Source organism: Podarcis vaucheri (assembly GCF_965113315.1).
Source record: "Podarcis vaucheri genome assembly, chromosome: 1".
Classification (NCBI taxonomy): Eukaryota; Metazoa; Chordata; class Lepidosauria; order Squamata; family Lacertidae; genus Podarcis; species Podarcis vaucheri.
This window is the reverse complement of record NC_138759.1, coordinates 87760468-87991766: the sequence shown is the minus strand read 5'-3', so window position 1 is coordinate 87991766 and position 231299 is coordinate 87760468. Positions and strand designations below refer to the sequence as shown.

At 46.4% G+C, this 231299-nt stretch overlaps 12 protein-coding genes and 1 long non-coding RNA gene across 31 annotated transcripts; 8 read left to right on the top strand and 5 right to left on the bottom strand.

The window, feature by feature from the left end:
• Window positions 1–4664: 4664 nt before the first annotated feature.
• Window positions 4665–36214, bottom strand: TTLL4 (tubulin tyrosine ligase like 4). Of its 4 annotated transcripts, XM_082201561.1 has the most exons (20): window positions 36084–36187; window positions 29938–30032; window positions 26811–28278; window positions 25430–25551; window positions 23106–23169; window positions 22624–22748; window positions 20685–20795; window positions 19363–19439; window positions 18706–18900; window positions 17327–17409; window positions 16775–16903; window positions 15916–16038; window positions 15484–15582; window positions 14539–14673; window positions 13962–14099; window positions 13106–13208; window positions 11913–12123; window positions 9297–9367; window positions 8625–8707; window positions 4665–6957 (listed from the first exon to the last, which is right to left on the bottom strand). In XM_082201561.1, the coding sequence occupies exons 3-20, from the start codon at window positions 28202–28204 to the stop codon at window positions 6804–6806; spliced, it is 3417 nt and encodes a 1138-aa protein (XP_082057687.1). In that variant the 5' UTR covers window positions 28205–28278; window positions 29938–30032; window positions 36084–36187; the 3' UTR covers window positions 4665–6803. The 4 variants fall into 4 exon arrangements, with proteins under 4 accessions (XP_082057687.1, XP_082057685.1, XP_082057688.1 ...); XM_082201559.1 differs by lacking the exon at window positions 29938–30032 and having other exon boundaries at window positions 36084–36214; XM_082201562.1 differs by lacking the exons at window positions 29938–30032; window positions 36084–36187 and adding an exon at window positions 32151–32259.
• Window positions 30222–33795, top strand: LOC309520394. The gene is made up of 2 exons (XR_014214249.1): window positions 30222–30369; window positions 33681–33795. It is a non-coding gene; the product is annotated as an uncharacterized lncRNA (long non-coding RNA).
• ZFAND2B (zinc finger AN1-type containing 2B) lies at window positions 36215–48881 on the top strand. Of its 5 annotated transcripts, none has more exons than XM_082201991.1 (10): window positions 36215–36336; window positions 36914–37015; window positions 40851–40945; window positions 42238–42369; window positions 43365–43516; window positions 43822–43926; window positions 44131–44206; window positions 45971–46047; window positions 46645–46729; window positions 47566–48881. In XM_082201991.1, the coding sequence occupies exons 2-10, from the start codon at window positions 36961–36963 to the stop codon at window positions 47602–47604; spliced, it is 816 nt and encodes a 271-aa protein (XP_082058117.1). In that variant the 5' UTR covers window positions 36215–36336; window positions 36914–36960; the 3' UTR covers window positions 47605–48881. The 5 variants fall into 5 exon arrangements, with proteins under 5 accessions (XP_082058117.1, XP_082058116.1, XP_082058114.1 ...); XM_082201990.1 differs by having other exon boundaries at window positions 36286–36401; window positions 36910–37015; XM_082201988.1 differs by lacking the exon at window positions 36215–36336 and adding an exon at window positions 36485–36608 and having other exon boundaries at window positions 36907–37015.
• A 2582-nt stretch (window positions 48882–51463) lies between these two features.
• Window positions 51464–67772, top strand: LOC309520011 (uncharacterized protein; the record flags this gene model as incomplete). Its single annotated transcript, XM_082201359.1, has 8 exons — window positions 51464–51485; window positions 55142–55708; window positions 59548–59754; window positions 60715–60885; window positions 61875–62006; window positions 63420–63592; window positions 65514–65780; window positions 67000–67772. 8 exons carry the CDS (start codon window positions 51464–51466, stop codon window positions 67195–67197), a joined length of 1737 nt encoding a protein of 578 aa, XP_082057485.1. The 3' UTR covers window positions 67198–67772.
• A 727-nt stretch (window positions 67773–68499) lies between these two features.
• On the bottom strand, window positions 68500–97407 carry ABCB6 (ATP binding cassette subfamily B member 6 (LAN blood group)). Of its 2 annotated transcripts, none has more exons than XM_082215791.1 (20): window positions 97272–97407; window positions 93882–94413; window positions 92007–92144; window positions 89579–89768; window positions 84320–84412; window positions 83470–83662; window positions 83190–83311; window positions 81992–82101; window positions 81663–81728; window positions 81265–81390; window positions 79082–79158; window positions 76370–76433; window positions 75774–75859; window positions 75537–75594; window positions 75259–75363; window positions 72608–72782; window positions 71435–71547; window positions 70028–70122; window positions 69700–69768; window positions 68500–69404 (listed from the first exon to the last, which is right to left on the bottom strand). In XM_082215791.1, the coding sequence occupies exons 2-20, from the start codon at window positions 94395–94397 to the stop codon at window positions 69116–69118; spliced, it is 2685 nt and encodes an 894-aa protein (XP_082071917.1). In that variant the 5' UTR covers window positions 94398–94413; window positions 97272–97407; the 3' UTR covers window positions 68500–69115. The 2 variants fall into 2 exon arrangements, with proteins under 2 accessions (XP_082071917.1, XP_082071918.1); XM_082215792.1 differs by lacking the exon at window positions 97272–97407 and adding an exon at window positions 96564–97141.
• Window positions 97408–99381: 1974 nt separating this feature from the next.
• Window positions 99382–118450, bottom strand: ATG9A (autophagy related 9A). The gene is made up of 16 exons (XM_082215814.1): window positions 118341–118450; window positions 117424–117530; window positions 113337–113479; window positions 112820–112863; window positions 112311–112375; window positions 111834–111995; window positions 111132–111273; window positions 108870–109618; window positions 107588–107741; window positions 107130–107309; window positions 106667–106912; window positions 105448–105662; window positions 104792–104909; window positions 104091–104316; window positions 103046–103188; window positions 99382–102115 (listed from the first exon to the last, which is right to left on the bottom strand). Exons 3-16 carry the CDS (start codon window positions 113467–113469, stop codon window positions 102110–102112), a joined length of 2583 nt encoding a protein of 860 aa, XP_082071940.1. The 5' UTR covers window positions 113470–113479; window positions 117424–117530; window positions 118341–118450; the 3' UTR covers window positions 99382–102109.
• A 144-nt stretch (window positions 118451–118594) lies between these two features.
• ANKZF1 (ankyrin repeat and zinc finger peptidyl tRNA hydrolase 1) lies at window positions 118595–133579 on the top strand. Of its 3 annotated transcripts, none has more exons than XM_082215829.1 (16): window positions 118595–118704; window positions 120654–120771; window positions 121451–121548; window positions 123463–123565; window positions 124163–124347; window positions 125098–125213; window positions 126164–126311; window positions 126922–127144; window positions 127446–127544; window positions 127953–128105; window positions 129334–129432; window positions 129665–129917; window positions 130570–130681; window positions 131369–131536; window positions 132519–132589; window positions 132677–133579. In XM_082215829.1, exons 2-16 carry the CDS (start codon window positions 120657–120659, stop codon window positions 132795–132797), a joined length of 2064 nt encoding a protein of 687 aa, XP_082071955.1. In that variant the 5' UTR covers window positions 118595–118704; window positions 120654–120656; the 3' UTR covers window positions 132798–133579. The 3 variants fall into 3 exon arrangements, with proteins under 3 accessions (XP_082071955.1, XP_082071954.1, XP_082071953.1); XM_082215828.1 differs by having other exon boundaries at window positions 127944–128105; window positions 129337–129432; XM_082215827.1 differs by having other exon boundaries at window positions 127944–128105.
• GLB1L (galactosidase beta 1 like) lies at window positions 133577–148929 on the bottom strand. 4 transcript variants are annotated; one of them, XM_082215844.1, is made up of 17 exons: window positions 148911–148929; window positions 144222–144371; window positions 143150–143322; window positions 142039–142189; window positions 141572–141632; window positions 140975–141069; window positions 139296–139476; window positions 139145–139203; window positions 138441–138562; window positions 138009–138049; window positions 137780–137898; window positions 136927–137001; window positions 136348–136437; window positions 136121–136234; window positions 135793–135924; window positions 135005–135211; window positions 133577–134104 (listed from the first exon to the last, which is right to left on the bottom strand). In XM_082215844.1, the coding sequence occupies exons 2-17, from the start codon at window positions 144273–144275 to the stop codon at window positions 133886–133888; spliced, it is 1893 nt and encodes a 630-aa protein (XP_082071970.1). In that variant the 5' UTR covers window positions 144276–144371; window positions 148911–148929; the 3' UTR covers window positions 133577–133885. The 4 variants fall into 4 exon arrangements, with proteins under 4 accessions (XP_082071970.1, XP_082071969.1, XP_082071967.1 ...); XM_082215843.1 differs by lacking the exon at window positions 148911–148929 and adding an exon at window positions 148028–148738; XM_082215841.1 differs by lacking the exon at window positions 148911–148929 and adding an exon at window positions 147096–147992.
• Window positions 148889–156654, top strand: STK16 (serine/threonine kinase 16). Of its 4 annotated transcripts, none has more exons than XM_082215883.1 (8): window positions 148889–149023; window positions 151102–151214; window positions 152218–152437; window positions 153670–153803; window positions 154078–154198; window positions 155594–155689; window positions 155857–155978; window positions 156055–156654. In XM_082215883.1, exons 2-8 carry the CDS (start codon window positions 151129–151131, stop codon window positions 156191–156193), a joined length of 918 nt encoding a protein of 305 aa, XP_082072009.1. In that variant the 5' UTR covers window positions 148889–149023; window positions 151102–151128; the 3' UTR covers window positions 156194–156654. The 4 variants fall into 4 exon arrangements, with proteins under 4 accessions (XP_082072009.1, XP_082072010.1, XP_082072012.1 ...); XM_082215884.1 differs by having other exon boundaries at window positions 148985–149080; XM_082215886.1 differs by lacking the exon at window positions 148889–149023 and adding an exon at window positions 149359–149639.
• A 2164-nt stretch (window positions 156655–158818) lies between these two features.
• On the bottom strand, window positions 158819–167100 carry LOC309532521 (tubulin alpha-4A chain). The gene is made up of 4 exons (XM_082222898.1): window positions 166954–167100; window positions 161438–161660; window positions 160500–160648; window positions 158819–159856 (listed from the first exon to the last, which is right to left on the bottom strand). Exons 1-4 carry the CDS (start codon window positions 166954–166956, stop codon window positions 158885–158887), a joined length of 1347 nt encoding a protein of 448 aa, XP_082079024.1. The 5' UTR covers window positions 166957–167100; the 3' UTR covers window positions 158819–158884.
• Window positions 167101–183793: 16693 nt separating this feature from the next.
• Window positions 183794–189173, top strand: LOC309535825 (tubulin alpha-1D chain). 2 transcript variants are annotated; one of them, XM_082229260.1, is made up of 4 exons: window positions 183794–183928; window positions 185511–185733; window positions 186490–186638; window positions 188092–189173. In XM_082229260.1, the coding sequence occupies exons 1-4, from the start codon at window positions 183926–183928 to the stop codon at window positions 189073–189075; spliced, it is 1359 nt and encodes a 452-aa protein (XP_082085386.1). In that variant the 5' UTR covers window positions 183794–183925; the 3' UTR covers window positions 189076–189173. The 2 variants fall into 2 exon arrangements, with proteins under 2 accessions (XP_082085386.1, XP_082085385.1); XM_082229259.1 differs by lacking the exon at window positions 183794–183928 and having other exon boundaries at window positions 185472–185733.
• Window positions 189174–191057: 1884 nt separating this feature from the next.
• On the top strand, window positions 191058–217571 carry LOC309517355 (uncharacterized protein). The gene is made up of 16 exons (XM_082196500.1): window positions 191058–191195; window positions 193019–193280; window positions 194237–194346; window positions 195162–195212; window positions 196650–196793; window positions 197702–197773; window positions 199720–199813; window positions 200631–200701; window positions 202918–204275; window positions 208175–208320; window positions 210028–210137; window positions 211893–211946; window positions 213317–213427; window positions 214011–214113; window positions 215695–215765; window positions 216843–217571. Exons 2-16 carry the CDS (start codon window positions 193207–193209, stop codon window positions 217109–217111), a joined length of 2838 nt encoding a protein of 945 aa, XP_082052626.1. The 5' UTR covers window positions 191058–191195; window positions 193019–193206; the 3' UTR covers window positions 217112–217571.
• A 2377-nt stretch (window positions 217572–219948) lies between these two features.
• LOC309532468 (uncharacterized protein) lies at window positions 219949–230149 on the top strand. Of its 2 annotated transcripts, XM_082222752.1 has the most exons (5): window positions 219949–220078; window positions 222412–222574; window positions 223613–223722; window positions 225215–225265; window positions 228432–230149. In XM_082222752.1, the coding sequence occupies exons 2-5, from the start codon at window positions 222450–222452 to the stop codon at window positions 230069–230071; spliced, it is 1926 nt and encodes a 641-aa protein (XP_082078878.1). In that variant the 5' UTR covers window positions 219949–220078; window positions 222412–222449; the 3' UTR covers window positions 230072–230149. The 2 variants fall into 2 exon arrangements, with proteins under 2 accessions (XP_082078878.1, XP_082078879.1); XM_082222753.1 differs by lacking the exon at window positions 225215–225265.
• The last annotated feature ends 1150 nt before the right edge of the window (window positions 230150–231299 follow it).

The following is a 231299-nucleotide window of genomic DNA, read 5'->3' as shown; positions in this document are numbered from 1 at the left end:
TTTTAAAAACAAACAGTAAAATAAGGAGAACTTGGTCTTGGCCAGTGCCAGTTCCCCCTTCTGGCAATACCTGAAGCAGGTTGTTCTTCCCTGTTGCTTGTGGCTAGCTATGACCAGGCACCCCTTTTATCTTTACATGCAGTTCTGGTCCTGCCTCAGAGCCTTGATCTTGATGCAAGTGCTTGCTGTCTTCACCTCCCCATCTACACATACTAAACATAACCCAGTTGGGATTGGCCTCTCCTCCCCACTGTGGAGAATTCCTGGAGAATGAGTCAGGCTCCTAAAAAGAGAATGGTTGCTGTCCCCTCCCCTCTCAGTTTATCTCCACTACTTGTAGCCTGAACTCAGCGACACAGGCCTTATTGGCTCTTGGCAAGAAAGGAAATGGTTACAGGTGCCCACTGCCAGCAGAATGCCAGCTGTGGCAGTGTCTCTGGTTGGTCAAAACTCCCAACACTTCAGGGGATAGATAACCCGTTCCTATCAAGATGATTTTCTCAACCTAGCAGGGGGAACGTTTGCTCCAAAAGTGAATATATAAACATAAAAGCTAAAAACCTTACCCTTCGCAGAGCAAGCAAAGTAGTGTGGAGGTGCCTGCTTTTCCTTTGCAGCTGAATAGCAGCTGTGTGTGCTCTAGCAAAAAATTAAAACTAACAGTAGGGTAATACCTTTACTGTGACTAAGAAAAGATGCAACAAAATGCAATACCCAGGTTAAAAGGGGTAAATTTGCGCTTTGTGGAAAAATAACACCAGGCAGGGTGTTGAGCAGCCTTTTCCTCATTATAAAATGTAACTTAAAAAAAAAGCATTGGGGAGATCTGATCATAGATCAGCACACACACCCAAAATACAGGCTTGGCGGCAGCAGGAGATTTGCACGCTGGAGAAGACCTTGTTGGCTGCCAAAACAGATTTCACATTTCACCAAGGACCCTTTGGATGCTGAAGACAACTGTGGCTGTTCCCCCTTGAAGCACACATCCACTGTAGTCCTTGGGAAAGTTTGTATATCGGTTAGTGGCCATCGAACAGCAAAAATTACTTACAGACCTTTAGTTTATACTCACTTACCTGAGAGTGGCCGGTCTTGAAGAATACTCAATTTTGAGTTGACATGTATTGCTAGAGATGTTCTAGGCCTCTAAACCAACTTGCTTGCCTCAAGGTGCCCACCTCAAAAGCAATTACTCCTATTTCAAGATATAAAGGAGCTGGAGGACTTGATTAATGCTGCTCTACTCTTTGAAACCAGAGCAATTTCTCCTTGTTTTATAGGGTGGCGGCAAAACAGAAAGCAAACCATAAGAGTATAGCTATGATATTTAAGACTGGAATGCATATGCTGCTTCTACACAAACTCTGCCTAAGAGGTATGGTGACCATAGGAAGATAGTTATGGATTGCCGCACTTCAACAATATCCTGAATAATGGTGGCTTTGCTAAAGTGCTCATATGAAATCAAGGTTTATTGAAAGCCAGGGCAATTTTGAAACTTAGCTGGACATATTAAGCAGCAAGAAACTCTGGAGAGCTGTCAGATTTCTCAAACCTCACATTCTTCTTCCAAAATCTCACATATTTATCCAGATATGCCAGTTAACTATCTCTTGGATTTAAAAACCTTCAACACTGAAGCAGCTTTTGGAGCTCTGCCTTCAACCAGTGGACACATCCATCAATGTACCTGTGTTTTATGAACTACTGCCCCTTGTATATATTTCCAGGAGATGCACTGCTGGCTACATACCTGGCTAAAGTGGCTGGTTGGCTTGTTTAAACTTATCTACGTATTTGCATAGCAATACTGCTGAGTCTGTAACTTTTAAAGTAGCTGTTTTTAAAGCAAGTGTGGCCACAAATCCCAGAGATTAGGAATCTAATTGACAGGATAGTTTTGTGTGAATTATAGATTCTGTTTGGATATCTCTGAAAGACTGTAAGGTGGTTGTTTTTTTGCTAGGCAATAAAAGATTAATTAGATTTGCCCACATGACATTATGGCAGCTTAAGCAAATCAGATATATTACAACTGCATATCTGCCTGGAATAGCACACATATGCTATTCCTACCTCCTATGCTGAGCAAAAAAACCCAACCAATTTTCTTTGCTTGCAGAGCAGAAAAGCTATGATTTATGACAGACCCAGTTTTCACACCATGCTAAGTCAAACTATGGAGTAGTCCTCCTCCAGAGAAGCTACTGCAGCCAAGCTGCTGTGAGTTAAGCCACAGTTTGGCTTAGTATTACTTCTGAGTCTGGGCTTGTCGTTCCTCTCACTCCAGACAAACCATGAGTGGTAAGCCACAGAACAAACATTGCCAAGAACTCATGGTCTGTTTGGAGCAATATAAACCACAAGCTGTGGTTTGGATGCATCACTAAGCCAAACTGTAGGTTAGCTCAAATCAGCGCAGCGGCACCAGGACCAGAGGAGCAGGAAAAAGGCCACAATCTTCTCTCCAGGAACATGCCCATTTGCTCATTTGTGTTAAGCCATAGCAAAATGGGCCAGATTCTAGGAAGTTTATCTAGCAGTGTATTTGCTCCACACTTCCTTCCCACTTTTTTTTAATCTCAGTCAGTTTATTAGATTCACTATAATTGGGCCTTGTATAAGAAATTTAGGTGAAGTGAGGCAATCACTCTACAGAGGTTGATGTTTGTTCTCCTCTTCCTCTCTCAATAATTTGGTGTTGACAGCAGAAACTCACATGACTTTCCAGGGTCTAAATACCAACCTGGAGAAAATTTGCTTGTACAGTATTTCTTAGATAAGCAAACATGCTTAGTGGCAGCTTAGAGGAGCAGGGCTCACCTAGACTCCAAAATCCCTAAAGCACTCAAAATTACCTTTACTGCCACCCAAGTTATATCACAACAGTCATGACCACATACTTGCACTTGAATCCTTTATTTTGTTTTTTAAAAAAAAATCTTTAATTTAGCAGGGTGAGTTAAATTGGACTCATGGCATCCTTTTGAAAATGTATATCCTCCTCTGGATCTTTCCGATGCACACTTCAGAAGACCCAAACAACCACTAGTGCCCTCCGTGCAGCAATAAATTAACCACTGACATTTCACTCTGAGAAGAATAAATCCATCTGAAGAAGATAGTTGTGTTAAGCAAGTTGAGACAGCAGCTACTCAAGCTTCAAATCCCGAAATATGGAAGGTGCTGGGATGGCTTCTTTATCCCAGAGCAATCTTCTTCCATTCCTGAAACACTTATGCAGAATTCTATGCCCTTCTGCATAGGGTGGCTCCTCACAAGTCATAGCACATCTTTTTGTTCCTCTCGGTATCAAGCTCTATAGCACACTGCTTGGAGGATCCACCTTAGCAAGATAAAACCAACCAATGAGGCTTCTATTTACTGCAGTAGTTTGCTTTAGGAGGGAAAGAAAACCACCAGGACAAGGAAATAAATTCATTACAAAGCACTACATAGGAAGTTACCTTATACTGAGTCAGACCATTGGTCCATCTACCTCAGCACCGTTTATGGTGACTTGGCAGAGGTTCTCCAAGGTTTCAGCCATGAGTCTTTTCCACCTTTTTGGGGAACCTGGGATTTTGTGCATGCAAAGCATATGCATATGCTCCACCACTGAGCTGAAGGGTGATATTTGGCCAGAAATGCAATGCCTTTTCCCTAGATCTCTTGAGTTCCACCAATTTACATTGAGCGATCCATGACATTTTGTGCAGAGTAGTACCCACCTAAGGTTCAAATACTGATGGGGCATGGGGGAAGGAGAGAACCAGCAATGCCTGTTAATACCAGGAAAGAGAGATAGCTGTGTAGACCACATTGGAGGAGTGCTGAACACCTGTTTGCTCGTAATTACTCAAGTCAGGAAGGGTGTGTGGTGGTGGCAAGAGTATAAGGCGACTCAGGGAGACGGCCAGCTGGGAGAATTCTTTAGGACACTCGAAGAGGCCTCTCCACTTTCACACTTCTACACAGCTAGCTCTTTTAGGTCATTCAATACAATCCTAGGAGTCAGGCTAGTTCACAGAAGATTGTCGCTATGAGATTTGAGAGGGACACATTAGGCACCAACCTCCTACAGAGCCCAAAGAAGGGACATGACACTCAGTTTTCAGTAGGGGACAGTTAAATAAAACCTGTTGCAGGGCTAGGACACATAGGTTGGTTCCTAAAAGAGGATTCAAAATGCAAGCCTTCATTTTTGTGTACCAGGCTAACAGGGAGAGAGGTTTTAACCCAGTTAAAACTGAACATATATTGAGGATGTTTGCAGTAGGAAGCCAACTCTCCCTCTACCCTTGTTTCAGCACCTGCCCGGCTTGGCTTGCAAAAAGGGCATAAGAAATTAAAACAAAAATTAAACACTCAAATCTCCTAAAGGATTAGACTGTCTTCTGTTGGCTTTTTGGAGAAAAGGCTGTCTCGCAATAGAGATTAGTGCAACACACCCTTCCCCTCTGTTTACATAGTTTTGCAGGGAAGGTTGATAACTGTCAACTGATGAAGCTAGTAGCCAGGAACATATAGAGTATGAACTTGGAAGAAGCAAGCCGTCTCCACTTCTATCTTCCCAACCTCAGCGACAGCCAAGCTGGCTAAGAGAAGAGCCAAGCTGGAGAGAAGTTATGATGAATCTGAAGGGGATGGAAATAACAAGCCAAGGGGAAAAGAAGCTTTAATTCAGGGGATCGTGCCATAAAGGTCTCACCAAGATAGATACCTGTGTTAATACAGCCAGTGAAGTAAGACAGAAACGCAAGGTAAGTCGCTGTCTGCAAGGCAGACTCTGAAATGATTTCTAGCAACTCATTCCCTGGCATGATGCAAGGAGAGCTGCTGCTTCTACTGCTAAGGCCCCAGGAGAAAGCACAGCTACATCCAGTGTGCCTGGCTTGGATTCCAACTCTATGTTTCCCAGCTTTTCTGCTCTTAAGAGCTTAGTCACTGAGGTTACTTAGGATAAGCATATGACAGATGTAATAAGAAAGAGGTGCCCTGTTGCTTTGGTGTTATGTGCTCCGGGGAATCTCACACCCCTCTGCAATGACTTGAACCCTTTAACAATAAATGCACACTGCATCTATATTCTAGATTACAGCTGCTGTATCCAGTTGTATCCAGGAGATTTCCAGGACTGTGCGATTCATAAATACTGCCCTGACCAATGGAGAAGCAATCTATTTGGAGAGATGCACTGTAGGAATGATGCCTTCCTTTTTCTGGCCATTTATATCACAAGTAGCCACCTAAGCACATCTCACCACCATAGTGAGAAATACTTACAGGCATTTGGAATATCATTACTGCTACATGGAAAAAATAGAAGACTGCACAGAGTGATGCATGCCTCATGCTGTCCATAGCATCTGACTGTGTGTGTGTGTGTGTGTGTGTAAAATGAGACAAAAGGACTCCTATCCTTCATTAAACAGAAATATTTCTTGCAGCCAAAGTTGCTGAGTTCACCCTCAAGGCTCAGAATTTAGCAGCTTCCCGCACGTGGTGTCTGAGTACAGGCAGGAAATGCTCTTAGTGTGTAGGTATCAGGAGTCAAGTAGAGCAAGAGATGCATCTATCAGTGCCCGGGGAACAGGACAGCAAATGGCCCTTGCTGGCTGTAAGTGCAAATTTACCAACACATTCCGGACATACGCACACAACTGAAAAGTGTACCCAAAGCTGGGATCCAGTACCAGATTCAGATTAGGAGTAAAGTATAACAAGTGGAGAAAAGGCAGAATTCTCCAGCAGCAGGGAGAAGGCACTGACTGATGAGATATAACACTGACTGAGGCTGCAGTACTTAAAGCAAGAATTATACAGCCAAGCACCACTTGGGCTAAATTATAGTCTTCTTTAGGGGTAAAGAACTGGAGAGTGTTCTAGGGTGTATATGAATGCTAGGAGGATTAACACAGATAACCACCTGACCCTAAACCAGAGAGGAACAAGAAGCAGCCACCTTAGCACACCTTTTTCTGAGTCCCAGCACAAAGCTAGAACCCACCACCAGTGCTTAAGCTACACAGTTGTGCTTTGGACCAGCACACTGAAAAATCTGCTTCTCCAGAATAAAAAGTAAGTAGAAAATACCTTCCATAACTAAAGTCCATCAGGAAATCTGTACCCAGGAACTAAGTAAACATGGGTGTGTACCTAGAGAATAAGAATATTCAAGGACTCCCCACCACCTCCCTCACTGTTTAAGCCTCTTTCTCTTATGGCCATGCACCAGAGAGTTTATGAAAAAATCTGCCTGATTTACTGGTGTTAAAGCCATTCTAAAGTTTGTTTTCCCAACTGTTCAGCTAATTAGGAATTTGTGTCATGTTGTGAATACATGGGTTATTATGTCAATTGCAAACACGCAATTGCCTCATGGTAGCAGCTCATTTCACAAATGGTCATTGAGGTTGTCAGTGTCTGGCGAAACCTAGCATGTCAGCACTTAACAGCAAGAGGCACTTAAGGATCAAGTGGTGACGATCATGGCAAAGTCAATAAACTATAAGGAACTCACACTAAAAGTTAAATAGGTTTTCCAAGCTTCTGTGTTTAGCAACTTCCTTTGTCATAAAAAAAACTATAAACAGAGCATTTGTCCCTTTTAACCAAGTTAAACATCTCCTCTTCAACTCAATTCCCTTTCCAAAAAAAATAGTTCTACGTGGGCGTGCCGGACGAAAGGTCCTCCCATCCTTCCATGCTGGCTCTCCTAGCTTCCGTTGAGGTAGGTCATGTACGCCCCCTCCTGAGACCATAAGGAAGGGGAAGTTGGCCACTCACTCAGTCCCCTGTCACTTCACTAGGCTTGAGTTGCTGAGGGTCCGAGGGATTGTGGGTTTCTTGAGACTTCCAGCTGTGTATTTAATCTGAGGTAAGCTTTGAGTGCAAGGGTTTGGCTCAGAGCTTCGGACTGGCTCCTCCCCATCTCGCTGGACAAGGATTTTGCTGTTGGGAAGAAGACAGAACTTGAGAGAGAGGCAGATCTGTCTTGCAGCACAGAATGGAGCACAGACAGAGAGAACCACTTTCATAGCATATCATTTTCACCCGTCTGAAGGAAACAGCAGTCTACGTCTACTACTACTACTACTACTACTACTACTACTACTACTACTGTGTCATCCCTGTATTTGATGGGAAAGAAGGATTTAGGGCTTATGGCTCACCACTGCCCAGGCCTGATTACCACAATGTGCTGTACCTTGGCCTGCTTTGAAAACAGTCTAGAAACTTCAGCTGCTCCAAAACAGGGCAGCAACATTGTTAACAGGGAGTGGCTGAAAAATTCTATCATGCCTGTGCTTTGCTATCTACAGTGGCTTCTAATCTATTCCAGGGGACAATTCAAAGTTCAAGTATTAACTTTTCAGGCCCTAAAACAGAGGTGGAGAATCTGTGACCCTCCAGATGTTCTGGGACTAGAACTCCAATCATCTCTGACCATGGGCCATGCTGGCTGGAATGAGACAAAGGCCAACAACAACTGGAAGGCTGCAGGTTCTCTATTGCTGCCCTAAATAACCTGGGGCTAGGTTATCCGAAGGACTATCTCCTCCCATATATATCCAGCCCAACCTGAAAATCATCTTTAAAAGTCCACCCCTGCCAAGTGAGGTTAGGTGAGGCAGGTGCCAACTTTTCAGTGGCCATAGGTCAAGGCCTTTTATTCAGCTAGTCTTTCCTACTTAAAAACACGGTCAAAACATGTGGTTGTTGTTTTTTAGACATTGGGTACTACTGGTTCCTCTGCTGCTGGTTTTATTTTGAAGTTTTAGCTTTGTTTGTGATTTTGTGTTCATGTTGTTTTTACATTTTACATGTGTGTGTTTTTTAAAGTACACTGCCCAGAATACTTAGTGTTACAGGTTAGTATAAAAATGCTACAAATAATTATTTATGTCATATATTTACCGAAGTAAAAATAAGAAAGGCTAAGACAACGGCCTGGTTTGAACTTAACATGAAATCCTAGCTTGTAGCTACATGATTGAAGCTGCCTGACCATACATGGGCTCAGGGCTACTCAGGGAAAATTAAGATTGGCACTGTATCCAGCCTCCATGATTTTTTTTAAAGCAGGAGTTGCAAGTCAGAATGGCAGAAAAGTCTCACAGCCACTGCAGAGTGCCTCAGTGGGCACCACACTGAAAAAGCCCAGTTGAAACTAACTATAGTTTGCCCTTACTGGATATAATGATTAACCACAGTTAGTTTAAACCCAGAAGCAGATGCTTCTAATTTAATCCTCTGGCACATCCTAACAGGGGCAGAAAGTAGCACATAAGCAGTTAAGACCACGTTTGTTAAAAGGGTAATATATCAGGAGAGGGAAGTAAGAAATGTAAAGGTGGCATATAAATAACAAAGAAGAGTTTCCTTTCTCTCCATCTATTCATGAGAAGGTTAACAGCCAAAAATGCATTAAAATGCATTAACCATGGCTACAATCCTACACACAACCACCTGGGAATAAGTCCCATTGAACGCAGTGGGGATTACTTCAGAGAAGACTTGCAAAGAATTGCACTATAAAGGAATGAATGAAAAATCATGGACAAACCCCAACTGGAAATGTATTGAGATATAACAGTGGCTGGTTCTCGCAATCTCACCTGGTTCTGCCTAATTCCATCTTGCTCAAGCCATTCACAGGGAGTTCATTCTTCATATAGAGGTGGGATCTTGGAATTGACCACTGAAGTTGAGAGAGTGCAGAGTTAGACAACTAGTGAGGGGGCTACTAAATGTTCCTTTCTTATCTCCCAGCATACCTCAAACTTAGTGAAGCAAAGAGAAGGTGCTGCAGGCCAGTAAGACAGCCACAAATATAGAGCCACTTAATTAGTAACAAGGTTTCGCCCTATTGGACACACTTTCCCCCTCCAAAAATGAAGGGGAAATGTGTGTGCGTCCTATGGGGCGAATGCAGGCTTTCGCTGAAGCCTGGAGAGCGAGAGGGGTCGGTGCACACCGACCCCTCTCGCTCTCCAGGCTTCAGGAAGCTATCCGCAAGCCTTGCAAGCCCGGCAGGAGTTCCCGCGGGCTCGCAAGGCTTGCGGGCAGCAGCCTGCAACCCGAAGCACGGGGCGCCCTCCGGAGGGCGCCCCGTGCTTCGCGCAGGTGTGCTTCGCGCAGATTCATTCCCCCCCCCCAAAAAAAGGAGGTCCGTCCAATGGGCCAGTGCGCCCTATAGGGCAAAAAATACGGTAGTTCTGATTGGCACCCTCATGAAAAAGCAGAACAAATTGAAGGTATGAGGAAAGGCAAAGAGGGCCCACCCTTACCATCACTGTGGATTCTGTCACCACTCCATTATGAAAGCCTTTGTGACACCAGTTTCTGAGCAGATCCACCCCTGCAGAAAGGAACACCACAGAACGAATGCTAGTTCACATGTGAAATTTTGAGGGCTATTACTAAGCAATTGCCCTGGTTGTAAGAAGGCAGTGGGTACAAGTAATGTAGGGCCTTGATACTGAGCAACCCAAACACACACGTGCGCACGCACACACACGCACACACACACAGGTTTAAAAATCAAGCTGCAATGGTATGATGCTCATTTGAAAAGTTTGTTGAGAGTGCTGGAACTGATTAGAGACTTTGGAGAAGTGGCAGGCTTTAAATTGAATACCATTAAAACAAAATTGTTGGTGAAAAATGAATCAAATGTGGCAAAGGAGGAGTTAGAAAAAACATTGGGCCTAAAGAAATGCAATAAAGTGAAATATTTAGGTATTTGGATTACCCCTAAAAATATAAATATGTTTCAGGATAACTGTATGAAAATTTGGCTCGAGATCCAAAGAAATAGGGAGATATGGAGCAGGTTGAAACTGTCATTTCTGGGCAGGACCTCCATTATAAAGATGAACGTGCTCCCAAAATTAATATTTCTATTTCAAATGATTCCTATACTGGGTGGAGCGGGCTGCCTCAAAAATTGGCAAAAAGGTATTTCCAAATTTTTATGGTCAGGCAAAAGACCTAGAATCAAACATTTAATTCTAATTGACATAAAAGACCTGAAACCTACCTGACCTGAAACTGTATTATGAGGTGGCCTGCCTCACCTGGTTAAAGGAGTGGTGTACACTGCAGGACCCAGACCTCTTAGACTTGGAGGGATATGATAATCGATGGGGATAGCATGCAGACTTAGCGTATGGGAAAGCAAAAGTTCACAGGAACTTTTCAAACCATATTTTTAGGAAATTCCTATTGATGGTCTGGGAGAAGTATAAAAACCTGCTCGAACCAAAGTTTCCCTGATGGATCTCGCCAATAGAGGCGAAGGCGGTTAAGAGAAAAAATACCCAGGGACCCTGGCCAATGTATAAAGTACTTCTAAAGGAGGAGAATAACCAATTGAAATTAAAAACCTTCGGGGAAATAAGAGAGTGCATTGTTGATTGGTTTCAATATCACCAATTATTTGAGACATTCAAAATTGATAGACAAAAGGGTTTCTCCACTGAGACTTCCAGATTTGAATCAGATTTGGTGAACTCCAGAATTAAAACACTTTCTAAAGTATACTGACTCCTCCTTGACTGGGAAGTCAAGGAGGAGGAGGTGACAGCGGCTATGATTAAGTGGTCACAAGATTTTGGGTACTCAATATCAATGAAGAAGTGGAAAATAAATTGGAATTTTACAGCTTGTTACTCTCTGAGTGAGAATATTTTTAAATGCAGCATCGGTGGTATTTAACCCCCTGGAAATTGTCCAAGATGTTCAAAAATGTCCCCAATAATTGCTGGAGGTGTAAAGAAAAACCAGGTATTTTATTCCATATGTGGTGGCAGTGTAAAGAAATCAAGGTGTTTTGGGAGGATATCCACATAGAATTGGAAAAAATGTTAAAAATATATATTAATAGTAAACGGGAAGCTTTCCTTTGGGAATCACAGACTCAGATATTCCTAACAAGGCTTAAGAGATCTTCTTATATGCTACGGTCGCAGCAAGGTTTCTCAATGAGGCAAATTGGAAAAGCAATAAAGTCCCGTCAAGATTAGAATGGATTCAAAAAATGGCTGAATACGCGGAATTAGATAGCATGTCAGAAAAGATTAAAAAAAACCAAAACAGGTATTTATCTCAAAATGGGAAGTTTTTAAAATATACTTGAAAAATAATAGTAGTTTAAGGTCATACGCAGCGTTTGAATAATTTCAGTAGCAGTGGTAAAATGTGGTAAAACCAATGAATGGATTAAGGGATATTGAAATTCAACAAAACTAGTTATGCATTGGCAGCGAACAATTAATACAGAATCTGTAATACTGAATAGACGGGAAGTCTGGCGTATAGAAGAAGACCACTTTTATTTTATGTATTTTATGTTTTGAAGGTTATTAGTTGATGCATTTATTCTCTTTTTTCCTTTGGTGGTGATGGAATTTATTTTCTTTTTCTGTATGGTGTGTTAATGTGAACGGTAACAATAAAATTTTAAAAAGGGGAAAAAATGAAGATGGTGAACTTCTTCCTGGTCTATTCTATGGAATTATCTGGATACACTTAAGAGAAGCAGGTAACACTGATGAACAGGAAGGCTCTGGGTGAGGGTGCGGGCTTAAAGATAGCCAATAGAAACCAGTGAAAGGACAAAGGGGTGGGCAAGAATAAAGAGAGACTTCTGGCCTAAAGCCAAAGATGTGGCTGCAAGGTGTGGGGAGTGGGGAAAATGACACAAATGTCCCAGCAAGAAACAACACTCAAACCACACTGGCAGCCTGTAAGGATGACAGATAATAATGCTTTGGGAAAGAGCACAGACAGCTCTGGGTTGGAAAGCAAGGTATGCATTCTACTTATAAAGGGCTGGTCCAAACAATTAACTGCTTATCCTAAGAAGGGAACTTGCAGGAAGGAGGTGATGGGAATTGCTTTACCTTTGACCTTATTCACGAAATATTTCAGCTCCCACTGGGAAGTAAGGATGTTGTAGTATCGCGGCTGCTCAAAGAAACGTAGGTAGTGCATGGAGAAGCGCGAGGGGAAAACTCGCTCAAACTGTCCACGTCGAGCGAATTCATCCTCTGTCTCTACCAGGACACGTACATCATCTGGTGTTAGAACATCTAGGATGGTGGAATAGAACTCCTGCAGCCAAGATGGACAGGGAAACACCTTGGTTTTCCAGGAGGTAACTGCACAAGTCTACATGCATGCCACTTTCGGTCCTCTAAAACCACTATGATTGCCACTCTAGGATGGTGGCCACGCAACACATATTCCCCTCCCACAGTGACAGCAGTGGAAAGACAGAAGAGAGATATCCAAATAGGAATTTGTTGGGGGGTGGGTGAAGAAGAAAAGGCAGGGTTCTTGGTTATGGTTCCCAAATGCTTCTTGTACCCCTTGAACAAACTAAACCAAAAAGCATGTGTGTAAGTAAGAAATGGGAAATCTTACTGCTTCAAGGCACACCCATTATAACAATGGCAACCAGTGGCTATGGCCTATTGGATCTTAGATATAGTTTGTAACATTTTCTTAAGCTATGCTGTGTGTTTGATGGGCTTAAGGTTTAACTGTGAATACAGTTGAAATACAGGTCTTTATAACTTCCACACTTAGCCAAATCATATCCTATATGTCAAAATACAACCTCCTTCAAATACCAGTCCTTCTGTGAATAAACAAGCACCTCCTCCTTGTGTGTGGATGCATCTTACCTGCATCTGACACATTTACTGTCAGAAAAAGTGCTTGGTTGAACTCTTAGGCACTCCCCAAGCCAAGCGACTGTAATGATCATCTGCTAGTACGAGTCAATATTTCAGTGAAGCTACCTCTATGCTTTGCAACTCCCTGTCTAGTAATATTAGGCAGGCACCCTCACTATACTGTTTTACACCCCTGCTAAAAACTTTTTTTTATTTCCGCAAGCCTAGCGAGAAACATAATTTAGTTGTGTATACTTGTTTGATGATTTTATATTGTTTTATGCACACTACTTATGGTTTCATTTAATTAAACAGTTAATGACATGATTCAAAGAAGAGCGGAGAACTCCAGCCCAAACATGCATGAGATCTCAGAACGAGGGCAGAGTGTTTGGGGAAGGCATGTTCTCGCCTACCTGATCAGGCACTTTTGAGGTCAGATAAAAAGCTCTTTTCGTTTTCTCAGAAGTGAACAGCTCCAGAGATGACTTACTCTTCTCCTTTGCGACACTATTCAAGCTGGGCACAGCAATAATTAAAGTTAGTACAGAGAGAGTTAGTCAGTGCCCTCCATTCAGCCACCTATAGCCAGAACCATAAGCAATTGGCAAGCTATACTCTGTTAAGCCAAAAGAAAGCAAAAAAGCCTCAAATGATCCATGGAAACATAGATCAAGGATGGGGAACCTTAGGCATGGGGGCAGTGTGTGCAACCCTCCAGCCCCTCCATCTGGGCCCCAGGACTCTTCCCAGGCCATGCTCCCTTCCCCAGGCCCCACCCCTCACCAGCCGGCTTCAGGCTTTCCCTAACCTGGTGCCCCCCAGGTGCTTGCTGCCACCCCTGACAGCTACTGTGGCTGAGCTGAGCTGAGGAGCAACACACAATTCCAGCCACTGAAGCCTAGTATTCCTGGCAGTATGTCTGAGATCACCACCATTGCTCAGCTTCCAAGGTTGAACGAGGTATTGCCCGGGTATTTTCAAGCCCATTTTGCAATTACATGGACCAGAAACTTGCTTTAAAAATAACAAAAGCAGAGATTCTTTGGATGCTTAATTCAGTTTCTGTACGAATAGCGTGACTGAATAAAATGCATAGTCCTACATACAGGCTACAGCTATGCTTCTGTGCTATAGCCACACATACTATTGCCACAACAACTTTTCGTCTCAGTCTTCCCAACTCAGGCCTCCTCGCTCCCCTACTGAACAAGAACAATGCAAAAGATGGAATGCCCAGTAAAACTTCTCTTTCTGAGTTTGATCTCTAACCTAGTTGTGGAGCTGCTGGCACTTCCAGAGGGTGAAGCCACATCATCTGTGCTTGGCAACAGAAAACCAGCCAAATTAAGGGCATCTCTGACCATTTGACCCTTGATGCTCACATCCAGAGGAGAGTTTGAATGAAGGCTGCAGAGAGAACAAAACCTTGATTGGACAAGCCCATCTTCATGTCTTTGGCCCTAGCTTTTGGCATTTTAGATAGCTGTTAAGTTTGATTTCCAAAAGAGAGAAAGGAGGAACTCGATCTCCAAGGCAAGACAATCTCTCTCTCTTTTAGTATCCCCTCCCCCACCACACCCACATGCATACACAAAACACAGACATACCTACCAATCAGAGACACACTGTGTGATCCAGTTCAATGTAAGTGTTGCCTCCCTCACATTAAGAGATGGAAGCCATCAGCACATGAAGTAAGGCATTGGCAAAACAGACTGCATGCATCTGTGCATATAGGCCTAGCATGCAACTGTGGGACAAACTGGAGGTAAAGGGTGCTCTTGAAATTGTAGTGAAATGCACCAAGTCAGAACGCAAGCTGAAAGGTGCGCCATGCACAACTTACCTGGGGGAAATATTGACTTCCAGAATCCATGGCTTAAGGTTCTCATCCAGCATGATATCAAACCCGAACAGCTCATGGCAGCAGTAAGGGCGTCTCACATACATCTTCACGAGATTGATTATGTAGGGCTCTGATCTAGAAAATGAAACATGTGCTAGGTTGTTCCTGAGCAGCAAAACTAGCATCTTATGCATCATCTTATGCCTCTTATACGGGACGCAGGTGGCGCTGTGGGTAAAAGCCTCAGCGCCTAGGGCTTGCCGATCGAAAGGTCGGCGGTTTGAATCCCTGCGGCGGGGTGCGCTCCCGTCGTTCGGTCCCAGCGCCTGCCAACCTAGCAGTTCGAAAGCACCCCCAGGTGCAAGTAGATAAATAGGGACCGCTTACAAGCGGGAAGGTAAACGGCGTTTCCGTGTGCGGCTCTGGTTCGCCAGAGCAGCAATGTCACGCTGGCCATGTGACCCGGAAGTGTCTTCGGACAGCGCTGGCCCCCGGCCTCTTGAGTGAGATGGGCGCACAACCCTAGAGTCTGACAAGACTGGCCCGTAAGGGCAGGGGTACCTTTATGCCTCTTATGCATCACTCTAGCCAGGCATATGGTACAAGCATGCCACAAAAACAGGGCTTCAGCAATACCTTCCCCACATAGCTCAGATGAGAGCCTGATGAAGACAGCACATGACCCTTCCTTGCTTCAGGTTATTAAGATCCAAACAAGATACTTTTGGGGCCAAGGAACAATCAACAACCCTCGAGAAACAACACAATAGGAGAATCTGATTCCAGAAGCACAAATCAGCAAGAAAGAAGCAAAGATAAACACTTGCTCCAAACATCTGCAAACATCGGTACTCATCCCTAGCTAATGGATAAGATGACCTGTCAAAAAGAGGTCCTCCTGAAAGCAAAGGGCTGGGGGGAACATAACTAGATCCTGAGACTTACGCAATGATGGTTTTCACAACAATGTCTTTTATCTTCTCCCAGATGGCTTCACTGTCAACTCCTTTCTGGGCCAAATAACTCCAAAGTGCCTTCAGTGCCCTGTGGAGACAGAACAGAGCATACAAGTGCATTAGGGTTGCCCCAGATAGTGTTATTAACACCTCTCTCCCCCCATCTCTGAAGGAAAAAGGCAACATGAACCCAGAACCAACCATGTTTTTAACGTAATTTTATATAAACCAATTATGAGACCTTTCTTTTTTGATTAAGTGGTCTATACATTCTGTTTAATAAATGAAAATAAAGTCTCTTTCCTATGGAAACAGTAGGGCCACATCTGGGCTACTCAGGACTAGAGAGGTAAGACAACATAAGCCAGTCAAGAACATAACACATACAAAAGGATTCTCTTTCCTGCTCATCAATACCCACCACTTGTGACCCTGACATGCAGTTTCATCTGTATTAGCCTTGTATTCAATATTCTTCTTGTTGATACTGTAATTAGTCAAGTGCATGTACTTGTTGTTGAGGCTCTTCACAGAGGGGGAATATCTGAGGTGAAGGAAGAACAAAAGTTTACATTAAGTAAGGAGACATCACTCATCAAAATGAAATGGCAAGAAGAGGGAGGAATGCTAGCAGTGTGGGAGCTAAAAGAAAGAGGCGCACACACCAATCTTTAAGTATCTCCTCTAAGCTCCAGTCTAGTATGTGTGCACATGTGTGTGAGAGAGAATGAGAATGAATGTGTGTGCTCCACAGAGATATGACTGGTTTAACAATTCAAATTGTTAATCATCAAGAGTTGCTCTGACTTGAGTTATTTGACAACTTTGTCAGTTAACTAAACATCCAGATGCTTAGGAATTTGAAGTAATTATAATCTGTCTTGTTATTTTAACTTTTGCATGTTTTAAAGTACAGCTGTAATTTTTTTCTTGATATTCTTGTTTTATCTTTTTTAAACCATTTTGAGGTTTTTTTAACAATCAAGCAGTGTGTAAGTTTTATGAAATAAATAAAATAAAATAAAATAAATAATTTAATAATTGGCTATTTTAAAAGCACACAGACTCAGCTACACAGTGCAAGCAAATAATTGGTTCTCAATAGTCACTGCTTAAACCAAAAGGATGTGCACAGGCTGCTATACAAATGACACCTGCAACCAATAGTCTACTGTTTTCAGAAAACATATTTAATCTGCTATTCATGAATCTCAGCTGGTCTTCTGACAAGCAGTCAACCCAACCCTCTTTCTGAGGTTACCAATTCATAGGAAACCTACTTGCAGCTGGCAAAACGAACAAGTCCATCTTTGAACAAGTAAACCCGAAGTGGATCATAGCATGTGACGTAAACATAAATCCTCAAGTCGAACTTGCTTCCACCAATGAGGTAGGGTTTATGTAAGTACCTGTAACAGAAAGACAGGTGAGCATACAGGAACCACATCATAGAGTAGCCCAGAGATTTAGTCTCAAGAATTTCAGGATATTGTCACTAGTGGAGAGGCTTGATGGAGATGGTTTCTGTCCCTAAGGGGTTTGAGAGACTGCTGATGAAATGCCAGCTTTCTCAACAAATGCTACTCCTTGCCACAGCAAAAGGTCTACTTTAGCCATATTTCTGAACCCATGTCAATATCATAGCAATTCCACAATTGCTCTTTAGCTGGAAGCAGAAGCAAAAGAAACAAACTCCACAGAACAATGTAAAGTTTTACAACGGCAGAAAGCATAATCAGAAACAAGCTGGTTCTTTGATACCTTAAGATATTAAAGCCAATCTTTCGTTTGCAGGGTGGAGGAAGACTGGCAGGGCAGGGGGACTTGCTTACCTTTGCACCAGCAGTGGCCTGCGCTTGGGCAGCTGGCTCCACTTATGGATGACCTGAATGCCGATGCCTCTAGCTGATGCTGGCTAAAGTGAGTGAAAGACAGAGAGCGATGTTCACATTGCATCCATTTGCTGCTATCCTACAATTCAAAGCTGGAACATCCGATTATAGTCTGGGAAGGTGGGGTACATGAAAGGAATTTGTTTTAATACTATCGGTCTTAAGACAAACCTCCAAAGAAGCAGCATCACAAAAATCTCAATGTAATTTTAAAGTTCAGCAGTATGTTAAAATCTATTACTGTGGCAGCTTTTTCAAAGATTGAACATGTCAGCAAAGACTTTTTAAGTCAATAAAAGCTTTGTACATTCACAAGTTGGTGTATAGCAGCTTTGAGTTCCTTGCTGTCACTGACTGATAAGCTAATTCCCTAGAGGTTTCAAAAACGCGCCTGGCTGTAGTCATGCAGTACAGTACAGACTGTGGAACCTGTCGAGTCAGAGAATATCTAGGGTTTTGAAAATACTTTAGTCCTCATGAAAGGGGGGGACGCCTCTCTCTCTATTTAGGAAATGTTTGAGGCTCCTAGGAACAGAAGGAAGCACCCCCTGCCTGTTTCCCAGTCTTCTCTCCTCATTTACATGTTTAAGGGTGCCTCTTTTCACCTAAAACATGCAACGCACAAACACCTCAGATTCAATGACATAGGGAAATGCAAATGTGAAGCACTTTTATTCACAACCTTTACAAGATTGCAAAGAATAAAAACCCAGAATATTTTAAAACAATGCACCAGGGAAGATTACACCTGTCCTTCCCAATATCAAGGAAATGAATGAAGAAGAAGATGACAGGTGGGTTTTCAAACTGGTGCAGGTCCTACTTGCAGCAAGAGGGAGACCGACAGCCAAAGGCACTATGGGGCTAAAGCTAGGATATAGTCAAGAGGGAACCAGAATACACAAGTAGAAACTGTCCATCTATAAGAAGAGAATATGCATTGTTGCTATAGTGGAAGGTGTGTGTGGGGGGTGTAGTTTACATTACCATTAATTATTGTTAACTGCACTTCAGTACCATCTAATTACTTAAGTTCTCTAAGTGGTTTACAGACATTAAAACCATGAAACAGAATACCTAAAATCTGAAGCAGAATAAAAACCACACAATACAAAAACAGAACAGAGCTTATCCCAAAGGCAGTCTGTCCCAACACAAGTCCTTAAGCCTAATGAAATGCATCAAGAAAAATCAGATTCATCCAAGAAAACCTGAAACTGGCAAGGCAAGGGAAAGCATGGCTATGCCATGGCAGAAGGCACACAAAGGACACACCCCTATCTCTATACAGTTCGAACCATATCTGTGCCCTCCCTCACCGGCTTCACAATCCATTTCTGTCGGCTCCCACAATCTTCCCAGGCCTTTCTGAGCAGCTTGATATCCTGAGGAAGGATGAAGGACTGGGGCAGAAAGTTGAACTCCTTCTTCCCAAAGCGCAACTGCATTTTGGACACATTTCTCCACAGACGGTCCTTCCGACCAATTTGGAATGAGCCAGGAAAATGATTCAACTGCAGGAGGGAAAGGAAGAGACAAGAAAGGAGTAATGAGGTTTCCTGCTGTATAAAGGCTGGTAAAAAGGCAAGATAAAGGTTCAACAGGGGGGTACCTTCTCCTCCAAATTCAGGGATAGCTGCAAGAACCTAGATTGTAACCCCCCACCCCAAAAGCCCCTGGGCTGGTACTCCCAACAGGTAGTTCCCATGAAGGAAGCATGCCAGCACTGAAGTTTCTACCATATAGTGTCTTGCAAACCTAGGCTGCCTCCTTCAGAGGCACAGCCACCAAGAGAACATGAAGGAACTAAAGGAAAGAGAACATTGCAGCAGAAAACCGGAAAGTATCAGCTACATGCAGCACTCAGATGGAGAAAATGGCAGAAAAGGCCAGAGTGAAATGCATCTCATGCCCTTTCCCCACACTGTATTATATTCTTTAATATGTCCTTTTGTAGTCATGACCATATCTCATACCTTCTGATGTTCTCTGATAACTCTGAACCCCGGAGATTTCATGTGATGGCCCCAGCAGCCCAGCCAGTCATTGTTTCCTGTGGGCAATAGGGCAGTTCACAGACTATTCTCTGAACGTCACATTGATATATATACATATATATATATGCAGGTTTTGGTGTCTTCGGGTGTCTTCCCGTGTAAGAGTCGGGGTGTCTGTGCGACGTTTCGACGAGGTCTCACTCGTCATCTTCAGGCTGGTGCTTTCGGCTTCTTGTTACTGTAACAAGAAGTAACAAGAAGCCGAAAGCACCAGCCTGAAGATGACGAGTGAGACCTCGTCGAAACGTCGCACAGACACCCCGACTCTTACACGGGAAGACACCCGAAGACACCAAAACCTGCATTCCTGTACCCGTGAAAATCTACGAAAGCATATATATATATATATATATATATATATATATATATATATATATATATATATATTCTGTTTATGCAACAGTCTCAGGCATATAAGAATTTCAGTTTGGAAAATATGAATTGGAAATAATTTTCCTGCCTTATCCATGTTTCCCCTTCCACATGAACCAAGAGTGGCCTCATATGAGCAGCCACAATAAACCCTATTGAGAACTGTACACAACTCTAAAAAGACTGTAGCATCAGCATCACAGGGTATACTGCCATATCAAAGCCTATTTAATTACAGGTGAGCAGGCAGGAGATGTCAAATTAAAGCCCCCACAATCCCTATCTATCTAAGTCTCCTCTTATTGGAAGGGTAGGGGGTGAAGGCTTGCTGCATTTATCAAACAACCTACTGGAAAGAGCAGCTACAGCTCTACATTACCAGACACAGATCATCAGATGTATAAGCAAACTCTACGAGAATTGCTAGGACATGGAGTTTTATTCCATGTCTTGAACATTCTTCCCCAGTTTGTAAGTACAGACCATGCTGCAGCTCTTGCTGTTCTGCAGTAAACATTAGCACTTTGTGGTCAGTATCCATCTGGACAAGAGCTGCCCAACAGCATACATATAGGCAGAAGTGCCATGAAGCTTGCCCAAGACTTAAGAGGGAAGCAGCGGAAGAGCCACAATTAGATCTGCAGCTTCATGATTTGCAGCATCTTTCAGAGTCCTCCATGCAAGGGAGGTGCATTAGAGTAATCAATTCTATGGGAGCTTTTGTTACTCTGCTACTGAAGATCTGCGTCTGAAAGTGGGACAGTTCATTTCCAAACATTAACACTATTCCAAGATAAAGCTGCGAGTCTGGGTGTATTTAAGGCAGGAGGCAACATGCACCCACAGACCATTCCTACAATACAACTCACTCTTGCTGATTTTGAAGTGGGACCTGGAGATCGTTGCCTTTACAATGTTGGGAGTCACTGTGCTCATCTTCCATCGTAGCATCTTCCTCTGTTCCCAAGGGAGCTTCTCCACTAGGAAAGAAAGAAATTCTAAGGTTAGAAGGGAAACCCAACCACGGGAGCATCTCCTTTGGCTGAGGACATCAATTTATCATGAAGTGATAGAAGGGTAATATTTTTATTCAATGAATTTCAACAGAATCAGATCACCAAGTGAAAGAAAACCCTTGGCAAAAGCTCTGTCACTTGTCCATAGAACAGTGGTTCCCAAAGCACAACACACCTGAAGGAATGTGCAAAGTTTCTGGGAGGAACAGGATTTTGAGGCAGGTGGGACTTCCCTCCTCTCATCAGTGAATAAATGGAGAGGTTGAAAGCCCTCTAACAGAGGATCCTAATTTATTTTGGGGACAGGGGTGCAGCTGTTCCCCTACTTGCCGAATCATGCCAGTCTGATCTGGGAAGAGCTGCTGCCTGGAGCTCCATGCTATGCAATGAGACAGGTGGCTAGTCCTGAATTGGGGAGGGGGAAGGCAGAAGTTTAAAAGGCAGATAGCGAAACTAAGCTCAAGAAGTTTGAGAAATTATGCTAACAATAGCAAGAAGCATGCTAAGTCGGTCTATGTGCACATCCAAACAGGTTAAGACCAGCTTTAATTCTTCAAAGACCAAAGATTGTTGTGATGCTGTGATAATGCCTGCTCTCCACTATGAAAGCACCCAGGCCAGAGCAAAATACAACAAATGGGACCATCTCTGATGCAAGTGAATCTGGATGTCCACTCACCCCATCATAGGGCAGGGCAGGAAAGATACATACTCCACCTATGGTGGGATTAAGATTGAGGGACAAAGTCATAGAATCATAGAATCATAGAATCATAGAGTTGTAAGAGACCACAAGGGCCATCGAGTCCAACCCCCTGCCAAGCAGGAAACACCATCAGAGCACTCCTGACATATGGTTGTCAAGCCTCTGCTTAAAGACCTCCAAAGTAGGAGACTCCACCACACTCCTTGGCAGCAAATTCCACTATCGAACAGCTCTTACTGTCAGGAAGTTCTTCCTAATGTTTAGGTGGAATCTTCTTTCTTGTAGTTTGGATCCATTGCTCCGTGTCCGCTTCTCTGGAGCAGCAGAAAACAACCTTTCTCCCTCCTCTATGTGACATCCTTTTATATATTTGAACATGGCTATCATAGCACCCCTTAACCTCCTCTTCTCCAGGCTAAACATGCCCAGCTCCCTTAGCCGTTCCTCATAAGGCATCGTTTCCAGGCCTTTGACCATTTTGGTTGCCCTCCTCTGGACACGTTCCAGTTTGTCAGTGTCCTTCTTGAATTGTGGTGCCCAGAACTGGACACAGTACTCCAGGTGAGGTCTGACCAGAGCAGAATACAGTGGCACTATTACTTCCCTTGATCTAGATGTTATACTCCTATTGATGCAGCCCAGAATTGCATTGGCTTTTTTAGATGCCGCGTCACACTGTTGGCTCATGTCAAGTTTGTGGTCAACCAAGACTCCTAGATCCTTTTCACATGTACTGCTCTCAAGCCAGGTGTCCCCCATCTTGTATTTGTGAATGCCCATCAAATATTACTGTACCTTCCAGCATCTCAACTGCTATTTCAGCCATTTCAGTGCTGAACCTCTTTGCTGGTGATCTCAAAATCCTACAGCTCCACAGATATAAATCTAGATTTAAGGTTTTCTCTTCACATCACCTGGAGACCTTAGTAACTCCATTGGAAAGGCATCATTACACCAAACACTTAAATGACATGACCACATGCATCCCACCATCACCTCCCCACCCTAGAATCCACTCCACCACTATAGTACACTAGGGTTTTCTGGCATTGCCTGTTTTGTGCAATGAATTCAGATCCACCTTACCTCTCTCATCCCGGGTACCAAAATATATTGTGGGAGGCACATTGGGGAACAGGCTGCATGTAAGAGCTGGCTTGAGAATTCGTTCTTGGCCCTCTAGTGTAGGCACCAGTCCCTCAACGCAATTCCTAGGAAAAGAATACCAGGCACAGTTGGAGAAGTGAGCAGCACAACACTTTCTCTGGGACATCCGTTTCCATCATATGCCATTCAGTTTAATTCCTGAGGCTCTTGACCAACACATTGACTGAGAAAGTGAGGTTTGCTTTGGCTGAGAAGCACCAACCCAGAATGAAAACTAAGCTGCCTTTCAGCCCGACTGCTTAGCATCTCTGTTTCTCTTTGCAGATGGGCACAGCCAGCAAGTGCAAGCCAAGTGATTTCACCAAGGCAAACAGATCAGGGTCTCCAGGTGGCCATCCCATGGGATTATGCAAGAACAAAAGGATCCAATGCATTACAGACAGAACATTCCTAAAACGAACCTGGATATAATAGCTACAGAACCATTGGGGGATAATCCAGATGAAGAGGAGCCATCTGATTCACCTAAAGAAAAAAGGCAAAAATAGTTTAATGAGTGAAAAATCTTGGCTACACTCCATGAACATCCTGAAGAAATTCAACCTCTTTTAGACATTCTCTCAGATAGCTGAACTTAATCCACAAGCAACTGTTACGCGACTGGAAGAACAAACCACCTCTCTTGTTTACGTAATTTCAGAGTTTTCCCAGCAGCAAAGGAGCCGCTCACTGGTAAGTGCCCCCGTGCAGCTACATTTAAAGGGCACCATAGTTTCTGCACAATGACCTCAAATCAGACCCCCGATCTTGACAATGAGAGAATATCCATTATTTGCCAGCTCTTCCACACAGCCATCAATTTCCTTATTTGTACACTGTAATAAAGGACCCCATGGTAAGGTTAGAAGAGGATAGAATATCATTCCCTATGTCACTCCCCATAAGTTAAAGTTTGCCTTCTATTTACAAAAGGATATCATAAGAGTGTTGAACCACAGTGCAATATACTAAAGCAATAAAATGGCTGAACTAAAACGCAGCTGAAAATGTCAGGCTGCTACATCACAATGTTAGCAAGAACCACAGTACAGTGGTGCCTTGCAAGACGAAATTAATTCGTTCCGCAAGTTTTTTCTTCTTGCGAGTTTTTCGTCTTGCGAAGCACGGTTTCCCATAGGAATGCATTGAAAATCAATCAATGTGTTCCTATGGAGACCGTCCGGGGACAGAGGGGAAGCGCCGCGCGCCTTCCCCTCTGTCCCCGGACCTGTTTAAAGCAAGGGGCGGCGGGGAGAAGATTGCTTCTCCCCGTTGCCTGCCCCGCAATCTCCGGGGACAGAGGGGAAGGCGCGCGCGCCTTCCCCTCTGTCCCCGGACCTGTTTTAAAGCAAGGGAAGGGGCAGCGGGGAGAATCGCTTCTCCCCGTTGCCGCCCCTTGGTTCAAAAGGGGTCTGGGGAGAGAGGGGAAGGCGCGCTGTCTTCCCCGCTGTCCCCGGAGATTGTGGGGCTGAAGATTGTGGGGCTGCTTCAAAAGAGGTCCGGGGACAGCGGGGAAGACGCGCTGCGCTTCCCCGCTATCCCCGGAGCTTGCGGGGCAAGCTTCGTTTTGCGAAGCAAGCCCATAGGGGAATGCGTCTTGCGAAGCGGCTAAGAAAACAAAAAACTCCTTCGTCTAGCGAGTTTTTCGTCTTCCGAGGCGTTTGTCTTGCGGGGCACCACTGTAATCACCCTAAGTGCAGCTTTCTTCCAAACTCTCATGCAAGAAGATTAGGGGTGGGGGACAGAATGGGTCAATACTCAGGGTGAGTAGCATTGTCCCAAACCGTAGCAAGACAGCAACAATTATAATAAATCCACACACAAGTATTTACTGGGTTTGATCAGAACATTCCTAGCAGGAATATTGAAGATGAAGTCCTGTAGTTAAGATCTGCTAGCTGAGGGGCAATGGGATTTGACAAAAGCTGTATCATGCCTGCAGAATTCAAGATATGCCACCACCATGACAGATTTGTTGCTGGAACAGCTAAACTGGGGCACAGCTGTAAGCATCACACATATCTGTAGGTTGGGCTCTCCCTTCTCACATTGAGTAGTAGTAGTAGTAGTAGTAGTAGTAGTAACAACAACTTATTGTTTTATTTATACACCCCCCCTTCTGGCTGGGTTGCATAGGATACAGAAGCCCTTCCAGCCGCAGTGAATTAGTGTTGCTCTGCCTCAGTACTGAATGCTATTACTGCTGTTTATGATCTAGAAATATTGTCAGGCCTTGTACATTCAATGGTAAAATTATCTCACTCTGAACTGTTTCAAGACAGTAGATTTAAAAAGTTTGTCTCTGGGTAACCAGAAAATAATTAACTGAATGCTTAATAGAATACACCAGTAAAATGTAAATGGAGATCAGACTGTTGTTCTGCCTACAATAGCAGTTAACTAAATATCACTCAAAACAAGTTTTACAAGTATAGAAAGTGCATAGGCTGAAAGTGCCCACAAGGCAAATTATAGTATTCAAGCTAGCAATTTTATTTGTTGCAATACAGTTCTTTCTCTCTTGATATTATAGAGTGATTTGCAATATATCCATGCCCTAATAGTAAGCATGGATAACTATAGTAGGAATCGTTTTAGCTTTTTACTAGATTCAAGCTATGCTTTGAAATGACAGTAATTAGTATATTTGTATTAACAGAATAATCAGTGTATGAAAACCCTTTTTTATGTGTGGTGAGTAGTCTTGTTTGTACTTTGAAGAGAGGAAATAAATGTGACTGCTGACCTTCCCCATCCTCCTCTTCTCCCTCCTCATCCTGACTGCAGGCATCTTCCAAGCCATCCGGGAGCTCTTCCTCTACATCTTCCACCTCCGCTTGGTCCAGCAGGGGGAGGTTGACTGCAGCTCTACAACACAAAGGGTTACAGCCCTAAAGTGAAGCTCTGTAACTCCTCTCAGTTAGCAAAGCAAAAAGATCTCTACACCCAACAACAGACCAAGAAATCACAGACAAGGCAAGATATCCCAAATAACTATTATAAACATTAACCCATGTTAGTGATAGAAGTGGTGCGGAGAGAAAGGGAGGAATAGTTCAAGTGGCAAATTTTGGACTTGACTTGTGGCACACTTGTCAAAACAATGGGCTACCAGTGGTAAAGCAGAATTGTCATCTGATCTGAGAGACGTTTGCGTATCAAACACCGATTGATGACCAAGCTTAAATATGCTTACATCATAGGAACACTTTGCTACTAAGTTCTTTAGCGTATTCTACTATATCAAACACAGTCCTTATCATAAGAAAAGGGTGATTAACCTCCAGATGCTGTTGGACTCCAACACCCATCAGCCCCAGTCAGCTAGGCCTGGGCGACATATCAATATATCGCCCAGGGCCAGTATGAGGAGCAGACCGCAAAGTCGGCTTCACTCAGCGGTATATCGCTGGTGAAACTGCCATTGCTCCTGAGTCCCTCTGCTAGTAACACTCGCTGGAGGAAGTCAAGACTCTTGACTCCTTCCAGCAGGCACTGCCAGCAGAGGGACTCAGGAGCAGCAGCGGTTTCACCAGTGATATACCCACTCTGCCCTCATATTGTGCAGAGGGAGAAACAAGCTTCATTGGCAAGGCTTCAATACAACTTTTTCCTCCCTCTGCATCTTTGAACTGCTCAGCTGAGGCATGTGTGGTTGCCGCTCTGCTCAGCCGAGCAGTTAAAGGATCCCCCAGCCCGTTGCTGGCTCCCACACAAGCGGGGGGGGGGGGCAGTGCTGGGGATTGGGAGCCTTCCCGAACCCCAACTGAGCCATGCAAACAAGCTGTGTTGTCCTAGCCCGCTAGGCACTAGGGTGAAACCGCCTCAGTTCCCACAGTGAGAGATGCGGCAGTTTCACCTGGTGCCTCACTGGCTGAGGCCAATGAAGCTTGTTTTTTCAACAATGCGGTATATCACCAGATTGCGATGTTTGGCTGATGATATACCGCACTGTTGAAAAACTGATATTGCCCAGCTCGACAGACAGCATGGCCAATGATTCAGGGATTATGGGAAGTGTAATCCAGCAACACTTGGAGGGCTACAGGTTGGCAATTATTGCCACAAAGAGTACTGAAAGGGAAACACTAACCCACCCCAACAGACATATTTGCCAGAGTACTTACTCGGTCTCTTTCACAGTAACAGGGTTCCCCCATTTTGTATCCGTGCCTAACTGAAGAGAGGAAATTTTGGTCTCTACCTCAGAGACTGTAGTCCGTGGGGACAGCTCTGTTTTTACCACTTGTTCTCCAGCGTTTACAGAGGTGTGATTGACAGTCTGACTCAAGGCGCAGTGGTTGGAAGGTTCAGGATTTGAGGCTAAGAAACGAACATCGATGCGTTTAGTGCAGACATCGGCAGCTTCTGTGACCATAAGGCTCTGGTGGCGGCTACCAGGCTCCAGATTTGGGGAGGTGGCAGCTGGTACGTCCTTTGGGGTGATCTGTGCTACTATGTGTGGCTTCCATCGATTGAAAAGACTGGAGTGGAAGTTTGCATTCATAAGGCAAGAGCTGTCAATGCGGTGACCAAATTCGTTGTAGGTGCTAACCTTCCGGATCCCATTTGCAGTCAGCTTCCGCATAGCTTCCGTCAACCGCACATCTTGCTCTTTCAGGTTCTGAGACCTGTTCTCACCATCTTCGAGTCGCCAGGAGGGCCGTTCCACTTTGAGAACCACGCCATTGTGAATGGCCGAGCGAGGAGATTTGGCACTGGGTTGCTCAAGGGTTATGCCACTGTTTTTCCCAAGCTTTCTTTCAAGGTTCGCAGGAGCGCCATCTCCATTTCCACCAGAGTGGGTCCAAGAGAAGCCAATAGGTCTTGGCAAGCCTTTTAGCTTCTTATTTTCTGGTGGCAGCGGTTGGTGGTACTGCTGCTGCAAAGGCACTTTTGCACTAGTTGGCCGAAGGAAAGAGTTATTGTTTAGCACTGGCCTGTATGAATTGGAGTTTTGCTTCCCTGAGCTTAGGGGGAACCCCTTTGACACTGGATTGGAACAGTCAGCAGCAGTATTCGGCATAAAGAATGGGTCTATGGCGGAGGATGTCATGGTATTGTTGAGAACAGAGCGATAGGCAGGGAGTGGAGCACAAAGAGGTTTCTTCTCCAAAGAAGTTGGCTGCAAACAGATGGACTCAAGCCTCCGATAAGGCTTGTGTCTGAAGTAAGAACGTCGGTAGAGCAAGGTGCTTCCGAGGAAGTTTGGGAGAGCGTGGGGCAAAGGTGGAGGTGAAGTCAGGAACGCTGTATCACTACATAATGACTCTGGGTACAAGAGGCGGGGACGCTGGGAAGAAATCCCTGAGTGGACCGATTGGAGGTCCTGAAAATTGGTCACATGTTTCTGTTCCAGCTGCCAAATGGGCTTCACCTGCTGCTTAGCAAGGTACCAGGCCTTACTCTCGTGAAGCTTTGCTGTGAGTGGCGGCACCGTCAGCCCTGGTGCAATGCCCACCTGGAACTGGTTTCCCCTCTTGAGGCCAAGGCTATAGGCTTCTGGCCCTACAGAGGCCATGTAGAGCCATCCCACACTCTCAGTGAGTACAGCTGGTGAACCGGAGTCAGAGCGGCATCTTCACCATGGCCAGCCTGAAAGAAACACACATGTGAACTTTACGAGGCCCCAAGGAAGCACTCCAGTCAATTTCTGTTGTCATTGGTAAGATGATTAATGAAAGACAGTGCCATTAAGGCTGAGAAAAAGACCAGATTACAGCATACAAAGGACCTGTATTATTATTTTTCAGAAGACATCTGAAGGCAGCCCTGTATAGGGGAATTTTTAATGTTTGATGTTTTACTTTATGTGTGTGTTGCTGGAAGCCACCCAGAGTGGCTGGGGCAACCCAGTCAGATGGACGGCATATTATATTATGTTGTTGTTGTTGTTGTTGTTGTTGTTAAACTACCAGGAAGGCTTGTGCTACAGGGAAGAACAGCCAGAAAAGGGCTTTTTCTCCTGCACAAGGGGATGGCAGGGGAATGAGGTTAACAACATAAACACTTGTTTATAATGCAAATAAGCTAGCAATAATTGCTCAGTATTCCTGCTTTCACCTTTGTGTTTCTTATTCTCATGCAGGATTCTTCCATCCACCAGTTCTTTTACATCTTATACCACAGAAAGCCTAGAACCAAGAACAGAACTAGACATAACAGCAGAACTTTGTTTATTATACCTAGCTCCAGCACTATAGGTTCTTCACTTGGTTACCCAGCCAGGCAACAAATCCTTCTGGAGCTGTTGCGGAAGAGCTTGGGAATGGAAGTCCCAAGGTTCAGAGTTTGGTTCCCAAAAAGGATAATGAGCAAATAATTCAGTCATTTTTCTAAGCAATTTTGCCAGAATACAGAGCAAGCAGTTGGAACAAGAGCACACGCATAGTTTGAAAAATAGGCATGTCTACAAAATCAAGCTACATTTTGCAGAGGATGACATGGGGTGCTGATAAGCAGCAAGGTGACATTTTGATAGCCAAAGGGGTATTGAACCAGTGATAAACTTCATGCTAGAAAGCATTCCTGAAAATATTCAGAACTAGTGTTAGGGATGTTTGCTAACCTATGTTCTGAGGTTAAATGGATTACTTTGCCCTTGCCCTTTTCATTACATGGTATATATATTATAATATTGGGAATCAGCTTTCCTACCCAAAGAAAATCTGACATTTAAATTGCTAGGTTCCTACTGGAGGCTGGCTGTTTCTTCACAGCACATGCCTGCTGACTCATCAAGGCAGTGCCGAAAGAATTCAGTCTAGGTTTCAATCAAACAGTCCCTTGTACAAAGAGCCAAGAGAGGCAGCAGGGGCACAAGCAAAGCACAGTCCAATCCTGGCTCTAAAATAACATTCACCCATTTTATCCAGCAACCTGACTAGCAGGGGATTAGCAATGAGGCTTCCCTCAAACATGCTGAATATGCCCCTTTCACCTTTTGTGCTAGGATGCTTATCAGGCAATCTTGTTAAACAGATGCTAGTGGATTTGAAGGCAGGGAGAGGAAGAAAAATGTCACAGCATACATATGAAAGAAACTAAAATGCCTACAACACCTATTGAGCCAGAAAGGTGTATTCACACCCATTTCCTGGTAAAATGGCTGGTATTTAATGCATTAGACGACAAAATAAGTGGATCTAATATACCCTCAAACAGAAGGGGACTTGCTCAGCTATAAAGACATGCCACCCTAGAGTAGACTGTTCATGTGATAAGCCCTTTAGGTTATTTGGGGACAGTGCTGACCTTGTACAACCAGTAGCAGCTCACAGAATTGGCAGTAGTGTGGAACTCCAGGGTACTAGGATGCAGGCGTGGTGTTGCATGGTCCTCTAGACAGCCTGAAAAGGATTTATACCAGACATCTGGTCTCTAACTTGATTAAAAAACATTCTTTTGGCTGGACATACTTTGGGCTCTTAGCAGTTGACTTCTCTCACAAAAATATTGTTGTCCCTGAAGTTTCACTTCACCGTTATTATGTTCTGTTCCTAACACCAGTACAGAGCCAACGGACAGCACTGACCTTTGTTCTGACAACAAGCTTCTATGCTATCTCAAAGCAAACTGCCTCTCTGCCAAAAGAACTGTCAACATCCATAACATTCTAGAACAGGACTTTGTCTACCATTCAGGCTACATGCTGAAGTGTGACGCACAACTCCTGCCCTCTTTCAGGTGAGCTGTCACATCAAAAGCACCACCCTGCAGGGCCATCCTAGAACCTCCCCCCCCCTTCCTATCCTAAAATCATAAAGTTTATCAAAGGTTAGTGTACTTGAGAACCAAGAGGTGGGAAGTGATACTGTTATTCATTGCAAAAGGACCTTATGTCCAATACACATCCATCCTCCCTCCCATGCATTGCTGAAACAGCTCTGATGGTGTGTTCCACTTCAGAAGGCAGCACTTGATACACTGCATGTACTGTATTGGATTACAAAATTGACACCCAACAACAATCTCCAATCTGTAGTGACATCTAAGCCCTACACACAGATTAGGGGAAAAACAAAGACTACACTGAGTTACTAGCACTTGGCAAGATAGAATTTCATTTTGTAAACGTGTTGCTTGATATCCACCAGATACTGTTCCTCAGGCAAGTTCTGAAGGCTGATTAATCCTCAAGGTAGAGAGACCAAAAACAGAAAAAGCAGAGAAATGAGATTATACAATTTCAAACACAGAAAATTATTCAGGGCCCATCTATCCCCTCTCCAGAACCATTCCTATATAGATCTTCCATAGGAGGCTCATCCAACCTAGTTAAAAATTCAATCAAAATAGATCCATGGACACTCCCTATGGTGAAGGGAAATGGTCCACTTCAAGTGATAATTTTTGATGCGAAATTAAAAGGCAAGCAACTGTCTTAAGAGCAGGATACCTGAAATATCGTCTTACCTCTCTTATGTACCCAAATGATCACTGTACTCTGCAAGGGAGGGCCTCCTGCAAATACCATCTTATCAGGAGGTCTTTAGTGCAGTGACACTTATCCTTAGGAATTCCCTCCCCTTGAATATCTGACAGGAGCTGTCTCTGTTGTCTTTTGGATGCCCACTCAAGACCTTCCTCTTTCAACCAGCCTTTTGAATTGAGATATTTTGCTGTCTGAATCCATACTGGAATTATTTTTATTGTTTTATCACTTGTTGTTTGGCATCCTAAGCTCCTTTGGGAAGAAGAGTGGAATATTAACTAACTAACTAACTAATTAATTTAAACCACCTTGAAAAAGGGCATCAAGACAAAAAAGCACACCCTAAAAAAAATATACAGAACAAGCTTTTATACATACTATACATGTTCAACAGGGCTTGCTCCTAGGTAAGTGTGTTGTTTCAAACTTTGAATCAAACGCCATACCACCTCCTCCTTCCTCTCTCATCACCTAATCAGTTTGCTATCTGCATAAATAATTTTGGAACATCAAAAGCATAGAATCCTATCAAGATATCTGAGCATCTCCCTGTCTTCAATATTATTATGGGTCAGGAGCAATATACAGTGGTGCCTCGCAAGACGAAATTAATCCGTTCCGCGAGTCTCATCTTGCAGTTTTTTCGTCTTGCGAAGCACGGCTATTAGCGGCTATTAACGGCTTAGCGGCTATTAACGGCTTAGCGGCTTTAAGAAAAAAGAAACAAACTTGCAAGAACTCGCAAGACGTTTCGTCTTGCGAAGCAAGCCCATAGGGAAATTCGACTCAAAAAACGGAAAACTCTTTCGTCTTGCGAGGCATTCGTCTTGAGAGGTACCACTGTACCAGGATGCTCTCAACAGCACTTTCTTCCACACATCTCATAACTGGGCTTTTAAGAGAGATTAGCTATAGTGCTGATGCAAATATGACCCACTGCCAAACAACATCTACAGTATGCCGCAGAACGATTATGTGAAATAGTATGCCATGCATACCATGGCAACCCCGGAAAGTTTCACTTGTTACTTACAAACAGGATTTGAACAACAGCTGCTGAATTTGGCACAGAACCACCTTTCTTCTTTTCTTGAAAGCACAGTTCTTGCCTCAGTCTTGCACATGGGTGGCACACCACTCCCTTGATCATAATAGAGGTACTCGAATCAAGCGAATCAAGTCCAGCTTGATTTATGAGAGAAATAAAACTTCAATTCCCATTTATTATTCACAGCAAAGAGCTCTCCAAGGAGTACTCTCACCATAGTAGTTCTCAGAACTGCCTACTGGTCCGAAAGCTCTTCTAAGAAGAGTTGCACAATTAGCAGCTGCTGGCTCTTCAAAATCTAAATATGATTAGTAATAGAGCTACCAGCATTCCCCCCCCCCCCGCCTCCGGTGTTCAAAAACAGCATAAGGATGCATTAATTCCTTCTATTGCTTCCATCCAATGAACTACCACTACAAATGCTACTCCAAAGGTTCTCTCTTCTGTTATGACTGTACTAAAGATTTGTAGGAGTGTTGTGCTTTTCACTCTAGTTTAAAAGCAATGGCAAAAGCTCACCATCAGGCCACCAGAACATTAAAAGCCTGTAATGGGATTTTGCTTGGAATTGCTTGTTTGAGTCCTGACCAATGAAATGGAGGAGAGCAGGAGGAAATATATTTGAGAATGTCATTTATGAGTGGGTTATGCTACTAATAGGAAGATGGGAGAAACTGTTAAGGTGGAAACGCTAGATGCAGAAGCAGTGAATATGAGCGAGTTTTCCTAAAACATAGCAAGAAAACCAGGGATTTCCATTTGTTGCAATGGCTTCCAATAACAAGCTAATAAAATATATGGAAAGCTGCTTCACAGTAATATTGAAAAGTATATATCTGAAATTATTAACATGTCCCAACTTGCCTAGTCATCTATAATTTAATAAGACTGCACAATGTAACTGTACAAGGCAGGGTACTGGGTAACAGACAAATGAATTTTGAAGATGGATTGCATTTTCCATCACCCCGGCTGATAGTAAAAGAACACTCACCTGTCTGGGCATTTTTATACCAAATACAAACCTATATCTGTATGTCATTAAGAACAAGTAGCTATCTGGTCCTGAGTTGCCTTGCCACCTTTCCCATTTCATCTCCCTATGATCATATCGCCCCTGTAACTCTCTCCTGAGTTGCTTGTCTTTTCCAGCATCAGCCCCACACTAGTAGTGCATACAGTACTTCCAACTATTTACCCTGTCAAATGCTACTTAAAACACCATTAAGGTTTCTTGCCCAAATCCCTGGGAGGATACTGAAGTCTCTAAAGCAGATCATGAATTCACTTGTAGTTAAGTTCTTATGTTGCTTTGAAACACTTTGCATACATTATCTTAATGAAATGTCTCACAGTCATCTTGTAAAATAGGACAGTATTATTTTCCCGATATTGCAGATATGGGGAGACCAAGAAATCACAGCTTGCCTAAGGCCACTTGGTTATTTCATCACAGAAGTTGCCTTAGCCCCTCTCTTTACCTTAGAGTACTCTAACTCATGCTCTTTCTTCTAGCCATGAAATTCGTAACACCCAAACGCAACTTCCACCTTTCAGTGTGTCAAGACGCTTCCCCCTTTTTGAGTCTTTCCTCAGGATCCACCTCTGCAATAAAGTATTTCAACAAGTATCTCCTAGTCCCCTCTTGGTCATCTTTACTATTTGTACACGTCCCTACCAAAGTGTCCTTCATGGAATGTAGACTGTAAAATCTTGAACAGGGACTATCCTTTGCCTATTCTGCTTAGCACTAAGTACACTGCTGGTGTAATGTAAATGCTAAATGTTAAAAAATAGTAACAGTGGTAGCACTACACTTATTGCACAAGAGAAGTATGCAAACTAAATCCCAAAGCAGACAAGTCAGGCAGACCGATCAATGAACCAGAAATAGGCACACATATTTTCTTAACCAGAAGCATTGCTAAACTCAGGAATACTGAATACCGAATGCTGGGAACAATAAAAGAGGGCCTTTGCCTTCATGTCATGCTGCCGGATTTCTCAGAGGTAAATGGTTAGACTCTGTGGGAAAGAGGACGCTGAACTAGATGGACCATGTTGGCTTGATCCAGCAAGCTGTTTAACAGTGGAATGGTTTCCCTTGGGAGGTGGTGGACTCTCCTTCCTTGGAGGTTTTTAAGCATAGGTTGGGTGGCTATCTGTCATGGATGCTTTAGCTGAGATTCCTGCATTGCAGGCATGACCCCTCACGGTTCCTTCTAACTCTACAATTCTATGATTCTGTTATTCATGCTAAAAGAAAAGGTGATTAAAATACTATGGCTTGTATTCAACAGTAGTGCCTTTCCATTTGTGAAAGAGTTTTTGATCCAGCCTCTGCTAATGGAAAGGTGGAACAGCACAGAAGGTGATGCGGGGGGATACTAGGGGAAATCAATGAAAATAGTCTCTATCTTCCATTAGCAGAGGCCTCTGCTGACTCACATATCCTTCTGAGAATGGAAAGACTCACTTCTGTTCATAGAGGGGCACCATTAGATATATCCCCATAGGTTTTGGAAGTTGGCACTGACTACTGTACAGAAAAAAATTAGGTTTAGTACTTAAAACTGAAATAAAATGTGTAAGAAACAAACATGCTAGATGAGGTGGAGAAGCATTGTTATAGCTTTGGGAAATGACTTTCACACAACCCACCTGGAAAAATCCTTGTACAAAAACAGCAAACAGAGCAAAGCTTGCAAGAAACTGAATCCTGAACACATCACAGACAATGACTGGGACAGTCCAAGACAGCAGAAAATGCAGAGGAAGGGAACCTTGGTTTTTAGAAATACATTTTACTAAATGACGCACTAGGAATATATGACAAAATAAATCAATATGTTAGTCAATGTAATAAAATGGAATGTCTTCAAGTTGTACTACCCACAACTGTTAAGAGTTACCTGACTAGGAAGCAAAGGTGCATATTATTTCAGCTGCTTTGCACAGATGACATAATTCAGGAAAGAAAGTGCAGCACATGTCCGGAATCACCTCCTTTTCAAACTCTGAGATTGGGCCATTAATATACTTAACTACATCTGTTTCAAAACCCTAAATGTTGCAGCTAGCATAAGCAAATGGAATCAAGGTCACACCATCAGCAATTATCTAAAGGGTGTGTGTGTGTGTGTGAGATGTAATGACCTAACAGACCAAGGGATGACTATGACAAAACCGGTCGTGCTTTGAGAGAATACCGCTTTATTAACATACAAGCGGTAGCATAAAAATAAACAACTGATTATATCAAACTAGCAGTCAAAAAACTGACAAGATGGAGACACTGGTAAAATGCTTGCCAACATGTAACACGTTAACTGGCCCACCCACGAATAGAACTGGTTCACCAGCAGAGCGAGTCTACCATTGGGCTGTGAACTCCTAACACGGGTCTGATGTTTCGAGATAAAACCTGCACAAGAATGGAAGACCAGTCATTGAACGCTTCACCACGAACCCCCCCCCCAGGCCAGGCGTTCACATGACCACGTTTTTTCTGTCTTGAGCCTGATGAAGGGCTGCGCCCAGATCTGCCCCCATGAATTTCTCTCAACCCCCCATTCCGTAAACCTAAAAGTAGTAAGAAAGAAATATAACTTTCCCCAACCCGCCATCGGGGATGTGGGGAGGAAGACTGGCGGTCCCCACGTGTCGACATTGCCTGGGGCCAAAAAGAAAAGGCGCTAGAGGGCGCGAGCCTTTCGAGGGAGCTCAGTCGCCGGAGCGCGTGTCGTCTCGCGCCTCGTGTGAGCGCCTGAGAACAAGAGCCCGGCACGTAACTCTCGCTCTAGGGCAGGACCGGGGACGCCTGGGCGCGGAGTCCAACACCCTCGTGAAGGGAAACGGGGAGGGACAGGCGAGCGGTAACCCGGCGCTGGTGGCCACGGGGCCCCATTCCCCACTTACCGGCTCCGGGGCGGGCGGTGGCTTGGCCCCCTCTAGCCCAACCCGAACCTCCCGCCGTCACCATAGAGACACTTCCGGCCAAGGCGGGACCAGAATGCCGCGTGCGGCGGCTTCAAGCGCACCCCGCCCCACTCCCCTCACTCAAGCGTATGAGGCACGCTGACGGAACTGCCCGGCATAAGGAAAAAGCGGGAACTACGCAACGCATGACTTCAGCTACCATCATACACCGCGCCATTCCACTTCTAGGCGAGTAGAAGGCGGCTCCGGCTCCAGGAAGCGCATCCAGCGTTCTACTACATTTCCCAACATTCCACGGTGCTAAGGCAAACCTTCCCGGGGGCGGGGGGCGGGGCGAGGCTAGTGACAAGGAATGTCTGATTGAATTTCTCGAATGTCCACAGCATGGCCATATGGGCCTTGCAAAATGACGTCACCGAACCTAGGAGCGGAAGTGGGTGGGGTGGGAAGAGCCAAGGTTTCCTTGTTTGCAGCAGAGAAGGCGGAGTCTACCTGCTGTTTTTGGTACTGATCTGCCCCCCTCCCTGCTTTCTCCTGTTTTCTTCATGGGTTATTTTTCCTCCTTCCTGCTGTGTGGCTTATCTTTAGCCGACAATGCTGCTCTTCCTTCTCTTTCCACACCGTTTGGGTGCTATGCCCCGCGCCCCTTTGTTAGCTGCTGAAGCACCCATGGGTGCTGCAGCTCCTCCTCCTCTTTCTTCTCACTCTGCCCCCGTGGGTGCTGCGGCATCTCCTCCCTCCTTTGGTGACAACTCCCTCCTGTGCTCTGATCCCGCAGTTTCTAACCCTGTTTTTTCCCCAGCAGGTAGGATTGTTGCCCCTCATCCCTCGCTGACTCCAGCCCCGTTGCAGCGCCATGGAGTTTCCAGATTTAGGTGCCCACTGCTCAGAACCGTCTTGCAAGCGCCTTGGTGAGAATATGTCTTTAGCTGCATGCCTCACATGGACTCCCTTCCTGGTTTCTATCTCCTTGGGGAACTAAACTGAGGTCAAGGGACTGGGATTGGGAAGGATTATAGTTTGGCAGAAGTTCTCATGTTCAGTCCCTCGACTCTGGGCTGGGAAAGGCTCCTGTCAGATCATGGAGAGTCTTTGCAAGTTTGTGCAAACAGTTCCGAGCTAAGTGGACAAAAGTAAAAACGGGTGGGGCGGGGCGAGGAGGGACGAAATACTGTGCCAAGGTAGGCAGTAAACAACAGCCACTAAAACAGGATGAGAAGCAAAACTCTGTTTGCAGTTGTGACACAAATACAGACTAGTCATCAGAATTCTTCCATTCTACCCCCCAATACAAAGAGCAGCGTGGTGTTTCATAACAGGTTGTACTACTGAGTGTGGGAGCCTGGATTTTCTGCGTCTGCTTACGAGTGTGTGTTCTGGGACTGAATATCAAAATTCTTGTTTTTGAGTCAGATTTGCCCTTCAGCCAAGGGATGTATTTTGAAGCTAAGCACACTACGCAAAAAAATTCCACTGAAATGAACCTTGAGCATGTTGTGGAGCTGTAGTTCATGAAAGTGTTAGCAGGCAGATTTGTGCTGATTTTTTTCAAGGGCTTCTGTTTTCTCAACAGCTCATATCTTGTTTTGGTAAGTACTGATGACTTCTAGGAACTAGCTAGACAATTTCTGAAATAGTTTCTGTCATCATGCACAAGTTATGCTGGTAGTTTGTTGCAGCTTGGATAGCATGTTGTGATGGCTCCAGCATATTCTTTTACATGTGGGGCACAGCATGTTAAAAGGGCTTGCCTCCATTTAGGTGGTGTGTTAGTGTTGGTAAAAAGCTAACAGGTGAGTAGGTGCATCTCTATGGAGACGCACCCTTGGTATTTTCCAGATTATAAATGATCTTGGTGTCCCAGGTTGCTTCAGTGCTTAAGGTAATGGCATAAATTTCATTCCCAGAAGAAATCGAGCAAGTGCTAATGATCATAGCACACTGCACAGTCTTTGTTTTTGTTTTCATTAGCTCCACCTTTAAGGGAAAGGCCATAGCTCAGTGATAGAGCAACTGCTTTATTATTGATCAAGGTGGCAGAGAGAGTGATGGCAGAGCAGAACTGGAGTTCCTAGAGGATGCAGACGATCAGGATCCATCTCAGGTTGGAATCAGGCACAGGTTGGAATAAGCCTTGGTTACTTGGATAGATGATCCGTATTGAGAGCAGGACAAGTGGAATGCGCCTGTGCTTCTGCCTCCCAGTCTGTGGCTTTTGAAGCCATTGATCAGTGTCCTCCTGGAACAGCATGGTGGGATGAGTGTTGGGGGCACTTTTTACATTGGCTCCATTCCTGCGTACAGGGCTATGTCCAGTGGATAGCACTGAGAGATTGCATCTTTGTCCCATGGTCCTTTTGTTATGCTGTGCCACAGGGCATGATTCTGCAGCTGTTTGGAGCAATTCTGTTTTTCCGTAACATCTGAGTCCCAAGAGGCTGTGTTTGGTCTGGAACATTGTCTAGATGCAGTTGTGGAATGGATGAAGGCAAATAAACTGAGCTTAAACCCTGGGAAGCTGGAGGTACTGTGGATAGATGGTTCCTGTGTCTGAGAGATAAGCCATTTGCCAGTTACTCTCCCTCTGAAACAACAGGTTTGTGGGTGCTCCTGGATCCATCTTTGTCACGTGAGTTTCAGATTGCCTCAGTGGCTAGGAGTACATTTTACCAACTATGGCAGGTGCATCAACAATAGCCATTCTTGGATAGGGATGGCCTGGCTGTGGTAATTCATGCACTGGTAACCTCAGTTCTTGATTACTACCTGTGGAGCTACCCTTGTGCTTGGTTCAGAAGCTCCAGCTGCTGCAAATTGCTATGGGCGGGCTGTTGATGGAGGCAGGAACATAACCCTGGTGCTTAAAAAATGTGTAGTAGCTGGCTACATGTTACTGGGTCAGGTGCACAGTTCTTGTATTAATTTGCAAGACCCTTAGCTACTTGGGTCTAGGATATCTTAAGGATTAGGTGGTCCCCTACATCCCTGTCTGATCACTGAAATCTTTCAGGGAGTCTCTGTTGGTTGTCTTCCATGGTTCAGATGCATGTCTCGTAACTACTAGAAGCTGTGCATTCCTTATAGTGAATCCAAGCTTATGGAACTCCCTCCCAGCTGAGCTTTGATAGACACTCTTCTTGCTGAACTTCAGGCATATGACAAACTTGCTTTTTAAAAAATTATTTTTTATTATTTTTCCAAATTATTACAAATCAAACCAAATTACTTTAATACAATTTCTTAAAATCTGGTTTCCTGCTCCTGTTACAAACATATGTTTGCAACTTTCTCATCCCAGCAGATACTTTAAGGTAGTGTTTGGGTTTATGTTAAGTTTTATTATCCATTTTTATTGTTTTGTTTCTTGTATGGTTTATTAGTAATGCTAATGATTAAGCGGTATATAAATTATTTAAATAAATATCCAGAAAGTTCCAGGTTTGATTCCTGGCATCTTCTGATATGGCTGCAAAAGATTACTTCTAACTGAACTCTTGGGAGAGTCGCTGCCCTTCAGTGAGCTAGGTTGACTCAGTATAAAGGCAGCTTCCTTTGCTACCTGTCTCATATGAACACATCCCTTATGCCAAGAATGGAAAAATTATGGTCCTTCATATGTCGCTACTTACACCACCGCTAACCATTGGCTACACTGATTGGGGATGGGATGGTAGTTGGAGACAAACAACATCTGGAGAGTTGCAGGTTTCCTCACTTCTACCTTACCCAGCCACGCTCTCTCATACAAGAAGACCAATCTATCTAGCTTCGGGGAATCCCAGATACAGTGGTACCTCGGGTTAAGAACTTTGCTTCAGGATGAGAACAGAAATTGTGCAGCGGCGCAGCAGCAGCAGGAGGCCCCATTAGCTAAAGTGGTGCTTCAGATTAAGAACAGTTTCAGGTTAAGAACAGACCTCCAGAACGAATTAAGTTCTTAATCCGAGGTCCCACTGTATCAACATTAACACTGGTGCTTTTTAGCTAGAAAATACTAGTTGTGTTTGCATGCTTCAGACAGAAAGGATTGTAGCCCATCATGCTGATGCAAGAAACTGCTATGGTCAGGGATTGGGATCCTTCTGGGGGTGCTACCTAGGATGAAATGTAAACTGCCCTCTTATGCAGATGGGCTTTGAAACAGGTCCCATTGTTTGTGCCAATTAAGATTAGACATGGGGTTCACACACCCCAGTGTTTGTTGAAGTAGAAGCCCTCCTACTGTGTAGAACTTGGTGTGTGTGTGTGTGTGTGTGTGTGTGTGAATGTTTGGGAACATTTTGCTTAGTTGTCCACAATCTTTTATTGCACGCCAGGTTTTTCTCTACCAACTCAGCCACCTGCCATGCAATCTGGCTCTGGCTCAGTTTCTCGATAAGACAAAAATAAATGCACTTTCTTCCTGTCCTATTTGTAGAAGCTTTTTCCTAGTTCTCTTTATTTGAAGAGTCCTGGGGAGAATTGGATATTAGCTTGTTACTTGAGCCCATCAGTCAGGGGCTGCTGAAGGGGGTAGTCTGGATCTTATTTTCCTAGTTGCATACCTATTTGAGTCTGTGTTAGTCATCAGTTACTATGGCATCGTCATTGTGCTCAGATCTTTTCTTACCTTTCCCATATGCTCTTGGGAGATTGCATATCCAGTATTTTCTTGGCTTAAAATAAAGGATACCTAGCAAGTCCCGTGTAGAGCTGCAGAGAAGACAGCTGCAACTCTTCATTGTATTGTCCTTTCCTGCCCCTCAGATTTCCTCCCCCTGAAATGTGATGCTTGTGAACAGCTGTTTTGCACTGACCATGTTGCCTACGCCCATCACAACTGCACTTCGGCTTACAAGAAGGTAAGTGAAACTTGGAGGGGACAGTGTGGTCACTCGCGGCATTCTGACACATCAGGTGTAGATGCCCTCTCCACGTTCATGAAACACACTGACCTTGTTTACACCAAAGGGTGAAATTTGTCCTGCTGTGGAGGAAGCTGTTTCTTTTTCAAAATCTGAGCATTTTCTGGAAGTGCTTCTTATTGGGACTGACTGTTAGTTTGTTGTTTCTTCAGTTATTTGTTCAAAGGCTCCCTGTGCAGCAAACACATCATTAAACGATTATAATTAGAAACATTATGAAGCTGTTTAGAAACAATCAACATTCTCCCAGCCAATGATTTCAGGGTTGCCAGGAATAGTAGCTTTCAGGATCAGATAGCTGAGTAAACAGGACAATTTAAAAATTCCTTCTGAAGGTTAGTAATGATAGAAACAAATACACCTCACCAGGGAGGGCATTCCACAAGTGGAGACCCACCACTGAGCAGGCCCTGTCATGGGTCAATGCCAACTAGTGGCTGTAATGGGATGTTACATTTTAATGGGACAATGTTCACTCTCTTTAATAGTGAACTTAGGTGGTGAGTGCCAACAGAAATTGAGCCAAAACAGGGCCACTGATGGACAAAATAGATTATCTGGGGAACTCTGAAGATTTCAGAAGTGTGTGTGTGATGCGGGTGGCGCTGTGGTCTAAACCACTGAACCTCTTGGGCTTGCCGATCAGAAGGTCGGCGGTTCAAATCCCCACGATGGGGTGAGCTCCCATTGCTCTGTCCCAGGCTCTCCCAACCTAGCAGTTCAAAAGCATGCTAATGCAAGTAGATAAATAGGTACTGCTGCAGCAGAAAGGTAAACAGCATTTCCATGTGCTCTGGCTTCTGTCACGGTGTCCCGTTGCACCAGAAGCAGTTTAGTCATGCTGGCCCCATGATCTGGAAAGCTGTCTGTGGACAAACGCAGGCTCCTTCAGCCTGAAGTGAGATGGGTGCTGCACCCCATAGTCACCTTTGATTGAACTTAACTGTCAATGGATCCTTTACTTTTACCTCAGCTCTATTTATCTCCCAATGGGCTAAAGAATCTCCCCAAACAGCCAGTGAAAACTGCACCTGCTCAGTAGATACAGAATTTTGAATGTCAGTTAGAAAATAAACATGGAGATTGGGGAGTGGGGCGGATGGAGAACAGAATACTCTCCTTGGATTCAGTACACCTTAGGAGATGAGGAGACCCTGCAGCATCTAGTATGCTCTCATACTGAGTGGGCCAGGGGCCATTGTGTAACCTGCTCTCTGTTCTGTTCCCAGGATGTGCAGGTCCCCGTGTGCCCACTCTGCAGCATCCCGATCCCTGTCAAGCGGGGAGAGATGCCTGACATTGTGGTGGGAGCACACATTGACCAGGACTGCAAATCGGACCCAGCTCAGCGCAAGCGCAAGGTAAGAGGCTGCATCCGTCCTCTCTGCTGCCTCTTGTGGGACACGTTGCTTTAAGTCCACCAGAATCAGATAGGTAGACATACAACAGGTGGATGCAACCTTAATTTTGTCTTTTTCTATGCATATAGAAATATAATTTCCTTATAAATTAATATTTGAACATATACACACACAAAATCTGATATGCCCTGTACTCTGGGTTGTGTGTCTCAGCAGACTCTGGGTTCCACAAGCAGGTTTGGGGCCATTATTCAGTGATAGAGTGTGTGTTTTCTTACAAAAAAGTACCTGTAATTTCCAGGTCAGGCTGGGAGAGACCCCTGTCCCAAACCCTGCAGAGTCTTTGCCAGCCAATCAGCTAGATGGACCAATCATCTTGATATAACACAGCTTGCTATGTTCCTATGCAGTGTGGTCCAGATGGTTAGGGGTCCTTTCAGTGGCAGAACTGTGAGCAACCCACAGCTTGGGGTTTCTGTGGGTCTTTCTCTGGAGGGTATCTGAAGGGCTGGGATAACGGACGAGCTGTACATCCAAATTGAGTAGCACTAGTGAGTTTAGTCTGGCTGCAGAGTTCAGACTAGCTACAAGCCAAATTGGGGCCAGACAAGTTAGAAGAGCAAGCTTCAAAACAGGGGTGGAGGAAATGTGTGGTCCTCTAAATATTGATGGACTGCAACTCCCATCAACCCCAGTCAACATGGCCATGGTCAGGAATGATGGGAGTTGTAGTCCAGCAGCATCTGGAGGCCAATTCTTGGGGATTACCGTAATTTGGATGTAACTTCTCATTGGTTAGAGGCTTGCAGTTCAGCATTTCCTTGTCATTTGGGCAGTCCAGGACCTCCATGCACACTGCCCAGGCTTGCGCCCCAGAGAGGTCACTTTGCAACGAGCAAAGGTCTCTTGCATGCATTTAGAAAGCAGCTGCATCCTGGGTGCCTTCCTCCCCCCCCCCCAACTGTCTTGAATCATAACTGTGTCCATCTGCCTAGATCTTTACCAACAAGTGTCAGAGGCCTGGCTGCAAGCAACGGGAGATGATGAAGGTTCTGTGTGACCAGTGTCACGGCAACTTCTGCCTCAAGCACCGACACCCACTGGATCATGACTGCGCTGGCCCTGGGCATTCCCTCTCCAAGGCAGGGTAAAGGCGGGACAGAGGGCTGGCCTGGGCAAAATGGTTGGCATGTGCCAGACACACGTCTGCAGCCATGCAGTAATGCTGGTGGGCATTCTTCAGGAGACAGTGGTTTCCTCCCCATCCTTGGTTGTTCCAGCACATGAGTTGGGGGCCTGTGGCCCTCCAGATGTTGATGGTCAACAGTTCACATTGTCCCTGAAAGGATAGCGCTGGAGTGGATTCTTGCTAGTCTCAAGGGAAGGGGGAAGGGCTTGCTGCAATGGCGAGAGAGGTGCTCCTTTTACCAAGAGTTGCGTTTCCCGTTTCAGGAGTGCCGCGATCGCCAGAGCTCAAAAACCTGCCAAAGCACCTACAAGCACTACACCCACCAATGGAGCCACAAGAGCTGCTGCAGCTCTGCCAACCTCCAGCAGGTACAATAACTGCCCGAGTCTGCGTTGTCCCCTACCCTTTCTTCTAAGCCTACCGTACAGCTTCAGGAAGCATTGCACAGGCAACTCCCAATGGACGCAGGGGTTATGTTCCAAGGCACCCTGGTGGATTATCCCTGGGGATTTTCCCTCTCCATCTTACGTGCCTCACAAGTAGTGACAGTTGACATCTTTTTTTGCACACAGAGCCAGTGAGATGGCAAGAGCACCTCCTCCGCCACAAAGCATATCTCCTCCGGTGGTTGCCCTGCAGAATGGATTGGTAAGTCCCGGCCAACAAGCTGGGCATTTACACCATTAAACACAGGCTGTTGCCTTTTCCATTGCACATACAGTGGTGCCTCGCAAGACGAAAAGAATCCGTTCTGTGATTCTCTTCGTCTAGCGGTTTTTTCGTCTTGCGAAGCAAGCCCATTGACGGATTAGCGGATTAGCGCTATTAGCGGCTTTTAGCGGTTTATCTGCTGATCGGATCAGCTGATAAACAGATTAGCGGTTTAGAAGGGGGGGGAACCAGCAGGAACTCGCAAGACATTGTCGTCTTGCGAAGCAAGCCCATAGGAAATTCGTTTTGCGAAGCACCTCCAAAACGGAAAACTCTTTCAATTAGCGAGTTTTCCGTCTTGCGAGGCATTCGTCTTGCAGGGCACCACTGTATGCCACACTCCAGGTAAATGGCTGCAAAGCGGATATATGTTGTTAGGATCTCATTCCAGAATATACTGGATTATTTACATGAGAGAAAACAAATGGCCTGCAAAACTGCTTGCAGTCTTAAGCAGGAAAAAATGGGAATACAAAGTTGTGTGTTTCCTGGTTTAAGACAGTAATCTGAAAACAGTAGTCTGAAAACAGTTTAAAGACTGCAATCCTAGACCCACTGAGAATAATCCTCATTGAAATTGATGGTGCTTACTTCTGATCTATATACAGCATTGTCAGTTACACAAATGAGTTGTTTTTTTCTGAATATAAACCTAGAAATATTAGAAATCAAATAGGTTTAAAAGGACCCAAATGCAGGGTGGGGTGGAGCTGACAGGCAGAAACAGGGGAAATGCATTTTAAGAAGTTACTGTTTGTAAAGAAACAACAAACTCTGAATATTTGCAGGGGGGAAATGTTCTAGTGTTAAAAAGAAGCCAGAGAGAAAGGGTGGTGGTAGTTGGGACAAGAAATCCTGGGTGTAAGAAGGAGAAGAGGCGTGTATAAGTGTTCAGAATGGAATCCAGTGGGGAACCAAGGACAGATCAGGAGGAGAGGCAAATAAGTAAGAGCTTCAAAAGTGAGAACAAAAATCTTAAGCCGAATTACAAATGAAACCAAGAAGCCAGGAAACAGAGAGAGAAATAATGTATTATCTTGTGGGTGCCTTCACTTGTAAGCCTCATCTCAGCTTACAAGTGGACATATTGCTTCTTGTCCTTTGTTTAAATATGCATCTGTGAGTGGTCGCTGTGGTGGGACAGGGTGGGCTGGGTCCAGATTTGTCCACTGTGGCACTCTGTTAACTGGATGCACCCAAGGCCAGAAGTGGGGGAGGTGATTTTCTGCAGTTCTTCCTTTCCCCCAGGCCTCGAGAAAGTCTGCTCCAGAGGGTTGGAAAGACAGTATTGGTGACTGCAAGGGAAAGGGGAAAGCTAGTAAAAATTCCTGTCCCCCCACCCAAACTCCCTCTAGTGAAAACCTGCACAGTGGGGTAGAAGAGCTGAAAGAAAATTCACACCTTGCAACCAATGTGTCCCTTTGGTTTGATAGTATATGGGTAGATGAGTCTAAAAAGTCTGGGGCACAAATGTTCATGGCCCCCTAGGGGCTGCGGTGGCTCATTCACCAGAAGTAATGTTTTTAGTGTTAACTCTGGAAGTGTATACTGAATTCTGACCAAACTATGCCTCGTGGGTACAATATACATCAGGAGGCTTAGTTTGGTCTTGGCATATGCTTTGCCCTGTACCAATAAGCTACAAGTTGCTGGGGCTGTTAGCCTCCTCCACGGCAGGCTGAATCTGCTTTTGTGTTTCAGAGTGAGGAGGAAGCGCTGCAGCGAGCCTTGGAGATGTCCCTAGCAGAGGCCGTGCCCACCCAACCACAACCCCGCAGGTACAGCACGGTTGCGCCAGCCCTGCAGAGATCAGCTGGCTTCAAGATCTTACTGGCGCCACTGTGCCAGGCTGCCTGCTTGGAATCTGCATATATGGGAGACACTCTGGCAGAGAATGGAGTGGGGGGCGGAAAAGGCTGTGTTAACGTTCATGTAACCAGAGGACTGTTGACATCAGTTCCAGTCCTCCAAGTATAAGGAGAGCCTGCTGGATCAGGCCACTGGCCCATCTAGTCCAGCAGCTGTCTGTGGGAAACTGGCAAGCAGGACCCGAGCTTCATCCCACTCTCCTCCTGTGGTTTCCAGTAAGTGGTATTGAGTAGCATTACTGCCTGCAGCTGTGGGGGCAGAGCATAGACGTCGGTGCTGCTTAGGCCCTCAAAGCATTAAATGCAGATCTAAATGTGGTGAGATCACTATGTGCACACCAACATACTGACCTCTGCTTGGAGGTTTTTATGATTTAAATGGAATGCAAGTTCTTGTTAAAATAAATCGCTCCCCTATCTCGGGATGAATGTGCCAGGAAGTTGCTGGGGGTACAGATTCTTAATTGTGCAGCATGCCTGACTCATCCAGTCCTGTGTCTCAAACAGCGCCCAGGAAGAGGAAGACCTTGCACTGGCTCGGGCCCTGTCGGCCAGCGAGGAGGAATACCGGCGGCAGCAGCAGCAGCAACAGCAACAACAGGTGAGCAAGATGAGGCGATTCCCACAAAGTCGCTTCTGATCCTCCTCCTGCACATAGACTCTGCCAGTCTACCAAGGCTTCCTTGTGAGTAAAAGAGGACAATCTCATCAAGGAAGTCCAAAGCCAAAGCAGCCAACTAGAGCCCAAATCAGATCAGCTGCCTTTAGGGTCTTTTCCTATCAGCTTTTATTGTATATGGAACTCTGGAGGCCGGATGCTCCTAGGTTTGGTAAATGCTTTTAGTTGCAGGGAGGAGTAGGTTAACTAACTACACTGAATCTTCCTGCCCAGCTTGGGGAGAAGCAGGTATCCCAAAAGGTCAGGCAGACTTGTGCACTGCAGATTTTTTCACATAGATTTAAATCTAACCCTTGGCCACCAGTCCTGTTTGCAGGTTGGGATTACAGAACAAAGGCCCTTTCCCTCTCTCCTTGCAATATATTGTCGTCATCCACTTGCTTTTATGCCACTTGCCCTCAAAACGGTGCCCAAAGCAGTTCACAAAATATCAAGTGAACAATTAAGTATAACCATTTAATATCTATATTAGAAATAATATCAATAAGTATAGCCATACAAGTTTGGTTTATTTGTATTGTTTTAGACAACGTGATTTCACAGCTTAAAACAAAACAGGAGTGAGAATAATGCCCTCCACCATCATTTTATATATAACCATAGAATGTAAAGCAGTGTGCTTTGTGCAGGTGGGGTGGTGTAAGGTTCTTCTGGTAGAAAATGGCCAGTCCGGTCTTGTTGGGCAGGGAGGGAAGGATGTGCTGCCCTCTCTGGCTGTTCTTACCCTCAGCATATTTGTGTCCTCCTAGGCTCGAAGCACAAAGCCCTCCAACTGCTGTCTGTCCTGAGCACAATGAGACGCTATCAGCACGTGGATCGTGCCTGGTCACCATGGTTCTTCTGTCCCCACCTGGGTTACCTCCTTCTGCCGCTCCCTCAGGACTACTAACAATGAACCAAAGGCTGAACTCCCTGCCTGGTCCTCATAGTCCCCTCTCTCTCTCTCTCTCTCATTGATACACAGCTGTTGTCACCTTGCACTGTGACCATCAGACACCTTCTGAGGTAGCTGGCAGTATTTCTCCCCCTGGATGGAGCAAGTAGTAGCCCTGGGGTAGGGTTCCCAGTCTTTCCACCAGAACCGTGGCTGGCATAGGTCACAGCAGTGGAAAGGGGGAGTGGAGTGGCCAGCAGCATTGGCATCAGTCGGGTTAAACCTCAAACTGTCAGCTGTGTAGGGGAAGGTCCTACAGCTGTGGGGAGTTTGAAAGAGAGGCCCCCACTCTCTTAGCCTGTGGCAGTCCCAAAGCTGGACAGTAGGTGGTGCTAAACGCTTTGTAAAGAGCTTTCTCCCCACCTTATTCTTGGTGCTGCTGGGCTTCCTCTTGCTACCTATCTGTTTAGGGGAAGCTGTGGGTGAGGAGATGTCTTTCTAAAGCTGCTCTTGCACAGTTTCTCTGTCAAATACTGCTGCTGCGTCAGAAGCAACAGCAGGGACATTCAGATCATGGGAAGCACAATGCAATGCCCAAGTCCTCCAGGAAGAGGCGGGATTCGTGATAGTCACAGCGAGCAAAGGACGAGAGCTCTGGGGCCAGTTCCATGTAATCCCTTTCCCTGCTGAGAAGGCGTGTCAGGATTCTCCCCTTCTCTGTGTTTCCTGACTAAGGCTGTTTTTGCCAGCACCCTTCTCCGAACGTCTGCCAAAGATCAGCCTTGACCGACCGATCGTCCACCGGCTGCCCTGTAATGCTAGGGAAGGGAGATCTCCGCTTCCAGTAGACGGCCAGCTTCTCTTAGACTGCATGTTGGCAAAGCTGGCTGGCCCCAAGCTGCACCCATACCTCAGTGACCACATGGATGTCTTTCTTCTGTCTGATGCATGCTTTGATCAGGCACTGTCTTCTACCAGATGTATAAAAGAAAATGTTTGTTTTTTACAGCCTTGGGCTTCAGCTGTATGCTGTGCAGCAATTATTAAAGTCCCTCCCTCTGCAGGGGCCACTGCATCATCCAGCAGTCTGTGCCTTTGCTATTATCACCTCCAGTGTTGTGGGAGGAAAGATGTGAAGGCAAGGCATTGTGGGAAAGCTGGTGGGAGCCAATAAACTCACAGATAGAACCAGTTTGTCCTTTGCTTTCATGTTCTTTGTTTTTCTGGAGAGCACACAATACGTTCATCCTTTCCAGGTGGTTGTGGGTGGGAAGGAGTTTGGATTTCTCTAAGAAAAAGCTCAGCATTTGGGAGTGGGAATAGCAATTCTAGTATACTGTCTCCCTGTGCTGCTCAGGAGTAGCATGGCAATGCATGTAGACTAGTCCAGGGGGATTAACTTCACGTCAGGCAATTTTTAAGTCATCATTTATGGTAACAACATTTTCTAGTTGTTTGTTTTTTAATCAAGTTTCCATTTTGAAATGCATACACTTCCAGAACAAGCATGCACGTTATCCGGTTGCCAAAAGAAATAAAATAAATTGATTTGCAGTGAAAGAGAGCCTTTATGCAACCTAAAAGCCTAGTTCAAATCCTTTGGTCATGCAAGCCAATATTATATGCTGAAAGACCAGACTTGCTCTCTTTTTCTTCTCTCTATATGCATGCATGGATACTAAGGAAGATGTTTTGCTTAAAGGCTGATGCACGCTGATCTGAAAGTAAAATTTTAGAATTGGGCAAAAGGGCATGGGAAGGATCGGGCTGCTAGGGGCTTCTAAAATTTAATAAGCAAGGGCTCATAGTGGGCAAAATGAGGTTCATTCAGGACTTGGGCAATAGCTCCCAATGCTCTTTCAGTGGTAGAGTTGTATATGTTCATAACTTGAAACTGAACACATTGCATAGCTCAGATAGTTGGATAGCATGCAATTGGAAAATGGATGATTAGGATGGCACCTCTTGGCTCCTCATGCCTTAGATAACCCTGGATCCAGTAGTATTTGTTTTCTACATAGATGTGCACCTGAAGTATCAGGTGGCAGCTGTGTTTGGTTTTCTTTCTTAAATAGCTCTGGGGGTGTGATTTACCTAGTGAAACGCTTCAACAGAAGTTCTCCTCAATGGGACTCCCTTCCTGTGCCTCCAAAAATTGGCACTGGAGGTGGTCAGGAGAACCCCCAGAACAGTGGGGGAGGGGGGATCGTTCCATCTGGCAAGCTGATACACTTGCACAGACAACATTCTTAATAGTGCAATGTTGGATTTGGCCCATTGTGTTTGGTGCAACTTAGTTGTAAGCTTTGAACATTTTAGTTTTTATTATGAACTCAAGTTTTTTGTTTAAAGTTATTTTAGCCAATATATATATATATATATATATGCAGGTTTTGGTGTCTTCGGGTGTCTTCCCGTGTAAGAGTCGGGGTGTCTGTGCGACGTTTCGACGAGGTCTCACTCGTCATCTTCAGGCTGGTGCTTTCGGCTTCTTGTTACTGGAACAGAGCAGAGTCTGGTGTTTGAGTTCCTATAAATACTGTTGAGGGGTGTGGTGTATAGCCTCCAACGTTCTGGGCAGAGAGGAAGTTCCTAGATTAGTGTGCCTTTTCTTCTTTTGTTCCTTAATTACTTGAGGGATATCTTGGGTGATTTCATGAGTGATATTCTGAATATCACTGGGTGGGTCATTAAGTGTAGATTAGTTGCTAAAGCTTTCGTGTCTTGACCTCTTGAGCTTGTGAAGAGTTTTTCTGAGAAGATGGCTGTGCTGCATTTAGTTGTGCTCTGGCTTGGCTTCGTGTATAGGGGCGAGCTATGGTTTTGTGCCTTGTGCCAGCCAGATCTGTGTAGGGATTGCAGGGGGGTGCAGCATCCGGAGGTGCCACTATAGTTTGGCTACTGGATGGAGTCTGTAATATGTCTGTGGAGAGGGTCTGGGTTTGGGTCTGGTGTGGTTGATTGGTGACGGCGTTCTGTGTGCCTCTGGTTCTGGTGTCGGTTTTTGTGGGGAGGGCTAATTTCCAGATGTCTGGCAGGCGGGACGTGTCGTCACGCTTGTTCATGTTGTGAGGGTGTTTCTCTATCTCAATGGCTTCCATGTAGCCAAACTATAGTGGCACCTCCGGATGCTGCACCCCCCTGCAATCCCTACACAGATCTGGCTGGCACAAGGCACAAAACCATAGCTCGCCCCTATACACGAAGCCAAGCCAGAGCACAACTAAATGTAGCACAGCCATCTTCTCAGAAAAACTCTTCACAAGCTCAAGAGGTCAAGACACGAAAGCTTTAGCAACTAATCTACACTTAATGACCCACCCAGTGATATTCAGAATATCACTCATGAAATCACCCAAGATATCCCTCAAGTAATTAAGGAACAAAAGAAGAAAAGGCACACTAATCTAGGAACTTCCTCTCTGCCCAGAACGTTGGAGGCTATACACCACACCCCTCAACAGTATTTATAGGAACTCAAACACCAGACTCTGCTCTGTTCCAGTAACAAGAAGCCGAAAGCACCAGCCTGAAGATGACGAGTGAGACCTCGTCGAAACGTCGCACAGACACCCCGACTCTTACACGGGAAGACACCCGAAGACACCAAAACCTGCATTCCTGTACCCGTGAAAATCTACGAAAGCATATATATATATATATATATAACATTGAATTTAAATAAAGCTTTTCAATATTTTTAATTGCCAGGAATGGGGAATGATTAAACAACAAGCTTTTTGATATTTTACAGCAACTATAACAGCGTAGCAATGTTATCTGAGGATGGAGCAGGTGGGTGCAGGGATCTGGTCCCAGCAGCTGTCATTTGCAGCATAGTTAGGGCATCTGCCTAGAGAACAGAAAATGACCTTGAGCTAAAACAAGCCTTCAGGACGTGGCAGGCACCAAGCTGAATCCAGCCCACCTGCCATCCAAGGCAAACCTTCACAGGACTGAATATTTCCTGCCTTCCTGAGGTGGGAGAAATGGAAGGCTGCAGAACGCTTGGGAGGCTGTGTTTGGCTGGCTGCATCATAAATGGTGCATGATTTGCCTAAAGCGTTGAGAGGTGTCCAATTCATACACTAACGTCAGGTGCATCATCAGTGCTGTATATAAAGGAAGTGCATATTTGCAGTGGGGTGAATTTGTGCACTTGATGCAGCACTTCCTAATGCTGCCAGATTCACTTGCATCACTATTCATACATCGCATTATCTACAAAGCCCCCTCACTGTATGAAGTGGGAGGTGACCCCTATGCATCCAAAAGCCTATCTGACTTCCCTTATAGCTTTACGCCATAGGTAGATAACCTGTAGCCCTCCATGTGTTCTTTTTTTCTGAAGTTTTCCAAAATTTCACACATGTATTTCAGCACATAATAAAACCATTTTTCCCAACTTCCTACCCACTTTTCCACGGTGTTTCTGTTTCTCTCCCTCTGCTGCACTGTCTTCTGTCTCTTGAACCTTAACAAAACTACTATAATCTTTAATCCCTTCTGTTGCCCATGGTTCAAATCCTGCTCACGTGTTCATCCTATAATAATATTTAGCCCTCCATATGTTCTTGACTACAGTTCCCACCATCCCTGACAATTGTCCACCCTGGCTCTGCTTGCTGAGACATCCAGCTCTCAGCACATTACTGCAGTACTTGTGAATGGAACATGCAGGAATTCTGTGACTGAATGCAGGGCCTCTCCTGGACTTACTGGACCGAGTCATAGGATGTTGGTGGCAACAGCAGCAGCAACCACTGTGAAAAATTGCTACTTGGACCAACAGGAAGGACAGAGATCGTCTCAATTGTAGGGACTTTCAAGTTGGTTGCAGAATTGTTCTAATTTCCTAGGCCAACAACTGTCCCAGATTACTTAAATAGAGGCAGGTGATAAGCTTATAAACACACACCGGTTTCTCAACATCACAAGGTGAGAATTAAAGATCAAGGGAAGACAGGGTCAACTCTGATTACTGTAACACTGGACATTTCAAATCCAATGCTTAAGTTAATGAGCAGTAATTTGATTTCTGTTGTACCAGAAACAACGGCCACTAATCTTTATTTTAAATACTGATAAATCAGTTATCAGTGGTAATCTCTTGTTGTGAAAAGAAAGAACTGGGGGGGGGGCACACTTCAACTCACTTTAGAGGCTAAGTGGTTTATTGCATTTGTGGTAGGAAAGTTCATTGCACTTTGCAATAGACCAATTAACTTCAGAGGCATTGCTGCACTTGTTATTTTCTAAACAACAAAAAACCAGAGTTTGATACTTTAAAAAAATCCAGCCCAGTTGCATCCTAATTGCCCTTTGTGCTGTGATGTTCTGTCAAGCTGAAATGCTCTTGGTCTATTGATTTCTGGAGGTGACCTTCAATTTCTGAAAGCGAGGTTCTACTTTTGTTAATGCCCCCCTCAGCAGCCAGCAGTGCTGCAACAAAGTGTTAATGTACTCCTCACAACAGAAATAAACATTTCTCCCCCTCTCTTGCACACTGCTCTTAATTCCATGCTTTACAATGGCTACATTCCTGGATGCCCTACGCGAGAGTTTGATAACTCCAATTTTTTTATTAAAAAATTCACATTTTAAACTCAAATCATAGCACTATCATGACTACAAGTATAAAATAGGTGTCGCTTCTGTTTCTCAGATGGTAAGCACATTCCTGCATGAATAAGTAGCATTTTGTTGAAGAAAGGGATAATGTGTTTTTAAAGAAGAAGAAGAAGAATGAGCCAAGCATCTGTAATCATGTGCACGCCCAGCCTGCAGTCCCTTATCTTTCTGTATGAAGAACAAAAGGATCCTGTCTTTCTTTGGCGATCACTCATAGCTGAGTAAGATTGTCTTCCATAAACACGGTTTTAACCATGAGTCCGTAAGTGACTGTGGAGGCCAATTCTGGATCCACACGTCCTTCCACAGTGGGGACATTGGTTTCCCGGAGGGAGTTGATCAGGTGTGGATTTGCCAAGCTTCTTAGCACGTTTCTCCCTTGCGTTCTGAGTTCGAGAGTATAACCAGCATGAGTCCTGTTGGGCTTCATCGTGCTCCTTTCCGTCCAAGATGCTGATGCCAGACCTATTTGACGCTCCCCCATCTGCCACTCTTGGGATGGTCATTTGTCCTCCCTCCCCTCAAGCTTCAGGGCATTGGACTCTGGCCCCACGGCCGGCCCTATCTGCCACACTGATGTTCTTTGGGACACAGTGGGACTTACTTCCGAGTAAACACGCGTGGGTTTGCACTCTATCAGGGTGCGGAACGGGTCAGAAGGCGTTCAACGTGGGGCCTGCAACCGAGGGGAGGGCTCTATTGCTGCCATCGTAGGGAGTCCAGGTCGGCGCATGACGCTCTTAGGCAGCCGCAGCAGCAGCTCCCAATTAAGCCTGCAGATAACAAAAACACGAGTGCGCACGCGCACTCTGGGGCAGCCGCCTTCTTCCCGCCCCGTCGGGCCACGGGCTGCAATAACAGCGAGAGAGGGACCGAGCAATGTACGGAACAGTTCAGCGTCGGGGGATGAAGTCGGGAGAGCTCTTTCGGCAACCCAAATAATTCGGTTTTCCCCAGCACAGGGCGCGCCTCCGTCCAAGTCATGCTCACCTTCATTCATTCATGAAAGAGGCCGTTGTTGCCTTCATAAACGCAGTGTTCAATATATACCGGCTGTGAACGTGGATTATTTCAATTCAGGTTTAATATGAGGGAAGTTAGTAACACGGATCCCACCCGCGAGGTCTCGCCCCTCCGGGTGTGAGCTGGAGACAGTCTTCGCACGAACGGGCGGTGCACACACGGAGCTTATGCTCAAGAGTTCTGTGCCCCTTGGAACGATGTTTCCATTAATTGGAACGGGAAACAGGAAAGCCACACTAACAGCCCAAGCCTTACCACTTCTACTCAGATATAAACCCTCGAAAATTCAACGGGCCAGGTGGGAATTGTTGCGTAAGATTCTACATCGACTCTCCTTTTTGTGTGGGGAGAGGTCGACCTGGATAACTCTCCTGGGTGTCCATCCATGTCCTACCGATGGTTAATGATGACAAACACACTCTCCATATGTTTGGATGCCCTTTTCTTCATTGTTGCTGTACATTTTTCAGGGCTGGGGCAGTTTAGAAATCTGAAAAATAACTGCTTATGCCTTTGCTCGCGTTGCCTCCTTCCTCTTGACCCGCAGGCTCCCAACTGGGGGGGGGGGTCTAAATCTGTCCTGGTGGATTCTTGTCGTTCTCCGTGTGGACAGCAGACGAGGGCGCAAGGAGAGGAACGAGCCGCCCCGTCGGAGAGAAGCAGCAGGGGCAGCAGGGTGGGGCAATAGGAGCTGCCCAGGAAGCAGCAAAGGGGGACGCGGGGCTGGGAGGGACACAGTCCTTGGCTCCCCCCACCCGCAGCCACCTCCGTCTCTCCTCCTCCTCCTGTCGGGGCAGGGCGGGGACTCGGAGCCCCGCTGGACGGGCAGAGCGCGCGGAGCTGCTGCGGGGCGCACGGCGAGGGCTCCAGCCGCCCCATGGCCCCGCTGCTGTTGGCGCTGGCCGCTGCCTCCCTCGCTTGGCCGTGCGCGGCCGCCCCATCGGGGAACCGCTTCTCCGAGGCGCGGGTGGCGCGCTGGGCGGCGGCGGCGCTTCGGCACGTGGCGGCGGCGCAGTGTCCCGAGCGCGGCGGGCTCTTGCCGCGGCCGCAGTGCCAGCGCCTGGCGCGCCTTTCCCAGGGGCCCGGGCCCGCCGTCTATGTCTCCGAGCCCGCCCGCCCGGGCCACAAGGTGCGGGCGCTGCTGCCCGACGGCTGGGGAGACAGGCCCGGCGCTCCGCCCTTCGTGGCCGGCCGCAACCAGAGCGGCAGCCCGCTGCGCCCCACAGGCGCGCCCTCCGCGCAAGACGCCATCCTCGTGCTGGACCCCACCCCGGGCGCCAACTTCGGCCACCCGCTCCTGCTCTTCTATGTCGACTTCAACGTCAGCCCACGCCGGTGCCGGAGTCGCGACAGCCTCTACGTGGGTGAGTGAATGCCGCATCCTCGGGCCACGCGCGCCCCGTGGGCGACCACTCCCAGCAGAGAACATATTGGCTTGCGCCCATCCCACCCCAGGCTTCCTCTTTCCTCCTGTTCCATGGTGCCAGGACCCAGATCAGATCTGGCATTTGTGCTCAAATCTGCCCCCATTTCAACCCTAAACTACAAGGAGCAATCTACAGAGGAGCCTGATCCTAAGCATATGCAGAACGCATATGCAGAACCGCCCCCAGCATCTGATCCCCAGTAAAGGCGTCCACATCAGATGATCCGGCATAAAATAAGGTGGTTTAAATAAACGTTGTACAGCGGTTAGATATGAGATCTAGTCATATCTGAGGCCCAGTGCCGCTCTGGTTTACAAAACAGGCACTTGCGCCTACCCTTCCCCAAGATTCAGTATCCCAACTGCTGCACCCTGTGACCCGCCTTATCCTCGGGACATTCTTTTCTCACGAAAATTACTGACTGTGTTTATGCACCTTAATCCTCCTCCTGGCGTTCTTCCTCACGCACTGGATCACCTCTTCAGATATTTTGTAGCTTCTTTTTCAGCATCGCTTGGGGCAGAGTGCCCTTTGCCCCAATATCTTAAAAGAAAGGGAAGAGAATGTTGGGGCTGGAGATAAACTGTCCAATAAAGTTTCCACTGAGGATGGGCTAATCTGGAATTAATTAAAAGCAGTTTTTATATTTGATTGATTGGTTGGTTGGTTGGTTGGTTGATTGATTAAAAGCATTTCTAGGCTGCTTAATATTTAAAAACCTCTAAACAGTGTACAGAAATCCACAAAACAGAAAATTAGACAGTGTCCTAAAAACAGATAGAACATTAAAAAACAGCAACCCAGGAAAACAGTTATTATAGGATCAGGGATTCAGGAAAAGCTTGAGCCAAAAGATACGTCTTTTCAAGAAAATCAACTGATGGATGTTACTTCAGGTATGGCAGAGGGAGAGACGTTGCGCAATGTTTGGGGTTGCAAGATGATGTCCTCCCAGATAAGACTGAGGAGTGATTTGGGGTCTCCACCTTGTGACTTGTCTCAGTTGCTCGAGGGATCTAGTTGCCTGCTCTGCAGTAATCCTGGCTCTTCCTCTTTGCCAGACACTGATTTCCATGGTAGGAGCTAAAAGCAGGGTAGAGGGTTTGGTGTGAGATGTGAGGAGCACCTGCTTACTATGGGCTGGTCTTTGGGTTCCCTCTGATCCTATGAGCCAGTGAAATCTGGAAGGAAGGCTGCCTGGCTTCTCCAGCGTCCTCCTTTCACATATGCTCCTGTTCTCATCTCCTCTGCCTTCCACACACATGCTTTTATAACTGCAATTGGCAAGTGCAGTTGGGACTGTCGGGGCCCCAGCAGTGTCTGCTTTCCATCAATGAGTTGTATGTGATGCTGTCCCTAGCTCAGTGTTTGTGTCAGTCCTGTATGCAGTGGCATCCTGAGACCAGCCTGCAGGGGTTACTTGGAGAATTTGGGATAGCCAAGAGAGAGGATCTACTGCTGGAGGGGTATCTCCAGTTCCCTCCTGATCCTGGGATGCGCTGGGGTGGGCTCCATCCCTACAGCCTTACATTCCTACATCAGAGGAAGAGTTTGGTACAGGAAAGTTAGAAGGTGCTGCAGTGCAAAGGGTGACAGGTGGGAGGCTCAGTTGGGTGGAATCTCTCTCGGCATGACTGTCATTGATGGGCTAATACTCAGGGTGTCTTTCAGGGCTTAGTATGAATCAGGGTTTAGCCCTTTGAACACAGGAATCCCCGAATCTGTGATGTAGTGGTTAAGAGCGGTAGTCACGTAATCTGGGAAACCGGGTTCGTGTCTCCGCTCCTCCACATGCAGCTGCTGGGTGACCTTGGGCTAGTCACACTTCTTTGAAGTCTCTCAGCCCCACTCACCTCACAGAGTGTTTGTTGTGGGCGAGGAAGGGAAAGGAGAATTTTAGCCGCTTTGAGACTCCTGAAGGGGAGTGAAAGGCGGGATATCAAATCCAAACTCTTCTTCTTCTTCTATAAGATATGTGACAGGCAGAAATCAGCCAAATACTTGTGCTAGTGCAATAGGATTCCCTCCCCGCTGTGCCATCCCCAAATCTGATCCAGAGGGTTGAGGGGAACACCCAGAACAGATTTAGGGGGTGTGCAAAGGGGAGGAGAGGGATAAAGCATTACATTGTGCAAGAATTCCTTGCTCTTCGGCGCTGAAAATGACAGTTTATCTGAGCCCAGGGAGCGTTTCCTTCACATCAGTCTTTGTTGCCGACGTTGAAAAGTAGGATTGTTGTTCTAATCCTAAACCGTCTCACCTGGGAGTAAACTCCATTGAATTCCATAGGATTTGCTTCTGAGTAGACATAGTAGTTTAGTTAGACATGCTTAGTTAATTAATTGATTTGTTCTATGTAAATGAGGAAATAAAAAAATTCTGAAAGCAGGGAAAGCATCCTTAAAAAGAAATATATTTATGTGCATTACTGTATATTGCAAGTCCCATATTAGAAGAGATTTTCACTCATGCGGCTGAGACAACAGAGGAGAAATGCATCTTCTTTCTTTTAAAAATAATTAACCTTCATTATTTTAAAATGATTAACTTTTTTTTAGTGTGATTAATCATGGAGTCCTTTTTTTAGCCTATCAGAAATGTGTTTTAATCCATCAGCCTTGTGAATTAATTGGCCAAGCACTGCAGCCTAACTGGCAACCAACTCCTTTCTTATCCTCTCCGTTTTTGGAGGGAGTTTTATACCCCATACTTTACACCTCTTGGAGGAAATCCTCTTTTATTCTTCTGGGGGAGACAAGATTCTGACTTGGTTCTGCAGAGTTTACAGTAGAGATGTAGTATGCACAGGTGATTATGGCTTGTTGTTTTAATATTTTTATTGAAGTTTTAGATAATATATACAAACAAGAATGCAAAAAATATTGTGAACCCCCAGCAAAACAGGAGGCAAATGGTCATAAACAGTATATAATAAAACAAAATAAAGAAAAACAAGTTGTATATTTTCTCTGGTCTTTCCACAGGGTTGAGGGTGTTGCACATGAATGCTCTATAAACTGCTCATCGATCACAACTGAAGCAAAGATTCATTCCCATCACCTGTTCCACAGAATCTACTAATTTGTTGGAACCTTTTTGAACTCTGCTTGTCCCATGGAGAAATTTAAGAAAATTAAACCATGCACTAAAATAAAATAATATTAATGTATATATAATAATATATTATTCTGTGTCCAGGGTAGCTTTCTACCAGCTCCATCTGGTATGCCAGCTGAGACCCTGCCTGCCTGTGCACTGTCTCGCCAGAGTGGTACATGCTCTGGTTATCTCCCACTTGGACTACGGCAATGCACTCTGCGCGGGGCTACCTTTGAAGGTGACTGGGAAACTACAACTAATCCAGAATGCGGCTGTCAGATTAGTGACTGGGAGCGGCCACCAGGCCATTTAACACTGGTCCTGAAAGACATCCATTGGCTCCTGGTACATTTCTGAGCACAATTCGAAGTCTTGATGCTGACCTTTAAAGCCCTAAACACCCTTGGTCCAGTATACCTGAAGGAGCGTCTCCGCCCCCATCATTCAACCCAGACACTGAGGTCCGGCTCCGAGGGCCTTCTGGCGGTTCCCTCATTGCAAGAAGCGAAGCTACAGGGAACCATGCAGAGGGCCTTCTCGGTAGTTGCACCTGCCCTGTGGAACGATGTCAAGGAAATAAACAACAATCTGACTTTTAGAAGACACCTGAAGGCAGCCCTGTATAGGGAACTTTCTCAGCAGGTTTTATTCTGGACATGTTTGTTCTTTGCCTGCAGGCGGCTACGAATGCTTGATTCCAGCCCAGAGGAGCCGCTGTGAGAACCAGCTGAAGCGCCGACCGGGCCGTGGCAAGGGAAGGAGCCAGCGGTCTGCGGGACGCATCCGCCGCGAGGAGCCCCCCGTCGGTCTCTGTGAGATCCATTTCTTGCCCATGGTAGTGGTGGCACAGGACCCCAAGCACCTGCAAAGGCTGAACTGCGTGGGTAAGTCCCTGGATTGGATGGGCAGTGGTGTGGAGGGGGACGGGGTTACAGGATCAGGATTGTAAACCACAAAGGAGACTCCCCCACTTTCAGGATTTAGGAAGTCCAAAGCTTGGTAAGTGGGCAGTGGAGGAAAAGGGGATGCAGCAGGTAGATTACAGTCTTGTGCAGTGGTTAGATTGCGTGGTTAGGACCTGGGAGACTGAGGTTCAAATCCCCACTCTGCCTTGAAGCTCATAGGGTGACCTTGGGCCAGTCACTGTCTCTCAGCCTAACCTTCCTGGTTGTGAGGACAAAATGGGAAGGGGGAGAACAATGTGACCACCTTTTTATTTATTTATTTCAACAGTTTATATACCGCTTAACACCTTAGTCCCTAAGCGGTGTACAGTAAGGTTAAAAAGATACACTAATCAGTTAAAACTGTAAAAAAGCAGAAAACTTTCTTAAAGTGCCTGCTGAAACAGAAAAGGTCTTCAATAGGTGTTGGAATCTCAGCTGGAAGGGAGCACCACAGAACTGGAACTTAATTGTCCCAAGTTTGCCCTTGGCCTAGGGCACCTCGACTCACCAATCATTTTCTTATTTCCTGTGTCCAGAGGTGGATCTACTTTGAAACAAATGAAGTTTGAGCTTCAGGGCCCCGAATCCTGGCAGCGCCCCAGAAGTAACTTCCGTCCCCATCGTTTAAAAAAATAATGGTTCTCTTAGACCCCATATGAGTGGATTCATTTTTTGTTGTCTATATTTCAATAATCCCAAGGTCTGAGAGTCCGTAGCTCAGATGCTGTAAAGGTGTGGTGATCTGTTGTGGAACAACCCCTTTGAAGATGATAACAGTGGTTACCCAGACCTCGTTGCGAAGGGGCCCCCATGAGAGTTCAGGTGTCTGTCTGGGTCTGTTGGACCTGAAATTCTTTCCCCTCCTGCCGTCCTGCTACACTTCCTTTTCTTTCCCAGATCTCCGTGGATACAGCCCCTGCCCGGAGCCCCTTCCCCTTGCGAGCTCCAGCTCCACGGCCGCTTACTGCGAACTCAACAAGAACACGCGGCGATGCCACCGGCAGCAGCTTCCGTTGTACAAGTCTTGCCGCATGTACCAGACGTGTGACCACGCAGTGCTGATTGCAGGTGAGAAGTGGTGCCTGGGGGCTGCAAGGAGCTGCTGGTTCTGGGAATCTGAAGCCATCAGCGGTGTGAGGTGATTTTTTTCTTAGGGTAACAGTTAGGGCCAGAGGCACCAGCTTGTGAGGGCGATTGAGGGAGGGGGCGACATTGTGTGAGAGAGAGCATCGAGCCTCCCTCCCTAAGCTGTTACACGGAACAAAAGAATTTACCGTGAAAATCCCTGAAATGAGAAGTAATCGACTATAGAATAACAAAAATCAAAAAATAAACTGGAATTGAACAAGAACTTAACGAGATGCCGGCTACAAAACTCGAGTTCTTGTTTAATTGAGGGATTTTCACGGTAATTTCTTGGTTCCATGACTGTCTTTTTTTTCACTGGTCCCTCCCTAAGCTGGGCAGAAGCTTCCCAGGCCAGGTGGACTTTGGGAAGGTGGTGGAAGGACTCTTGGGCCTGGTCGGAGCATCGCGCCTCCATCCCTAAGCTGGCAGAAGCTTCCTGGGCTTTGGGAAGGAGGCACCAGGCTTTAATACTTCAATATTCTAATTTAGCGGGGACATTTAGGGGACTAGCCTAGTGCCCCAGTCCACTGACCGCACACCACTGCAAGCCAGTGAATTTGGCTTGCAGTGCTTGCACTGCATTTGGCCAGTGGATGGATGAGGGTGAATCTGAGTGGAGGCTCAGCCTTGTGGTGCATCAGCTCATTGGTCCACCTAGCTGAGTATTGGCCACTCTGATTGGCAGTGGCTCTCCAAGGCTTCAGACAGCGGACAGGCCCAACCTTATCTGGAGATGCCGGGGATAGAACCCGGCTCTTTCTGTGTGCAAGTACATGCTCTGCTACTGAGCTACAGCTTTGTTCTACTGGGCATGAGCCCCTTGTCTCCTTGAGGGGCAGTGTTAGTGCTCCTATGCCCCTTGCAACCAGCTTCAGCCTCTCTTCCACCATGTTTCCCCCCCTGGATTGCTTACCGTGCTTCTCTCCCAGGTGGCTGGCAGGAGCAGGTCACCTACCCCCACCATGCGCAGAACCTGCTGCTCTTCTACCAGATGCTTCGACGGAACGGCTTCCGCCAAGAGCACATCAAGGCCTTCTTCGCGAGCGAGGGGCAGGCCTCAGGTACCAGTACAAAAGAGAGCTAGCTGTCGGCTGCAAGGGTGGGACGGGGCTCTTGGTTTCCTTAGGGGGGTGGGTGACTTTTCAGTGCCCATAGGTAGGGCTGGGCGATAATCTGGTTTTCAACATTGTGATAAAGCGCCAGCTAAATATTGTGATAGACTGATATATCATGATGTCTAAAATAAGAAGGGAGGAGGAGATAAGGAGGGGAGAAAGAAGCAGTTGATATACTTTGCCTGGCCCTACAGCTGAGCAAGTCCCCATGCCACTCCTGCTCACGCGAGCTGGAGGGACTTCCTTAAATTTCAGCATCAGCTAGCTTCACAAAACCGTGCTTTTTGCTGGCTGCTTCCAGGCGCAGGTGCGCGCGCGCACACACACACACAGAGAGAGAGAGAGAGAAGAGAGGGAAGAGCATCTGCTCATTCAACTCAGGGAGGTACAGAAGCACTGGGTAGTTTCCTGTTTTTCCCAATATCGTGATTTTTGCATAATGCGCGTGCACACACACACACACACACACACACACACACACACACGTGATTCACGATATATTGCCGGGTCATTGATTTTGAAACATTTATCACAATGTGGCCTAGAAACTGGTTTTGGTTGATATATCAGTGTATCCCCCCAGCCCTACTCAGGGGTGTCGGGACTCCATGAGCTGCTCTTCAGAGGCAAGACTCTGTTCCTGGCACTTCCTTCTCCCTGCCAACAAGGTTCTGCATGGGGGGGGGGGATGTATTGCATTTCAGAGTGTCCCCCTACTTGTCCATCCCACTTGAGAAAATGCTGGGTGTGAATGCATCTAGCCCTGGCGAAATCTCACCTTTGGGTTACATATCCCTGCAAAAATTGCAGGCCTGCACGGCATGGACCAAACCACCTGTGGGGCATTTTGCAGAGTGGGCTAATGAGAGAGCCTAGCAAATATTCCCACGCTGCTCCCAACTCTGGCCCCTTCCCAGATGAGCAGGATGTGGTGGCAGGGAGCAAGTGGTGGTTGGAGGAATGAGGATGCCACAGGGAAGGTGTTCCCAAACTGTGGTCAAGCTTCTTTCAGGTGGTTCGCATTAAATACTCAATTGTATTTTAATGCTTCTTCATTTTTCTTTTCTTGCATTTTATTACATTACAGTTTGAATTGACAGAACACAATAAAATGCAACGTATAAGAAGGACTCGGAATACAGCTTGAAAAATCAGGCAACATCTAGCATGGTGTATTCCAATTGGTACAACAGGCAGAAAAAAATATTAAGTGGTGTGCCAAGACCAGTGGTTTTTGGGTGGTCGGGAGGGGGGGGACTGCTGCTTTGGTGTACAAGACTGGAGTGGGTTGGAGGGAGGAGACAGGCCTTTGGGGCACGGGATTAGCAGATCCCTCTCTCCCTCTTCTTTTCCGGACAGTGACTGTGGAGATGGGCGACGTGCACCCAGCCACCGAGAAGCTGGCCATTCGCTCCCACCTGGCTCTGGTCTGCAGGAGCCTCCACTGCGCCGACTCGCTGGTGCTCTACCTCAACAGCCCAGCAGCCAGTGACGGCACCATGCTGCTGTGGGATGCCAACCGTAATGGCATTGTAAGTGGGGGGTCAGGGCTGGAAGCCAGGGAGAGGCTGTCTAGGAGGAGCAGGGCAGCACTTGCCCATGGAGCTGCCAACATTGGTTGTCCTAGGCACTTGTCTCTGTACTCTCTTTACGAAACATCACAAGCCATTTTTTGATTGAATGATTGATTGATTGAATTTATATGCCACCCGGAGGTCTCAGGGTGAGTCAGAGAAAAGATCACAGTATATAAAATCAAAATAAGTACAATAGCCTAATAACACCTCCCCCAAAAGAGCCACATTTCAAAAGGGTATAGGAGACAAAATGAACCTGCTGCTGTTTTCTTTTTTTGAGGATTTTTTTTTAAATTGCCAAGCCAAGCTGATCTATCATCATTGTTGAGCTATGATGGGAATGGTCCAGTTTTTTTAGCCCTTTGGCCTTAGCTATGATAGGAGGAAGGTTCTATCCCATCCTCTGTCCCCACTATTGATATCAACCCTGTCCTACTGGAATTTTGCATGTGTAGCCAAAACCCCCCAGAGCTTAAAGATGGATGGGGTGTGTATTATCAGAGGATGGTGGGGTGGCATGATGGATCCAGGTATGACATCACTGTAGGAGGAGAGAAGGGTACGTGCCTCTTCCCTCCCTCCCTCCCACCCCCCCCCTCTGGTGCACAACCTCTACATGTGAATTAATGTGTGGGGGCACAAGAAATACAGTACCGCACAAGTTACAAAGTGGTGCTGCTTATTTCACAGCAGGGATATCATCTCTTGGGGCACATCTCTTGCCAATTTATTGGGGGGAGTAACCCACCAGGTAAGTTAGGCAGAGGCAGAGAGAGATCAGAGGGAGAAATACATTGAGGAAATGGTCTAAATTAGTCCCCATGAGCAATGCTATTCAATATATTATTTTGTCAAGGAGTCTGTGGCTCTGCCCAGGAATTGTCTCCAGGTGGATTGAGACAGCCGTACGCTGACCCATAGAAATCCAATAGGAAACCCGTCATGGTGTTCTTCATTGCTCCTCGCTTTTAAAAAGTTAGAATTTTGAATCCGTGACAATAGCCACAGCCACAGGCCACCTACCCAGTGGTCAGCCAAGCACTGATGAATGTTGCTTGTTGGGAAAAGCTATAGGTTGGTGCAGAATGAAGCAAGCAGCAGCAGCAGGTTAACTTACAAGTAAAACCGCTTGGAGGTTTTACAGCAGTCAAGCGGTATATGCATCTTGTTAAATGAATGAATTCTACTTCATCATGATACATCCCGAAAAGGACCTTGGCTATTGATGCTAATGTAACCTGCTTAGCCGAGCAGGGAATGGGGATGCTAACGATATAAAGGAGACTTTCACTCATGCATTTATCACATGGGGGTAAGTCATGATCAATTGCTGGCAGGGAGCAGTGAAGTCGGGGTGCCAAGTCAACCCAACTGGGGCAGGAAAATGTGGGGCGGCTGCCTAAGATGCTTGTGCACACATACAAAACGGCACCATCCCTTCTCAAAGGCCTGCATTTGGCCATTTGCCAAGTTTCCTTTGGGGTTTCCTAGGCTGGAAATGGAAAGTGAGCCACTTTTGGCAGTTGGGTGGTGGTGGAGGAGGAGGTCATCCCACCTGTCCCAGCATGTCCTGGGAAGCCCGACTGGAGGAAGGAGAGATGCTGACAGAAGTGCAGGTGGAGGCTGCAGCCCTCTCCTCTCCTCTGTTCCCTTCAAAGGGCTGTCCAGCTCTTTCATGTGTGCCTGCAGGGAGAAAACAACACCGGCCTTTGCAGTGGGTGCTCGCCCTGTCTTGCTCTTCCCCATTTAATCCGCTCCTTTTAACTCCCAGGCAGTGGAATCCCCTTGATCTCCCAACTGTGGAGCGGGGAGGGGTGTGCGTTTGTGTCTGTGACCAAGAGGCAGGTGCTGATGAGCTGTCCCTTCCCTGCAACAGGCAGATCCTAAGGAGCGGTACCCCATCTCGGAGCTGCTAGCAGACTTGGAGAGCTGCAACGCTCGCCGGGTTCTCCTCTTCCTTGACCAGAGCTATCCGGGGCCACTGACGAAGAAGCTACGGGCATCACGGCGCCATCCCAACGTGGTGCTCATACGTAGCACCACCACTGCCACTGCCACCACTACCGCCAGCGGTGGGTCGGCTTTTGCTGAGTTCTGGGCCGGACTGCAGCCCGACCAGTGCCTCCTCCAGCATTTGTTGCCGGTAAGTGCCGTGGAAGGAAGGTGGGCCGTGAATGTTGGGAGTCCAAGGCGTGGTGTTTGCAGAGCATAGGAACGTAAGGATTCAGGTTAATTGTCCAATGTTGTCTACTCTGGCAGTGGCTCTCAGGTTTCATGTTGCCTGCTGTCAGGTCCTTTTAACTGGGGACACTGGGTTTCGAAACTGGTACCTTCTGCATGCATATGCTCTGCCATCAATTTATGGTCTCTCAAGAGATGTTAGTTCTGGACATAATACCAGGAGGCTCAAAATAGTGACTAGAAAGCCCGTCCTCAAATTGGTTTTTGGCAGGTGGCATTAGCAACAGGTGTCTCTCCAGTTCAAAGTGGCCGCTTCCAGTGGCAGCATCACTAACTGGGTGGCAGCACTTCCTGGGCTCTACTCCCAGTTCCAGGGGAGGGGAGCGGGGAGTAGGGACATTGGTGCTTAGCCAGTTAACATAGATGAAAACTGGCCTGAGCTGTGCAGCAAGTTCAGGGCAGATCACAGCTCCTGGTAAGGCCAAGCCATCTTATGCACCATCTTGCAACCAGTTTGGTTTCTCCTCTGTGTGTAGGGAAAGAGTTGGGAATCAATTGGGCAGCACGGCAGACTGAGAAATAAATGCTTAGGTGTAGAGGCAGCAATGCTGAAAACTAGAACTTGGCAAATGGCCAGAGCCAACCTTTGCTCATGTAACTGACACACAGGCCATCTGTGATGACAATTAGAGAATGACATCTGAAGTTTGTGGAAGGTAGCTTGCACTAAAGGAGTCTTTTGATGTGCAATATGGCACCTTTGGAAAGAAAAACGTGTGTTTTGTTACATCCCAATTAGTTTTACTGCTCAAAAACAGACCATTGCCATTAAAAGGAAAAAAGGTGTGTACATTCAAGGTAGTTTGAACTGATTTTTTTTAATCAAGTGCAATGGATCCAGGCTAAATTGGTTAATTCCAAGTGATGGCACAGGGTTGGATGCAACAAACTAAAGGAAGTCACTGAAACTTACCATTTTTAGAGCATGTGGAAGCCAGCCAGCCAGGCTTAATTCAGTTTGCTTTACTGGCCATCCTTACAGGCCGATTGTATAAGATACTGAGATAATGTACCTGAAACACTGGTGCTTTGGAAGTGCTATATAAGCATTAATGCTGACGACGGACTGAGTTGTGGCCCAGGGCAACCTTAAGTGAAGCAATCTCTCTCGTTCCTTGCAGGTGGGTCCATGGTCTGCAGTCTTTGGCTCGGGCACCCCAGCCCAGCTGCTCAACGTCTCATTAGCAGGGGCGCCCTGCCACTCTGTGCCACCCCTGGGGGAAGAGGAGCGCCAGCGCCGCTACCAAGGCTGCCAGAACCTTCCCACCATGTTGTGGTACCAGAGTAGGCACCAGCAGCTGCAACAGGACGACGACTGAGCCTCAGCGGGGTGCTGCCTTGGGACTTTCCTCAAGCCTGGAGCCCCACTGACCCTTCCCCCACCCCCCATGAGGTTCTTCTTGGCTTCGGAGGACATGGGTGGCGTTAGCGACAGCTAACAGACAGGATTGTTGCTGTGCAAACTGCCGCACAGGACCCTCAAAAGCCGCTTCCGGCAGCCAGAGCTAAAAGAAGCCAGGTACACACACACATATATAAATATATATATAGCCAAGCCTATTCTGGCATCTTCAGATATGGCCAAGCATGCGGACGGAAGCAGTAGGGTGACAATCATTGCTAGACTAGTAAGTCAGAGCACCACAGAAATAGGGGAAGAGCAAGTGGGGAACAGCAGCTGCCCTAATGCAGACACTGTGCTGCACAACCCCCCCCCCCGAAATATGGCAGTTTCCTCCCCCCCCCTCTTTCACTTGGGAGCTAAAGTTGAAGAACTCTTGCATGTAAACCCCTAAAGCACCCTCTGCTGAGAGAGATTGTGGGAATGGGGAATGTGCTGTAAAACAACCAGCCCCTTCAATAAAAGGGCCACTGTTCTTGGCTTCTTCCTTCAGTCGCTGTTTTAACTTGTTGTGGTGCCTTCTTGGAGTTAGAAGCAGTAAGGCAACAAACTCATGTCTGACGCTGCAAAGATAAAGCTGAAACTGATCAGAACTAGGGATTGGCTCCTTTTCCCCTCTGTGTCTGTTACTCTCTCCAGCGCTAGGCCCATGGATAGTTCTGTCTAAAGATCTAGGGGCAGAATTTCCAGAGTCTTGGCCAGGGCCACCATCACTTGCCCACACAACCCAAGACTGCCTGGAGCTGAATAGCTTTACAGTAGGAACCATTTAGGTCCTTCTGAAAGCAGCCTCCATAGAGCCACAAAACAGAAAAGCAGCTACCTGGGCTGGGTAGGCGATAGAGAGGCGTTTCTTATTATTTTTTTGTGCCCTGCTCTTCCTTTCTACCCTGTCTCCGTGACTCCAGGTCCCCTCTTGTTTTTCCATGTCCTTGTAGTCAAGGGATCCAAGTAAACCAGACCCATTTGAGAAGCACTTTCTCTCTGTGCTCTCCGTTGTGCAGAAGTGAGAAGGGTCTCCATCCCATTTGCCTGCCAGCCAAAACTCCTTTGAGATAGGGAACCTGTTGTTGTCAGCATGACTCCAAGCTCCCAGCTTGGCCCAATAAGGATGATGGGAGTTGTAGTCTGCCAACATCTGGAGGGGGGTCATGGGGTTACCCTAATCCTTTTCGAATCCTTCTCCCCCGCAGGCAAAACTAAAAACGGGATCCAGGGATCTGAAAACACGTTTTTGAGTTTATGAAAATTAAAACGGGACACCTCAAAATCAGAACTTACAAAAACACACACACAGCCATTCTGCAGGCTTCTCCCTCTGTGGTTGTATACAAAGTGCTGGCAAATGTTCACGCATGCCCCCCACCTCCACACTCCATTCATCTTTGCAAGGGAAGGCATTTTGCTGGGGAGAACAGTGGGGCAAGGCAGCCCTGGTCCCTGCCTCCCCCCACCCACCACCCCTTTCACAATTCCCCGATAATACACCTGGATCACCAAGCAACAGCTTTCCCAGGAATGCTGGCAGTAGCTTGGAGAATATACTCTGAAGTTGCTCTAGCACTACGTGCAGGTCCTGCTCATGAAGAACTGCATGCTGGGAACCGTACGCAGCCTGAAGTCTTCCTCCAGTTTGGTCTCCATGGCTTCACTGCTAACTTGGTGGATCATCTGTGTGCTTTGGGTGCCTGAGCATTTCCCCCTTTATGCCATACAGAGGAGGTTCAGAAATCTAACAGCAGAGGTGGCAGCTGCTGTCTTTTTGGCTTCGAAGCCACATCCTTGCAGGATTTGCTGTTGTCACTGTCAGCTGCTCAGTAGTTCTCATTGCTTGGCTATGATTCTGTGCTTGCCTCTTCTTCCTCCCCCTCTCCCTCCTCTGTCTCCCCCTCTCCCTCCTCTGTCTCCCCCTCTCCCTCCTCTGTCTCCCCCTCCTGCTCCCTCTCCTCTGTCTTTTCACTGGTTGCAGAGGCAGAGCCTTCCTCGCTTCCTGCTTTGGTCGAAGCACTGGCCTTGCTTTCTGCAGTAGACTCAGCACTGATCTTGCTCTCCACCTCCGTGTCACTTCCTTGTTGCAGCCACATGTCAGAGTAGATGCCACCTTTGTCCACTAGCTGGTCATGCCTGTTAAAGGGGCAGAGAGAGTTAATTTCACAAGGCTCCATGCCAGGTACGCCCCCTTCGTCCCTCAGAAGCATCCACAGACCCACAATTTGCTCGCCTTCGTTGTGGATCCTTTTGAAGATACACAGCCACACTCTGTGGCCATTCTGCTTGTAAAACTCTGACGGCCTTAAAGGGCTTGCGATCTGCATAACTTATACAGATTGCAAAAATAAAAATAAAAAATCCTTGGCTGGATTGCTGGTTATAAATCTTACTTTATAATTTTTAGCACTGGGCATGGCTAAGAGCTTACCTTCCTCGCTCCATCACTCGGCCATCCTTGATAACTAGGATTTGATCGGCCTTGATCACCGTGGAAAGCCTGCAGAGAGAGCACAACCACCAAAGCTGTTATCAAGAGGGCAGAATGCAGTAGTGATCCCTCCCCAGCTCAGGACTCTCAGTATAACACACCCCGTTAGAGCTCCCCAGAGAGGGAAAAGGAGTCTGCCTGGAGAAATCGATGCAAGTGAGGAACTAGTATTTAGGCTCTCCTCTTCTGAAGGCTGCAGCATCCCTCTAGCTGCTATTATGCTGAAGCCCTGAACAGAAAGCTCCTGTGGTAGGATGCTTGCCCATACCTGTGAGCCACGATGATGGTGGTGCGGTTCGCACACACTTTAGCCAGGGATGCCTGGATATTCCTCTCAGTCTTGGTGTCCAGCGCTGATGTGGCCTGAAAGTGATCCCAGAGTGCATTACAACAATAGAATTATACAGTTCTAAAAGTGCTGCAATTATGAAACAGGTTCAAAATGTACCAGAACATCAGTTGCAAACTCAAGGCAAAGCAGTGGGCGGATGAAGGTCGGGGACTCTTGACACTGATTGCCAAGAATGGCAGAGAAGATCCCTTGGGTCAGGTGAAATGGTAAAGAAGGTCTCCAAGTAGCTGAATAGCATCGTGGCAGTAAATGGAAGCTCCCAGATTCAGGAAGGCTGAGTGCTACCAATTCTCCCAACCATTTCCAGGGTTTCAACTCCAAGAAAGGAGAGCATATGCGGAAGGGGGCAAAGGGCAGATGAAGGCTAGCTTTAGGAACAAGGAAACGAGTGTGACCCACAACAAAATGTTGCAGCATGAAATGGATACTTCAGTCCATCCCTCCTCATCCAAACAGTCAGCCAGCATTTATTGCCACTGAGCATGTTTTGAGGTGTTTTGTTTTTGTTCCCTTATGGTTACCCCCCCCCCCGAAAAACCTACTTTCCATCAAACCTCAGTGAGCTTCATAGTTAAATAGAGACTGGCTTCCTCCCTACATTCATGTCCATCGTTCTAATCCAGAATCACGTATTCTAGAGACAAGTGAAATTTTGCAGTGGCTTTTTACTTATATTCACAAATTCAAGCTTGTTGATTGTTACAAGAGTGGAATAATATGGTGGAGCCATTAGCAAGACCTCAGATTTAGCAAAATTTTAGGATCAAATTAGACATGTCATTTGACCTTGAGGGAAACAATGGGGCCTTTCCTCCCACTGCAAACTGAAGGTGCTGTGTTGTGGGTGGGAGAGATTCTAATCAGGAAAGCAGCAGGGGCAAAGGCAAGCTGATACCTCCCCTCCTGTGCACGGGTGGCATAGTTCTGGCTACATAAGGAGAGCCACACGTCCATGAATTTCAGAAATAGATGGAAGAAACTGGACCAGCAACGTTGTACTGGGAAGGCTTCTATCCAAGGCTCCCGTCACTTAATTCCAGTTCCCTTCCTCACCCACACCCCATTTTTCCAATCCCCCAACGGTTAGTCAGCATTCTGTGCCGACTTTGCATGCTCAGTCCTTGATTCAGTTATTTCTGGCATGCTCTCTCCCCCTTCAGATTTTGTTTGCTTATTCCTAAATGCTTTCTGTATTAATGCAAACTTTGGTGGTTCTCCTGAGCATGCCAAGTCCTCCCCGCTCTTTTGTGTGGGTGATAGCGTTTTGGCAACGTGAGGACCAGCAATCGGAAAACCGAGATTGTGCTTATTTGCCTTCTTCACCTCATCAAAGAAGAGGATCTGGGGGTTCTTCAAGATGGTGCGGGCAATAGCGACTCGCTGCTTCTCCCCTCCACTCAGCTTCAGACCTCGCTCGCCAACCTGTGTATCATAACCTGCCGGGTACAAGTGGACAAAGCAAAATCAAATGCTGTGTAATCGAGAGGGACTACCTGTGACTTCTGCTGTTCAGGCACTGGGAGTGCCTTGGTTCTTTTGGCCACTTACAGCATCTTGCTACACCTCCCAGGTCTACTGCCAAGGGAGATTTGATATAGACACTTTTAGCAAACCCAAAGTCTACTGGCCGGGGCGCTTTAAAACAGGAAGGGATGGGACAAACTCTGAATATCTAGTTTCAGAAGCCAATCCTGATTGCTCTCATTGCCCAAAGGTCCTTCTATCAACTGCTCTTACAGGGTTTCTGGGGTGGGAGTCTGGACTGTCATAGACCTTGCTCATGTTTACTGAAGAGCTAAAAAAGCTTTTAGAAAACACTGAATAGGATTCCACTAAGTTGTGTGTGTTGGATGACATCCACTCACTCACACAACAGAATTTCCTCCCCTCTCCTCATGCTGCCTGCCCCCAAAATATGCTCTGGAGAGTTGGGGGAACCCTTGTGATGGGTTCAGTGTGTGTGTGAAGGACCAGGAGTGTATGGGGCTGGGGGAGAAGGAAAAGCCCCATTGTGGGAAGTGAACTCATTCCCTGTGCACGTATCCCACTGAATTCGACCCATTGAGATGAGCGGAGTCTGTAAGGGGGACCCCGAGAGGGAGAGGGTAAGAGCCAGGGGCAGGTCCTTTCGGTTCAGATAAGAACCCAGGAAGCTGCCGAACGAGGAAGCCTTCTAGCTCAGCACTGCCCACACCTGCCTTCCCCAGTCTGGTGCCTCTTGCCCTCCCTGGCCATTGGCCAAGTGAGAGAAGGCACTCACTGGCTGCTGCTCTCCTAGGTCTCAGGTAGGAGCCTCTTTGTCTCAGCCCTGCCTGGAGAGGCCAAGTGATGAAACCCGGGGCCTTTCGCATGCAAGGCATGTGCTCCACCAGTGAGCTGCAGCAGAAGAGGAGGCATCCCGATAGAAGCATCCTGGGTTTCACAGCATCCTGCAGAGTATATTATGAGCTTGATGGCACAGCAAGCATAAGCCAAAGGTGGCAAGCAGCCCCTTACCATCGGGGAAAGTGAGGATGCGCTCATGGATATTAGCCGCGATCGCCGCCTCAATCACCTCCTCATTGGTGGCATCGATGCGTCCATACCGGATGTTGTTGCGAATGGTATCGTTGAAGAGGACAGTGTCCTGAGGCACCACACCAATGTGGGAGCGCAGCGAAGCCTGCTTGGCCTGTGGGGAAAGGGAAATGGGTGGGTTGAAGTGGGGGCAGAGAGAAGGGAAAGGAAGACATTGCCCAGCTAGGAATAGCGTACAAACACACACACACCCTCCCCAAAGCAGTGTGGTGTTATCACAGCCTTATGGAGAGTTTAGCTTGAGGCATCTGCAAGGTGGGTCTTGTCACTATGAACAACCATCATGTCACACCTTGAAGTGGGGGCAATTTCCCAATTAGACAGCAGCCACCATCCAACCCAATGCCTTCTTTTATTGTCCATTTTTGATGAGATGACTTCTGCTCATACACACTGGCTGAAGGAAGAGTAGTGTGTGGGGAGCGCACCGCCCCTGGCAGTGTGATCCCGGTGGGGTGCCATCTTGGCTGCCCCCCCCACCCCCGCTGGGTGCCACACCCCCGCAGGCAGCATGCCACGCCCCTGGGACGTGCACCAGGCCCCTGTGGGCGGCACGCCACATCCCCGGGATGCACGCCAGCCCTGCCCCCGCCTGCTCTCCACACACCCCCCCCGGGTGCCGGAGCATGAAGCTCCGCCACTGCTCATACATGATCTTGTTCTCCATAACACCTGCAAACATTTCAGGGCTTCAGTTCCCATTGGTCCATGCCTGTAGTTTCCTGCTGAAATCATGTAACTTTTCAAACTCTTCATGTTCTGGGTTGTTGTCCTTTGTCCTGCTTTCGTTGCGCCATAGCGCAAGAATTGCCCATCCTGAAGGCAACGGGGGAAGCATTGCAGAACGACGAATAAATGATGTGTGTACAGTCCAGAGTAAATCTACTGCCAATACGCTATAGCAACACGCTGCAGAATACACCCGCAAAAGGAGTCACCAGTCTAGAGGGCCCAGTAACACAAATCCCAGGGTAGAACTTAGAGAAGGTAGATGATGGCAAATGAGAGTCACACAGTCATTTTTTTAATCCAAAGAGCTGAAGGCACTTTGAATGAGCAAAGCACCACTTGTGATGTGGACACCTGCTCTTCTGTTGCTTTTGATAAACATGTTTTGCTATTTTTGGGAAATTAGGTAGAGGTTTGTGGGGGGAGAATGGTTTGATCAGAGGGAGAAAAGAAGTGTGTGCGCACACAACACATGGGAAGGGATGTATCTTTCAAGCTTCCCTTCACACTCTTACACACTTGTTTCCTGTGCCATCTACCCTGCATATCAGCATCCATTGCTTCCTAGTGATATTTTGCTCGAATGACCAGTGAAAATAAGAACCCTGCAGGATAGGTTTTTTTAAAAAATTAAAAACCCTAGTGGGGGAGACTAGGGAAACCACACATTTCAAAAGAGCAGACAGCAAGCAGCTGGAGCAGACATGAAAAGAGCAGCTGCCCTTCAATCCTCTCCCCCCCCCCGCCCCCCAACCTCAGACCCTCATGAAATCCTGGCACCCAGATGGGGCACCTAGGACTCTCCCCAGATATCCTGTAGCAGTCCCCCCAGTGAGCCTGGGTGGCCAGAGGAGAGGTGGAGGCAGTTTGCAGCTGTGCCTTCCCCAGCACAGCTCTTTCATCCGTCCCTAAATGGAATCACACGTCTCTGCTTTGCTGGGGGCAACCAGCAGAAACCAGGAATTAAGCATCTGGGCTGGGGCAGGAAAAGTCCTGAGGAGCAGAAGGAGAAATGTATGTGCCTGAGTGAGTGAGTATATGCAAGTGGAAGGTGGCAGAGCCATTCAAGGGCTACTTTAGCCCTTTAGAACAATGTGGGGGAACCTTTAAGCCTGGGGGCCAAATGGCAATGGCGGGCAGGGCCAGAGATGCAAGTGGGCCGAGCAACACATTTAAATGTTATCTTTCCACAACACTCTAGTTTCTTCACACACTCCCACACTCCCCTCTGTGTCGTCCATTCAGGCAACCAAGAAATATCTTCTCAGCAATCGAAGGACATATTCCAGTCAGGCAAAAACACTCATGGAGGGTGCAAAGTGAAAGACAATGAAGGATATGGCCTGAGGAGAAGAGTTGTTGCCTGGGGAGACTTTTGAGGGCCAAACAGAGAAGTGCACAGGGCCAGATTTGGCCGCCCTGGGACTGAGGTTCCCCTTCCTTGTTTTAAGCAGAAGAACATGATTCCAAGGATGCCAGCTGCTTGTTCCTTTGGGTGACACCTCCTTCCTCCCACTCATCATGCCAAGAGCCTTGTCTCCATTCCGTGCTGGAAGACTCTGGCACCTCACTAATGAAGCCTTCATGAGGATTTCACCATTGCGCTCTTCCATTCACTTCGTCTGTGCAAGCATTGCTACTTGCCAGATGGAACTATTCTCCCCCTCCCCACTGCCCACTGTACTAGGGGTGCTCCTGACCACCCCCCAAAGCTAATTCCAGGGGGCAGGGTGGGGTGGGGTGGAGGAGAGGGAAAGAAGTCTTTGTGCAGGTCTTCCACTGAGGGGGCTGGTTAGGTGAATCCCACCTCTCCTATCGCCACAACATAATTGCCTCGTTACCTTGGAGATATCCTGCCCATCAATTCGGATGCAGCCTCCCCACACATCGTAGAAGCGGAAGAGCAGGCGAATGATGGTGCTCTTTCCTGAGCCAGAGGGACCCACCTGGGCAAAGAGAGGGGGGGCGAGGAAGGGTCAATATGGGTATAGCCAGCAGGAGGAACGAGTAAGCATGGGAAAGCACTGGGGGGCCCCTTCCGTGGGACCTGCCACTGCTCCCATTGTAGCAGAATCAAAAGAGGGAACGCCGTTCATTCTAGGCAGAACTCTCTCCTTACCAGTGCAAGGGTCTGCCCAGGCATCACTGTGAAGGAAACATCACGCAGGACTTCCCTCCTGTGAGGAAAGTGAACAAAAAGCATCTCAAACATTCCGCTGAGGCCCACCACATTTTCCTTCATCCTTTGAGCATCCGCTCCGCCCGTTACCGACCACAATCTTTTTACTGTCTTCTCCACCCTCTGCTTTCCTGACTCACTACCCACCCACCCAGCTCTCTGGACCTTCCCCCTTACCCTTCCACATAGCCAAAATGGACATTTTCAAATTCCACACGTCCTGCCAGAAACCGAAGGTCTGCAGCACCTGGTTCGTCCTTCACCTGTAGGTAAACAAATCTGTGACATCATGCATGGTCTTGGGCCTAACTAGTGTGTGCAGAAGCAAAGGAGCTCCTGGAAGGGGGGGGGGAGTGTAGTGTCAGTGGGTAGAGGGTGTGGTTTGCATGCAGGACGTTATGCCAAAAATCCCCCTCCCCGCAAATATTACAAGCAATCAGAGAAACATACTCCCTGAGAGGACATGGCCATCATAGCAACACTCTGAAGGCATGAGCCCCGTAGAGTAATTGCAAGCTGTGTGAAGAGCAATAGCCTTTTGTTTTCCAAGCACACAGTGGCCTTTGAATTTCAGTGCTTGAGCACAACAGGGATTCAGCATCATTATTCCCATTTCTGTCTTATCACCCAGTCCAGACAGTGAACAATCAGAGAGAAGCCACTTCCAAAAAAAAACAAAAAAACCCTTAAGTTGCTGGAGGGAAGGGAAGAGGTATCTAAGAGAGCATAAGCTAGCAGCTATTCACAGCAGCATAGATGTGGCCTGAACTCACTTCTTGCTCCTCACTGAAGAGGTCAAACATGTTCTCCATGTCAACAAATGAGCTTTGGATCATTCTGAAAAAGAAAGAGACTCCATTGGACCACCCAGGGCCGGGTAGTGTGGGCACTGCTTAAGCTACTAAAAAACACTCGGAGGCACGGGTGCATGGCACAAATGTGAATAATATTTGCATATGCTAATGCATGAGTAGGCAAACTAAGGCCTGGGACCGGATCTGGCCCAATCGCTTTCTAAATCCAGCCCACGAATGTTCTGGAATCAGCATGTTTTTACATGAGTAGAATGTGTGCTTTTATTTAAAATGCATCTCTGGGTTATTTGTGGGGCATAGGAATTCGTTCAATTCCCCCCCCCCAAAAAAAAATATAGTCCGGCCCCCCACAAGGTCTGAGGGACAGTGGACCAGCCCCCTGCTGAAAAAGTTTGCTGACCCCTGTGCTAATGTATATGTATTTAAGCTGCCTCTGAGCAAATTTAAATGACTGGGCATTTCACCAGGACTGCACTTTGTAAGTGCCCCCAGCTGTGGTGCTGTAAGCAAAGTTTTTGAAGATCTCACTTTTGTTTAGTTTATTATTTTATTATGTTAGTTTATTCATATTGTTTTATTCAGTGTTGCTCAGCTCACGTTATTAAATTAGGTTAGGTTAATGCATTGTTTTTATACAATGTTACATATGGATTGAGGTTTTGTACTTACTGATATTTTATCTGTCATCTATCTATCTATCTCTCTATCTATCATCTATCTATCCTAATGCATTTTGAAATGTTAGCCTTATTGTTCATTTGATAATGTTCTGAGCTACTTTGGGTGCAGTTTTGTGTGAAAGCAGCATACAACTAAACTGATAATGGTGAGATCTGGGGTGCATGGGACAAAAGACTTGAGGCTTGGGCCCTTTGGGCACCCCCTGCTAGGTGTCGCTGATGTGGGTGTGGGTCTAGTTCTCTTCTCTGGTAAGGAAAGAGAAGGGACTGGGGAAGCCATGTATTTGCACTCCAAATATGGCAATCAATTAGACCCCAAGCATGAAAGCAAACCCCATCTGTCACACCTCCCCCACCAGCAAATGTTCCCAAACCTTTAACACATGTTCACACTAAATGATATCACACCTCCTTTGTAACCATCTCTCATACTTCAGAGGACGGAGAGGCTAAGGGGCAACCCAAACTCTTTGGAGGTGGGGGAACGTCTCATGACACAGTTACTAAACACAGGCCTCATTTTCAAGTCTTATTTCAACTTCCTAGGACTGTGTTAAGTCTTTATGGTGTTCTATCTTTGTTGCTAGGGCTGTAAAGAGATGATGCAAAAGGGATCACCTTTGCACCAATGAGAGAAACTTTTGAGTTTGGCTCAATATAGTGGTATGAGGGAAATGTGGCTCATTACTGACTTGGCTTTTGAGAAATCAATTTAGTATTGAATTTAATATTCTATTCATTATTTTGCACTTGGCATAGGCAGAGGGCCTTCTTGGTAATGGCGCCCACCCTTTTGTAATGCCTTCCCATCAGATGTTAAGGAGATGAGCAATAACATTTATGAAACATCTGAAGGCAGCTCTGATAGAGAAGGTTTTTATGGTTTAATGTTTTTATATATGGTGGAAGCTGCTCAGAGTGGCTGGAGAAAGCCAGTCACATGATGGTGATGATGATGATTTTAATATATTTAATACATGCTGGATACAGGCCACATTTGCATGTCACAGCAAGACTTTCTGTGCACAAGCAAAATGGCACCATATTTTCTCCTCCTAAACAAACCATAATCCTTGGCTTACTATTATGAACAAACCAGGGACGATTATTTGTTTCATTCCCATGATCTGTAGCCAAAGTTTCTTCTCGGCTTACTGGCAGTAGAGCAAAATGAACTGCAATCTCTTATTTGTTCAAAATGTAAGCCAAGAATCAAGCCCGGAGGAGCAAAGGAGTCCTCTTAGGTGCAATTACAGTGAACCATTTTAATGTAATGTGCAAACAGCCATACCGTATAATTTTCATCTTACATAGCCCTTCTCTTCTGGTATTGAGTTTCTATTCAGAAATATATCTGTCCCACTTAAAAAAGGGAGGGGGGCTCGTTGCTCTCACCATATTCAGAAATCCTCCTTATAGTTTTCAAGCAAAATATTAAGGGGCAATGGACATTTGCTTGTTCTCTGCCTATGTTGCCCTAACTCAAACAGGGCTCTGCCCTGCATTTGATGCATCTGTAAAGAGTTAATACATTCCCTGGGAGTTTTCTGTCTTATGGGATAGCAGGCCTGGTTGATTTAATCTGCTGTTTAAAGTCAAGTCTCAATTCCAGAAACCAGTCTACGTGCTCCTTTTTCCTTCTGGTTAAGGCTTCTCACATCTTGTCTCCATATCTGTTTGCTTCACATTACCTCGTCAGCCTCTGTACAACAATAAATTGACAAGTGGTTTTCTCTATGGATTATGGTTTCCTTCAGACACAGATTTTGTAGCCCTCTATGTGGTGGCACTTTACTGTTAGGCAAACCTCAGTCTGGGAGGTAGCAGCATGGAGACGCTGCACTGAACAGGCTTTCATGTAACACTGTCCAATTTTGCAATCTCTCTGTGTGTGGACAAAGTCCCTCAAATTTCATCAACACACTCCTCTCTGCATTCTCAAAATGCCTAACCAACACTACAGAACAAAATAGCCTATGGAGTAGATTACCTGTAATAGGTGCCAAACCAGTTCAGTGGGGTGTACAGTTGGATGATGTATGTGCCAAAGAGAACATAATCGCCCACCTGGAGGGAACAGAGATGCAAGTCAGAGCCAGAATGATGATGTCTCCCTGTGGCAGAGTGTGGACTTTATCGTCTTGTTTTTAACAGTCCAGCAGCTCTTCAAGTCTTTGTACAAAACTGCATTAGAGATCCCTCACCCCTTACTAGGGAAAGCAAAACAGTAGCTGGACCTCCACCCTCCACAATCTCTCTCCTCCAGTGCCCAATTTTCCCTCTCAGATATAAGGTATGTTTCTGAGAGAATTGCGATAGATTTGCACTACACTTCTCCAGTCCAACAGCCCACCATTAGAGCCCAGTCAGCCGTAACTCTACATGCATCCGAGAGGGAGCTGGTTGTTGGGTGATTCTGGTGAAGCAGAATGATAAAGGCTGATAAAGGTCAAAGACTCGTGCAGCACATAAATTCTTGCTCCCTGACCAACGAAAGCCCCATTAAGCCCCTCTTTGGTTTATAAGCCTACTACAAACTCTGATACACACATTCCTCCCATGGCCCAACGAATCATGAGAGCTAGGAACAAACCGGCTAAGGAAGATAGGATGTTTGTTGTTGTGCTGCCAGGGAGATTGTGTTCAACTCGCTCGTGCAAGGCGGGGCCAGTTACAGATCAGGTTTGAGCTGGCTGTTTGTGGAACCTCTGTGCAATTCAGACCTAAACCTAGTTTTCAGAGCCAACGTGCACCTGACAGAGTACTGCATCTGCAGGACTTCATGAAACCACAAATACAGTGGGCAAACAGGCCAGATTGCAGGCTAAAGCCCAGCACTGTGGCCAAGGCAAAGTCTATTATTCAAATTGATTTCTTTTATACTTAACCAAGCTCTGTTTTCCTGTCATTCATATTCAACTTGCCTTAGATCTAAGAGTGAAAGGGCTCCCTCATCTTATGTGTTAATACTGCATCCCTTCCATTACCTCCTCCCCACTTTAATATACAGTATATACATCCTTGTTCTCTCACCATCATTAGGAGTGCACTCCATGTGGGAATGTGTGTTTTCACATCTGGAGTACAAACCCAAAACATGCTGGTCTCTTTCTTCTGATGTTGGTGGAAACTAGCTCCCATTTGGTGAGGTTCCCCCCCACTCCCCTTTAGATCTCTTAATTGGTGACAAACCTTTTCCAGCCTTGCCTCTTGCTTGTGATTGCTTTTGTTCTCAAAGAGAGGTCTAGCTCTCCAATCTGGTTTCATTTTAAGCTTGTGCACCCTCGGCTGCCCATTTTTCTCAGCATGGGTTGAGCGCTGCGACCCTTCGGTCTCCACACAACTTTGAAATTCAGCAAAGGCTAATTAGCCCTTCACAAAGACTTTTGAGAAACTGCCAAGCTCTTATGTTCCCCCCCCCCCAGCCTTCCCTTCCCACAACTTAACCAGACCACGTCCTGCAACCTCCACTCTTGGGTTCTTAGGTGGCGCAAGCTTGTCCGCCTCCACAGCTCTTCTTGCAGCCTCTCTCCTGCTCACTTGCCTTTGTTGCATTTCACAGAACCGAAAAACAGACTGCAAATATCCCCCCAAAATGTGTTGAGAAACATGTGCCCCTGTGTTTGTTTGTTTCTGTCTGTCTGTCTGTCTCTAGTTCAAGCTGCGTCAGAACACTCCACAAAGAGATTCAGGGCCTCTGCAGAGGCTTCCCTTGCCTCAGGAAGGCCAGCAGACTCTGCCTGGCAGCTGTAACAACGGGGAGAGTGGCTCTCCATTTCTCCAAGCAGAGTGATCCCAATTTGTAGAGGAGGCCCAAGCCACTCCTAGATTTGTGGGGCTGGCTGGCAACAGAATGGAAACTCTTCCTGTAGTGAGGGAAGCCCCATGTAGTCAGCTGCTCCACATGCTGTTGCCTCCACATAGAAAGAGTGACATGTGGCCTGGCTCTTAGTTACAGGTTCCATGTATTATTATTCATAATAGTAATTAGATTTATTACCCACCATACCCCCTAATGTCCCACAGCAGGTTACAATACAAAGCATTACAATTTAAAACCAAATAGAAAGCACACACATACGATAAAAATCACACAAATATACAGAGATGTGTGTACTCAGAGATGCCCACACCATCTATGCCCCTCTGGCACTGCAGTGGGCAAGGACTTACATGGAGCCTCTTCTTGGTCACATAGTAAGCACACAGTAGGGATCCGGCCAGCAGCCCCACCCCGATCACTAGATTCTGGGTCTGGTTCAACAGTGCCAGTGATGCATTGACTTTCCATTCGGAGACCTGCCAGGAGGAGAGAAGAAAGTGGGCCACTGCAGAACCACCCTGCGGCCCACAGAGAGCACCCAGCAGATCCCCGAACCCTCCTACCTCCACAAAGCAGGGCGTTGTTGCACCCAGTTGCCTTCCCCTGTTCCACTGCAAGACAGCCAGCAGTACAAACACATACACCATGTACATGGAGGAGCAGAAATAGGGAAGAGGAGGAGCAGACAGTGTACCCCAAAGATAATGGAAGATGCAAGCTCAGTTGCCACACCCTGGTCCTTCCATACCTGGTACTTGACAATGGCATCATTGAAGCGGGTAGCCTCATAGTTCTCGGCATTGTAATATTTTACCTACAACAAAATCATGACACGGATGAGGCAGTGCCAGGCCAGGCCACCTCCACTTGAAGCTAGAGTCTTCTAGCTTGCCTCCACAAACTAGAGACATTCACCCAACCTGGGGATTCAGCTTCAGATCAGCCGGCAGATGTCCTGCTCTACTCAACTAAAACCTGGAGCCTGAGCTGTTTTAGGCAGTAAACCACCCAGAATGGCTTGTTGCTACTCCTTGTTCTCCCCTCACACTAGGCTCACTAGGGCGGGGGTTTAAATACCGTCTCAAAGTTCAGAAGCGAGTCAACAGCTCGGGAACGGGCTTCATTGTCACGGGTATTCATTTCACGGCGGTACTTTGTTCGCCACTCAGTCATTATAATAGTCAAAGCTATGGAGAAAAAGAGAGGCCTGGAATCACTGAGGCGTACTCAGACAAAAACTATTCCTCAAATACAAGCAAATTTATGATCCATTTCAAGCATTTATTATCACCACAAATGTCAATACAAACTTACAGGATTAGACATTGAGTATTCCCACACAGAATGAACGGAAACCGTTTTTCAGTCACATCCACAGAAACACCTAAGCCATAGCTTCAAAGTAACTTTATCTGTCAATTTAGTTACTTCAGAGATACCCCAAATTAATCATGCCACAATGAGCTTGCCAATGATGAGTTGGCATGATTTTTAGCAGCACCTAGGCTATTTTGCAGCAATAATTCAATAGCCCCTTGAAAATAACCTTGAAAATGACTCAAAAGTAAGGTTAGAACATAAAATCTAAGCCTTACACCAGGTATTTTGTAGATTTTTTTAATGATGGCTAGTAAACTGGAGAGCACTAAGGTGAATCCATCATGCAGGACAAAAATCTGCTTGATTGTAACACAACTTTTAACACCCAAAAGTATATGCTTAACCTTGCAGGAGCAATACTATCAGTACACTAATTTGTATTTGAGATAAAACTTGTGAATTTTATTCAGCTGTATGAACTGCTGCTTTTTATGATAAAGCACCAGAGCAGAAGCCAATCCTCAGAAGCTATTCTCTTGCTTTTGTGCATGCTGCTATTGTCAAAAGATCTTTTTTATTACCTGATCACATTGCTCATAAATGATGATGCAATTCACCTATACTATATCAGTCTTGGGAATATGTTTCTGGGCACAAATGTAACAAATGAAGACCACTTCACTCACACTTACAGTCTCCCCCATCAGATCCCATCTCTCGCTTTCTCACAATCTTACTCACAGCTGCCCAGAACTCCACAACTTTAGCCCACCTCAAGATGCCACCAGTCCAAGCCACTCTCACCTCCCTTATCTTCCTGGCCCGCTCTTCTCCCTACAATCCCAAATACCTGTCAAGTGAAAGGCATGCTAACAGGCTTCTAGAGTAGCTGCAGTGGTGGAAACCTTCTCCCCGGCCACCTTACCTCCTGGGGTCCCCCGCTGCAAGCACTCACCGAGATAAAAGCTCATGCAGAGGAAGATGATAAGGCCGAACCAGGCACTGAAGGTTGTGGTGAAATACACAATCGCAATTATGATGTCGGCTATCGTGGGGAAGATGCTGAAGACAATGTAGCTGCGGGATAGAAAGGGGGGGGGAGTCAGGTCACATGATAGGCAAGGTCACACGGCATGCAAGGGCCACCAACATCGCCAGGAGAAAACATGTGAGTCCAGGCACCCCTGAGCCAGGACTGATGGAGAGCCCCCCACTAGCCAGACCCACAAGCACACCTGAGCAAGTTGTTGATGCTGCTAGTGCCTCTGTCGACACTGCGCAGCACCTCGCCCGTCTTGCGACCCAGGTGCCACCGAAGGGAGAGGCTGTGGAGGTGCCTGAGGAGCTGGACCTGGATTTCGCGGCTGGTGAACTGCTGCACGCGGATCCACAGGAAAGTGCGCATGTTGCTAATGAAGCCAGTGGAGCCTAGAGAGAGAAGAGCGGGGGTTGGCTCCTGTGGTTGTCTTCTGCTTCCAGTTGAAAACCTGCCTCCTACCGCTGTCACCTTAAACAAGAACTGTAACCCAGAAGGATCTGGCAAATGGCTTCTATTACCTTGGAACTACCTTGGAGCCTTCAAGCATCCCTGAGCGCAGGCAAAGTTCACTCTGAATGTCACTGTTCTAGGAGCTGAGGACGGTTGGTTCTCCACTGCCAACTATACCTTCCTGGGAGCAGGCAGGGGACTCCCGGGTATGTAGAAGTATATTTGTTTGCAAATTAAAAGAAAACAAAAAACGGCCCAAGGGTCTATGCTTAGGGGCCTATGGGATTTACTGAACGCTGGGGGCTCATGAGGGTGTCAAGATTGGGACTGGTGGGGGACCTGTAGCCCTTCAGTTGCTGTTGGACCCAGTCAGCATGGCCTGTGACCAGGAACAGTGGGAGTTCTGGTCCAACGTCATCCAAAAGGCCACACGCTCCTCACAACGGATTAACGGAACCACCTGCTTTCTCAGTATGCAGGAAGGCTAAAAATGGAGAGAAAGCACAAACGGATGGCGAAGGTGGACGCAGGTAATCCGAAAGCAGCCTCAACCAAAGCGCACATGTGCGGGTGTGTACGCACAACAACTGACTCACCAGCACCTCCTCCTTGGAGGAACTTGAGAGCCGCATAGATGCAGACGGTTTGAAGAAGGATACGCCAACTAGCCCCTGTCGTCAGATCGTTCACTGGAGGACAGGAAACAACAGTCACTTTGAAGGCCATAACCAAAGGGGTAGCACAGAGCCCAAATGAAGTCCCACAAGCCTCTCTACGTGGCTCTCAGGCACTCTCGGTATCACACACATACTGGATCCGCTTTGCACTCTCCTTGGGTGTTTTTGCCTGGCTGGAATGTGCCCTTAAGCTCTGATAATGCTTTGGCTGCCCAGATGGAGGACAGAAAGGGGCGTGTGTTTGTAGAAGCTAGACTATTGTACAAAGGTACGATCTGCACTGCTCCACCCACCTTTGCCCCTGGCACCACCCACCACTGAGATGTGGCCCTTAGAAGGTTGCCCAGAAGGGAAAGTGGCCCTCGGTCTGGAAAACATTCCCCACCCTTGCCTTAATTCTGTTGGTGACTCTAATTCATACAAAATAGTCTCGAGACAAGTTACAGCACAAAATGTCTAAACATGATCACTATTAAAATTAACTAGCCAGGAAAAGTCCACAAAAATAGCAGAATGAAATGTCTGGGGAAAGATAAAAGTTTTGTCAGGCATTGAAAAGGCATTCATGTGGCCAAGTCTGTTTGGGGAGAGCGTTCCATGAAGGGAGGGAATGAAGGGTTGTGAGGAGAGGAGTCACCACTGAAAAGGCCTTGTCTCTTGTTGACACGCTCCAGACTTCTGCTGGAAGGAACACTCAGAAGAAGAATTCTGAGTCTAGGCTCAGACACTGCTTCCAGCAAGATGCTGCCCACAGAAACTGATCCCCAAAGACATCATTGGGAGCCCTGTGTTATACATGCAGTAAATGCATGGAAGTTCTCATCCTACCTCAAAACTTGGGGGGGGGGGGGCCAGAGAGAAGGCATTATCTGTGGCAGCCCCTAAGTTGTGCGCCTCCCTCCCCACAGAGGTGAGTCTGGTATCTTCATTACACAGCTCTGGGTGAATGCACACCTCTTTACGCCAGCTTTTGTCTCAAGCCATGCACAGTCATACAGTGGGACACTGACCCCAGGCAATAGGTCCCAAATACTGAAATACTGCTATTTTTTCGGGAAAAGCACCATGAAACTTGATCTTTGTGCCCAGGCAACAAAGATCTCAAAGCTGGCCTGGATGGAGAAGGACAGAGCTACCTCAGCAGATCAAGAAAAAAATTCCTACAATTAGCCCCCCTGCGTTCCTGCCTGAGAATGGTGGCTGTATAGATGAGTGCCAAGGAAATGCCTAACACCTACCTGTTGTAGTCTCATCCCCTGAATCTGAACAGGTGGGGTGGGGAAGAGGTATTATTGCAGGCAAAAGCCTGAGCAAAACTGTTTGGATCGGGCTAGGGTGGGTGGGGGATTTCATCATCAGTTTTGGACTGTGATGGACAGGCAGCACACAGCTTGATGAGTGGAAAGTGGCCATCTCCCACTCCTGTATCCTCGTGATTTCAAAGCACCAGCTTTGGGGTTTCCTCACGCCCCCACCCCCCGCAAACCCTACCAGGCATTATAGCCTGAAAGCTTCCCACTTTGGGTCGGATCCTGCTCTCCTGACACAGAGCTCTCCTCTGATAGTCCCCCTCCTTGTTTTGCATACCTCATACTCATCCTGCCCCATCCTTTGCTGGGAAAGACACCACCGGTGGAGTCTCCTGGCTTCCTTTATTCTCTTTCAAGGCACCACACAGCCACAAAGATCCCACCCCTCCCACCCCACTGCTGGGCTGCTGGGAGACCAGGCAGAGGACACAAAGGCTCCTTGTTTGCTCCCCGCCAGCGGCACTTTGCTGGGTAATCCTAACTGGCAGGGTGGGTGACCCCATCTGGGAGTGCCCCTCCTTTGCCTTTCATTCTCTCTACATGGGGGGGGGGAGGATCCCCTTCCCCACAACCCAACTTGCTTTACCCAGCACATGGTGGAGAGTGTTAATCCACCCTGTTCCCAAGCACAGGTAGAAATGATACTCTCACACGTGGAGAGAGGTTGGCATCCTTGCGGGGGGGGGGAGGCAATGAGGACGGGCAACCTGGAACAGAGACCTCGCTGCTGTTATTACATATCACCCACAGGGTGCTTTTCATTTTAAAATAACTCTTTTGCAATATTTTGTTCTACGCAACTACCACGAGGTAGGCTGTTCCCATTCCGCAACACAGCGAACTGAGGACGAACAACAAGGAGGCGGCTAAAGCCTCACAACGGGCCCGTGGCAAAGGTAGGATTTCAACCCAGATCTCCCAGACTGAATCCCAGACTTGGAGGTGTGTCATCTCTCCACCCACTTCTGCTTCATTGCACATCCTTCCATGCCTTGGCAATAATGGCAAGAAGGAAAGCGCAGCAAAGCTACCTGGGGTTCGGTGGCCATATGTAGCAGCCTGACAGAGGCCTGGTTCGCCCATCACAGAGCTAGATGGAGCACTGCTCTGCCCCTGTTCTTAAGTCCATGCTGCAGGTAAGAGCATTTGGGCCCAGGACTGGCAGAAACAGCAGCTCGATGTGCCGAGGTTGCTGGCAGGCTAGGCAATCTGGCTGAGATCTGGAGGGTGCACCCATCTCCCCCAGGTGGGACGGAGAAGAATATATCTGCTCAGCAGCTGCTTAGCATGTAGGGCAGAGAGCTTCCCCCACTCCCGAATCCATTCCCATCGAGCGATTTGGTATGCAGTTTGCAATTCCATGCCTCCCGCCTGCAATGACTCCTTTGTAAAGTCTAAAAGTCAGGGCTGAAAGGCAGGTCCGGAGTCCATCCTCCCCTATTCAGACACCTCTCAATAGCTGCCCTGAGCTGGCACTTGCACCGCCCACCGGGGCATGGGAACCTGGCACACACCAACGGCTTCTGCTAACAAAGGCAGCGCCCCTCCTCCACGGCCTGCCCACCTCTTCCCCCCCCCACCCCAGAAGCTCAATGCAGAGTTAGTCTGGGAGTAAGCAAGATAGGAGGTCACCACAGGGCTCAGGGCAGAAGCCTCAGGGAGATCCAAGAGCGTCACTAAATTCCCCAAGTCTTCCTGTACCAAAGTCTTCTCCCAATCCCCCAAACTAATGCCATATGACTGTGCAGATTCAGTTGGAAATGCAAGTCTCCCTCTACTCTTATTAAACACGTTCCTAAACAGGAAAGTTGCATCCTGCCCCACAAAGTTCAAAATGTAAGTTTGATGAAGAAGGTTGGCCTGGGAGGGAAGGAGGGAAGCCACAGGAGAGCAGGGATGAGATCCTGGAGGTGTGTAGGGAGAGTCAAGCTTGGTAGAGGAAGGGAAACAAGAAGGCTTGGATGAAGAATGGGGCCGAATGGAGGAATGTAAACACAGGGGCGGAAGCAATTCCTGCTCTACCTAGTTTGCAAAAATGAGATGGCAGCATTCTAGAGACTGCGAGCAGGAAGGGGTGCCAGATTTTTTAAACTGGCATATTGGGGAGAGGCAATACAACTCCCTTCGCCTTCTTCTATCATCAGCTATTTTTATATGAGAAACCATTCAGAAGTAAGTCCAGGCAGAAGGCCTTCTTGGTAGTGGCGCCCTCCCTGTGGAATGCCATCCCTTCAGATGTCAAGGAGATAAGGAACTACATAACTTTTAGAAGACATCTGAAGACAACCCTGTATCAAGAAGTTTTTCATATTTGATGTTTTGCTATGTTTTAGATATGCTGTAAGCCACCCAGAGTGCCTGGGGAAACCCAGCCAGATGGGCGGGGTATAAATAATAATAATAATAATAATAATAATAATAATAATAATAATAACAACAACTTCCACCCCTGCAGTCCCAAGTGGTACAGCAAAGAACTCCCCCCCACCCTCAACCTCAGGGCACTGCCTCTTTCTTCTTCACAAGGCTTGAGGTTCCTCTAGGGCCCGAGGGCTGCATTCCTTCCTGGACAACCTTCTGTGGACCACATGCTAGTGCTGGGCGGAGCCAGAGGCAAAAGTGGGCTGGGCAACAAATGTAAATTTTAGCTTTGTACAGCAGCCCGCTCTCTTCACACACACTTCTCTGTCCTCCATCCAGGTAAGCAAGAGGCATTCCCAGAGTTCAAGGACACATTCCAGACAGGCAACAACGCTTTGGGACATGATGCAGGGCCGGTGAGGGGCTTGGCTAGGGGAAAGTTCTGAGGGCCAAGTAGAGAGGTCTGGGGGGCCACACTGGCTGTCCACCCTAGTTCTAAGGGGCAAGAGCAATCGGGAGCAACGTGGTCGGTCAGTGCAACGGGGACTCAACAGCCCTGTTTACTTCTTATGACTGGCTCCACCTCAAGAGATCATGTTCTGAGCACACTGTCCCAGTATTTAAAACAATAATAATAATAACAACCAGAGCTTATTCTCATGTGGGTAGTCGGCCTCCAATAACAGGCAAGGAATCTATTTAAAAACTGCTTCTCCTCATGCCACAACAAGGAGAGTGGCTGGGGCAACCCAGCACAATATGCGGGGTATAAATAATAAAGTTATTATCTATATAAGCTGCTCCGCACCACCTCAGGCCCTGGGGCATTCTCTCGCCCCTGATGGTGCATGCTTTGGAAGCCCTGAGCCCTCATGCCAAGCCTGTCCCTTAAACGTGTGAAGGGCTCTGCAGGCCTCAAGGAACCAGGCTGCTTAAGGGCCTCTTCAAACATTACACATTGAGCAAGTGCCTCCAAAACTAGTGCTTAGAAACAAGTGTTTGATAAGGACCCGCTCCCTGGAGAGCTTCCAGTTGGCTGCAATATCTGTATCCAGCCAAAGGCCTCCTGGTTTTGGCAGAAAGGTAAACGGTGTTTCCGTGCACTGCTCTGGTTCGACTAAGTGGCTTAGTCATGTGCCACAGGACCCGGAAGCTGTATGCCGGCTCCCTCGGCCAGTAAAGCAAGATGAGCACCACAACCCCAGAGTCGTCCGCGGCTGGACCCAACAGTCAGGGGACCCTTTACTTTTACCTTTAAGCAGCCCCAAAGGTTGCCCTTGGCCCCTTCTCTTCCCTGTAAGTCCTCTGCACATTTGCCAATGCCTATATCAGGGCGCCCTCTCTTGGTCAATTCAGAATACTTGTCCAAACAGAGGTTCTGTCCTCTCCCCAAACCCCATTCTAAGAGAAACCCCTGGCATTAATGCTAGGCCCTCTCCCATTGCACATCCGCCTCTGCTAGGGGCGGCAGCACCATGCCTCCCTGGAAGCAGCCCTTTCCGCTTACCAATGTACTTGTAGTAGAGGGGCACGAAGACGTTGATGCCACGCTCCAGCCCCATCAGCATCAGGCAGACGATCACCAGCCCCTGCAGTGGGTAGCTGCCCTTGGGCCACATGTACTGTATGAGGAGGCTTATCTTCCGGCCCAGATCCCTCCAGGTGGAGCGATTCTGTCTGGCATCTGGAAGCAGGGGCTGAGACACAGAAAGGACAGTGAGTAGGGGAAGGGGACTCTGCTTTTTGGCAGGGAATATTTGGGGAAGGGGACCACAACAACCTATTCAAATGGCATCTGGGCAACGATGAGAGCAAACACCTGGGAGGGGGCAACTGAGCAAGATGGGGGAGCTATGGTCACTTCTCAGCAAAGGGCACAGAGAGCATTTCAAGTAAACACAACTGGAAAGGGAAGCAAAACCATGAGAGTCACAGAACTTGAGGGTTCGGTGCAGAAAATGTTCAGGAAAAAATAGGACTAGAAAGGCGCAGTGTTGCAAAATCTTTTCTTAAATGTTTGAATAGGACTCCTATACAAGAAGGTCCACGGTGTCCAGATTTTACTGTATGAAGCAGAACCACCCCAGCGCTAGGACTACAGTGACCTCCAATCTGGCCCAGTATTCTCAAGCAGTTATAGTGGTATAGGAATACAGTACTTGAACCACATAATGACACTCACCAGTAAATGCCACTATTCCAGCAAAAGAAGTGAAATTACAGATTACTCCAAGGACCATTAAGGTCCTTCTAGTATAACATTCTGTGGTCAACTAGATGTTCCAGGAGATTCACAAGATTTGGTGTCATGGCAAATAGCTGTTGGTTTTGCCCTCCTCCATCAATTTTTTATGGCAGGAGTAGGGAAGCTGTGGTCCTCCATACGTTGCTGGACTACAACTCCCATCATCCTTGACCATTGGCCATGTTGGCTGGGGCTGAGGGGTGCTGGAGTCTATGAACACCCAGAGGGCCAACGGTTCCCCTTCCTTAATTAATCACATTTTCTCCCCAAACCCAAATACATTGCAGAAGCTAATTTTTAATATTGCAGAATTAATACAAGACATTGTGAACATCTGTTTAAATTGCATAATTGATACAGGTCACAGAGATCAGATTTTCTGGTTGCACAAACGGCACTGATGGCATGGGCAGCAAATTCTAATTTTTTATTGATTAGTGCAGAGATCATATACAAGAAATATCCACAGTGCCACCTGCTGGAGCCTATTCACATTCACCTTCAGTTTTTCTCCCCTTTTTTTTAAACCAACAAAAGTGATTCTCCAACGATGAACATTTAAAATATATATTAGATAGAACTCAAAGCTCTTTTGCACAGTTGCAAAATTTCCTTCATTAGCCACCAGTGTAAAAGGGAGCAATGAACATTCAGCTCCTTAACTCACTCACCCTGTGGTATTATCTTTGTCTATAATGCGGTGGGAAATCTTTTAGGACCACCCAGCAGGCCAGATCACTATCTGTCTGTACCCCAGAGGCCAACTTGGACATCAGATGATTGGCATTAATTTTGATTTAAAAAAATCAGATCCCACCCTACTATATTGACACATCCATATCTAACTTGCCTCTCTGTAACCTTTACAACAGCCCTAAATGTACACAAGTACTCAATCTCTCACTAGCCCAACAGTCCATGGCAAAAGGGCCACTGGTAAGGTTAGTCAACAGTTTTGCCTCAGGGCACTCTGAGTGCTCCACCTCACAGGGAAGTTTCGTGCCACTGAACCAGCTAGGCACACTTGTTTCCAAACCTCCTCAAACCACACCTTTGGTGAACTTTTCCCTACAGCCTGCAATCTACTCGGAAGGTGCATTCTAGCATTGCCAGTTCTCTCCATCCAGAGGTTAGCCACTGAGGCTCCTGTGATTTTAACATCTTTAAAATTCGGATAAATTCAACAGGTGCTGCTCCCCCCCACCCGCCCCACTGCAGCTCCAGGACCACAAAAGCAGCATCCACCTGTTTATTTTTTTCAGTGTCATATCATTGGTTAAAAGCTCCTGATCGGTATGCAGGGATTAACTGTAAAACCACTCTGGAAACTGTAGTTCTGGGAAGAGAATAGAGGTCTCCCAACAACTCTCAGAACCCTTAACAAACTACAGCTCCCAGAATTCTTTGGGGGGAGTCATGACTGCTTAGAGTCACAGTGCTTTAAATATATGGTGTGAATGTGGCCCCTGTGTGGAACTGTAATACTGTTTCAAAATGGCAGCTATTTTAAAGAGAGAAACCGCAACTGCAGGCTCTTCTTAACAGAGTAGTGCTTCTGGCACCAATAATGTTATTCTAGTTCCCTCCCCGCACGCCCTGCAACTGGTTCACGGGGGTGGAATTAACAGGATAGACAGAGACAGGCAGACGCAGAAGAAGAATTGGGCTGTTTAGGAGAAGAGAGACCTACCTGACTGTGCTCCACGTCGCGTTCATCTTCATTGATCAGCAGCATGTAGGGTTTTCGGGGCAGCCCTGGGGCCTTTATCCCCAGGGCAAAGAGGGCGAAGGTGCAGAAGTAGCGCAGTAACCACAGGCTGAATTGTACCTGGAGGAGGTTGATCTCATGTCAGATGTGTGTCTCGCAGCGACCCACCTGCCCCGCTTTGCTCCCCACTGAAAGCTACAAACCAAGAAGTGCTTCCTTTCTAAGATCTAAACCAAGAGTCAAATGGCTTGGAGTGGAGAGAGGGAAACACCCATCAAGGGAGGTATTTTTAAACTTGATTTATTATTTAAAATCTTTTTAGGCATTTCACTGGCCAAAAGCATGATTTGAGCCAATTGACCAAAGACTTGCCAAGTACATAAAAACATTGGATCTAGAACACACATAATTATCCTATATCACATAATCTAATTCCTTGCAGAAAACCCCAGGATACAATCCCTCCCAGAAGCTTTAAGGAACATTTGGTGATAGATGGTCCTGACCCCTAGAGAATTGTGAAGATGGCTTGGCTGAATTTGCTTCCTGTTGCTTCCTGAAGCCTGTTCCTGTTTGAAGATGCCTGCAGTTAGGGCAGATGGCCAGCAGGGGAAGTTAGGTCATGTGACTGAGGTAGAAAGGGAGAAGCCTGAAGCTGTCTGGAATGGCAAGGCAGGAGGATATTTGCTCCTAAATGTGAGTTCTTGGTTCCTCTGCGGATGAAGAGTGAGGGGCCTTTGCAAGGAGATGACATCTTGACTCGAAAAATGGTAGGCTGCCACTTGCAAAATGGCTTCACATTGTTTGTTGGCCAAAAACAAACCAACCACTCAAAAAGAACAAATCTTGGCTAGTCTGCTACGCTGGATTCACATCTTTAAACAAACCATAGTTAAGCTAGGATTAACTAGCTTCTTTATATCCCACCCATCTGGGAATCTCCAGGTAGGGCTGGGGGGAGAGCTGTTGCCAGCCTTCCCCAGCCAGATGTGCTTGGACTACAACTCGCATGAACCTCAGCCACATTTTGAAAACCCTGGAATATGAGGAGTCCCATAAGGAGGTGTGTAGACAGTGGGCTATTCAGCTGTACCGTTGGGGTGGGGGAATAGTGGTCAGGCCCTAATCGTTACATGGAATCTGTGCCATGGAATAAGTTCTCTACTCTCCAGTCTCTTGCTAAAGGGTATTGCCAGAGGGCAAGGATGTTAGTTAACGATGCAAAGAAATGTGAAATCTCAACTTGTGGCTGGAAAGCCTTTTTGGTAGGACTTTGTGCTGAGTCATTGGGCAAAGTCCCCTGCAAATTATTCAGCAATCTCCTGTGTGTGTGTGTGTATGTGTGCGCACACACGCGCATGTGTGGTTGTGTGGAAAGGGGGAGGAGCACACACCACTCATGTCTAAAGCTTTCTGTAGCTCAAACAACAGTGACTCAGCAAAAATGGGCTGGGAAGAAGGCGCCAAGCAGTGGCTGGCACTTAAGAGCAACAACTAGCAAGTGTTGAAATCAGCAGGTTTATTTGGTTCTAATCTTCTCCCATCTCCAAATATTCTACCACCCTGCCCAAAAAATCCAGGATACAGTGGTACCTCTAGTTACGAACTTAATTTGTTCCGGAGGTCTATTCTTAACCAGAAACTGTTCTTAACCTGAAACTGTGCTTTCGCTAATGGGGCCTCTTGCTGCCGCTGCACTGCCAGCACACAATTTCCGTTCTCATCCTAGGGCAAAGTTCTCACCTCAAGGTAATTCTTCCAGGTTAGCGGAGTTTGTAACCTGAGGCGTTTGTAACTCGAGGTACCACTGTATATATATGTATGCTCCGACCTGTTGCCAAACCCTCGTTGACCTACCTTCTGGTTGGCGTTTTCCAAGCCCCACCACCAGAGTGGGCTGTTCCAGGAGATGAAGGCCAGGTTCTCGGCTGCAAAAGCCAGAGCCCAAAAAAGGAGGAGGATGGCACCATGGCCTCTGATCCGGTCCTGCGCCAGAACTCGGGTGCGTTCCAGGTGGAGCAGCCCAACCGAGCTGATCCAGCTGGCGGCAGAGAGGCAGGCGTACAGCACCATGTACCCATAAAGCTGTTGCATGCCCAATACCTGCCACAGAAAGGTGACAAAGGGCAGCAGTGCAAGGAGCAGAGAGAGGAGGACTTGGATGTGGTACAGGCGGGAACGTGGGATATACTTTGGCTCCATGGTGCGGCTGAACCGGGCATAGCAAGCGTACTGCAGGGCCCCCAAGAGGATGCAGACGCTGAGCTGCACGGAGGGCACCAGCGTGAAGTAGAAACAGGGGTACAGCCCCTGCTGAGCCCATGCACGTGCCAGGGAATCGTTCCCCTCACAGTAGCTCTGTAGCACCACCATCCTGTCGGCTGGGGAGCTGCAGAAACACAGATGAAAGAAACAAGGAAATTAGAACGTATGCTTGGGCTACTATTTATTTATTTCTATCCCACCTTTCCTTCAAGGAGCTCAGGGTGGAATACATAATTCTCCTCCTCCTCCTCCACAACAAGCCTGTGAGATAGGTTAGGCTAAGAATGAGTGACTGGTCTAAGGTCCCCCAGTGAGCTTCATGGCTAAGTGGGGATTCAAGCCATGGTCTCACAGGTCTCAGTCCAACACACTGCTTTGCCACACTGGCTTTATATTTCAACGCTGTCTGCAAATATGTTAGATATAATATATGCAAACCCACAGGCATATGATGTTCTCACAGGCTTAAATTCAAGTGCAGAAGTAAACATGCCACATGATGCTACACACACACACACACACACACACTATGCAGGCATGAAAGCAGTCACCCATCTTGGACAATTTTTTTAATCCTTCTTGCTCAACATGCCACCCCATCAAAAGAGGCAGGGTGAGACACTTCATAGGGAAATGCAAAAGCCTTTTGTGGCTTAGGGCCCTTGTATCTACGGGACCGCCTCTCCTGGTATGCCCCGCAGAGGACCTTAAAGTCCATGAATAACCATAGTTTAGAGGTCCCAGGCCCTAACGAAGTCAGACTATCCTCCACCAGGGCCAGGGCCTTTTCAGTGATGGCTCCGACCTGGTGGAATGCTCTGTCCCATGAGACTAGGGCCCTTCAGGATTTGACCTTCCGTCGGGCCTGTAAGACAGACCTATTCCACCTGGCTTTTAATTTGAATTCAGCCTGATCTTTTATTTCCCTTTTCTTCCCTCCCCCTCCCCTTTAATGAAGATCACCCGCTCTGAGACCCCACAGCTAATTCAACCCTGGCCTCCTCACTGGCCCAAGTAGGACCAATTCAGCCAGCTAGCCCTGGGGATTATCTAATTGATTTTTTATTTTTGAATTTTATTGTTATTCATGTTTTTATACTGTATTTTATGCTGCTTTTATAATTAAGTGTTTTAAAGTGCTTTTAAATTTGTTGTTAGCCATCCTGAGACCGGTTTTTGAACTGGGAAGGGCGGGGTATAAATAAAAAATTATTTTTATTATTATTATTATTAGAAACCACACAGTATCTGGGGCAGAGATCTCACCTTGTTGTTCACCCCACCTCCTAGTTTAAGGAATTGCTTAGCACAAGGCATCAAGAACTGCCACACTTAAAATCAGAGTGATAGCTGCATGGGGAGGAGCTGTATCTTGGTAACATTTTTCTTTTCAGAATAGTGGATAGATTTTGCTCATATTTAGGGCCTATCGGTTTACTCATGTTTAGGTCAGGTAGGATTTTTTTTCACAATTTTAGATTTTCCAGTAGCCATGGGGAAGGTTGCCCCCCACTCCTCTTTTCCTTCTAACATGGCTTGCTTTCCTAAGTCTTCTGCAACAATTTTTGTGCAGACACTTTCTGTGGTGCAGATGTTCTGTGCTTATGGCACAGTGCTCTGGAATATTTGGGATAATCTGCCATCGGCTGGCAAGTAGATAGCCTTCCTTTATGGGAAGGATTTACATATGTCAAGGGCATATGTCAAGGGCTGCTTTGGGGAAAGAGGGATCTATTTCAGGCAGTAGGTGGGTTCATCCCCATTCCCTCTCCTGCAATCCCAACACCCCCTTCCCCTTGTCACCCACATGAAACTGGGGGCAGGGTCACGTATGGCACTAGTGCTGTGGGTTGCCACAAAGACATCTGGCCCTTCACAAGTCTATTCTAGGATGGCAGTTCCGTAGATGTTGATAGACTCTTCTGATGAAATTGATCCTTTAAAAACAGAACAAAACCTCTAAGCCTGCTGTGTGCGTACAATAGCGTGATCCCAGATCATTGAGTTTCACAGGTCAACTATGGTAGCAAGTATGCACATTAACCGGGGAATTAACCCCATTGAGCCCAGTGGGGCTTACTTCTGAGAACACATGCACTGTGTGACTCCTTGTTGCCACTCTCCATAACCTTTTGCACCTAACTGCTTTCTCCTCGGTTTGAGTTCCATTAATGTTTAACCTCCTCTGAACCCAACCCATATGACTTTGGTAGCTGACACTTTGATAAAATAAACAAATTAAACATATTTGCATCAGTTTGCTGGCTGGCATACCGTAATTTACAGTGCTGGTGCTACTAGAATGGATGCAATGCACTGAAGTTTTTGCTCAGCTATCTTCCCTCTGCCCCACAGCTTTTAATACACAAATAAACCCTGAGCTACTTTCCCAAATGCTAGAAACTTGTCTTCTTTTTTTAAGGGCCACTGATATAGCCTTTTCCTCCATGAATATCCTCAACGGATATTTCTGATGCCTTCCTCCACACCTCTCCGTGGGTTTTAATCCGTCCTTTCTGATGCACGATATCAAAATAGCACATCATCACCGTGTTGTTATGACTACACTCCGCGCCCTCGAGTGGCGCTTGGGATTCCTGCCCTCCCCGGGTCCAGCTGCTGTGTGTTCCCACTTTCCAAGCGGTGAACTTTCCCAGGCAGAAGCCGCCAGCTTCCTGACTCAAGGGCACCCCGGGGAGCACAGCGAGGAGACGACGGTGCTGAGCACCCACCCTCGCCGCCTACGCCTGTTAGTTACCCCACACACTTTGGGCAACAGGCCTGGCTGCTGGGCAATGGGCTCGGGCACAGAAGGAAGAGGAGGCGGCGGTGGAGATCAAGCCATGGGGCTGTGTTATCCTCCGCCCCCTGCCGCCTCTCTGTGCTGCCAGCCGGCGAGGACGCAGCAAAGGGGCCGCCGCCGCCGCCCGCTTCCCCTCAATCCCCCCCGCCTGCCCCCTTCTCCCACCAACGTCTACTTGCCTGCTCGGGTCTCGTCAGTCCAGCCCACCCACTCTCCCCACCGCCCGGTTGGCTCGGCCAATGTGCAGCGGCGCGTCCGCAGCCGAGCTTCGGGAGCCGCGGCAGGCCCGATCGGCGCCCCCGGGGTCCTAGCGCCGCCTTTGTCAACACTTGTTAGGCAGATTCCGCCTGGGTCCTAGTGCCCGCGTGTTCCAACACAGGCGCTCACGCTCCGGGCCGTTGCTCTTATTTATTTCCCGCCGAGCAAGAGCGCACGACGCAGGTTGTGAAGGTGGGACGATCGAGGGCAGGTGCTGTCCCCAAATTTATCATGGGCCAGCGTTTCACCCCGATCCCGCTCCTCCGCATTTGTACGTCCGCAGTCTAAAACAAGGATACCGAACTGGAATGAGTCAGCACAATCCTAAGCATGTGTGTACACATCGCAAACGAGCGTGCGTCCGAGTGTGGCTTTGAATCCGGGTTCAGTTTGCTAACGCTGCTGTGAAAGGTGCTGCGGCGGCAGCAAAAAAAAAAGCCTTGGGGGAAAGTGTGCGAACTTGAGCCTATCACTTTTTCTCTGCCTCACAAGGTTGTTGTGAGGATATCATGCAGAGCTGTTTAGAGAAGGATAGGGGCACCGCTGTGACTCTAACTGTCTCATTCCATTCAAAGCTTAATTGAGCCAAGGCTCATAAAGTCTCTGCTCTGAAATATCTAAGACGTGAAAGGAACAGAGTGCACGTGAGAGCCTTAGGAGTGCCTTTTGCCGCTGTCACTACCCAGCATGTGTCCATCATTATGAATTTCATCTTGGACAAGTTAACTACCCGACTTTTATGAAACCAGTAATTTTAAGCTGTCAGCTGCAGAGTGGTGCCCTGGCACCAGTATACAGTAGGATATAAATGTTGTAATAAATAAATAAGCAAACCCCATTTTGTTAGTAACTTCCACTGAAATAATTAGTTAATTATTATTTAAATTTGAATAGATATTCATAGTATTGGGTTATACCTCTTTTTAGATCCTGATGCAACCCGGATACAAGGATTTCCTAGGACTATTTTTAAGCAGTAAAAATGACTAGTTTGTTTTGTTTTAATTTGCTAGTTATGTATTAAAATCAGCTTGTCTTACAGTTCCATTGTATGCAGATATTATGGGCTTTTTATTTAACAAAGTATATATACTGCTTGGAGTGAAAACTCTCAGCAATTTACAACAAATGTTAAAACTATAAAGACAGTTTCCTTAAGATTATCAACAAGACGGGGCATCCCAGAGCCAGAAGTCAGAACTTTAAATCTTAATAATGACACAAAGTATATGTACTCCCACGCACAGCTCTTTCCTTATATTGGCAGGCCTTCTTGTGGCTTGCCTCAGAAAAGACAGTCTAATCCTTCAGATTAAGGATGGAGATGGGGATAAGGGAAGTTGTCTAGGTCAAGAGCATCACCACAGGTCATGGCCACAATTCTTAAACATTTAGCATAGATGCCCTCTGATCCTCCCTGTCCCCTCACGTCCTGACTTATTTTATAAATTGGAAATACATTTTAAAATTGCATTCACACACAAAATCAGTATTGCTACATATGAGTTCTTAGCAGTATTTGGCTATAGAATTATAAACCCAAAAGTACCAGAATGCATTTAGCACGCCCCTTTAAATGTACCCAAACTGGTGCTATGTTCCCTATAAAAAAAACAACAGCTCCTAAGCACATGGTAAATGCTAAATATATTTTTGCTCCTAGACGTGACACACACATTTCTCAGCATTCATTAGGGCCAGAAAAGATGTGCCTCTTTGGATATTATAGCAGTCTGGGGCTTTTTTTTCTGAGGCAACTGGTTGGAACGCAGTTCTGGCACCTCTCAGGTGGGCGCCATTGCCATTCTAAGAGAACCCGAGTGTTCATGATGAGTTGCATTATTTCTTTTGAAAAATAGCACTGTAGCAGTGCATGTACAAAAATCCAGTAGATAGTAACTACCCCATTAGTGCCACAAGCATTGTGATGATGGCCAACTATCCTGTGATCCACCTGGATTCATCTTGTAGGTAGCAGGCTGTTACCCTCAGACACAATGAAAGACAATTCCACAGGCACGGCCACAGCGATCAAAGAATGGAACACCCCTCTTTATTCAGTAGATACAGTACTGTACAGGATGTCAGACATAAGCTCTGTTTTACAAACCACTTGCAGTGCTCCACATAACTCACAGGCCAGCCTCTAGTGTCACAAACGAAGCAGGAGGCCACAGGTGGCTGTACCATGCACAAAAAGATGGGGGCAAAATCAAGACAAGCATAATACATGACAGCTAGAATTCCCACCCACCCCATGTTTTAGCTGAGAACGCTCCTTTTATTCACTGCTAGACCAGGGGTACAGTAACATTTCCACTAGGATGCAGCAGGCTCATCTCTGCCAATGGGGCTGCTCTGCAGCTGATTGCTGTAGTGCAGGGACTGTGACCCTGTAGTTTTCCAGATGCTGTTGGACTCCAAATCCCATCAGCTCCAGCCACCATGCTCCATGGTCAGGGATGATAGGAGTTGTAATAAAGTAAAGTTTCACAAACTACAGGTTCCCCATCCCAACAGTACATAACCAGCACTGATCAAAGTTGCAGTCTATGAAGCTATTCTTTCTACACTCCAGGGGATGTGTATTTTGCAGGAAAGACAGCAAATTAATATTTTACCATCAGTTGTTTTGAATTCCTTAAAATGCACCAGTAATCTGAAGAACGGGGGGAAATCCCAGCACCAGCCATACATCTAAACTACTGACAGCTTGAAACTGCTGCTCACCAACTTCCCTTTTAGCATGTACCCCACAACACCAATGACCACTCTTCTGTTAAACTAGGTTAGGGAGTGGGGAAGTACAGTATACTTTTTGGGCATAATCTCCTTTCTAGAGCAGGTGAACTACCAGCTGTAATCAATTCATTGCTGAGTGCAAATAATCTCTTCAATTCTGAAAGAGGGCAAAGAAGAAAAGAAATCCCAAGAGTCCTGGCTCCCAAGACCTACAATGTCAGTTCTAAGGCCATATAGGGATCTCCATGCAACCCGGCCTGTGCCCATAGAGAGGAAGGATGCATATTTTATCTGTGACAGTAATGGCAAGCTGCTTTTCCTATGTACAACAGGAGCTTTGACAAACAGCTACTGGAGGTTGCAGCAGCCACTGTAAAAAAAAAAAAAAAAATGGCCCCACAGAGAAGACAAAGGAGTCAAAACCACAGGGTTAACCAAGCCATATTGGGACCTGTAGCTCTGATGACAGCGCTAGCATCACCCTAAGCAATAATTGGCTGGTTTGTACCACACCCTCTTGGGATACAATGTTTTCACTGGGCAGTCTGGAAAGTATTATTTGTGATGTTTGCTATGCAAACCATAAAAGTATTTTGCTGTTGTGCTAAGACCACATAGCCCATAAGAATTAGAGGACGACAGTGGAGCCGATGGCATGGTGTTCTTTAGTAATAAAGTGGGGGAACCAGTAGAACCAGCAGAACTTCTGTAGACTGTTCAAGAGAACGCCTTGTCTAGCCAGGCGAGAGGTTCAGCCCTTTCAACAAGAACCTGAAGCCCACCCCAGTTCTTCAGATTGTGACAGGTAATATGTTTGGCATATAGGAACTCTTCTCTTGCTGGCACTTCCACAAGATCTGGATGTTTGCCATTAAGGCATCCATAGAAAAGAGACATCACAAGGAGGGCAGCACTAGCTTGGAGAAGAACCCAAACATTTGTGCCCACAGGAAGTGTATGGGGAATCTGGGAAATATTTAAATAGAGCGATGGGGGTGGGGACAGACAAGTATCGCCTTCCTCCACCCATCCCTCATACCCACAAGTACAGTACCCGGGGCAGAGCCTCATACTTGAGTCTAAATCCTAGCAGGATGAACAAGGTGAGAGCAAGGGGCTACCTCAGAATGGAGCCATCGGTCTGGAGCTGGGTGCCATTTGGTAAGTTTGAAGGAGACTTTGGTCATTTCAGATATTGCCTCAAGCAAAATCTGGTACGGGCTGTGAAGCAATACCCTGCGAAGCCTGTGCTTTGATACTGCAAGAGGGATCCGAAATAAATGTGGCCCCAAACAGTAGAATCATTTGTGCCCACAGGAAGACAAAATCCTGCGGCATGGGTGGTGATGGCACTGCAAGACTGCCTCTTTTGGCTTGGCTTCAAAGGTTGTGAGTGAATGGTAAAGCAGGGAGGAAGATACGCACCCTTCTTGTGTGTGAAAAGCTTCTATCCAAGTTAGGCTCTGCCACTGGAGGAAGCCTGTGCCCCATTCCCATTACAAAAATAATCTCTTGCAGCCCTTCTTTTCCTGAGTCCAAATCTATCGCTTGATTGCATCTTTAATTCCACGCTGTAGTCTGGACAGTGTTACAGCTCTTCCTGCCTCTGAACGGGGGTCCACACAGCAGGTCCTCCTCCTGCTACAACAGGACATTTCAGGCAGGGCAAGCATGGATGCCAGTCTCCTGCACTGTAGTGTGCTCCGTGGTGTACTGTGCAAGTCTCGGATGGTTCTCCAACATGGACGACACGGATGCAGACACGGACAAATATATGTAATCACACACACATCCAGCCCATGCCCAGCTAGCGTGCCACCGGCATGAGGCATGTCTGGATAGAGTTCCGGCCACGATGAAGGCACTGCTGTCTTCACACCTTCCTCACTCTGGCACTGACGCCCAGGACATGGGGACTTGAGCCAACCCATACTTTGTAGGGCAGGGTAACCCAATGTCCCACCAGCTGAGGCGGGCCCACCATGTGGAGCCCACACAAGATCTTCAGCCTTCACAGCTACACCTGAAGGAATTGGGAAGGCAAAGGAAGTTATTTGGGAAGGGGGACAGTGAGGAGAAAGACTGGGTCAAAGCAAAGCTCTGAATACTCCAGATTTTGTGCCAAACAAAGAACCCACCTCCTGAAACTTTCAGTATTTATTTTTAAGCAAGCTGTAGGCTATTTAGCAATATCAGCTGACTACATGCAAAGGAGAATAAGGATCCTCCACCTCTAAAACCCATATGGAAGAGAACATTTTGACAGCTACAGCTGATGGAGGGGCAGAAATGCTGCATATACTGAAATTCCCCTTTCCAAGGCAGAAAATGCCCCCAGCCTTCTTTTGTGTGTGGCTAGCACACTGAAGCTAGAGATCTTTCACAGAATGCCTGCCATTGCTCTCTGTCCCTCCATAGCTTACTCCAGGCTTCCTCAACCTCGGCCCTCCAGATGTTTTGAGACTACAATTCCCACCATCCCTGACCACTGGTCCTGCTAGCTAGGGATCATGGGAGTTGTAGGCCAAAAACATCTGGAGGGCCAAGGTTGAGGAAGCCTGGCTTACTCTCTCAACTTCTCATATTACTCTCTTCCCTCTTACTCTGAGATGACACTTGAGGGGGGGGGAGTCTACCCAAACATGGCTTTCTTTCTTTAATTTATAAATTTAAATTTCTCCCTTCAACCAAGGAACACGGGGCAGCTTACAGGATAGCATTGCCTGATTTATTTGGTCTGCTTTGTGTATGAGTTCCTGAAAGCCCGACTAGTTCATATCAGTAGAGCCTTCCAAAACACAAAATCAAATTATTTTTGTAGTAACTAGTCTTTGGCCAGGTAGCTTCTGGTGATGATAGTGCAGTAATACATATAGCTGCATTAAGAGGCTGCAGATTCCTCTGGTTTCATGACACAGCCATTGCCAATGCCCAAGTATCAACCAGGCTGTACCTTGTGTATCTGAGGTGGCAACTCATCTTCCAAGCTCTCCTCTGGCACAGGCTCTGGGTGCCGAGCAGTCTGGCCATCTTCAGCCCACCCCCCAAGTGGCAGCCGAGCGAAGTGTGATGGGGCTCTGTGCACCATGCCAGGGTCTGTGGGAAAACAAAGAGGGAAAGATAACCACCGGATGGGGTAGCCAAAGTTAAATGAGATCAGTTTGCTGCAAAATCTGTTTGGGGCTTCCAGTCTGCTCTGTTCCTCATTACCACCCAACACAGATACAGTAGCTGGGAAACAGTGGCGTAAGTGGAAATATAATATCTTGCAAGTACTCTTGGTCTTTTTTGTTTCCACCTGCTCCTCTAACCAAGTCTATTAAGCAACACCCTACCCTGCCAGCTTTGGCCATGCCCCTTGTTGAAAGAAATAAGTATATGGATAGCTTTGTGACCAGAACAACGAAGACTCTTGTGGCACCATTTAAGACTAATAAATTTATTATGAACCATAGTCTACTCCATCTGATGAGGTATGAATATGTCATAAATTAGTCTTTAAGGTGCCACATGCTTTCATGGACTGGCATGGTTACCCTTCTGGAAATTCATAACCAAAGAAAATTGAGCCTTCTGAAAATCAAAACTAAAGAAAATGAGAGCCCAAATCACAGAGAAAATGGTGCCTTCTGAAACGGCAGCAACGAAAGCAAAATGGATTTTTGAACTTCCCAAACTCATAATGCCACTCTTGTAGCACTGCTAGCCAGTGCTCCAAACCTGCTGATCAGCAAGGAGTAAAGGCTTGAGGCAATCTGAGAGTGTAGGCAGCACAGGTAAAGGCTTGCCTCTTATATATGATGCGCTGGCCATGTCATCAAAAGGGTACACCAAAACTGTCAAGCAGCATGTCAGACTGATATCTAATCTTTTTCTCTCATTGCCCTGTAGTTAACAAGAAATGCCAGCATGTGTATGTGCAGGGTTTGGCAGGAAATAAAGCCTTTTCTGGCTAAGGAATATGGAAGTGCTGTGAGTTTGGTGTTCCTGAAACATACCTGAGACACCACCATATCGGCGCTGGAAGCCGGCTTGCAGAGCAGCTGTCTCATCACCAGCCTGGCGAGGCGAGGCGAAAGGATAACTGGCTGAACGGGGAATGGCACTGCTTGGGGTGCCCTGATGAGCATCGGGCTCCTCCTGGGCACTTTCACCACTCTCATCACTCTCTCGCCGGTGCCACAAGTGCCGCTCAGGCTCCAACTGGGCATGCTGCTTGTGTAACTGAGAATGGCAGGGAGTATTAATGGGCAGCCAACTAGAACACTATGGTGACATTGACGTGTGTCCCAAGCAAGCCCAGTTTGGGACCTGATACAATCCAAGTATCACAGGCCTCCACATAAATATCACATTTACAGCCTTAATTTCACATGCTTCTACACAGGTCTATGCAAGTCATCACCTGCATCCATGAAAGTTTTGCTCACATCCTGCAAGCCTATAGACTCTCTACTTATCTTCAGTTGTGCACAAATTGTCATAAATCATGGCCCAGTGAAGGAAGCCTTTGCTCCCAGCCTGATTTCTGTATAATGAAGGGCCTATCCCTTAGGTTAGGAGCTATATCACAGTACAGAGGCTTATTCGGTCCTCCTTTGCTGTGCTCATTCAGGTACACACGTCTCAAGATGCAGGTCTACACAGAACCTTCAGGGCCCATTGCAAAGGCCTGCATGATTCTTGATGTTCAGCTCACCTCATGCATGTAGAGTGCATGCAGACTCATCTCAGTAGAGGCATATTCTGAAAGGATCAGGCTCTGAAGCTGGCCCTCCCAGGCACTACTGCCAGAACTAGCTGTCCTGGCATCAACCCTGCAAGCCAGAAGGGAGAAAAGAGTCAAGTCAAGATGTGTTAGAAAGAGTAATTTGGAGTCCAGAAGGCACCTTCTTGCCACTCCACACTTTCCCCCCTCCGAGCCTAGAAAGGGTGACATCAACCATACCACCGCTGTAGCCTGATAACTAAAAGGATTCCAAAGTGTGTGTTTAGACACACAGCAATCTTTTGGGGAGCTTTGCAGAACTGGATAGCTTTCTGCTGTCCCTCATAACCTCAGCTCCAAACACAAGGAAACCCTAAGCCATGGGTGGGGAGCTTGTGACCAGTCTTTGCCACTGGCCATGCTAGTTGGCACTGATGGGAACTGGGAGTCCAATAGGAGGGAGGTAATAAAAGGCATAAAAAGCTCTTGCTGCTGCTTCAAAGGCACATCTGGGAGGCTGCCTCCTGCTCTAACACACAGTAATGTATAGCTGTGCTGGGAAAAGCCTCATGAAATAGTCCTCCGAACACTCTGGGTAAAGTGCTGGTGAGGTGCTCAATAGCCCTTTACAACATGCAGCTTCTTACCCTGAGCCTGCCATTGTGCCAGGACCCCGATGTTGGGAACCTTCTGTGTGGGAACTCCTGTGGGCTGCCTGCGTTGACTGAAGAGGAGAGAAAGAACGCAGGGCAGATGCCACCTCAGACACAGCCGAGAGATGCCGTGAGGCCTGCCCATCACGGACTGCCTGGTAGCCCAGGACTGAGGAGCCTGCAATCACATTGGCAATCAGGCTGTGTGGCTGCAGGGAGAGAACAGAGGAGGGAGGTGTGACCCAGGCAGGAAGATCCAAAGCCTGCCCCATCTATCTACATTCAACGCTTCACCACCACAACTGAACTTTGCAAACCACCCTGTGATTCTTGGATGAAGGGCGGTTTTATTTTACTAAAAATAAAAATAAATAACTTCACCTTTGCCTTTGCAATGGGGATCCTGAATTCTCTCCACATTTTGGAAAATTAGCCCACCCATCTCCAGCCCCCGCAATTCAAATGCTTTCTAAATGGTGACACTCGGAAGAGAAGATGCTACAGGTGTTGGGGGGCTTTCTTATAGGAAAGACAAGCGATTCAGTGAGAAGGGGATTGTTAATCACATTAAGAGATCCTAAACACAAAAGGACCTTAGGTTTTTGATTCTATGCAGTTGGATGAGTGAAATTGCAATAATGTAACCACAAGACACCAAGGACCTTCTGGGGGTGGGTGGGAGGGATGTTGCTTATTTATGTCTGACTTTATTTACATTTGAGTGTTATTTGTGCATCTTATTGAACAATATTTATTCCAATATCAATTCATATCAACAGGAATCTCATTGATTCATCACAATTCCATTTTGCAACCTTTGAGTCTTCCGTAAGCTTAAAACTTTCACAATAAAAATATACAGAAGCAATAAGATATTCTAGGGAAAGGAATTGGGAAATAAAGGAGTGGGGAGAGAGGATGGGTAACGTGGAGAATCTGAAGGTGCCAACTTTTAGGAGAGTATGGCTAACATTTGCTGAAGAGATAACAGGAGACAGAATTAGCATGCTTGCAAGAGGAAGGTAGTCTAATTAGGTCACAATGAGACAGTGGCAGCCATACTACCATGGCACTCAAATGACTCCACACTGAGCCCAGAAGCCCACACAGAAACATTACCCCCATCCCACCAAAAAGAAACAGTTCACTCCCAATCTCTCCCTATGATAAACCAGGATTATGTCCTGTTCTACCACACACTAGTTCCCAATACCTCTGATTCTGACTGCAAGGACTGAATGGAGGTGAAGAGGGCATTGTCAGGCAGGACAGCCTGCTGGGCCAGAGCCAGGCTGCTGTCGCGGTGCACACGCTCCTTAAGCAAGCCGATGAAAGCCGTGCTCTCCCGAGGAGGTTGCCAGTGTGGGTTGGTGATAGCAAAGTGCATGAGGGACAACTCCGTCTTGCCATCCTCGGCTTGTTGGTAAACGGAAGCCTCTGTCTTCCCGGCTGACATCCACTGCAAAACAAGAGAGGGACAGGGTGTTTTGCACACACCGTGCAGCTGCCTCAATGGGACTAGGAGCAGCCAGCAGACACAAGGGCACTGCAGACCTGACCTGCGAGCAGCATCACAGCTGCATACTGGGGTAGGACAGGGGCACTGCAGGGTGTTTGTGACCCAGGACGAGGCAAGGCATGTCGGGCCCATGATGCTGCCCCTCACTGGGACCTACCGCAGGGTGTCCATGCCACCGCACATCCATCTGGGCAAAGGAGCAGGTATCTCCCACACCCACCACCTCCACAGTGAAGTTGCGGAAGAAATCAATTATCTCCAGAGCTTTGGGCCTCAGACAGAAGATGAGGATCAAGGGAGTCACAATGGGGCTGAGCAGCTCTTCCAGGATGAACACCTTAAGTAAAGGAGACAAAGGCATTAAGTTCAACAACTGCACGGGTGTGTATCACTTGTGAAACCACAGCACAGCCTCAAGACATGACTGCATGCATTGGGGAGGAAAACTGGGGGAAATACCAGTGATTCTTTCCTCCCACATGCCCTGGGGTCAGAGAACCTCCCCCATTTGGGGGGGGGGAACTCCATGGACAATACATGCTTGGATCTAGTCAGGGTTTATGCAAAGGGCAGCTCTTATATGATTTCCTCCCACCCTACCCTGCCCCACCTCACCGCCTTGTACTGGAAGAGCTGGGAGAATTCATCTCGGGTTTCATAGCGGTGGGCGTTGCCCTGCCAGTGGTCAGGCATGTAGTGGATGTGTGCCAGAATCACCCGAAGCAACTGCTCTGGGCAGAAGACCAGGTGCTGGTCTGGGATGAAGGATCTGCAAGACAGATGGGACAGGTGTCAAGGAGAGCTACTTTCCTTCATAAAAGCAAGCAGACAGGCACCTTATGTTCTAGGGGTCCCCAGCCCCATGTTCCCTCTTCATAGAAAGATGAACACAGAGGAGTGTAGTGAGATAAACTATTTATGGGTCAGATCTAGCAGGTTCAGCTTTAACAAACTGGTTCACTGTGGAGGGAGATGATAATTTCACACATTTATGTACTTATTTATATCCTTATTTGCAGTACAGAACTGTTCAGACTGCCTTTGATAAAAGGGTAATACAGATTCAGTGATCAGCCAAATTCCTAAATTCTGGATTTCTGACTCCTAATTCAACATTAAGTCAGTGGCAGGTTACATCAATCTAAAATGTCAGAAGCTGATCAACTATCAATTACAACATAGGAATTTTCAGGTTGATTTTTACTGCACATCAATATACAGCACAGCTAACTCTTTTTAACCAGCAGCTATACCTGCTATACCACTCCCACCATTGTTTCATCTCTCAGATATCAAGCTGAGCTGATGTTTCCAACGCCTTTCCCCCCCATTTCTGTCCGCTTACCCTAGTTTGTGACTCACCCCAGAGTATTACCTTCAAGCAGTGCCTGTCACATTCTTCAGGGACAGATAGAAGCTCTGCCCTTGCTTGATCTAGGCAAAAGCTGAAAGGCAAGTCTAAGGTTGCACTATTCTAGAAAAACCAGGCTTTGCCTCGAACCATCCCAGGGGCCTTCTCATTGCAGATGTCACAGTTTAAACAACTCCAAGGCACCACCATCACTGAGATCACTAAACCAGGGAAGCAACCTGTTTTGCAGAGCTGAAAGACGTGGGCTGTTAAGCTTAATCAATTTCCTCAAGTGTCCTAGCTACCATTGCCACGGAAGGAAAAGGCAATACAGGCAATTCATCTCCCATTAACTTTCTCAGTGGGAGACCCAGCAGAAAAACTTTTGTAGCTTAATGCAATTTTTGGTCAGCAGAATGCCTTTAATTATTCACCTGTCAATTCTCTGATTGGGTGCTCCTCATAATAATGGCAACCACCCTATTAATGCCAAGACTCAGAGAACAAAAACAAAAACTCTTCTGTTCACAGCCAATCTCAACTCACCTGCAGACAGTGACAGCCACACCCAGAATGGTGACTGTGGTGAGGACATGCTCCACAGCAAGCACGTCTTCATCATAAATTGTGAGGGCAATGAGGACAGCGAGGATGGAGCCAGCAAAGAAGGCCACATTCTTAGCCACGACAGTGAACAGAGGTGAAATGAAGCAGTTCATGTACTTGGAGGCTGGCTTGTAGCCCTTGCTGAGGCGTGAGTGCAACTCATGGTCCAGCTCATTGAAGTGCCGCAGGTAGCAGCGGCCGTAGAGAGACCAGCAACGAGCCCCCAAGCTTCCTGGCTCTCGCTTCAGAATCTCTGTGTAGCTGAAGAAGGCGTAGAGGATCTGCCAGATGAGGATGAGCGGACACAGCAGAAAATTAGCAATGCCAATCCAGAGGATGCGGGTGCCCAGCTTTTCAGCCAGCTCCAGGCGGTTGCTGCCTCGCTTGTACTCAGCCTTGAGACTCCACTCATTCTCAAAAAGTGAGCCAGGGCCCCAGAAGAAGATGAGCTCAAAGTTGTACTTGAGGCCACGCGTATAGAAGATTGTATCGCCCAGTAGGGGGAGGTGGAAGCGCATAGGCAATAGCGACTTGTTCACCATGGCCACCATGTAGTTCTTGAAACGCAGGATGCGGTGGTAGATGTCCAGTTCTGTCAGCTCCTTCTTATGGATGCAGATCTGGTGTTCCTTCTGGATTTGGACAATCCGTGCCTGCACCTCCTGCCATGTGTAGTAGGGCAAATTGGACTGCAGGCAAAGAGAGGGATGGTGAGGTTAGTGCTGTGACTAGGCTAATCCTCTTGATGGGTATACACTCCCTTTTGAAGGAGCAGGTACACAACTTGGGGATAATTCTGGATCCATTGGTGTCACTTGAGGCTCAGGTGGCCTCAGTGGCATGGAGTGCTTTCCATCAGCTTTGGCTGGTGGCTCAGGTGACCCCAACTGGACAGGGATAGCCTAACTTCTCTTGCTCTGGCAACCTCTAGGTTAGATTACTGCAATGCACATGGGACTGTCTCTGAGACATTTCTGAAACTTCAGCTGTTGCGGAATTCAGTGGCCAGGTTGCTCAACAAGGCAGGACTGTTCAAGCATGTAACACCAATCTTGGCCTGACTGCACTGGTTGCCAATTAGTTTCTGGGCCCAATTTTGACATATAAAGCCTCAAACATCTCAGGACCGCAACACCTCAAGGACCATCTCTTTCCATATGAACTAACCTGGACCCTGCAGTCATCATCTAAAGTGCTTCTCTTTCCATATGAACTAACCTGGACCCTGCAGTCATCATCTAAAGTGCTTCTTCATGTCCCCCCTCCACAAGAGGTCCAGAGGGTAGCAACATGAAGATGAGCCTTTTCTTTGGTGGCTCCCCATTTGTGGAATGCTCTCCACACAGTGGTTCACCTGGTGCCATCATTATATATCTTTATGTGCCAGGCAAAAACTTCCCTTGATATCCAGGCCTTTGGCCTTTAACTATCTGTGGCCTTTTAGAAGTGGGTAGGTTTTTAATATATTTCTCCCCCCACCCCACAATGGTTTTGATGTATCTGGGGATGGGTTTTTTTGTCCATTTGGTTGTTTGTTTGTTGCTTTGAGTTGTCTTGGGAAAGCTAAAGTGACTGACAGATTTAACAAACAAAAACTTTCCCCACTCCTGAAAAAGGGGAAGGGAATTGGTTATGCAGAGACTCAACTTCTAACACTCTTGGGCAAGGACCAAATAACAAACACTGGCAAACCAGACAATGACAGCTGCAGAACATACTAGCCCTGCCACTCAACCAAGCAAGTCAGATTGAGCAACCATGGGATTAGCAGCAGACCAGAAAGATCAGCAGCAGTGTACAACTCTGGAGGAAGGTCACTAAGGGACAGAGGAAGATTCAGGAGTGGAAGATTTTTCCCTTAAAGGAGAAGAAGCAACAGGTCTTATCTGCAGGCTTCTCACTGCTTGGAAAAGAACATGAGACACTAAGAACTGAATTGCAGGATCAACCCAAATGTTATTCTGGGTCAAACCAAAAGTCATGTTGGTCCAGCATTCTGCCTCCAGTAACAGTCAGTCAAATGCTCCTGGGAAGCTTGCAAAAAAAAAAAAAAAAAAAGTGGGGGAAGGATATGGCAGTACTGATTTGCTTGTAATCAGGTAATCAGAACTATATTGCTAAGGTGTCAACATTCCCTATCAATAGCACATTGTGTAAATTTGTGTATGCATGTCTAACAGTTCCCAGAGCACAGCATCTTACCATGGGAATCTTGAGAGCGTTGATGTAAAAAGAGTGGATTTCCCAATAGCAGCAAATGTTGTAGATGAATTTAATCAGCCGATGGATCCAGAAGACCCCCGCAATCACCAGGATAGAGATGAGAAAGCCATTGGCCTGGATCCTATGAGAAAGATGGATTCACAGAAAGGAAGAAGCAGCTACCTCCCTTCTGGTCGTCACAGTTATTTCCAAAGCATGTGCCAACCCCTCCTTCTTAGATTGCTAGAATTCAGGTGGGTGCAAGGCTTTGCAGTGCTGAGATACATTAAACTGTACTAATGGGCATCTGGGCTGGAAAATCTGAGAGAAGATGGGTACAGCTACAAATGTGAATACAAAGCTTTCTCTCACAGTTAATCCACAAGACACTGAGGGGCCAAATATTGTCTAGTATATTAAAAGTCCAGCTGGCTCGTCAGGGGCCCGACTTTATCACTGACATTAGTTTAACACTGGAGACCCCAGATTTGGCGGATATAGAAGCAAACATCTGAAAGCAGTTTTGACAGCAATGCTCACTTTGCAAGAACTAAATTTCCGAGCCTTCAGCTACAATTGAGTGTGACTTAAAATGCAAAGTAGAGGATCTTCCACTTCAAGAGGCCTCTTGGATTTTAGACCCGACCAAGATGGGCTAAGATGTGGTCAAATTTAGGAAAGGATAGTCCTTGCTAACTTTACCTGGCACTGCACTCATTGGGAGGCAGGAAGGCATCTGGCAGGGTCACCTTGACAGGGTCACTGGAATGCTGGCTGTGATTCACCAGCTTGTTAGCAAACAGGATATCGTAGTCAACACAGCTGACAAGGAATGTGGTGAAGGCCACAACAAAGATGAACTGCCTGTGAGAAGAGAAGATGTGTCACACTAGGAGGCACTCAGCCTTCCCCGCTCCCATCTTCAAATTATCTGGGCCAGCAGAAGGCACCAGCTGTATAAATCCTTCATACCAGAGACATCTTGCATAAAGAGAATCAGGAGTAGGATTTGTTTTCCTATCAACCTGAATGACAGGGAATTGGGGCCAGGGAAGGATCACTAGCTCCAGCAGGAAACCAGAACTCTTTTTTTCACCTCTGACAAGGTGCCCATGGTAATACAATGGATGTCCACTTCCAATCCTGTTTTACTGGAAGAGACATGGAGTTCATACTCACATTAATTCAAAGATCTCACTGATGAGCATACAGGTGAAGCCATTCTTCTGGTGCAGGTTATAGACGTGAGGGGTACAGTCAAAGAGAATTGCTCAGAATATTGGTTGCAGTACCCACCCTTAGTTTCACCAGAGACTAGTCTCCCATTAGCAGGAAGCATCTCCTTTTCCAGTTCAACCTGCCATGCTATTAAGTCACGATTAGCCACCATCAGGAGGAAAGAGTCAGTAACTTTCTGCCGTAAAGAATTCCATTTGAGGGGGTGATTGCAAATCTCCTTGTATTGCTATGTTGCTGTCTGGCCTGTAAACCTGTATGGGTTCCAGAGGCTGGTTCTTGATTATGCTATCCTTTGTTCCTGAACTGACACTGAAAGGTCCTTTGCCTCTTGGAGTGTTTAATGGGCCACAAGGAACCTTGTAAAGGGTTCCCAGCTCTGCTGCAACCGAGCCCCACCACCAATCCTGACAGCTGGGATACAACCATCCCTGCCCTTCAGGTAAGGATATACGAGAGAAAAAGAGGTCCAGATTCTCAATGTGGTGCCAGGGAGCTGCAAGAAAGACAAAGTGAAAAAAGAACCCTAAAATTCTACACAGCAGAAAGAAGCCAGAGGGAGAGGGAGCTGCGACACAGCATCCCATGGCCCCATCCAAGCCCAATATTTTAAGAACAAAAGTTCAAAGCTGAACCCTAAAGACACTTTCTAGAGAGAAAGCCTTGCTCAATTTTGTGGGAACTTACTAAGAACATAAGACCAAAGGCCCGTCTAGTCCCACAGTGGCCAGTCACATGCCTCTGGGAAATCCACAAGCAATACAAGAATGCAACTGCCTTCTCCTATTACTGCTGCTTCCCAGGAACTGGCATGCTTGAAAACATGCTGCACAGCAAATGCAGTTTCTCCAGAAACAGAGTCAGAATCCCACTTCCTGTTCAGATTAGTCTTTCACTAATCCCAGGCACCATCAGCACTGATTTGTGGGGTGCCTGGCGCCAAGGCTGGCCACTCACAGCTGTACTCACATTTGCTGCCCTCGGCAACATGAACCATCAGGTCCTCTTCTCCTGGGGGAGAGTCATTGTAGGACGCCTCCAGCCGCTGATACTCTGTATCAAAGTGAGCCATGTTGTCACTGAGCTGGGCCTCATCCAACATCACACAGGCTCTGGGGGGGGGGGGAAAGACAGGGTAAAAAAAAAGTAACATTTAAGACATAACTAGAAGGCATCAGTTGGGTTGGGAGACACATTTCATTTTAGTTTTACCCTTAAAAGGAACTGGAAGCTTCTGGTGGGGACCAAATAGCAGAGGGCAAGGAAGGAAAAGAGTGGAGAGAGGAAAGCAGGAGACAAAACAGCACAAATTAAGAAGTAGGAAATAATTATTGGTGGTGAGAGCAGGAAACACTGCCTGATCATGAAACATCCTGTCCAAACCTATTCTGGGTTTTGAATCTTTGCTTTACATCATATTTACAAACTGTTGTCTGCAACAAAGTTGTTGTTGTTATACATTTAATTTCATGAACAGGCAGAGCAGGGACTTGATACATACCGTTGCAAGTATATCAATCTCTTCCCACACACAAAGGAAAGTACAACGTTTCAACTAAAGGAAACCTATCTAGCTGGGGTTTAGAAGAACTTCAGCTTCACTTTCATTTTAGCATACTTTTCTAGCTTTCTTTCTATACCAGAAGTGAAAAATGCAATATAATGAAAAAAAGGTAAATAAAAAAACTTTATCTAGTCTAGTATCCTGTACCCACGGTGCCAAATCACATGCTCTTGTGTATCTGAGAACCTGTGTATGCATGCATTCACATGCATATTTTCAAAACAGATTCATAGTAAAGCACAACATATATGCAAACTCAAAGGTGCATTTTATAGCCAATATTCTAACACATTCAAACTTCTAGTCTAGAGAAAAGCAAGAGTTCCTATGCTACAAGGTGTGAAATTAAGTGATGGAGCTATGGGACCCTGGGAAGATAGAGAGAATTTGCCAAAGGTGATCTACTGAGGCTCAGATGAGATATTCCTGCAGCTCTGTGGATGTAAGTATGCAAAAGACTAAGACCATAACTAGGGCCAGGAATTCTATGCCCTTGTGACTTCAGCTCTTTGGGGAACCAAACTTCATGATACTGGGTGACAGGACCCTTATCAGGCTTCTTGATCTGGCACCCAGCACTGCGTTAAAGGTGTACCTTGAGAGTGACATGGAGTTGCATGGACAGTTGTTGGAGGGGTGACTGAAAGACACAGACTGATGCTCAAACTACCCTAAAGTAAGGTCTGGAGATCTCTAGTATGGTACGTACAAGGAAAGGGTCCAGTGATATAATGAGGAGGATTTTAGTGACATCTAGGTGGAATGAAAGGCAATTATCTGTGGGAGAATCTACCCTTCTGGGAGGTGTGTGTGTCCATGAGGGAGTGTAATCAAGAGAGATTCTCTCTCAGGTTGACTCTCCTTCTGTCTCAAGGGATCAAGAAAAGGATCTAAGTTTTTGAGGTTTGCATTCAGTGACCTTTTCATTGCCACTGTCTTTTAGTCTCATCATCATTGCAACTCAGCATTTTCAGTTATTTAATCATTAAGGTTCCTGCCACACAGCAACTTGCTAGAGAGGGTCAGAAAAGGTAGGCAAAGGGGGCAATTACTCAGGGTTGTTGTTCTGCTGCTGTTCCCCCTACAACTGGTATTCTGTGGCCTGCTGCCTCTGATCCAGGTGGTAGTATACACCGTATTTTTCGCACCATAGGACGCACCGGACAATAGGACGCACTTTGTTTTAGAGGGGGGAGAACAAGAAAAAAAATTCTCCCCCTCTCTGCCCAGCGCCCCTTCAGTGAAGTGGCAGGAGACGCTGCACAGAGAGGGGGAGAACTTTCCCCCTCTTGTTTTCCCGCTCTAAAACAAGGTGCCGTTTAAGGTGCGTTCAGGCGGCTACCTTGGAAGCCTGGAGAGTGAGAGGGGTCGGTGTGCACTGACCCCTCTTGCTCTCCAGGCTTCAGGTTCAGGGGAAGCCCACCACCAGCCCCAAAGAGCAGGTCAGGGAGCAGCGGAAAGGCGCAGCGGAGAGGCTCCTGCCATAGCCGCGCGTCACCTCTCCAGCCGGGAGAGGGTCGCAGGGCTATGGCTTCTTTAGCCCTGCGCGCGCTCTCCCGGCTGCAGAGGTGACGCGCGGCTGTAAAGGCTCCTGCTATAGCCGCGCGTCACCTCTCCAGCCGGGAGAGGGTTGCGGGGGGCTGCTTTAGCAGGAGCCTCTATAGCCGCGCGTCACCTCTCCAGCAGGGAGAGGGTCGCGGGGGGCTGCTTTAGCCCAGCGCACGCTCTCCCGGCTGGAGAGGTGACGGGCGGCTATGGCAGGAGCCTCAATAGCCGCGTGTCACCTCTCCAGCCGGGAGAAGGTCGCGGGGGGCTGCTTTAGCCCCGCGCGCGCTCTCTCCCGGCTGGAGAGGTGACACAGGGCTGTAAAGGTTCCTGCCATAGCCGCGCGTCACCTCTCCAGCCAGGAGAGGGTCGCGGGGCTATGGTGTCTTCGCTCCATAGGACGCATACACATTTCCCCTTCATTTTTGAAGGGGAAAAAGTGTGTCCTATAGAGCGAAAAATACGGTAGGCATTGTGAATAGTAGCCTTATCCCCATGAATTTGTCAAATCCTTTTTTAAAGCTCTCTAAGTTTATGGCTTTCACTACATCCTATGGTATCAAATTTCAATTTTGCAGGTGTGTTTATCAGTTCCCTTTATCAGTCCTGAATCTCCCACTTCGCTGAATGGCCTCAGGCTCCAGCACTATGGCAGAGCAAGAGGAAAGTCCTCTCTATCCACTTGCTTCACATCATGTATAATGTTATTTCCCTCTGACATGCTCCCCCTTTAAAAAAAAACAAAAAAAGTTACCCAATGTTTTTGGTTTACCTTTTCCACACTTTCCAGCTCTACAGTATCCTATTTTGGGATGTGACAGACGGAATCATTGGCACGTAATTTTCCCTTTTCACTTCTGTCACACACACTTTTAATAATATTTTTTATTGTTGATCTTAATGTTTTTAGCTATATGCGCCTCAAACCTTACTTTCTTTTTTGAATTTGTTTTGCAAGCATGTGTTCCATTTTGTTCTCCTTAATTGAGCAAGACCTCCCATTTTGTGAAAGGAAGAAGCCTTATTGCCTCTAACAGCTTCCTTGCTTCTATTACACTAGCATCTTCCCTGACTTGCAGTATACATTCGAGCTATGCTTTGGAGAGATTTGACCCTCTAGTCTTTCACTTTCAACTTGACTTTCAACCAATCATTTCATTTTTGAGATTTCATTTTTTGAAGTCAAATGTGACTGTGGACATCCTTAGCCATTCTCTACTCTGCTTACATATATGTTGAATTTGATAACTTTTTGGTTACTGTTTCCAACTAGTTGAACAACACTTAAAATATTGCACAAAGTACTGGCACCACTTACGAGTAAGTTCAGGGTCGCGTCTCAGATAAGTTCCATGACCAAATGTTCTACAGCACAATCATTTAGGATATTTAGAACTTTTAACTGTCTGTCATGACTAGAACATGGGCGGACTACAGTCATGTGTGACCTCTTCTCTCTTTCTTTTCAACAAGCGATCGAACGTATCCATTCTTGCCTTAGTAGATAAGACATGTATTGTTGGATAAGACCAGAGTTAGCCTACTCCCACATTCTTGGCAAGAATTCTACCAACCAGCAGGCCAACCAGAAATCAGTGATTCACCCATGGACTACTACAAAGTTTCAACCCACACTTGGATTAAAGGATCCTTGGGATACTGTAACAGCATGTCAAATGATTTTTCTTAATTCAGAGCATGTACATATATTCTTGCCACTTTTGCAAATAAAAACAACCACACCCATTCTTAAATATTTCTCCTTATTTACCATGTACTTTGACTCATGTAGATGCAGTGCCTACAGCTACAGGAAGGGCACACCCATCTTACTTGGTGTAAGCTACTACAATTCAGACAGACAAAAACAAATGGCAAAATAAATCCCTCTTGAAGCAACACCTATGCACATGGTGCACACACACACACACACACTGAGAGACTCACCTGCTCCATCTACCCCTAGTGCTGCAGGAACCCCCTGCTTGTGCTGTGCTCTGGGCATCTGACTGGCATCTCTAGCCTTGGATCCCCAATGTGCTTTTCCCCCCTGCCTGAAAAGAAAAAAGGCAGGATGTACACTGGAGATGGAGACTTTCAAGGGGCATGTGGCCGTTTGGCTGGCAGGATGACCCTTGGAGGCTTCTGGTTCCACTCAGGGCTGGATTTAGGTTTGCTGAGGCCCTAAGCTACTGAAGGTAATAGGGCCCTTTATATGTCCAGCTGTCAGCAACAAATTGTTCCTGTTTTTTGTGTTGAATATATGCTATATGGTAATTTATGGACCTAATAGGTCCATACACAACACAAAACACTGTTGCTGTATGTGGGTTTTAATTTATTTAGTTTTATCTTATATTTTGGTGTTTTTTTCCTTTTAATTTTTTTTGGGGCCCCAAAATTTATACGTAAATCCAGCACTGGTTCCACTCAACACTCTCCAACCGGAAACAGGACCAGCTCCAGGCCCCTTTTGTAGGGTTGATTGGCGAAGAAGGGGCTGGTTCTGCTCCCCCGGCGCCGCGAATCAAAAGAGAGGGAATCCAGGGCGAGACGGCCTGCTTCGCCAGGTGAGGAAGAGCCGGAGGGGAGCCAGCTCATCCGCCGGATCCCTCCTCCCAAGTTGGAAAGGCACCGCTGCAGAGAGAGGGACCGGGGGGGGGGCCTTTTCCTTGGGCGGCCCCAGGCAGCTCCTCCGAGGCTGTTTTGTTTTGGCTGAGCCGGGCCGGGAGGGGCCTTCCTCGGAGGTTGTTTACTTGGGAAGCGGGAGGGAGGCGGCGCGGCGGGGGTTCCAAGGCGAGGCCCACGTCCCCGTCCTCCCCCCCCCCGGCCATCCCTTTCCCGGCGGCGACTGCGCGGCTCACCTCCAGGACAGTCGCCCCTAGTGACCGGACCCGGGGCTCAGCCTCCTCCGCCGCCGCGACTTCCCAGGCTCTGTCTGTCACTCTCTCTCTCTCTCTCCGCCCCACTCGCCTCCTCCCTTGTCCCGACCGGCGGGCGCTTTCCGCTGCCAATGGAAGGCCGGGAAAGGACGAGGAGGTGGGCTCGGGGAGGGCCAATGGGAAAGCTGCGGTGGGGGGAGGAAGGGGAGGAGGCGGGGCGGGGAAAGGATTGTCTCCGACGGGAGAGGGCGGGGTCCGTGACAAACGGAAGTGACGTGCGCCAGAGGGCGAAGGTCCGCAGCCAGACAAGCAGGGGCGCCTCGTGTGCTTTCCAGCCCGGAGAGTGGTAAGCGCCCCCTGTTCCGCCAGCATCCCCGGGGCCTCCTGAAACGCTCGGGGTGGCGCGGCTTACCTCTCTTGGCCTCTTCCCCGCTGCATTTCTCCACCAGCCCTGCTGAACGTGGCAGCTGACACGGCGCCTGAACAATGGTTCACCCCGTCATATGAACCCCTGGCAGTGAATGGTGGCTCTGCTCTCAGGACTAATACTTATCTCAAAGAATTCTTGGGATACTTTAATAGCATGTCAAAGGATATTGTTGGTTTTTCCCCCAGGGGGGAAAATACCCTGACAAATACCCTGATTGATTTTCTTGACACTTGTCGGCCCCCACCCGCACTGGCCTTTTCTTCCTTTGCTGTAACTTCTTGTGCATGTGTAATCCTTATGACTCAATAGCTAGCCTTAAGTAATTAAAATAATAATAGCTAGCCTGTTTTGTCCTGTGGTTTCTGTGTCTCGATTATGACTCGTGAGAAGTTTTTTCCTCTGTCTCTTGCTCTGTTGTTATGTTGCTGCTTGCAGTGTAGACAAATGATGTGATCTTCTTATACTTGACTCTGGGACTGTGTATGTAGCCTGCACAACTGGTTGGGTGACCTTTCTGCCCCACCTTCACCTTTGGTGGGGTGAATGACTTATCAGTCAGTCTGAAACAGCTGACGTATCCTTCATTTTCTGACCTTCCTTGACCTGGTCATTATTTTTAGTGCACAGTTGCACCTCAGTACAGTTGTGAGTGAACTACTGCACAATTCTCCAAGACACACAGCTTTTCAGACTAACTCTTTCCAGCTCTTGACTAACCGTTAAAGACTTTTAATACTGTAATAATATCTGTTGCAAGCACCACTAGGAAATTGAGACATATCATAGAGGCACCAAGAGATTTTGGATCTTTTGGACACTAGTTGGGACACAGAAAGTTTGAGAGCAACTGTGTGCTGGTCATCTGATCCCAGAGCTTAGTATCTTATGCTGTTGTAAAATAGAATTGATTATTTCTGCCCCAGCAACTTCTTATTTCAGTGTTGTACCAGGGCCAAAAGATATTAAAATATGAAAGGAGTAGGGCCTCAATACAGTAATAGAATTTAGCCCTGATTTAGAAGGAACTTCAGTGACAATATGCACAAAATGTTCTTCACAGGTAACCATGTATGCAGGTGCACTTTCATGAATCTGAGGGGAAAAGGTGTCTCCAAGAATAATTGATTTGACCTAAAACAGGCAGATTTAGGGTTGTGCTTGTTTTGTTTTGTTTATTTATTTCATAAAATGTATTCATTGCTTGGTTGCTAAAACAGACACACACACACCCTCAAAGCTGTTTACAAAACAACCCGCTTACTGCCCTACCATGTATTTATAATAAGAAATAGAAGCCTTTAGCCTATACAGTGGTACCTCGGGTTACATACACTTCAGGTTACATACGCTTCAGGTTACAGACTCCGCTAACCCAGAAATAGTACCTTGGGTTAAGAACTTTGCTTCAGGATGAGAACAGAAATCGTGCTCTGGCAGCGTGGCAGCAGCGGGAGGCACCATTAGCTAAAGTGGTGCTTCAGGTTAAGAACGGACCTCTGGAACGAATTAAGTACTTAACCCAAGGTACCACTGTTTGTCATATCTGGTATAGGCTCGGAATAATATGTCCCCCTAAGAATTGCTGTCCATGGAAAGGAGAATGAAGGGTGCAACTTCATTGTCAATAGGAGAAATAGGAGAAAGCTGCACCTATTGTAAAAATTATACTTTCTGTGTGTTACAGACACAGAAATCCAGCCCTGGGGGGTGGGGGCTGTTTTTTGCATTTGTCCCTTGAGGACAAAGGAGATTTTTTATAACTCCTTATTGGTTATAGAGATATAACAGCTGGATGTGTTGTTAACCGTAGGAGTGAAGGGTCCCTTTCCAAAAAAGCTTGCTGATTTTCTCTCTTTCTCCCTCAGATCATGCAGCCTGCTGAGACCTTGTCTGTGTTTGATGCAGCTCAGAATGCAGCTTTAATGAATGGACTTTGCCTTGTAACTGAATCATCAGGAGATGTCACATCGGTGGCCATTCCAGGTACTGCTTTTAAAGGGCCATATATCTGGGAAAGGGTTCTGGCCAAGGGTTCACCAGGTTTACAGAGTTCATGACTCATGAGTTTAAAACTACAGTTGGTGAAAACACATAAGGATTTGAAACCACAGTTTGATCTTGGCTTGTTCTTGGTAACCAAGCAACAATTCCCGGAGCTCAAACATCTTAGAAAACTTTTAGTTTAAAATGGGAATCAAATGCTTCTGATTTTATCCTCATGACCACAAAAAGAGGAAGCTGTAGGCTTTCTGTGGCTTATTCATGTAATGAGAAACCATGGTTTCCTTTTGTGTTTGTTAGTGTGTCACTTTATGACATCATCAGTGTGCCGCTTTAGTAATTTTTCATCTTTGTCAATTAGTTAAAACCAGTTATGTTTAAACTAAATACTGGGTCTGTTTGTGTATTCCATCCAGGATTCTTCCTATTGAGGTGTTAGTGATACTCTCTCTCACACAATATTTCTCAATTCCCTTTTTTGGTTTTCATTCTAATGTTTAAGATATGCAGCCTTCTGTATCAGGATTTTCACATTCTTAAGCCCCTCAGAATTCGCTGAGGTGTTATACATTTGAGTTGTGTTAAATAAAGATTTACATTCCTTCATACATAACTGTATTTGTGCCAGTAACTGTGTTCATTTTCATTCTGTTCACCACAGTGACTAAGGGAGCAGATCGACCTAGTAGGATCTTAGAGGTGTCAGACAGGATGTACTGCTCTGCCTGCTCAAAAGCCTTTGACAATAGAGAGGAGCAGGTGGGTGTTGCTGAATGTTTTTGAACAGTGCTTTCTGTGGAAACAGGATGGTGCAAAAATCCATTTGTCTCTTGTCCTCAGATGAAATGCAGTATCCAGTAGATCAACGGCATGAATCTGGATATGGCCAGTGGGCCAGATCCTTATCTCTATTACTACTGCTGCTGCTGCTGCTACTACTACTACTACTACTACTATTATTATTTATTAAATTTGTATACTGCCCTATACCTGCAGGTCTCAGGACAGTTCACAGGATAAAATCACAATATAAAAACACAACATACATAATTAAAACAAAAACAACCCAATAACCCCCCCCCCCCAATTAACCTACCCTACGCTCTGCACTGGTGAAATTTGACAGGTGGGTGGAGCCACCTCTCCTTTCAATCACCTCACAATGACTGGTGATATAGTGCTTTAAAGTTCCAACAATCAGTTGATCATCAGGGCTTCAAAGTGTTGTGTAGTTTGATCCCGTGCACTGCACTCGGAAGTCCCATTTGTCAGCTGGTTGTTGGGACTTCAAAGCTGAAATGTTTGCACTGACAGAACAACCAGTGTTGAATTACTCCCACAGTTAATATATAAAAGGGAAGCTATAAGTAACAGCTTGCAACATTGTTTTATCAAGAGATGGCTCTTGTTTATTCAGTACTGAATGAAAAAGGGATAGATAATTTTGTACATAAAATTGTTTCTCATTGATATAACACATTCTTTCTCCCCTCTCTTTTGGCATTTTTGCTTTTTTGAACGTCAAGGTATAAAAATATAAATTAAAAAAGTAATATTAGAACCCCGAGTCATCTAATAAAGCTGACTGATGGAATTTAGGGCAGGCAAAAGGAAGGACTTTATCATATAGTTAAAACTATGCTATTTTTTCTGCTGGGATGTAGTGAGGGCCACAAACTTGGTTGGCCTTAAAGAGGATTAGACAAACTCAGGGGTGGGGAACTGGATCCAGTCTGCAGGCCAGATCCTTAATTCCTCCATCCTCCCCAGGCCAATTTCTTTAACCAAGCTGTAACTGCTAGGCAGCTAATCTGTGGTAGCAAGCTTCTTTGTTGTCTGTTTGCAGGTGCAGTTTGGATTCAAATTGCACCCGAAAAGGACTTCAAAGGGACTTGCTGCAAGGCTTTTTTAAGGTTCGCTGTCAGTCAAAGTATGCCTTCAAAGATGCTCATTAACAGTGCTGCTCAGGACTGTCAGCAAGCCTTGCTTGCATAGGGACAATCAAGCACTCACTTTAAGCTCCCAATTGTTCTTTTGTAAGCATCTGCTTACCTGCCCCAAATCTCATGTCACATATGAAGTGAGGTTTGGAAGTGGGCATGTTGAAGAAAACAGCCTCGTGGATCCAATTAGACCCATGGTTTGAAGAATCCCCACCCCTGTAATAGAGAATAAGGCTATCAATGGCACCCAGTCTTAATGGCTATGTTCTGCCTCTACTATTGGAGGCAATATGTCTAAATACCAATTGCTGAGAATCACAAGTGGGGAGAGTGTTGTTGTGCTCGGGTCCTGTTTGCAGGCTTCCCATAGGTATCTAATTAGCCACTATGAGAGCAGAATGCTGGACTAAGATGAACCTTTGGTCCAATTTATCAGGACTTCTCTTATGTTCCTAAGACTTCAAGTCCCCCAAATCACAACACAAATAGGATTTTTTATGATGGGAATTGTAGTCCCTAGATTCATAGTAATAACAGATATGCAACTTCCATATTGGACTGACCCAGATACTGTTTTATGTCCTTAACTAAGCACTCAGTATTTCAGGATCATTGCAAAGAGGTGCTTTTGCCTGCCCTATGTAGCCTGAGATATAGATGCCGAACACTGAACCAGTTACTACTGTGGCCTTTGTTGGCTCTCCCACTGTCCCTTTCTTTTCCTGTTCAGACTGAGCATTATCGACTAGATTGGCATCGTTTCAACCTAAAGCAGCGGCTCCTGGGTCACCGCATGCTCACAGCTGAAGAATTTGAGGCAAAGACTCAAGCAGGTGAGAGGCACACAATATGGGTTCAATAGCTGAGAGTGCTCCATTGAGGCGGGTTGGACTAGATGACCCTTGGTGTCCCTTTCAACTCTAAAATTTATTATTCTATGAATACTACTCAAGAGCTCTGATGGTCCTAATGAGCTCCATTTTGCCTTAACAAAGATTCCAAGCATCCAGCTTCACAGCCATTCATTAACAGACTGGGTAGAATAAGTCTCAGATGGGTGCCTTAGACTCAATCTCATCCAGCATGGGATGCTAGTTCATTTCCCAGTTCATTACTATAATGACCCCTTTGGTTTGACTCTAGCTATGACAACGTACTCCATTAGTCAAATGTATGTCCAAAGGAGCTCAGTCGTCTAGATCCACACATATATTTCCTCCTTGCTGTGGTCCTGAGCTGTCTTAAGTAGAGAATTTTCCAGCTTTACCAGTCCAAACTGTCTTCTTTGCATGAGAATGCTCTGTCTTTCTGCCTTGTAGGCAGGAGTTTCAGATATAAAATTCCAGAAATAGGATTTCTGGAATCCGTTACATGATGCACTTCCTTCTTGATGGTGTGATTTTCTTTTCTGTTACTACCTTGGTCCACAGGTGATGTCTCCAGCATCTCTGGGTCGGATTCCAGTGACTCTGACTTGGACAATGAATCTGAACCACCCAACAGTGAAGGCAGTCATCGGAGCCCCTCTCCATGTCGACGCTCCCAGCGGGTTCTGTTCAGAAATGCCCAAGGCCAGCTCATCTCAGTCTATCGCTGTGTGCTAAACACTATGAAGGCATGTCACAAAGAGCCTACTGGACCTCATTCCTTTTCTGGCTTTTGGTCCCTTCCTGTTTTAGTTACCAGCTGTCTCTCACCAAATGATAAATGCCTATCACGAACACACACACACACACACACACACACCAAGAGGATAATGCTGTGGCCAGGTTTTAAGGAAGTCTAGTGTCTGTTGCAATAAGCATAAAAGTGGTTGGTCTTAATTTTCCCATCTACTATCTTGCTTTAATTGCAAACTCTTCCTCCCAAGCAGGTATTATAATTTCAGCCAGTTGGGCCTGTGTTGGCTTGTTGCCATAAATGTGTGGGTTTCTCTCTTGAGTCCTGCACAGTTCCTCTAGTCACCTGACTGACTTTTCCTTGCCCATTAATTTTTAACATCAAACTGGCCCATTTTGCTTTCCTGATATTATTCTTTCTCATAGCTGTCAACTTTTCCCTTTTCTTGCGAGGAATCCTATTTGGAATAAGGGAATTTCCCTTTAAAAAGGGGAAACGTTGACAGCTATGCTTTCTGTTTTGTACCTGATGCTTTCCTAGAAGAAACCTGAATTTCTGCAGGATGAAAGAAGCATTTCCCCCACTTCCAAAACTTCTGTGGGAAGGGAACATCCCTTGAAATCCTTTTGTCTGTTTGGGACCAGCTAACACCCTGCCCATCCCTATTTAACAGCCAGGCTGAAAGCTGCTCTCATTGCTCAGTCAGTAACCTCTCGCTAACTGAAGGGGTCTTTTGTCCATCCAGGGCAGTGTGGAGGAGCCTGAAGAGCTAGTGGCGTCCCTTCAGAGACAGAGCTCAGGAACCTCCTGGGTGATCCTAATGGCTGGCGGGGGACACTTTGCAGGAGCTGTCTTTAAGGGGTAAGAACACAGAGGGGGATGTCTGTCATGCGGGTCAACTTGCGAGCTGTAACAGCTGCCTTAAGAGTGTGACTGTGTCAGAAGGCTGATAAACCACGATCCCACATGTGCTTCCAGGCCAGTGTTAATGCTCATCTCATGGTCTCCACTAAGCAGTTTCCTGGAAGTTCATGAAGAGAGAGATTGGGTGGGTGGGGAATGTAGAGTGCTTTATATCTGTAATCTGCTGGACCCCATTCAAGGTGCAAATCAGATGAGGAACCTTTGGCCTTCCTGATGTTGGATTCCAACTCCCATCATCTCCAGCCAACATGACCAATGCCCAGGTGGATGTTGGAGATGTAGTCCAACATCATCTTCAGGGCCACAGGTTCTCCATGCCCTGGATTCAAGGAGTTTATCAGTAGGCAGGAAGGCTAGAAGTGGACGCAAAGCATAATCATGATGAGGCAAAGCAAATTCAGCCAAGAACAACCACATAATGTGTGTGTGCAAAAACAGTCTCCACTCAATACTGACTCACCAGCACCTCCTCCCTGGAGAAACTTGAGGTCTTCATGGATGCATGCAATATCAAGCAGCCCATTTTGTGAGCTTGAGGATGTGAGATAAAAGGTCTTCATCCTTTCCTAAGCCACTTCAGCCTAACACGAACGAAGACATCTGATCCATCCATCTGGATATTGCTTACAAAAGAGTGGGGAACCTGTGGCCCTCCAGATAGTGTCAGACTACAGAGCCCCATCATCCCTGACCATTGGCCATTCTAGTTGGGACCAGTGGTGGTTGGAGTCCAGCAACATCTAGAAGGCCTCAGGTTCCATATTCCTGGTATGGATAAAACCTGAGTCCATTTTGGCTAGACTTGTTTCCTAGTGAAGACATTCATGCTAAGATGATTATTCTGGATGTTGGTCTTTGCTGTAGGCTTACCGTCACTTTCTTCCCAGAAATGAGGTGCTGGAGCATAAGACGTTCCATCGGTATACAGTGCGAGCTCGCCGAGGGACAGCCCAAGGAGTGAGAGATGCTCAAGGGTCTATGCCAAAATCAGCTGGGGCCACACTGCGGCGCTACAATGAGGCTGCCTTGCTCAAGGTGAGTGCGGACCCTAGTAGAACCAAGGGTGAACACACAAAATGAAAAGGTGACAGCTATTTGAGAGCTTTGCTGTTTGAGTAAGATTGTCCCAGCTGTTCTGCCTTCACAAAGGAAAGATGCAGTTGACTTTTCCTGCAAGTCTATGCCAGTTCTTGTCAGTAGTCTGTGCATTAAAACAGTGACAGAAGAGGAGGATAGACCACTCTAGTCCCAATGATGTAGACCAGGGCAGGCAATGTGGTGTCTTCCAGATGCAGTCCATCAATGAGTCCCATCATCCTTGACCATTGGTCCTGTTGGCTGGGGCTGATGGGAGTTGGAGTCCAACCACATCTGGAAGGCATTGCACTGGGTATCTCTAAGTAATCCCTTCTTGCTGCAGATTCCATATTGAGAAATGAAGCTCTTCCATACCATTCAGACTGTTTCTGCATTCTCTCTTTTGAAATGATATATTTTATGTATAAATGGCACTGGGGATCTCTTGGAAATAGGTGACCAATGGTTACATTCAGGCCCTATGCAACTCAGCCTTCATTGTGGTTACTTCGGCTGCACTAAAGGCAACAACGATGGGCCTACCTGTTATACTTGTCTTTTCCTGCAGGATATTCAGGAGTTGTTGGCCAGCTGGACAGGGCATTTGCAAGGAGCAGAGTGTATCTTCCTTCGTGCCCCTCGCACCAACCGAGCTCGGTTTTTTGGCAGCAAAAATAGCCCTCTTCAGCGAGATGATCCCCGTATCCGGGGCATTCCTTTCAGCACCCGGAGAGCCACCTTCCACGAGGTGCAGCGGGTGCATGGGGTTCTGAGCAGTCTGCAAGTGTATGGTGAGCACAGCTTTTAGTACCCAAGTACTTGAAATAATGCCCCAAAGTCTTTGTGTATACTGTTTCTGACTATAATCTTGGTTCTCGCCTAGAGATGTGGAGGCCCAGGGATGGGGTGGAGTATTGGAGTGTGTGTGTCATTTCCCTCCCATATCTCTAGTCTGACCTTGTTTCTTTCTTTTAGCTCTTTTGCTCTTGCTGGAATTGTCTATCTAGAAATCTGCCCTTAGGAGTGGGAGTGGAGGGTATGAAACCAAGAGGATTTCCATCCTAGAAAACACCATTCTGATTCTTTTGACAGGCAAAGACACAGCAGTGGCAGATTTGATTTCCTCCCCTCGGAAGAGCTGGAAAAAGGTCCTTCCTTTGGATGAAGCATCTTCACAGAGTCAAGACACTAGTGAGTTGGAGAGCCTTGCCATCCTTGCCCTTGTAGCAATCCATCATCCACTGCAGATGCTATGTTCACTTTTTACCATCATAATTATCTAGGCTATTGGGTGGAAAGACCACTATGGGCTGCTAAAAGCAGTAAAGCAGGGGATTCTGCCTCCACTGGGAAATGGCTTTATGGAGAGCCCTGAAAGAGGGCTGCAGGCAGGAAAATGCTGAAATCACGATGGTGGCTGCTAATGTGTAGGATGTGATCTAACAGTGGCTGCAGTTCAGCTGACGGAGGACTGATAGGCTGATTTGGATCACCTTCCATACCCCAATCCTCAAGTTCATTGAATGATCCCTACTTTGTTCATCAGAAGCTGAGAAGGAAAGGCTTAACCGCGATCCCGTTTTCTTACAGTCTCTGCAGCAAAGCCAGAGGAGGAGAAGGAGGAGGAAGAGAAAAGTCTACAGCAGCTGGAGTTGGTAGAGCAGACACTGAGTACACTGGAACTCCGAGAATTTGAAGTGGAACCAAAATTAAATCGCAAGAAGAGAAGGAAGAAACAAAAAACACTGATGGGTAGGTGGCTGAGGTAATGGACCTATTATTAGGTACAGATAGTGGGTACATTCTCTTTCTAGAATGGCTAAATTATTTGCCTGCCTTGAGAGACACCGACCAGAGCCCCACAGTTTGGTGTCCTTGGCAGCTGCTTCCTATCAAGATGCAGGCTCCCAGGATAAGAAAGCCATGATGGGCCCTGGGCCATAATCTAGAGGGATCTTAGTTCACAGAAAGTCAGAAGCTACAACCCAGAAACTGAAATACAGTCCGTTTGGGAAGAAAGTTGTGCAAGCATTGGATATTCCATTAAAGCAAACCCCTGGGACAAACTGCATTCAGCATTTGCAGAAATGGCAACATCTTACCTGATCAAAGCACCGCTGTCTCTGTTAGGTAATCTGTTCTAGGTTAAAAATGTGCAATAGAAGAATGGCAACCAACATGATAAAATAGAACACATAGGATTCCTGTAGACAGAGGCGGGGTGGAGGGGACATTGCATTATGGGGAAATCAGTTTTGTACTTGCCGCAAGAGAGTCCACCCTCTTCTACTTTCTGGGAGGCAGTGCTTTCACATCTTTGTTCTGCTTTCTTTACTCATGAGGACTGGGGCTTTAAAGTGAAATCTGATAGGTGTGCTGGATTTCATTATACTACCTGCCTTTTATGGAATGACTTGTGTGGCTGAAGAGGAGCCACCGCAGACCCAGAGAAGTCAGTGTCAGCTGAGATGGTTCCAAAGATTTAAGAGAGCGCAAATGAAGGCTGTCTTAAACCACCCTTCTAAATTACCCCTTCTGAATCTGCATCATCTCAATGTTATAGGTTGGACTGCATCCATCTCTAGTCTTAAGGTGAAAAGCAGAAGCTGCTGCTGCAGCAGCTTTGGAGTCAGAGCAGTGCCGTTGATGATCAGCTGTTCCCAAGCAGAAAAAGGGAACCGCAGTTCTCCTGTCTTTCTGTTTGTGTGGAACAGTATCAGCATCACAAAACTGATGGTTCTCTGGGACTGCTCTCCTCATGCTGCATCCTATTAGCCATGATGTTAGTGACACTTGGAGCAAGTTGGGAGAGAGGGGTGGGCTTTTAGAACATGGGTCCTGCATGCTGGTTAGTTCACCTGAATCCATCATTCATGCATTTCTGGGTCATTCCAGACAAAGTTACGGGGATCAGAATGGTACTGATAGACTAAAATGAACTGGAGAGGAAACAACACCTTGCATGTTCTTTCTTTTGAAGCAGAGTCCTCCACTGAGACTTCAGGAGGTGTGAAAGAGCCCAAGGCTTTGTTGCCCAGAACAGAGTCACCCAAGACCCAGAATTGTCTGAAATATGATGGTGAGTTTGGGGGTGGTTGTGTGAGCATCAGCAAGATCTGCACTTCCCCACTCCGTTTTATAATAAGGGGTTCTATAACAACTTGCCATTTGGGCCATTATTGTAGGTTGGAAGCCTGTGCTGGTTAAGGGAGTGGCAGATCCAAGACTTGACATTCTGTTTACCCTTATAGGTAACATGGATATTTCATGGATATTTCATTGTGAGACTCTTCCTTCCTTCCTTCCTCTAGGTCTTAGCACATCGTTACAAGATGCCTTGTTCACAGCTTGTAAGATGGGAGACCTGAAGGCACTACAGCATCTTCTGGGGAGAGATAATAGCACAGCAGATAAAGCAGATGACTGCAATGGTATCACCCCGCAGCAATTGCTCAACTCACCCCTGGATGAGAGTGGCTGGACCCTTTTGCATGTGGCGGCAGCAGCTGGAAGGAGTACAGTTGTGCGGCTGCTGTTGGAGATAGGGGCTGACCCATCCCTTAGGTAATGCCCAGCTTGAGAAGACTATATTGATGCCTAGAGTCCTAAGACTTGGTTCTTGAGTTGCACTTCTGCTCTGAGTCAAACTGCTGACCCCATGAAATTCAAGCTGCTCCTCTTGAGTGTCAGCTGTCCTTGACTCAGTTACACATTAAGTCTGAGCCCAGGTCTTTCAGAGGTATTGAGAATTAGTTGTTCTCAAAGGGCCAGAGCACTTGAGGGCCACTTTGTCCAAGTACCTATGCAAGCATAGAAAGCTGGAGGACATTCCACTCTCTGGGACAAATTTCAAATCTGTTCATAGTCTGGGATGGTTTGGGCTTCTCTCTCACTTCCAGTACCCAGTCATAGAAGCAACAAAAGTGATGTGGCACATGCTGCTTCCATTTCCCAGCAGTGTCATCTTCTACAGTGGTTAGGGTTGCCATATTTCCAAAAATAACAACCAGAGCACCCCAAAAGCCCCCCCAAAAGTGAATTTTTGATTGACTTTCCTAAGATCCAGGACAAAGCGCTGCCTTCTGGAAATTCCCCCCGGACGTCCATTCCCCCTTTGAAATCCCAGTAATGTCTGGGGAAATCTGGACGTATGGCAGCCTAACTGTGGTGTAGGTCACAGATCGGGACCTAAAGTTACATTGTGTTTCCTCCCCAGGGACAGACAGGAACAGCCTCCATACTGTGTTTCTGCCAATAAACAAACTCGTAATGAATTCCGAAGGTTCCGGGGTGAACAGCCTGAGAAATATGATTACGACCGGGCCCAGGTGGGTGGATGCATGTATGTAGAATGCTCTGGATGCATGTATGAAGAATTGGAAAGTGTCTAATGTGGACGCTTACACTTGTGAATAAATAGAAGGCAAGTGCAAGTTGATAATCCTGGGCCAAGCCAGCTGCCCACAGAAGACTCCTTATCTGTTCTTGTATGTTGCTGACCTTGGACAGTTTTTGAGTTGCACAGCTTGCAGTTTAAGAAGGGAACGCTTGATAAGAAGAATTCCAGAGTCCTTTTTGTCTTCCTTCCACTAATTCCCACGTAACTTAACTATTTGTGGTGGGGGGCTCTTTTAGACCCTGCCACCCGTACCCATCCTTTGCATATCTCTCTGGAATCTCACACTCAGTGCAAAAGGCACCCTGGATTTATCTTAATCAAATGCTCGCTCAAGCAGGCATTAATTTAAGTGGAAGATACCTTTGGGTATGTGTATGAAGGATTTTTTTGTGTGTTTGTTTAAATCTCCCAGCTCTAAATATGCTATTGGAGTGAGCAGAGATGGGAAGGAAATGAATTTTGATGGTGTCTAGGGATTTTGCATCCAGAGATGTAGTAGGGCAGCAACATACACAGAACAAAGGGAGACTCGAGCCCCTTTCAGGATCTCTTCTGGCTACTTGCTGCCGGGCCCGGGCCCTTTTCTGCTGGATCCACATCTACTGTGTAATTGCAGGTGCCTGGACCCCTGACGGCAGAAATGGAAGCCAGACAGGCAGAACGCCGCCAAGCACAAAAGGCCCAGCGGAAGCAGCGTGAGAAAGAGAAACGAGAGGCACAGCAGCTGCTTGAGCAAGAAGAGGATGAGAAACGGTGCTTTGCCCTGCTGAGTGATCGTGAGAAGGTGAGAGCCTAAGACTCAGGTGACTAAAAGGAAGAAAAGGCGACTTAACAGATGATGGTATCACTTCTGGTGCTACAAGTTTCCTGATATGATACATGGCATCATCTGCTGTGCTGATCACAAAGAGCTCGCTTGACCAATGTTGTCTGAGAGAAGCTGTGATTTCATGTAAAGAAAAGATTTTGCTGTTTCCTTTCCTTATCCTGACAGTTGGTTATATTGGGTCATCCCTGTTGGTGTGGAGATCCTTCTAGTTCTAGCATCTCCTGAGAAAGACACTTGATAAGACATATTATACTGTTTTTCCTGAACCAGGCAACATCGGCCACTTTGGAGTGTTTTTGTTGCCATTTCTGAACCCATCTGTGCAAGACAAGCAGAATGGGTTTTTTGTTTTAGAATGTAATGAGGATCTTGAAGATCTACTTAATGTTGTCATGCTGGGATATGTCCTGAATCTAGGTAGGCATCTCTGTCTTTTCCATGGACATGACCTATATTTAAGAAAGGCCTCCTGAGATAGAGAATAACTCACAGATCTGTCCTACTTCCTGAGTCTTTGCTATACAGCCAAAGAGAAAGGAATTTGGAACCTGCTACGCTGAACCAGTCTGTTCCTGCTCTGTAAACCATGTGTGTTATTCTGAAGGACTTAAATATCATAGGGCATTTCTGCTGCATTTTACTAAAATACTTACGCCCTCCTGTTAGGAAGATCTCTGGTGAAATCTGTTTAGTTTTTAGTTTCCACAAGCTCCCTTGAACAAAAGGAACATGGCTAACTCTGGACTTGGTATGTGACATACAAGCAGATTGCTTTTATAGTTTGACCCAGCTCTGGAACATCCTTGCACATCCTCCTAAGTGAACTGCTTGTTTTACATAGGATTTTGTACAATGGGATGAAGACACTTCTCCCTATAGACCCTGGGGGACAGTTCTTTGATGTTATTCCTAATAGTATGTGTGTATTGCTTCTTAGCGTGCATTGGCAGCTGAGAGGAGACTTGCTTCCCAACTAAAAGACTCCAGTGCAACTCTTACCAATACCAGGTAAGGTGCGTGAGTGGTGTGTTCCTTTTTGGCATGACCTCCAACTACAATGATCCCAAGCTCATGCTGTCTCTTTGGTATCTATAGGCGCTGTTGGCTATGTGGAGAGTCGCTACTGGGCCGCATTCCCTTCCATTACCTTGACTTCTCCTTCTGCTCCACGAACTGTCTGCGAACTCATCGACAAGCAAATGCTGCCCTGTCCTAGCTAGGGTTTTTAAAATTTGGGCCTTAATGATTACTTCCTAGAATCTGAATGGAAATAAAAAATCTAGTCTATGACTGCTGTCACTTAGATGAGGAAGTGCAGCAAAAACATTTTAGCTCCTTCTGTGTACTCCAGAGGAGGCTAACCTGGGCAGCTGGTACCTTACTGGCTGAGAAATGACACCTCTAAAAGGTCTTTTTCTTCCATTTTATACTAGAAGCAGGATTTTATGTATGGGAAATGGGGTTGGAGGAGGCATTGGAAGACTGCTTTCCATGAGGAAAGGAGTACAGGTTCCTTTTAGAGACTGGAGAGAAGAGGGTGAGACACTGGTTTCTTTGCTAGCTCCAAGTATACCAATGTTAACAGAATCCTCATGAGAATTTTTTCCCCAAGAAAAGAACTATTTGATCAGTTATTTCCTCAAATAAAATAATAGCTACAGTAACATGGACCAGCTGCTATCTCTAGTCCTGACTATGTCTCTAAAAGTTACTGCAAAACAAGTTATAGAAGAAGGCTTATGAGTCAAGATACAACAAATGTCCTTTTTAAGGTGGTGCAGAGAATTTCTCCCTTCTAATGTTGCATAGAGGTTGGGGGTATTGTGCCATGTCATCAATCTCTGCCACCCCTTGGATGGCCACCACCACTATTTTCATTGCATTGTTTGGGCAGCTTCCAACTGGAGCCATTCTTATTTGCCTTTCTCCATACCTTTCTCTTCCCCTGCCCTAGCCTCTCAAAGTATTGTGAATGAATAAACTACAATGCAGAACTGTGGTAGGTGTATGAATATTTAATCCAAGGTCCAGTACCTAAAACACCATATTAAGGCACCAAGAGTCTGTCCATGGTAATGTGCCCTATACAGCAGCAGCTGTGAAGGATACTCCGCTGAACGGTTTTTTATACTTACAATCTGTTTCTAGTTTTGTTTTTTTGCCTGGGCTACTCTTTAAAAGCACAGGACCTTCATCTGACAGTGCCCTCTATTCATTTGCCTCCTACATTGTGATGGTTTCAGTCTTCCCCTTGGAGTAACACGTGCAGATCTCAGCAACTTCGTAGCTGAACAGTAATTCCTCTCACTTCCTGTCTTTGTGGGTGTAGTTGTAGGTAACATTGAGAAGGGGGCGGGAAACAAAAAGCACTTTGGGATTATCTGGGGCATTCTGCAGTTCAAGAACGACGAGAGTGTTGATGGCTGAGCCACTGAGGAATGAGCCAGGCACATAGAGAGTTTGCTGCGGTCCACGAACTGGCCAGAACCGGCCCAGATTGAAACCATTGATCCAGACCTGACCCTGGGTGAAAACGTGAGAGGGTTTTTTTTATAAAACAATGCATTTTTTGGAGCACCCTGAAACACTACTCTTCTTGGTTCCAACAGCCACTTTTATCTACTGTGATTTATGCCTAGATCTTTTGAAACAAACACAGCTTGATGGGTGCAGTGGGAAACATGTTTCCTTCAAAACACGCTGCACTGATTTTAAGCACAATTTCTTAGGGAGTAGGTGGGCATAGACTGACTTTATTTCCATGGTCTTAACATTTAATATACCATTAGTTTGATACTATTACCCTTTCTCCAGCCACTGTTTTAAGATTATCAATGTGTAAGAGTGGCAACTAGCTGTTTGGGTGGCAGGAGCCGTTTTCCCATAACTAGACACAGCAGAAAAGCTGAGGGAAAGAACATAGCTGTCTCAATGAAGGTTGGTCTATTCATTATGATGCCATAGGCGGAAGGGTGGGTATTAGTGTTAGAAACAGAGATGAAAGCTAGGAGCTAAATGGCACCTTAAACTTAGGTCATGGGTACAACAACGGAATGTCTAGGCACCCTTTTTTATAACAAGAATACAAAGCTTAAAATGAATGAGCTGCAGCTAAAATATGTTCATTTTTTAACATGGTCTACTCCTTCCGAGCCCCCTGCCCCCCGCCCCCAATATTCTTAAGAGGGTCTCTTTGCCAGTCTTCAGAGAATAGCTGGAAGTGGGGAGGCAGAAAATGGTCCCCCTTTCCTTCCACTCTGCAGTTCTAATCTGAAATTTTAGGTGCAGTACTACGCCCAGAGCGCAGAAACTGCTTGCACTAATGAAATTCCCTGTCACAAAAGGAACAATGGGAGTTTTGAATACTGGCAGGTATCAGTTTAATAATTGAATAAATTGGAGTTAATCTGAGGATTGCAGTACCTTGGTCCAACCTGGGAGCTTCAAGTAGGAGTCCTCGCTGATGCCCGGTGTTGTGAATGTTCCTGTATAGAAAGCAGGTCCTGTGTGCCCACTGCTTGACTGGGCAGTTGGCGGCCATGCATGGGCTACAGCTGTGTCTATGTCTAGGGGGTAGATGATCCAGTCACTGAGTATGGAGGGACCCAGTGTGATATTGTGGATCAGACCCTGGGCACAAAGATAAGTTAGAGGCAGGTTAGGTGCAGTCGAGAATAAGGTTAGAAAAGCACCCACAAGAGGAAATGGTGGAGTAGATAGCTGGCAAATAACCAGCACAGCAGTGCACCCCAACACCCCTGAGTGTTCATTCTTAGATCTATTTTGCTATTCACATTATTGACTTAAGTCACATCAGATCTTGCAGCGGCTAAAAAGTGGGACTGCCCCACTTCAGCTCTACTGTAGCCCATTTCCTAAGGCAGCACAATACAACATTCCAAAACGCAGAGAAGGCCCTCACTTATTTCATTAGACTCTAGTCCAGTGGTTCCCCACAGAACACTTGAAAATTGCCGAGTGCCTTGGTGGACCACTTAATGACTTTTCTTCCTGTAGTTGCCATAGTAATGTGCTGATTATGATTGTACAGTATTACAGCTTGAATTCCATAGTTATTCCCATATGCGTATGAAACAGCAGCCTTTAAGTCCATGCCAACCATGCATGCCTCCAGTGGGCAATAGTGGAAGTGTTATCCTTCAGCCAACTATTCTGGCAGTAGTAGCCCCAGGCTCCCTTTTCAAATGCACCTTAAAGTCACTGTCATTGGCCCCAAAGTTGATGCGACCCATGCTCTCCACCACCAAGTCCAATGTGTCCCCAAGCTGGCCCGATATATTGATCCCATTCACTCTGTCTCTTTCCAGTGTCCCCTGGTACTCCTGAAGCAGGAAAGAAATAAGGTTAGCTGGTGCTCCAAGACAGAGCTGAAGCAAAGCTCCTGTGTGCTCCAGGCTCTGACCCATCCTATGAAAATGCAGTGAACCAGAGTGTGGGCCTAGGACTTGTTATACCCTTCCGTTTACCTAAGTAATAATCTTCCCTACCCACTAGGAAGGTTCCCACTCTCCACCTTACTCCATTGAGCAGAACGTAGGCAAGATCATGGACCCCATTCCCAGAGGCACTGAGCAAGGCAGACTCCACGATTTCCTGTGGTAGAAGGGTCCGGTAGAGCATGAAGCCATGGGCCTGGAATGCAGAACAGAATCCGCAAGAGGTGTCAACTGCAATCCCACTGGGGACTCTTAAGCAGAAATAGCCATGGGCCTTTGCTGACCCAGACTCTTAATCTACTTTCTTACCTGCTTCAGAGCTTCAAAGGTAATAGGATAGGAGGAATAGAACGGCAAGGAAGGCGAGAGAATGGCAAGAACATCCAGCAAGGCCACACGCTACAGAAAAGATAATGGGTTCATTTATTGCCTTTAAATTGTTCAATTATTCAAGTATGCTTCCCCCAACCCACCCAAATGGCTATTGTTAATTTTCTTATCACCCCAAAGCTAAGGATACAGCAACACTAAAACCAGGAGAAAACAAATAAAGATTGTAGAGTCAATCATAAAATGCTTTCAGAAATAAAAACCACTTTAAGCACAATCTAAAAATGAGTCTGTTGTGCCACCACCAAGAAGGCCCTGTACCTATCTTTACATGTGCAGTCTCTCATATACAATCATCACAGAGGCTCCTCTGCTTTCCACCAGCTCCCATTTGACTTCCTTCAGACTTCTCCCCAGATTGTTTTTCTGCCTTACCAACTTGCACCTCAGCTGAAACACACTGAATGTTCAGGAAGGTGCCCACAAGAGAGCAAAGTCACTCCACCATCCAACCAAAGACATGCACTTGTAAGGGAATGGCTTCCAGCTCTCACTCACCTGGGGTACGGATACATAGCCATATGCAAACTTCGGGGTAGGGGGTGGCATTGGTCCTGCGGGCAGCTCCTGAAACTGAATTTTTTAAAAAGAAAACACCATGTCAAGGGAGTTGGGCTGGTAGTTGGGGAAGCAAGCCAGCTCAAAACATTTTGCTGTCAGAAGCAGTACACCAGCAGACCAATCACTCAGGCTAACTCATTTCACCAGTATCTTTTGAGGATAAAGGGGGTAGGAGAACCTTGCAAAGCTACCCAGAGCTTAGAGAAAGGGTAGGATTAAATAATGAAAACTAAAAGCACCTTGTATTTCTGTGCCTGTGTTAAAGTACATCATCTACAACTTCCAAACCATGTATGGCATGGATGCAACAGGGAACAAGCCCCACTGAGTAGGACTTCCTTTTGTGTAAAGATGCTATACTGTTAGAACCTCTTACATGCACATGTGTGTGTGTGTGCGCGCACACACACACACAAAAACGGTCTCTCAAACACTTGTTCCCTCTTCCTCCTCAAATCTGCTGCTTGGCTGGTGGCTGCTTATTTTATTTATTGCATTGATTCATCACTTTCTACAAAAATGTCTCAAAACAATATACAAAATATTTCAAAATACCAAACAACTTGTCAACCATTTAAAAACACAGAATAAATATGCATAAAAATGTATTAAGATATTTTTCCAAAAGCAGTAATAAAAAGGATTCCACCTCGTTAAAAGATTAGCACCAAAAATAGGTCATAAATCATACCCATAGAACTATATATGTTAAGAACCAAAAACCTGGGCAATCGAAAATGTCTTCAGTAACTGCATTCCACCCACTGATAGAAGAGGGCTGTATTGTTACCTTGCTAATGACTGAGCGGATGTTATACAGCTTGTCAGTAGGGTCTCCAGCCTCTGAGAGTGGTGCGTCATAGTCATAGCTAGTAGTTATGGGTTTGTAACCATCCTTGTAATCAGCACCTGGATAGAGAAGGTGTGAGAAGAAAGCACCTCTTATGTGCCCCCCAATACCTCCATCACCTGGCCAGAAGCTAAGTCTCCCTAGTTGCCCTAAGAAGCCAGAAACTCACCACTCCAGTAACCAAAGTTGGTGCCACCTTGGAACATATACCTGGAAGAAAGTCAGATATCACGGGAAGAGTTACCCTCCTATTTAAATAAAGGGGCAATGACAGGCAGTGGAATAGGAAACAAATAGATGTGAACTAATGTGGTGCAGCAGTTGGGGAATGCTTTGTAATAGGTGTGCTAGTCTTTGGCCTAGGGCACTGTCTAAGACCATGCACCTTACTCTTGTTCTGCGAGGGATTTTTTGTCCGCTAGGGAAATGGCCAAAAAGACATGAAAATGTGGTGCGCACACACCTCTAAGGCAAAATGAGAGGTTCACAGTTAACAAGATGAAGCAAGGAGCTACGCATTGGCATCTTGGTGCTAGCTCTTGTTTCTTTGTACTATCCCTTGTGCCCCACTGCCCACTCTCCCCTATGGCCTCACGGTTACATGTTGACGTTGGCTCCCATTTCTAGAATCTTCTGTAGGCTGTTAGCCACTTTCTTAGCACTTTTTGTGGAGTGTGCCTCACCCCAGTAATCCAGCCAGCCAGTGTAGAACTCAGAATTCACCTAGGAGGAAGGCAGAATTAAAACATTTATGGAGCAGTAGCAGTCAGGTCAATACCATCACTTCTGCCAAAGTACTGGGAATAGGAAATACCAAGTTTGCTCCCTCCTCTGTGTTGGAATCTCATTGTACCAGACCTCACACCTATAATGCCCAGGTCAGTCTATGTGGTGTGACTGTAGCTTGCACTGCAACACTGGGCAATATGCAACTTCCAACCAATTTTTGTGTGATAAGGTCCACAGCAATGGGATTATGGCTCTGGAATAATTTGCTTTCATGCAAAGAAGACAGGCTAGCTCATAGCCTATCAAGAGGCTCCTGAAAGCATTGGACTACAAGCTCTTTGGTCTCATAGTAGCTGCTGGGGCAAGTGAGGATTTCACATGCATGACTCTCTGGCTGCCTTGGAAACTGCTACAGAAGGATCATGGCAGTCAAGTATACGGGGTGGAAATAAAACAGAAGATGGCTCAGTTAAGATGCAGCCAGATTATTTTTGGAGATAGGTGCCAAGGAAGGAGTAAGCATAATTTGAGGCATAAGATGCCATTCTTCTACATGGAAAGGCCAGACGTTCTCACCAGTGGTCCCTTTGGCTCATACAGTCGCTGTAGCATAAATGCCTCCGTCACGTTTTCTTCTGTCAAAGGGCAAAGAAAGGAGCAGAAGTCAAAGCAAGATTCCTTCCTACCTCCTTCCAATCCCATCAGAGCTCACCCAACATCACTCTACCTGGTCCAAAGTCCACCGTGGCATATAAGCCCTGCAGTGTCCCGCACTTGAGCTCAGATGCTGAGGTGCCATCCGTGGTGAAGAGCACAACTTCCTCACCCAGGGAGGCACGAAAGACACCCAGTAGGTGGCGCATGTAGTTATAGTCGCAGGCATAGTAGCTCCCATATTCATTCTCCACCTGCCTGGGGAACAGCTGGCATTAAAGAAAGGTGACTCAGAGCCCACACCCTGCCTAAAGAAAAAGGTGTGTGGTAAGTCTTTGTATAGAGCCTCTCTTGTCAAGCACTAGATCTGCAGGATGATGCCCAACCCAATTTGCACGGGAGGCTGGTCACCCAAATACCGTATTTTTCGCACCATAGGGCGCACCGGACCATAGGGCACACCCAGTTTTTAGGGGGGGAAATCAAGAAAAAAATCTTTTTCCCCCCCCAGCCCCAAAGAGGAGCGTACAGGGTGCGCACAACCTCTCCCTGCCGGAGGGGTTGCGCGCAGCTATGGAGCAAGCCAAGTTTTGGCTTCCCCTTTAGCCCCATGCAGCCTCTCCTTGCCGGGAGACGCTGCGCAGGGCTAAAGAAGCCATAGCCCCGTGCAGCCTCTCCTTGCGGAGGGGCTGCGCGCAGCTATGGAAGAAGGCAAGGCAGCGAGCGGGATGGATCCCGCTCGCTGTTTTGCCTTCCCCTTTAGCCCCGCGCAGTGTCTCCGCAAGGAGAGGCTGCACGGGGCTATGGAAGAAGGCAAGGCAGCGAGCGGGATGGATCCCGCTCGCTGTTTTGCCTTCCCCTTTAGCCCCGCGCAGCGTCTCCGCAAGGAGAGGCTGCACGGGGCTATGGAAGAAGGCAAGGCAGCGAGCGGGATGGATCCCGCTCGCTGTTTTGCCTTCCCCTTTAGCCCCGCGCAGCGTCTCCGCAAGGAGAGGCTGCACGGGGCTATGGAAGAAGGCAAGGCAGCGAGCGGGATGGATCCCGCTCGCTGTTCTGCCTTCCCCTTTAGCCCCGCGCAGCGTCTCCTTGCCGGGAGACGCTGCGCAGGGCTTTCCTGGCTTTTCTGGGAGGTGGGGGAATTCCCCCACCTCCCGCAAAACCGGCAGAAGCCGCGCGCACTTTAAAAGGGCTGCACGGCTTCTCCTGGCTTTCCTGGGAGGGGGGAGAAGGGACTGATGCCGCTAGTCAGTCCCTTCTCCCTCCTGTGGAAAAGCCTGCAAGAGCGCACGGAGCTTGTGTGCGGCTCTTGGGGGCTTTTCCAGTCTGCGTCCCCCCCTGCATTCGCTCCATAGGACGCACACACATTTTCCCTTGCTTTTTAGGAGGGAAAAAGTGCGTCCTATGGTGCGAAAAATACGGTAGGTGCACCTCCACTCTTTGTAAAGGAGGAAAAAATACTGTTCTTGAAAGTTCCAAGGGTGCCTGAAGGGCTTTATTGTTTACAAATCCCTCCTACTGGACAGGGGGAGGCAGGCACAAAGCAGTGGTTTAAGGCAGGGGTGAGCAGTCTTCTGTCTTTGTTTTTAACTGAAATATTGAGATCCACCAAGTAGAGCCTGGTGTAAAAGCTATATACTTGCACTCCGATAGTAAGTTACTTAGGGCTCAGTAAGGTACATGTTTCACATCAGGGAACCTCTGAAGGTGCAACCAGAGGCCCAGGGACACACAATGCGCCTATGCTGCACGCACCTGGACACTGATGATGTTGCCTCCATTGTGGTAGAGATGAGGCTTGATCTTGGGCAGCAGGACTCCCAACCATCTGTCCACAGCTTGCAGGTAATCTAGGAGCATGAATCATCTTGCTCAGCCAACAACTGGGGCTCCTTTTCCCTATTTCCAACACCTTGCTAAGACAAGAATTGGTAATTGTGGTACTGTGTACAGAGAAAAGGTCTGAAAGTGCCCTTTGGCCATTATATACCACTCACATGGGCTGCTTTAATTCTGTGGAAGAGACATGGAAGTTGGAAGGCCCAGATGACTGGCCCTCTAACAGCTTGATATGAGGCAGCCAGAACCACACAAAGACACCAACCATTTAGGACTTACAACCCTCCAGATGTTGTGGATTATAATTCCGATCATTCCTGAACAATGATGGCTGGGGTGGATGGGAAATGGAATCTAAAAGTATCTGGAGAGCCACAGGTTCCCCACCCGATCTTTTTGCATTCTGAGGTTTTCTACAGTCAAGCGGTATATAAATTTTAATTAAATAAATAAATCTACAGAATTGAACATGAGATCCAGAGGGTCTGACCCCTCCCTCTAGTTCTCTCTTACCTGAGTCAGTTGTGCGCAGGGCAATATCTGGCTTTGTCAACAGCCAGGATGGAAGGCCACCCTAGGAAAGAAGGTCAGGAGGTAAACAGTTCAAACAATGTCAGGGTCCATAGTTGCTCCTCTCCTGCTCCAAATCAATAAGAAATGGTGGAAAGATCAGAAGGCAAGAATCCAGGGTGGAAAAAGTAGGTTTCAGATTTGTTATAAAAAAGTTGCTGAAGCCATAAGAGCAAGAAAATGTGTAGAGATCAAGAACTGGGAAAGATAATGTAGAGAAAAAGTAGAAGATTAAAAATCTATAAAGGTAAGACAAAGCTGAAAACTCAGAGAGATAAGGCAAGGTAAGGAGTTAAAGAGGATAAAATGATCAATGACTAGCAACCCTGTGTATGAGAGAGGTGAATTGTGCAGCATTCAGGTACTGCAAGTGAGTCTTAGCCCATCTGAATCTTTTGCCCAGCACTCACCATCTCCCATTCAGCACAGATGTAGGGTCCGGGTCGCAAGATCACCAAAAGGTCTAACTCGGCTACCAAGTTCAGAAATTTTTCCAAGTCTCTGTCACCAGAAAAGTTGTAGACACCAGGCTGTGGCTCATGGTAGTTCCAGGGCACATAGCTGAAGGGTGAAAATACATATTTCAGTTTGAAATAAGAAGGTGAGACAAGGAGGATACACCCCAGGAGATTCTTGAGGATTAACAGGGCAAAAATTTGTTACTCTTTTTATATTTTTATTTTATGTTATGAATTGCTCTGAGATATACAAACGAAGGCTGGTATACAAATTAAATACATTACACACACACAGTGGCGGAGCTTCATGCTCTGGCACCGAGGGACAGAGAGCAGGCGGGGGCGGGGCTGGAACGCATCCTGGGGGCGTGGCGTGCCACCTCCGGGGGCGTGGCACCCAGCAGAAGCAGGGGAGCAGCCATGATGGCACCCCACCGGGATCGCACTGCCGGGGGCAGTGCGCTCCCCCCACAATCCTCTTCCTCCGCCAGTGCACACACTTATGGCCTAGGCTGACCAGATCTAAAAGAGGACACAGCTCTTGAACCTTTAATAGTTGTGCAGAAGAGGGAATTTCAGTAGGTATAGTTTGCATAATAAGCTACCCCCCTGACATTTCCTCTGTGATGTAATTATTATAGGTGCCACAAATACTATCCATCTTCCTTCTTTGCAGTTCATCTGCAACTGGTTCTCAGTCTAGTATGGCCAAACATTTAAATATAACGAGGAGAAGAGGGGGCATGAACAGAAATATTTCTCCCTTAGCTTTCAGGTTGGGACGAAAGTGGAGGTGATTCCATTTTAAAAGAAAGCTGTACTGGAACAGGCTCGTGTATCATGTCATCTTGGCTGCAAGTTTTCAATGCAAGGAACCTTCAGTACTTGGGCCAGCTCCACTTTCAGACAGCATAAGCTTCTCTGCTCTAAATGTTGGCCAGAGTCTGCAGTGAGGACTGTACAGTGAGAAAAATGGAGCACCTGTGCACAGTCATTAGCCTCTGTCCTTCACTGTGGCACAGAATAAGTCCCAAGAGCCACACTTCCCCTTCTGGTCACTTACATTTGCACAGCATTGAGGCCACTCATGTACATCTTGAGGAGCCGATCTTTCCAATAGGCAGGTGGGACCCGGAAGTAATGGATGCTGCCTGAGATATAGCGAAATCTAGCACCATCTTTGAGGAAGCAGTTATTCACATAATCAATGCGGAAGGAACGGTCTGTTGAGGAGGCCTGGCATTCAGGACAGGAGGGGAAAGAGAGTATTATTATTTTTTGTATAAAATTGAAACTTCATCCCATCTCCTGCTGAGAGGATCAAATAGAGAATGCCATCCTCTTCCCCTCTGCCATAGCAAGAGATATTTATGTCATCTCCCTGGCTATGGAACCTGGGTAGTAAGCTTGACACGGACTGTTTTGTGGGTAAGTCTGCAATGTGATTGCTTTGAAAAGAATCCTCCTAGATTTATGAGACATTATCCCTCTCCAGATCCTGGAAGATCAATTCTAAGATCCCAGTCAACATTTGCACCTGGGGTTCAAGTCTGACTCCCTTCCTCCAGGACTCCAACACACACACACACACACACACACACCACTGGTTCACGTGTGGCCCATTTACTAAATCATAATTTGAAGCCACTCAGTTCTCTGCTTCCAGTGTTATGCTTTACCCTCTGCAAATATTCACACACACACACACAAAGTTTTTTGTCATTTGGTCCTGCCCCTGAAATTGTTTCCACTAGTATAGACTGCTCATCATTACTGGCCAATTCACCGAGAATCTGACAGTTGGGAATGTAGTCAGTTTCTCTCTCTCCCTTGCAGCCATTTTTTTGGCTGAATGGGATATTTTTAAAGCAGCATGGCTTGATTACATATTGGGGAACTCCCAATATGAACCCATTCCTATACAACAGGCAAAATAATAGATGGGGGAAAGGAACCAAGAAGAGGTAAGGAAAAGTTTGAGCTCAGTTTGACTGGGGGGAGAGCAAGTGGGGAATCTAAAGCAACAGAAAAGGAAATCCTTAAATTTCCCCTAGGCAGTCTAAGATGGTTCCATTTCAGCTGTTTCTTCCAAAAAAAAAACACACCCTCCTGCAGTTCTCCTTCTTGTTGCTTACCTGGAGTTGCAGGCCTCCCAACACCACCATCAAAACACACAGCAGCAGCTCCATCTCTTTGGTTACAGCTTCAGCCCGGGACAAGAGAGTCACAAGGAGTCATCACATGACAAGCTAGTGGGCAGGCCTGGTGCTTCCTCCGGTTGGTCCCTGTGAGGAGGGAAGTAAGTAAAGACAGGCCTTATTTGAACAGAGAGGTGGAAAAGAGGAGGCAATGTTCCAGCAACTATATACAGAGTCTGTGACTATAAATCAGAGGAGGAAATTATGAGGCACAAAACTCCCTCCAAATCCCAGGGAGAGAATTATGAAGCAGCACAGAGCAACTGGAACACAGAGTTGGTTTCCCGTACTCAAATTACAGAAGTATGAGAAACATAAACTTCTTCAAATCATCAGAAATGGTAGTTTGTGCTGCTCAAAGTTATATAGTGGATAGAAGGAGAGAGACAGCAGAGTTGGCACTGCACTGCACAGCTGTATACCACTGGATCAAAAGCATCAATCTTGTTGTTTTGGTAATGGCACAAAGGATGCAGGTTTCTACGGCTCTGTACACACCATGCATTGAAAGTATGTTACTTTTCCCGAAGAATCTTGAGAACTGTAGTTTGTTAAGGGTGCTGGGAATTGTAACTACACAAGGGACAAACTACAGTTCCCATAATTCTTTGGGGAAAGTCAGATGCTTTTAATATATGGTATGTATACAGCCTCAGGGGACTTTAATTCTCCTTTATACATATAGACAAAATGTGGACATTTTTTGTAAGTTAAATTAAGTATCCAAATGAGCTACACCAAATGCAGTGATTAGTCAAGGACCTGACATGCCTATCTAGTCTAAAACAACAAAAGAATAAGTGAGAACATCTAGTCTGACCTCCCTCAGATAATTTAAGGAATGTTGTAATCTATGGTAATACTGGGGGGCTATTACATTACAAATAACCAAATAATCTGTTTGGTCTGAAGGCTATGAGTAATGGAAAATTTACATTCTTCCCTCCCACCAGCAGCTTGTTGCAATGATTAATCTGCACAGTCTGCTAAATCCTGGGATCTGTCTTCTAATATGGATGTATCCGGTTTTAACTTCCAGCTGTTCAATTAAATTGCACTTTGACATTTAATCCACTATCATTAATCAGTGCTTATTTTTCTTTCTGAGAGAAGCTGCAAGATGGTGCTCCATTAGTCTCCTTTACTTTTTGGTTTGTTTGTTATAATCATTGCTTCCTTGGTGCCTTCCTGCTCCCACATTTAATACTGTTGTACACCACCCTAGTTTCTGAGCAGTGCAAGATTCCAGGGGTTCTAGGGGTTCATTTACCCTGGGTTTGTGTTTCCTTTGGGAATGAGGCACAGTGGAGACTGCAGTATCTTTAGGATATATGGTTTATCTACACATATATACAACCTGAGCCTACAATGGAAGGGTTCACAGCATTAACACCCCTAGAAGGCCTTGCTTGTCTCATAGCCACAGCCTTAGATTCCAGCAGAAATCAGGCCTGGCGCTCTCTCGCTCTCTCTGGCTTTCCAACCCACTGTTTTTGGCTCCAGCTTCTAGTTCACATAACTCAACCCTCAACTCTGTCCTTTTGTCTTTCCAACCAGTGAAGGAAGGCCCACCCATTTGTCCTCTGGCACAGAGCCACTCCCTTTACTCCCTGAAGGACTCTTACTTAGAAGGCCATTACCAGGCTGGCCTGGCTATTTCAGCAACTGAATCCATGCATACAGCCTACCCACTTCCAAACTCATAACGAAACTAAAACAGATTGCAATTTCTCCTAACTACAATTAATGTTAGAGGCCTCTCTTCCTTGCTCTGTGTACCCCACTGGCATAAACTGATCCCTTTCTATAGGAATGAGATGCTCAGCCATATAGTATCTTATAATACAAAGTCAGACCACTGGTCATCCAGTCCATAAATTGTTTACTCTATAGCATCTTTATAGTCTTGGAAAGACAGTAGTCTTTCTCAGCCCTGCTTCTTGAAACCCATTTAAGTGAAGTCACAAGGAACTAAACCTGGGAGATTCTGTGGGCAAAGCTAGCTCTGTCAGTGAACTCCCCAAAACAGAATCCTAAGAGAAACTCAAGTAACCGATGATAAAATTATAGAGGTTAAGAGGACTGAAAAGCCTGCCAGTCTGCACCTTGCCCAGTGTAAAACTATTCAACCACCAACCCCACACAGTTCCAGACTATAATTTCCCAAGAAAAAGGGAGCAAGTGCACTGCAGAAAGGTGCATGCAGGGATAACAGTTTGAAAAGACTTACACAAATGAGTTGAGCTACACACTACAAGGGAAATCCCAAATCTCCTAGGGTCCTTACCAACCTGACTGGCATAAGGGGGATTCTTGCCCAGTCCCAAATACGGACACAAACAAAACCTTGTCTACTAACTGAATGCTTTTCTGTTCTATCCAACACATCACATATTTAGGCAGCAGGCAATGCAGTTAAGGAATGCTGTCAATGGGTTTGACTCCTTATCACTTGACTGTGGTTAATTTTGGGTTTGTGGCATGTTTGTGGTTTAAAAGCTGTGTTTAAATTTGGCATGATGTACAATACTTATTAACATAGTGGAGCATGAATATCAGAGTCCAGTGAATGCATCAAAAGCACAGTCCCAGAATTAAACCTGAAGAAAACATACAAGAGTAAGTGTCATCTATGATTTAATATTATTTTGGATATATTCTACTGAAAAAGAAAGATAGTATTACCTGTTTGTTACACTACTCTATGAACAACTGTGGTACATTTTATATGATTAATATTATAGATTTGTTTTGTGTATGACATTTTAATATGTATTTTAAATAGAATACATCCAACTTACAAGAACTCACCTATCATCTAAAGAACCTTTTACTTACTGGGCCTTTGCATTACTGTGTCCAGTCAGCAGCAGGAGTCATTTGTATACCCGCAGGATGATGCATATCTTTGCCACACCAGAGCTATATCACCTTTGATGTCACCACATTCTGTGCCACCTCACAAAGGGATAGGATGTTCTAGGAATATGGGTCTCGTCAAGAGTCACAGACTGGTACAAGTTATGAGAAACACATCAGGTTCCAGAAATACCACCTTAGTTTTATTCTAAGCCAGAGGGATTACTTGGACATTATATGGAGTGCCCCCCTTCTCATATTCATATTTGAGAACTGAGGAAATGAAATTATTTTTATCATCATTATCATCATCATCCATAGTGGTAGTAAAATTAATTCTCCTTCATGTCTTGTGGGTGGCTGGTGTAGTGAACTTAGTGGGAGAAAATATGCATTCAAATCCAAACTCTTATGGTACCGGGAAATTGGAAGGGGGGTGAGAGATCTTTCCCACCACCACCACCACCACAAGCCTTGCCTCTCCATACTAGGAGCCAAAGGCAAAGAGTCTGCTACCAAATGTAGCAATTCACTGATAAATGTATCTAAGTATTAGGTCAATGGAAAACTTTAGAAATTCATATAAAATCACTGCAATGACAGATTTACACCATTCCAACATTGTTCTACTCAGAAGGAAAATGGCTAGCAGGGGAGGAACTTCAGAAATGGGTAGGGGCAGCCATAATCCCTGAAGGGTGAGACCCCCTACTCAGTGTGTCCCACTGTTTGGGTGATAATCTCTAGCATCCTGGCACCTGAGTACCAGAACAGGTAGTCATTCTAAGAACAATCCCAAACCCAACCTTAGTGGATTGGGGTCTTGGTCAAGACAAAGGGTGTGCTTAACTTGTCTGGGAAAACAGGAAAATGTAAATACTTACCTTTGTTTCGCCTAAAGACTGGAAGGTGGGGGTCATGTGAGGACAGGGTAAGCCTGGTGCTCGGGCTTCTGCCAGAAGACCCCTCCCAATTTATGACACAGTCATGACAAATGTATGATGTTTTACTAAGGGTGTTATGGGTAAGTTGGGAAACTTCTAAAAACAGGGAGCCATCCTTTGTTTGGGACTTCTCTCTGCTTCTTCCATGTGGTAGTCTTGTTGCAACAATAAAGATCAGGCCTATTGGCCGCTGCTTTCCTTCGATCTCCTGGCTAAAGTCTCTTGCTTGTGACCCCCAACCTGAACCTATGGGAGCCAAAGTTAGGCAATTGTGGGGTGCTCCAATGACTCCCTTATACTCAAACACCAAGTTAGCTGAACAATCTTGGGCTAGCCACCACCGGCCTACCCTACCTTCACAGGGTTGTTGAGCATAAAGAGGGGGGGGGCGGCATATAGAGCTCTTTAGAGGAGTACTAGGTAAAAAACGTAACAAAAAAATAAAATGTTGAAGCCTTACATAGGGTTCAGAAGGGGAGGGGTTAAAGAAACAAGAGGCATGCAAATTTTATGAAAAAAGGAATAACAAATCTTCACAGCAACCCTGTGAGGTAAACCAGTGTTTATGACGGTGTGCATTTACTTGGGAATAAGCCTCACTAAATTCAACACGTTTACTCCTCAGTAAACACGCATGGGGGTCCAGAATCCACTAACCACGTCCAACCACAACACTCTGTCCCCTAAACTGGGACATTCTGCTCTTGTAGCTCTTTTTTTTCTCCCCCTCCCCCCATTCCCTGTTCAGTTTCCTCCCTTCCACGCTCCCTGCCCTCCGCTGCCGCAGCTCCTGCTCCGCCCCCTTGAACGGTTGCTAGGCTACCTTCTGCGGGCGGCAGTGCGGATGGCGCGTAATAATGACGTCGAGAGGCGGAGTGCGCGGCTTCTGTCGCGCTGCAGCTCCCTCGGAAGCGTCCGTACGCCGGACAGAGACGGGTGAGTCCTTAGCCCACTCCTCTCCGCCCCCGCCCCGGCCCCGCCCCATCTCCGCAGGTAGGCGGGGCCTTAGGAAAAGTGACAGGGTCGTGGGCTTCCACTATGCCTGGCTCCAGCCTGCTGGGGCCAGAAAGAGAGCTTCGCGTGGGCTCCTCAAGGCAATGCTTCAGCTCCCTTCCCCCTCATTTTGAGCCCGGGCTCAACTCCGGGAACCTAGTCCGAATGTCCGGGCTCAGCACTGGAACAACAAAATGACATAACAACGAAAGCGAACGTGCCTCTAGCCATGTACAGAGTGTACCCCCCCCCCGCTCGTGGCGGAGTCAGCTTAGGCACCGCACTGCGGAGGGAGGGAGATGTTGGTGACAAAGCCTTCATCCCAGGAGCGCCCACGCGTGGTTTTCTCCTGGGTGGTGGGGAAGCTGATCTCTGCTGTTTCTGCCCCTCCTCCACCTACTCCGGAATGCAGCCTTTCGTTCAAATCGGAATGATTCAATTGGAGGTCACTTGAGTAGGAAGCTGGTGTCATGTGTTTGTAAAGTGAGCTGTCGTTGCCAGCTGTCACCTGGAGAGAGAGGAAAAACTAGGTCTCCTCGGACCCCAGATACCAACCAGTGTGAGAAACTGTTTAATTTACAAAGGCATGTACTGTGTTATAGGGAGCTTGCCGTGGGTGTTTCCAAAATGTTTCATTTATTACTTGCACTTTAAAAATTGTAAACTGTAACACACTTCTAGTAGCCATTCACTGAAACATTTTCACTTCCTCTCCTTGCCTGAGTGGAGTTCTCTGTGTATATAATTCAGCTGGTGCCACGATTTAGACTGCAAACCTAACTCCATTTACCTTGGACTAAGCCACATTGGATTCAGTAGGACTTACTTGTGCCTAAGGTGATACCAGTTATGGGCCATCATAGGCATGTTGCTGCATGGTATGCATTCTTTTCCTGCTCAGATGAAAAATTGGGTTTTCCCTTTCTCTGGGGATGGAGAGGGGAGAGACTGCTGTAACTAGACACAGAATCCTGAATGAATGAAGTTGATATCTCATTTCCACATCAGTAGGCCATTTGCTTTTGGAAGATCCAGTGAATATATTTTTCTCAATCTTGAGTTGTGACTGATCATCACATTTGAAGTGGGAAATTAACTAGACATACTCTTCTTCAATCCGTCAGCAGATTCAATGATGAGAGGGTGGAGAATTTGTTTTCCCCCAGCACCTGTTTGCTTGAGGCACCTAGGATCATTTGCTTTCTTGGTGCCAGTTTTGTGGATGCTGCCGTTAAATTGCACATGTTAATTAGGGAACAGGAGACTGGTAAGTGAACACGCCTATCTTTAGGCAAGAGAAAGGTCTTAGATTGTCTTGTACTCCCTTTTAACTCTAGAAGTTAGGTTGAAGGATTGTCTGTTCCACTACGAAAGTACTCATGTATTAAGATCTTTGTGAGAAAGGCCTTTCCACGTTCCACCAATATCTGAGGTGCATTACTTGTGCGACAGGGCCTTCTCAGTGGCTGCACTCAGTCTCTGGAGTTCCATCCTTAGACCCATCTTGACTTGTCTCTGATGCACTGTCACTGACTGACCAATTTTATTTTGTTTTTATTTTTGGCAGGACTTCAGATGAATGCGTTTTTGGGGTTTTACCCTGCTACACTTTCATACAGTACAAATTTTTAGCTTTCAGCTGGCTGCTGGCTTTAATTCCTTTCATATTTATCCATTGGCGTTTCCATTTTATTTGTTATATTATGAGTTGTATCCAATGAAGCTTTCCCATTCTTGCAAGAACTTCAGCTTGTGCAATGGAACTTGCCGTCTTTCTGCATCCCCCACACGTATCCTCTGGGTGTCTCCCCCAATCCTCAGGAGCAGATTGTGGGGTGGAGCATGGGAAGAGGAGGGGAAATTCTAATGCACAAGCAGAAGTCCTTGCAGGAACGCAAAGATTTTGTTGGATGCAGCCCCTTCAAATTGTTAATGCTGTTAGCCATCTTGAGCATCATGTATGAAAAGGCAAGAGACAAAATATTATAAATGAATAAATATTGCTTTCTTTCCCTCTGTAGGACCTGAAGGATGTTGGAGCAACCATCATGGGCCAAGCCCTATGTATCTGCTCAAGGGGAACCATCACCATCAATAACAAACGTTACCTTTTAATCCATAGACTTGGGGAGGGGTGAGTATATGACAACTGAGGACTAAGTTTTCACACCTCTCATCTACACATTGAGTACTATGTTAGCAAGAAATAAAGCTGGAAGGTACATCATCTAGGGTCCGTGTACTCCAGTGGTAGGGATTCTGCGGCACTCGAGATGCTGTTGGATTTCAGCTTCCATCATCTTTGACCATTGTCCATATTGGTTGTGACTGGAGGATACATATTCCCCACCCCACCCCATCTACCAAATCCACTGCAGAGGCAATATTCATCCTGTATAACTCACCCCTCAAATATTTTATTAATGCTTTGGTGTAAGCTCCTTTGAACTTATTTCTAAGTAAATGTGCTTAGGATTAAGCAGCAAATATTTCTGTGGACAGCTACAACTACTCTGAACAACTTGTTCCATTGCTTACTCTTTCATTACAGTTGGAAAGTTTATTCCTGATATGTAACCAAAGTCTTCTTTGCTGCAATTTGAACCTGCTGGTCTTCCCTCAGTAGTCTTGGTAAACAGACATCCTCCCTCCTCTGTGTCATCTTTTAGATAACTAAAACACACTTAACTGCTAGGCCGTCAGACCAGCTCAATGGTGTTGTTTTTTCTGATGACTGCAAATGTCTGATGTTTCAGATGAAACTACAGGAAGCGTCAGGATATAGGGTGATCTATGGTTGAAACCCTCATTGTTATTGATAAGCCTGTTAAATTGCTGTGTATTTTTGCACTGTTTGCCAGCTGTGGTGATGGATAGAGAGGAGCACAAATACTTTCCTGTGCCACAGCATGAAATTAATGCCTTATTCCTCAGTTGATCGTTGGAGAGGAAGAAGGTTGCATAATTTCCTCTTTTTAAAAATCTCCTATTCCGAGTTGTAACAGCACTACTTTGTTAGCTTAGAAGCGGGCAGGAGCAGAGGACTGTGCGTACAGACAGCAGGAGAGGAGAAGAAGAATCCTTTCTTTTCCCTACCCTTCCCTGCTCTGTTCCTGACATACCTTCTCCCCACACAGAGGTTTTAGCTACGTGGACCTAGTAGAGGGGCTGCATGATGGGCGCTTCTATGCACTGAAACGCATCATATGCCATGACAAGGATGATCGCCAGGAGGCCATGCATGAGGTAGAGATGCACCTTCTCTTTGAGCATCCCAACATCCTGACCCTGTGTGCACATGCCATGGTGGAGAGGGGATCCAAACACGAGGCCTGGCTCCTGTTGCCTTTCCTGAAGGTGAGTGTGGGTGTAAGGTGCAGGTGGATACAGCAGTGCATGCTGGGAAATGTAGTATTTGTGGCTACATCATGCAAGGCTGAGAGGTGTTGTATACTGGGAAAATAGCTGCAGAGGTTGGTCTCTTCCAGCAGCCGCCTGATTCCCACCAAGGATGGATACATGAGGCCATTTTCAGGATGGAGCCACTTGATGTAACCCTGCTTCTACACCAGTTGCAATCGGTCCCATAGCATTTATTTATAAAATTGTTTTCATCTTGCCCTTTGGACTCCCACCTCAGGTGGCCTGCAATCACAAGTTAAAAAAATAAACCAATAGAGGTTTCCCAGGGTACAGAATGGAAAGGGTGTCATCAGCATATAGATGCTACCCAGTCCCAAATCCTTGGATAATCTTTCCCACTAGTTTTCATGTTGCTACTAGACAGCATAAGGGGCAAGCGGAACCCTGAGATTCATCTCCTTTTTGGCTGCCAGAGCCTCAGAGCGCATGTTATTCTCCTTGACTTCTACTGGACCAGATTCCAGAGCTGTCCTCTGTGGTAAAGGGCCTCCGTCTGCTTTTACAGACTCTGCTGCATCAGTTTGAAAGGATTTAGTAACCTGGCAGCACATGAGATTTTGTGGCAGCTGCCACAGTACTCAGGGGATCAGATAATCTGATCTGGTTTTTCTCTAGGCATCCCTTAATGGGACCCATGGCAGCAACCTGTGAAGTCAGCTTGGAACCTTTGGCATCCATTCCTTTCCTAAAGTCAACCCAGATCAGTAAGCTGAAAGCAAAGGTTGTCTTTATTGTAGTTTTACTCCGCTGTGCTGTGCTCAACTGTGCTCCTGCATTTCTGCTATGCTTGCATTTTGGCCCTGGCAGAGAGTTCTACAACAATAGTCACCTAAAAACAGCAGACCCCAGCAGAGTGATAGGGCAAGTTCAGAGCTGGAAGCATGGTGACCCATAGTCAAGCAGGAATAAGCGCCTCTTGGAATGGTTAGGCAATCAGGCTGGCTCCAAAGCCACTGTCCCCAAAAGCTTTTTTTGCATCTTCTTGGTCATATTGGAGTGGGGATGGTGCCATCCTCTAGGAAATCCACTTCCTTCAGCCCTGTGCAGGTGGAGGGTTTGTGCCTAATACATTAAATGCACTAATAGAGGATCTCTTCCTCGCCCGGTATTTTTGAGGAGAATATGTGTGATCCCCATCACCAGCGTGCCTGGGCTTCTCTTTGCAGAGAGGGACCCTTTGGCAGGAAGTTGAAACTCTGAGAGATAAAGACGCCTTCATGCCAGAGGAGAGGATCCTGGCCATCCTTCATGGCATCTGCCGGGGCCTGCAGGCCATTCATAACAAGGGCTATGCACACAGGTGAGAAGCTGGGTCTAGAAAGGATGGGGCATTCTCACTGTTGGAACAGAGCCCATGTGTGGGCAGGGTAGAGGAAGTGGGTGACGTAGCTGATCAGTTGTAGATCAGTATTGACAGCACCGATACAGGAGTTTACAAAGGTAAAGAACCACATTTTGACATGGAGCAGTATTTGCAATAGGGGAAGCCAGAGCCTGGGGACGTAAGAGGTTCAAAGCCAACTTCAGAGCTCTGATGGTTCTGTGGCTGGGCAAATCAAGGATATTTTTTTCAGGGACCTGAAGCCTACAAATGTGCTCCTGGATGATGAGGACCAGCCGCTGCTGATGGACCTGGGCTCTATGAATCAGGCCCGCATTGAGGTGCAAAGTTTGCGGGAGGCCATGACTATTCAGGTAGGAGGGCAGCCTGGTGAAAAGGAAATGGGAGAATAGCTGCTTCCAGCAAAGATGAAGAACCCTCTAAATTAGATTAATTGTAAAAGGAGCTCAGGCAAGCACCAGTCCCCTCAACACCTGCAATTAAACAGAAGAGTGGAAGGGAATGTTAGCAAGTTGTGATCTTGTTTGCCCATGCAAAACAATCAATGTGATACTATGCAATCTTTGCTTCTGTAACGTGGAAAATTTCCACAGAGGAAAGAGCAGTTTAAAAAAACTTCACGAAGTTCTCTGAAGCTACCTATTCCTTAACTAAAGTCACCATAACTTGTGTCTCCAAAAGATTAACAGCATTCCCCCTTCCATCCCACATAGCGTGGTTAGGGCTGCAACAAGAGGCAAATAAGCTAGCATATAAACTGTGATGGGTCATTAATTTAGAAAGTTATCATCTTTCTCATAATTAAATAATAATGTCAATCACTTCAAAGTACCGTATTTTTCGCCCTATAGGACGCACTTTTTCCCCTCCAATAATGAAGGGGAAATGTGTGTGCGTCCTATGGGGCAAATGCAGGCTTCAGGAAACTATCCGCAAGCCTTGCAAGCCCGGTGGGAGTTCCCGCGGGCTCGCAAGGCTTGTGGGCAGCAGCCTGCAGCCCGAAGCACGGGGCGCGCTGCACAGCGCGCCCTGGGCTTCGGTTCCCCAACCTGGTTTGGAGGCTGGCGGTGGGGAGAAGCATGCTTCTCCCCGCCGCCAGCCCCACAAGCTCCGGGGACAGCGGGGAGGCGGAGTGCACCTTCCCGCTGTCCCGCGATCTGGTCTGAAGGCTGGTGGCGGGGAGAAGCTCCGGGGACAGCGGGGAAGTGGAGCGCTGCCATCCCGCTGTTCCCCGACCTGGTTTGGGCTTCAGGCAGACATCCGCAAGGCGTGGGAGCCCGGCGGGAAGTCGCGCCGGTCTCCCAAGGGGGAAGCTCGGGCGTCGGGGGAAGCTCGGGCGTCTGGGGGGGAAAATAATTTTTTCTCTTTATTCCCCCCCCCAAAAAAAAACTAGGTGCGTCCTATGGGCCGGTGCGTCCTATGGACCGGTACGTCCTATGGGGCGAAAAATACGGTATATGTAGAATTGAGAGACCTGTGGGGCAGGCAGAGCCCGAGGTTTCCTTTTCTCTGGTAAGCTGCAATCATTCACTTTAACACTACTGCCACTACATTAAATTATAGGCATTGCAGGAATGTTCCTGAGGAAAAAAGTTGAGACGAATGCCTTCCGTTTACTTTCTCTTTCACTCTCTCTCTCTCTCTCACATACTGTATTTGAGATTAAGTTCTTGTCTTATTTATTATTTATTAAATTTGTCAGTTGCTTTATATTGCCCAAAGCGACTTCCCTCTAATTCATTTTGCAGGACTGGGCTGCCCAACGTTGCACCATCTCATACAGAGCACCAGAGCTGTTCACTGTGGAGCGTGAATGCGTCATCGATGAACGTACTGACATCTGGGTAAGGAGCCTCCATTTCCATTTAGAAAAAAAAATCCTCTTGGTCACCGAAGTTAAAAGATGCAATACCCCAATTTGTCCCTGTGCAAGGGAGGGAGATCCTGTCTTTGAGGTGCCTTTCCATTCAAGAGCCAGCTTTCTCTCTGCTCTCACCTTGCCTCTGCTTAGTCCTTAGGCTGCGTTCTGTACTGTATGATGTTTGGAGAGGGGCCTTACGACATGATCTTCCAAAAGGGGGACAGTGTGGCCTTGGCGGTGCAGAACCAACTCACCGTGCCCCAGAACACCAGGTAAGGAATGGCTGTGTGAAAGGAAGGTTGTTCTTGAACCAAGAAAGACCAGGTACAAAGCGCCTCTGAATTTCAGGTACTCGCCTGCTTTGGAACGCCTCCTCTCCTCCATGATGGTGGTGAATCCCCAGGAGCGCCCATTCATCGCTGACATCATAGGCCAGCTTGAAGCGATACAGCCACCTCCCACCGGGCAGGACATGACACGCATCTGAGCCCAGAGTGTGTGGGGTAAGCAAGGAGGCAGCAAAGGAACTGAAGCCCACATGGGGGACCTCCAGTGGTTCAAAGCTTACAGGAAAGACTGGACAAGGCTTCATTGCATTCTAGTTCTGTGCCTGCCTCCTTCCTTCGGAAACTCTTCCGCAGTGGGGCCATCGCCTGCCTTGGAACTTGCTTGAAGGTCCTCCTGCCATTCTCACTGGTGGCCTAGCATGCACCTTACTGGACTTCACCTGCGTTGTAGGCCATGGTCAGCCACCTCCCCAAAGCAGCAGGATGCTGCTCTTACAAGGGACCAAGATACCTCATCACCGGCTGGGAAAGAGAACCCAGCATTCTGTACTCAAGTACAGCTTCTAGCTGAATGATTTAAGAAGCTGGTGTCTTATTTGTTTTGGTACAGGCATGTCTTCCGGGCCTGTCATGACAAATAAAGTCTTCATACTCAGCTGTATCAACATATTTAGTATGTGATTTGCAAATATATAAACTTGGGGGGGGCAAAGAGGGAGGTGGGGCAACCATAGTGTAGTTCTCTTACTCCTTATACTTTTGTCTACTTGTTGTTGTACTCCTGGTAGCTTTACCATCTTTTCTGGCTAGAAAAACTGCATTGTGTAAGCATTTGTGAGTTTTATGTACTTTAGGCTACAGCTGCTAACTATTCAGAGCTGAAAAGATCTGTATGGGGTAGGAAATCATGTCTACTTTGGCCAAGGTGTGAGTCAGAACAAGAGTTGTTGCAAGTCTGTTGGAGCAAACTCACAAGAGTCTTAAAAGACCTTGAAAGCTCATGTTATTGTTGCATCAGCCTTCATGGGTGCAGGCAGGGGGATACATACACACACACCCAAGTCTAGGAATGTTTCTTATCGATCAAAGTCAAATACAGTATGATGTATTTAGTCTCAGTACTAAACTTCTGTGTATGTGAAACAGAACACACATCAGGCACTGCACTTTAGCCGTGTGTTAAACAGCAGGGATGGCAACTGCTGTTAGTGCAGTTAAGGCATTCAGGTTGAAGAGTGTATCAGCAATGTGAGATTCTTTGGCCCTTCATAAAGTAGGGGTTGCACAGAAAGGGGTTCACATATCCTCCACTACCCATTGTGAGAGTAGGTAAAGAGGGGAGCTTCTAGTTTGAGATTCCTATGCTATATAGCCCATGTATAGTCAAAGCAGCCACGGGGCAGGGCAAGGAGAGAGAGGACTGGCTGTCTGCCTGGTATGGAGGGCAAAGCAGTTTACAGAGGCCTTGCCAAACCTGACTTGCAGCCAGCACATTTTCAGGTTGGGTGTAACCACTCCTCCTCTTCCACTCAGTGCCCCCCCCCTTGCTCCTGGAAGAATGAATAAGTGCTTTGTCCAGAGAAGCAGCAGCCAATAGAGGAAAAGCAAACATTTTTCATCTGGAGTACATAAATCCTTCCCCTAATTTCACAGTTAAGGTGAGGCCCACTTCCATCTGTCTCGCTGATCTCACTGGTCTTTATCTTTAAAACTTTGTATGACTCCTCGCTAGCGTTCTAGGCAAGGTATGCCTACAAGCAGTTTAACATTTGAAAGTGGGGCTAGGAGAGGATACAAGAGAGAGCAACATCTTCAGCAGAACATGCACCAGTCTTTGATTTTATGGTTAAGCCTAGAAAAGTACAACTCAGCATTTCTCCAAACTCTTCAGGGGATGTGTCTATCCTACGCAGTGTAGTATGCAGAGGGGTCAGTGGTGGCAGACTGGAATACAGGGAAGAATATGTCCCCGTTCAAGGCAGGGGTGGTGTTAACTTTAATGAGATTTCAGCCTGGATAGGAGATTGCAGGGGATCTTCCAAATGAAGTATTGTGATGAGATGCAGAATTAAATCCCTACCTATGCATAAAGTTTTACCCTTGTTTGGGGCAAAGTCACATCCAATCCACTTTGCAAGGTCGTCGTGCAATTAAAATTCTACTCAGTGTTTTAGGGAAAGGGTGGGAGAGAGATGTTTTGTAATAGCTCAATATCCTACTTCTGCTATCTTCAGGACTTTTTTTGTGTGGGGAAAAAAAGCTAGTTATTGTCAGAATATGAGAGGCAAAACAGAATCTCCAGTGCCAAAAAAGGAGGCCAATAGAGTTGCCTACAGTCAGTGAGATTTCTCACTTTTATTTGTCCCGTTTCTTGTTTGTTAACCTCATTTCACTTTCCTACTTCTGGTTTAAAGTTTTGTACCAAATCGGGGTGGTTGTGGTGATGGTGGAGCTTGGAGAAAAGAATATGCTAGTATGCATGATTTGACTACATCACTTTTATTGGGCACATAATTTGTTTTAACTTGGTGAATAGGTATACGACCTGTCTAAAGATTATGGGGAAGGGCAGGATATAAATTTAATAAAAATAAATAAATCCAGGCTCATGCCCCCTTTTGCCCATGTAGTCTCCATGGTGCAATGTTGTGCCACCAATTTGCTCAGCTTTAGCTGCTATGGCATCCACCTTCTTTTCTACATCCTTCAAGGTGTAGGGTGTGTGGAAGGAAATGGCCATTATGTAGCAATGAACAGCACTTGAAGCTGTTCTATCAGCAAGGTGAAGCTGTAACCCTATTCAAGAAAGAGGCATACCACAGAAATTCAGATAAAACCAAACATACTTTATTGAAAACAAAGGTCTATCAGACAATGTGCAGCATCTAGAGCTACTCTTCTCCCTCCTCTTCATCCTCATATGAATCAATGCCCACTTCCTCATAATCCTTCTCCAGGGCGGCCATGTCTTCTCGTGCCTCGGAGAACTCCCCTTCTTCCATGCCTTCCCCTACGTACCAGTGGACAAAAGCCCTCTTGGCGTACATCAGGTCAAACTTGTGGTCCAGGCGGGCCCAGGCCTCAGCAATGGCGGTGGTGTTGCTCAGCATGCACACTGCCCGCTGCACCTTGGCTAGGTCTCCGCCTGGGACTGCAGTGGGAGGCTGGTAGTTGATGCCCACCTTGAAGCCTGTGGGACACCAGTCCACAAACTGGATGCTGCGCTTGGTCTTTATGGCAGCAATAGCAGCGTTGACATCCTTGGGCACCACATCGCCTCGATACAACAGGCAGCAGGCCATGTATTTGCCATGGCGGGGGTCACATTTCACCATCTGGTTAGCTGGCTCAAAGCAAGAATTGGTGATCTCCGCTACAGAAAGCTGCTCATGATAGGCCTTCTCTGCAGAGATGACCGGGGCGTAAGTGGCCAGGGGGAAGTGGATACGAGGGTAGGGCACCAGGTTGGTCTGGAACTCTGTCAGGTCCACATTGAGCGCCCCATCAAAGCGAAGCGAGGCTGTGATGGAGGACACAATCTGGCTGATAAGGCGGTTGAGGTTTGTGTAAGTTGGGCGCTCGATGTCCAGGTTCCTGCGGCAGATATCATAGATGGCTTCATTGTCCACCATGAAGGCACAGTCTGAGTGCTCAAGGGTGGTGTGTGTGGTGAGGATGGAGTTGTAGGGCTCAACCACAGCTGTTGATATCTGAGGAGCTGGGTAAATAGCAAATTCCAGCTTGGACTTCTTGCCATAGTCAACCGAGAGCCGTTCCATCAGCAGGGAGGTGAATCCTGAGCCGGTGCCTCCCCCAAAGCTGTGGAAGACGAGGAATCCCTGGAGTCCTGTGCATTGGTCAGCCTGTTGGGAGAACGCAAAAGAAATTGTTGCTATATATTAGCTTCTCTGAGACTGCAGTGCACTGTACTATTATGACGTGAGACACAGCAGAGGTATCTATTCCTAGATCCATAAAGTTCAGACTTCACTAACAGAAGCTTGCAATTAGCCACTTAATTGCCCAATGATAGTATTTCCTTGCCTCCGGAAACTCACAACTCTGCATGGACCTACGCATGCCCGGTAACCTCCCTCTCTCTCAGATACACAATCTAGAAGAGCTGGTAGCTCTTAATTAGGAGGTGCTGTTGCTGTTATTATACTTGTAGCAATGAGCAGTGTACCCACTGCCTCTTCTGGTTGGGGAAGGGATGGGGAAAGTATCCTAGCAGCGCAAGTGTGATCCTTTCACTTCATGCAAAGTGCCCAAGAAGTGGAAAAACTCTCCCCTGTATGAGTGAAAGGCAGTGAGCAGTATAGGCAAAGAGAAAGTAGAAAGCAGAACACAGATAGTGTCTAAACCAGGGTGAGGAACATTTTCAGCTCAAGGGTGTCATTCCCTCAGAGGGAATCTTCCCTGGGCCACATGCTAGTGGCGCATTTAACCAAGTAACAAAAGTGAGCGGACCTGAATTTCTATTCCCACCCCAAACCATGACTATACCAGTTTCCGGATCCTGTCCAGCACCAAGTCAATGATCTCTTTGCCAATGGTGTAGTGCCCGCGGGCGTAGTTGTTGGCAGCATCTTCCTTGCCAGTGATCATCTGCTCTGGGTGGAAGAGCTGGCGGTACGTGCCAGTACGAATTTCATCTGCATCAAAAAAGGGTTGGAATGCAAAAGAAATTATCAGTATGGTGGATATTTCAGACTCTTTAATTGGGCAAGCAAACTGAGGAACCCTGACACACCTACCCAAAATGGGAAGTGTGATCACCTGCAGCCCAAATTTCTCAAAAGTTTACAGGACCCAGAATGCTCCTTGCCCAAATCACTTTACTAGCAGGTTAAGTTAATACAGTCTGCCTCTCTGGTCAGTTACTAGTTTTGATGAAATCCCACTATGAGAATCAAGTGGGAGTTGGTAAGTTGAACTCCTCCATTGCATGCTGCCAGATCCCATTGTCACAGTTGCCACTCACCCGGAGTCCTATAGATGGGGAACTGCAGACCTAGCTTGCACCCCTCAGACTCAAATTTGGCCGAAAGTCTGCCAGCTACTGACCTAGTGCCAGAATCAATGTAAAGGTTGTGCAAGCAGCAGCCAGAGCAATTAAGTCTGGCTGCTGCAACTGGGGCTTGTACCCCCCCCCCAAATGACTTGGGGACTTAGGTAGAGTCCCAGAATAGCGTATGGAGCATGATCTTCCATCTGACAAATAGAAAGGCTTGCACTGGCAGGATGGGTGTGACAGTGTGGCATTGAATTCCACCCTCAGTGTTCAAGGATTCCTTAGCCACTAAATGGATCAAGTATTTGCCCTGACCTTCCAGAAGTGGGCCCAGATCCCTGCCCAAGCCAGGCCCAGGGCCAATGAGAGGATTAACCGCTGGTGCCCACCAGAGAGCTTTTGAGGCTCAGATTCCTGCACATGCACTCACCAATCACGGTGGGTTCCAAGTCCACAAAGATAGCCCGGGGCACATGCTTCCCAGCTCCAGTTTCACAGAAGAAGGTAGTGAAGGAGTCATCCCCACCGCCAATGGTCTTCTCACTTGGCATCTGTCCATCTGGCTGAATCCCATGTTCCAAGCAATACAGCTCCCAGCAGGTGTTGCCCATCTGCACGCCAGCCTGGCCGACATGGACTGAGATACACTCACGCTATGGAGAGAGAAAGAGTTGTGAGCCTATGGCAGAAAGAAGGAAGGGGGTAGAACCATCAAGACAACTCCTAGCCAGAAGCCCCAGTGGCAGCTCATGCACACTTGTTGGCAAAGGCTACTGTTTTAGCTGAATGCCCTTCCCTTGCTAAAGGGTTGCCAACATTTTTGGTCCACTGGGCACATTTTTAATTCTGAGCCAGTGCAACCACATGGTTGACATGGGATGTTGCCTATGTCCTGCTGGTCCTGATTGTGGAGATCTCACAATATTTATTCCACACACATACACTGAAGCTGTTGCTGGCTAACCACAGGGAACATTCTCCAATACAGTCGTACCTTGGAAGTTGAACAGAATCTGTTCCAGAAGTCTGTTCGACTTCCAAAATGTTCAAAAACCAAATTGTGGCTTCTGATTGGCTGCAGGAAGTGCCTGCAGCCAATCATAAGCCACGGAAGCCCCGTCGGACATTCAGGTTCCAAAAGAACGTTCGCAAGCTGGAACAATCACTTATGGGTTTGAGGTGTTTGGGAGCCAAAACGTCCAAGTCCCAGGGCGTTCGACAACTAGTGTAGACTGTACCAGTAAAAATATAAAAGGGGGCTCCATCACTGCCCAAGTGCATTTCTCTCAATCACACACATACAAAGCGTACTTGAGTGCACACACACACACACACACAGGTGAAGGAAGTGCTTGCCATTAAAAAATAATCCATAAATACATGGTGGCCTATGGGTGCCTATGGGCACCACAGCATCTACAGACCCCCAGGTTGGCAATTTCTGCCCTTGCAATTCATCTGTTAGGAGTAGCCACCCCTTGGGGTGAGTGATCTAGACAATTTCAGAGTGGCAGTTTAAATGAACACTAGATGCAAAGTAACTCCATGTCTTGGTGTGGTTTTGCCTCTAGTCAACCAAACCAGGCGGTAGCAACGTTGTAGCATGAGAGTCAGGAATACAGCCATCCAGAGGCCACTGAATTAAAACTGCCATTATCCTGGACCACTAGTCATGCTGGCTGGGTCCAAATCTCTAGCATCCAGACTGCTAGAGGTTCCCTACCCCCGAGTTACAGGACATGGGGCAGAATCACAATCCACTTCCAAAAATGTAGTGCCAAAGCAAATTGGGTAGATTGGAGGGAATGCACCTGAGCTGTGCATTACACTGAAGAGTGCCAATCTATCCCTAATTTAGTTACATTGTGGTGCTTTTAGAATTTGGTGCAGCAGTGACTGGAGTGAACAAAACATTTAGCAGCTTTGTTAAGCTGCCTATTGCACGCGGAAGCCACAGGGGAATGAGCAGAAGCAGTCACTCGGTCGGCACTTCCAGCCTCTTACGCCCACACTCCAGGGTTTATTAAAAATGCATAGAGGTTTCTTCAGCACTCTCCTCTCTCCTGCTTCACACGGCACACATATTTATTCTATGCATTTCATAAACCGCATTCTAGCACCACCCAACCTAGGGAACCACATCAGGGCAAAACATGAGAATTCATTCTCATTCCCTCTCCCTGTCGCCAGGGCAAAGGCGCCTGGATCCCCACACAGGTGACATCTAGTCACCTCCCGCCTGGCAGCCAAGACAGTGATGATAGGCCTGCGTAGGGCTCACTTATTCAAAATTAGATCTGAATGCTCAGAATGACTTTTCTGTCAGGCTTTCCCAGCGGGATGAATAGGCCATTTGTGTCTGCTTTGTATCATTTGTAAAGCTCCTCTGTTATGTTTTGTAACTGGCTTTTAGTTATATTTTGCACATCACCTTGGGATGCATGTGGGAGGCAATTCATAACACAAAAAACAGCAGCATGTTGATGAAGGCTTGCACAGACCCACTGAATGGGAAGCAGAATTGGGCTGTGTGAGAGGAAATTGGAAGGGCAGGGAATAGCCAGAGCAGGGGACACGAAGCCAACACACTCAGGTTGCTGACTCAAGGCAGCCCTGACTCTAACTGCAAGTCATCATCATGTCATACTGTAGTGGCCAAGCAGGCAACAGCCCAAGGGAAAATTCCTGAGGCGCTCCTGTGACCAGTGAGTTTATGCCAGCCGGTGCAGTGTGGGTCTTGCCATCATAATTTAGGTCAGGGTCAGGGAGGGTAGCTGTTTACAGAGCCACCCAGCCTGTTGGGCAACCCAGCCTATGGAGTTAGCAATCTTCTTGCTGTGACAGTTTTGGCCCATCTCCAGCACTCAAGCTGAATGGGCCTAGGCACATAGATCACTCTGCTTTCAGTCACCTCCCACTTCCGCCATTGAGAGTCCATACACATTCGAGGGAGAAAGAACCCGTAGGCCGCTCAGAGCAAGTAATATTGGCAGAGCTAGAGGAGCCAGACTGACAGGCAGGGAAATGGGAAAGCTACATACCAGGAATGGTTTGGGGAGGAAAATCCACACTTGGGAGTGGGGCTCCCTGCCTATAATAACTAGCTACAGTTGTAACATTGCTGCCATGGTAAACCCATTTTCAGATTACATTGGTTTAGACTGTTATACCTAACATATGAATCTAGCAGAGATTCCCCTTTGTCAGGTCTTCACTTCACCCGTTTATGGTAGAAAGAGTCTGGCTTCACTCACTGTGGGGGTTGCTGCAATGGTGAATAGAGAAAGGGGGCACATTTCCCCTCAAAGAGCATAGGTATGTAGCCCATGGCTTCATTTCAGAAGGGGCACAAGTGGAACCAGATCAGTGCACACATTAAAAGGACAAACCATCCAACCACTGCCAAAGCGGAACATCCACGCTGGGACAAAAATAACCTGCCACCATACCACAGAGGTGACATTCCATTCTATAAAATCATGCCAGTTTTGCTGCTCCTTTTACGTGCCTTTCCCCCACAAGTCTCACCAGGGAACCAACTCATTCAAGGTACACTTGAACTCCCAAGAGTTTTTGTCAGACACCTGCACTGTATTTACACACGGTTAGGGAAAGTGGTGCATTGCAGGGAGTATCATCACCAGAGGCAATGCCATTCACACTGCACACAGCTAAGGTCTGGCCATATTCCCAATTATGCTCCACAACAGAAAAAAGATTCCAGGCACAAAGTTTTGAATTCCATAGAGATTCCCTTTTGAGCAAGATGAAGCTGAACATCTTAAGTATCTCCCCCCCCCCCAAGTAACAGCAATTGACTAACACTTTGCTTGGGTTTCTTTTGAGACTATTTTGCTTCAGGGTATGTTTCTATAAGGATGAAGGTTTAATTTGTGTACTTTTATGTGTCAAAAGTGTGCTTTTCTGTGCAAGTTCTTATATTTCAAGAATAGGCATCTATTGGAGTTCACCAGACACAATAGCTTTCAATTCCTTTTTTTTTTAATAACCCCAACAGCATCCATAAGTGACAGCACTTTAAAAAACCCAAAACCTTAAATATCAATAACAAAAAAAAGCAAAAAGAACATGCAACTCCAAATTTCCTCAGGCAAACTGAGAACAATGTAATAGCTATCTTTTGGAATGGCCAGAGGCTTGACAAAAACTGACTGAGCATAACGGCTAAGACCAAGCTGCAAGCCACTGAGCCCCAGGTTCAAGTTTTCCTATGCACTTGGTGGCCTTCAGCAAGCTGTTTTCTCAGCCTCAATTCCAGATATAGGAATTCTGAACTTCCTTACAGGGACGTAAGAGGATTAAGGAGAAAGCTCTCTAACCACTTTCAAGTGCTAGGCTGACCAAAATAAAAACTGACTAGCGAACTAAGCCCCCCCTTTTTTTCAAGGGTTCCCTGGCTTTACAACAGAGAGAGGGGCAGAAGAGGTGCACCTCATTCCCCTACTGCCGGGTCTCTTCGGCTACTGCTCTGCTATAGGCTTCCCAGCACCAGAGTCCCTGATACAGACCAAGTTAGCGAGGAGAGGAACTGTCTGGCTGAGAGCGCAGCGTTTTGTGGTCACGGAGGGCGAACAGTTTTCAGCCCCTCCCAGGGGAGGGGGATTCTCAGAACCCACACTTATACATCGGCTCCTTGCACTTCTCCTTTCGAAATTCGAATTAAACCCTCCGACTATTGGCTAGCTAGAATTAACACCGGATTTTTAAAATGGCTCTCTTCCGCTTTCCGCTCAAACGCATTTTTAAAAAACGCATATTCAAAAGTGACGCAGTCCAAAGTCTTTTTTTTTTTTAAGACATTGCGTCACTTGTGAAAACGCCCCGACGGCCTCCAGGGAAGCGGCTCCCAGAGGTGGGAGAACGAGTCTAGCCGCTAGGAAGCGCCGGGGCCCCGCCAGGCAAAGCTCCTCGCCCGGGTGGGATCGGGGCTGGCGGGAAAAGGCGGCTTCCTTCCTCGCTCATTCGCGCGTCTAGCCCGGGACGGCTAAATATAGGAACCCCTCCCGCAAAGTGCGAAGATTCCCTCGAGCTGAGACGGGAGATGCGATTACCTACTTTGGACGCGAGCCCAGCCGCCTGCCCAGCTATTTGCAGCCCTGGGATTTAGCTGGAAGCGGGGCGCCCGGGCCCAACTCTCCCTTCCTGCGCAACCTGCCTATTAATAACTTTCCCAGCCCCCGCAGTCTGTGGGCGACGATCGGTAACGGGGGGGGGGGGAGCGAGAGGCACGGGAACATTTGCCGCACGACTCTCCAGAGCGCGGCGCCCCGCGCCCTCGGGGGCTGACCCCAACTTCCTTAGCCCTCTCCTCGACCTCCGCGCGAGTTGGCCGCCCGTGCGCCTCCGAGACAGCTGTCCCCGCTCATTACACCAACGTGGCTGTAAGCGAAGCGCCCAGGCACCGAGCGCGCAAGCGAGTCTTTCCGGGCACGCGGCCAACTGCGATCAAGAAGCTCAGGCCGGGCCTGCCGGATCCTGTTCTGCGGCTGCTCCGCGCGCACCACCACCACCCCACCGCCATTTGCACGTGCGTCGAGGGCAGCTGCCGCGCTCTGCAGTGCGCACTTCCACGGAAGCCCCCAACTAGCGCCCCTGACTTTTGCCCATGGGCCTGGAGACACCCTCGCCATGTTTGTGGGCGAAGGGGCGCACCTAATTCCCGCCCTAAGATCAGGCGGCAACCTGGCACCATCCTCTGCGTTTGCCCCGCAGGATGGCGGGAGCGCTTCCCACCCGCCCCGACGGACCCCGACGGGCACCTGCCGCGGAACGTGCCAGCAGCTTGCGCGGACGCGCAGCTTGGAGACCGCAAGCCGAGAGGCGGGCGACGCGCTCCCACAGCCAGGGGGAGACGTCGAAGCTCGCTAAGGAAGCAGCCCCCAAGCGCTCGGTGCGCTTCCCTCGCGCAGCCCCCTTCCCGCTCACCATGATGAAGAACGGCGGGGCTGAGAGCTCACGCTGAGTCGATGCGACGAAGTCTCTGTGAGAAGCAGCTACGCCTGCTCTAGCCCGCCCTGCCGCAGTGGGTTTATAAAGGAGGGGGCGGGCCTAGAAGGTGGCCCCGCCCCAGCTCCTCGTTGGTGTTTACCGGGAGGCAAGACGCCTAGAGAGGAGAATTAATCATTTCCAAGGTGGCTGCTTCGTCTCCAAATCGAAAGTCACTGTACAGACTCTTTCATCACCAGACGCAGCAGGAGGAAGCGAAGAGAAACGGCTAAATGGGGTGGGACTCCTTCCGTAGAGGCAGAAGATGGTGTAAAAGAGGGGATTTAAGGGAGATGCAGCTTTAGAGAAAAGCGCCTGCAAAAATATCTTCGAAAAGGATGGGGCCTGCTGCACCCAGGCGGGCTGCCCCTCCTCCATTGCACGTTGGTCACTTTAGTGACACGGAAGTCCAATGTTTTAGCAGCTTCTTCACAGGCAGAAATTAAAAGCTGGATTGATTTATTTCTTAACTGTGGCACCCCCGTGTTAGCAAAACCTTCCTATACCACATAGTTGTAAAAGGTACAATACCAATGCTGATTTCAAACTGGTGTGGGAAAATGTTGCTGAACTACAACTCCCAGCAGCCCCAGCAAGCATAGCCAGTGGCCATGTTCAGCAACATCTGGCAGGCCGTAGGTTCCCCGCAGGCAGCAATCCAAGGTGTGGCCTCACCAATTTCTTAGTGTATTCTAATAGGTCTGGCCCTGCCTTCCGTATCTGTCTGGAAAATTAACAAGGCAGCCATGGAAATACATACACAATCATGGGAAACTGTTGCACCATGTAGCCATTGTTCATAAGAGAGCCGTATGCACCACATGAGTATGTCTCTGTAGGTTAGAAATGTCATTGTTAAACTATGCTAAACCCCTGGTTTCTTTGGGAGGGTTTTTCAATGGTCCATGGCATTGATTTACGGCAGGAATATCCAATGTGATGCCCTCCAGGTGGTTTGGACTGTAACTCACATCAGCTCCAGCCAGCGTGGCTAATGGTCAGGAAGGATGAGAGCTGTAGTCCACGACATCTTGTGGGCACACTGTTGGCTGCACTGGGTTGGGAAATATGTTGTGTGGCTGCCCCCACATTGATGGGGAGACAGGCAGGTGCAAATTCACATTTAGATCTAGTGTGGAGAAGCCTAGTGGGACTCGCTTCTGAATAAGCTACTTGTTTGCTTATTTAAAACATCAATGCCCTTTCCTCAACAAGCCCAAGATGGTTCACCATGTATGGAAGGTGACTCCAGCATGTGTAGCTTGTCATGCAGGCTATACCTGCTGAAATTTCCTCTTTTGCAAAACTGTCAAAAGATGAAGAAGCCCTGCCCTCTTTTTCATCAGGTCACCCTAAGTTGAAACAATAACTATGGCTGCTGCAATCACATACCCATTTAGCTGAGAGAGGGCCCCACTGAAATCATTGGGGCATACTTTTGAATAGACATGGATAAGATAATGCTGTTAACCATTTTGACATTAACAATATATAAAGTGATCATAAAACACTAAAACAGGAACAACAGTGAGAAAGGATTTAAAATATCAGTAACCAACCAAAAACAATTTAACCACAGCAATCTGATCCATCTCAAAAAAAGGGAGTAACCATTTTACGGCCCAAAAGCCTTTGTTAAAAAAGGAAGGCTTTGCTCCTTCTAGAGGATGCCATTAGAGAGGGGCCAAGGTGAATGTTGGGGGGAGGGGGCGAGTTCCAGAGCCTGGGTGCAGCTACTGAAAAGGCTGACTGCCTGCTTTCAACTAAGCGTATTTCTGTGGATGCTGGGACAAACAAAGGCTTCTGATAGTGATCTCACTAGTTTCATGTTGGAGAAGACAGAAGTCTTTCAGATATCCAAGTCCCAAACCTATAGGGTTTTGAAGGTCACCACCACCAGTATTTTAATATGTGCTCAGAAATAAATGAAGCCAGTGGCAAAGGTTTCAGTAAGGGAGTTGTGCACTGCTTACACACAGACTGGCTGTGATATTCTGGGCCCAATATTGCTGAGCACCCTTCAAAGGCAGCCCTATGCAGAGTGCATTGCAACAATCAAGCTTTGACATAACTCAAGTATATGCTACCTGGGCCAAGTCAGCAGTTTCTCCAGAAGTAGACGCAGTTGTGCGACAGCCAAAGTTGCAAACCTTTTAGGAGTTTCCTTACAATCAAGTGCCACATCCATTTTGTTAAATAAATAAAACAAAACAAAAGCTGAGCAAAGGCACTCCTGGCCACATCCAAGGTCCTGAGCTGCTAAGGACTGGGCTGCTTAAATTGGGTTATGCCTAGAGTCACGTTTGTCAATTGTGCCCAGAAGACAGCCAACTCTGAGGTGGGATCAGGATGCAGGAAGTCCTGGCTCAGTGCCAGCAACATAACACTAGCTGGAAGCAGCGGCGGAGCATATGCCCGCACTATCCAGGGCGGGTGTGCTCCCTAGGAGCATGGGGCATGGAGGGTGTCCTCCCAGGTGTGCACACTCTGCAGCCGGGGGCGGAGCAAGCCACCCATGGGGCCAGAGCAAGCTGCCAATGGCAGACACTTGGTGCGCCACCTGCCCGCAACTCCCAAGCCTCCCCCAAGCATTCAGAACAAAGGGAGAAGGGGGGAATGCCATGACAAAGCAGCACAGCTCCCCCCTTCTGCCTCATGGCTCAGGGTAGGCTTGGGAGTCATGGGTGGGTGGAGCGCCGAATGTCACCCCCCTCAGTGAAGACACCCGGGGCGGCCTGCCCCCACCACACACCCCTTCCTCTGCCCTTGGCTGGAAGGTCGGAGAAGATGCAAATAAATGAGAACTGCACAAGGTGCAGATCCCCCCCCCCCGACAGAGCTGCAATAATGGTAAAAGCCACATCTGGGATATTATTATCATTATTATGGTTATTATTCTCCTCCTCTGCACAAAATGCAAGAGCTGTCCAAAATACAGAAGATGCTAACATCATCACCACTCCCCTGTTCTGCCTCTGCACAAAATATAGGAGATGACTTGAAAACCCTAAAGCCAGGATGGGGCAGGTGTCTTCTGCCCATGATCCCTTGTTCCCTGAGGTTCGCCCTTGCCCCTGGGGCTGTAGAGGCCTCTCCCTTCTCTCTGCTCAGGAACGCTGCCTGTGGAGGTGACAGGCCTAGGCACGTGAGGCAGCTCTCTTGTGCATTTCCAGCTGCGCCTGCCTGGACAGGCAACCCTTCCTCAGGGCTCTGTCTCTGCGGGAAATACTCCCTGCCAAAAGCAGGAAGACTCTGACTTGGGAGCTGATTTCACTTCTCACAAGAAAGTCAGGTTGGTGGTAGTTGTCAGAAATTCCACTCTGTCATTTATTTATTGAAGAACTCATAGCATTGGCATTGGGAGCCCAACAAGAAAGGGAAAGGAGAAAGGGAAATGGCAGGAGGAGATATACAGCAGCCCACAAGTTTGGGGGAATCTGCCAAAGGGTGCCAGCCTAGCTGGTATGCAGGTTTGTTGAATTAGGCCCCTGCCTAGGAATGCCCAGCAGAAGAGTGACCAGTCAGGGACATGTTTGCAGGCCTCCATCCTGGTATCAAGGATGATACCACATCCTCATATTTCAACCCTTTGGAGTAATCAGCTGACACACGTCCAACATATAACAGCCTTAAACCTTCGCTGCACGGACAACTAAGACATCATGCACATACCTGTCCTCCAGTCCATCAGGCAGATTTTCAGATAAGCCATGACCAATGAAACCTGAACAGAAGGGGGGGGGGAGTTTATTAATTACACAGAAGTCAACTAAGTAGAAAGGGGGGTTCTCCCCAAAATGCTCCCCCACCATTCACAGAGCAACTGACATGAGGCAAATGTGTAGCGTCAAGGCACCCCTGACTTGCATGGTTTGGGCCTACATGGGCTCTGCTCAGCTCGCCTTGGGCTTGACAGCTGCTTTTCTGCTTTCCCTGACTGTAACAAAAATCCTGCTTTTCACAGACTCTGAAATATTGCTTGGGGGCAGTATATGGATTTTGATGGCAGGTAAAAGGAACATGATTTGGGGGATGCTCTGTAGGAACCTGCAGATTTTCCTTGCAGCTCACCTTTGGGTTTTTTTGTCCCTGGCCTCAGGAAACTGTTAATCCACCCACACCCTGTCACACACGCTAAGAAGGGTAGTCTTACTCAGAGTAGACCCATTTAAATTAATGGTGCTAACCTGGTCATGTTAACGCTCAGTAAAACCTAGTTGCATAATACCACCCTCACGGTTCTACAACCATCATGCCACTTCCCCTTTCTGTTGGTGTTGCACCATGGCAGGCTCAGGAACTTGCCCTGTCGCCACTCTTTCTGAAATATTTCACTTTAACGAATTGCAAACAGATCATGGAGAGAAGAAGGAACAAGTTTATTTAATGGGCTGGTTTCCCCTTTTCTCCAGCAGGTCAGTCCTTATGGCAGGAGCTGCCAACACAGTGCCCTCCAGATGATGTGAACTGCAACTCCAGTCAGCCCCAGCCAGAATAGACAACAGCCAGGGATGTGGGAGTTGTTGTTCAAGACATTTGGAGGGAAGCTTGTAGCTGTTCTTGCTTTATGAGGTTCAGTGGGACTTTGTTACTCCCAGGTAACCATGCACAGGATTGCATGCAGCCTAAATCCTAAACAGTTGCCCTTAAGGCAACAAAAGAGAACAGGCTCCCTTCCTCTGCTCCATGTGAACATTTATTAGGAATTCTATGTGTGCAGCATAACTCCAAGTCTAAATCCCCCTCTTGGAAGGATGCAGTTTATGTCCTAATGCCACATACTTCATTACTCAGAAGAGAGTCCCACTGAGCACAAGCATACACATTTAGGGCCCTAAACAACATTTAAACCACAGAGTCCCTGCTGTACAACTAAATTGCAAGAATGCTCTGTTAGTCCTTTAAATAAACAAACAAACTGATGAAAACCAGCAGGGCTGCCTCCTCCCTCTTGCAGCAATGACACACCATTTTGTGTGCCCTTCCTCTGATTTTCCCCCTTTCCTTTTTTTTTTTTTAAAGCTTGTCTACATCCAACTCTGCAGTGCAGCAGTGCACATTTATTCTACAGCTGCAAACCTATGCACATTTACCTGGGAGAAGGTCCCACTGAACGCTTAAGAGTAGATAGCCATAGGATTGGGCTAGAATTTATTTCTATTTTAAAGGCAAGGAGCACAAGTATAGCTGTTCTGCTGCAGCCAGAGGGTAGCTGGCACCCCCAATATATCTGGTGAAAACCACACACACACACACACACACACACACTGCTGTAGCTTAGTTACAACACATTTTAAAACACATCATGAAAGCAAAATAAATACAAAAAATAAAATGCAATACTAATGGGGGTGGGAAATGACACCACTGCAGTAGAATTAATAATTGTGTTAGAAACCATTAAAAGTGATGAAAGACATGAAACACAAGGGGAAAGAAAACTGCTTCCATCTGGCACCCCAAATCCCACAAAGTCAGCACCAGCAAAACAGGTTTTGGGGGAGGAAGTTCTACAAATGAGGAACCACCAGAGATGAGGCTCTGTCTGTGCTAGACACCCACCGCGTTTCTGAAGGTTGGGCTCTGATGGGGATGTCAACAGGCAGGCAGGTCCTATGGATGCTATTGATACAGTAGGACCAATGAGGCAGGGCAAGTTTAAAGTGTTATGAAATATCCCCCTAATGTTACTTGTAACCAAGGCTGCAATTTTATGCAGTTGGGTGTGCCTAAATCCCTTGGCCCTGCCATGAAGTGGAACAATGAAGAAAGAGGAGGGGAAGCTGCACTTCAGGCAGTGCAGCCTAACTCTAAGGTGCAGGTATGGGGAATCTGTGGCCCTGTTGAACCCCTTCATCCCTAACCATTGGCCATGCTGGCTGGAACTGATGGGAGCTGGAGTCCATGTACATTGGAGGGCACTGAGTTCCCCAGTCCTGCTGTGAAGGATCAGGTTGCACATCCCATCAACACCGTGGTTAGCTGTGACTCACTGCCATTGGTTTCAGCAGAACATGTTGCTTACTAGGCACCCTATGCATGTTTACTCAGAAGCCAGTACCACTGACTTTCATAGGGACTACTCCCAAGTAAGCATCTGTAGTATTGCAGCCATGGTGGTTGATCTTATCCTAGTTAGGTCTGCATAGGAATGGATGGCTAGCAATGGCGGCTGGTGCCCATTGGAACTGGTGGGACAGACCAGTGGTAGGTGGAGTCAGAGCCAATGACAGGGGGAGCAAACACATTCGAGTTTTGTCATCACCACCCTCCCTGCTGACATCTACAAGGGGCAACACTGAGACTATGAAGGAGGAAGATGACAGGCAGTGTTGTCCCCTGGACTGGTTGCAAGTAAGGTAAGGAGCAGTTGGTGGTTTTGGTTTAAGACAGTGGTCTTCAAGGTGGGTCCAGGAGCACTGCCATCATGCAAAGGTCCCCAAAGGCATGTTTGGGTTAAATGCATGTTTGGGTTAAAAGTGAGGTTGAAGATGCCTGGTTTAAGGCAGACTGAGGTTGGTGAGGCAGTCCCCCATTTGACCCAATAGAGCAGCCTCCACTGATAGCTACTCACCCTTAACTGTAGCTGGGTTGTGGCCAAGGTGTGATTTTTCTGTCTGGAAAGGACCTCTGACTGCTGTTAGCAATTTACTGAGTCGGCAATTCAAGGACAATACCAGCCTGCAGTGATGAAAAGGTGGGGGGGGGGGGCAGTTATGTGCCACATTGCCTAACAGTGCAATTCAAACCATACCTTCTCAGAAGTAAATTCACCCTAAATTCTCATATCGTGATGCAGCTAAACTAAACCGGTCACTTTTCCCAAGAGCAGCATGTTTTTATAGGGCAGACATAGGAAGGGAAAATCCTCCCAAGAGTTGCCAATTTGATGCTTCTGGAATCACAGCGGCACTGAACCAAATTTTACTCAGAGTAGACGCAATTAAATTAATGGACCCAACTTAGTTGGGTTCATTAATTTCAGTGAGTCTACTCAGAGTAAGACTTAGCTGAATGCCACCCACAGAATTCTAATGGTTAATGCCAGCAATAGAGCATTAGGGTCAGCAGTGGCTTTTAGTTTACTCCTAGGCTGGGGGCACTGTGTGATTCTGTTCTTATTACTGATATTTCCAGAAAAGAAGAACAGCTCATCTGCTTGAGCTTTTTAAAAAAATGCCCAGATCTGATCCTTAAGACGTGCAGCTGTGCTACAGGGAAGGTGAACCTAGGTTATATAATGTGTATTAACAAAACAACAAAAAAATCCAGTGAATAAGCAGCAGTTTATTTCATAATCTCTCCCCTTCTATTTCCAAGTTATAAATAATGGGCTTGGCTCAGCTCAAGCCCTGCTTTTGGCTAGACACTGTCATTTCTTCCCTTACTTTCCTGCTACCCTAATATGTACCAGAACTGACAGCTTATGCAACTTGTGATTACCAGTTCGTACTTTGCATCCAAACTACAACTCCCAGCATGCCCTCTTAAAAGCTGTCAGTTTTCTGCCACTATTATTTAAAGGGAAAGCATGATGCTTGCAGGATACTTTCTGGTGCTACAATTCAAAGAAGAGGCCATAAATTGGCTGAGAAGAAGAAAGCATAAACTACACTGTCTTTATCAAAGAAGTCAACTAAAATTTACCAAAGATCTATAAAATTATACACGGCTTGAAGAACAGCACAAAATAAGGGACAAATATTTTACCTTTTCACAAAGTAGCACGATGAACGAAACAAATTAGACACAGCAAGCAAGGAAACAAGCAAGAGAAATGCTCCCCTAACAAATAATACTATCACTCTGTGGAACTCTCTGACACAGTACATAACTAACCATATATATTTTAAATTATTATTACTTTTATTAACAAACAAAATAAACCAATAAAGAGGATAAAGAAAAACAGTTACAGTTTGAAAGCAGCAAACATTGGACATTATAACTGAACTTGTTGTTCCAAAACATTACAAAAAATACCACTTTTTCCATAAACCTGTTAGTGTTAGGCTGGTTGATATGTATTCTTTTTTTTTAAAGTTAGCTTAATCACAGTTACTATGGATGAAACTTTCTCAGTCCATTCAGATATAGTAGGAGATATGCTTTCTCTCAATTTTTTAGTTATTATAATCTTAGCAGCAGCTGTAAGGTTAAACACTGTTTTGTAGAATCGTAGAGTTGGAAGGGAGAACCACGGTGCTAAACCTCTTAATCGCCATTAACTAGGATAGCCAAGGCACTGACCACAAATGCCCAGAGACTGCTAGAAGCTGCTAATGGGGAAGGAAATATGCTATGCATCTGTTCCACAGATCCCTCGTCGCCACAACTAATATTTTCCTGCAATGCTCTGCTGTGTTCTGGGGTGCATCTTCAGAGAAGTGGAGAGACCCAACACCACCTGACCAAAACTTTTCATGAGCTTAGCGTGTGCCCTGGAACGCCCCTCTGCAAAATGCAAGAGCTTCTTGATACCATTAATACAGAAAAAGCTCCCTAGAAGAAGGCCCTGATGTGGGCAGGAGTTTCCATGTGCTTTCTCCTCCTCTTGAGACAAGCCACAGATGGAACTAGCTGGGCATCTGCTGGTGAGGAATTGTGCTGGGTTTGCTATCTCCTTAATGCTCCTGTGGGTGGCTAAGGGGTATATCTGAAAGACAGCCAGGGACCACCCTGGAACTGGTGTGGGGACCCCCAGTCCTGCAGCAGGGATGCCCAGATCCAGTTGCTCTTGCTCAGCTTTGAGGACTGGGGAGGGCTGAACATGGCACGAGAGGTCTAAACCTTTGGCCCTGCACCACAGCCCCGATCCAAACCCTTCCGCGCCCAGGTGGAGAGAGCAAAACCTACAGGCGCAAAAATCGTTAAGTGGGCGCCCTCTTGTAAGCAGTGCTCCCTGGCAGGTGGCCAAGAGAAGCTGTAAGGCAGGGCAATTAGCTGAGAGTGAAGGGCTGCAAAGCGTGGATTGTTGCCCTTTGATCACCGGTTTTGAGCACCGAGCGCCTCGCCCAGACAGCAGGCGAGCGGGGACTGCGCCGCGTATAGCTGCCCCTCCCTAAGGCAGCCGGTGAACTCTGCAAAAGCTCCTTTCCCGGTGACCACCCACTCAAAGCCTGCTTGGCAAAGCTTTTTAGGCCTGCTTGCTTTTTGCACAGAACCCGCGATCCGTTCTGTCATGCGGATTAGCAGATTCTCCTTGATCTCTGATGGGTGCCTGTTTACGCGCAGGGCGCGCTTCAGCTGACAGATGGGCGAAACCCCCGTGTTGTGTAAGCCGCTCGTCAACAGCCCCCAGCAAAGCTGGAAAGGAAATGCTCCAGTTCAGCGACAGCCAGCCAACCACACGGGGGCCTGGCTGTGCCAAAAGCCGTTGGGAGAGAAGAGGCAGGGAGGCAGCCGCGCGCAAAAGGGGAGGGCTTGCGGGAGGAAATGATTGGTTCGCAAAAGAATTTTGTTGAGTTAACAAGCAAGCCGAAGCAGCCAGCTCTTGTTGCCTGCGCCCATCAGATGCAGGCTGTAATAATACAAACGGGCGGGGGGGGGAATCCGTGGTTGAACAGCAGAGCAAGTAATCCGCCTAAATTGTGCAGGGAGAGGCTGGAAGAGAGATTATCCCGCGCGCTCGGGGAGGGGCCTGTAACGTTTATTGATTCGCTCTACGTACAGCCACAAGAGAGGAGAGTCCAAAGTCACAACCCGTTCCAGAAACGTCCATGCCAGGTTTTGCATTAGGCCAAGTGACAAATGGAGGGAAATAAATGGGAGTTAGCTGGGCTGTGTTATTCTGTAAACTGCGAGATTAACATTGCTCTGGTCTGTTTTGTCCTGTTAAGTCTTATCAGCAGCATCGTTCATTTCCAAGGCTTCCCAGGGCAGTGGAATGTAAATAGAGCATTCCCAAGTAAGCAGGTCTCCCTGAAGTGTAAAATGGGCTGCGGAAGGATAAGATTAGCCCAACTGAAACTTTGCACAGGGGAAGTTTGAAGTCTCTGCACGCTTCTGCTGCCTGGGACTGGAATGGGGTGGCTCTGTTCTTTCACGCGGCTGCTGACTGGCCTGGCCAGGGACAAGCTGTTCCCTCATTAACATGCACATTCCAGGACCTCTGGGTTGCTTCTGGGCCACTGTTAACGGGGAAAGATTGCTGTAAAGAGTTCAAGGGCACAGTGCCTAATTTCTGGCTTGCTATATTTTGACACTTAGATCCACAGCAAGGGATCCACCAGTTCCGTGCAGAGGAGAGTGCATGAGGAACCCTGCAGGGGACTTACACCCATCTGGCAACAGCACCCATATTTCTGTGTGAGCTTTAGAGCAAATGCATGTGGGGCAGCAGAAGCTGGAGGTGGGGGCTTGCTCAAGTTATGAGTGCTGAAGAGATGTGGTTATTATTGTTATTGTTGTTGGCATTTGTCTGACTCAAGAGACAATGGAGTGTGCCTCCAGGGGGGTGAAGTCAAACTGCTGCCTTAGCAGCACCAAAGTGACCTCTCTGGGGTGCAAGCCTGGGCACTGTGTGTGTGTGGGGGGGGGTCCTGAGCTGCCCAGATGATGATACCCCCCCTCTCAGCCTCACTGTTGTGGTCCAAGGGAAGGCAGAGCAATATATTTGGCACTAGCTTGGCTGCAGGAGATACCAAAAGGAAGCATAGGAGGCACCATCCAACTGTCTTAGGTACTCCACTTGGGATTTGTGTATGGTTTACTCCTTAGCCTTTTCTTCTTCTGAAGAAATCCTGAAAGGCATCAGAGGTTTCGGATCAGAATTATTTTTCTCCTAGATGGACTGCCTTGTTCTGAATATTTGAATCTGTTAAAAGATACCTTGAATGTGTGTGTGTGTGTGTGTGTGTAATTTAAGAAATGTAATAAACCAAAATGCTGATTCCTTTCTTCCCACTACTTTCCTTTCCCCATATTTTAAAATTTTGATTCCATTCTTCCTCCAACTTGAATTTTTTTTTTGTAGGGCCCCAGTTCACAGCCAAAGTCTGCAAAATCTTATAGATATAAATACAGTGGTGCCCCGCAAGACGAATGCCTCGCAAGACAAAAAACTCGCTAGACGAAAGGTTTTTTCATTCGCGATTTGCCTCGCAAGACGAATTCCCCTATGCGCTTGCTTCGCAAGACGAAAACGTCTTGCGACTTTGTTAAGCCGTTTAAACCGTGCTTCGCAAGAAGAAAAATTCGTTAGACGGCAAAAATTGCGGAACGAATTAATTTCGTCTTGCGGGGCACCACTGTAAAATCTATCTAGATTGCCCTGGTGCAGGGGCCCTTCTAGGAGCGGCCCACAGGGCCCAATTTGGCTCAGTTGCTCCAATTGCCTTAAAGTCAGCCCTGTTGAGACAGTGCAGGGGTTGGACTGACAAGCCCTGCACCTTCTAGGTCCCTGGTGTCACTATTCAGAGTACAAACTCAAGGACTTGTTATGGAAATAAAGGGGGACACTTATTGGAAATCAGTTTTGTCACCTCTTCCCCCCCCCCAAAACCCCGAGACAATGAACCCAGCCACCTTTTATTCACAGTCGCATAAGCACTACACTACAGCATGGCCATAAACTTGTACGTTCAACTGCTGAAATATATACCCAATATGTAGCAATGGAGATTTATGTTACTGCTTTATGAATGAACACTGTGTTTTATGAATGGACCCTGTATTCTGGAATTACCTAAGAACCACCAATAGGGAGCTCTAGAATCTGACAGCTAACCAATTGGGTACCAGCAAACAGCGACTCCTATTGCTGAAAGCAGGTAACCAGCAGGGAATGCTTAAGCTCAGCCTCTGCACTGTTGACTGAACACCCCCTGCTGTGGAGATAATAGAGAAAGCTCATAAATTGTATCCCTTCTGGCATCCTGGCCAACTCTATTACACTGGTGTAAGCCCTGGTGCATCAGAAACACAGAATAGTAGCAAATAAAATCCGTTCATACATCAGCAGCTGATGAGACTTGTCAACTAGATCTTCCAAAATCTTCCTAATTTACAAAGCTTCAAAATACAGGCCAAAAGAGAGCAGGTCCGGGAAGAGCGAGGCATACAATGGGCACCACCAGTGAAAAGGCCCTGCTCTGTGTAACTCCTGCCCTGTCATTTGATAGAGTGTCCACTTGCCCTCCTTCTTGACATGGAATGCTCTCTATTGGAGTTTCCAGGTCCAGTACAAAGACCATAAGAAGGGAGAGCAGGGACCTTGAAGTTCCCAACAGCTGTTAAGCAAGCAAGCAAGTACACAGGTTACCTTTGTCACAGTCACATGACGTGTGATGCTAATTATTTTCCCCAAGAGTTAAATGATAACTAATCACAGGCACCTACAGGAGAGCTATGAAATTCAGGTGAGGGTCAGATGCCTTGTCAATCCCAGCAGGTATATAAGAGGACGACCAGGCCTGCGGCCTGCCCAGGGCGGAACAGGGTCTTTGTGCCTCTGACGGGTGCTGGAGGCGCTCAGGCACCAAGCCCCCGCTCCACCTCACTTACCTCCCCGCTCTCCCCTACCCGGACTCTCCTCCTGGTGCCCTCCACAGCTTGGCCCTGGCTGTGCTCAGGAAAAGATTCTGATGAGCCAGTGTCTTCTCTATCTCCCACATTATCCTCATACATGCAACAAACATGTATTACTACTATTTGCCACTAGAGGGTACTACCAACCCAACGTTCAGAATAGTTTTGTCTTGGAGAAGTGGGGTTTGTTCGCCACAATTCCTTATTGTGTGGAATCAGAGACACACAAAAATGATAGACATATCTCTTGCTTCCCCTTACTACTGTTATAAGAGGAAAATAATCTGTTCCTTTCCCCTTACAGGTTATCCAAGAGCCCGAATGGAGCCCTTAAGTGGGTTCCTTATTGGTAGGAGAAAGAGGCCAGCCAGAGAATATTGAGAAGCAAAGAATCTAATAGGCCTGATCTTTATTAAACTGTTGCAACAGTGTCCCCGTCCCCCCCCCCCACTCACCCCACGCAGGGAGGGAGGAGAGGAACCCAGAACAATGGCATGCAAGCCCTTATATAGACATTTGAAATTGCCCATCCTGCAGGTCAAGACCGCCCCCCCCCCCCGAAACATCACAGAAGGAGGAAGTCTCCAACAGAAATACATCACAGGGGGCAGTCTACAACAGAAATCCTGTCTGTCAGAATACCTGACAATGGTCACTGATTGCTTTACCTGGGCAGCCTGGCCATTCTTTTGTGATGGTTAATAGTTTAGTTCCTGAATCCAGCTCACAGGCTCACCCTATTCATACACAAATACACTCTTAAGACAGGATTTGTAAGCAAAAGACAATGGGGAGGCTTCCCCCATTTCCTCCCTTACGCAGAGGAATATTTGAGGTCACTGGGAGAGTCAAAATGGCTTCAGGATTGCTCTCCTGTACTATTTCAGACACATGGTTTATATAGGTACATATGTGTTTGCCTTGTACATTTATGAACACTTATTTTATATTTGAGACCTTAGAATTCTTATAGCACTACCTTCTCCACTTTTTATTGTTTCCTTGAATATATTTATTTATCTGCATATGCTTTGAGAACAAAAAGTTCTCAAAGCATATGCAGAGATGCAGGATTGGGTAACTGCGGTTTGAAAACTTGATCTGTGTCAGCCTTGCTCCAAGATGCAGCTGGAAGAAGCATGAGACCTGGGTAAGAAGCCAGCAGCTTCCGGATGGGCTGACAGGCATGGACAGATTCTATCCACCTTCCAGCTGCATGTTGGGGTGTGGTTATTTGCAAAAGATCCACCAGCTTGGAACTAAAGGGAGGCATTCATCTCTTGTCACTCCCCAAAGATGCTGCCAGAGATAGCATATTCTATCTAGCCATATGAGCACAACTAATATGGTGTGTGTGTAATAACATACAGTAAAGAAACAATGACTATGTTCTACCTCTAGCAATGGAGACAGAATGCCTGTTGCTGGGAATGGGAGGTGGGCAGGCTGCTGTGATGCTCAGGTCCTACTTACAGGCTCCCCATAGGCATCTGGTGAGAACAGGAAGGATGCAGGAGAGAGGGACCATTCCTATAAAGATGCTCCTAAACCATGGATGGAGAACTCTGCACCTGGTGGCTGGATAGGGCCTCTGGGACCTCCACCTCCAGGCTATGCCTCCCCTGTCCTCCTCATGCTCAGCAAATAGGATTGGGGGGGAGGAGGAAATCTCCCCCATGTTCTCCAATTGCCATGCAGGGGGGCAATTGATATAGGAATGGTTCACCCTCCCCATGCCCTGCAACCCCCTTACTGAAAATCCATATGTATACAACAATTGGGCTTGAAAAACCCAGAATCTTTGAATTTGGCCTACACGTGCTCCACAGTTGTAAATTGACATCCTATGCCCTTTTAAAATGGGGGGGGGGTTTGGGGGGAGTTATTGGGTTGTTTTTATTTTGATTATATATTTTGTGGTTTTATATTTTGATTTTGTTCTGTGACTCTCCCTGAGACCTCTGGGTATAGAGCAGTATATAAATTCAATTAATTAACAGATGTTGAGTCAGACCCTGACTAGGATTTTTGGCTAATGCTTTTACTCTGCCCCCCAATTGTACCATGAAGTTCCTTACCACCAAGGTCTCCAAGGAAGCCTTTTAACCCTTTCCTGAGCATGGCACAAGAGCAGAGTCCTTACCTGCTCCGCTGGAGGGACTCTTTCTGGGGAAGCCTCACTGCCGGGCATGGCTTCTTGACTCTGGCAGCCCGGAATGGAGACTGCAGCTTGGATCCCGTGATGATCGCAGCCCATGAACTCAAGATTTGCAAACTTCCACTAAGATCCATTGCTAGGATCCTTTCCTGAGCAAGATGGCCCACTGCTTTACACTGCGGGTAGGAATTCTGATCGCCCAAAGGAAAACAAGACGGAGAAACCCAGGCAAAAAGGGAAGAGGAGCTTTTCCCTTCTAGGAAGGCACCTGTGAATCTCTGCCCTGCTCCCACCATTCCAGAAAGGCCGCTGCAAACAATGGGTCTCTGTTGTTCTTCCCTAACTCTGTTCGCTCTCTGTTGAGACTTGCCGGTTGCCTTGGCAATGCCATCAAAGAATGCTTAGTGGGCTATACACCACAAGGGGGCAATGTTGTCCCTTGCTGGCTGCTAGGTTGTTGGGCAGTGGAAGGCTAAACTCTATCAAGTCTTGACAAGTCTTACCTATATGCACTCCATGGAGTGTCTCCCCCACTCCATGGTGCGCACTCTCTCTGTGTATGTGTGTATTGCGGCTCAGCGCAGGGTTGACAGAAAAAATGAAGGAGAACCAACTTCTGCCTTGTCTCATCATTGTCCCCATGGTCACTGCTTGGCAGAACATGCCATTAGGCAAACAAAGAAGCGATTCAAAGGCCGGTGTGGATCAGAGAGAGAGAGAGTGGCCTTGGCCATTTACATTAGGTAACATTAGTTGTTGGGAATGGCAAGGAAGGAAAGGGCTGTTAAGAATATAAAAAGAGCCTGCTGGATCAAGCCAATGGCCCATGGAGTCCAGCACTCTGTTCTCACAGGGGCCAGCCATATGCTTGTGGGAAGCCCATAAACAGGACTCAGTCACAAGAGCACTCTCCCTTCCTGTGGCTTTCAGCCACTAGTATCCAGAAGCGTTTCTGCCTCCAACCATGGAGGCAGGGCATAGCTATCACGGCTAGTTGTGCCTATGTTCTGTTTGAGGGCTTCCCATAGGCACCTGGTGGGCCACTGTGAGATAGGAAAGGAGGGGGAATTTGATTGAGCTTTGTATTTATACTTCTTCAGGTTCAGGGAGACCAGAGGGGAGGGGAGCTGCCTGTTGCAGCCTGATGCTTCATGGCTCCTCTCCAGCCTCCGCTTCTGCCTCTGATTCTGGACTGCACTCTGCCACAGTCTCTTCCTGCTCACTAAACCCTGTTGCTTCTTCAGCTTCCAACACCTCCTCCTCCCAGTCTGCTCCCTCTGACCACTCATCATTGTCCCATCACCAGTCTCCTGGCTCTGAGCCTTCTTCCCCAGCTGGTGCCTCCCACCACGGCTCTGCATCCAGCCAGTCCATGACAGGTCCCTGGGAGTCTCAGGCCAGCCCCTCCTCAGCCACCCCGCTCTCTCCAAGCCATTGCCAACCCTGCTTTGTAGCCTCCTTGCATTTTTTTATTTTTCTGGCTGGAATTGCCCTTGAACTCTGATAATGCCTCTTGCTTCCCTGGCTGGAAGGTAGGATGTATATGCAAGTGTGTGTAGAAACTAGCCTACTGCACAAAGGTGTTTAGGGAAGCTTTTAATGTTTAATAGGTTATTGTATTTTAATGTTCTGTTGGAAGCAGCCCAGAGTGGCTGGGGAAACCCAGCCAGATGGGCGGGGTATAAATAATAAATTATTATTATTATTATTATTATTATTATTATTATTATTATTATTCACACCTGCTGCTCTGTGCACTTTTGCCTCTGGCCCCACCCACCACTGGCATGTGGCCCTTGGAAGGTTGCCCAGAATGTGGCCCTTCGACAGAAAAAGATGCCCCACTCTATGCTAGCACAACAGCAGGCAGGACTGGGGGAGTTTATAACAAAAAAACAGTGTTTTCCCTTTTTTTAAGGTGAAGCTTGGCGGCACACGTAATAATCCTCTGGGGACAGTCCCTCCCCAATACACAAGTTCCTAGCTATGTTTGGTGTAACCAAGGCTTAGCTTGGCTTTCTCTGTGAATTGTGTGTTGACTCCGGCCGTAACTCAGAGACCATTCAGGCTCAGCTCCGTGTCCATCTCTAACAACAAAGCATCCCTCGTGCCTGGAGATGGACTGCGGAATGTTATAAAAGGCAGACACTGCAGGAAAACCCCTCAGTTACCAGCCTTCGTCCTCTGAGCTCATCGCCGCCAGGTCGAAGAAGACAGTTTTGCAGGATGGTGAGTCTTGCCTGGGCTTGTCAGCTGGGCTGGAGCAGCGAGGGAACGGCAGCCCCACTCAGCATAGCCGTCAGGGGCATGTGGAGCCTCCCTTGTTTTAAATATAGTGCCGTACGATCCCCGTGCCCTTCTAATAGGAATGGAGGTGCACTCAGATCTGTAACCAGGGTGTCATTCGAAGTATGCAAGGTGTAGGGGAAAGAGGATAAAATAAATTCACAGTGTAGGAACAGGAATTAGCACTCTTGATGGTGGGGTGTTTTTACCAGTTTGCCCTCCCCTTTTTCCTTTTTCACTCAGCCTCAGTTCTAGATAATGGGAAACGCTAACACTATTTTTTTATTTTTTGAGAGAGAGAGAGAGAGAGGAAGGGAAGCCCAATCTCTGAACACTGAAAGATTCCAGGAATTCCAGACCTTTATCCAGAGTTCAGTTTCCTCAGAATAAAGGACAGCAGAGACAGTGGTGTCTTGGATGTATGGTTTATTTACACAGATATACAACCTGAGCCTATGGTGGAGAGGCTCACAGCATTAACACCCCAAGAGGGCCTTCCTTCTCCCAGAGCCACAGCCTTGGATTCATACAGAAATCAGGCGTGCCTATGTCTCTCACAGCTGCCCAGCCCTCAGCCTGCCGCATTTTGCCCCTAGCTCTCACAAACAACTCCCAAGAGGGAGTGGGGGAGGCACAGACATCCATTTGTTATCTGGCATGGAGCCACTTCCTTTGTTACCTTAATGACCCATACCTAGAGGACTATTTCAACAATTTGAACCCTTGTTAAGATTTTAACACTTGCCAGATCTAGGAATTAGAAGGGTCTGGGGCATGCAGCATACCCCCCAAAAAACTTATTCCAATACTGTGACATTATACTAACTTTGGTATGCAGCCCACCATGTAAACCCTGAGTAAAAAACAACCCTTTAAAAAGAGCTTTTATGGTGTAGTGCAGCCTTCCTCAACCTGGTGCTCTTCAGATGACTGGTGAGAAGATTTTGCTTCTTTTCTTATTAAGCTCATGACCTGAGAACGAGGTGTCAGCATCTCCTAGCCACTGACTGCTGCAGTGTAAAGGCGGAGTTGTTGGAGGGGCAGGGAGATGTCCTGCCAAGGTGTTAGAGCCAAAGGACTCACCAAAATACACTAGAACCAGGAAGATGGTTGTTGCCTGTGCTTTTTTCCCTGGAAGGGATGCAGGGGTACGTATACCCCTAAACATTTTGTGAATCTTTGTACTTTTGTTCATTGACTGTATTTATTTTTCCTGGTTTCAACTATAAAATAGTGATTTTCTTGAGTCAAAGAATGAGAGTACCCCCTGAACATTTTTTTTTAAAGAAATAAAGCACTGGCTGTTGCTCTGGCAAAGACCAAGCTCCTGTCTAGGAGTGGCCACCCCAGAGCCTGGGGATACTCCACTGCCCAGAAAGATGCACCAATCTGCATTTTTGGTGGCTTGCCACAGGGGGCAGTATTATAGAGGGTCAGGGTGTGGATGGGAGTTTCCTGTTCTGCTGCTGATAGCCCCTGACATGTAGCTTCCACACCAGTGATGGATCTGCCCCTCTTTCCCCAGCGCGAGTGCATTTCTATCCACGTGGGCCAGGCTGGTGTGCAGATTGGCAATGCATGCTGGGAGCTGTACTGCCTGGAGCATGGGATTCAGCCGGATGGGCAAATGCCCAGCGACAAAACCATCGGAGGTGGAGATGACTCCTTTAATACCTTCTTCAGTGAAACCGGAGCTGGGAAGCATGTGCCTCGGGCTGTTTTCGTGGACCTGGAACCCACTGTGATCGGTGAGGGCTGCATATTAGGGGTGGAGTCTGACCGGATCCTCTGTGTATTCTGATTGGATACTGATCTGAGGTGGCCCAAGACATTCTGGTGGCTGCCACGGTGGTCAAAATATAATAATAGATGCTTAGGAACTTCCTGCCCTTTAATGGTACCCCAGGGTAGAATTCTTAACCCTGCCTAATGTTGTCCTGAAGCAGCTTGAATGAACCGGTTAAAGAACCACAGGGATCCATGATATTCATTTGTTAAGAATAAAGGTTGTTCTTCAGTCATAAAGAACAACAGGGTTGTTGTGAGCTTAAAATGGGTTGGAGTTCCTTGGAAGAAAAGTGGAATAGACATGTAATAATAAAACAAATGGATGTAGAAAGCAAGCGAGTTTGGTGCTAGGAACCCATTTCAAGTTTGTGTTACCACACAAGGGCATTTAAAATGGCAACATCCTACCAGATTTGTCTGTATTGTCACAGTATCTCAACAGGAGACGGCAAAGACTTTGGAGTGTGGCTTTCTATGGAAAATGTGCTTGCTGTGGTCCATGTCTGTATAACCTCTCTGCATGCCTACGGTGGCCCATTGGCTAGCTGAGAACTCTCTAAATCTGGTGAAAAGATTCTCAGGTCAGGGCTGAACCCGTATCATACTCTCAGCTATTGAAACCGAATCTCCATCCTGCCTTGGTCTGTCAGCAGAGTGGGCTAGGAGACAAGAGAGGTGAGGAAATGACTTGACCTACTGTTTCCTCTGCAATCCAGATGAGGTTCGGACTGGCACATACCGCCAGCTCTTCCACCCAGAGCAGCTGATCACTGGCAAGGAAGATGCTGCCAACAACTACGCCCGCGGGCACTACACCATTGGCAAAGAGATCATTGACTTGGTGCTGGACAGGATCCGGAAACTGGTAATAGGGCTTGGTGGCATGGGAGACCTGGGGAAGGAAGGGGCTGGATCTGCTTTCTGGAATCTGGAAGGGATTCTGGTTAATGAACGTGGAGGGGAGATAATGAGCGGCTTGTGTTGATGCTGCACAAGTTCAGCTTCCACTGCCTCACTCAGGGAACTAGATTATAGTGCAGAAGGTTTATCCACACTTAAGTTTTGCCCCACACTTTCTAGGTGCAGGTCCACACTTTCCTAGTCTGTGTCTGCTTGCTCACCACCCCCCCCCCCCGCTTTCCCCAGGAAAACCTGATCTTTACTGCTGAATTAGAACAAACAGTAATTTGGATTTTGCCATGGATTGCTGTTTGCTCCAATTTGGTAAACAGAGGGTTTGCACTGAAAAAGTGGCCAGGTATGTGTATGTGTGGCACAGACCTATAAAGTCTGGATCTGTGTTTAGAAATGCAGAGCAAAGCTAAGTGTGGATGAGCCCTAAAACGAAGGTGACAGCACTAAGATTGGAGACAAGCCTTTTACTATCAAAAAGCAAGCAAAGGCTTATTGCCAGTCTTGCAGCTTGAACTTTGGATCGCCTGACATCGTATTGACATCATGTGATTGACAGGGGGGCAGCCACCAACACCTGCCCAAATAAGTTGTGGAGGGCAGGCCCATCTTGGACGCCTGACTTTAAGCAAGGCTGGGTGCTGTGAACACTTCAGCGCACAGTGACCTGTGGAGCAGGCTCTTTCTGTGCTCATGCAACAGCCACTCTCCTGCAATGGTGACACAATGGCCGTCTGTCATGAGGACCAATTCTCCACAGGTAATGTAGCAAGTACACCTTTGCTGGAATGAAAGCGTTTTAGATCCTTCCCACCACCCAGATGATTGATTGGTGGAGAAATCTGGTTCAGTTTAATTTGTGCATCTCAAGCCCATGCATGAACCATAACAAAGCTTTTCTTTGAAATTTGCGCTTCTCTGAAGTTTCTGTTGCAGTTCTGCGACCAAATGATGTTAGCGAAAATGCACACATTAGGGGGAAATGTGCATAAAACGCATGCATTAGTGAAAGTAATGAACAAAAATGCAATAGATTAGGAAAAGCAGCTTGCCAAAAATTGTGTCTATTAGTCAAAGCAACATACAGTATATTAGGAGAAATCCAACAAAAATGCTGGTGAATTTTCACGAGGACTTAAAAAATATTCAGCAACCTCACTGAATCTAAAACTGGAGAAATTAGAGACAGAGAGGAGTGGAAGTTAACAAATTCATCCATCCCAACTGGCCAGCAATAGGGCTAAACTCTAATGCTGAAATACAGAGACTTGATTGTGGGTCTCCCAGAGGAATTGGGAGACAATAAAGCAGTGGTTGAGAGAGTTTTGGAGGACTCTAGTCCATTATTCCACCCCATTCCCTAACCCCAACTGACCACCGCTTGGTTTGTTTCCTGCATTCCATAGGCTGACCAATGCACAGGACTCCAGGGATTCCTCATCTTCCACAGCTTTGGGGGAGGCACCGGCTCAGGATTCACCTCCCTGCTGATGGAACGGCTCTCGGTTGACTATGGCAAGAAGTCCAAGCTGGAGTTCTCCATTTACCCAGCTCCTCAGATATCAACAGCTGTGGTTGAGCCCTACAACTCCATCCTCACCACACACACCACCCTTGAGCACTCAGACTGTGCCTTCATGGTGGACAATGAAGCCATCTATGATATCTGCCGCAGGAACCTGGACATCGAGCGCCCAACTTACACAAACCTGAACCGCCTTATCAGCCAGATTGTGTCCTCCATCACAGCCTCGCTTCGCTTTGATGGGGCACTCAATGTGGACCTGACAGAGTTCCAGACAAACCTGGTGCCCTACCCTCGCATCCACTTCCCTCTGGCCACTTACGCCCCGGTCATCTCTGCAGAGAAGGCCTATCACGAGCAGCTTTCTGTAGCAGAGATCACCAATGCTTGCTTTGAGCCAGCTAACCAGATGGTGAAATGTGACCCCCGCCATGGCAAATACATGGCCTGCTGCCTGTTGTATCGAGGCGATGTGGTGCCCAAGGATGTCAACGCTGCTATTGCCACCATTAAAACAAAGCGGACAATCCAGTTTGTGGACTGGTGTCCCACAGGCTTCAAGGTGGGCATCAACTACCAGCCCCCGACTGTGGTTCCTGGTGGAGACCTAGCCAAGGTGCAGCGGGCAGTGTGCATGCTGAGCAACACCACCGCCATTGCTGAGGCCTGGGCCCGCCTGGACCACAAGTTTGACCTGATGTACGCCAAGAGGGCTTTTGTCCACTGGTACGTAGGGGAAGGCATGGAAGAAGGGGAGTTCTCCGAGGCACGAGAAGACATGGCCGCCCTGGAGAAGGATTATGAAGAAGTGGGAACAGATAGTATAGACGGTGAAGGAGAAGAAGAGGAAGGTGATGAGTATTAGCACAGCTCAATCTGTGTTATATGGGGAATTAAAGTGTTCATTGCCTTGCCACTTGGGGATTCTCTTCGCAAAATAAAATATTAACTGTGTCACAGAAATGTGGTGTAGTTTTCTTCTTGACTCACAGCTGCTTTCTTGCTCTGTTGGCCTATAAGCATCAAGAAGTCACACGCCATTCCTGAAGAGTTACTACCTCTGTTCAAATGACACTGTCCCACATGGGAGACCTAAGTCCAATCCACATTAGTGGTCTTCTGTGGTACTGCCAGTACTGTGGTACTATTGTTTGTCATGATGCCCTTGACAAATGTCCCTCCCTGTAGAAATACTGCTACATAATTGGCTAATATAATTGTCAGGAGCTTCACCAAGCCATAATTTACAGGGAGAAGCCCTGACCGTTAAAACCCATGTAAATGTTGTATAAAAGCCCCATGACACAATCCTATGTTAGTCTATGAGAGTAGCTCTCCAGTGAAGGACTGGGGAACCTGTGCCCTCATTGCACTCAAGATATTATGGGACTCCAAATCCTATGAGCCCTAGCCAGCATAGCCAATGGCCAGGGATGATGGGAGCTGTAATCTAAGAACAGCTAGCGAACCACCATTTTCCCCATCTCTGCTCAGTGTGTAGTATTGCCGTCTGAAGTACTTTGTTCTTACAGTTTATACAGATGCAAACCAAAGAGGACTGAAGACACTTTGTGGTAAGGAATAAATTCACTGATTCTGCAAGATCCCTTCAGAATCACAAAGAAATCAAAGGGGCTTCTGTGGAATTCATTTCTCTGCTGTTAGGAAACCCAAATGGCTGTGTTTGAGCTATCAAGAGAGGCACCGGGGCAGAATTGTCTTTTTGTTTCTGATATAACTTGGGACAATAGTTGATATGTGGCAAAATTCCTTGACATTTCAAGGTGGTGCTGCGCTACTCACACCCTCATTTCAAATAAAGATCTGCTTCAGCAAAGCTTACGCAGATTCCCTAATTGCCATCAGCCTCCAAGGTGCTGTGTGAGTCAGGAAGCTTGGTTGTGGTTGGCATAGGAAGCAATGCCTACTGGAAGAGGATACTGTCACTGAGCCTCTCAGGCATAGTTTGGGTAATTCCCAAGTTCTCACTAAGGCTACGGAAAACTACCACTTTTCTCTGCCTTCTTCAGCAAGTTTATATGCACTAACCATAGACAGTCCACTTCCCCTTTTCCTCCCCTTTGGCCCCATATCTCCTGTATCTGAGTTTGGTCACATCTGCACTATAGTTTTAAGGCACTATGACCCAACTTTAACACTTATGACTTCCCCCAAAGAATCCTGGGAACTGTACTTTGTTAAGATTGCTGAGAGTTATTAGCAGATCCCTATTCCCCTCATGAGTTTGATCAAACTGCGGGAGGCAGTGGAGGACAGAAGTGCCTGGCGTGCTCTGGTCCATGGGGTCACGAAGAGTCGGACACGACTAAACGACTAAACAACAAACAACATTCCCCTCATAGTAAGGTTACCAGATTCTTTTTCAATGAATCCAGGGACACTTTTCAATTTCAGTTGAAGGGGTTGGATTTTGTCAGGGGACTGATTCATAAAACCGGGGACTGTCTCCGGGAAACAGGAACGTCTGGTAACCTTACCTCACAGGACTACAATTTAAGGATCAGTTCCTCTATCCAGGAAACCCTGAAGCCCCACATCAAGGCAACTTTGCAGAAAGAGTTCTCTTGTTGTAATGATCTGAACACATTTTTTTACATACTCCAGAGAAGCATTTATGAACCAGAAGTGCTAGCAAACACTGATAGATTGCCACAGCGAAAGGGTCAAAGGTGAGACTGGGATGGTGAAGGAGCAAGAACTGGGAAAATAAAGTATGAACTCACATGTTCCCAAAAGTGTGACCTTTTGTTGATTCCCTCCCCCACCCCACATCCTTAAGGAAAGCATAAAGCTCTGATGTCACAATAACCCCCAACTTCCCATTGGCTACTGAAGTTGTTGATCAGCAGGGGAGGAGGGAGCAGGTTTGGGGGCATGGTAAGCTCTTGCCTCCCCCAAGACATCAAGTGCCCAGCTCACCATCAGGTGGAACAAAGAACACGGGCAACCTCTGGATAAACTAAGGTATATTGAGCCTAGGTGATTTTAAGAAGTTAGAAGAGTACCGAATGATGATGGGGAGCAGGAAATGAACCCTATGGAAACATGGCTGCCATGGGAGGGGACAAGGGGGCAGCCCCCAGTCCCCAATGAACCATAATCCACCAATTACCAGCATTCTTTTTCTTTTTTAAAAAGGACATGTTTCTATCATTTGTAGAACCTGAGATAAGAGGTAAAATGTACAGGCACTACTGTATTCTCATTTGTGAGAAATTTCCCTGCTCCCATCTTTTAGATATGCATTTGCATATGTATATGTATATGTATATGTATGGAGTATTTTACTTTGCCCACACCCCATTTTATTCCCCTGTGGATATCCATGTAGGGGGGAAAAGGGTGTGTGTGAAAAGCTGGCACAAGGAGACAGGAGAACTTGAAGTCAGAAGGATTGTTAAAACAATGGGTATTTATGGATACAGGAAGCCTTAACAGCTAGAAGAAGATGTCCTGACATGGGCTAGGCCTACTAGTTGTGCACAAGAAAAGTCCTACCTTAGTCTCTGAAATGGAGGTTTTAAAGTCTCAAAAGGTCAATATAAACCCACGGGAGGTTGTAGACTCTCCTTCCTTTTTAAGCAGAGGTTGGATGGTCATCTGTCATGGATGCTTTAGTTGAGATACTTGCATTGCAAGGGGTTGGACTAGATGACCCTTGGGGTCTATTCCAAGTCTATGATTCTGTCATATACTATACATGAGGTTCCCAGGCAGTCACCCATCCACGCACTGACAGGCCTGCTTAGCTTCAGGTGGTGACCTCATTGACTTACACTATAACTTGTACCATTCTGGAAAGCCTTCCATCCTACAGTTTCATTCACTGTGTAGCTCCTCCACTGATCTTGCCCTACCGGAGCCTAAGAAGAACCCAAACTTAAGTTAAAACTAGTATAAAACCCCAACATTTCCTGGTAGATCCTCCGATCGGTACTGCTATAAGTTTGGGATGCTGTTGTTCCTCCATGAGACTTAAGTGCACCACAGACTCAGCGTTCATTCTTTCTCCTGTGCTAGGGACAATTTGGTGGCCAAAGGTTCCTGCCATTTTATCTAGTTTGCTATTTGTTCTGTATGGTAGTCAGTCTATTTCATGCTAGTGAGTAAATAAAAAATAAAGCAACAGAAATGCCCAGATCTAAATAGACACTACAGGTTCTCTTCTGAGTGAGATAACATTTGACACTCACAGGATAACTCTACAAACTTCATAGGATGACACAAACCTGTAAGTGCATATGAATGGCCCATGTATGGTTACTGCCGGGACAGCTACGTGAACAGGACCCAAGAGAAAATGAGGATCCTGTTCACAGATAAACAATTCTGGCACATAGTCCCTGATGTACTATCATTCTGGCCATGTCCTTCCCTTGGACATGTTCTTGACTTATTTATTGGGGTGGCATTGGCATCTAGTTTGTGTTGCTTGGTCAGTTGGGGTCTGGTGGTTGGACAAACCCTGTCTTTGAGAGGGAAGGTTGGCCAAGAAGGCCTTTTGTACCCCTCCATCGCAGCAATTCAAAAAGGCATGTGTGTGCACTGCTTTTCTAATAAATAGGAGCTGAAAGTGGAGAAGTGGATTCTTCAAATGGAGAAGCAACCTGGTGAAATTCTGAGTCCACACACACACACACACACACACACACACACACACTCTTTTACCTCCTGGGAAGCAGATCACCACCACCGTGTTCATTCTCCCTTTGTGTGCATGCAGTGGGGAGTTCTTGTGGGATGGATAGATTCTGTGGCGCCTCATTCTGTTTCCTCTCCCCCTGCAGGGCCCTTTGCCCACAGCACCCACCTCCTGCTGTGCTGTAAGGAGCAGTGCAGCCAAGAGTGCGGCCATGGTCAGCCCTCGAAGCAGCTCAAGTTGTGTGGACGCCTTCGGTGCTTCCAGAGACATTGTTCCCCTTGCAGCCGCTCTTTCCCCGTTTCTCTGCTACTGGTTTCTGCACAGGACAGGCGAATGGATGCCGTGCCAGACTATTATAAGCTTTTAGAGATTCCTCGGGATGCCTCTGACAATGATATTAAAAAGGCGTAAGTCTTTCTCTTGAATTCTCAGTGTTCTCTCTTGGGGCCTTTTCCGCAACTCAAGCCATGTGTGAGGCAGGAAGAAAAGATTCCTGATGCCAGTTCAATTAACACATCACACAACATTTAATACATGGCAGCATGCCCCTCAACCATCCCATTTTAGGTGGGGCATCCTGGAATTACAGAAGCCATCCCAGCTTTTGACCGGATCCTGAAATGTCCTGTTTCTCCATCTGCCACTCTTGTGTGAGTCAGCTGGCTTGAGTCAGAGCACCAAACCAAAATATGCTTGTTTCTTGGTCTCGCTTGCTTGTGCGAATCAGCTGGCTCCCGTGAGAGCTCGGAACCAAAAGAACAAGCACCCCGATTTTGTTCAGTGGGATGTCAGAGGGTATGTGACAGTGTATTTTCTTTAATGTAGAAAGTGGTGCTTTGGCAATTGCATCATGGACTGTACCCCACTGGGCCACCAGACTTGTTTCAGTGGTAGACAAGCAGTGCTTTAGAGCAAGAACGAGAAAGGCCCTACTAAACTCAGCTTACCTTTCTGGTGACTGTCCACCATCTATAGATTCCATAGCTTTATGGATTGGGGCATTTGATTTTGGGGGACTTAAGACAATGGTCAGTGCCTGGTGGCCCAGTGGAGAGCACCAAAATAGCAGCTGGGGCAGAAAAAGTATGCTAGGGGTGGCAGCTGGGCTGGGCCTGGCTGAGGTGGTGGTGTTTGTGTATAGGTGGGTGGGGCATAATTGGCACCATGCTAAGGCCCCCCAAATTCTGTGTGAGTCCTGCATGGGCATCTGGTTGTTCACTGTAAGAACAGAAATCAGGACTACATAGGTGTTTGGGCTCTTTTTACGTTCTTAACTGGGATTTGCATTGAAGGCGGTTTATTGTTGCAGAAGGTGCTGTGACGCTCAAATACTGCATTCCCTTTCTCTCCTGGGTCTGTGCAGGTACAGAAAGAAAGCCCTACAGTGGCACCCGGATAAAAATCCAGATAGGAAGAATTATGCTGAGCAGAAATTCAAAGAAGTTACAGAAGCTTATGAAGTGTTGTCAGACAGTAAGCGCCCAAGTTCATCTTTCTGCCACCGACTCTCTCTCAGATCATTTGGGATCCCATAGGCTTATGTCTCCCTGGGCTTTGGGACACTGACTTTCACAGCCCTTGTTAGCCGAAGTCACTTCATTAAATAATCAGAGGTTGTGACAGCTGTCTCTCTGGAATTCCCCCCCTTTATTTTCGATTACACTTCTAGACCAGGGAGTTGATAGCAATAGACATGGATTATGGGGAGAGGCCTTTTTGGTAAACTATGGAAAATTATTGCCTGGCAGGTGTGTCATCAGGGATTGGCACTGCCAGGCATCTGCCAAGGCCCACACCCTATCAGGGGCTCCCACTCCTAACCCCGGGAGCCCCTTAATCGAACTCCTGCTAATTCTCTTCGCTGTCATTGCCTGCTCACTTGCCCAAACCAAGTGAGCGAGGACAGGAGCAAAGAGAAAGAGCAGCAACCTTGTTCCCTCCATCTGTGGCAGTGGTGCAAATTGGGCAAAGCGCATTCAAAGCACATAGTTTCCTGCCCCCCAAAAGAGCATGGGAACTGTAGTTTACTCCCCAGCTGAGCTAAAATTCCCAGCACCCCTAACAAACTGCAAGGCGGGATTCACCTAACAAGTCAAGAGGCAGCAGTAACAATGATGAGAAAGAGACGAGGCTACTCAGGGTCTCCCCAAACCTGGAGCCAACATTGTTACCTGCAGAAGCCAGGTTTCATAATCTATATTGCAGAGCCAGAGTATAGCTTCTAGAGGGTGCAAAGATTACCGTTTTACTTGTGAATTTGCCAACGTAGTCCTCCTTCCTTTCTTCAGAGGCCAAGCGTGAACGTTATGACTGCTATGGGGATGGAATCACAGCGGCAGGTAAGAAACATATTCTTTCCCACACCTTTTGTCTAAGGCCCATGAACCTCACATATAGGCTAAGATTTGTCTGGCATCTTATTTCGAACCCATGTTATAGATTAGGGTCAACCCTAGAAATCAACACATGCTATGGTTTTGGTTATTTGTGGTATGAAAGGAGAATGCAAGCTGCAAAGGAATTCCTAGGCTGCCTTATGCAAAGCAGTCTGGCTGGCTTAGTGAAGAGCAAACCGAACGTGACACAAAGCGTTGAGAGGAATCCTTTAGCCTGGAGGGTGAGATGTTACCAAGGTCATGGGGTGTATGTTTGAGGGGACAGGAAAAGGGATTTTTCAAGCGACAGGTTTCTAGGAGAGATAAGGAAGAAGAAGATCTGGCATCTATTTTTGAGGGAAGCAGCCTGAAGGTTGCTTGTGCTGCTGCCTCTGGAAGTCTGTATGCTGTAAGATCTGGATTTCTTCCATGCAGAATGAAGGTGTAAATAGGTGAATAAGCCATATTTCTTAAAGCACGACAGTCTCCCCCATGTCTTCCATTCTCCAAAGGGACACAGACACTGTGTGTGTGCCTGGGACCTTATGGGCTTTTGCCACCACTTGGCAGAGAGAGGGGTAGGCATCCAGCTTTTGTAACAATATTCTTTCTGAAGTGTAGGTGGGTTCCCATGAGGCAAGACACAGTGATAACAGCAAGAACCTTTATTGAACTAACAGAATGGGACAACAGGCGCAAAGCAACTGCTTATATACATTTCTGAAGGCCTGGGCCACTCCTACTCCCAGTGGCGTAGCGTGGGTTGTCAGCACCCGGGGCAAGGCAAGTAATTTGCGCCCCCTAACCCATGGATTTTAGCAGGGGGCAGAGAGCTGCGAGTGTGAGCGCCCCCCCCCCCGATGTTGCGCCCGGTGCGGCCGGCCCCTCCTGCACCCCCCACGTTACGCCACTGCCTACTCCCAATGTGATTGGCTGTCTAAACTTCCAAGCTGCGAATCATAAGTCAGAATTGAAGGGCCAATGACAGAGGCACAAATCCTGAAATGTTCTGTGATTGGCTATCATGTATCGAATCAGAACACAGGGGCTCAGACTCGTTAGTCCAGACTCAAGCTCAGACAAATACAGACCACTGAATACACAACACTTTCTCTACTATTTCACACATCTTTCTTCTAAGGCCCACAAACCTCACATATAGGACATATGGCATCTTATTTTGAACCCAGAACTGGAGCCCAAAGGAGACCCCTCCCCTCTGGATGCCTTGTATTAAAACTCCCATCAGTTGTGACCAGCTCACACAGAATCCCTTGTGCCGAGTGGAGAGGTGGGTTTCCATGAGTGTTTCACAAAGGAGCACCAGTCACGGACTACTCATTCTGGCTACACAGAAAGGGAAGGGGCTTCTCCATTTTTTTCTTCATAAAAATTATACAGTGGGAGCATCCCAGGACTTCAGTGATGTGTTTGCAAATCATGTTACTACCCCAGCAGTTCCTGAAGGAGACGATTTGAAATTCACCTTCCGCAGCCCCTGGGAGGTTTTCCGAGAGATGTTTGGCAGCTCAGACTCTTATGCTGGTAAGCGTCATTCTTATCTGGATTGTGTTTTGATAGCTAAGATTTAGACTTTGTTACTGAAGGGTTGTTATGTTGAGATAAAGAGCCACAGTCCCCAGGAATAAAGAATTTCAGGATCCCTTTGCCTCACTCCACCCTTTCCTCTTGGGTATCTGTCTGTAAAAACTGTGAACTCTGTCCTTTAGTGCAGGCATCCCCAAACTCAGTCCTCCAGCTGTTTTGGGACTACAACTCCCATCATCCCTAGCTAATAGGACCAGTGGTCAGGGATGATGGGAATTGTAGTCCCAAAACATCTGGAGGGCCTACTTTAGTGTTTGCAGTTTTCTTGTGGTTCCCATTGGCAGGAGATCTACTCACCCACTGGAGTTCTACCAGGCTGAACGTGGACCATAGCTTAGTGGAAAATTAGACTTCAAAAAACAACCAAATTTCTTTGGTAGATTCTGCAACTACTAACAGCCGTTTGTTTAGGAAATCAAAACAATTTTGTCACTGTGGTTGCTACTATTTTGCAGTAGCAGAAGTCATTGTGACTGGCAGTAGTAGCAGGAGATGTATTTCATTTTTGTTACTATTACTTTATTTCATAGTAGCAGTAACAGAATTCCATGTATTTAAAGTCTGAACATCCCTCCACTGTAACACTCAAATCTGGGACGGTTGATGTAGCTGTTTACAAAGGTCAGTTTTTAAACACCTAAAAAGGCCCCAAAGAGGAATTTGACAAAGAAGTACGTAGATAAGAAAGGGGAGATGGTTCTAAACAGATAGAACAGCAGTGAGTGGTGGTGGAGGTTGCAATAAAAGAGAAAGCAACTCCAGGATTGCAATGACTTAAGTTTGCCCATAAAGCCACTTGCTGTTGCCATGAGTTGAATTTTATCCCCACTCTTCTGCTTTCTCAGCCAAAAAGGAGGAAGACGTCCCATGGTACTTACGAGGCCCCTTATTTTCCATCTCCATTTCAGAAGACTCAGGTAAGATGTTACCAGCCTTAAATGTGAATCCTTCTGTCTAACCTGGAATGCTTCTGCCATTCTTCTGCCTTCTGATCTGTCGGCTGTAACCTCCTCTCAGCTTTTCTCCTTCTGTTATGGGAGATGTTAGGAGTCCTTCCTCCCCCCTCCCTGCCAAACCTTTCCTTGTTGTGGGGGCTGACCTCCATTTCTCTAGTAGCTAGTCTGGCTCTCCAGTTTTCTCCAGTTGAGCTCTGAACCTTTTCACTTGCTGCTTCTGCTAGTCAGTATGGCACAGTGGACAGAACGCTGAATTTCAACAAGGGAGGAGGAAATCTATTTTCAAATTTATGCTTTGCCATATCGTGGGCCAGTCTTTCAGTCACAGGTGATTGCAAGGGGTAGGGTAGCAGGTTCCCCCTCTCCTCCGCTTTTCAATCAATGTGTATTAGGGCCCTTTGTAGCATTGATTAAATGTGCAGAAAGCCTACATGTTGTTAAAGAAACCTTGTTTCCATTCTCCAGGGATGGCCCTATCATTAGGTAGAGTGAGAGCTGCCTTTGGGCAGAGAGTGGACCCAGCTGTGTTCTGCGTGGCCTGGCCTGCACCCTCTCTGTTAGCCTTCTCCCTCAGGGGTGGCAGACCCGCCAAGTGTCCCTATTCTCCAGGGACATCCCTGATTTAGATAAGTTATCCCTGTTTCTGGTTTGATCCTGGAATGTCCCGCTTTTCCTTTTTACAGTGGTGCCCTGCAAGACGAATGCCTCGCAAGATGGAAAACTCGCTAGACGAAAGAGTTTTCTGTTTTGGAGGTGCTTCGCAAAACAAATTTCCTATGGGCTTGCTTCGCAAGATGACAATGTATTGCGAGTTCCTGCTGGTTTTTTTTTTCCCTTTCCCCCCTTTTTCTAAGCCTCTAAGCCGCTTATCAGCTGATCCGATCAGCAGATAAGACGCTAAAAGGCGCTAATAGCGCTAATCCGCTAATCCGTCAATGGGCTTGCTTTGCAAGACGAAAAAACCGCTAGACGAAGAGAATCACAGAACGGATTCTTTTCGTCTTGCGAGGCACCACTGTATTGGAGAAATGTTGGAGGGTATGGAGTTATCCAGCTCCTGAGCCGCCTGAAGGCAATCCTATATGGGAAAGCTTTTTTTAAAAAAAAATGTTTAATGCTTTATTATATATTTATATATGTTGGAAGCTGCCCAGAGTGGCTGGGGCTGGCTGGGTAAGATGTGTGGGGTATAAATAGTAAAATTATCATTATGGAATGCGATGTCTCAATTTTCATCAGAGAAATGTTGGAGGGTGTGGTGTGGAGGAGGACTCTGTCCCATCACCATCACCAGCATTGCAGCAGGATTAAACTGCCTGTCTAGCCAGCTTTTGAACATAGAATTGGGAAGGTATCATCTTGTAGATAGGATAGACCATTGTGCTCCGGTCTCCTAGCCAGTTCCCTAGTAGGAGCAGAGGACTGGGTGAGTCCCCACTCCATGTGTGTGGAGTGTGTGTGTGTGTGTGTGTGTGTGAATATGCAGTGCCGAGATCCTTTCTCAGGTAAACTTTCCCCTACAGGTGTGAGCTTGCACTGAGTTCCACTGTCACGTGCTCTTGGATAGGCAGAGGAAACTAGCTTCAGAGTTCAAACTGGAAGATTAGGAACATACACTAAGAACATAAAAGGGGTTTTTCCAGCACATCCTTTTAAGTACTTTCAAACATCAAGGCTAGACTCAGAGGCCTGACACACAGTGGCTTAGGGTCACTTGTAGTCCACAAGGCAAACTGCCTTGGGCAGGGGTTGTCCTGAAGGAAAAAGAGATAACCATCCTTTGGAGGATACTATCTGACGGGATGCAGGGATGACTGGCAACTGGACAGTAGCGTAGTGAAAATCTCAGCTGCCTGCTAGCATTGGTCATGAGTTCCCAGCAATGAATTTGTCATCTTCTTTTGCAGGTGTTTCAATAACATTTGGACCCAAAAGATCACTATGTTTCTTCTCTCTTGATCCCAAAGTCTTCAGTTTAAGAAACATAATAAGCAGGAAAAGGTATGAGTTGTGCCTCTGCTGTCCCTGAATGCAAGGGGAAGCAGAGGTGGGATGGCCTAGTAGCTGCTGGTCAACAGAGCTAAGCAGTGGTTCAAGGCAGAGGTGCATGTGCACAGCAAGCTCAGGTCATTTCCAGCATTAGTCTATCAGCAGGGAACTCCCAGCAGGGAACCTAGGGAACCTCTCTCCCCAGCATCTGGCAATGAGATGCCAAGGGTTATGCAGGCCTGAAGCCAAAAGGTACCCAGAAAGATGTATCCTTATATGGAAAAAATCTGAAGGACAGAACTAAATCTTTTTTTATATATTATTTCATAAAGTTTGTACACTGCTTGATTATATCACAACCATACTTGGAAAGATGCAAAAGTTAAAATACTAAAGCAGATGAAAATTACCTCAACCTTCTAAGCATCTGGGTTGCTGGGTTGCGCTGGGGATACATGGCTCTGCCATGTACAGATACAGATATAGATCTGCATTTCCGATAGGTGGTCTCCCCCCCCCACCTCAGGATCTGGTAAAAGCTGACATGTGACAATATGTCATCATGCTCAGAGTTCCCCTGTTCCCCCCTCACTTCATTTGCTGCTGCTGCTTGCAAGGGATGTGAAAACCGTGAGTATGGTGGTGTCATGCCTTCTGCTGCTAGGTAGTAGCTGGAAGACATGAGCTATAGCCCCATATCTTCTAGATGTGTCCAGAATCTAAAAAGGGCACTGATAGATTTTTAAAGCAGCCATCGTTGTGGTAGATGGAGAAAGGATGTCCATCTGTTTGCTTTCCACTGGGTAACTCCAGTGTGTTGATTTTCCAGGTCTGCAGATAAAGATTCTGAACAAGTAGAAGCTAAGGATGATAGAGAGATAAAATCTGCTGAGGCTTCAGGTAGGAAGAAATGATTTGGGGCCACAGTAAAGTTCATAGAGCTCGGAATTATTCCAGAGCAACCTGTTATTCACAGGCAGGTACAGAATAAAGTATGAGGCCAGAGTCTTTTTGTCCTGGCTACAGATTGCACTTTTGTATTTGATGTTAATTAAACTATCATCTTTTAACACTGTAAAGGTAAAGGTAAAGGGACCCCTGACCATTAAGTCCAGTCATGACCGACTGGGGTTGCGGCGCTCATCTCACTTTATTGGCCGAGGGAGCTGGCGTACAGCTTCTGGGTCATGTGGCCAGCATGACTAAGCTGCTTCTGGTGAACCAGAGCAGTGCACAGTAATGCTGTTTACTTTCCCGCCAGAACGGTACCTATTTATCTACTTGCACTTTGATGTGCTTTCAAACTGCTAGGTTGGCAGGAGCAGGGACCAAGCAACGGGAGCTCACCCTGTCGTGGGGATTCGAACCGCTGACCTTCTGATCGGCAAGTCCTAGGCTCTGTGGTTTAACCCACAGCACCACCCGCATCCCACTTTAACACTGTACTGTACCAACAAATCCTCATATGGATTAGACACCCCCTTCTCCATAAGTAAAGGGGTAGGAGTGAACCACCCTTTAAGCACTGTAAAGTTCATTGTCATGGCTCCCACCTTTGGAAACAATACTCAGACTCTCTCAGCTTGGGGAAAGTTAATTTATGAAATCAGCACATGGTTTCAGCATTAGCTCAAGGTACAGAGTACATCTTTCTAACACAAGAATCGGCATAAGCACAGGCATTGTCCCAGCAACTGACTCTCATTCTACTTTTAAAGTGTGTGCACGCCTGTCATTCATGCTATTCTCATTCCAAGCAAGAAGACTGAGCTTGGGAGCATGCGCTCCTACAGGGAGAAGGAGCTGTCCATGCAGGTGCATACAATGGCACATCTTTGGAAATGCGACCCGAGTTCAACATTGACTCTTCCTCCACCTCCACTTCACCTGGCTCCACTGATTGGCCAGCTGCCTCCTCAGCTACTCTGGTAGCTTCATTCTCCTCTCCCTTATCGTGACATGAAAACAGTGGGGCGAGACCCTCTCCCAAGTCACTGCCTGAACTTTCTCCACCCCGACTTCTGGATCGTTCTCTGGCATTCCCGTCCCATCCTGGCTGGCAGTACGGGGCCCATGATACCTGTAATCTCTGACTGTTGGCTATGTTGTCTGGAGCTGATGGGAATTGCAGTCCAGTAACATCTGGAGGGTAGCAGGTTGGGAAAGGCTGTGGCTCGCTGTCTGATACGTTCTTGGTTCATCTTAGAAATAATGATGGGTCATTAGAGCAGATACTGGTCTTATGAAAAAGTTATATCAAAACTATGTATGGGGCAAGTGCTGGAATTCTGTGACTGGAAACCATTCTGGTGTTCGCCCACCATGACTGAGTTCTTCCAACTCTTTGGTTAAGTACCTCAGCATCAGTAAGCCTCTTTCTTGATATGGGAATGAATGAATTAAAAAAGCAGGCTCTTTTACTTCCTAGTGCTGGGGACTTGTCTAGTTCAGGGGTTATTACCCTTTGGCTCTTCAGAGGTTGTTGGATTTCAACCTTCACCAGTCCCAGCCAACATGGATGATGGGAGTTGTAGTCCAACAACACCTGAAGGTCTACAGCCTAACCATCCCTGGTCTAGATGGAAATTTATTCCCCACCTGCAGTGCCCTCTCTATTGGTGGAAGTATTAGGAGTGCTGAACCTTGTCTTGGGAAATGAGTTGCTTATTAAAAAGAAATAACCCAACAGGTTTTTATATACATATAATTTTTATTAGATTTTCTGTTTTACAATTTAGAATACTCATTTAAACATCCTTAAAGTATCAATGACTTCCCTTCTTCTCTTTCCATGGTTCATTCTGCATATCATAAATCCCTGCATATTTTACATAAACTAAACCATTCAGTATTCCATTATTACAGCCATCAAAACTTATTTACACTGTTGAATTTATCTTAATGCTGCCAGCATTTTCAAGTGTACACAGTTTCCCCCATATATTCAATAAACATTTTTCAATCTTCTCTAACCATATGTTTTTCTTGTTCTCTTATTCTATATGTTAAGTCTGCAAGCTGTGCATATTCCGTCAGCTTAAATTGCCATTCTTCTTTATTTGGGACCTTGCTCGTTTTCCATAACCCAAAGTTTTTTGTTTCTGTGGTCATTGTAGGTGAAAACGAAAGCAACAACATAGAAGCAGTGGGCAGTAAAATACAGACGGAGTATGAGTCGGTCCCAGAATACAAGGAGAATGATGGAAATGGATTGGGGCCGGGGTATGATGAAGATGATGAGGCTCTTGGGGGATTTGAGTCCTACGAAAGGTGGAAGAACCCATGTTCAGTCTATGAGGTGGTGAAAGATGAGGTGCCTTCAGCCTATCCTTCGTCTTCCACGTATGAACCGCAGTATGGATGCAGCTCTTACACAGATTACGAGATGCCTTCCAGGTGCTCATCTCCTGTGAAGAAAAATGGAGCCTCTCCTGTGTACGAGTCGCAAAATGCGTATGAGTTTTCTACCATATATGACCCTCGGCATAGCTGCGGATACTCCCCCATTTATGAGTCACAGTACGATGATGACATCTCTCCATGTGATTCGCCGTACATATATGAGACCTCTGGACCAAAGTCTCAGTACAGGTTTGACAACTCTTCTGTGTATGAATGGCAATTCGGCTACGATACCTCTCCAATATACGAAACGCACTATACCTGCAAGGACTCCCCAGTGTACGAGTCTCCGTATGAATGCGAGTGCTCATCTGTGTATGAGTGGCCCCCGCAGCAGAATGAATCGCAGCTTAAAGATGCCCCGACTCCTGAATTTGAGGGTTGGAATAACCCTCAGAGGGAATGCATCTCACATCCCAGATGCAGTGAGTCCCACGACCCTCTGGATCCATCTTCTGGAGATGCTGAAGATGCTCAAGGACCTGCTGGCTACAGGTTGGCTTCTGGAAGCAGGCCGTCTTCGGGTCTCAGTGAAGCATCACCCGCCTCCCTTAGGATGACAACTGGAAGTACTCCGCCAGCTGTGCCTTCTGAGGAGCAGGGCCAGGGACCAAATGGAGCCAGGAAGCAGCCAGTGGAGGCCTCGGAAGGGCTTCTGGGAGGCATGAGGAAATTCCTGGATGGAACGAGGAAACTTTTGTGCAGAGGGCACCAGCCTTCCAAAGAGCCCGTTTCAGAAGGAGACAAGTGGGCAAGCAGTATAAGCCAGCTCCCAAACATAAACAACCCGCCTCAGAGAGGGGTGAGGCAGCTGCATAGTGGAGGCAACCCTTTCCTGTGTGGAAACCATATATTTGTAGACCATTCCAACTGGCCCAGAGGGGACAGGAATCCATGCGTCGGCAGAGCAATCCATGCACACATCCCGAGAGGAGCCTACTGGACAGGAGGGGGAATGACACCCCATCTCCCAGATATCTCCAGCAGGCTCCTGGGCAGAGTAAATAGGATCCCTGGCAGGGGCAGTTTCTCCTCTCCCCTGACCTCCCCTTCCAGCTGCTCCTATAACTCCTAGACCAAGGAGAACCTTATAAATCCCCGGAAGCCGGAGAGATGCATAATAAAGGGTGGAAGTGAAAAATTTTCCAGGTTGTGTTCCGCTGTAATTTCATTTCAAAGCCAAGGACATAGAAGCTGCTTGAGACTAGCCTGCAAGGTCCTGGAAGCTACTGCCGACAGGTGGTGCTATGTTCCAGATTGTGTGCCAACAAATCCCAAGTGTTGCAATTTGGAAAAAAAGTTTGTAAATGGACCACATCTGCAGCTCACTGGACACTTCGCTGGCATAGCTTGCTGGCAATAGAGGCCATTTCTGTTTCAAAATTAAAAGCATTTTCTGTTTACTGTCAAAGATTGAAAGCAAAGGTTTGGAATATAGATAAGTGGGGGTGGATGGAGGAGGTGGATTAATGTAATGATTTGTGGTTCTGTTGTGGGATGAAAACCACTGGCGTAACCTCTAGATGCCCTGCACACCTCATTGTTTCCGACATTGGAACAGCAGGGGTTCTGTACCACATTCTGTACCATGAACACAACAATGGATCCTATATTATGTGTTGGGTATATCACACAGTGGTTGGGATTTTCTGAGCTTTCTCTGAACTACTTGCCCATTCTCATGCTGCCACCCTCTGGATTTACCACAGAAGGATGACAACTGCAGGGTCCAGGTCAGTTCATATGGGGAGAAGTGGTCTTTGAGATACTGGGGTCTGAGCAGCTGTAGTACTTCAACTAAAGGCGAGTGGGGGAAAGCTTCCTGAAATAAGAAAATGAAGACAACAGGAAGCAGACAGGAAGCATTGATAAAACAGTTTAGTTTCTACATGCAGGGCACTGTGGTGTTCATTTTCAAACATGGTAAACCATTAAAAATGGCACCCCGCCTGCATTCTGAGGTGGTTCAGTCCACTTTCCCACCTCTGAGACTGCTGCTTGATTCTGCTGTGGGTGTAGATGCGCAGAACCTGATAAACATGGGTCGTGGGTAGGTGGTAACAGAAAAACTCTCAAAAAGCAGAAAATAGCCCATCTCTATTTGTGCGCTGGAGGCTCAGCCTGAGATTTTACTCTTTGCCTTGGAGATTCCAAAGAGTCAAACTATATGTGATGTGAAAGATGTGGGATCTCTCTCCCTCTCCCTGTTTAAACAAATTCACAGCAGCTGGTTGGGCAGTTAAAAAGGAGAAAAACACACATATTGTTACAATATCAACCCCCAATCTCTGCTGAGCAGTAGGTAGCACGATTCCAGGGAATCAAGGTGTGTAGGAGTCTGTTCTATCTTTAACAAATATGGTTTATTCTACACATATTTACACCGGATGCGTTCAATGGAGGGAGTGCAGAGTTTAGAGCATTCACATCTGAAGAGGGGTTTGTTACACCGGAAGCGTTCAATGGAGGGAGTGCAGAGTTTAGAGCATTCACATCTCAAGAGGGGTTTGTTCCCTACAGCAGAGCAGCGCTGGAGCCTAAGGAATCCTGCAAACCATTCCCATGCCTCTGTCCCAGCCTGCCAGAATGGTTCTCTTTCAGCCTCTGCATGGAGTTCTACCTATTTCCTGCTTCTCCTTCTCTTTGCCAACCAACTGCTCCCCTTCTCCCTGCTTTTCCAAGCCTAGTTTTAAAAGGGGAGAATTTTCCTGTGTGACACCATGCTCATGCTGCCCTGACAACCTCCCCCTCAGTTACCTGTGTCTCTTGTAGATGGCTTAATGGCAGGACCACCATCTCCCTCTGCCCCTCCATCTGTCAAAAAAGCAAGCTCAGCCTGTCAGCTCTGATTACGCCCCAGCACCCAATAATCTAGAGGGGGGAATCTGGCACCCAGGGATATGGGGGACCCCTGCTCCCTCACTAACTCCTAACAATACATTTTCTCCTCATGCAGTTTTTCTAAAGAAAATTTCCCTCACCACACCCCTGCCACCTGGTATAGCACCTGTATGTTTCCCTGATTGGAGCAAATAGCAGCTGGATGTGCAGCTGCCTGTGTCTCTACTTTCATTGAGAAAGATTGCAGGCAGGGAAGACTACGCTCCACTCTCTCATCGTAGTCATCACTCTGATTTGAACCACCATCTCCCCTGCAGCTTTTATTAAAGGGAAGGTTCTGTTTCTGGATGCCCCAGAAGACATCTAATGCTCTGAAACTTGAAACTGGAACCCAACAACCCTAATGGAGGGTGACAATGGGGCGGCAGTGTTGAAATTCATGATGACATGTAGCAGGTGGATTGTGCAGATGTTTCCTAGAGAAATTGGCAAGGGAGTAGCACCATCTTCTCCTGCTGTTATACAAAAGCACCCACTCTAGGAAGCTTTGCTTCAGTCCTCATGATTAGCATCACTTGGAAGTACTTCTGTTGCCTGCCAGTGCCTTTCAGGCATGAGTGGGGGGAATAAGTATTATGGATATAATAGTTCATAATTATGGATATCAAAATTATGCAAGATCAGCAACATGGGCCAAGGGCATCCTTCTCTTTCTTCCTCCTCCGTCCGTCCCATGTGTGGCTAATTTTATAATCTCCCAAGTGAAAAATACAAAGAGATGACATCATAATTGGCTGGAGGATCCCATTGGCTGCTGCTGTTAATCAGCAACGGAATTGGATGCTAGGCTGCTGCAGAGTTCCTTTCCCTGTCCCTTCCTATCTGGCAGCAACTGGGCCTGTGCAGGTGTGAACGGACACCTGCAAGACCTTAGAACTGTGCCCACCATGCAGCCAGGACAGTTCGTCCTTTCACAATAAGGTAGGCCTGGTCAGGTTGCGAATGGGTTGGGGATTTACAGCGGGTAGGTCACTGTGAGAAAAAGGAAACTGGTAGTGAAGCGGTGACGCTGTCCTTAAACAAAGAATGTTCTTTTACACTTGCCAAGAGTGGAGGTCTTTCCATTCTTCTGGGGCCCTTGATACTGTTCCTTGGCAAAGACAAATCACATGGGGCTATGAGGTTCTGATGCTGCCTGGCAGGTTTTTTTCTGTTTCACCTTACATAGCAAGTTGTACCGGTTAGAACCACACATACATCTCTAAATTCTGGAACTGGGGTGGAGAACCTGTGTGGCACTTCAGATATTGTATGACTTTAACTCCCATCATCCCTAACTGTTTGACCATGCTGATGACAGCTGACAGCCCTGGAGTCCAGCGACTAAAGGGCTCCAGGTTCCCCCTTCCCTGCTCCAGGTTAAACTTTTCACAGTGCCAGCCTCTTATAGTTCACGGCAATGAAATTTTTTGAAACGGGTGATAGTTACACTAATGGGAATAGATCAACCAGCTTTCACATAGGAGCAAAACCTCTGGGAACATAGGAAACTGCCTTTTACTGAGTCAGACCAATAGTCCATCTAGCTCCCTGTTGTGTACACTGACTGGCAGCAACACAGCAGGGTTTCAGAAAGCGGACATTCTCAGGCCTACCTGGAGATGCCTGGGATTGAACTTTCCACATGAAAAGCACAGGCTGTACCACTGAGCTGTGGCCCTTCCCTGCATAGCTACTGGCATTTTACTACACATTTAAGTCTATGGAGGTAAGGCTACCAAGATAACACAAACTAAGGGGGGGGGGGAGGGGAGACAAACTAGAGTTGAACAGCTAGAAACTCTAATGCTTGTAGTTTTGCTACTTCAGCTTATATAAAGGCAGTATGGCTTTATATGAGTCAAGGAAAATGTATAAAAGTACGTAGCTCTCCTTCCTCCACAACTGTCTTTTCTTTGTGATTTGGGAGATGCTAATGTACATCCCGCTGGTATAAGTTCTCTTCCATATGCCGTAGGGTCAACTGTCCACACCACTGCCTTTTGCTACTCCGCATGGGGTTACCCAGCCGGGTGGATGGCCATGACCACCTCTAACCTCAGTTGAGAACCCAAAGACATTGGTTGACACCCAGAGACAATAACCAACACCTGGCTGCTTTTTCTGTGTTTACATCCTGCTCACTGGTTCTGCTGGAAACATCAATCCACCATGGTCGAGTACTATGAAGCTCTGGGTCTCCCCCGGAATGCTTCCTTGGATGAAATTAAAAAAGCGTAAGTGCCTCTTCCCCATGTCCACCCCATTACCATCTTCCATGTTCTTAAGAGAGATGTTGCCCTCTCAGGCTCTCAGCCAATATCGGGTCTGGAGGGTAGTTATTAAATTACCATTCATCTCTTGCTATACTTTTGGTGTCAAGGAAGGAAGAGATGTTTGGGCTCTAGCACGATAGGAGCCGGTTATTTTTTTATTCTAGAGATCAAGCATCTGTTTAGGCATAGCCTAGGGGAGGTTGCAACATTTAACTGATTAATCAGCTAGATCAAATCAACAGCACCAGCAACAAAAATGATCGATGAAAAGGATGCCCTGCTAAATCAAGCAGCAGCCCCCCCCCAAAAAAACAGATTTTTTTAAAAAAAATGCAACTTAAAATAACAACAACACTGTGAATTTCAACCTCCATGAAAGAAAGATTCGCCTTCCTGCATTGCAAATCCTTTACTGAGCAGGATGTTGGACTGGATGACCAGATTCCATTGTTCTGGGATTCTCTTACACAAAGGATAATGGGCCTTTTCTAAAAGGATGCCTGCTGCAATGTTCACGTACCTCACCTGAATAGGCTGAGAGTTCCTTTAATTAGGCAATAGCACTAGTACCCTGGTTCTATCTCTCACCACGAAAATTTGATACAAAGCTCACTAGGGCTTAGTCTCAGAACCTGTTCCAATGTCAGGGCTCAAACCTTATGCCAGGGTTCAGTTCCTGGCACAGCTCAGTCCTCCAAACCTTGCCACCACTCTTCATCCCATCCCAGCCAGCATTTTCTACATGAAGCAGCTGCTTCACTCTGCTGAATTCCTTAGCCCAAACATGCATTTGGAAACCATGCTTCTTAATATATTACCACAAGAAAGAATAATACCACTGAATATTCATATTTTGCTACCCTTGTACTACAGAATCTACTGCTGGACGGTTATATTATTAGGTTGCCTCACTGTCTGATAATCGGGCTGGTTCCCTGACTCCTCTTGTATGAGAGGCTTGCTGAGGGCAGGTTTTTGTTTTTTTTAGTGTGTCTGTATTTTTGTATATATAATAAAACTCTGTCAAACAGCATATAATTTTTTCAGGATCCTCCAAGCATTTGCCAACATGTAATTTATGAGGCCCCCCCCCCCAGCTAAGGCAAGACCCTTAAGGTTTTTCATTTGGGGGGCAATTAAGTTCTGGCAGCCACCAAGATCCGTGTCAACAGTTCCTGAGAGTTGAACTCTTTCAGCTGATCGTCCCACAGAATCTGTGGTGACGTTGGAATGGGATAGCTGACTTTTTTGGTCATTTCTTGACACACCAGAATTTGAATACCTGTAGGAAGTCTTAGTATAGATGCGAAAAGGTGTCTCTTTCCCCACAACAATTCTGAGAAGACTGTGATGTCATGTGGGCAATTTGCCCTGGTGTCTGGTGCCATCTATATGGGAGTTTCATAGAAGACTCCCTCACATAAGCTGAGACAGACCGGTATGGTTTGGATGGCCATAGAGCATGCCATGAAGTAATGAGAAGCTTGCTGAGGGAAAGTCGAAGTCTTTTCTGCTTCTGGAAGAAATGGAGACTAGGGACAGAAGTCTGCGCCATTCCTTGCCCTGGTGCCAGGAAAAATATGGCTCATACACAAATCTGTAGTTGTAGAAATGGTCACAGGGATACTGACTTTTATCATCCATTGTGTTTTCTGGGGGACCATAAAGATACAGGAAGAAAGCTCTAAAGTGGCACCCAGATAAAAACACAGAAAACAAGCAATTTGCAGAACAGAGATTCAAGGAGATTTCAGAAGCCTATCAAGTACTTTCAGACAGTAAGTATTCAACCTCTCACCAATCCTCTCTCATCACTGCCTCTTGTGCAGCACTTCTCCTCCTCCTGATCAGAGCTTTACCAGTTGCATGTTTGCTATGCAAGTATGTGGTAGAACAAAGATTGGGATTTTGCTTAAAACAAGAAATCCAAGCAAATTCATTTGATGACTTGGATGCCAAAATGGGAAAGCAAAGCCACTTGACACTTCTGCACCTACTGGGGACTAAGTGTAGCAGTTTGTGGGGGCTTCCCCACCCCAGAGCTTTCCTCACAAAATCCTGCTCTTTAGCACTCAGTTGGAGCAAACATCAATTTGGGTTTTAAGAAGATTGCTGTTTGCTCCGATTGAGCTTTAAAGAGTGGATTCAGAGCAAAAAAAAAAAAAAGAAAAGAAAATAAAAGGAGGGTGCTCAGACATGAAGCTTTAAAGCATGGACCGTGCCTGGAAAGAGCGGAAGAAAGGTAAGTGTAGATAAGCCCTCAGTGCATCATTTAAAGGAGAGACCTGGAAGAAAAGGACACAAAAAGGCTCAAAAGATGTGCAAACTGTATCAAAGGTTTGCAGTATATTCTGGCACCTGTTACATGCACAATGCTAACACAGACAGGCAGACCCCATTAACTATAGGCCTTTCCTCACTCATTATCCTTGGCACATTCATCTAGGTCCTTAATGCTACCTTATACAGTACATGCACAGGCACGCCCCCCCTAAAAGACTTAGTATGATTTCATGCATTGGGCTGCCCCCATGCTGTGGTGGCCATTGTTTTCCCCTTACCTCTGAAGGGTGTGTGCTTGAAGTGGCCTTCAGAGCTTTCAGAAATTGTATGTGAGCAGTGTGCCCCCCCTTCTTTATTGGTCTCTCTTAGAGACTTGACACACTGCTGGCTGAAAATGTCTTCTCTGCAGTAAAAGGTTGACTTTAACTAATTCCACCATTTAATCTGACTCTGATAGTATCTCTTGTTCATTTCAAGGAAGCTGGTATTTTCCACCTGTACCTTAAAGTGACAATAATTCACCAAGGACCTGATTGCTGCATTGAATATCCTCAGTTGATGCTAAAATCCTCTGGGCTTAGGTGGTGGTTGGTTATCAGATGCTCTATAGCCTGGCGACCCTGTTCAATATACCATTACCTAGTGGCATAATCTATTTTGCCATGGTTAATCTCTCCTGGCTATTTTGTGGCAAAGATGCATTTTCAAGTTTCAAACTATATGCTATTGTGGGAAGAACACTGGCAGAAGCAGGGCTCCTCCAAATGGACTATTTATTGAGCATCCATCCAGATTTGCTTGCACAAAGCCTACACAGTGGTTAGACTATGTCTGGTCTTTATTGAGCATTTGTTCCAATTTGTTTATGGGACAGTTATATGACAATTCTGCCCATTCATCATTTGATACACCTGTCCATTTATCCTTTGTTCATCTCATGCTTTTCAATGCAATTCCACATCACTTTCCTAACTGCAAAAAGTCCGGGTTTTTCTCAAGTGGATTTGTTGTGCTAGTAGAGCGATGGAGCCCTTTCATCTTTTTTAATCACACAAATCTAAAGTTCTCGTATGTGCTTGAATCCCTCCTATGAAATGCTGACAGCCTAGATGCGCCTACAGTGGTTTCCACTTCCAGGTGATGCACCTGTTATTCAAGATCCAGCATGGCATGCCAGACTGCTGTTAGAAACCACTGTCTCTGAGATCGGATAGTGGGTTGGTTGACTTCTTATTCTTTCTCCCTTTCAGAGAACAAACGTGACATCTATGACCGCTGGGGTAAGGATGGGCTACTGGGAAGAGGTAAGTGAGAGACAGTCCAGGAAAAATCTTCTCTGTCACAGAAGATAAGATGACTCAAGCAACACATTTAACCTAGTTCCACGGTTCTTTCCTTTGAAAAAGATATTGTGTGTTGGTAACTGTGAAAGTTAGCTGTGGGAATGTTTTGGTTTTATATTTTTTAAAAAACACTATTGTTTTTAATGTTTTGTTGTTTGCTGCCCAGGGCACCTTTGGGAGGAAGAGTGGGATAAAAATGGTATAAATTTATTTACTCACTTTAAAGCAACCTGGGATAGACTGTGTCTGAGGAGAGATTACTGTAAGGTTCTTGTGCCTTTTTCCTCATGGCAAAAAGAAGTCTGTATTATGTGTGTGTGTGATTTTGAGCTGGTAAATAACAGAAGAGGAAAGGGCAAAGTAGCCTCTCTCACTTCAAGTGCTGTTCGTCCCAGATTGCTTTGGGTTAAGGAAGAAAAAAATGGAGGAAATGGTCACACAACTTCACTCAACATGTAGATTACACCTGGTATTCTTGTAAAGAGAAAATTAAGCTATCAGTGTGGTGAGAACTTGCTGCAGGGTGAGGGTGAAAGATCTCTACCCAGTCTCATTTGGGGTGGAAATTGGTCAGTCACAGGGCAATTAAAAGCTACCACTTATATTTTGCCCCAGGATTAACAGAGTGATATCCAGAATGTGCAATGTGTAAAGAATAGATAAGGCATTATTACCCAAACATTTGCCGTTTTAGTACTGGGGACAAATGTCAAATAATGTCAGTGGAAGTTCTGCTCCTTTAGTTTCTGAATTGGAATTTAGATGACCATGAGCAAATCTTTACAGAGTAGTACTAGATTCAGCTTTCAATATGTTTGTCTCTGGTTCCACCCAGAACGTTGGGTCTATTCAGAAGCCCAGTGGTTACATACCTGGGGCACAATTTTGAAATCTGATTGGTTTCAGTAGGAGAACAAAGCATGTGATTCATTCTCTCCCATTGAAACTAGCATTGGTTGGATTGCACCCTTACTTTGTGTTTCTATAACTCCAGTTACCATCGCCGCTAGCAAATATGGTCAGGGATTATGGGAGTTGTAGTTCAGCAACATCTGAAGGGACACAAGTTTACCACCCCAACATTAAACTGTCCTGACCGTACTTGCTCATGGTGAGTTCATCTGCTGAGGTTCCTAAGGGGGTTGTACACAGCAATGCCCTATAACAATCTTCATCCTTCTGGGCTTTTGCATTCTAGTTCCAGGGCACCTAGCTATGGGGAAAGGAATTTCTGTTTTGACAACTTCCAGGTCCTGTGTCCCACACCTCATCACCTCATAAAATATCCAGAATACCTGGCTTTGACATATCTTTCCTTTTAACTTTTTCAGGTAGACCTGGGGCATCATCTAGGACCAACATGAGCCCTGATTATATGTTCCACTTCCGCAGTGCCCATGATGTCTTCAGGGACTTCTTTGGAGGACGGGACCCTTTCTTTGGTAAGTGGTGATTCCTCTCAGAGGCCTGGAAGGTACTAAAAGTCAATTGGTCTAACTCCCTGCCTGTCAACTCACATAATCTCTCTGGCCTACAACCTGCCACAAGGAAAGAAGGAGTGCTATATAAGAGGTGTTTCTGGAGAAATAGTTTCAGGTGACTCAAGAAAGAGAGCCAAGACACACATGGTAGAACCAGGCAAAATAAAAATCTCACTCCAAGTAACCAGCTGTCAAGGCTGGAGACAGAGGCAGGTCAGCACTAAAATAATCAGGTGTCTGTTTTCAGTGAAGTTGACTCTTTATTCAAGGAAATGAACATACACTTGGCCTAGTGGCCTCAGCAACCCCAGTGGGTCTTGCCCCTATGCAGCAGTTACCAGGATGGAAGGTTCACCCTTTCTATGGTTCTTCCTCTCCTGGATGTTTCCTAAGCTGTCTCAAACTGCCCGATGGGAAAACTACTCCAAAAGCTAGGCCCAGGAGAGCTGAAGGTCCACTGAAGTATCTACTGTGTTCCTACCTGTGTATCTCTTGGCTCTCATCTCAAGTACTTGAGGCCTGATGTTGCCATCTTGATTTTCAGGAGATGCCATGCCATTTGGTGCATGTGCTGGTGGAGGAAATGGGTTCTGCTTCTACTCTTCATCAACGAATTTCGTCAACGGCAAACAGATCACAACCAAAAGGTGAGGGTGGGCTAGTGGACAGCCATGACTGAACCATTGTGGTTTCCTTAGGGTGACCAGTTTCCTCGCTAGAACTGTTCCTGTGCCTTGAACAGCAACTTGACAGGTATCCATGTGTCAGTCTGTTCTTGAATAGGACAAATAAAAAGCTGGCAAGCATTGGCATTCAGGGAAGGGAACAAGAAGATCTATTGTGGGTTGTGGCAGGAGGAGGAGAAGAGGCAAGCCATAGCAAGGGCAGGTGTCAGGATAGATATCATTGGGCTACCGCCAAGGCCCACATCCCTTCTGGGGGCCCATTGCCCAGTCTCTGGATTCGCTGAGGCCTGCTCCTCTACCTTGCTATTGCGGCCTGTTCACTAGCCCCTCTACAAGTATGCTGTGACAGGAGCAAGGAGATGGAACAGCAGCTTCCTCTTGACCATGGTTTCCCAAACTTGGGTCTCCAGCTATTTTTAGACTACAATTCCTATCAGTGTTCCTGCTAGCTAGAGATGATGGGAGTTGAAGTTAAAAAACAACTGGAGAGCCAAGTTTCGGAAACTCTGCTGTGGACAAATGATCAGGGTGGGTCCAGAGGGAGAGGAGAAGTAAGTGGGCAACAGTGCCTTGGTGAGGAGGGGGCTCCCTGAGGGCCCCTTGCCCAAGGGGTCACCAGAACCTGGAGCCAGCACTTGTTACAGATTTATGGGCTATATAAACCCAGCCTGTGAATTGGGAGAGTGCAGATTTCAAATCTGACATTTCACTGTTGTAATTCTTCCTTTTGACCATCATTACCATATTAATTATGTCTGTTTGGTTTTTTTTAAAAAAAATACTATGCAACTGCTTGTTTTTTGAGTGAGAGATATATTTACCATAACAACTTCTGAAAGGTAATGATATGAATATTAATTAACTACCCAGGTTCAGATTTGATTTCTATTCTTGAAGACAGGATGTTTATGGTGTGTGTGTGTGTGTGTGTGTGTGTGTGTGTGTGTATGAGATACAAACACACACAAAAATGTACCTGTTTCATTTTAATACACAATTCTTGTACAACCCATTTAGCCATACATTTGAATCTTTTTATTTTAGAGCTGTGTTACATACATTGAAATTAATTTTAATGTAAAAGAATAATAATTTAAAAGGTACATAAAATATAGTATAAACTTATAAATTACACTTATAATTGATAAGAGTACAGTATTGACATTTTACTTTTAGGCTGCATCTGGGAAAAGTAACATCACATATGTAGCCAGGTTTTTAGTCACACAAACATTTCTTAGATGTTAAAGCAGCTGACTCTCCCACTAAGGTTCACTTCTTCCTACAACCAGTTGTCAGCTTATAGGGCAGGGATGGAGAATCAGTGGCCCTCCAGATGTTGTTAGACTCCATCCTCATCAGCCCCAGCCAACATGGCCCATGGTTGTTGCTGGTGGTTGGAGTTGCAGTTCAGCATCATCAGCAGGGTACCCATTTCTCATCCCTGGTTTGGGAGGCCAATTGGATTTGTTTAACCCAGAAGGAGTTTGGCTTTCTCCTCTGCTGGTGGAGTAACTTATTCAGCATTTCTCTCCTTCCCAGGATTGTTGAGGATGGACAGGAGCGAGTAGAAGTTGAAGAGGATGGAGAACTTAAATCTGTTCTTGTTAATGGTAAGGTTCAGAAGTAGAGAATGGGACTTTTTAAGAAAGCCTCAGGTCCTGTGTGGGGCGGATGTATCTGTGGGTGCCCCAGTGCTCACAGCCACCATGTTATGGAAAGCAGATTTAAGCTATGCAGAGAGACACAGATAAGATAGTGTTGCAGTTTCATGGATGTGATGTCCGATCCTACTGACCTTGTTTGGCACCAATATATCTAGCCCAGTGGTTTTCAACCAGTGTGCCGTGGCACTCTGGGGTGTCTTGGATGATGGTCAGGGGTGCCGCAGACAACACTGGCCTCTGTCCGTCTTTCCTTCCCTTCCTCCTCCAATGCTCTCTCGCATCTCTGCCTGCCAAAGGCTTCCACAGCTGTTTACTACAGCAGCCCTGGGCAGTGGTGAAGCTACCTGCTCCGGCACCAGGAGTGGCGTACATCCCAGGGGGTGTGGCGCGCCACCCGTGGGGTGTGTGGCATGCCTCGGGGGGGTGCATGGCAAGTGGTGTGGGGTGTGTGCAGTGAGTGGTGCGCATCCTGGGGGTGGGGGCGGCCGTGCTGTCACCCCCCCGGATGGCCCCCAGGGCAGAAGAAGAAGAAGAGGAGTTTGGATTTGATATCCCTCTTTATCACTACCTGAAGGAGTCTCAAAGCGGCTAACAATCTCCTTTCCCTTCCTCTCCCACAACAAACACTCTGTGAGGTGAGTGGGGCTGAGAGACTTCAGAGAAGTGTGACTAGCCCAAGGTCACCCAGCAGCTGCATGTGGAGGAGCAGAGACTTGAACCCGGTTCACCAGATTACGAGTCCACCGCTCTTAACCACTACACCATACTGGCTCTCAGACCACCCCCCGCTCCCCTTTGTCTGCCAGTGGTCCTGGGTATTGGCTCCGCAGGCAAATGGTGCCTCTGGGAGGCCCCTCTCTTTGGGGTGGGGGGCAGCTCAGAGACCAGGGACAGCAGCAGCAGCTGCCCAGAGGACAGGAGAGGAGAGGAGGCTGGGGAACACTCAGTGTAGTTGGTTAAGAGAGCCGTGGACTCAAAAAGGTTGAAAACCTCTGGTCTAACCTGTCTCGCCCTTTCTTGCAGGTGTGCCCACTGAGAGAGCATCCATTAGAGAAGCTGGAGGGCATCATGGTGAGCCCAACAGATACAGGTCCGCACCTCAGTTCGGTTACCATGATGACTCCGATTCTGAACCCATCTATGAGGTGCGCACCATCAGGCATGCGTTCCCCAACCAAAGGAATAAAGGCTACAGAGCAGGAAATATGTCCCCTGCAGAAGACACAGACAGCGAGTCTCATGATGAGTTCCAGACTGAGGATGACGATGAATCCCATATCCCTGAGTTCTAGCAGCATGATGCACATGAATTAAATCCCATATATTGGTGGCAAGTCGGGAGGAACTTGTTGCCACGTGTGCCTGATACAAACACACTGAAGACACTGATAAGAAGAAGTAGGTGCAAAATGGACCCTGGGTGGAGCTAGGCAGCTGCTGAGTGGGGAGAGGCTGGCTGCCAAGAAACATGCCATGACAACTAGGAGGGATGGGCAGAAGGAAGAGGGTGGCAATGCAGTAGTGAATGCCACCCCTCAGGCAGAGAGAAAAAAACAGTCCCATGCCGAAGGGAATAGCTTCACTCTCACAAGTCACCAATCGACTCCACTATGGTTGAAGAAGACTCAGGCAGAAACATGTCCTCTAAGTCTACTTGCTTACCAGTATAGTGAGAACTGAAAATTATGGGATCCATTAGGACGGAGGTTAGCAAAGGGCAATGGGCTGTTTAATAAAGGTTGGGAACAGTGACGTTCGTTTCCATGTTCTTTTCTGATCAGCCATGGATCAGATACTTGTGTTCCTCAAGACGAAAGAATGCAGTATGGTCAAGATTTCTCTGGCTCTGGGGCCTACAGCCTTGTGGTGGGGGCTGCCTGAGAGATGTGATGCACCTTCATTCACAGATCTAGTTCTTTAAACGGCAAAGCTGAAGACATTCAAGAAGAGGCCACACTAGGTCACCTTCCAAGCAAACCTCTTTCTGACAGTTTTTAGCTGTCCAACTTCCTTCAGCTTTGACGATGTCTGGGCAATTGCAGCATGCATCCTACAGATACTTTATGGATGTTCCAGAGTCATTATCCATGGCAATAAAGAGAACAATAATTTAGGACATGAAGAGACATTGGTCTCTGTAGAGGGTGTTTACTATGGTCCACAAAAATGTGTAGAGAAAGAGTGGCTAACCTGTGGGCCTCTCTATGATGTTTGGGACTCCAACAGCCCCAGCCAGCATGGCCCATGGGTCAAGGATAGGAATGGGAAGAAATTGGATTTAGTTCTCATTTAAAGCCAAATTTATCAATTTTACACTTTCTGAAACAATATCAGAACCAAAACACAACCACCCTTCAAAATTTGCTCATATCAAAATTGAGTGATGCACTTCTCCCACCCAACATTGTTTACAAAAATGCATATATTAGATAAAAAGTGTGCATGAAAAATAATATATTAGGGAAAATAACACGCAGAAATGCATTGTACTGGGCGAAACTGCATACAAAAATGTGTTCATTGGGAGAAATTTAAAAATCCTGAATTTTTATGAGGATTTTCAAAAGTTAAAATTGAAGATTGCTGCAGAAATGTGCAAAACCAAATTTAAGATTGGAAAAAAGGAGAAACTGAAAGAAAATTGACAGATCCATCCATCCATAATCAAGGATGATTGAGGCTGGGAGCTCAACAGCGTTTGGAGGGGCAGAATTTGGTCCTTGTGGCTCCCTTCTGGAATTCCTGGTTTAGCAAGATCACCTGTATTTTAAGGAAATGGAATAGTATCAAAGCGGAAATAGCTTGTTTGTTAGGAACACTCCTGTCTTGAGTGTCAGTTGTTCAGCTTGGGGGGCTGCGCAGAAAGCAGGGTTTGTGGCACACCACTTTGGTACCAGTTTAGAGTCTATAGGACATAGTTGTGTTTTGGGGTGTCCTTGTGGCCCCCGGGTTTTGGTACTGGTTTGGAGTCAATTGGACAAGGTTGGATTTTTTGGCATCAACTTGTGACCCCAATTTGCTTTGTCAGTTACTTGTTTGGGGGCAGCAGCACAAAACGCAGGGTTCACAGCACAAAATGGCACAAAACTAGCACAAAACTTTGGCATCAGTTTGAGGGCATCCAGAATTTGTTAATGAAGCTCTCTCAAATCACTGTTGGAGGTTACTGTGAAATATGAGTCACCTCCTAGCCAGCAACTCCATTACAATCAGCAGTGCTACTGTGTTTTAAGGTTGTTAAGGTCAGCACCAGTGACATCATGGATTACAAGGGACACACTTCCCACCTCTGTGTCCAGGTAGTCTGAGGCATTTTTAGTGGGGGTTGCTTTTGTCTTCTTTTTTTATAAAGACTATTTTAGGCTAGATCAGGGTGGTCTAACCTCTCAGACCAAATGGGCTGCAAGAGTGACACACAACCTGCGGGCCGCACAGTGAATTAAATTTCCATATCATAAATTAAAGTGTTCACAATATAGTTAATATTATCTTAATATGCACTATTAATGAATTTAATTAAATATATCTATTTAAATATAAACTTAATATATTTAATTAAATACAAAATATTAAATACACAACATGAATTTATTAAACAGATTTAATACACAAACACATGTATGCACTTTCACTAACAACGCAGACATCTGAGCTAGAGAATTCTTCGCAAATTGATTGATGTCTGCTGTGGTTGGTTTTTGACATCTGCAGGCACCTCTCAAGTGAATTGTCTGCCAAGTTGCTTTGAGTTTTGGAATTTAATGAAGTTTATGTTTGAAAATGCTTGAAGTTAAGCCCCATCACATTTCTGAATCACTATGTTGGTGAATCAACCAAATGAATCAACCAATGAATGCTGCTTCTCGCCATCTTTGCCATGGCATCTTGCTACTTGGAACTGGTTCATGGATAGATAGCAAACAGAGTTATTGATAAATTAATTACAGGCTTAAATGTGGAGACTACACCATTTCATTTATGGGCTGTGGCATGTCAATTTGGGTTGTTACAGCTGGTGCGTATTTCTGAGGTTCTGCCTAAGAGCCAGGATGCCCTGCAGCTTACACCATACTTCCTACTGCCTGTTGCCAGCCAACTGCAAATCATGAGTGCAAGTTGCAGAGCCCCTGACATCACAATCAAGCTCCTCTTTTCTTACCCCAGGCAGCAGCTTTGAGTAACTAGGGCTCTGCCTACATGGAAAATGAATATACCAAAGGATGTGTCAATCATCAGGAAAAATCCATTGAGACTGTGAGGTAGGGCCTGGGTTTCAGCTGTTCAGATACTTAGTGGAACTACCCACCAAGCCTTCATCCTGGGTTGACTAGCTCATTTTATGCCACCTGAAAACAATTGCCTTTGATACACAAGGCCAGGATCACTGCTATGCTAAGTATTGTTGGTTCAAGAGGAAAAATAGGTATAAAAGGATAATTTCTGGATGCCAAGCTCTACATTTGGGGCAAATACTCTTTGGTGATAGAACCACAGCAGAGATTTAAAATCACAAAATATGCAGCAAAGTGAAATGTGGATGTATAGCCTGTCAGACCTTTAAAATATGCCCTTGTGAGTTCCAAAACTTCCAAAGACCGCATGTTTGGTAAGTTAAGATTGGTTTACTTACAAATTCTTCAAAGATCTGGTTCATGTACTTTTTTCCATCCAGCATTCAGAAAAAAAGTTGCACTGGCAGTAAAACTTGTCAGTTACAGAGGTGAAAGTTCCTAAATAATTGGTATAGGAACTCAAAGAGTGGCTTGTGAGAGCTATGCAGCTAAGCTGTAGCAACCAGGTTAGCCTTTTCACTCACTGAGCTTCTCAGAAAGACTGAAGGGGAACAAAGTCTTGATTACCTAGTCCCTCCCACAGTGAACTAAACTTGGCAGGACAGCTTACTCTATGGTCTTAACTCCTTCATGCATTAATTAGACTTATGTATGTTGGTTATATGAGGCTGGTTATCCCACAAATAGGTCATAGACTTGGGCTCTAATCATGTCAAAGGGTCGATTTAAGGCAGCCTTCCACCAGCTAGTGCTCTCCAGGTGTTGCTGGACTCTAGCACTTGGAGGGCATCAGCTAGAGAACTCTGTTTTATTTTTATTTTTTTATATAATATTTTATTAGGTTTTATCAATAAAGAGATTCAAAAGAATACAAAAACAGAAAAATACAAAGTTACAAAATACAAAAATACAAACATTAAACACAAAAAGACAGGAAAAAGGAAAAAAAACACATAAAAAAGAAAACAAAACTCCCTCTTTTTAAATTTCTCTTTAGTTAACTTATTTTCCTGACTTCCTCACACCTCCCTTTTTTGTATCCCTTTTCTTAAAATTTAGTTCAGCAAATTCATATCCAGTTTAACTTGTCTATTATCAATCCCATCTTACATTTTTCCTTGGTGCTAGAACCCCATCAATTCATTTCAACGTCATCAGCATTCAAAAATTTTACAATGTTTCTGTAAATAAATTTTAAATTTCCTCCAATCTTCCTCCACGAGCTCTTCTCCCTGATCTAGGATTCTGTCAGTCATTTCCGCCATTGCAATATAGTTAGAGAACTCTGTTTTAAAGCAACATTTCATTTCAGTGAAGTGTAAACATCTTGTTGCTTGCTCTGGTGGCATAAAAGAAATATTCACTGCATATAAATGTGCGGCTAATTTGACAGTGAAGAAAACTATAGCACAGCACTGGCAGTAAAACTTGTCAGTTACAGAGGTGAAAGTTCCTAAATAATTGGTATATGAACTCAAAGAGTGGCTTGTGAGAGCTATGCAGCTAAGCTGTAGCAACCAGGTTAGCCTTTTCACTCACTGAGCTTCTCAGAAAGACTGAAGGGGAACAAAGTCTTGATTACCTAGTCCCTCCCACAGTGAACTAAACTTGGCAGGACAGCTTACTCTATGGTCTTAGGGATATATACTCTGAGGGACTATGTCATTTCTTAGGCCACAGCCATACCATACATTTACAGAACTAATATACCACTTTAACATTATGGCTTCCCCCAAAGAATCCTGGGAGCTGTAGTTTGTTAAGGGTGCTGAGAGTAATTAGGAGACCTCTATTCCCATCACAGAGCTTCAATTACTAGAGTGGTTTTACAACCAATTCTTCTTCCCAGGGAACTCTATGAATTGTAGCTATGAAGTGGTATGATACTGATTGAAATGTATACTCTGCATATACTCATATTTCTGCATATACTGCATATTTCCTGTAGTGATGCATGTGGCCCTGAAAGGCAAAGACTAATTCTCAGATGCACCCAGCTGAGGTTTAAACCAATGGCTTTTAAATTTTCATTTGTATACCGCTTTTCTACTTTGCTATACACAAAGCAGTTTAAAACCATAGATATGAGAATATACACAGCAAAGATCACACATCCTATAACAGTCCGCTCTAATGCAAATAATTGTTAATTAAAAACACGAGTATAAAAACAAACTTAAACCAATTAAAATAATTGGCATTGATCCAAGATTGAAGCTGGTTTTATAATTTATAGACTAATGTCAAGACAGGAAGCCTGCTCTTTCTGCCTAGTTCTCCTTCTGCTTTCTATTCTGCAGGGCCAGGTACTTACGGCATCTCCTTGTCTCTGCCCTGCATGGGTCAGCCAAGACACCCCAGTGTCCCTCCAAGTCTCTCAACAGGACAGACAAAAGATGAGAAGGACTATTATGAAGTCCTGGGCATTCCCCAGGGGGCAACGCATCACGACATTAAAACGGCGTAAGTCAGCCTTCAGAGCATTCCGTTCACCCGAGGAACCTCCAGCCTTGAGGCAGCTCTGTCTGGTTCACAGCCTCCATTCTTCCCTCCTCATCCCCAGCACCACATTTAGGCTTCAAAAGACTTTCCTACTGAAGCCAATAGGATTTGTTTTCAAGCCTAATTGATTTCTTTTCAAGCCAGAGTCACAGCTAGGGAGGGAAAAGTTAACCTTCCCCCTTGCCAAAAATGCCTTTGCATCATACTTATTTAGGCTGGAGAAACTCTTCTGTTGGCTTCAGTAGGAAGGTTTCGTGAGGCCTAAATGCAGCTAGGGAAGGGGGAGGCAACATTGTGTGTATAGGATAGAGAGGAGGGACAGAATGAATGAATGGGTTGTGTGGATGAGATAACAAGAGAGTATGTGCTGTTTTCAAAAGAGAAGCCAGCATTGAATCCCGAGTCACCTATTATGAAATGCACAAGTATACTTATATATAGGTACTTTTAATGGCTAGGAATGGGGATTTGTTATGTTGGGGCAATGAAGAAGCACTGAATTCTAATACCTTCAGAAGTCAATGAAGTAAGCATTTTCCTTCTTTAGGGTTGGCAAAGTGTTTGATTGTGAGTTGCAGAAATAGATTCCAAAATATATATATTTGCCCAGGTGGTTAATGGGTGGTCCCAAACAGACTAAGTTGTTTCCAGAGGGTCAGGAGGTTTGCACAGATCTCTCACCCATTCAGGTAGATGCCATCTTATGTCCTTTGTGCAATAAATAGCACCTACATAACCCACCTGTGAGGAAGGGGTACAGGGTGATAAGTAGCAAGGAGCACTACAGTACTCTTGTACAACAAACCTGGTTCTATTTGTAGAATTTTGCGGTTAAAAAAAGTGATGGGGAAAGCACTGGAAAGTGGGAGATAATTACCAACTGGCAGAGTGGTATAACCTCTGCACAAATTTTGTGCAAATAAATCAGGATGAATTGTTCAAAAAATAAACAGGCCATCTGGAACCTAATTCTTTACATCCTTTCCTTTAACTGAACAGGTACAGAGAGAAACTGAAGAAGTGGCATCCTGACAAAAACCCAGATAACAAAAAGGAAGCTGAAGAGAAGTCTAAGGAGATAATGGAAGCATACAAAGTGCTGTCAAACTGTAAGGGCTCAGACTCTTAGACCCTTCTGCTGTTCTCACTTCACTGGGGCCTTGGTTTCCCAATGAGACACAAGTTGACCCTAGTTGCTGATCAGCAAGAGAGTGAGGGAGAGAGTCTTTTCAATCAGTGCTATGCACTGAAGCAATCCTGGTTAGAAATCCACACCAGTAATCTCCAGTCATTTCCCACCTCAGAAGCATCCTTAACCCCAACCTGCAGCATGGAACCCACATTTATTTTATTTTCTAACACATATATTCCCCTTCTCCTTCTCTCTCCGGATCTATTGACACTGCTTTAGGAGTCTACGGGCTTAATCGTCTTCTCCCTATGGAACGCTGGGAAATGCAGTTCGGGGTAGGAACCAGCCGGTGACAGATCTCTCTTAGCACCTGTGCCAAACTGCAATTCCCAGGCTTGCAGGGGGAGAGGCTAACAAGTTATAACTAGTACAGAAATGGCACCAATATTTAGAGTGGATATATACCCACATTTTTTCTCTGCCTGCTCCCAGGCCCCTATCTTTCTACTTTTCTTTTTCTTTTAAAGCAAACGTTGTGATGCCATTGCTATGACCCACCTCATGCCAGACTGGTCCAAACCCAATAGATAAAGAACAGCAGTCTACACACATCTCCTGACTGCCTGGAGGCATCACCCTCTTTGTGTATATGCACAGGAGGCTGATGTCCCATTCGTGCCTCAGTATTTCCATCTTCCTTTTGGGGAATTGCTTTGGGGTGTTTTTCTGAAGTAGTAGAGCTGCGGGGAAACATGCAGTTTCGCCATCAGTCCATGTCCTATTAGTAGGTGCCTAGAACTTCTCTCCTGCAATATGCCGCCTTCTTTAGATGGCTGCCAGCATCTCTGCACCTTTTCATGGATCCCTATGCTGCTGCAATTGATTATAACTAGGGACAGGGGCATAAATTTGTTTCAGCTTGCATTTTAATGCAACTCTACCTTATTCGTGCTTCCCAAAACAAGCCAAAATGTAGCTATCCTTCAAAATTCACACTTATCTGAATTTTGCAATGCAGTTCTTAAAAAAACAACAACAACCCCCAAACACCTGTGTATACATTAGAGGAAAGTAAAAATCCATATAGCGAAAACAACACACAAAAATGATTCATGTTAAGAGAAAATAGCTTGCAAAAACTAGGCAAAATTGCATACAGATATGAGAAGAAATGTTGCTGAATATTCACATAGACTTAAAAAAGAAAAGCAAACTGGTGCAGGAATGTGGTGAATTTTATTTAAAGATGGAAAAACTTTAAAAAGGGAGAGAAACTGAAACTGGCAGGTTTGTTTATCCCTAACTTCTTAAAAAGCTGGTTAGGCACCAGGGGGCGGGAATACAATAAGTTTCAGTTTTATGGATGCCTTGTGCCTAGAGGGGTGGTAGTTTTCCAAATCCTGGACCAAGTGTTTGCAGCTGGCTGCAGCAGGGCTGGAGAACTTTCAGGTATATCTTCTGCCTTTCAGCAAACAAGCGTAACTTGGATTGCTCCCTCCAGAACAGACAGAATGAAAAAGGTGAGTGATTTCACAATTCAGTCTCACGTTCCTGAGAGGAAATGGAGAAAGCCACAATTAGGAGTGTCTTTGTGGAGCTCTTCTTGATCCGCACAGCTGCAACCATTGGCCAAATAACATGCAATGAGGAATGTGTGGCAGCCAGTGACCTGGCTTTCCTATCTTGCCCCGGTAATATTTAGCTAAAGTAGAGCTCCAGTGCCTTGTCATTGGGTGCTGCTTGCAGGGGTGAAGAAATTCAGAGTGTGATGATGCCACATGGCACTTCTTCTTTAATTACATGTTACCAGGGAGACCGAGATCAGCAGCAGCCACTTGTTCCTTGTAACATGTGTTTGGGACCCAAGGCAGCGGAAGGGAAAGAGTGAAACATCTTTCTAATTGGATCCAGCTTTGACTTAATCCCACTGAGGTTGTCAGCTCAGCTGACCTGCACTGAATCCTGGGACAGCCAGCCAGAGGCCACACAATTAATATAAGAATGCTGTTTGCCTCTGGTTGACCTGGCAGACAGAGATCAGATCGAGCATAATCAAAATCATTATCTGGTGCATGACAGAATGTGCTGTATTGACACGCTGGGTGTTAGCTGGCTAGCTCAGTTGTGGGTGCCTTATTCCTGCCCACCACTCTGTTACAGGTTTATAACCTATTTCAAAGCATGTCATGTACTTTTTTAATTTTCATAGCTTTTCAGCTCTCAATAACCTGCACTGCATAGCTTTTTGCGCTTAGCTACTCCAAGTGGAACTTCCCTTGACGACTGTTCCAAAGCTGTAGCTTGTGCAGAATGTGTTGGCTGACTTTTTATAACCTTGGAGCCACGATTCAAGTCCTGGTTCGACCTATAGAAGAGCTAAAAAGCTGGTATCTGGCATATCTAATAAACAGTTTCCACCCCTTCCTTTGCATAATTATTGTTGGCTGCCTTCCCAGTAATGTCCTCCATCCAACAATAGGCCAGACGCACACAGCGCCATTTGCGGTTGCTGCTCCCAAGAATCTCTCCCTCTGGGATTTGAACATTTAAAGATGGGAAGCACTATTTTGAGTGAAGCAGGCATCAATAGCTAGGAGATGTTAATGAGCAGTGTCAGGTTTATCTGCATATATTATTTAGAATTTAGTTTTAGTTTTAAAATATGTACAATGGATGTTTCCAAACATGTTTGAAGTCTAAAATAAAAGGGGCAAAAACCCGTTGGCTAATAACACACTTTCTCAGTCAGCTCCTTATGCTTGAAATTTCAACTCCTTCATGGAGAACCAATTACTTAGCTGGCCAGAAGGTTGCTTAAGCAGGTGTTTGCCCAGCCGAGCCCAAGCTTGCTTTCCAATTAAGGGTATAACATGCTGTTGAGAACTAGCATTGCTGCAGCTCGTCTGCCTACCCTGCAGCCTGGCAGTCTGGCTGGCAGGTGAGTCAGGCAGAGCAAGGTAGCATCACTAAAGCTGTAGGGATGCCTGAACAGCCAGAGAATAAAGGCAGGACTGATGGTGCTCCGAAGTAGGTTAAAGAGAAAGCAGGAGAGACTGGAAGCTAGCAGAGGAGGATAATGGATGCAACTCGGAAGGAGGGAGCTAAAGTAGGAGGCAAGGGAGAGGAGGAAGACGAGGAAGGCAGAGAAGGTGGAGAAAGCAAAGGCAGTATAGAAATAGAGGAGAATGAAAAGGTCAAAGGGGGACAGGGCTCCCTTAGAGGAGCAGGATACAAGTGGGTAGAAAACAGGAGAAGGAAGTGTAGAGGTTGGTAAGATCCCTCCACTACAGAAACCATTGGGATCAATAGGAAAAATTACCTATTAGAATAAACTTTAACCACCATGATATATTAATTGATGAGTCATCCATTGTTATTTAATCTTTCTTGTCTTCTGTTGCTTGTATTGTCATATATGTTAATTCAATGATCCATCTATCTATGAATGAACAGAGAACAATTTGGGTCTAATGATGCTAAGAGCCCTGACCACTTCAGAATAATGGGCTCACCAGGTGGTCTCTAAGAGACACCCTGGGGCTCTGAAGACCCTTGGGGTCTTATAGGAAATATGGTGTGGTTCGCACATGAGCTTTGCTGATTTTTGCCTTCAAGTAAGTTGGAAGTGCTGAGTATTCCAGGTCACTAACTGAACTGTCCTTTAAATAAACTGTGGCAAATAGGCCCACTTCTGAACTCATTTTTGCATCCATTTTGATTGGTTCTGGAAACACTAGAACATGCCCTATAAGCTAATTTACCTCGCCATAAAGCTTCACAATTAAAGTTGTAACATGGAAATCAAAGACATCTTTTTGATTTTGTAACATCCTTCAAAGGTAGCCTAGACCTGTGTGTCAAACTAGCACATCACTATTCCCCATTTCCTATCTTGCAACGAGATGCTTTTGTCTCCTTTTAGGAGAAAATATTGAATTAGCCTGACTTAATCAAAACACCTGTATAGATTATTTGAACAAGTTGTGTTCACAGCAATGCTATTTTTATAACTTATACTTTTATTATGCTTAGGTGTGAGCCAAACACATTTTTGTACCAGTTAGGTTTTTATAATACAATATATCTATGTAACTTACATCCATATACACTTAAAAAAAAGAAAGAAACTGTATTTGATGTAGTTCTATTAGATGTTGCTAAAATTATTTTGCTTTGATGATAGTAAGCTATGTTTAATCAAAATTGTTGCAGAAGTTGCATTGTATGTACATCGGGAAAATGATTATCAGATCCTTTCAAGAAGTTGTATATTTTGTGGAATGCTGTCTTGTTTTTCTTTGATAATTGAGAAAGATTAGAAAAATGCATCTCCTTCAAAGGAAGTTGGGTATAAGTATCTTTCTGATATATTAAATTGTGACTTATGCTTTTAATTTCACTTATCTTCTTTTCTGAAATGCTTAAGTTCTACTAACTAAAGGAAATGTATTTGTTATGCGCCTGAAGATTCATCCTTGAACATTAAATTTTCTGTGTGCTTATAAGAAAGGGGACTTATCCCCCCGTTAACATGGCGGTTGTTGCAGAGGGAACCAAGGTGAAAAACCTGTCAGACTACAGTCTGACAGACTACAGACAACTGTTTCCACTGCATAGAAATCAGGCTTAGATTTGTCCTGTGAACAGAGTAAATTGTCACAAGACTAAAAACTTGGTTTATTGCAGGTGTGATGCCTGCCCATGAGAAACACAAGAGTAATACGGAAGATGAGAAAGACCACACCAAGCCAGACAAACCAAGTTCTCAGGATGACGAGTTGAGTGTGGAGAATGACAAGAGCTCTTGTTCTGAGTATGATGACTCAACATTTGAGTCTGATGATGAGTCGTCGAGTTCAGAGCATTATTCCACCTTGAACTCTGATGAGTCTAATGAATCCAGTTCTGAGTCCAGTTCTGAGTGTAGCACGTCAAGCTCCAAATCCAGTGAACCGAATTCAGAGTCAGATTCTGAGTCCAACAATCCAGGTCAGAAGCCTAGCAAGCCCCTTCCTTTGCATCCACGTAGAAAGCCTCACAAAAGACACGGGGCAAAGCATAACCAATTGTCTCCTGAGAAAAAGGATTTTCCAGTCGGGAAGGGTAAGCAGACCCAGGATGGGAGAAAGAGATTGCAGACTAGGGAGAAAAACCTGCCTGTCGAGAACAGCGCATTGCACACTAGGAGCAGCAAGTCTGGTAAAGCACCTCTTGTGGAGAATAGCGAGAGCACCAATGGGAAGAGGAAAGCCCCAACTGAGAAGAATGGGGCCTATGCAGAAAAGGCCAGGCAACAGAGCGAAGATTGGGAGACCCATACGGGGAAGGCTAAGCTTCCCAAGCTAAAAACTGAGCTGCATGGTGAGAATAAGCTTCATACAGGGAAGACGAAACAGAGGCATGAGAAGTCAGAGTCAAGCACCAAGAACAAGCTTCGGAATGGGGAAGCTGATGCCGCCCCTGGAAAGCATGAGATGCAAACTGAGAAATTTTTAGCACAGAAACGTAGATCCCATCCAGGACGTGAACCTGATCGTGGGACAGAGCAGTGTGCTGGGCAGAAGGAACGATCTGACAAGCAGGAGCCACGTACTGGACACCTGAGGTACACTAGGAGGAAAACCTCACCAATCAAAAGTAAGGAGATGTCAGGGAGGATGACTAAGTTGATATCGCCAAAGATGAAAGATGGAAAAGCAATACGTTCCCAAAAGGGTGAGCTGCAGGCTGGGGAAAACAAGACGCACGCCGGGAAGAGCAAGGCTAATGTCCAAAAGAAGGCACTGAATGATGAGAGGAGTAGGATGAAAGTCCAGAAAAATGAGTTGCATGCTGTGAAGAACAACATGGCAGTCCAGAAGAAGCAGCTGAATGCTGGGAAGAGCAAGGTGCAGGTCCAAAACAGTGATGGGAGAGGTAACAAAGCAGACCCCCAGCACACTGGGAGCACTATGCCTGCTTATACATGGAAGGTGCCAGCTACTGTCTGGCTTGGTCCAGCAGAAAATACAGCAAGGTTTCTCTTTGGTGGGGCCCCCGAGTTCTCTGGTGTTGGCCAAGCACCACTTCCGGCTAAAAGAAAACCACGTGGAACGAATCAGGCCATGCAAGTAAACCAGTGGGAAAATATCCAAGCCTGGAATAGAATAAACCAGTTAAATCCAAGGAAGAGCATGCTTCTTCCACATATTGACGCTCCAGCTCATAATGGAAATACTTGGTCTCCATATTTAAGTAGCCAAGGGGAAATGTTTGACCCCAGTGCCCCATCTTCCTGCCCACGATGCTCCCAATGCTGGTGCAAGCTCTTTCAAGACAACCTGTGAGTGTGGATGAGTGCTGGGCACCTCCAGGAGTGAGTGTTTGAGAGTACAATAAAGGAAGGGTCAGGAACCCAAATTTTATTTGTTCATACTTGGTGCTTGCTCTTACTCAACAAGATACATGGGAATTATTATGAGGCTACCCAGATGCTGGACTCCCAGAATCCCTCAGCCCCAGCCAGCAAGGGATGATGGGGGTTGTAATCCAGTAACATCGAGAGAGTCACAGGTTTTCCATCCCTGAACTACTGTAACAGATGCAGCAGTGGGAACACTGAGTATCCAGGGGCTGATGTGGAGAGGAACAATAGTGCTTTGGCCCAGGGATCCTTTTGCTGAAATAGTTGTCTGCCCCCAATATCCATGACACTTAAGCCACTTGCAGCTTTGTCTGAATTTATCCCCATAGCATTTACTTATCCTCCTCAACACTCTGATAATTTCTGCCCCGATTGCCCATGCCTACATATGAACATCCAAAGACCTCAGCGGGATGAAACTACTGGACAACCTAGTTCAGCACTTGACTTTCCACAGTGGCTAACCATATGTCTTCAGTAAGTTCAAAAATGGGTATGAAGGCAATAGGCCCAGTGCTATTTTTCAAGGAAAAGAGATGTTGGAACTCACCATGAACACCTTATATGGCAATGGTGCCAACCTGAGAGGTGCCAGAACTGAGTTCTGGTGAGTTCCAGCTGGGGAAAAAGCCCTGAGTAGGCCTCTTACGGCATGCACCTCCCAGCCTCAATCAACTGGTATTCAGTTGAATACTGCTCTTGAATATGGAAGCTCTGCTTATCCAGAATTTGTCACACTGAGTTCACTGGAACTTACTTCTCTAGTAAGTGTTTAGAACAACAGAAGTTTTGTTCCCTCCCTGCTTATAAATAAAATGTCCATAACAGGAAGTGAACAATGTAACACCAATTTTTGAGATAGGGATCCAGTGGGGGGCCAGGAAATTATATGATGGTTAGCTTAACATCTATTCTGGGAAAACTAGTGGGAAGCATTTTTAAAGACTTAATTACAAAGTATACAGGCGGGCGATTCCACTATCTCTGGCACCACATTAAGGGGCTATTATCCAGGTTTTATTCAGGTTTCATTATTGAAGAGATGGGGGATCAGCCATTAGGAATGCTTCTTTTCCCCAGGAGGTCTTAGTGTAACCTGATACCTGGCTAGTACATAACTAGCCTGTTTTGAATGTCTACTGCCACCTCCC

Bases quoted from the DNA above. Each gene is read 5' to 3' on its own strand.
- STK16 (XM_082215883.1), top strand. From the start codon at position 151,129: ATGGGCCAAGCCCTATGTATCTGCTCAAGGGGAACCATCACCATCAAT. The intron at 155,690-155,856 runs GTAAGGAGCCTC...GCCTCTGCTTAG, and splicing joins ATGAACGTACTGACATCTGG to TCCTTAGGCTGCGTTCTGTA. The intron at 155,979-156,054 runs GTAAGGAATGGC...TCTGAATTTCAG, and splicing joins ACCGTGCCCCAGAACACCAG to GTACTCGCCTGCTTTGGAAC.
- ANKZF1 (XM_082215827.1), top strand. From the start codon at position 120,657: ATGCAGCCTGCTGAGACCTTGTCTGTGTTTGATGCAGCTCAGAATGCA. The intron at 130,682-131,368 runs GTGGGTGGATGC...GTGTAATTGCAG, and splicing joins ATGATTACGACCGGGCCCAG to GTGCCTGGACCCCTGACGGC. The intron at 131,537-132,518 runs GTGAGAGCCTAA...ATTGCTTCTTAG, and splicing joins TGCTGAGTGATCGTGAGAAG to CGTGCATTGGCAGCTGAGAG.
- TTLL4 (XM_082201559.1), bottom strand. From the start codon at position 28,204: ATGGCCTCTGTAGGGCCAGAAGCCTATAGCCTTGGCCTCAAGAGGGGA. The intron at 16,904-17,326 runs GTAAGCAAGTCC...TTTCTGTTACAG, and splicing joins AGGCCACTGCTGGTGCAAAG to GTACTTACATAAACCCTACC. The intron at 14,100-14,538 runs GTAAGTTGTGCA...TTCTCTCTGCAG, and splicing joins GAAGTCAATATTTCCCCCAG to CCTTCATTCAAACTCTCCTC.
- GLB1L (XM_082215844.1), bottom strand. From the start codon at position 144,275: ATGGAGCTGCTGCTGTGTGTTTTGATGGTGGTGTTGGGAGGCCTGCAA. The intron at 139,477-140,974 runs GTGCGTGCAGCA...TTCCCCAGGCAG, and splicing joins GCAACATCATCAGTGTCCAG to GTGGAGAATGAATATGGGAG. The intron at 136,235-136,347 runs GTAAGAAAGTAG...TCTGCATTCCAG, and splicing joins CCTTTGAAGCTCTGAAGCAG to GCCCATGGCTTCATGCTCTA.
- LOC309517355 (XM_082196500.1), top strand. From the start codon at position 193,207: ATGGATGCCGTGCCAGACTATTATAAGCTTTTAGAGATTCCTCGGGAT. The intron at 194,347-195,161 runs GTAAGCGCCCAA...TCCTTTCTTCAG, and splicing joins TTATGAAGTGTTGTCAGACA to AGGCCAAGCGTGAACGTTAT. The intron at 200,702-202,917 runs GTAGGAAGAAAT...TGGTCATTGTAG, and splicing joins AAAATCTGCTGAGGCTTCAG to GTGAAAACGAAAGCAACAAC.
- LOC309532468 (XM_082222752.1), top strand. From the start codon at position 222,450: ATGGGTCAGCCAAGACACCCCAGTGTCCCTCCAAGTCTCTCAACAGGA. The intron at 222,575-223,612 runs GTAAGTCAGCCT...TTAACTGAACAG, and splicing joins CATCACGACATTAAAACGGC to GTACAGAGAGAAACTGAAGA. The intron at 225,266-228,431 runs GTGAGTGATTTC...GGTTTATTGCAG, and splicing joins GAACAGACAGAATGAAAAAG to GTGTGATGCCTGCCCATGAG.
- ATG9A (XM_082215814.1), bottom strand. From the start codon at position 113,469: ATGTTGGATGAGGCCCAGCTCAGTGACAACATGGCTCACTTTGATACA. The intron at 112,376-112,819 runs ATATCCTTACCT...TGTACCCCTCAC, and splicing joins TGGACCTCTTTTTCTCTCGT to GTCTATAACCTGCACCAGAA. The intron at 107,310-107,587 runs GTGAGGTGGGGC...CCTTTACTTAAG, and splicing joins AGCTCTTCCAGTACAAGGCG to GTGTTCATCCTGGAAGAGCT.
- LOC309535825 (XM_082229259.1), top strand. From the start codon at position 185,487: ATGGATCTGCCCCTCTTTCCCCAGCGCGAGTGCATTTCTATCCACGTG. The intron at 185,734-186,489 runs GTGAGGGCTGCA...TCTGCAATCCAG, and splicing joins CCTGGAACCCACTGTGATCG to ATGAGGTTCGGACTGGCACA. The intron at 186,639-188,091 runs GTAATAGGGCTT...TGCATTCCATAG, and splicing joins TGGACAGGATCCGGAAACTG to GCTGACCAATGCACAGGACT.
- LOC309532521 (XM_082222898.1), bottom strand. The intron at 160,649-161,437 runs GTGAGTGCATGT...TTTTTGATGCAG, and splicing joins CTTGGAACCCACCGTGATTG to ATGAAATTCGTACTGGCACG. The intron at 159,857-160,499 runs GTATAGTCATGG...TTCTCCCAACAG, and splicing joins TGGACAGGATCCGGAAACTG to GCTGACCAATGCACAGGACT.
- ABCB6 (XM_082215791.1), bottom strand. From the start codon at position 94,397: ATGGTGGTGCTACAGAGCTACTGTGAGGGGAACGATTCCCTGGCACGT. The intron at 81,729-81,991 runs GTATTTAAACCC...ATTTTGTTGTAG, and splicing joins CGCTTCTGAACTTTGAGACG to GTAAAATATTACAATGCCGA. The intron at 71,548-72,607 runs GTAAGGGGCTGC...TGTACCCGGCAG, and splicing joins CATCCTCACTTTCCCCGATG to GTTATGATACACAGGTTGGC.
- ZFAND2B (XM_082201991.1), top strand. From the start codon at position 36,961: ATGGAGTTTCCAGATTTAGGTGCCCACTGCTCAGAACCGTCTTGCAAG. The intron at 44,207-45,970 runs GTAAGTCCCGGC...TTTGTGTTTCAG, and splicing joins TTGCCCTGCAGAATGGATTG to AGTGAGGAGGAAGCGCTGCA. The intron at 46,048-46,644 runs GTACAGCACGGT...TGTCTCAAACAG, and splicing joins ACCCAACCACAACCCCGCAG to CGCCCAGGAAGAGGAAGACC.